The 233,354-nt window shown below is 37.9% G+C and overlaps 5 protein-coding genes and 1 long non-coding RNA gene across 10 annotated transcripts; 3 read left to right on the top strand and 3 right to left on the bottom strand.

The window, feature by feature from the left end:
- Positions 1-1,829: 1,829 nt before the first annotated feature.
- On the bottom strand, positions 1,830-6,250 carry LOC129419861 (uncharacterized). The gene is made up of 10 exons (XM_055175058.2): positions 6,052-6,250; positions 5,331-5,513; positions 4,658-4,831; positions 3,948-4,523; positions 3,705-3,857; positions 3,423-3,517; positions 3,241-3,291; positions 2,709-3,090; positions 2,445-2,609; positions 1,830-1,930 (listed from the first exon to the last, which is right to left on the bottom strand). Exons 1-10 carry the CDS (start codon positions 6,248-6,250, stop codon positions 1,920-1,922), a joined length of 1,989 nt encoding a protein of 662 aa, XP_055031033.2. The 3' UTR covers positions 1,830-1,919.
- A 3,812-nt stretch (positions 6,251-10,062) lies between these two features.
- LOC141349693 (uncharacterized) lies at positions 10,063-11,306 on the bottom strand. The gene is made up of 2 exons (XR_012357663.1): positions 10,865-11,306; positions 10,063-10,357 (listed from the first exon to the last, which is right to left on the bottom strand). It is a non-coding gene; the product is annotated as an uncharacterized lncRNA (long non-coding RNA).
- Positions 11,307-12,711: 1,405 nt separating this feature from the next.
- st14a (ST14 transmembrane serine protease matriptase a) lies at positions 12,712-33,576 on the bottom strand. The gene is made up of 20 exons (XM_073853344.1): positions 33,302-33,576; positions 32,926-33,061; positions 26,089-26,248; positions 25,864-25,992; positions 25,696-25,768; positions 21,468-21,634; positions 21,293-21,325; positions 20,941-21,175; positions 17,917-18,059; positions 17,712-17,815; positions 17,529-17,632; positions 17,234-17,367; positions 16,862-16,966; positions 16,649-16,756; positions 16,439-16,558; positions 14,644-14,760; positions 14,378-14,561; positions 13,930-14,198; positions 13,674-13,810; positions 12,712-13,551 (listed from the first exon to the last, which is right to left on the bottom strand). Exons 2-20 carry the CDS (start codon positions 32,968-32,970, stop codon positions 13,393-13,395), a joined length of 2,526 nt encoding a protein of 841 aa, XP_073709445.1. The 5' UTR covers positions 32,971-33,061; positions 33,302-33,576; the 3' UTR covers positions 12,712-13,392.
- A 3,598-nt stretch (positions 33,577-37,174) lies between these two features.
- On the top strand, positions 37,175-133,046 carry aplp2 (amyloid beta (A4) precursor-like protein 2). 3 transcript variants are annotated; one of them, XM_055175049.2, is made up of 18 exons: positions 37,179-37,460; positions 82,232-82,405; positions 82,861-82,990; positions 96,852-96,964; positions 100,968-101,242; positions 101,948-102,153; positions 102,739-102,906; positions 105,832-105,965; positions 107,052-107,126; positions 107,550-107,708; positions 111,269-111,397; positions 115,588-115,687; positions 119,894-120,079; positions 120,841-120,876; positions 126,138-126,220; positions 127,257-127,313; positions 129,806-129,982; positions 131,325-133,046. In XM_055175049.2, exons 1-18 carry the CDS (start codon positions 37,389-37,391, stop codon positions 131,424-131,426), a joined length of 2,376 nt encoding a protein of 791 aa, XP_055031024.2. In that variant the 5' UTR covers positions 37,179-37,388; the 3' UTR covers positions 131,427-133,046. The 3 variants fall into 3 exon arrangements, with proteins under 3 accessions (XP_055031030.2, XP_055031024.2, XP_055031027.2); XM_055175055.2 differs by lacking the exon at positions 102,739-102,906 and having other exon boundaries at positions 37,175-37,460; XM_055175052.2 differs by lacking the exon at positions 120,841-120,876 and having other exon boundaries at positions 37,180-37,460.
- A 1,444-nt stretch (positions 133,047-134,490) lies between these two features.
- prdm10 (PR domain containing 10) lies at positions 134,491-161,260 on the top strand. 3 transcript variants are annotated; one of them, XM_055175045.2, is made up of 24 exons: positions 134,491-135,243; positions 136,880-136,936; positions 137,611-137,741; positions 140,632-140,793; positions 140,946-141,005; positions 141,176-141,280; positions 141,363-141,537; positions 141,644-141,885; positions 143,732-143,932; positions 149,127-149,199; positions 149,365-149,482; positions 149,563-149,680; positions 149,771-150,055; positions 151,045-151,389; positions 151,472-151,627; positions 151,721-151,900; positions 153,078-153,188; positions 154,325-154,525; positions 154,674-154,817; positions 155,054-155,224; positions 155,328-155,459; positions 155,553-155,727; positions 159,852-159,949; positions 160,138-161,260. In XM_055175045.2, exons 3-24 carry the CDS (start codon positions 137,670-137,672, stop codon positions 160,324-160,326), a joined length of 3,513 nt encoding a protein of 1,170 aa, XP_055031020.2. In that variant the 5' UTR covers positions 134,491-135,243; positions 136,880-136,936; positions 137,611-137,669; the 3' UTR covers positions 160,327-161,260. The 3 variants fall into 3 exon arrangements, with proteins under 3 accessions (XP_055031020.2, XP_055031019.2, XP_055031021.2); XM_055175044.2 differs by lacking the exon at positions 136,880-136,936 and having other exon boundaries at positions 134,492-135,243; XM_055175046.2 differs by lacking the exons at positions 134,491-135,243; positions 136,880-136,936 and adding an exon at positions 137,269-137,476.
- A 1,779-nt stretch (positions 161,261-163,039) lies between these two features.
- Positions 163,040-174,172, top strand: LOC129419873 (uncharacterized). The gene is made up of 10 exons (XM_055175069.2): positions 163,040-163,183; positions 163,772-164,186; positions 167,330-167,543; positions 167,678-167,736; positions 167,954-168,092; positions 168,303-168,406; positions 171,438-171,618; positions 171,903-171,986; positions 173,112-173,207; positions 173,285-174,172. The coding sequence occupies exons 2-10, from the start codon at positions 164,026-164,028 to the stop codon at positions 173,573-173,575; spliced, it is 1,329 nt and encodes a 442-aa protein (XP_055031044.2). The 5' UTR covers positions 163,040-163,183; positions 163,772-164,025; the 3' UTR covers positions 173,576-174,172.
- The last annotated feature ends 59,182 nt before the right edge of the window (positions 174,173-233,354 follow it).

Raw genomic sequence — 233,354 nt, 5'->3', positions numbered from 1 at the left:
TTCTTACAGTTTCTACAAAATGCTGCCCGCAGTACTTACTGTACACCGACACCTACCGGCGTGCATGTTACATGATGCTAAAATATACTTGCTACCATAGTATTGATGCTGTGACAAACTAGGCTACATTTTAAAAATAACAACATATAAAAAATATATTAACGATTAGGCCCAAGTTTAAATTACATTTTTTTCTGAATAACAAAAATAAGAAAAAGACCCAAGCTAACACACGACGTTTTATTTTGTCCACAATTTATTAACAAATATTTATAACAATTATAAACTTTTATTTAATAAATCAAATATTTTAAAATATTTAAATAAAATAAAATATTTTAGGACCATTTTTTGTGCTTTATTTTGTATCAAAAAAAAATTGTACAATCAAAGCATCATGTAGCACCATTGTAAGCATAATTGATTACAAATAACATTTAAAGTAAAAGAAATACACTCTACGGGAAAAAAAAGAGAAAAATAAATAAAATAAAATAAAGAGGGTATACAATACAGTTCTTTCAAAATGAGGAATTTAACGCATTGTAATATGCAATAGTCTTGGTAGCTTTAGGGTTTGAAAGTCCTTAAAATGTTTCAATATAAATCTTCATCTGAACCTTATTCCGAGCCCATTTGCATTTCTTAATGTAAACGTACCATATAAGATAATTTCAGGATATATGGTTCGGCAATGTTAAAGCCGCCATGTATGACGTCACCCACTGCGTCTCTGCGTTGTTGCGTCAGTCAGTCATAAACGTTAATAACCATGGTAATAACATAACATAACACACATCACTAGGAAACAAGTATATTATTTATAGTGAAATTAACATCCCCGAAATAGCAATAATCCTTTCTTAGACTCATCTCATTATTTATTCAAATACAACAGCCAATCTCAAGCGGATTACCTTTCAGTATGTTTGTAATGGAAATAAAAAATTAGAATATGCAGTTTGGTAGCAACAGTATTGACAATACTGTATTGTATGCAATTGTAAAATCAAATGTGACGGTTTTGTCATCATAACACACACTTCTTCTAATCTCATATTAATCTTGAGTACCTATAGAGTAATATTGCATCCTTCATATCTCTGAAGAGTCTTTAGTTTTATCATATTTATACGACAGATTAACAACAAAGTGACCTTTTTCACAAAAAATAAGGTTTCTTTTTTAAATGTAACTGTTTTATTTGTCAATATATTGTTCAAAAAGCTTTGCTTTGTTGGTAAGCTTATTTATAATTGCTTTAGTGCCCTTAATAATGAATTAAAATGACTATGTCAGGCTAACTCTTACCTTACAACAGGCTTAATTCAGTGCCGCAAGAACCAACATGCGAATGACGTCAAAGTAACGCGAGAGCGGTAGAGAAATCATACGGAGAAGTCTTATTTTGATTCGCTCTCGCGGTACGTTTACGTCACCCGCATGTCCTTACCGCACCGCATGAAGTTAAGTCTAATTTCTCTGACAAGCAACATGTGAAACTCTGCCCAGCTACCCGCTTTTAAAAAAAACTCATGCAAGATAGATCAGTCATTGTGATTGGCAGTAAGACGCTACAACCTTTTACCTGATAGCCAATTTTAGCTGACTTTCACCTTACTCACTTTGTATCAAGAATATTCAATGTCATCAGAACACATGGGAAAGTAAATGGAAAAATAAATTATTGAAAAAAGATAACAAAGGAAAGATAAGAAAGGTAAAATGTATTTTTATTGTATTTATTAATATTGCAAGACAAAAGAAATACAAAATACATTACAGAATAATTACAATGAAATAAAAAAGAAAATCTAAAAAAATATAAAATATCTACAGTATTTTATATATCTACAGTATTTTATAAGGTCAATGAGGTCTGGTCTGGTTTGCTCAGTCCTGTGTAGTGTCCAGCACTTTTAGATCCAACCTTAAGAAAGAAAAAGCAGAAAAATCTTCATTTAGTCAGTCATTATATGAATGATATGATCAAACAGAAACTCTGAATGAACCATGAGCTCCGTTCACTTTAACAACTGTTTTCAAACTTCATCTGAACCTCTGACTACTCTGTCTGTAACACTACCTGACGTCTGACAGCAGTGATGAACAGAAGACCCTGACTGACTTCATTCATCAAACCAGCTGTGCTGTAAGATCTGATGTAATGTGGGTCGATCATCTGGATCATGTGCTAGACACCATCTAATAATATCTTGACATGCTGAAGAGGTTTAAAGAGGAGAGCTGGTTAGTCATGACACATAACTCAAGCATAACTAATCATTCTTATGTCATCATCATAGCATCAGATGACATAAGCGACATGACCTCTAAGTTCAGAGAGTTAAACATTTTGGGTTCGTCTTGTTTGTCTGTTCCTGCATGTGACACTCTTCCAGATTATTTATGTCCATTTTTACCAACATTTCTCATTTACTCACCTTCCGATAAGTCAGGATTCACAAACAGGACTTCCTCCGACTCTGGATCAGGCAAACATCCGTTGACCATTTCAAAGAGGAGCAAACCAAGAGACCAGACGTTGGCAGAGATGGCATGAAATTTTTTCCTCTCTGTGACCTCGGGTGGGCAGTACTCTTGGTTTCCTGTAAGTGAGACAGATTGAGTTTAGCCAAACTGTACAAGTGTCACATAATAAATTAGTTTCAATTCTGGTGCTACAGGAACACAAAAAACCAGCTCACCTACATACTGACTTATGTCATAGACATCACTGGTAAACAGCTGACCACAACTGAAGTCAATTAACTTCAGGTCTAAAGTGTCGGTGTTGGTCAGAATGTTACCAGGATGTATGTCAGTATGAACGACATCGTGATCAATGCAGTCGATTACTGCCTGCACCGCTTGACCCATTAATATACGTGCCACTTCTTCACATAACATCTCTCTGTCTGTTATGCCATCCTTTAAGGTTATGCAGGGCTGGGGGTACTCCATAACAATTGCTATTTTCTCATCGTCTTCAAAACTTTCGAACATCTGGATTACATTTGGGCTTAAGGGAGGTTCACTCATCTTAACCAAGAGTGCCAGTTCTGTAATCAGAGGATCAGGATAGCCAGGCTGGAAAAAACAGGAAAAATGTTATCACTTTAATATATTCAGATCTCTTTATTCTCTGCAGTATTTCAGTCAAGTCTCATGTTAGCTACAGGTTTATTCATTATATTGTATCATAAGCTATAAAATAACTAAATATGTTTTGTGACTTACAATAACAAGAGTACGGTCACCGACACACTTGCGTATGAATTTGATGGCGACCTGCAAAGAATAAAAAAACTATTAAAAACATGACCTTTAAACTTTAAACACATAACCATCCACAGTCTGTACATTGACAGATTTCCAAGTGCATAAAGGGTACAATGTTAAATTTGGTAAAAGTCTGCTACCTCTTTGCCATCAGAAATACGTGTTGCCTCATAGACACTTCCAAAGGTACCTTGACCCAAAATATTCCCCAAGTTATAGTAAGTCTCCACATGATCTGAAACACACATAACATACCACATGACAATACATTCAATACATACAGTACTGTACCTTTGCTTGTCTTGTATGAACCACAACTGATGCGGTTAATGTCTGCAGTTACTTTAAGTGAGGTGACATCAAAATGAAAACTAAAGCAATAATATTTAGACAATAAGCAGTAATAATGATCACAGACTCACCCTCAAGACTTTCTTGATAAAATGGGGAAGTGTCTGATGGAGGCATAAAAGGCTCCACTTTGGTACTGCAGCAGGAGAGGAAGGTTCGCTCTATAGCCTTCCAGGTTCTCTTAAAGAACCCCCACTTTCCTGCCTTCTCTTTGGCACATTGTTCTAAACACAAACAGTAAAGCATTAAAACATCTCTGAATGATTTATTACAGGTGTTAATAATGACATCATATATCTATCATTTCATCTTACCTTCTGGGCAGATCTCTGCCATATTCATGCCATATTCAAAGTCCAGGTTTGTGGCTTCTGATGACTCGTCTGTCATCTCACTGGACCAGCTGTCAGCTGATAAAGATCTTCTCTTCACAGCTCTACTAGATGCCTTCACGCCACTGTGAGCATCGAGACTTAAGGTCTCTATGGAACCTGATTGGGCATTCATCAGGCCTTGAACGCCTTTCCTGTGATCGGCACTGTCATCTAAGGAAGCGGACGCAATGTCCGATGTATCCAATACATGCGTTTCTTCGAGAAATGAACCCGTGTAAGAAGTCTGGTCAGCCATAGACCAAACTTTGGCTGAACTTTTCGCTTGAGCCGGACATGCATCTGATGTATCCCCGACCCAGTAAGAACCTGAGTCCAAACTGTCCTGGGGACGGGATGCATACTGGACAGACAGCCCTGAAGATGATTTGTCCGGCTTCAGTGGAGGAACAATAGGTTTAACCTTGTTACTCCGGCAGCTGAGGAAGGGGCGCGCTACAGCCTTGCAAGCTCTATTGAAGAGCCCACGGATCCCTGCCCCCTTCCCCTCACTGCCTACTGAAACAAGAAGAACCAGACAGTAAACGGTTAAATCTCTCATTACTGATTAAGTGTAATAATCTCAATGAAATTTTATTTGATAGTAAAGATCTTCTATCTAATATAAATGTAGTTTATTCAGTTCTTCTCACCTTTTGGGCTGTCGTCCACAGTGTCAATAAAACTCTCTCTTACAATCTTTGCTTCAGCGAAGAGCGATGAATCCCGTGACTGACAGGTGTTCAGATCAGGGAAACGATCGCTACAAACGCCGACCTTCAATCCATCAACAATTCCACCCTTGGTGTTGTTGAGGGTCAAACATGCTGAGGACATGAAGTTAGATAAGAAATCAAATGAGAAAACACTACAGTGCACTTTTCTCTCTGAACCGCCAAATGTAAAAAAGTGAATAAATTATAAAGTCAAGAAAACTGTGAGCTAGGCGGCTCTTCTTAAATGTATGTGATATATGTACCAGCTAATGTATTTCTCATGGTTAACATTAACACTGCATACAGCACAAACACGACACAGGGACGATTTTTTTCAAGACATGACTTTTTGGTTTAAAACAACAGAAATGCATGCATTTACAGTATTAATAATGCTTAGTAACTGTTTAGACGCTGATCAACCAATCACAATAAAGACATGATCTCTAACTTAATCTGCACTGTAACATATTTACAGATTTTCACAAGACTTCCCCAAGACTTTGATTTTCTTACAATAAAATATTTACTTGTTTTACTTTAACATTACATTAAGCTGGACCATCATGACTGTATATTAAATGTATTTTAAATATTCAGATCATCTTACCTTTTGGACTGTCGTCCAAGGTGTAAATAAAAGGTGTCTTAGACTTTCCATCGGGGAAGAACGATGAATCCCGTGACTGATGGATGGTCAGATCAGGGAAACGATCACTACAACCACCGACTTTCGGTCCGCTGACACCTCTGCTATTGATGCGACCCTCGGTGTTACTGAGGGTCAAACATCCTGAAGACATGAAGTTAAATATGAGATTAAATGAGTAAACACTTATGTTTGTACATTTCCTGCAATATAGTGCATTTACACATAATTTATGTCATCAAAATAACACAAAAGCAGTTTCCTGGACAGAGTTTACCCTGCTGAAAAAACAATAAAACCATTACAGAAAATTCTAATGGTTTCCATTCAAATACCAATAGGAACCATTAGCTTTTACCATTAAAACCAATACACTGTTGTGTGTTTTGGGCAATATTCCATTAGAACCAATACAAGTCCCAATAAAACCAATTGAATTTCTGTGATGGTGTCTATTGTTTTTTAGCAGGGTAGATAATCCAGGACTAGGCCTTAGTAAAAATAAGACATTTAAGTAGCTTTTACAAACATAACTTACAAAAAACAATACTGGTGTGCATCTTGAGACTAAACACTGGCACTATTATATTAAGATTAGTCATGTCATTTTTACATTTAGAAATGCATTTAAATTTAATCTAATATTATCATAAATGTAGTTCACACGTTGAGTTCATCTTACCTTCTGGACTTTCGTCCAGATTTTGTATAAGAGACGCCTTAACAAACTTTCCATCAGCGAAGAGCAATGAATCCCGTGACTGATGGATGGTCAGACCCGGGAAACGATCGCTACAATCGCCGACTTCAAGCGCATGGTCGCCTCTCTTCTCATCAGTTCCGCCCTCGGTGTTACGGAGGGACAACCTGGATGAGGCCATGATATTTGAGTGGACAAGCAGTCAAAAAACACTTGTGAACAAACACCAATACTCTCCAGTAGAAGTGGTTGTAGACTTGTGTAATTCGTAACTTTCACACTCTCAATGCTTTTGATCGCTTTGCAATCGTCTCGTCTCTTTCGATGATTTTCTTTGCTTCCGCTCAGATAACCAGAAAATGAGTGAGTGACTGCAGATCTGCGCGCGGCTCTTTATATACGCGTCTAATGGAACGCGAGCATTATGATGTCACAATACCCGACGCCAAACATCATCGCCTATGACATCACTTTAATAAACGCTTGATTAAGCATTACATCATAATATTAAAGCAAACTCACTGATGCTATGCACAAACACTATAGGAAATTATGTAATTTCCCATTGGGAAGCATTCCCATTTATAACCAGCAGCCACTGCACCTCTGACTGTTTCATCAATCTGTAATGAAAAACTGCATTTATACATTTAAATAAATAAAACAATTGCCAACAAGCTGAATATTTTAGGTGACCCTGCTTTAATGCTGGCTGCAATTCCTGCTTATTATCATTACTGGGTGTGACTCACATTAAGTGTGTCTGTCATCATTTATATCACAGTATCTAAAGTTGAGACTTTTTGTCTGATATTTTTTGACCCCACACCATCCATTGAAATTGTGTAACACACCTTGCATTTTCACAACATTTGATTAAAAACTCTAATAAGCAAACCACAGGTGACCTTTATATACAGTAGATGAAGAAACCTTATACAAAAAGTGAATACACATATTAATTTGACCAGGTGTAATCCAGAGTCACAGCATGAGTTATATTGACTAGTTTGTTTAACAAATTAAATTTGATGTGTAACAAAAATACTGCAAAGCTATTGATCACAATCTCATTATATTATTTTACAAGACCCAGAGCTGATCATGAGACTTTAAGAGCACTGTAATGTAGTAACTCCTGAAAGAGCCGTGTTACACTGTGAATATAATGAGAAACCACAAGACTTAGATGTGACTTTAATTACAACACAACATCCTCTTACACTGGGGTTTTTAAACTGTGGGTGAGGACCCAATTGTGGGTCGCACTGTAAGAAAAGGAGTTTTGCATTAAATGACAACTTGCCCAAATAATTATTAGCAATGGCTCTGATATACCATAAGGTATTCTGGTATTGCAAATAAACTTATATTTACTTTTCAGAAAATAGAAAAGAAATAAATGTCCCAAATGTAAGATTACCATTGTAAAACAATTGTGGAGTTTTCTGTGATAATGGCTCTTAATCGGTGGTCCCATGTCATACAAGTGAGAGAGGTTCAAAGACGACGTTTTCCTGGTCTTGGGACCAAAGACAGCCTACAATAGTTTTCTGACAGTGTCAGAAATTCAGCATGATCAACGCACATCAACGTGTTTGCTGCTACAACCTGCAGACCTTTATTTGTTACCCACTAGCGTAGGCTGATGACGTTGCGCTAACATGTGTCACAGCCGTCCAATCTATAGGTGTCTTCATCGTACAGTCTTCCAAATGCTTGTCGTAGCCAAGTTTAAACGATCCAGAACGCACAGTGTGATTAGGTAATAATCTCATAGGATTGCAAAAATCCTGCAGTGTATCCCGGGCTTAAAAGGTTGTTGAATGAAAGGTTTGGGAACCCCTGCTTTACACAAAGTCTCATTTAAAGTTTATAAGACCTTTTGAAATACACAGAAACTAAACCAAACTGATGGGCAGATGAGGTGTTGGGCCAGAGTTGAATCTGTGCATCTTAACCGATAACAGGCTGGTTCATCCTGAAGTGCTGCATGAAGAAAAGAAAGAAAGAAAGAAGTTAGAACATTAAGGAAAATTATAATAATCCTCACAATCAATATTGGACTATGAACCCCAAGTTATTAACAATGCAATTAAATGCAAACAGACCTGTCAACCACCTAAATAATAGATGCTACCCCCATGATACATCAGATTCTCACAATGTTTTATGTCTGGGTCAATACCACAGTTTTGGCTATTCATCATGTTCTGTATGGTAGTTATTTTGCACCAGTGACAGAAATTAACTTTTCATTAACATTTGCTAACTTATTTCCATAAAAATAGTTATGCACCACAGTTTAAATGTGTGATGACTGATTTGTAAAATCAGGAAGCAAATGCAAGTTTAGATGAAAAGGGTTTATTTAACAGATGAAACAGATGATATGGTAGAACTGGTTGGACAGAGAAAGGCTGCGGTGACTAATCCTGGTGCTCGTGGATGAAGTTTGGTTGACGGATGAAACCGGATACACAAACGGGCAGAACTCCACACGAAGACGAGACCACAGGAACACATGAACACGATAATACAGGTAAGACACGTAGCGTAATCATCTGGCAGTGGGAAGAGAGAATGGGTGAGTATATATGCCGTTTGAGTAACTACCACCAGCTGGAGCAAAGCAATCACGCACACCTGCACTCACTCAGATCATTAGTGATCAGACACGCACAAACACACTTCAGTCATACAGACAAACACAACACAGAAAGTCACGATGGACTTATCCTACCGTGACAGTACCCCCTCCCCCACGGACGTCACCTGACGTTCCCGGGCTCCTTGACCTGCGATGGAAATCATCAATAAGGGAGTGATCCAATATGTCCCGAGCAGGAACCCAACTTCTCTCCTCCGGACCGTAACCTTCCCAATCCACCAAGTACTGAAATCCGCGTCCCCTCCGTCTAGAGTCCAGAATATGGTTAATCAAATAAGTTGGTTCCCCATCTACGATACGAGGCGGGGGGGGGAACCGGGACAGGCGGATTAAGACGAGATTTAAACACGGGTTTGATTTTGGAAATGTGGAAAACCGGATGAATTCGTCTGTACACAGGAGGGAGATTAAGGCGGACTGTTACTGGATTAATGATTTTAGCAACAGAAAATGGACCTGCAGGGCTCGAAATTGCGACCATTTTGGTCGCATATGCGACCGAAATTTAATCTGTGCGACCTTAAAATATATTTGGGAGCATTTGTGCGACTGCCCATTTTGTTGTGACCCGAGTTGATTGTGATCCTGCGTGCTGGCGCTGCCCCAGGTTCAGTGTTCTCTCCAACGATACATAACCAATCAAATTTCACCATTAAGTTCTTGCGTTTAATGAAGACCGCAGATTGGCTAATATGAGCGTCAGTCATTCCTTGTTGCAGTGAAGCGCGGAAATGTGAAAAGACGAACGCGTCGCGAGCATGACGAGAGCGAGCCTATTACAGCCAAGGTTATTACTGTATTTTTACGACGATCCGGATTCAAATGTAACTCCACCACCGGAAAATACGAGTTGACGTTAAACCTTTTAGAGAGAGTGGCTTAAAGATTTCGAGTGTCTCTGCTATGAAAATGTAACTTACTGTGTTTACTGTGAATCCTGTAAAACGGCGTTGGCGGAATCAAAATATTTTAAGCGCCAGACGTACCTTGCTTAAACATGGCGAAAGTGCCAAAAACACAAGACGTGTCATGACAAATGTGTTTATTATTGATGGAGACACCGACCTGTCTGTCAGTGTGTTTAATGGTGTATGTGCGCATGCGCTGGTGACTGGACATTCGACAAACATCCTTGTGGTCCATGTTGACGTGGAATACGACAATGCTGATGGTATGTTTTTGTTGTATTTTTTAAAACATTGCCTATTTAGTAGTAAAAGCATCCTGGTAATGCAGTTATCAATACCAATATATATTAGCCTTCTATATTAGGGTCACTTGACCATGCTGTGATTCAAATTTGAGAATGATACTCCAAAAAATGTTGTTTCTGTGAGCTTTTATTTCAAAAAAGTCCAGGCGTCCTTTCAGAAAAAGTGCACTTGGAAACTCCAAATATACACATGATAACAATATGACATGATTATAAAAAGAAAATGAGTCAGGACTACATATTACATTATGTATATCAATTCAGAACTTCTCTGCCCACCAAAGCACATAGAAAAAACTATTTCAGAAAAAACATTTGCACATTATAACAAAATACTTGCTATTTTGAATATGGTCGCTCATGAATGCACTCCAGATTCCAGTCCTCCTGTGTCAGCTGAAGTCCTGTTTTACATCACATCACACACACACACACACACACACACACACACACACACACACACACACACACACACACACACACACACACACACACACACACACAAAGCAAGAGAGGATTTTAGTTTGAGTCAAAAGTTAGAGACATACAACTATTTGTATGAGAAACTATGATGTAATATACATGAACATAATACATATACACAAACACACACACATTACATGAATATATTTATTTATAATTACAAATGTCTTATGTTTGCCAAATAACCTATATTTCTCAGCTGGTAATACTCATATTTTCCACCACATATCTTATTTTCTAGTTTTTAGTTTGTATATTCTGTGCATTTGATTCATATAGCTATACATATGATGCATTTATATAACATGTCATACAAAAACGAAACCATGTAAAACTCGTATATTAGTCATCTCCAGTGTTACTTTATAATCAAAACAGCTAACATGAAACAAGAAATGTAACGTAAATCAACAAAAGAATCCACTTACTTTATCCAAGCGAGCGCAGCTGAGCTCATAATCCGGTCCATCTCTCCTCGACGATGCGCTTTGTTTATATCCAGTCTTGCATTGTTGATCCGCGATCATGCTCTTTATCAACTTCTCCAAAACACTTTCAACACAAAAAAAGTCATCTGTAGTCCACGATCCACAATGGAGATGTTATATCTAACATTTGAAGAGGTTTCTCAGCGGCTCCGGAGTGCCTAGCCGGCTGCTATGCTACCCAAACAAACAAACGCGCACGGAGGGGGCGTGGGCATTTCTCTCCATGCGCTTCTGTAGATTTGCGCAGAAGTACACTTTACTGACGTAAGTTGAATCCTTGTAATCGTTTCATGATTGGTTACTTCCTCTGTCAATCAAAGCTTTGCTCACTATGCATTGGCTGGCTTTGTTTTGGTGTAATCCAGTCAAAAGCCTATGGTAAGCTGAAGGACATCTATCTAGGCAAATCATTGGTCGCATGAGATTTTGAGTTGTCAAACCTTTTCTGATTGGACAAAACAGAAAAATAGGGCGGGATATTTATCTGAACAGTCTAACGAAGCAGGAAGAGATGGATTTTCACTGATAAAAATCGATATTTGATAGAAAATAAACATGATCGATCATACTTAGCGGACGCGCGGATGTAAACAAAGGAGGATATTGATGGATTTCTCACTATTTTTCATTGTTTTGGATTAAAACGTGGGATGCTTTTTGAAGAGTGGACCCTTACCTTGCAATGTACGTTGAAGTTTTTGGGAATTGTCAGAAATTGTCAGAACCATATGGCAAGCCATGTGAGTACCCACAAATTTTTTTATATGCATTCCGTCTGCATTTCATTTAATCTTTTCCACACCAGTGTATTGATTGCAAAAATAAGCTCAGAACATGAATTTGGAGTGTTTAAACTTTCAAATAATGCAAAGTTTATGATTGTTGATTGAATATTTGATGTTAAACAAAGTACAAAAACACGTAAAAACGCCCCCTAGGGCCCGCCGCCGGGCCGGTGCGTGTTACTACATACACTAACGTTATACTGTTACAAGTTTGCAACTCTTTAGGTTAATATGGGATTGTCGTGGAAAACAATGTGCCTGAATCGTTATGTGTAACAACGTGTCTCATATTTTGTGCATAAAACTGTTATTATAAGAATGCTTTCTTCCTCACACACTTACCGATAGCCTGCCTGCATAATCATGCACCTCGCGTCTCATTCAGGCTGAGCTTTGGCGCTTCTTACAAGCGCGAATGCAGTCTACATACACGAGAAACCAATCATATAGTGAAGTAGGTTAGAGAGGCGAGACTTAGGAAAGGTAAAGCCAATCATATTAGCGATGTGAGTTTTGGAGGCGGGACTCATCTGTTAACCGTTTGTGTACCACAAATAGCGCTATTTTTCTTTTTAAAAGAGTTTAAAACTCATTTAAATGATTCCTAAATAAATTCATGTAAATTAAATAAGTAATAAGTAAAAAACACAAGAAACAAACAGACATCAGTTGTTATATGAATAAAGATCATATTATTTAAAAAAAGCACCCCAGAATAAAAGGGCACTTTCTCTCCAGGAATACAAAGGGCAGGTGCTCAAGCCCCCTTTAGTCTATAATAATTATATTTATCTGTTTTTATTAATAATTTGCTTTATTTGAATTAATTTTTTTGGGCCTTTTTCTATTCAACTTCAATAATTTCTATTTTGAGTAAATTTGGCTGATTCCAACAGAAATCTGAGCAAAATGAAAGAGTTATATTATCTGCGTAAGTTTGTCAGCAGGTTTATCTTATTCTCCTTTAGAATGCTAATGCAAATGCACACAAATTTACACACATTTTGGATAATATTGACCCGAAGCACATTTTATTTCATTGTAAAAATTTCTTAAATCATCTATGAAATCATGGATATAAACAAAGCATTGGTTGTTATATTCATTATTAAATTGTCACATACAAAAAGCGAGCTCCTTTCAAGTGTTTTTTATGTGTGCCTAAAACATTGTTTTAAGTCACGGCACATTAAAGCATGTAAATTTAGCAACTTGTGTTAAAAACCGTCACATTAAAAAGCCAGAAAAGCGCACTGTAAATGTTCACATTTCACTGTGTATGAATCAGAAAAGTCCATGTCCCAAAATAAACAATGAACAGACCCACACAAAAACAAAATCATACATACACAATACAAAGCTTCACTTCACTTAAAGACTGTAGTCACTAAAAACAACAAATATTTTAAAAGAGAAAATAAGATATTTATTTACACATTCAAAGATAAATCCCTTATACCTCTCCTTATAAAATATACAAATATATAAAACAGCTGTTGGACAAATGCAAAATACAGGTTAAAAGTCCACATCTCCGTTCAACCAGGCACAAGACAGGATTGACCATGCTAATGAATTAGCAGGGCTATACTGGCTTACTCTGGTGACTGTAAATATTAACATATCTGAGATGCCAAAACAGTCCAGAAATTTTCTCAGTCCACCATAAAAAAAACCAACAAATTACACTCCTGTCTTCTCTTTGATCCACCCCCGGAATTTTGTGACGGTCGTGTAGATTCCCGGCTTGTCTCTACGAGCGCAACCGTCACCCCAGCTCACGACTCCAGCCAAGTACATCCGTTCGTTCATGTAATAGATCATAGGGCCGCCTGAGTCACCCTGCGAAAAGACAAATGGGGATCAATTGAAGTAAAAAGCATCAAAAGTGATCCTGTGTGATCTGTGTATCTATACTGAAACACCAATGATTGCTTTTCTTAAACGTCTTTAAAAAAAAGCACCTGGCAAGCATCCACTCCTCCTGTCAGAACGCCAGCGCACGTCATGCGAGATGTTATCTGATTGTTCATTAGTTTATTGCACACTGTGCTGTTAATGATGCGAACCTGCGCTTTTTGCAACACGTTCGCTCCAGAGCCTGTAAAACACACACAGAAAATCTACGATTTTGGGCCAATACATTTTTCTTAATGGAAGATTTTCTAAATTGGTAAACATTACGGCGCATTAATATTTAATAACAGATTCATCACTGACCTCCTTCTCTTGTAGCACCCCAGCCAGTTATGGTGACAGTTGATCCAGTCGGGAACTCATCAGTAGCAGCAGGCAGGCAAACGGGCCGAATGGTATCACTGTAGGTCACTGGTGAATCCAGCTCCATTAGGGCAATGTCATTGTCAAATGTGTAGGTGTTGTAGTACTGGTGAGCGATGACTTGTTTTATGTTTCTCCTCACTGCATTCTGTTTCGATCTCTGTGAGTGAAGACCCAGATATGCCTCCCATGTGCCAGGCTGAGAATACCTGAGAAATCATCCAATATATAGAGGTGAACCTTTCTGCTCCATTTTAGAGGTCTATATTGAGTTATAGTAAGGATGTCCCGCCAAAAACTATTCAGGCATTTATTGAAATGTTTAACGGTAGCTACTGTTAATATTCTCGCATTTAGCATCGAAGAGAAGAGCAATATATACACACACCTGATCTTGGGGTCATCTTGCACGCAGTGGGCAGCGGTGACGATCCAGCGTTCACTGATGATCGACGCACCACAAACGTGTGCGATGTTTTTAATGTGAAGGCTGACCTGCCATGGGAACTCGCCCTCTGTGGCATCCTGTCCGCCCACAATACGAGACAACTTGTACGCTTTCTTTCCACAATCTAGAAGAGACAGCCGGAAGGTTATGCAACACTACGTAGTTTTTTTGTTAACAGATATTATAGTGTTGTGAATTATACGCACTGCAGTTGGCCTCGTCTGACTTGTCACCACAATCGTCTAGCCCGTCACACACAGGATTTTGTTTTGTGATACATTTGCCATTGCCGCAAGCAAATGTTGATACTGTACAGGACAAATCTGTCAAATAAGAGATTTTAGAAGAGAAATCAATCAATGAGAACAAGAAAAAAAGTGCATACTACTACTAATACTAATAATAATAATAATATTAACAATATTACTACTGCTCTAAGTGGAAACATTTAAACTTCAGAGCTAACTTTTTTGATAAAAAGAAAAATCATATAGAGATCTAATTCACGATGGTAAGCGTAATTATATTGATTTCAGCTGTTGGGTCTGATTTCTCAAATAATATATGTTTGACTGCAACCCACGTATGGAAAAATAATTCAACAATTTTGTGTTTTAAACAGCGATGACGACAGAGAGGCAAAAGTAATACACAAATCGACTACTTCCTACTATATAGACTTTTTGCGTGTTTGCAAACAGAGAAGACATTTTTTGTGGGCAAAGCCCAACTGGTGGCAGAAAGTGACAGCTCCGCAATAGCGGTGTGAAGTGTTTCAGCATTAAACTGTGATTTTTATGGATCTGGTGTTCTGTAGAAGTCTGTTTCCTCTATATTTCTCTTAAGTGTAATGTTTCTTATAACGTTTTCACCAAGTTACGTTTATTTTTTAAATAAATTAAAAGTTTAAATGACTTGGCTACTGATATGTGTGCATGCATGTAATGTATTGTTCTTTATTGGTAAATCAATTATTTTTAAAGTATGAATCGCTGAAGTACTTATAAGAGCAATACTATCATGTATTCTGTATAATATAATTTATTAAATATTTCATCATTTCCTGTTTTCAATTTCTTCCTTATATTTCTATCCTTTGTTCTAAAACTATTATGTTTACATACAAATTAATTTGTATAGGCCTGTTTATATATTATAAACACTTTACATCGTGTATGTGTGTGCCATGTTTATATATTTATTAGTAAACATCATAATTTAAAACAAACAGGAAGACATAGGCTAAGATGTAAGGCAAAAAGAAGTATAGAAAATGAAAAAAATATGAAAACTTTAATAAATGGTAATATTATTGATATTATGAACTCATTCAAATCTTTAATCTTTCTAAATAAATTATAAACGTAACGTGATGAAAACGCTATAAGAGACACATAGAGGGAACTCTAATTACTTTCTATTTTAATTATTAAAAGATTTTCAGATGATTTCATCACTCCAGTCTGTCCGGTTGAGGTCTTGTTGCAACCATAAACACCTACGTTTATCTTCAAATGGTGTCTTCGACGACGGTATACTATAAAAATGAAGGTCATCTATTTTGGCATTCCTATTCTGACACTCAACAGCACAACAAGACATTTTCTAGTGAGTTATATTGTTCGTTTCACTCGTGTCTAATTCATTTCCACTGTTTTTCTGCCACCACATTGCGCACGTGACGAAACTGTGACGTCGACTCGCAAAAGGTCTATAGTAGGAGAAAATTAGCAGTAGAGTATGCGAAAAGTACCCGGATGACCACTACTTCTGGGTAGACTTTTAGGTTTCCATTTTGATGGAGAAACCAAATCAAAAGTGAATATATATAAATAATTTCTAAAAATAAATGCATACATCGGGTGACTCTTTAAAGTAGCAGTATGTATTTGACATCTAGAGGTTCAATGTTACACTGCAGTCTAAATAAAAAATATTGCGAGATTTATTTCTGCCCCCTAGAGCATAGCGCATCAGTCTTAACTTCATAAATTTGGTTACCTCTTCCACAACCCTTCTCATCCGATCCGTCCTTACAGTCAGCTTTACCGTCACACTTCATCTTCTCTGAGATGCACTGATCCGACTGCTCACACTTAAACTCTCCAGACTTACATCCTCCTAGACAGGAGGACGACAACTACTTAAGAGATGTGCTTGTGTTTCTCTTTTACAAAAAGTGATTAGAAAGAGAGGAAAAAAGGGTTTTACCACAGTTAAGTTCATCAGTGCTATCTCCACAGTCATCTACGCCATCACACTGCCAGAACATTGGCTTACAGAAGCCATTTTTGCACTGAATCATACTCGGGTCGCATCCTGAAATCAGAACCCCAACCACATGAAAACTGCATGTCTCAAATATAAATCTGCTTTTTTTGTGTAAATAATAAGAAAACATAAAACAAGTCATTGCACACTTACGGCAGTTTTTCTCATCGCTGCTGTCTCCGCAATCGTTCCAGCCGTCACAGCGCATAGATGGACCCACGCAGCGTTTGTTGTCACACTGAAACTGATCCGGACAAGCTGAGAGATTCAGAAAAGAATTTAACTGTTAAAGTTCATATTTAAACCGCTAAATAATTGCACCAACACTGCAATGAAAACGTGACAATTTATAAGCAATATATTTTTCTTTGCATCTATATGTGGTTGTCTATTGGAAAGATCTCCAGATCTTATTTTCAACCTCTTTTGTTTTCTGTAGACATTGTAAGCTGGTACTTCTTAAATAAATCTGCTGAATAGATTCAGATACATCTTCTTTAAGTTAAGTATTTTGTATTTACTTACGGTCAGTGGGCTCAAAGGCCTCATATGTGGCTGTAAAACCTCGATCTACACGTGAAGAATCGGAGGAGAACTTAACGGTCATCGTGTTACTGTTGCTGGTTATCATATTAGGTGGCTGCTGTCCACACAATTTACTGCAAAGGAACAAAAACGTATTTACATGCTGTTTAAATCTGTGGCATATAGTGGTTACAGATAAGGGCTGGTTAACCGAAAGGTTGTAAGTCCCACAGAAGAACCCAATGGGTCTGTCGTAGTCTACAGTAAAATCAATTTAAAGTTCAAGACTACTGACCTTTTACCAACCACCTCCACATAGTCTCCAGAGCAAGAGTTCACACCCCCTGTAGACACCAGAAACTTCTGGAATTTCAGCTTGATGTATTTTCCACTAGGAACCTTTAAAGAAACACAAAGACACTTACACAACTAGTTTATTTTGACAATGGGAAGAGCCGGATGTGTTTTTGTTCCTCACCTCAATGTCCCACTGACACGTGGTGTTGGGAGAGTAATAACTTGGATAGTTCGGTGATGTGAATGCGCCCGATGTGCCAGTCAATTTACCACCACATGTGACCTCTTGGAAGGGGAGATTCAACGAAAGAAGATAAATATAACGTTTAAACTTACTGTACTGCTAATCATAGTATATTTTATATCAGTCAACCAAGATTATTTACCTTGGCTATCTCGCTTAATCTGGGATATAATGGCTCTGAAGCCAGGAAAATTACCAACTTCATTGGTTACCATAGTGACCAGCATAACGTTTCGGGATGAGATGAAGGTTGGAAGTTCACTTGGGGAATAATAGCCACATTTTCTGTTTGACAGGGAGAAAAAAGTTATTATAGATATACTTTAATGTAGTATGCTATTGTTATCAGATGGCACTACATTCAGAATGAAAGGGGGAAACACCTGTAATGCTAATGGATTATGGAATTACACTATGTGCTTAAAGGCGGAGTCCATGATGTTTGAAAGCCAATGTTGATATTTGAAATCACCTAAACAAACACGCCCCTACCCCAATAGAATCTGGACCTTCTGTTGATAGACCCGCCCCACACATACTCAACCCGGCATTTGATTTGATTTGATTGGCTATAAGTGTGTTTTGGTAGTCGGCCCATCTCCTTTTCCAACGCGTTTTTCAAACATTATGGACTCCGCCTTTAAAGGGATACTCCTTTCAAATATCAAAATTATCCCCATGATTTACTAACCCTCAAGCAATCGGAGATGCACATGTCAATCATCTTTCAGCCGAACACATTTGGAGTTATATTAGTAAATGTCATTGCGCTTCCAAGCTTTATAATGGTAGAAAACAGGGATCAGGGAACAACTTCTGACTTTAAACCCCAAGAAAGTGCATACATCCTCCAGAGGTAATCCACATGACTCCGTCCCACATTAACTATATGGGATGCATTTGTTTCCTCACGACTTGACTATTGTAATGCTCTCCTGATTGGGATCCCTGACAAGAGCATTAAAAAAACTCCAGAACATTCAGAACACTGCAGCTCGGATCCTGATGAAAGTATGCAAATATGAACACATCACACCAGTCATACACTCACTACATTTGCTTCCTATACCAGCACGGATTGAATACAAGGTTTCCCTTCTCAAACATAACTGTATTCACGGAAAAGCCCCCAGTTTCCTTCAAGAATTACTTTCACTACAGATCCCAGCACGTTCCCTACGCTCCACAAACACTCATCGGCTCCTTCCCCCAAGGACTAGGAATCGCACCATTGGCGACAGAGCTTTTTGTGCTGCCGCTTCCAACCTATGGAATGCCCTTCCTGAATACTTGAGGACCCCACAAAGGACTGAGATTTTTAAATAGAATCTTAAAACATACCTTTTTAATGTTTAATTACTTTTTAATCCCTTTTAATAACTACTGTTTGTAATTGTGTGTTTTATTAACTTTTTCTATATGAAGAGTTTTGTTGCAAAACGAGATTACTCCGTTTTTTACATTTTTCAGAATCTTGTTTTTGGTTGTTTCAATGCGATATTGTACGAAAAATATCCTCAATTTAAACTTTATAAACTGTAATAACTAGCTTCTGGTAACAGTGCCACAAGTTTTAGCGTAGTGAGCATTAGATGCCATATGTAGGTTAAAGTTGTTCCTTGATCCCGGTTTTCTCCCATTGTAAGCATGGAAAAGAGATTACATTTACTAAAATAACTCAAAATGTATTCGTCTGAAAGATGATGGACGTGTGTGTCTCGAATTGCTTGAGGGTGAGTGAATCATGGGGCAATTTTGAAGCAAGTAGTATTTGCTTGGTTATCAAATCTTAAAGCTGCAATCTGAAGCTACAACTGGTTAAAGGATTAGTCAATTTTCTTAAAAAAAAAAAATCCAGATAATTTACTAACCACCATGTCATCCAAAATGTTGATGTCTTTCTTTGTTCAGTCGAGAAGAAATTATGTTTTTTTGAGCAAAACATTGCAGGATTTTTCTCATTTTAATGGACTTTAATAGAGCCCAACATCCAACACTCAACTCAACACTTAACAGTTTTCAAAGGACTCTAAACAATCCCAAACAAGGCATAAGGGTCTTATCTAGCGAAACGATTGTCATTTTTGACAATAAAAATAACAAATATACACTTTTAAAGCACAAGTTCTCGTCATGTAGATCCGGTCGTGATGCGCCAGCTGACCCCACGAAATACGTCATGACATCAAGAGGTCACAGAGGACGAACACGAAACTCCGCCCCAGTGTTTACAAATGTGTTGAAAGAGGACCGTACCGATGTTGTTGTATGTCAACTGATACTAATTAATGTCTTTGTGTCAGTTTATTGTTTAAAATGGTCCGCAAATGTGCGTTTTATATATGTAACACGTGACCTCCCTACGTCACTACGCATTTTCGTTAAGTCGCGCTGGACCGGACCTAGACGAAAAGTTGTGGTTTAAAAGTACATATTTTTTATTTTTCTTGTCAAAAATGACAATCGTTTTGCTAGATAAGACCCTTATGCCTCGTTTGGGATCGTTTAGAGTCCTTTGAAACTCCGTTGACTGTTAAGTGTTGAGTTAAGTGTTGGGCTCTATTAAAGTCCATTAAAATTAGAAAAATCCTGCAATGTTTTCCTCAAAAAACATAATTTCTTCTCGACTGAACAAAGAAAGACATCAACATTTTGGATGACATGGTGGTGAGTAAATTATCTGGATTTTTCTTCTAAGAAAATGGACTAATCCTTTAAGAAACTAAAGATAGAGAGGCAAAAGTTACAGTTGGTAGATGGTTCTCTATAAGACTAGCACAAGGCAGCCTAGACTTAAACACTTACTTTATCTTATTATTCACACATGATCTTAAAACATATCTGGGATTTAACATTAGTTTGTGTAAGCTATGTAAACCTCCAATTGCCAAGTTTTCTTTTGGTAAAAAAGTCAAGTTTAAGTATCAAAAATCAGTACAATAGAAAAACATGTTTGTTGAGTTTAATATCTCCTGTAAATCAGCGACTTTTGAAAGAGCCAAAGTGTTCACAGTTTTTCTATGTTTTCCTATGACTCATTTACAGTATCTCTGGAATTTCAAATATTTTAAAATGAAAGTAATAAAAAGATATCAATACTTGGAAACCTGATTACGGTTTTATTGTCCAACAGATACTACTGAAAAATGAAGACATGTTCTCTTACTCTGCTATCAAATGCTTGTCCATGGGCACCAGGGAATCATACACCCTTACAAAATCGTTTGCACAGTTCGGCTCCAGTTTGAAGCTGTCGAAAGTCAGCTTGAGGACGTATTCCGGGTCACCTCGAAGCTCCCACTGCGCTAACGTGTTGGCAGGATACGCAGTGTCAGGGAATCCAGGAGACTTAATGGTCTCTTGAGAGAAACCCCTGGTGTGCTTGGAGTCTTTTATAACCGCTGGACAACAGATTAAAAACGGCAGTAAGGTTTTGCTAATTTGTTACTAGACATATGAATATATGGACAGAGAAAATCTTTAAAAAATACAAACAACAAGTCAATACGCTTACTCACATCTGGCTCTTGACAACAGACGCATATCCAGAGCTGTTAATGTAAAATAGTGAATCCGTCAGTATCATGGTTATATTTCACTACACAAAAATTTATATAAAATACATTTATGTTAAAAAGTGACTTTAATGCATAAAAAAGTTTCACACTTTGGATGTATGGATTTATATCACACCTGAGGCTGCAACTGTGTCAAACTGCAGGGGACCTGAATTACTTCCAATACGACGAATTTTACTGCTGTACTTGTCACTCAAACTGTTCATCTCCTGATCCACTGCTCCATCCTGTCCCACTGGAACATTAAACTCTGACTCATAGTAAGCTATTACACTGCCCTCACTGGAGAGAGAGACAAAGAGAGAATAAACAAGCAGACAAGCAACCCTCAAACATTTGACCATGTCATAACTGAGGGTCTTAGTACACGATGTAACTACAGAAGAGTCAAGTTTTAAATAGGAAAAATATCAAATCTCTTTGGTAATTTTTTAGCGTGAAGCTAATGGTCTAATCAGATTCAATGGATTGTGCTAAGCTATGCTAAAAGTGCTACCGCCAGACCCGGAGATCAGATGAATGGATTCCAAAACGGCAAAAATCCAATGCTCAACTCCAGGGGAGCTGGAAATGAGCATATTTTAAAAAAAAAGGAGTGTCCCTTTAAGTCCATATTTGGGACCCAAAATTTTGAAGGTCAAAAAAGCTATTTTTGTCCATTATATGAAACATAAAAGTAATCCAAATGACTCAAATGGGTAAATAAATGTCTTCTGAAGTGAAACAATAGGCACGTGTAGGAAAACAATAAATATGTTAAACTTATTTAACGAAATTGAAATAAAAACAAACATATTAGCACTAAAATTAAACATGGTAGCACATTGACCACTTCAAATCTCATTGGTTCTTGAATGTCTTGTAGTGAAGTATCATGTAACTTTGTGTGTGTTCAGCTGAAGAAAGGAAGTCATATACATCTAGGATGGCATGAGGGTGAACAAATTGTGACAGAATATTCAGAATATACATATTTTGAGTGGGGGAGGGGGCAGAATTAGCTAAAAATCTGTGTGTTTGTAAAATGGTATAGTTTACCCCAAAATAAAAATTTGCCCATACTTTCCCCATTAACAACAGGGCACTATCCAATGCCATTATAACTGTGGGTTCACACCAGCCACGTTTGAGGCGGCAAAATCGCGTCTAGTTTGCCCCTTGAACAGTTTGAGTGTACTCGCTTCATTCGCACATGAAATTCTAGTCATTGAGACATTCACACTGAAGTTTGTGTCATGGGAGGGGCTTCTGCGACTCCGCTCACTTTCTGTAATAACTTCACTACTACAGCAAGCTCCTAATTGGTCAACGCGCTGAGTTTTTCTACCAAAGTTCATATTGTTTAACTTGGGCGTTTGCCGCGGCAACGCTCAATTCGCGCGAACTACACACGCGAATGAGGCCGAATCGTGTCTACCGCGCCACACTCAACGCCTCATTCACGCCGCGAGACCTCCAGACGAGCTTCAACGCGTCTTCACATTGAAATCACTCGCGCTTGACGACTATCGCGGCTGGTGTAAACGCAGCATAAAGCTGAAAAGAGGCAGGGTATAATTTATTCTTAGACGTCACGACACGAACCATTGGCTAAACGTCTGATGCATATGGAAGATTTTTCTGAAAACACTTTAGAGCAGGGTTGTGCATTCCTAATCCTAGAGGGCAACCGTTCTGCAAAGTTTAGTTTCAACCCTAATCAAACACACCTGATAAATAGGGCTGTGCGATTTAGGGAAAAAATCAAATTGCGCTTTTTCTGCCAGGAATTGCGATTGCGATTGGATTTGCGATTAAATTTTGTAGCAGATGCAATGCGCATCTGCCTCTTTAGATGGTTAGATCTTACTGATACTGCTTATGGGTCTGGTGATTTAACTGTATTCTTATGTTTTTTTTTTTGTTTTGTGAAAATAAGGAAACAAAAACAAAGAAATTAAGAATATAATTAACACTTATTATATGAATGTAACACTTATTGTATGAAATGTAAAATGATCTTTAGCTTGGACTAACACTGTAACAGTATTTAAATAAGTGGGTTCATTATAGCTGCAACTTTAACAACAATTTAAAATATTTAAGTGGGTGACTGAGTTTTACTGAAAAGATTTGAATGCATGTTTGTTTGTTTTTGTAAACAAAGAACTGTAATACTCAACTTCATAACTATCAAAATATTAAAAAGCTACATTTGGGATTTTAAAATGAATATAAAATCCAAATGCGTTCAATGTCATGTCATTTTATTCAAGTGACTTAGCAACCCAGTTAAATGGTATTTTAATTTGTTTTAGATAAGGAGCCAGGCTTGTAAGCATTGTTTGGCGCGCGTGTGTGTGTGTAAAACGCATCATCCGTTTTGAGAGACGCGGGCAAGAAGTATTGCGATGCGGACTTGCGGAGACAGGCGGGAGTATTTAATAAGCATAGAGACACAGGCTGCGCGTGTGCGTCAAGTTTAAACACCTTGTCTGTTGTGGAAGACGCACGCGCAAAGTCTTGCAATAGGGAAACGGGCGCGAGTATTTAACAAGCATTGAGAGACACAGGCTGTTTAGGAGAAGCGCTGTTTTGGTTGACGTGCCTCTCACGGAGAAAGCACAGACATACTTGCGCTCGCTCAATTGGTTAGACTGTCACAAAGCCTCTCTGCATATTTCTCAAATCGCATCATATCGCATCCCTTCGCAAATTGCTAATCGCAACGTTGCACATCGAGATTGCGGTTCGATTTCGATTAATCGCCCAGCCCTACTGATAAATCTAATCAAAGGCTGCAGAATGACTTGGAAATGGCATTCAGGTGTGTCTGATTAGGGCTGGAGCCAAACTCCGCAGGACAGTGACCGACCAGGACCAGGAATGCCCACCCCCGCTCCAGAGGATTTTAAAGTCATCCTCCAGTTGGTTGAATAGAGGGTATGCACGTGACATCATCTTCGGCGAAAATGACTGCAGTTACGCCCACTGAGTGGCAAAAGACAGAGTGGCGGCATTTGTGTACAGTTTGAAATCAGCGGAAACACAGGGAAAACGCATCTAAATGGGAAACAGCTATTGTGCGATATACTGTACTAACAGATTAACAAGATTTCGGAGCTATCGTTTTACAGACTGCCAAGAAACACTGAAAGAAGTAAATAGATCGTTCATACCAACGTCCACAGACCACAGGTGGGTTGACAAGTTGCTAGGGTCACTATCAAGCAGATGTTTTACTTTCATGAATACAAGTTTTTGTTTTACATTTAATATTTAAGTACCTTAACATACTTTTACTCAAGTAAAATTACACTATTTTAATGTAATTAGGTATTAAATACATTTTAATTTGCAATATAAAAGAATACACAGTATGATGCTATGCTTTAGAATGTAGTGAAGTAAAAATTTTCCCAAGACAAACACCCTAATAAAGCACAGATGCGTGGAGAATGTAACTAATGTAACTAAGTATTGTCCACCTCTGCTATCAAGTCCAACTAAATTCAATTATTTAAGCTAAGAAAATAGTCAGTTTTACTGGCATTTTAGCAGCAGCAACTATGAAAACCAGCCATTTTGTTGAACGTTTGCCACTCAACAGGGCGTGCTCCAGCGTGATCACGTGGAAAAGTGACGTCAATGCATACCCTCTATTATTCAGGATTTCCAGGAGAGGATCGCATGTTGCGATCTTTAACAGTCCACACGGAAACAACACAAAACTATCTGATTGAAGAAGAAAGCTTTCATGTTTACATCGGTGACAATATGCTTCATTAAGGTCGAACACATACTGCATGTTTGAAAGTATGCAAGGTATCTTAACGTGTTTGCTATTGTTGTTATGAACTTTAGAGACATTCATAAATTATGGTTGTTGCAGATGGTCTGTTATCCAAGCCCCTAAACATGATGCTGCACAAAATGAAACGTGATTGGTTGCTTTAAGTGTCAGTCATTTGGCCTCTTGGGCGATTCTTGGCCATTCAAAGTTGCCAACGCTCTCAACTTCCCAGACCTTCTGTATGAAGGGCTGGCTACACGAGACTAGATTTTAATAAGTCAGATTAACCCAAAATGACTTTAGGGTTAGTAAAATATGGGATGATTAAAATTTTCAGTTGAGATATGTTCTAAGGGTGCTAATGTAGGACCAGAACAGCACTAGGACACTTTACTGTTGCGTATCATTTTACCCCAGTAACCGCTGAAAGAATGATAAAACAAAGTTATCAATTTCCTACGCAAACATGTAACAGCAGATGTTTTATCTGTTTTCATCTTAGTGTGTATAGGCCTTCACAAACAAAACTGTGTTAGTCGTGGGTCTTGCAGCTGTGTGTGTGAAATCGTACCTGAAGGCTGTCACTTTAGAACCAACGTAATATTTAGCCAGTTGTTTAGACTCCATATACATTGTTTTCAGCTAAAAAGAACAAAAGAACCAAAAATACTTTGTCATCACTTTAAGCTACAAAAACAGATTGAACCTGCTAAACCAAATGCATAATATTTTCTCAGCTGAGCATTTACTTGGTCTGCCAAGCGTTTAAACTCTGGGCTATCTGAATTTTCATAAGCTTCCACAAAAGTTTCACTGGTTATCCTAAGGGACCCAGTGTAAATCTTCTGATTCCTCAAATCCTTTCGGACTGCAGGACAAGACAAACGTGATCACCACTGACATGAATAATGTTACGCTAAAAAAGACCACAAGACTGGTGAATGAAGGTATGAATTGCACTTACAGTGGAAATGCCAGACTGAAAGTCCTATGATCAAAGCCAAAACAGCCGCCAATATCACCAAGCCAACAATGATCCCAATCTTTCCTGGGCCCCTTTTCTTTTCTAGCTTTTTGTAGTCTGATGCAGGTAGGAATGTGACAGCTTGCTCCCACTCTTTGTCCTGAAAGGGAGACAACGCATTCGATAAGTGGCAAAACAAGCAAGAGGCTTTTTTTATTCATCTGACGAAATGTCAATCAGTCTGTGTGCAACAGATAACAAAGTTAGAAGAAATAATAAGAAAAAACTATAGCAGATATTCTCAACAGATTTCATATTCTGAATGAATAAAGGAACTATGCAGGAAAATTTCAAAGCTTTTTGACAGAATAAGCACAGATTCAGAGAGGTTATATAAAAACAGCATCAACACATTGATTCAATATGAAACTGCATTACCAACCCACTTTAATAATATGATGCATTTAGGAGTGTGAACAGAATATTCAATAAGAGAAAATGCCTAGCACTTATCACCATTAAAGCAACACTAAAGACTTTTTGCTCTTTGCTCCTCCTACAGGTTAGAAGCGTAATTGTCCATTACCACTGTCGTAAATACTGCAGCATAGCTGGCTCTGATTGGATTGTAGGTCTGCCGTAAAGCAAGTTTTTGTAGTTTTCACTTGAACTACAGGACCGTGACCCGACGGTTGTAAACTTCTTTAGTGGAGTTTTGGCCGATAGAGGGCTGCAAAGCAAATGTGGAAGTGCCCTTCACCCTGTTTCGAGTGGATGAACGACTGAAACTTTTGTGGAAACGTTATTTTAAGGTAAAAAACTCTTTGGTGTTGCTTTAAATTATCAATCTATTTCCAAAATGCAAGAAGTAGGCTAAAACAATGCCTAAAAAGCTTTTTGGGTATTAGTTAACCTTAACACATCCATATTGCAGAGTTGTCATGTCTACAGTTTTCCCGTAAAATTGGGCCACTGTTACCTCTGGTTTTTTTTGTCCACAGGTTGAAGGACTTTGTTCATTTGCTGTCCATCTTAAGGCATGATGATCTTATTTATAATATACAGTGGTCTTTAAGAAGAAATTGGTATGGGAGTAGCATTTCCTGAGTTATTTTTGGGCTCGGTCATTGGGCTGATTTTGTTTTGCAGATCTGACAACACTTCCACAACAGCACAAGTGAAGTTAGCCAAGATTTTTCAAGTGATAAGCATTTTTTACAGCACAAACTAATACATTGAACAGGGCTCCAGACTAACTTTTTTCACTAGGAGCACAGTGGCCCCCAACTGAAAATTTTAGGGGCGCAACCAGAAAATTTAGGGGCACACAGCGTAAATAAACATCCTAACCAAATATTCACATTTCTACTAATTTCTACTTTATTACTAATAAATACGTTAATGATAGATGCAGAAAGTACAATGTGCTGTTTTCAAATTCAGTGTCACATCACAAAAAAAGGCCAAATTTACTGGATGTAAAATTCAGTGGCACACTCTCAAATTTTGGTGGCAGTCTGGAGCCCTGCATTGTGCACAATAAGAGGAATGTGTATGAATAACACAAAATGGGTCAGTTTCGATTTCATGTTGAACGTAAACCACAAGGAATCATAATTTCATAAGACTCTGAACACACAAACAGGATAAGAGGGGAGTCCATACACATTACAGGGCATGTTGTTTCATGCTGTTGTTTTAAAGTCTTTTCATCTACTGAACAAATTTTGCTATTTTTTTAATAAGCATTTAATCCTCTAGAAGCTTTTTCAGTTTGGGATTAAAGTATAAAGGTATGAAACAAAAGATGACTGAGTCTGGGAATTAAGAAGATTTACATTTGGCTACAGTACATTTCAGATACAATTTGGCGTATTATGGAACAATGACCTACAATTGTTTCCTTTATGACTGCTGGGTTGTTTTTAAGGTATCATGCTACAATTATGTGACAGTGACCAACACTTATTTGCAGAGGTGGAAAGTAACGAATTACATTTACTCACATTACTGTAATTTAGTAGTTTTATTGTGTATCTCAATTTTTTTTAAAATAATTTTCTAAAATCTGTAATTTTACTTTTACTTAAGTATGTTTTGTTTAAAGTACTGTACTTTGTTACAACTTAAACCATATCCATTACTGAGTAAAAAATATTTAAAAAATGGAGGACGAGACAGGAGCCAGCTGATGCAGATCCTAAATTCAATTCTTATGAAAGAAACCCCTGGCCATATTTAAGCGCCCACTTTCCACTGACGCGAAGCGAGTGTTTCATTCCTATGTAAGGTAGGCTTCACGTGCAAGTACAGAGTTGCCGACCACGTTTTTATCGCTCGTTTGCATGACACGTCAATTGTTTCAAGCTCATGTTATAGTCGTGCGTAAGGTCTATGCGGTAGGTAATCCGTAGCCTAACGTGCACACCCCCAAATGTTTAACAGCACGTCAGTTCTACGTGGACTGCCAGCGCTGTGATTGGTCCACTAAAACCCGTCAGGTAAAATACTATGTCATTAGAAGTTTATTTACTTCCATCACTGCTGGTCTTCTCAAAACATACACAAGTTGCTGTTTCTACTTCGCTTGTGGGTTAAACTTGCCAAGCTGCTTCTTCACAGTCACACTGCTACTGTGGTTACACGCGTGGACACTGTCTACCAGCGGTCTGCATGTGTGTTTGCACATCAACGCCACAGAAGTATGTGTGAAAACTGACGCGTAACCTACACACAACTATAATGAGCCCTTTAGAGACCATGTGCATTATCTTCCGATGTCTAGCAGCTTCATCAGGTACTCAGGTCAGGGAAGCTAGATAGAGGTCAATAAACGTGTAAAGGATTAAAGCCATGGCCCTCATCTCATTATATGCTCATATAAGCTATATAGTTTAATAAAATAATATATATGTTACCAGCAATACATCAATTACAACCTTACTATAGTGATTGTATTTACTAGCTGCTGACCTCATATTTATTTGTCTTGAAAGTGCATAATTCACCTGTAAACAATTGTTAAACAATTCCATAAATGTTTCTTAGTTATAAAAAAGCTTTTTATTTTTATTATTGCACTTTAACTATAAAGGTGTTCCTACAATTAAAAACAACTAGTTTATGATTTATAATCCCTTGTCCTTTTTTAACTATACTAGAATCCCCAACCTCATCCCGCTGTAAAAAAGTAACTTTTACTCTGAGTAAAGTTAAAATGACTTACTTTTTACTTTGACTTGAGTAGATTTTTATATAAGTAACTTTACTTGTACTCAAGAAAAATATCAGCAAAGTAACTGTACTTTTACTTAAGTAGAATATTGTTTTTGTTTTACTATTTCACCACTGCCTATTTGGTGAAACATGTGGTTTAACAAAACGTCAAATAAGCAAAACGGAATTTTTTTTTTTGTGTTTTCGAATGAGTGGTACAGTGTTAAAACAATTCAGTTTTACACACAAATATTAGCAGAGTATAAAAAGTATTTTGTAACAATTGTTAAGTTACCTTCATTTAAACATTTACAAGTTTACCAGTTAGTTCAAAGGTTGATTATATGTATATCTAATGGTGAGAAAGTACACTGTCAGAAAAAAGGCTACAAAACCCGTTTTGTAGCTTTGTACAGATATTCTATAAAGGTGTATAAGATATATCTTTAAAAGGTACAGTTAACCATTTTGTTCATTTAACTGATACAAAATTGTTTCTTAAGGTACACAAATGGTCCTTGGGGTATAATATTGCACCCCAAACAGTACAACATTTCAATGTGTTGTATACCCATCAAGGTACAAAAATTTACTTTTGAGGGTACCAACCCAGCAACAGAAAAGCTACCGTTTTTTTCTTACAGTGTTACATTAAAGTCAGCAATAGCCTGCGATAATACCGTATTTTTCTGTCTATAAGCCGCTTTTTTTATAACTTGGCTGGTGCTGCGTCTTATAGTCAGGTCACCTTGTAAGTCAGTATGAATTAATTTTGACATTTATGGAGGCAAGAGACAACATTACCGTCTACAGCCGTGAGAGTCCGCTATATCCTGCTTCTGTATTTTTGTAATTCAATGGATTCTGTAATGTGGAATGACGAGTATGCGAACTTCATGCAAGTTGGCCTGTTCGGTTAATTTAGCCTATTCAACCTTCCAGGTAAGTTCTAGTGCTGCACAATTAATCGCATCGCAATCGCGATGTCAGCCTGTGCAATTATATGACAGCAAAATGTTGCAATTATATTAAATAAATAAATGTGTGGACTTGTTAACACAAACTTTCTGATAACAGTTTGATGATTTTCCTTGCTGTTTAAAAAAAGAAAGAAAAATGAACAAAAAAGGCAGTGCACGGGTGGCATGCACGTGTGTGGTGTGCGTCGTCACTTGTGTGTGCGCAGCGCGAGAATACCAGAGCGAAGATGGATGCAGAGGAGGTTGACAGTGATCTGGTAGCTAAAAAAAACTCTACGTCTGTTGTATGGCGGTATTTTGGATTTAGGATTACTGACACTGAGCAGTTTCTACATCACGTGGCAATACGAAAACATTTCTAGTTTTACAAATACACATTTTAGCATTATCACTAAACTGTGTGTGGATTTTCCTTAAAACCCATCAAGTTTACTCATGATACCATTTACTATAATCGCAATCGCACATCGCAATATTAGCATCAATAACCGCAATGGGAAAAATTACCCAAATCGTGCAGCCCTAGTAAGTTCTGTATGCTTTGGTTTATCATTTAAATAACTGATAATATTACTTTAACGTACAGACATCTATTCAGCCTGCTGTTCTGTCTGCTGTTTATTTGAATAACTTGCCTTTAAAGATTAAATGTCTGTTCTTCGGCTTAGATTTTGTGAAATAATTTTCTAAATAAACACAATGTATAGTCTACTGTGACTTATATATGTTATTTCGTCTTAATGACGCATTTTTGAATGATGCGGCTTATACTCCGGTGCGGCGGAAAGTGTGGTAAAAGCAAAATGACCTAGCTTGTCAGTGAACTCAGGTATCTGTTTGCAACTCAACACATGCTCAAGTTTTGAACAATAATGTAACTGTTATTAAAGAAAAGTTTAAACAAGCAAGTGTCAGCTGTTAACACAAAATGATGACATAAGAGGTGTTGCTCTAGAAATAATAATAAAGTGAATAAAGGGGGCATCCCCATGCTATATTTAACCTGAGTCATTTCCTCTGTTCAGGTTTCAGTTTTGGGTGTGTTGTCTCATAGTAAAGTCAAAGTAAAGCATGCTCTAACAAAACTGTGGTATGTATGCATGCAGGCAGACATAAACACACACACACACACATCAACTGTCACACTGAGCTTTTCAGGATTTTGTCCCTCTGACCTCTCTCTAAATATAAATTTAAAAAAAACTAGAGACTTTCACATGGATTCTATCACTTCTATATAGTTTTCTTTTGTGCCCTTGAAATGACTATCCCGACCTTTATAAATGAGTGATAGGCCATTATATCAGAATTTTACAGAAACAGACAATTTCTGGCTATTTTGAGATATTTCGTCCTAAATATTGTGCAAAGTGTGCTTATCTGCGACTCTGCCTATGAAAACCCAGTACAATAATTTTTTGTGATTTAGTGTTAAAATCATCCTATATAATGCAAAGAACATTTTGTAAAATTTTTACCTTGATATCTTTAATATTGACTGAGTAAAATCATGTCAAAGATTGAAATCAATGTGAAATCTCATCTCTTTAATCTCATAATTAGATTGAGACTTAAAACTGGATTTCATAGGCAGGGTCACTTTTGCAATGTTGTAAATATCGCCTCTGCAATAAACAGCGTGACATAACATCAATATTAAATTGGTCGCCGTTCACCCAGCTTTCTAGATATCAGGACACATAATGAAAATTTCCACCAGCAGTGACTGGTTTTAACAATAATCCTCACAAAACCAGCAAACATATAATTACATCTACTGTAAGTAGTACTTCATCTAAGGTCTTGTAAATGCCAAACGACATCCTATCCTCAGGACTTACAATAAAGCTAATCCATTCAGCATAACGGCTTAAACAGATTTTGCTGATCAATAGAAGCAAATTGCCTTATATAGGCAGGTTTGTTGTAACTGAGTTACTATACATGCAAGAAATGTTGTCATTATCAAACAAATCTGCTTCACATGTGCCCTGTTTACTTACTAAAGTAAACTAAAGTGTATTGGCATCACTGCAACAAATAATGGCTCAAGAGTAGGGAACATCTGCTTTTGCTGTGTCAGTAAGGTTAACCTTTGACCTACAAAGCCTACAATAACCAATGTGACTGACTTAAGAAGTATTGATGACGAGTTGATAAGGACACATTTTATAGAGACTGACAAAGAGTAATATGAAACATGGTTACTATTGAAACTTCCATGGAAATGTTTTGTTTTAAAAGAAAGTCCTAAATATTGTATGGTTTTAAAAGCTAGGTTAATACATAAACTCTGTATGTAAGGGAAAAGTGCATCTCTCAGGTATTGTATGGTTTAATGGTCATGTGTTATGCCATATTCATTTAATATAACTAGCATACAGTCAATTTAGTCACTAATTTAACATGAGGTAATGCATAACTAGGCTATTATAAAAGAGCATGTGTAAAATAGTTTAACATGCATATAACCCGGTAGGCCTGTAAGTTGGCTCAACAGGAAAAGCAGACGTGTGACATAAAATAACCAAATAACCAGTTTTTATGGACACACGTGTAATATTTCAAATATTTAACGACATTTGAGTTAACATTACAAAACAAGTGTTATTTAATAAGACAAAGTGAATATGAAGCTTACCGAAGAGTTAGGAGTGTAACGCATTCCTCCATCCATTGGGTCCATGTCTGAGACCACCAGCAGTAATGGATAAAACAAACCCTTTTGTTTTTCACAGTTTTACTTCTGCTAACAAAACGAGTCGAGCAATTGTGAACTATAAGGAAAAAACAGTAACTTATTGGACTTGGCTGTAGTCAAGTAACGTTAAGCGTGAAAAACAACAACACGCCCCAAACAAGCGCAGGATCAACTACGACAAATAAAGACAAAAGTTAAAGCGTCTGAGAAAATATATTGACAATTAACCGTCGACAGAACTACAACGTGCAAGTTAATATAAGAAACAAGAGGATTAAAATGATATTCCGAAACAAGTGTTGTTGGTATCGCTTACCTGTGAGGTGAGAGAATATATTTCCGGGCGGGTACAATGGGAGTGACGACTAGAGCGATACTCTACTACAGCAGGTGAACACTTACAAAAATAACACGCGCTAATAAAACCACTCTGCTATAAAAATACTTACAAACATTTGAGGTAAAATAAAGTAATTCGTCCTTTCGTCTTCTAACGTAGCTTTAAGATAACTTTTAAGGGTTGGGGTGAAGGTTTAGGGCTGGTATCGGTATTTGTTTCTAAGTACGGCGATGACTCACCCGGGTTGTGTCTTATTACTGCACGTGCTGGTTGAAGACTCAATACAGGAACTGACTCAGAACGCGCCTATGTGGCCCAATATTCCTGACTAAGTAGGGAGCTTAGCAGGATTAGAGACACATCTATGTTTTAGGTTCTTCATACTGATACAAACTCGTCATGCAGGTTTCTGTTGCATTAAAATGGCGTTTCCCTGTTCTAATATATCATTTGTAACGAAAATTTAATAATAATTTGACATTTGTAAAAAAAAAATCTATAAACATTAACACTGAATCCGACATATATAATTGTTTTAAGAGTCACTTTTGGCTTTAATCACTAAAGAAACAGAAGCAACTGAGAGACTAAAATGTAAACAGTACACTTCGACTGTAAAATACACAATATTATGTAGTTTATTCAATAGATTGCATAATTCAATCCACAATAAACACCTGGCGAATGACAATAAAAGGTTGCCAATTGTATTCTAATGTGTTCCTAAGAGGCAGACAGTGCCTTCATTGTATAGTATAATAGCAGGACACAAAAAAGGTCCTGTCAACTTATTTTCCTGCTCCTAGGGATGTAGGCTAGTTGGGAATAATGTATAAATGAACAGCAGTGTCTTGCTGTCGGATATGCTGTACTTAAACTTTTAGGGCTTTTACAATTAATCATACTTAAGTTCTAGGACAATATATTAATGTTGTCTTTAGGGAACGTTTTGTACATTTCTCTTGAGATTTTTCTACAGTCGATATGATGTGATCATAAATTAAACTGCAACAGCAAACAACACACACACAAAATTACAACTTGCTCATAAATTAACATGTTGTACATATAAAGCTTACTTTAGCTAACTAATTTTACTTAAAGGGATAGTTCACCCAAAAATGAAAATTTGGTCATTATTTTCTCATCCTCATGTTGTTCAATGAGTTTTCTTATTTTGATGAACACAAAAGAAGATATTTTGATAAATGATGGTAAGCACACCGCTGATTGTAACCATTGACTTCTATAGTAGGAAAACAAATATTATGAAAGTATTGTGATAAATGATGAAGAAAATATTTTGATAAATGATGGTAAGTACACAGTTGACGGTACACATTGAATTCCATTGTATTTGTTTTTTCTAGGGAAGTCAATGGCTACAATCAGCGGTGTGCTTGTCATGCCAAAATGCGGCAGTAATTAAAGCATTAAAGTATTGAGTACATATACAATAAATGAACATACTTTCCAGAAGGCCAACAACATTGAAAATACACGTGAAAATACAACATTGATATCTTTAATATTGTGTGAGGTCATGTCAAAGATTTACATCAATGAATGAAATCAGACTTTGATGCTTTTAATCCCATCATTAGATTATGAGATTTAAGCCTGGATTTCAAATACAGGGTACTTCTGATACTTACATAAAAGATTAAAAAGCTAAAAATCATGCAGACAAATATTCATTGGACTAAAACATGTCACAACTATACCAGTTTTTCACTATATTTAAAAGGGACAATTACCCAAAAATGAAAATTCTGCCTTGATTTACTCACCCTCATCTTGAACCTGTAAATCAAGACATTTTGATCATAGATGGTAAACACACAGTTGACAGTACCCATTGACTGCCATAGTATTTATTTTTCCTACTATGGATGTAAATGGGTACCATCAACCGTGTGGTTACCATCAATTATCAAAATATCTTAATTTGTGTTGAACATAATAATAAAACTCATACAGGTTTAGAACAATAAGTGAGTGAGTAAATCATAACAGAATTACATTTTTTTTTGGGTGAACTTTCTTTTTGATCTAAAACATGTTAAAATACATGTATTGAATGTATTATATTGTGATATAAAATACAATATAAAGATACATGTATTTTTTATGTTATGTGTATATTTTTATGTTATATGTATGATATTTTTATGTATATTCTGTACTCTCTACATGACCTCAAATTGGGTATAAAGTATGAACTAAAGTTTGAACTGAATTGAATAACCTTAAGGGGCGGCTTCCCGGACAAGGATTAGACTAGTCCTAGACTAAAATAAATTTAAGAGCTGTCCAAACTGAAAACAACTTGCACTTACATATCTTAAAATACATCAATGCCCCTTTGTTTGCCTCAAAATGCACACCAGTAATGTTTTTAGTAAGGCATGTTTGTTAAAACTAGTTATATTTCCTAATTAAACTAAGGTCTAGTCCTGGTTTAAGCTAATCCTTGTCCGGGAAACCATCCCTAGATGTTCATTAAATGTTTATTGTCCATTATAGTTATGCATAACTATTTCAATTGACCAACTGTAATAAAATCACCCAGGAAAAAAAACACATCTGTGTAAAAATACATAAGTGTGTTATTGGTGATAAAAACATGTAAACAGGGCTAGCTTGTCTTAAATGTACCCTTTTGTATAAAATATTTAGCCACAAGCAAAGTAAGATTTAACAAGTAACCTAAATACGACTCTTCTTTCCCATATCTTCTACAAAACCAAAACAAATCAGAAATCATCATGAAAAAAATATTAAAAATCTTCTTAGAGGCGCTTCAAATATTTACAATAACAAAACAAATAAAATAAATCCTCAGTTTGAAGATCACATAAAATAAAAATTTACATTCACATCACCAGAGCAATTTTTTTATTGCAAGTAAACAAGAGTAATTTGCAACCGCTTCAAAAAATCATGGATGAAATAAGTATACAATAAAGTAGGGAATGAAGGCAACCATTAAAACAATAAAGAGAAATAAAGAAAAAATACAGAGGTAATAGAATTTATGTAGGCTAACATTCATCAGATCATTATACAAATGCACAAATTGGACACTTTTTTGGTTGTTAACCTTCGTTAGGGTCATAATTAAATAATTCATGTCATAATTAAAGAAAATTGTTTTATTTGGGAACTGTTGAGAAAAAAATACATTTATGAAAATAATATTTTGCCACTAAAATACTTACATTTCCTATATATTCTATATTTGGTTTACAATGAAAAAATAGCAGAATATTTCACACATAGTTAAATCAATGATTTTGACAAATCAGACAAAAATCGTTTGAGAAGGGGACATTTGAAGAAAAGATGATCAATTTATTCAGTAACACAATTACAAAAATTACAATTCAAATGAGTGTAACTAAATTTAGAAGGGACTACATTTATAAACTCATTAGAAGGGGTTATATTATGCAAAATGTTTACATTTAGTTCTTTAACTTTGTTTGGGACGCAAAATTGATGAGGTAAGAGGCATGTTTTTGTAATTAATTTTATTTATTAAAGAATTCCAGATTTTTTTTTTTCTTTGACTGAAACACATTTCTTATATTTTTGTTACTATATTTTGGGTCATAAATAATTTTGTCTTCAACTAAAAATCTCTTTTAACTTTTTACAATTTCTTTAAATAATAAATGACATCTTATTAAATGAACAAGACCATTAGCCTATAGCTTTCACTATTGTAAGAAATTCCTTATGGACAATTTAGCAAAATCTAGCAAAATCTTTACAAAACTTTTTTCCAGGGTGAACGCTTGATGACCTCATTTCCGGTGAGTCCCGCATCAGACGGTCGGTGGCGCGCTTGGTCCTGTTTTAGCGCTCGAGTCGATCCCGTGGCAGGCGGAGATATATGAGCGACATTCCACTCACTGATCGCGCAGTACACAGGGTCATTTCACACAGAGAGGACCGTTCGAGGATCATTTACTGAGATCTCTTCTGTTTATTAGCCTCTTATACGAATTCACAGACGGATAAATTCAGCACGATTCGTTCCAGAGATCAGCCGAGGAAGATGGCTTCAATCCCCGCCGTGTCTGTGCTGATTCTGGCCATCGTTGTTCCGAGCCTGGCTGGATATATTGAGGTCTGTACGCATTTTCTTACTCTCATGTTTTCGTTATTCTCAGATTTTCTCATTTACAAACTGTTTGTCCACTGACATTTGCCTTTTGCTATTAAAAATCCTTGATTAAGCCAAGTCTATATTTAATAGCACCTATTTATGATATCATTAGTCTAATAAGAAACTGTAAAGTGTTAATTTCTCTCGATTAACGTTAGTTAGACCAGTTTGGGGGAACATAAGAAATGAATACGAGTTTAATTATAAACCTTACAGTAACTGACTGTCTTTGGTTATTTGGAGAACCAAATCTGAGTACATGGGGTTGTTTATCGTAAGGCGAGCAATGAGGATTACTGGCATGTTGTATTTTAAGTTTATACCTGGTGTTTACATTGTTAAATTACAAAGCTAAAAACAATTTATTGATTCTGTCATTGTGTCTGTTTAAAGTCCTTCATTGCGCAGATACAGCAAACTAAATGTGCGCATTTATAGATAAAGCCCTTTCTTGCCAACGTTACTTCCAAATCTCAACCTCATTAAACTCATTAAACTTTAACAGAGGTCAAATGCCTTTATACAGTTTATTTAAAATGTACTTTTTTTTAAATGTTAGTTTTTATATTAAAATCTTTCACCTGAAAAGCTTGCACACTTATTATTGTGCTGGTTGCCCATTTGCAGTAATAGTATTAAAAGAGAGCAATCAAGAGGTTATGCCAAACTAAGATCATACTTAAAATAAAAAAAGTAATGGTACCCACATTTATGTTTGGTTGGTTGATGCATGTGTTGATTTTGTTAGCAATCAAATAAATATCTGGGCTTTTGCATTGCTCACACCTTGCCAAGATGATCCCTACAGGAGGGGAAATGTTTTTTTTTTCAAGCTACCTCACTTAACTGTGGCTACATTTGCACTGGAGGCTTTATTTGTGCTTTGATGGGATGAGTTGTTCATTCAGTAAGATGACAGCTAAGCCTTGCAGGCATAATTCAACTAATTGTGAAACAATTCTTTATAATGCCTAAAATAATGAGATCAATGGACTGAAATAAACGATGAAATAATTTCTCTGTGTACTCGCCTAATTGATGCATTTAGAGATGCGCGTGAAGTACTCGGGAGGTGCAGTGATGTTTATGGATATGCACAGATTAGAAATTTAGAGAATCATTTTACATTCGGATCAATATTTTGACCCTATTGTATTTCTGTTATTACAGCTTTTATCTCTGATGCACATTTGACTCCTTTTATCCGTGATTGCATTTACCTGATACCTTTTCAGGTGTAAGATTACAATGTTATTTTGGGAGCTTGTCGAGAGAGTGATTCTGAGATGAAGTCTCATTGACCTCAGACCTGATTTACGATCTTGCTGAGAAAGTTCTGCAAGGGTGCTGCGGAGCCCAGAGCGATCGCAACATAAACTGCAGAAGAAACCTGCGTGTATTGAAGCATCCTGATTTATATTGGCAGAGATGGGCAGATGAAGAGAGACGATGAGAGCGTGTTAAAAGTCACACTGAATGATTTGAGTGTTGCATCTCTGCTGTTAGCTTTGTGAGGTTGCTGCGAGCTTGTTTTCTGCAATTTGTTTCCTCAGCTGTGCCAATGTCCTCATTTGATTCTGCTATAGCCAGACTGTACATGATGCGTGTTTTTCGACTGGTTACACACATTTTTACAATGGATGTTAACTGGAGCCTCAAAAGGTCTGTTCTTAAACATTAAAGATTTAGATGTGTTAATATTAATTATCATTAATTTGATTGGATGGTTGGTCTTAAATTCATTTGGATTAAATATGCACAGATCAAGGGGTCATAAATCGAAATTGGACCGTTTTTGCTGTTAATGTGATCGGCAATCAGCTGTTTTTTGTTTTACTTCAAACAATCTGTGTTTTGGACACAAACCTGTCTCTGAAATGAACTGTCTTGAGACAAAATGTCTTAGGACAAAAGCAACATTTCTTTATCTCAGTGTAATGCCTGATAAAGCTTTGTTTGTTTGATAGTCTGAGTGTATGATTTAGTAAATAACTCACGATGTTGTGATATGGATGAAATGTTGTAAACATAGTAGGTGTTGATGTACGTTCGCTATCTCGGACTTCGTATAATCATAATGTTTCATTGTAACTGTTTCATTGTCGCGAAATAACTAGCAGTTCGGTCAGGCTGCAAAAGACGCCATTTGAACATGCGTCGCACACTTGGTTGCTCTGATTGGTTGTAGATTTATCCAATTGAGTCCAGAGGCCTTTTTTTCTGGTTCGATTGAAACACGCCCCATAATTACAGCCCAATTGAGTGGTTTCAGAATCAAATTCTGACTAGAATTGAGTATGTATGACAACGTCAGGCTAACGTTTCAGCAATTTTTCTAAAGAAATATTACCGTATTGGCTTTCTCTGGCACAATAAGATTCAAGTGCTACTCTGATGATCAAATTTCCAAATTGTTCTTTTAAGTCAAAGTGATTATGCTTTTTGTGCCATAGACAGCAAAATGTTTAAGTCAACTGTTCAGGCATTTAAGAGGCACTGAAATGTGTGTTCTGATTCGGTCTGGTAGATACGGTCTGGTCATATAGACCGTTTCATCGGACGCACGTGATACACGTCTGGATCCGAACCTTACTTCCGGTTTTGTTTTTTTAATGGTCTGACTAGTTGCTAAACTGATCTCTTGAACAAATGCCTCGTCGAAAATAACAAATGTTTTGGTTTTCTAGGTAATCTATGTGCTGTTTTTTTTTCTTGTTATATAAATAAACTACGTTTAAAGTACTTTGTTGTTATTTATTCTTAGCAGAGTTTACCGGAAGTTACGTGCGGACCGCGACAGCCGCTTGTTTATGTTGTTACTGCTGAAACGGTCTACAGGCAGTTTTGGTGATCTGATGATTTTATATTGCGATTGATCTTGAAGACGTCCACAATCCAATTTTTAACTGAATTGTATAGATTTTAATCTCGTATAAAGCGTAAAACAAGCACGTTTTACTTAATAATGCAGATATTAATGCACAAAATGCACATAAACACTCAACTTTATTTGGTTGTCTTGTTTATATAAATGTATTTATTATTTGCTTAAATAAGGGCATGTTTAAGCCTGGATCTTAAAATTGAAAGAAAATCACAATTTTGATCGTCGATCCTCTGTTATAAAGTTTGGTCGCTTCTAATTTTAAAGGTGCCAAAGATACATTGAAATAATGTTAAATTGTTCTCTGACATAGAAGGTATGTGACTTTACACTCTAAAAATGGCTGGGTTATTTTTGACCCATAATGGGTAAATATTGGACAGAACACGTGCTGGGTTAAAAATTGACTCAATGCTGGGTTATTTTAACCCAACTGCTGGGTTATAATACCCCATGGTTGCATAACAACAACCCAACATTGGGTCATTTTTAACCCAGCACGGGGTATTTTTAACCCAGCATGTGTGTTCTGTCCAATATTTACCCATTATGGGTCAAAAATAACCCAGCCATTTTTAGAGTGTATTAAGTGCAAAAAGTAAAAGAAAATGAAAATATATTTTTATTGGACATAAAGTAGTTGCTTAATCTTATTTTCTATTAAATTAACTCAAACAAGTTTCTCTTAAAAATATTAGCTTGAAGCCCTCTAAAATTATACATTAGTTTCTCAAACTAATTTGAATAAATTATTTTTGGGTTAGTTATTACCGAATGCATTACAGTGCAAGCACAAAACTCAGTTGTGCTGATGTAGCATGTTGCCAGCTAATGCAACACAGGCTTGCTGGAATGTTACAGGCACTATATTTGTGTTCTGGGCAGAGCAAAAAGCACAGGCTTGGTTTCCACATTTATCTGGCTTTCACTCTTAGTAACGCAAGCTCTGACATAGCCTATGACAAATGAGTGATGAAATTTACTGAATACATAGAAACACAATGTTTTGTGTAGTGTGATGATCACACTGCTGTACGAACATAATGTTTATTCAGTCTCAACATTATGTGAATTTCTTATCTGAAATGAACTCTGGTAAAGTCTCTTCTGATTTGGAAATTGTAAACAAAAATGTTGCTTTTTTACAGCTATTTAAGGGTTTAGATTGCTCAGGATACTCAATCTAGCAGCGCTGCCTTCCATGTTGTGACTCTAAGCTCCTGAAATGAGTCATATTGTGAAATCAAAATTTATCCTGTTTATGTTACAAATACATTCTTATGCAGTCATAGTCACATGCTATTCCTTATAAATATTTTTCTCCTTCTCCTTTCTCCTATGTTCATTGTTCTCCATCAGAAACATTTTCTTTTTGAATTAATTGATTGTCCTATTCTGCGTTAAATATGATGTTATGCTTGGAAACCCCCCCCCCCCCTTTAAGCAGGTCTGACATTTAAACACACGTCAAAGCACTAAGAGGCTTTTTACACCTTGTATTAAGATGCATTTTGTCACAAGTGGACGACGCTAAATACAGGTGTAAATGGGGTGTAAAAGGGTTTGAGCTTGTCTACTTTCGACCACATTCAGAGGTAGTCGATAACGCATTCGACCAGATTGCTTTTGTGATGTAGATGCTGATGTGGTTCGAGCAGCCACAAAAGACCGCCTATTGATCTACAGTAATGCGTGATGTACGAGCACAATGTTTTTACATCAGTCCTGACTTCTATCTCAAACCCATTGTGTTTAGCGCCCTCTTTAGGCTATAATCGATTAAACTAAAGCGTTTGGTCTCCGCCTCTTTCATTTTTGTTTCATTTTGCAAGCGTTTGAAAGTTGCGCAAGCTGGTTTCATCAATTACATATACATAACGTTGTGCTGCATGTTTATCAACAACACAAGCAGCAGTACTATTAGCGCTAATATTAATGCGCTTCAATTTAAACCCGTGTTTTTTCCTGCTCACGTTTAACCACTCGCCCATAGTTCATCCCCTTGAATGACTCAAAACAGAAGAGATCGAAAATGGACGAATTCGAGATGAATTAAAACACCAGGTGGGACGAACATGTGCCTCTCCCGTCCACTTGTGATTTGACCGACCAAACGCATCGTAATACCCGGTATAAACGGTCTAGGTGTTTGTCTTTTTGTCGCACCTGTGTTTGGTTAACAAGATGAAATGGCTTGTGGGTGTGTGAATGTTTGCGGGGTGTGTGGTTTGTTTGCAGGAGCGATGGTGTCTGCACCCTTTACCACACAAACCATTTGTATGCAGACTTTGTTGTGTGAATGTGTTAGGAGGTCTTTTAATAGCGCACTCACCCCAGGAGTGATGAATGAACAGGGGTGAGGGGCTATTGTCAGCTCTGAATGGGTGCGAGCAGCTTGACCAACACAAGGACCTGATTGGGACATAAATGGATGTATGTTTATCAGATACAATGACAGACAGCCAGGCTGGAGATCAGACGTTAATTGCTTCATTGTGCACTTCTCTGGATGCTAATCTCCTGACTTTGATGTTGTTATTGTGACCCAGGAGCTGTTTACACCACAATGCTTTTTAACCGTAAACGGGAAAGTTTTAGGCAGTTTAGCTTTAGTTTACAAAACAACAGCGTTTGGGGTCCTTTTAAAAGCAAACTTTTGATGATGCGATTCTAAGTTTAAGTTTTTACAAATGACGCATTGTTGTCTTTGTCTAAGCTACGTAAAGGCAAATCTATGATAACGGTAATGTTATTTATGTGTTAATTCAGTCTATAGGGATGCGCGAGTATAATCAAAACAACAATGGTGGCCTACAGGAATGTGTTTGTGCTGCTTAAAATACAGAGTTTATTTACACTTAAAAAATATTGGCGCTTTATAGACAGTTTCAGCAGTAGCATCATAAACACGCAGCTTTCGTGGTTATCATGTATCTTCCGTTGAACTCTGCGAAGAATAAGTAACAACAAAGTCCTTTTAAAGTAGTTTATTTATATAACAAACAAAATAAACAACATGTAGATTAAATAGGAACCCAAAAAATATGTTATTTTCGACGAGGTATTTGTTTAAGAGTTCCGAGTCAGACCATTAAACAAACAAAAACCAGAAGTACAGTTCGACCAGACGCTTATCGCGTCACCGCACGTGTGCCCAATGAAACTGAAGAAGAATTCGTCTTTAGAAGAATTCCTATGTATGTGTGCAGAGATGTTCTCTACAAAGTAACATCGCCATCTGCTGGCCTAGCACACACAATACTATTGAACTTTAGCAAAATTCGCCAATAAAGTATCGAACGTATTAATTCGTAGTAACGGATTAATGTCAGGGAACTACACTAACCTTTTCCACTGGTGGCACTTGCGCTACCAACTTTTTCAGTTACTGGCGCAAAATATGATTTGGTCGCACATATTTTTTCAAGTTATATTAAGGCGCTCTGGTTAATAATGAACAATACTGAAACTGTATTGCATACAGATATGCTTTTTATTTTACTTGCCATCTTTTAAACCACATGCCGCCTTGTTTTCTTAAACGTTGCAGTCAGTGTTTCCCACAGATCTGAAATTTACTTGGTGGTGGTAACCGGTAAAAAGGGCAATCATTACCCACTGACAAATAATGGTCTACTATACATGTGACGTAGAACTAATAATGTGTGACACAACACAATACTTTGATTTATTGAAAATTAATATTAATTTCACATTATATTTCATTAATCTAACCACCCCAAACTTTCTTTGCCATTAACAAAGCTGACACTGGGGGCTTCCGGTTCCGGCGACTGAGGGAATGGCAGCGTAGTTCATCGTCTCCGACGACGACCTAATTAAAAGCTCCACTAAATCTTGAGAAAAATAAAAACTTTCTTTTAAACAGTCTGTAATAGTGGGACAACAATGGAAACGAGAGTGAAGAGCAGGAAAACTAACACTGATGTCCCAGAAACCGAATGTAGACAGCAAGAAGCAGCCGTCGGCGCAACACATGCGTTAGCTCAAAAGCAAGATGCTAATCGTCAACAAACTTCCCCGGATAAAACCCCGCAAATTAATCTGGAACGGATCTTGGAGGAGATTCAAAACTTTCGCAAAGAGAATAATCGTCAGCTGGATGATATTAAGACAGAATTAAACAAGACAAATCAAAGAATTGGGCACGCAGAAGATCGCATTGAAGAAATTGAAACGCGAATGCAAAGCGTGGAAGAGATAATGCAAAAAATGATAAAAGTACAGTCGCAGCTGGAAAGCAAACAGATTGATCAAGAAGGAAGATCGAGAAGAGATAATATAAGGATATACAACGTGCCAGAAGGCGCCGAGAAAAACCCCATGACTGACTACATCGAACAACTTCTGCGAGAGACTTTGGATTTTCCCCCGGAGACAGAACTACTCGTGGAAAGAGCACACCGCGCACTTGCACCCAAGCCTGGAGCGAACGCGAGACCCAGGTCGATTGTAGTGAAATTCCTCAGATACAAAACAAAAGAAGAAGTAATCCGAAAGGCGTGGATGAAAAAGGATATATTTGTGGGTCAACAAAAAATCTACTTTGATCATGATTATCCCCCTACGGTTCTTCAAAAAAGAAAGGAATACACGGAGGTGAAAAAGGTGCTGAAAGAAAAGAAGATCCGATTCCAGACCCCCTATCCGGCAAGACTACGTGTGTTCTATGAAGATGGAACCCGCATCTACAACACAGTTGAGGAAGCGTATCTGGATATGGAGAAAAGAGGGTTCAACGTGGAGAAAACATCGTTGACTGAATCACTCGCTGAGCAACTAGAGCGCACGTCTTGGGAGACTGTTTCACACCGGAAAACAATAGGTAAAAAGGCTCCGAGATCGACAGACATCAGGGAACGTCTACATGTATATAGAAGATAATGTGAGGCTGCATATAAATGTTAGAGGAAAACTTTGGACCTTAAATCGTTAATTTAATTTCACTCCTCGTATTACTGAATGACAACACACTACGTCGTAACGTCGGACACGTGAGTTATGTTCCCTTGTACCTCATGTAAAGACGGTACACTGGAGGGCCCTGATCATCACTATGGAAGAGAAGGCTTCCCCTCCATGACAGACGCCACTACCAACTTGTTACAGGGTCGTTTGTTTCAGACCCCTATCTTGGAAGCTCGTTATGTTTGTCAGAGTTCTAATATTCTTTTCTTTACTTGTTCGATTATTGTTTCTCCAGGGTTTGTGCCTCGCCATCAACCATCCTTTAGATATCAATGTTATATTGAACAGACATGACAAACAATGAAGTAAAAGTAATCTCTTTCAATGTGAATGGTTTGCTTAACCCAATTAAAAGGAAAAAAATCTTAAGCAAAATGAAAAAAGAAAAGGCCCATATTGTATATTTACAAGAGACACATTTGAGTAACACTGAGCATGACAAATTGAAAAGATTGGGATTCACCCAGATCTATTATTCTTCATATCATACAGGACATAGGAGAGGAGTTATTATTTTGATATCTCACAAGGTTATTTTTGAAAAGGCAGTGTTTCCCACAGGATTTTGAGAGACTGTGGTGGTGATGACGTCACCCGCTAATTAGCATATATGTGACGTCATCATGTCGTGTTTGAGTTTGATCTAGTGCTGGCACCTGAAATATGTTTCACTTCTACTCTTTGATCTGTATCTGTATTTGATCTGTATTATCAAATTATATTTTAAGCCGAATTAAGCTGTTTTAAATAGTGAAATAAAAATGTAAATGGTAATCATGAAAATTCTATTTGTGGGGGCCAGTGTTGATTCTGTGGTGGGCCACCACAAATAAATAAATGTATGGGAAACACTGAAAGGAATATGAGTATGCTGATAAAGAGGGTCGATTTATTTTTGTTCGTGGAGTGATGAATGGAACATATGTTACTTTATTTAACATTTATGCCCCACCAGGTAGTAATGTCTCCTTTTTTCAAAAGATTTATCAGATTATGTCCTCTGAAACAAACGGTATACTGATCTGTGGAGGTGATTTAAATGTACATTTACAGCCTGAGCTTGACTCTTCAAACAAAAAAGCTACCTTTTCTAAACCCATCCATCGGAAAATTAATACACTGATGAATGATATTGGCATAATTGATGTATGGAGAGATTTACACCCAAATACTAAGGATTATACACATTTTTCTCCCCCACATAATGTCTACACTAGGATAGATTATTACCTTATGTTTAATAGAGATAGGACCAGAGTGACAAGCTGTGATATTGGAACGATAGATATTAGTGATCATGCCCCAATCTACTTAACAGTAAAACTAGATAACAAATCTAAGGACACTTTGTGGAAATTAAACTTGAATCTTCTTAATGATCCCTCTTTTAAAATAAGTATTAAAGATGAGATTCACTCTTATTTAGAAACTAATGATAATGAAGAGGTCACACCCCCCATATTGTGGGATGCTGCAAAAGCAGTACTAAGAGGTAAAATTATAGCACTAGCCTCACTTAAAAAGAAAATTCGACAACAGGGACTAAAAAAATTACAGCATCAATTAAATTTATTAGAAAAAGAACATAAGGACAAACAAACTCCAAACATACTAGAACAAATAAAAAAAACAAGAAACGAAATTAATATGCTATATACTCAGGAAATAGAGAAAAAAATTATTTTTTCTAGGCAAAAATATTACGAAAATGGATCTAAATTTATGAAAATATTAGCATGGAAATTAAAAAAACAACAGGCAGATCAAACTATATACAAAATCAGGGATCCTATTACCAATAAAATACAAACCAAACAAGAAAACATTCAAGATGGTTTTGAAAGGTTCTATAAGAAATTATATTCTAAAATGCCTGAAGATAGAAACCAGGAGATTGATTGTTTTTTAGAAACATTGGAGTTACCTACCCTTACTGATGAGCAAAATAAAACGATGATAGCAGAAATAACGGCAGATGAAGTAAAAAGGGCTATAAATAAATTAAAGTCTAATAAATCCCCAGGACCGGATGGATTTACTGGGGAATGGTATAAAGCATTCCAGAAGGAACTAATACCCATTTTGGTCCGTACTTTTAATTGGGTTTTAAAGAATGCGATAGCTCCTCCATCTTGGAAGGATGCAATTATATCTATTATTCCAAAAGAAGGCAAAGATAAGTTAGAATGTGGATCGTATAGACCTTTATCAATATTAAACGTAGATTATAGACTCTTTACATCAATTATGTCCAGAAGAATGGAAGAATTCCTGCCCAACCTAATAAATCAAGATCAATCAGGCTTCATCCGTCAGAGGCAGACACAGGATAATATTAGGCGTACATTGCAAGTTATGAATCATATCAAGAAAAATAAATTAAAATCAATGATTCTAAGTCTAGATGCTGAAAAAGCCTTCGATTCAGTCAGCTGGGCTTATCTTTATAAGGTTCTACGTAAATTTGGCTTCCACGAAGATATAATTAGAAGTATACAGGCACTCTATGATACACCAACTGCAAAAATAAAGATTAACGGCTGCTTGTCAAAGTCATTTACATTAGAAAGAGGCACTAGACAAGGATGCCCATGGTCCCCACAATTATTTGCACTCTATTTAGAGCCCTTAGTACAAAGCATCAGACAGGATAAAACAATCCAAGGTATCACTATAAAAGGAGTGGAACACAAAATAGCCTGCTATGCAGATGACATACTGATTTATCTTGGAGACCCAACCAAATCTCTGCCTCAACTTATGAAACAATTTCAGAATTCTGGCCCTCTTTCTGGGTATAAATTAAATATTGATAAAACAGAAATAATTTCATATAATTATAATCCCCCTGTAAATATAAAAAATACATATCTGTTAAAATGGCATACAAAATCATTTAAATATTTAGGCATCCATTTGACAAAAAATATAGAAAAATTACAAAGAAAGAATTTTGATCCACTAACTGTAAAAATCAGAGAAGATTTAGCCAGATGGAATCTAATTCCCTTTTTTAGTTTTAGTTCACGGATTGAAGCAATTAAAATGAATGTATTACCAAAATTCCTCTATCTATTCCAATGTCTACCTGTAGAAATAACCGGAAAACAATTCATAGAGTGGGATAAAATGCTTTCACGTTTTATTTGGCAAGGGAAAAAACCCAGAATACGCTTTAAAACATTACAGCTTCCAAAGGATAAAGGAGGGTGGGCTCTTCCCTCACTAAAAGATTATTATACAGCAGCGCAAATTAAGATAGTAGTGAATTGGTGTGACCCACATTATAATGCCCCTTGGAAAGATATGGAAAGCTATACTACAAAGAATACTCCTGTACAAACAATATTAGCAGATAATAATTTAAGACAATACATAGATAAGCTAGAAGAACCTTGGACAAAGCTTACTTTAAATGTCTGGGCATCTGTAATAAAAGAATTTAAACTAATGGAACATACTTCTATTTTGAAATGGATTGCTTATGATTCAGACTTCACTCCAAATCAGTCTGATAACCGATTCAAATTGTGGACAAATAAGGGAATAACCTCTTTTTGCACAATCATTGAAAAAGGTGAACTTTTAAGCTTCCAAGTATTAAAGGAAAAACTCTCACTAGAAAATCAAGATTTCTACAGATACCTTCAGGTTCGAAGTTATTATGATAAAAAAATAAAAGGGAAATTCAAAGATAATTTGAACCCACTCATAGACTTGCTTAAAAAAGCATATACATCAGGTGTTAGATATAAGATAGTTTCTCAGATATATAAGAGCTTAATAAATATGAAGGAACATTCTACAAGTTATATAAAGGAGAAATGGATGACAGAAAGTGGAATAATTTTTACTGATGAAGAGTGGTCAAATATATGGAAATTTCAGTGGAAATCAACTAGGTCACTTAATTGGAAGGAGTTCTGCTGGAAAAATATTGTTAGATATTTTATAACACCAATACAAACAGCCAAATACAGCAATAACACTCCAAAATGTTGGCGAAACTGTGGATGTAATGAAGCAAACCACTATCATATATTCTGGGAATGTCAACACATGCAAGAATATTGGAAAGAATTACAGGATGCTCTTGAGCATATTTTTAGAAGAGACATACCTCTAGAATGCAAACTACTCTATTTTGGCTGTGTAGGCCCAGAAATTATGGCTGTAGATAATAAATATCTGATGGGTGTCCTTTTAGCAGCCAGTAAGAAGGCGATCACACGCAAATGGTTAAAACAAGAGAGACCAACATTAAACGACTGGATAGATGTGACCATAGAGATATACATGATGGAAAAGATTACCTTTTTTGTCAATTTAAAGAAAGATGTTTTTCTGGAAAAATGGAGGAATTGGGTTGCATACGTATCAGAAAGAAGATCAGATTTTGCTTCTATAGTTTAATAGATAAGAGTAATATATAATGTATATATTACTAATATATGTTTGTATGTGTATGTAATAACTTGAGAATATTCTAAACCACCTTGAGGATGTTAAGGATTGAATTTAAATAAGACACATGTTCTTACCCTGGATGTATATAGTTACCAGAAATTGTGGGTTTTTCTTTTTGTTTTTGTTTTTTGTTTCTGTGTTTTTTTTTTTTTGTAAAAGAGGACACTTTGAAACAACTGAACACATCTAGAGTACAATTTACATTTAAAACACAGCATGTAATTGCTCATACTTGTATTTGTCAAAACACTTTGAGATTGTAATGAGCATTATGTAAACTGAAATATAATGTATGATTGTACTGAAATGAAAGATCAAAATAAACATAAAATAAAAAAAAAAAAAAAAAAAAAAAAACAAAGCTGACACTGTTTGTCAAAGCACCACGAAAACACTTACTGTTTTTGCACTGATATATGAAGCAATTAGACCCCTTTTATCAAACTCAATATAATACAATACTATGTATAGTATATTAATAGACAGTGCAGGTCTATAGATTATAAATGTGACTGATGTTATGACTGATGTTATAATGGTAATAATTTCTATTAAATAGGCACTTTTACTGCTTCTGCTCTATCTTTCTATTTCTCTCTTGCCGATTTAAAAAGCTTAATCCACTCATTATTTCAAATTTAAAAGTCTACTTGCTGTCCCGGTGACAAACTTTACATTGCTTTGCTCGTTTAGTGCAATGGGCTTGACATTAGCACTGCTTTTTTGCTACAATCTGTGCAAACTTAATATGGATATGGTTTTAAAATATATGGTTTATTAATAATAAGATTATTAAAAACATGTGAGAAAGAAAACGCAGCGCGTGGTAGTAACAAGAACCATCGCCATAGAAACCGAAGGCACGCTAAACTGCACTCGAGCCTTAGCGCGGTTGCGCTCATGGCCGTTTTCCAATCGACTCGGGTTATAAACTCAATATTAATCAGACTTGGGACCCAAAGTAATTAAACTAGGACCTAACCGGACCCGACAGACCATTTAAAATATAAACCCGGAACCATACGGGTCCCGCGTCCTCAGTGAACCTCTGCTCAAGTTCAGAAACATGGAAGACACTGCGCTTGCGTCGCGTCGCACCTAATTCATTGAGAAACAGCTGAGCACGCAAACGCACACTGATGGGGAGAGACACGACGTGCTTTCACGCAAAATGAAGCCAACGTGTTAATGGCTCAGAGCACGTTATAAAACGTATTCTTAAAATCCACATTTATGTTTTAATAAATGCTCATAGTAAATCATAGCATATTGTCTAAAACATTAGGTAGCACATTTGCGACCCATTAAAAATTAGGGTCGCAACGGCAGTTCAAAAGGTCGCATATGCGACCATTTTGGTCGCAGTGTAGCTCCCTGAATGTAGGAGAGTTTTTATTTTTTATTTTTAGTTGAGTTATGGAATTAAATAAAATGCTCATCATATCACGGGATTTAGCTTTGGATCATACTTAGCTTGATACCTTTTATGCTGAACACCCTTTATTGGCCCTCAGTCAGGATAAATCCAGTTTAATTTGATGCAAATGAAAAACCAACTGTAATGAATAAAAGATAATAAATTTTTTTGGAGCTCTTAAGCCCGGAATACACGGCACAATTTTTGTCCTCTTATAAGATCATTAACTTATCACACTGTGCGACATGGATCATTTAAACTCGGGTACGAGAGGCATGTAGACTGTACGATGATGACACGGAAGCTTCGGCGGCAGCGTTACACGTTGAGCAACGTCACCAGCATGCGCTCATGGTAAACAAATACCAGCGCGCAGGTCGTAGCAGCAAACACACTGTGTGGTGATCATGCCGAATTTCTGACACTGTCAGAAAACTATCGTAGGCTATCCTTGGATGCAAGACCGGAAAAAAGGCCGTCTTTGAACCGCTCTCATTGTACGACATAGGACCACAGATGAAGAGCCACGATCACAGAAATTGCGACGATTGTTTCACGATGGCAATCTTTCGTCTGGGACAGCCAATAATCGTGCAGTGTATTCCGGGCTTTAGGTGTTTAATTAATTTCATTCCATGGTCATTTTTGGTCTTGTTTAGTTTTGTTTCTTATAGCAGTCAAGGACAAGGATAAGTGAATGGATATAGACAGTCAAATGCTATTCAAATCTTGGCAAACAAAAAATAAATTTGAATCTACGTCAGTACTCCATTGTTGGATTGCGGTTCATCAGTGATTGGTTCTGTCAGCTGTTTCCTGTTTCCTAAATCCTGAAGCGTGTTAACTCCGCCCTGACGCTCATCTTTTAGAGCCGAGAGCTTAGAGAGAGACACTCTCAATTATTTTACAAGTCTCGCCACAAATCCTCTTAGCTGTAAGGCACACTGTGCTCGGGAAAAGAGAAGGAAACATGCTACCCCTGCAACGAATACTCCACCCTTGTGTTACTTCTATGATGCATGCGCTTGATTCAAGGCAAGCACACCTTGATAGCCGCACCCGAGTTTGTGCAAGCCAAGATATGAGCTGTACAGTACTCAATGACACACATCCTGACTTATCAGCACTGGGATTGGCCTAAATCTCAAACAACATACCCCAAAGATCATTTTAACAACAGTTGATTTGACTCTTTAATTTTGGTTATGAATGTGTATACTGAGTTTTTAGATTTATTGTTATCATTTGCACAGTTATAATCATGATTTATGAATTTTTTATCATATTTTTATCACAGCTCATAATGTCAACTAAATCGTGGGACAGTTTTTGCATTTTACTTAAAAGACGATCTGAATAAATTAGATTTGAATTTCTCATCAAAACTCTGTTGTTGTTGTTTTCTAGCCAAATTATAAGTGACCCTTCACAATAAAGTTATATTTATTAATTTCAGTAAATGCATTAATTAACATGAACTAAGTGAAAGCAATACATTTAACAGCATTTATTAATCTTGTTTATTGTTTGTTAAAATTGTTCACATATAGTAATTTATTGTTAGCTCACGTTAGTTCATTGTGCATTAACTAATTTTATTACACACCACTCTAGAATGCTTGGTTCTGATTGGCCAATATAGAATAAAACTTTTTGCTGTGCCAACTTGCTAGTGTAAGCAGAACCTTGCAACGCTTGTTCTGCCTCCAGGCTTTCTGATTGGTTCACTGTTCTGACATTGTTGAGCTGTGCTGCCTGCAAAAGTTAAAATTCTTTTAACTTGACATGTCATTTTAAAACTCGGTGCTCGTGCGCAAGACGCTCCAAAATACGTGAGATACACTCGTAACGATCAAACACGTCCGTCCATCGCGAAAAACAATGAAAAAGTAGCGCAGTGGAATGGAAAAAAACGCGTTGAATTGTCTAAAACTAATACCACAGCGTCATCCAGGTACTGTGAGTCATCCTAACAGGCCGATTTTAATACCTACGAATTAATACAGTATAAATATGGATACTTAATAACATTTGAGATTTTATTTACAAATGTTTAAACCGAATGTTAATCTTGTTTGGACTTTGAACTTGTTTTAACGTGTCTTGGCTTACATCCATTAGGAAACGTGTTTTCCTTGCAGAATGTTTGTATTTCCTCAAAATTTTGTGTCTGTATATTTACTCCTATAGGAACTAGTCCTGTAATAACTGAGATAATGTAGGTATAGCCAGCTGGTTTATTGCAAAAAAATCCCTTTAGGGTGATGCAAGTCCTGACCATCCTGTCGGAATTTATTCTGCAATAACAAATGGCTGGCTTTACATTATTCCTTACTTATCTAATATTAATAAACCTAACCTTATTCAAACAGACTGAGCTAATGATGGAAAAAAGCAGCAGACAAACAAACTACATCTTCTGTCTTTAGCGTCTGTCTTATCCGTCTGTCTCATGTCTCCTGTGAATGTATCTCTCTGTTATCTCTTCCTCTATGTGTCGTGCCTGAGCATGTCTTCAGGTCTCCCTTCAGGACCGGCTTTACGGGAAGAAAGTCAAATATAGCAACCCGCACCATCCATCTGAATCTGTGTCTCCCAGGCGCCGCGTTCGCTCTAATTACCCTGCACGTATCCGTCTGCTTTTTATTTGCACGGGAGATACACGGCCAGCTTTACCTCCTGCGACACTCTTCACAAATTTAGACTCTTCACCATCAAAGACTTGCAGCAATGGTCACAAAATGTCTGTAGTACATTCCACCCTTAACTGCACCGCTGAGATTTGTTGATGCTTTTGAAAGATTTGATGGTGCAGATGTTGAATATGTGCAGGGTTGTGATTTTGTGGCTTGTAGGCCTGTTTCCTGCATCAGTAGCTGCGATTGAATGGGGTGTGATTCATCTACTTTGCATGTGTTTACATATGCATTGAATAGCTCACACACACAAACATAGACCAGCTTTTCTTCCCTTCCATCTTTTAACATGTTTGCTTATGGTCCATATTTGCAGCCATCTGTATTTCTGTTAATCTTTGGATCTTAGGAAAGGTTAAGGAAAATACACGTTAACCTGGTATTGGGTTTTCAAAATCATACTACACAGTATTTTTAAATAGTGGAAAGTAGTATGCAGTATGCCATTTACATGTCCTCTCTCCCAGCCTGATCATATGATCTGAGATTTTATACTATAAAATTACTAGGGCGCAATAAAACTAAGCAGTAGGGCTATACATTTCCTGAACTGCTTTTATCCAATGTAAATTACAGTGCATTCCCCTGGGATCGAGTCCATGACAGGGTTTCCCACAGAAAATGTGTTCGTTAAGGTGGTATGGTGGGGCAAGTGGGCGGGGCAGAGAGCGTAACAACCAAAGGGGCGGGGCGTATGAGTCATGATGAAAATTAAAATATTTTTATTTAAAACACTCAAATAACACTTAATTTTGAAGAAACTATGACAGAAAATGAACACATACTAGATTAGTAATGAATTAAATGTCTTTAACAGATACCTCTAATGGGAAAAGCTGCCTGATGAAGTGAAACTAAAGGGTTAATAAACACAAACTAAAGCAGTTGTTGTAGAACGTCAGGTGAACGATTATAGATGCACACATGCAATACAGTAACTGGCTAAAATAAACCCAAAACATAAGTCCACTTACAGTTCTCATGGACACTCGATTTATCAACTGGATATCATCCAGACATATGACGGACCACGTCTTGTCTCATTTCGGCCGTGTGGTTCGCGTGCCCGGTCGCGGTGTGAAGCGCGTCCGCGCTATTCTCCGAGATGGTATATTAACTGGCTAGTTATCCTCCAGACAGTGATGGTCCGGACCACGTCTTTCTCAAGTCGGCCGTGTGGCGCGCGTCCCCGCTTGCGGTGTGAAGCACGTACACGCTATTCTCCGAGATGCACTTGACGGCCTTTTGTGCAGTGAAATTATTATTTGTTTGGACGACCTAGTTAAGGCGGTAGGGTTTCCAAGCTTAGGTGGGCTGCCTGATCTGAAATGTGCTGCAGGAAACCCTCCATGACTTCTGAGGTACTAATGCTATGTGCAATGCTCTACAATTGAGCTGCTTTACCTTTATCATGCATAGTCTTTTTGTTGCTAAATATAGAAAAAAATAAATCTAGCTAGCTGCATTGCAGAGAAAACTGAAGGAGACTGGAAAGTCCATTATTTGCAGCTGAAACAGTGACTTCCCTTCTGGAAAGGCTTTCCTTTAGATATCGGAAAATGGCTGCTAGGATTTGTTTCATTCATACACGAGTCTGGCTCACCACATTGGCATTTTAGTTCAGAGCTGTTCAGTAGTAACCAGTGGTAATATTTATAAAGCGTGCGTACACACAAAACGGGACTGGAAAGGTGCGTATGCCAGTTCCCACGCCAATGTTGTGATCTATTAAAAAACAAACTTAATGAGAGAATGGGCTTGTAGGGTGGGATCTGAGGATGATTCATGTACGCACACTTGCAGGTGATCTGTGATTTACAAAGGAAACATTGCTTTGTTTTATAAGTCATAATATTTTTTGGTGTATGCCATTTTTGGCATATGTAGACTTTTCGTAAGGATCCTACGCACAGTTTTATAAATGAGACCTCAGGCCTAGACTATATGAAGACCTGACAATACCATACCAAGTTCCACCTCAAACTCACAATCTTACTTTGTGGGCAGGTTCAACATCGTGTTAAAATGAAAACTGTATGTTTGTTGTTTAGCCTTCAGCATTTTCTATAAAGTGCATTTGGACTTCAAGCTGTCAACATTTCATCACCGGTTGCAAGTCAGCAACCTCCATGTGCAGAGGGTTCAGGTTTGGTCTAATGCTGGAGAGGAGGGATTAAAATATCAAATCTGGAGAGATGAGCAAAGAGCTGTAATCGTATACACCCCAGAGACCCCAAACCGCACTGCTGAACCACCAAATGCACAGCCAACACTGATACAGCACTTTCAGAAAAATGGATAGATGCAGAAAACACGACTGGCTGAACAGCGGAAATCAAAGCTGCCTGTATTCTGACCTCTCAAAGCCAACAGCCTCTGGAAGATCCTTAAAGAGGAAAGTCCGGCTGTTTGAAAAGTTCACTCGTCCATTCCTTCAAACGGGACAGATATTAGCAGCTTGCGGGTTGGTTTATGGAAAGGGAGACTGTTGGAAGGCTCTGAGATGATTTTATTGGTGGCAGAAACCGTGGAGAAGTGTCCAATCTAAAATCACCGCAGGCAGGGTTCTGTTCCTCGTCCTGCTTGCTTGTTTGATGTGGGAGAGGAGTACGGGATGAGATGATGGAGCATTTAAGAGAGGGCTGCAGCTGGACGCCTGTCGCAGAGAGATATACGACATCCTCAGAAGTAGAAGGAGGGTTGGTGGTGGCAGAATGGAAAGGTTTAAGAAGAGAAATGGGCTGATGCAATGTGCCGTGGAGAATATGTCACACGCATTCAAAACAGCGGAGGTGCGCTCTCTAGGGAATTCAAAGCACAACTCATAGCAGGCATGGCCCTTATTGTTTCAGTTCTTCATCATTGTGCACGTACAACATTCCAACCCGCTTTGATTTGGGATGCGGCAACCATTATAACACTTTTTGAATTTGCCCACTTATCACCTAAAAGTGTAATTTTTGTATGACTACAGAGCAAAGACAAAAATGGTAGGTGGCCATGTCATAATAACTTTAAGTAGAGGTCTCCGCCAAGCAGCTGTGAAGAAAACATAAAAGCCATAAGCGTTAATCTACTATTGCCAACGTTTACCTCTTAGCAAATCAGGCTGGTCCATCTTGCACCTCTGGGTGTGACGATGTTTTTCTTGGTTACTTGTATCCAAGAAATATGGATGACTTTATTGGGTATTTAAAATCTAGCCATGTCAGCGCAATTATCACAACTCACTTTGCAGCAATTAAGTAATTAAAGCAAATTTTCCATGAGATCAAAGTTGTACAAATTGACTTTTATGAAGTCACGCAGACCGAAGCAAGCCAGTCTTAAAACGCGATTTATAGTTTTGTGTTGGACCTACGCTGTAGCCTTGCCGCCGTAGACAACGCATCAATTTTATTATATTTGTAGACTGTTTACGTGTAGGAGACGTAAATATAATTTGATTTAAAATAAAATGTAATGAAGGGCTGGGTATTGATTCAGATGTTCCAGATCAATTTGATTTCGATTCACAAGCTATCAAATCGATTAAATTTCGATTTTCGGTTTTATTTACGATTCCGATTCTCGATTGATTTTTATACTCGATTCTCGATTCAACTCAATGAATTAAGATTTAATACAAATACTATATTTATAAAAAAAGAACAGTGAACATACGTTTACAATTGGGTAATTAATAAAAATAAATTAATAGCCACAAACCTGTATATTAAACTCTTTTATTTTAGGTACACTTGGGTACAAAACAGAACCTATGTCTAATTTTCAAATGCATACAATTATGTTAAATACAATACAATTTTGATGCAAGACGAAAAATGTATGCTGAAAAAAGTCACATTCGCATTCTTTGATCAAACAGGATCAGGTTATGTCATAAAAAAAATTGGTTCATGGCCTTTGAGAATCGATTTTGAATCGACCACGTAAATAAACCCCAGGTTAATCGGAAAATCGATTTTTTCCCCCAGCCCTAATGTAATACTTTACAGACATCTCGTCAGATATCCATGCTTGCTGGAATGCAATGGAGATAACGGTGTTTCACTGCAATCAAGATAACTATAACTCTGCGTGTTGCCTTCTTAAGCATATAATTAGTGGTCGGCCGAATTATCTTTCCGTTTGTCCGATAGATTCTCTGGTTGGTCATGTTAGCGCATTACCATTGTGTTCCACAGCAGTTTTTTTTTTTAATTAATAGAATATTGTATAGACCATTTCATCTGACGCACGTGAGGTGACGTCGGACGCATTTGGTCCGAACTTTACTTCTGGTTTCGGTTTGTTTAATGGTCAGTCAAGTTGCTGAAACTTAACTCTTAAACAAATACCTCGTCGAAAAAAAACCTCATGTTTAGGTTTCCTATGTAATCTACGTGTTGATTATTTTGCTTGTTACATAAATAAACTACTTCAAACTGATTTTGTTGTTATTTTGTCTTAAGCACTATTCGGACGGGATTAGTTTTCCAAACGACGTTTGAGTTTCAACGTGTCCCCCAGGACGTCTGTGATTTTATGTACACTCAAAAAAATTGTTTGTTCATTTAACATAATTGAATTAAGGATACGCGTGTTTGTAATGTTAAATATTTTGCTTTAAATGTAAAATTATGACAGAACATGTAATTTATTAATTTAATTTTAACAATAAAATAAAATATACAAATCCTACTAAAGTAACGTTAGCCTACGTGTTTTATATAACTGTCTGCTTATAACAAACACAAAGAAATTAAGAAATAATGATTAATAAAATGTAATATCTTTATTAATTAACATTCCATTCAAAGTTGTTCAACTCCGGAATGGTAGTTTCTTATAATGTTAATGATATTACAGTGTTTAGTCTTAACAGTGTATGATATTCAGCTCGTCTTGATTTAATTATTTTATTTTGCCGAATGCGAAAAAACATTCATATCTGAATGAATGGGACTCAGGAAATACAATATACGCGCATTAGTAAGACCTTACGGCAGATCACGTTGGCCAAAACACGAAATGAACCGCGTTTTCAAAAGATATTGCGGGCAAACACAGACATTTGCATCCGGACGGGATTACATTTCTCAGAGGACCTCTGAGTTTGGTGAAAAACAGTAGGTAAATTGCTCTGGAATTTTTACGGAGGTCGTCAGAGAAAAACACAGACATGGCCGATTCGGACGGGATTAAAAGCACAGAGGACCTCTGAGAAGCACGATTTTCTCAGAGGTCCCCCTGTAAAACTAATCCCGTACGAATAGGGCTTTAGCGGAGTTTTCCGGAAGCTACGTGTTTTCCACGAAAGCCGCTTGTTTAAGTTGTTATGCTGAAAATATGTCTATAAATATGCAAAATCAATGTTTATTTAGTTTCACTAATTGTTTGTATGTTTCTCAGTTACTATTATGATATATCTGGAATATCAGCCTTATATCGGCTATTCGGCCACATTGCTTTTTTCGTATCCCCATCATCCATAAAAAAAACCATATCGGTCGACCTGTAGATGCAATCAATTCCAGATCCCCAGCCTCAACAAATTGTCTGCAAAATTTATCTCTTGTCTTTATTGAAAGGCTTTTTATCATTCATCGCTAATTATAAGGAATTTCACGCTGGCAGCTGACTCCTCCATCTCCCCTGCTGCCCCTGAAACAGCTTCATCATTCCTTTTCCAATGTCTCAGAAAACAGTCTGTGGCCAGCTATCTCTATCATAAGATTTTACATCCTGATCCTGCTCTGTTCGAGAGGAAACAGAATGTTTCTCATAGACAGTACATTTTGGAGCATTGGGTTTTTTTTTTTTTGAGTATAATTGTGTTGATTTAAGTAAATGTGTACTAGTTCTCAGAGAAACTGAGAAAGAGAGAGGTTTGTGTCAGGTTACTGTAAGTGGAGGTGATATCTTGTATAGTTTGCAGAAAGAGACAAGGTGACTGGAGACAAGCCCCGGGGGTGTGAATGAAGATGTAGCTGCATGGGCCCGGTCCATGGACACAAATGTGCATGACTCAGCTTATTACTGTATCTCTCTTGCATGCTGCCGGTGAATCTCCATGACAATGTTTTGATTTGATTTTCGTTTATAAGCAAATTACTTTTATGCCTCGCAACCTTTTATCCCTAAATCATTGCAGGTATGCTTACGGTAACTCATTACATGGCATTTTGAAGGAGCAATGTTATCTCAGATTCACAGTTTTGTCACTTTTCATGCAAATCAACCCTTAAATGTTGTCTTCATACTTGTCTCTGCACACCATTATAAACCTTTCACATTATCATGAATGCATCTCATCCTCACTACTGCAGAGACAAACACCCATATCAAATTTCCATTCATCACCATCATTCCCTCAGCGTGATAAAGATGGCGGCCCTCCACTCCCCTCCGATACCTCGGGGAAAACGGCATTAGAGGTGCCGAGAGTTCTGGCGTATTCCCGCTGCTTACCTTGTGTTGGCGATGGGGGGTGGATCATGAGACTCAATGATCCGTTTAACCTCGACCTTGGAGGTTGCGACGCAGACGAGGGGAGAGAGATTTATTTTTGGTTGGGCGGTTTTAAGGCGTATTTTTCTTTCATCAGATTCATTTTTATCCTCTCGTGGTTCTTCCTCACCTCCTCTCTGCTGCTTATCTGCATCATTGTTTACTGTCTAATCTAATCCCTCCCATAAATATGCTGCTTGATTTTATATTGAATGATTATGTTGATGGGTGCAGTGCTTCCACTGTGCTCTTTAAAGTGGTATTAATATGTTTAAAAGTATTTGCAGGTACCCGTTGCCATGCTATATGATGTGTCAGATGGTAATTTATGGTACATTGATGTATGGTAGCTTTCAGAATTCATCCACTTAAGTACTTCCAAAGCATATTATTATGCTTAAAGGACATATGTATTGCCATGGCAACATTTTTAGCGAAACATGGTAATGCCATGGTGCATTTTTGTTAAGAGTCTCATTCTCTGACAGTAAGGTGCTTTGGTTTGATATGGGCGGTGCTGGTGTTCACAGATAAGGTTTGGTTTCTTTCCAAACACACACACTTCCCCTGAGTCTGCATTGTTTTATTGCTCAGAGATAGAACAAATGTTAGGCTTTGACTTTAAAGAGATTTCTCACTGCTGTCAGGTCAGTTTCTGCACAAATAAACGTGAACTCTGCAAAGCTGTTCACAGATTTTATTTGAACAAATCTCAAGCTTTCACCCCGAGCTCCAAGCTTCATTCTAACAGTATTTGTTCTGCAACCTTGTGTCTCCCGCCGTATCATGCATGCTCAAATTGCTTGGGTTAAAAGTGTACTAAGGCTATGTTTGGAATAGCAATGTACTGTGTTTTGCATGCTGTTTCTGCAGTGCACAGCACAGTATGTAGATTTTCTGTATGCATGAAATATCCATTTGATCTACTGAATTTGCTTTAATATGCAGAAATACTTCACGCAATACACTCCACTCCAATCCACTTCACCAGCCATTTCAAGTGTGATAAAAATACCAGGTGTTAATTCACACGATTTTATACATTTTGTGATATGCGATATACCAATTCATTCAATTACGCTTCTTGAGATGCATTTACACCTCTTCTGTAATGTTGAAGTTGAATTATACTTTTAACAAAAGCTTGCCCAACCTGTGTGGTCTTCTGATTGGTTCTCTGTTCTGAATCTGACGTTGATAATCTGCGCTGCATGCAAAATTTTCATTTCTATGTTTAAAGGATTAGTCCATTTTTCTTTTAAAAATCCAGATAATTTACTCACCACCATGTCATTCAAAATGTTGATGTCTTTCTTTGTTCAGTCGAGAAGAAATTATGTTTTTTGAGGAAAACATTCCAGGATTTTTCTCATTTTAACGGACTCCAACACTTAACAGATTTAATGCAGTTTAAGCTTGCAGTTTCAAAGGACTCTAAACGATCTCAAACGAGGCACAAGGGTCTTATCTAGCGAAACGATTGTCATTTTGACAATAAAAATTAAAAATATGCACTTTTAAACCACAACTTCTCGCCTATCTCCGGTCATGTGACACGCCAGCGCGACCTTACGCAGAAAGAGAAAGAGGACTGTTTCGACGTTGTTGTATGTCAATTGATACTAATTAATGTCTTTGTGTCAGTTTATTGTTCAAAATGGCGTTTCATATATGTAACACGTGACCTTTCGACGTCAGTACGCAATTACGTGAGGTCGCGCTGGCGCATCACAGGACCGGAGATAGACGAGAAGTTGTGGTTTAAAAGTGCATATTTTTATTTTTATTGCCAAAAATGACAATCGTTTCGCTAGATAAAACCCTTATGCCTCATTTGGGATCGTTTAGAGTCCTTTGAAACTACGTTGAAACTGCAATTTTAAACTGCATTAAATCTATTACGTGTTGGGGTCCTTTAAAGTTCATTAAAATTAGAAAAATCCTGGAATGTTTTCCTCAAAAACATAATTTCTTCTCGACTGAACAAAGAAAGACATCAACATTTTGGATGACATGGTGATGAGTAAATTATCTGGATTTTTTTTTTAGGAAAATGGACTAATCCTAATCCTTTAATATAAGTTGTTAAAAATAATAATGAACCACAAATTAAGGATTCAGTGGTTGGAACTCTGATAAACTTTGTAACCACCACTCTTTAAAAAACAAATGTAATACAGATTTTGGTCAAACCACCCACTGTCACAGACCATGCATTGTAATGAGGTCACGTAACAATGTAGCATTCCACAGTTTAATAAACGTATCCACTCTGTCCAAAATTGATCCACCCTTGTACTTATTTACACTTTATCACTATTGATGTTCTCGTTGTCCTCAAAGTATCAAGCTTGTATCGTACTGCATGCTGATATGGGACGTGGTTGGACGAGAGGATGAGAGAGATCGGTTCTGTCTGGCACGGTGAAGTGAGCAAAGGTCGTTTCTCAGAAATCCCAACGTCTATGCTTGGAGATTAGCCGTGCAGGACAGACGGAGCCCCTGCTGCTGTTTAATCCAGTTTCTTTAAATGCTAAGAGACAAGCAAACAATGTGAAAACAAGCACTCAAATGACTGCATTCACAGTAGTGTTCATGCTTTGGGTTTCCCCGCTCAGACCTCAGACCTGTTGCAGAGAGCTGGGTTAAGAGTCTGCCGTCTTATGTTGTATGATTGTTTAATGTGTGCTTAAAATTAAACATGTTTGAACGTTAAACTGAATCAAAACAAGTTTTATTGACCACATCCGTGGTATACCTGAAAAATGTATTTAGAGTTTGTTAAACAAGCAAAATCATAGATTATAGTAATGCACTTAAGAAGTCTGTGGGGTAAGATACTCCTGAGGGTTTAAATGCATAAAAGTGTATGCATTCTTCAAGGTTGGGTGAACCATTTTAAGTGCATTACTGTAAACATGACATTACAAACTGAGAGACGAATTTCAACAATGAAGTTAGTTTCAAACAGGTTCTGAACACTCCCCCTATCTGCCATTGGTTGGCCAAATAGGTAGTCTCACCTCAAACTTGGCTGCCAATGATTGAACCAATATTTCTGTGCTGGTCTGTTCTGAAAACAGTTTTGAAAGCACCACAGTGGAAGTCAACCTACCAATGTCTGAGTTATTGTTATTTTTCCATGTTAAGCTGCTGGAGAAATTTATTTTCAGAAATGGTCCTTTATGAATATTTTAGGATATGAAAAGCGGGATGAAAATGCACAGTGGTTTTAAAGCTAGCTGGACATTTATCCATGACTTGACCTGTGTCACCGAAGGAGCATAACAAGGATGTGAAGAATTTAGAAGTAAAGGAGAAGCTCTAGTGAGGAGTAAGCAGGATGCAGAAGGTGATAATCACAGAAATGGCCTGAGAAAGATGGTGGAAAATGTTTGATACCCTTGAGGATGGCAGTGATGAGTGCAGGGTGGGTGGTTGTCATGTTTGGACTTGTTTGGTGGTGGAAGACCGGTCACTGTTGCCTCCTGCCGGAAAACGTCTATTTGTGCCATCACATCTGGCACAGTGATGTCAGGAACGTAATCCTCTCAGAGGCACGTGGCCACTAAGCCCGGATTGAGAGGGCCGAGAGGTTTAGCCTGTCACATGGCACAGAAACACGTGGGAGAAAGAAGCCGAGCAGAAAAACGAGCACTCATGCATCTGAAAGTATGAGAATCTCACACAACGCTGTGGGTGAAGATGGATCTGTCAACGTTGGCTGTCAGGATGAGAACTGCTTTGTGTGAACCTGCAAAAAAGACACAAGGCCACCACAGCTCACAGCACACACTGAGATCCATCCTTTTCAAATGCCAGAATTAAAAGGGTCATAAAAGTTACTTGTCATAGTTTACTTTATGAAAGTGTGAAAGTAAAAGTGTGACTGCTTGTCAGGTATGTACTCGAAATGTGACCTCTGCACTTAACCCATCCCAGTGAGTAGTGAACACACCCACTGCAAGTCATGAACACACACACACACACCCAGAACAGTGGGCAGCTATCCCTACAGTGCCCAGGAAGCAATTGGGGTTAAGTTGTCTTGCTCAAGGGCACCACAGTCTTAACCTTCTCATAAACTAACAGTTTTTGCTCTTCTATACTTAAAACATTTACTGACTTGCTGACTCATGGACATTGGCATACCTATGGGTTCACTACTAGGCCCAATAAAGTTTGTAGTGCTCCATCCTTTATTAGCCACCTTTTTGCATGAAATGTGTCACACATACTGTTAAGATTAAATTGAAATAATCTGAGACCTTGTTAAAATTAAATATAATTTGCTGTTTTAAATGTTGGAAGTTGATGGAAGTCATTGGAAGGATGCAGGACACATGCTGAGCTGTAGGTGTTACACACATCCTGGAACAGCACAACTGTTGCTGAACCCCCCCCCCCATATCTATAAATGTACCAACTGGAACAATAGACTTCTATTGTTTTAGAATTTGTGTCTGTTGAAAATTACTTGACCATTGCATATCCAAAACAAGTCTTTTTTTCAGCTGAAGATTGCTAGTTATTGCAACAGTATGATTGCAGCTAGTCGTTTGCAGTCATTGGTGCGTTTAATTTTAAAGTCGAGTGCATTCGATGTTGCCATTTTATTGCTGGGCTAAACGTTTTAAGCTTCCATCTAAGGAAATTGTTTAGCAGGCTTGTTGGAATTTTTACTGCAGTAGATTGAGTGTCGTTATGAAACCGTATTTTTAGTCCCTTCAACCGTTACGCTGAATTTTTAGAGGGAGAGCGTTCAGGGAGGCCTGTAGATTTCTCAAGCACAGGAGTGATAGTGCTGTTTCTTAGCCCTGTGGCTTTCTTTTCCTCATCCTCCTTTCATCTCGTCTAGAATTCACATTGATTACTTTAATAAGGTCATGTTAGCTAGATCTGCTGTCAGATGGCTCTTAAGCTCCTTCATATCAACACCCCTGAGCAGTGGTTCGGGGAATTTCTCTTTTTTGAAGTCATTATGACTCATGTTCAAGCTTTTCTTCATTCTTCTTTTTTTATAGTAATTTCGGCCTTCAACCAGTAAAACCCCAATCTTAAGGCAAAAATTCACCAGTTACAATACAGTTGTGTTGTGTTAGGTCTGGGACAGGCCCTTGGTGGGTGTATGCTTGTGTTTGATGAGACTTGTCAAGACTGAGTTTGTGTACGCAATGTGTGTTTGGCTTAAGGTAAGAGTCTTATGAATCTCTCTGTGTGTTTGAAATGTATGTCAATGAGCGCCGGAGGGGATACTGCTCCTGTTCTGGTCGTCTTTCAGCACCTCGGAGACACAAACAAACCCACTTAAGCCTGCTCTGTCTGTTAAGCTATGACACACGGTTTTCAACACATGCATTTTATTGCGCATGCGACTATATCTTCCTGTGCCTAGTACTAAGACAGTGTTTTAGGTCACCATAGCGTGCCAGACATGTAGGCTGTTTCAAAAGAGCTACAACAATACATGCAACAATACAGAAGGCAAAGACAATCCCAAAAAATCTTGTGAAAGCAAAGATATTTAATATTAACAAGTTGTGACAGTGCTATTGCTTTGAATAGGGAAGATTACAGTGGTCAATATGGCCACTCTAGCAAAAGAAGTCCTGCCTTCCAGTAAAAAGAGCCAATCGTCAATTGTTAAAGAGTAACTAAACCCTAAACCAATGTTTTTTGACATTTGGATATACAGTGTTTCAATACTATAATATATGGTGTAAAAATGTCTCAGTGCTCTTCAGGTTGAACGGTGGCTACTGCAGTTGAATTTTCCTATTGGATGTTGGGTCCAAAAAAGAACTTGTGACGTAAGCAGGTTCAAGCTCACCACGCCCTTGTTACGATCTCACCACACACTTGGTACGAGCTTAGTTCGTCCGCTGTATCTCCGTTGGGATCTGCCCACTTTTCTTGTATTTTTCAAATATTGCCAGTGGGTGGAGTCAGGCTCTGACCAGGGGTTTAGTTACGCTTTAAAGAATGATATTTTCTGGGGGAGGGGCTCTGTACAGACTCGCCTGTTTTTTACGACAATCCTTGCCAATTGTTTGTGCATACTCTGTCAGTATCTGAAAGGTTTTGCAAACATAGCAGCACAGTTTCGCGACTTCCTTAAAAAGACTTTGGTGAAAGTAAAATCATGATTTTAATATTTTGTTATACTAAAAAGCATCTATTTGTGTGCTTCATATTTTTGTTTATTAGGTTAGCAATATGCTAACAATAAAAGAATATTCAATTTTTATAAAAAGAAAATCTGAGTAATTTACTCACCACCATGTCATTTAAGATGTTTATGTCTTTCTTTGTTCAGCCAAGAAGAAATTAAGTGTCAGTAAAGCTTTCCAGGATTTTTTAAAAAATTTAATAGACTTTATTGGATCTCAATAGTTCACAGTTTTAATGCAGTTTAAAATTGCAGTTTCAACGCAGCTTCAAAGGGCTCTAAACGATCCCAACCGAGGCATAAGGGTCTTACCTAGTAAAATAAATAAAATACAGAATAAATTGAACTTTTAAATCACAATTTCTTGTCTTGCACTAGCCATGTGATGCACCAGTGCGACCTTACGTATTACATAATCACGTCGAAAAGTGTCATGTTACATATGTGAAACGCACACTTGTGGACCATTTTAAACAACTGACACGAAGACATTAATTAGTATCATTCTACATTCTACAACGTTGGACCGGTCCTCTTTCTCCGCACTTGTTAACACTGTAGTAGTTTCGCATATATCATGTGTAAAAATGACGATGGTTTTGCTAGATAAGAACCTTATGCCTCGGTTGGAATCGTTTAGAGCCATGTGAACCTGCAATTTTAAATTGCATTGAAACTGTTGAAGTCCCATGAAGTCCATTAAATTTAGAAAAGTCCTGGAATGTTTTCCTCAAAAATTTTTATTTCTTCTCAACTGACAAAGAAAGACATAAACATCTTGGATGACATAGGGGTGAGTAAATGATCAGGATTTGTTTTTTATGAAAGTGGAATATTCCTTTAAACTCTTTGGGACTCAGTTAGTAGTCTGGCCTTTAGTGAACGCTAATTGTGTGCCCTGTAAAGGTTACCTACTGTATGCACGTTATTTTAAAGGTGTTTTTTTGAAACTGTGCTGTTGTGCTTGTGAACATCAGAGATCCATTTGTTGTGGCAGCCATATTGTCCTTCTGCGCTTTCTGAGGTCCGGACAAAACAAACATGTCCTGTTTCTCTCCAACACGCTGATGTGACCTCTGCCACAAAAGCTGAAGCACTGGATCGCTCAGCATGCTGGGAAGAGCGTGACCCAGGGGTTGCCAGAGACGCTTCCCCTTCACCTTTGACCTCTGTGAGCTCCCATTCAAACCGTGCTCTATTTACAGCATAGGGCAGTGGTATTTTACATCCTTTTCGGGTGAATGAGTTTCAGGGAATAAGCATTAACTAGTTTGCTTCAAAGCGAGTTACTATTTAGCTAGCTTTAAACATGTTTGTAGTATTTAGCTTGCTCAATAATTCACTTCAAAATACTAAGGGTATTTTTACTGGAAGAGAAACCCGATCATCGTAGATGAAGTTTTTCTGTGGTTGTTATAAATTCTGTTTTGACATTTTTGCATTAAATCAGGCTTTATTATGTGTGTGTGGGCTTGTTTGCTGGACGGGGTGTGTTTCCTGGATACTTCTGCGTTAACAATCCTAGGTGTCCTAGCTTGTTTTGGCTTTAGGGAAATGCAGCTGGGATTGTACTGTTCTTGAATCCTGCCAGATATACATCTACAAATTACTGATGATCTCTCTCTCTGTCTCCCTCGTTCTCTATCTCCCCCTCTCTCTTTTTCTTGTCTTTTTGTGTGAATAGCTCAGATGCCTCTGAGGTGTTTCCATAGAGATGAGGACATTTGAACAAGTCGTCATTTATGTCAGCAGAGCTCGAGAGCACACAGGTCTCTGATAGAAGCTCTCTCTAACCTCATTCACACAGCACTTTAGTCCCAGAAAATTTCCGTAAAATTGGCAGAGAATTGGCAGCTTCAAACGTGTCCCATAAATGTTCTGGGATTGTTCCCGTAAAGAGGACCTAGTAATATTACCCAAAAAGCATTATGTGTGAATAAGATGCAGAAAGAATGCCATGTTAGTCAAAGCCTTGAAATACGTCAAACTTACATTTATTGAAACAGCATATGATAAAAATAAAATCCAAATAGTTTAATAATTCAAGGTTTTCTACCTTGATTGAAAATATATACAACATGCAAGCTGGCTGGAAAGCTACGATTGACCTCCGTGTACATTTTTGGCAGAGCAGAAGTGGGTCATAACAGACCAGACCGATATAAACTGTATTGTCTCATCCCATATCTTGCTAGGAAAAATCCAAATGTATTACCAAAACTCAATATACGTGACAGCCTTAATTTGTAGTGCTCTTCATAGTCAGGAACTTTGCACTGTACAGTATGCTTGAGTTTTTTTGTTGTCTAAAAACACAAAACAATGCTGCTTAAGTAGACCGCTCATCAAGTTTTAGTCACAGGTTAATCATGTTAAAAAATTTTTTGTTTCATAACAACAGTGCATTGTTCGTTCAAGATGTAATTACGTTTCGAAACTGGGGTGAAATCTGAGATTTTGGATAATACACTTCCTCTCAAATCATGACTGCAGACCTGTAATAGAATAAACCATTGTACTGCACATATGCGTGTGAATGATGATTTTTGTCCAATAATGCTGAGATTATACAACCATGTGATGTCCAGGGATTTTGGGGCTTTGCACTGTTCTGTGATAGACCTTTTACTGTTGTACTTTTCCACTGTGTGTGTGTGTGTGTGTGCGCGTGTGTGTGTGTGTGTGGCCGCAGAGGTACAGTACATTGCCAGACCTCCTGTGATGAAGGACTAAGACTAATGGGGTAGATGGACTGTAACACTAAGGAGCTCTCTCTCGCGCACGCACGCACGCACGCACACACACACACACACACACACACACACACACACACACACACACACACACACACACACACACCGACTATTATGAGTACAGCTGTCTGTGAAAATGTCACACGTCATACTGAACTGGTTCACACTCCTGTTGAGATGAGCTTGTGTTTCCTGTGACATTGGCCAAGTCTTCCTGAGGACGCAGATGATTTATGGAGGTATCGCTGTGTGTTGTGCACTGAAATGATTGGGACACTTAAAAAAATAATCCACTTTCATTTAAAAATTTTGATAATTTACTCACCCCCATGTCGTCCAAGATGTTTATGTCTTTCTTTGTTCAGTTGAAAAGATTTTTTTGAGGATTTTTCTCCATATAGTGGACTTTAGTAGACTAAAGTTTACAGATTCAATGCAGTATAAAATTGCAGCTGCAAAGTGATCTAAACGATCCCAACCGAGGCATAAAGGTCTTGTCTAGCAAAATGATTGTAATTTTTGCAAAAAAAAAAAAAAACTTTTACACCACAACTTCTCATCTTGCACTAGTCGTGTGACTCATCAGCGCGACCTTACGTATTATGTAATTACATCGAAAGGTCATGCATGATGTATGCGTAACCATAGATATGTATCAAGGCTAGATGTCTCGCCCGCGCTGCTGGACAATTGTGTGGGAATTCCGCATTTTGGCGGCCATCTTACAACAGGGCGCTCGCTCACTTGTAGCATTGAGTTTTAATGGAGCAGGTACTTTTAATTGACCATAACTTGCTTAATTTTTTACCGATTTTCAAACGGTTTGGTTTGTTATAAACGTCAAAGATGCACCTATGACACTGCATACTTATACTAAAAATTAATAAATATTCATGAAACATGTTAAAGCATCCATTATAGCCACGTTAATAACGTTTGTAAAAAACCAAACCGTTTGAAAACTACATGTTTCTGCGAAAATTACGATCGTTTTGCTATGTAAGACCCATATTGATTTTTTAAAACAATGATTGGTTTGTGGTCTATTGTCATTTTTATAAAACTACAACAATGTAAAACATGGACAAACTCACTTAAATTAAGCAAAGAAATTATTATTATTTTTTTATTATAAATTATATTATTAACCCCTTTATTATTAATCAGTCGGAAAATTATTTACACAATATGAATGCAGTATAATTTAACTAGCGATCATGTGCGGTGCTGGTGATGTACATACTGAACACATAGACGGTTTCATCGGACGCACGTGTGGTGACGCGATTACGCGTCTAAGCAGAACTTTACTTCCGGTCTCTGTTTGTTTAATGGTCTGACTAGTTGCTAAACTGAACTCATCGAAAATAACAAATGTTTTTGGTTTACTTAAGACGAAGTAAGATTGTGATCATGGATTAAGATTGCATACATTATATAGTACACATTTTTGATACGCTTTAGCTATTATTTGAAATGAGGTAATCTACTTGTTGTTTATTTATCAGCAATAACTACTCTAAAAGGACTTTGTTGTTATTGATTCTTTGCAGGGTTTACCGAACGTTACGTTTGTTCCAAGAAAGCAGTTTGTTTATGTTGTTACTGCTGAAACCCTCTATAGTTAGGTGCCATACTGCCATCGGGTTTTGGTACCTAACCCTATTGTTTCCTATAACCAGGATAGCATTAGCATAAGGGTGAGTAAAAAATTAAATATAGGTGTATTCAGCAAATTTTTTGAGAACCAAAAGTGCTTAATTTTGTACTAAATACATTTAATATAAACAAATATAAAATAATACAGTGACGACATTCCATTTGTTTTGAATGACATTTGATTGTTCATCAACATTTCGGGGCGAATGTGTGCATGTGTTTGTGGTAGACAAGCTGAATTCGATTCTGTTTGCTCTTACTCGCGTACTTTACGTAGAGTTGTGAATTTCTCAGTATGCTGAGGTTTGGTTTTTCTCACCCACACTATTGTATTCTGGGTTTTTCACAAGTTTTGGTCAGTAAAACTGTCTCGTACCAGCGGGGTTTGAAAATCACTGACTCCTGTGGCCGAGACTGAAAAATTTTGCTTTCACAATCATACGCATTCGCATACTCATCATTCATGTGATAGTTTCACAATCCTTCAAAGCTCTTCCTTTTTCTCTTCAGTGTGATTTTTGTATGAGGGTTTTGGCTGCTTTTACAAAGCCCACATGACTTTCCCTCACCTGTGACTCAGATCTGCTTTACTGTGTGAACGGGAAATGTCACAATCTGACCTTTTCAGTCCAATTTGGGCCAGATTCATATGTGGATATTGTATCAACATCTGATGTTACAACACAACATTAATCATATGTTTGCATACTTTATTAACACTTAATTCTGTGAACTGTATTAACCCTTTTAATCAGATCTTGTATCACTAAGTATTTTACTACCAGCTGGCTATGTTATCCTGTTCATTACATGGATACTTGCCACATGAGTACATATTGTTTTGATTTTAAAACCATTAAAAAAAAATCTCACTTGTGATATTAATTGTTTGTATTCATAATTAAGTATAATATATTAAACACGGCACCTGTCAACTCTCAGTACCTGGATGAGGCTTTGTTAATAGTTTCAGGTGCTTGCAATGTAGTGTTGGTCAGAATCAAGCATTCTAGAGACAGGGTTCCCACTGGTCCTCAAAATCCTTGAAACTTGGGGGAAAAAATTCAAGGCCCTGGGAAGTTTTAGAAAATATACATACATATAGTTCCAGTCATTAAAAGTGCTTGAATCTATTTTATTAAGTTTTCTGGAAAAAAAATCCATATTATTCCCTTTGTAGTGTAGGATAATAACTAAATTTCTAGCCTTTTAAGCACATGTGCTAAACTGTTCGCTTTAAATTCTTAAATTTTCTGTATGCAAATGTGGATTCATACCAAAATGTTTTTTTGCATAGTTGTGTTTGACACATGAAAACATCTCTGGTTACATATGTAACTGTTGTTCCCTGAGAAGGGAACGAGACGCTGCATCTTCCTTGCCATATTTCTGTGTCCCTGAAATGCCGTCTTTGGGAATATTTCAGATAGTGATATACTTCCTGGCTCCTGCGTCACCCTGTCTTTGTTGTTTAGCCTCATCATTGGTTGAATTTAAAATACACATTCAGACGCACCCCTGGAGGCATCCCCAAAGTGTCACCGTAGTGACGCAGCGCGAGTTCCCTCGAAAGGGAACTGTAACAATGTTTCTTAAAAGGTAACACGATGTAACCTTGCTCTTGAAATGTGTCCCCACATTTAGTCCTTGATTTTGAGGGTATTGGACCTGGAAAGTCCTTAAAAGGTCCTTGAATTTGAAGTTAACTAAGGTGTGGGAACCCTGTAGAGAGCCATGTAATAAATTCTAAAGGTTAAAAATATTAAAGGTAGGGTAACACATTTTGAGAAGTGCTGACGGTAGCCGCCTAGCAATGAAGTCCCGATCCCACCCTCAAGTCGGGCCGCCATCCAAAGTCACGCCTCTTCCAAAACACATGAACACGCACAGATCAGACGGTCACATCTCATGTCTCATTCAGCAGTGAGAAAACTTTGCAGTACAAAGTCGAATAACACTGCCAAAATAACCAAACAACTGGTTTACATCAGAATTAGTTTAAGCACACGTTCGGTTGTGTAGACGTAGTAACTACTATATCGTTATGCTAATCCGTAAACGAACACAAATTTCATAAGCAACACAATGTTTCATCAAAGTAGAATATCTGAATCCATCTCAATACAAACATATCGCGTACCTACCTTACCAAAATAAACTGTGCAACGACTCTTTCAGACCCTTTGCGTCCTGCAGCTGTTTGCATCTCGTGGTAAGCAGTAAAGTTACCGATGTTCATTTGGGGTTTTGCTCTTGCTTATCCAGGCAGTTTTTGCTGTTGTTGTTATAAAAGATGCCTTTAGTTTTGTGCCTCCTGTGTAGGTTGTCAATTTAGCAGAAAAGTTTGCTGTTTTCACTGTTTACAGGCAGGAGGTGAGCGCACGTGAACGCGACGATGACGTATGGTGTCTGCGTGGACTCGCTGCGCGGTGGGCATTCAAATTATGCTTACGTATGAGGGACAAAAATGGAAACGTCCGTTCGGACCGAAATCTATGATTTGTTGAACATTTTTTGGTCCTACGCCTTTCACAGATGACATAAATTTCTACAAATACATTTAAACAACTTAACACAGTGATTGCTATCAGGATGTAAGGAGACTTTTAACCAGCATAACAAAAAATGTTTCAGGATCAAATCTGTTACCCTACCTTTAAATGTGTTATGATGAATGTGCCAGCATAGGGTGTGTTACACATAAGAGTGTGTCTGGTTTAATAGGCTAAGTAAACAACCTCAGACACCCAAGCTTGGGCAAGCTTGTGGTCTTTTTGGCAAATGACGTCATCCTCCTGGGCACAGTCGGTCACAGGACAATGGGATGGTTTCACACACACCTTTGTTTCTGAAAAACAGGCGATCATTTGTGCCTGTTTGCTTAGATGTAATGTCAGGATGATAAAGGTCAGGATGGAGAAGACGGATTGTTTAACCCTGTGAAAAGGACATATTCAAAGCAGATAGGCAAATGTCTTTAGCCTTTCCTGTCGGGATATGTGTGCTTTGTCACCGCAAAAACTTCCTGATCAATACCGTTTACAGGTAATCGCAGTTTCTCTGTACCGGTTACATTAGACATTCCTTCTCACACTCAAAGCAATCCCAATAATATGATAACCTGGAGCAATAGTCACTTTTTTCCATGTTTTGTTTTCATAAAATAACCAACAGATGTTAGGATCTATATTTTACCTTTCCAGTCTCTCATCACTGTCATCACAAACAGGTGCCTGCGGTCACAGGAGATTTGGGTAGATTTATGTTGGACGGACCGGCCGTTCTCTGTTTGGTCTGGTTTACGTCACCCCTGCAGTGCTCAGACAGGTTACAAGCTGGTTTAAAAGCAGCCCACAGATGGACACACATTGTAAAAGCCACAGAATGATATCAAGTTTGGGTTCCTGCATTGGGCGTAAAGGTTACTGTTTGTGTTATTTAGGAGAGTCACTTTTGTTGTTGCCCAGTCTTGGGTGTGGTCACTGTGTGTGGAGCCCGCTGGGTAGTTTCTTTACTGTTTATAAAAGAGGCCACACATAAACGGATGGGACGGGACCTGCAGGGGTGTTTTCAGGCAGCAGCCTGTGTTATTACTCTCTCTTCCTGTGTGTACGCTATATCCAGATATAGCTCTACATATAGGTGTGTGAGAGGAGAGCCACTGCTAATGCAATGTTTAAGCAAGAGAGGCCATGCAGTATTGTAAATAGAGTACAGTAAAAGGTGTGATATTTTGTGTGGGTTTTGTAGGGATGTTAGAATTTGAAAGCTCTATTTAAGCGGGTGACGAAAGCAATAAGTAAAAAAGTTTGATATAAATACAAAATAATGCATAAAAATGTGGTGAGGGATGGAATTGTGTAGTTTTTCAAAAAGCACCTGTCTCTTTTTTTCCATTAAGATTTGCTGTACTCCATATTTTGTCAGGGATGCCAGGGTTTCCCGGAGATAATGTGTTAGTTAAGGTGGTTTGCCGGGGACGGGTTGTATGCGTCATGATGAAAATGTAAATATTTTTATTTAAAACACTCAAATAAAACTTATTTTTGAAGAAACTATGACAGAAAATGAACACATACTAGATTATTAATGAATTAAATGTTTTACCTCTAACGAAATAGCTGTGTGATGAAGTGAACGGATGTAGCCTGTGCGTAGCTCTGCGTAGCCTGATGTGCACCTCACAAAACTTTTAACAGTGCGTCAGTTCTATGCGGACCGGAAGCGCTGTGATTGGTCCACCAGAACCCCTCCCGTCAGATAAAAAACTGCGTCATAGGTATTTCCGTTTGCGACGATGAAAACAAAGAATGGCCAAGTTGAGGAGTGATTTAACTCAAACTGCAACAAAAGTCGCTGTTTATTTACTTCCATCATTGCTGGTCTTCTCAAATCATACACAAAAACTTGCTGTTTCTTCTTCGTTTGTGGGTTAACTTGCCAAGCTGCTTCTTTGATGGTCGCGCTGCTACTGTGGTTGCACGCGTGGATACTGCCTACCAGCGGTCTGCGCGTGTGTTTGCACGTCGACGCTGACGACGACGCAAAATGATAAATGAAAACTGACGCGGATCCTACGCCGTCGCGGCTACGCCGTAGGACCTACGCACAACTATAAAGAGCCCTTAAGCAGATGTTGTGGAACGTCTGGCGAACGATGATAGATAGCGCAAAAAATTTAAAAACTGATTATTTCCCACTATTAATTACATTATCTTAAAGGAGCTTTAACTACTGTAGCATGTAGCGCTCAACAATTATACCTAATCAAGCGTTTTTTTGGGTTTTTTTGAACGACCTAGTTAAGGCGGTAGGGTTTTCCAGCTTAGGCGGGCCACCCGAACTGGAAAGTGCTGCGGGAAACCCTGAATGCACTTATACCACTTTTTCCATTACATTCAGATTTTGATACCTGAATTCCCGATCCACCCAGTGGATCTCTCTCTTTCTCACTGTTTCTGTCTCTCTATCTGTCTCAATCTTAGCAGTGATATTTTGCATGTGGTTGTGTTATGTTACAGGATATATGTTGGATAAGGGTGCGTATTGTCAGGTCTGTGTGAATATAACAGCAGTAATGCAGAACGCTCCGAGACGACAGAACAGGAAGGTCTCCAGTACTGCAGTTACTTTCCAGACAGTAAAAGTGTGTGTGTGAACATTTCTTTGTTGTGAAAGTGTGTGTGTGTGTGTAAACTTTCCAAATATGAATAAGCCGATATAAGAAATGAAACCGGTTGAACGTGTTTTTATGTGGAAATAAGTCCTCCCTTCCAACAAATGTGACCTCATTTACCACAAAGTCTCTGTTGTTCATGTTTGTCCACCAGTGACGCCACTTTCCAGATCTCCCTCTCATTAGCGCGCCTGTGTTTCATTCCAGTACTCCGACCCACCGCCTATTTCCCCATTCTGCTGTGTTGCATGTATTGTGATTTTAAAGCGACTTCAGTGGCCTCCGCACATTAGAGATGAGAGAACACATGGTCATCTACCTTCTATTGGGCGCCTTTACTTGCACACCATTTCTGGTTCTCCCCAGAGGCCTCGTTTTCTTCTTTAAGTGTATGTGTGTGAGACAGTCAGAGTTTAAGTGCTGCAATGGACCACTGGTTTCCATCTCTTTACTTACTGCTCCACATGCACTTAAAGTTTAAAGTAATTTTTTTGGTTACACTGGTCACCGTTACATGCCTTCTGATTTCAATGTCTTTGTCCACCTGACCTTCTTCTTTTATCTTCTCACCGTCCCTCTCCTGTCTCGCTCGCTTATCTTAAACTCTTAAGACATCTGTTCTTTGGTTTTCTCATTAGGTATGTTTACATGCAACCAAATAATCCTTTTGTAATCGTATTGTTGGCTCAATCGGATGCAAATTTGGATCAGGTATTGAAGCAGGGGGTGGTGTAGTCTGATCTGTGATCTGACCAGCAGGAGAAAAGTAAAGGGACAGCCTGGTTGACTAGAAGTGTATATAATATATAAATCTAAAATAAATAAATATAATATTTATATCTAATATGCATCTCCTTTCTCAGTTTAATATGCTGAGATTATGGTTGGCCTTGTGAAAAAGTCTTAACACTGTGTGTTTTGTTTCTTTAAGCATTCTGACTAATATATCATAGCCACTTCGGCTCCACAAATTGTGCGAATTTGGGGCGTCGCTTCCTGTTTCACCCACTAATTATAAATCGTAGAGTGTGTAGAGATACCCGTTGCTTTTTTCCGCAGTTATTTTCCAAGTTCCCATTTTGTGCCACTAATGGCACATAAATGACAGATCCTACTTTTTAAGGTGGCATACTTATAAATGCAGCTTGACTCTGAGAATGCTAAATCTCACCGAGTTGAAGTTGAAAGAGAGTGAGTGTCCGAATTTGTCTTTTTATATTTATTTAAGAGGTCTGTACATGGTAGTGACATATCGTGAGCCTCAAACACGATTGTTTCCTCCCTATGCAAACCTTGTGCATGCAAATGACCACTCGAAACAGGCCAATCTCAACATAACACTGACTGTGACATTAGAGGCGTGATGTAACATTAAATTACACATTACATTAAGTACAATGTTGTTACAATGCTACACTGTTACAGTGTAATTATATATTTAAAGTAACAGTATGTAGGATTGTGGCCAAAACTGGTATTGCAATCACAAAACTTGTGGCTAAAACTGGTACTGCAATCACACAACTGGTGGCCAATACACAACATGACAACATAAACATCAGTTGAGGGCAGTTTTAAATGACAATATCCTGGCTGGACCACTGTTGTCACTGATATGTGTATGTGAAATGAAAATGATTTCTTAATGTCTAGTGACATATCAGTGCCATTTTATGATTAATTGATATAAATTTCTTACATACTGTTCCTTTAAGTACTAAGTAATAATCATCAACAATATGTACTTACTATAGGGTTGGGGTTAGGATTAGTTGCATGTAATAATTATGCATAATTAAAGGAACAGTATGTAAGAAATTTATATCAATTAATCACAAAATGGCCCTGATATGTCACTAGACATTAAGAAATCATTTCATTTCAAATACTTATATCACTGACAACAGTTGTCTGGCCAGGATATTGTCATTTAAAAAGTGGAGTTGCAGCCCTCAACTGATGTTTATGTTGTCATTTTGTGTATTGGCCACCAGTTGTGAGATTGCAGTACCAGTTTTAGCCACAAGTTTTGTGATTGCAATACCAGTTTTGGCCACAATCCTACATACTGTTCTTTTAACTGTTATTACTATAATAATTACATGTAACATGTGTAACAAAGACAGCATAAAAGTTTTACCAACAAAGTTGTTACTGTTAAATTAGCATTATATGCTAGTTAATGCTATATATTAGCATTTAGGCTGAAGTTCTACTATTGACGTTACAGTTACATTTTGCAGGTCCATACTGAAAAAAACTAAAACTTACTACTCAGAAACGTCCATTAACAATCTCCAAACTATTGATTATTTATCAAAACCTGAGAGATTACCTCAAACATAAGGTCTGTTTGCACACACACAGAGCTACTAAAGGAGCTGCTCTGTGAAACAGCCAATCAGAGCAGAGCTCAACATTATTAATCATGACCCTTTCAAATAACGTTATAATGGACCGTTTCATTCTAAAGGCAAAATAAAGGGTAATTTCTAAACTTAATAAAGCCACATACCTTCTATATAGATATCAGAGAACAATTTAACATATTTCAATGCATTCTTTGGCACCTTTAAAGCACTGCTGGTACAGCCCTCAAAGTGCCACTTTTGTAATTCATCACCTTTCCATAAATTTCAGGACAATTACTGTAAGACAAATAGTCTGCCGTGAGCACTGTACTGATTATTATGTGTCATCCGTGAATAACCTTTCTGTGTGGACTATAATAGTTTAGTGCAATAAAAGATTATAGTTATTTAGCCTGCTTATTATCTGTCAGTAATGCCATTTAAAGTGCAGGATCCATTTAAGAAACATTCATATAAGAAACCTGTCAACCTACAATTATAAAGGGCTCCTTAAAAATTTAAGTCACCCAAAATGGTTAATGCTTCAAAAAGCAAATGAAAAAAAAAGATTAAGTGTCCTTTGCACTTGAATTGAACCCCATTTATTTGGGTTTGAATGAAGGTGAGTAAATGAGAGAATTGGAAGAGACATGCGTCGTTTTGGAAAAATTAAGTCGTCACGTCTGTCGTTTGACTCTGCAGTTTATTGGGGCGTTCTTGCTCCTCCTCTACAATTTTACAGTGTTGTTTCTCTCTTTGCCCTTTTCTCTGTACTCTCTCTTCTTAATGGCAAGATGTTGTGTGTTTTGGCTTGGGTGGCAGAGCTCGATGGTGTCGCTATGAGACGGAGGTTCGGGGTTTTGAATCTGTGTCAACTACATGAGCAGCACGGTTGTAATGTTGCCTGTAATGTTGGACTAAGTTTGTGGAGTGTGTGCATGAGAGTGTACTATTTAGTTTTTGCTATTTTAATTTTTTCCTGTTTTAGTGTACTGAAGGACACCGTATGTAAGAGTTGTGCATTAAAATATCCAAAAACTACTAGCACAATTTCAATTTGTTATGTTTTGTTCACATGTGCAGTTTACAAGTGTGCAGGGATGTATTGCCCTATGCAAAACACAGGTTAAACTAGTCTACATTGATTTATTTCAGTTTTTAAATGTTTTTAAATCAATTTAGTTTTTGATTTATTTATAGTTTAACATAATAGCCCCGTTCAGTCCGGTATGCGTACATGAGTAAGTTATGTACTTTTCAGCAAGGGTGTTTATGTGAAAATGTCAAACTAAGAAAACTTATTCATGAGAATGTCAGTGTTACACGTCATTGAGAGTTTAACATCTGTGCTGTGACCCTTTCTTTGCTTCTCAATGGCACTGATGAAGGATCAGTTTGCTCATATTGTGCCATCTTGATTACATTAATGGTCGAATCATAATTTTTTACTTTTCCTCACAATCGAGAAATGTTTGTGTTGAGCTGTAATGACCGGCCGTGGCCGGGCGTAGCTGCTTCCTGTTCCAGGGAAAAAGGAAGAACATGGTAGTATAAATGAGATTGTGTCCTATCAACAGGAAGGACAAAGGGGGACACAGGTCGGCGAGGGGAAAACTTTAATGCTTTCATGGAGGTAGGGGATTTTAGTTAAGCTGGTGTTCAAACCAGTTTGGTTTTTTTGGGGACTTTACAAATGTGATTCTACTCTCTGTGACAGTAATAACAAAAATCCCAGCTGTGGCATCTCGGATCGTGCCGTGTCCAAAAACCCCTGTACTGTGTATCTGGGCCATGACCAGTAAATGTTAAGCAACAGGGCATTGCTTTAAGTCCCACTGATATGAGTGGTGCATTGAAGCGGGTGTCATCAGACCCAGCCATCAGCAGGAAATGATGCGTTTAAAGGCTGTCGGACATTTTCGTTTTGTCCCTGGAGTGTGTTGAGAGTCATCCATGAAGGTCAATGTGCGTTTTCTGAGGCATGACCGTGTGCTATAAACACACACACACACATACACGTACAGGACAGAAAGACTCTCAATGCAGTGAGGCATGTATGTAAGCAAACAAATAACATCAAATTAAAATCACTTTAAGTGGACAAACAGTGATAATAGAGCATGTGAAATATGTCTTATGGAGCGTGCACACCAAAAGAAAATATTCACATGGCGTTACTTGCTCTAGATCACTAGCGGGATTACTTTTCGCATCATTTTAGCAAATGAAAACAATGCTCTACTCCATTTTCTGATACAACCATATAGGTCAAACGGGACTTGTCAATAAAGCCCTTCACTGATTGGTTTGTGCGACAACTCGCCATTCGAATTTCCTGTTCGACTTGGAATTTTTTAACTTGTAAAGAAGATGCAATTGAGACGAATATTGAGAATTTGTGGCAATTGTGTCGCCCAATTCGCATCGTTTATGTCATTCTGTGGGCCCTATTTTAACAATCTAAGCGTACAGTGCATGGTCTAAATGGGCATGCCCAATGCCACTTTTGCTAATTTAATGACGGGAAAAATGGTTTGTGCGCTGAGCGCACTGTCGAAAAGGGTTGTTCATATTCTCATAATGAGTAATGGGTGTGTTTTTGGGCGTAACGTGCAATAAACAAATGAGAGTCTTATCTCTCATCCCCTTTTAGCCAGTTGCACTGGCGCTATGTCTAATCCCTATTTAGATGATGGACTTTGTAAACTGAAAAACTAAGAAGAGGAAGAAGACCCCCAGTTTAAGCAAACCCACGTTGTCGTCCCGTTTATAGGCGCATATTACTAACGCGCTGTTTAAATAAAAAAAAACATATTGCGCCATTGACTTAAGACTTTTGACCTACAAAAACCTGCTCTATGGTGTAGTCTATTTTAGTCGCCTCAAAACAGAAATTCGCCAACAATGCGCCTGAACAAACCTCGTTTTCACATCAGAACGCCCATGGGCGCAAATTTTCGTCGTGTTTTACCCAAGTAGATGTCTGCTTCCAAGATGTTAAATAATATACATTGATGAAAATATATTTTAGTGACTGATGGTGAAGCACTTGTCGGATCGGGCAAGTGATGATACTTTTTACTGGCCCGAACGTCTCTCACGCTTGCCCCGTCCTTTATGTTGAGCCCTGACATACCATACGAGATAACAACGCTATCTCATGGCAATTCGTACGTATTTTACGAGGTGGCTAATTCATATTCATTTCATATGACCACATTTGTGCCTTATGTACGATTTGTAGCCAATTCGTGCAAATTAGGTCTTATTTTTAAAGACTTTTCTTCCACTAATACCACCTGCCATCAACTAGAAATACTTCAAAAATTTCTTGCAAACTACGTTTTAACGGGTTGTAAAGAACACTAAAGGTCTTTTGGCATTTTTCCTGTTTCAATAGGAAATAAGATCTTATTCACAATTTCTTTAAAGGCTTTAGTAGCTGAAATCCTTTTAATGGATGAGTCATTAAATGTGCCTCGGGTCATGAACGTGAAAAAAGATATTGCCAAATGACATGCTTTTCATCTCTGGGTCAAATCAGTCATTATAGAAGAACTCAGGCATGGCGTCCAGACCCCCATGAGTTTCTTATTGCAGGTCTGAACCCGCTCAACTTTTATTAACCTGTAATGAGCACATTTATTTACTTCATCCTTTTCTCATCTCTGCTCCACAGGCGCTGGCGGCAAACGCAGGTACCGGATTTGCTGTGGCCGAACCGCAGATTGCCATGTTCTGCGGCAAACTTAACATGCACATTAACATACAGACTGGCCGCTGGGAGCCGGACCCTGCCGGTACCAATACCTGTGTTGGAACCAAAAAGGAAGTGCTGGAGTACTGTCAAGAGGTAAAATAATGCCACATGATGGGCCTTTTACCATGTTCACATTGCCACATTGTTTTATTAAAGCAATAAGTCACCATTACAGTGATTTTTACCGGGGTTAAGGGATGTCTGTTCTTGGGCTCAAAGTGATGTGTGGCTTATTGCTTTTTGTCGGCTGTATTCTATTCCAGTACACTTTTGGGGTTAGGGCTATACTTTACGTCTCACAGATTCATAGTTTCATCATCTCAACACCCTTTACACTAAAAATACAATAAAAAGCTATATTGAAATGTCTGTTATGAAACATGAAAACAACAGTTTTCTCTTTGTACGCTTTGAGCTTGTCCTTTAAATGGCATTTCGGGAGAGACTAAATCATGTCGGTTAGTTACTCTAACAGATGGCATCTGGAGATTGTGGATGACTCCCTGCTGTTCCGACTAAAGCCCATTTTTCTGCTTTCTTTTTTTCAGATTTACCCTGAACTTCAAATCTCAAATGTTGTGGAGGCCAACCAGCCAGTCAAGATTGAGAACTGGTGCAAAAAAGACAAGAAACAGTGCAAAGGCCACGGCCACATCGTGGTTCCCTACAAGTGCTTGGGTAAGTGGTTTGATTGACAAGTCTTTTGTCTTTAAACTGGCAATCTTCACTAGGGTTAAAGGCATCATCGTGAAAGTGAGACATGTGATACCTCGTTCCTGCAGTTTGAAATGACAAGGTTAAGCCTGAACAAGGCACTAAAGAAGATCATTTTCAAAGTGAGCATCGGCTTCCAAGATTTAACGCTTCAGGTTTCATTTTGTATCTGTGTTGCCTTTAGGCCAAAAGACAGAAATGTAGTGTTTTGTCCAACTATGTGTGGCAAATTTGCATTTTTCTATATTTTTACATCCATAAGAGCAGTATGTAAAAGTCCCTTATCCACATAAGAAAAATGTGTTTGTGAGAAAAATTTGCCGTCCTGGCGTTCTTTTGGTTTCTCCCGCTCTGATTGCTTCTCTCTTGGAGGAGTCGATTGAGTTGTGCTTTTTCACAGGCTGAAAAAAGCCATTAGCGCTGCCAGCCGACTGTGAAATGGGCCGACTGTCGGAAGCTTCCCAAGATGGCTGATTTTTGTTTTGTATGTGTGTGTTCGGCTGACACGGCAGATGTTGACTCGAATGAACTGATGCTGGCTGCCATTTGATTGACATGGTCGGATGGACAATATAGTTTCAGTCCAGGTCTTCCTGCTTGTCTTTCTGTCTGGATGCCGGCTAGCCATCAGCATCTTAAGTAGTTTAATTCTGCTCGCTTCAGCTACGTACTGTTTTTATCAACTTTTTCTCCACCTGCGGGTTGTCTTGGAAACAGTTTTATTGATCTGGAGTGCTATAAATTGGATGAAGATTCAAGAAAGAAAAATGAAACCGTAGCAAAACCAATAACAAAGGCAGGTGTTACGAACGCAATACATTTTTCTGTTTTTTAAAATGTGGGTTTATGCTCGACAAATTGAACATTTTCTTCATAGTTTAATGCCATTTTTTGGCTATTCTGAGTGTGATTAAATGGATAGTTCACCCAAAAATGAAAACTCTGTCATTATTTAATCACCCTCATGTTGTTTGAACCCATAATGCCTGTCTTTGTTCTTCAGAATCCAAACACAGATTTTTGTTTTTGTTCTGAGTTTTCTGGTTACATTGGGAGTAGTTACCAGAAAAGCCTTCAAGCTTCAAATTGATCCAGAAGTGTTAAGCAAATATCTTGACTTGTGTCATGTATTTCAAGTGTCCTTAAGACAATTACCACTTCACTTTCTTGTTGTGGATATCGCTGTTGTTTTAGTTGTTACATAATATTTTAAAGAAAACATCCTAAACTGACTGAACAACAGGACTTTGATCAAATAAAAGATACATAAAAGTAGGGCAGCCCAATATGCCAAATAAGTGGGCGTACCACAGAGGTGGAAAGTAACGAATTACATTTACTCGTGTTACTGTAATGTAGTAGTTTTTTGTGTACTACTACTTTTTTAAGTAGTTTTTAAAATCTGTAATTTTACTTTACTTGAGTATTAGGGATGCACTGATATGGAAATTTTGGCCGATACCGATAACCGATAATTCTTTATATTTGGGGGCTGATATCCGAGATATATAGGCCGATAAATATTCATATTATTTTCACAATGAAAAACTCCCAGACCGCGAGCATCTTGTCTTTGCGCTAGACTAGCATACTCTTCTTAAGCCCGCAACACGTGTCATCTTCGTGCTATGTCACAGAAAGCACCAATCAAAACTCCACATGGCCAGCAATGAGCAAGTGAAGTGGTTCAACAAACCAAAAGAATCCATCATCTATCGGCTTTCATTTATCGGCCTAATTTTGCTATCAGACCGATAACTGATAATATTACAAATAAGCAGTTATCGGCCGATAACGTTATGTCGGCCGATATATCGTGCATCCCTATTAAGTATGTTTTGTTTTAAGTAGTGTACTTTGCTACGTTTTAAGTCATATTCGTTATGGAGTAAAAAAAGCAAGGTGATAAAGGCGCGCCACGTATGTTGATTGATGGGCGGGGGAACGCGCTAAACTCACAAAAAGAACCATGGAGACGGACAAGACAGGCGCCAGCTAATTCACACCCTCAATTCAATTCTTATAAAAAACCTGCCATATTTAAGCGACCACTATCCACTAATGTGAAGCGAGTGTTTCATTCCTATTAAAGGTAGGTTTCAATTCATGCTCTTGAGTACGGAATTGCCGACCAAGGTTTTACCGCTTATTTTTACGGCACGTCAATCGTTTTTGACACCATGCACATTCAGGGTAGGGGTGCACCAGTCGTTCTTATGTTCTTACTTAAACTGGGACGTAACGTACAAATTAGAGGCTTAGTAACTACTAGCTAGTTTATAACTAACTCTGTACTTTATTCGGTTGCACCATTTGTTCTAAAGGCAGAATGTAGCTAGTAGATAGTAAGCTCTCCTTAAAGTAATGCTTTGTCGCATAGAATGACGTCTATTTTTCTTAACCCAATCACAAGCCTTCTAATAGGTAAACAGGAAATAGTCTGAACAGCACGTAATTTCAAACACATTCATGACTGGCCTAAACTGAAATTTAATAAGACGTTAAAGCCAACGTTATTGACCTCAAAACAGTACACTTTTATTTGAAATGGTGCAACGGAAAAACATTTAGTAGTGCGTAAGTTGTAACTTAGTGCCCATTTACGTCGTAACTAGGCTACGTTGTAGCGTACACACGGCTGGTGCAACCGGCCCCAGGTACCCAGGTCAGGGAAGCTAGATAGAAGACGATAAACGTGTAAATGATAAAAGTATATAGGCATGGCACTTATCTCATTACATGCTCATATAAACTATATATAGTTTAATAAAAGTCTGTATGTTACCAGCAATACATCAAATACAACCTTACTATAGTGATTGTATTTACTAGCTGCTGACCTTTTTTGCTTCGAAAATGATTAACTCACCTGTAAAACTCATTAAACAATTCCATAAATGTTTCTTGGTTATAATAAAGCTTTTTATTTTATTTATTATGTAAAGGTGTTCCTACAATTAAAAACAACTAGTTTGTGATTTATATTCATTTGTCCTTTTTGTACTAGAATCCCCCACCTCTCCCCGCTGTAAAAAAGTAATTTTTACTTTTACTTGAGTAGATTTTTAGACCAGTAACTTTACTTGTACTCAAATAAAATATCATTAAAGTAACTGTACCTGTACCGCAATATGCATATCACAATGGTTTGCCCAAAATTTGCGATAAAATTTTAAAGCAACACCAAAGAGTTGTTTTTATCTTAAAATAATGTTTCCAAAAAAGTTTCAGTCATTCATCCACTCGAAACAGGGTGAAGGGCACTTTCAGATTCGCTTTGTAGCCCTCTATCGGGCAAAACAGCACTAAAGAAGTGTCCAGCCGTCGGGTCGCAGTCCTGTAGTTCGAGTGAAAACTACAAAAACTTGCTTTATGGCAGACCTACAATCCAATCAGAGCCAGCTATGCTGCAGTATTTACGACAGTGGTAATGAACAATTATGCTTCTAACCTGTAGGGGGAGCAAAGAGCAAAAACTCTTTAATGTTGCTTTAATAGTGCAACAGTTTATAACATGAGGGTTTACACACTTCTCATCCTGAATATTAGTGGGGACTTACATGTGATTTCCAAATACCACTAAAAAAGTTAAAGTTTGCTGGCCATATTCAGTGTTTATTTTTGTTATAATCGAGGACTAGATGTATTATGTCTGGCAGCCTCTGTTACGCAAGCAAATTTCCTATTACACACTCTTTTAACCTTGACTGGAAGTCAGTACATTGTAGAGACTCAATTTAATACTTGAAAAAGTAACATATAGTCAAAGTTTTAGGTTGATACGGATAATATAGTATCTGGCACGCACATTCAGTTAGATTAATTATACTAACGCGCAGCATTTTAATATCAGTAACAGTAACGGCGTTATAACGGGGAAACAGTCATTTATTTGATTACTCTTTACTGAAAAAATAATGCTGTAAGGAAACGATGTTTATATATCACGCCGTTATTTCCATCACTGCACGTGACGGTCTGTAGATGCAAGGATTGTCTCATTGGCTATTTTCACATCAAAATGAAACGAAACTTCAAAAAAAAACTACTGAGAACATGACCTCGGTGTCCTCAATGGTAGCTACGGCCATGCGCACGCCTATGTTAGTTGGTATATACTTGTGTGTGCAACTGTGCATGATAGCGGTGATATTTATTTTATTTATTTTTTATTCGTTTATATTTACATCGTTAAAATGTTTAAACTGTGTACCTGCCATTGTTTTATGTGCCAGTAACACATGGCAGTTCACTTTCATAAGTCTCATGGCTGTTTTTATAAGCATGTGATGCTTTCTTTTTTCTGAAATATGAAACGTATGTTGGTTATATAATTTAAAATATATTTTGATACAATTCAAATAGATTTTAGAAAAATAAATATTGCATCGCATTAGTTAGCATGGTATAGCATATCACATTTTTCTTCAATACAGCGCAGTATTTCTTCTTCAATAAAGGGTCTTTTTAAAGATTGAACGGGGTCACCATCCATTCTCATAGTAACCAGAAAATTCAAAGCAACATTTTAAAACCGTTTTTGGGTTCTGAAGAACAAAGAAAGACATTGTCATTGTTTACTCACCCTCATATCGTTTGAACGGACAGAGATTTTGTTTTTGGGTGAACATCCCATTAAAGGCAACAGTCCCAAAATGAAAAGTTTTAGCTCAAAATACAGATCATTTGTTATCTCATGTTCAAATGCCTTATTTGAGTGTGAAAAAAAAAGATTTTTGTGTGTGTATCTTTAAATGCAAATGATCTACAGCTGCTCACTCCCTTACCAACAGTTAAAAATATATCTGATTCCTGTGAATACAGTTTGAGACAATAGTATCTTAAGCCGTCTTAGCGCTACAATACGCAATCAAACACATTTAGAAAAGTTTTTAGGTAAAATTTACCAGTCAGACAGTGGCAGTGGGTTTGTTAGTGTGACATCACATTAACAAGAGAATCAGTTAAATGGGGATTAAAAAAGAAGTTGGTGGATTTTTTGTTGTTGTAGGGTTGTGTTCACACACCGCCAGCACACATTTATGTCCAAACACCTTGAAAAGGGTGTCATGTCCTCTAATGTCAGCCTATTGAATTTTTTAGATAAAAACCGTACTTATAGTCATAACTTGTTTCCCCCAAGCAAGCAACATTTTGAGTATCATGTCATGCAGCAAAACAGTGCAACAGTTTATAACATGAGGATTTACACACTTCTCATCCTAAGTATAAGTGTTGATTTATATGTGATTTACAAACACCACTAAAATATGAAAGTTTGCTGTCCATATTCTGTGTTTATTTTTGTTATCAAGGACTAGATGTATTATGTCTGGCAGCCTCTGTTACGCAAGCAAATTTCCTATTACACACTCTTTTAACCTTGACTGGAAGTCAGTACATTGTAGAGACTCAATTCAGTTTTACCTTGTGCTCTCACCTCTCCACCGCCCCTAGGGTTTTCCACTCTTATTAATGGGGAGATTTCATTGCGATTCAGCAACATTTTGGCCTCTGGAGTTTAATTAAGGAGAGTAATTTGTTTTGGTGGTGTAATGCGTGAGATGAACAGCTCTTCTGTGTCTGCCCCTCAACCCTCACCACAACATGACTACTGTACCCTGCCGGGTAAACCTCAGAGACATTATACTCATCTTTGATCTTACAGTATTGTGGCATTGAATTGCTCTGACTAGTTGCAGATGTGTGTGGAATATGCCAGCTCTGATCTTCTTAAAACCAAATTCAAACCAACTTTTAGCGTGAGTAATGGGTGCTTGGCATTATAACATACAATTTTTCAATCAGATCATTTTTGAAAAATAAGAGCGATTAAAAGAAGTCTATCTAGACTTGACCTCTCCTTCCTGTGAAATATTTAACAAATAGCACTGGTGCAAAGCAAATCTAAATGTGAAATGTTAGTGATTCTTAAAGGACAAGTTCAGTATTTTACACTTAAAGCCCTGTTTTCAGATTGTTTATCATGGAATAGAACGGTTTTGACTGAAATTTGGACATATGATGCTGACCCGAGAATTTTTCGGTTTCTGATGTATCAGCTCCCATCTCTAAAATGGCTGTATAGGTGCACTGGAACAATCCTTCATTAAAAGCATTAAACTTTCGTTTACAAAGACGTGAAACTCACCGCTGCAAAAAATCGCTGCAAAAGCCATTGTAGAGGTGGAGGGCTGATACATCGAACACCCGAAAATTCTGGGGCCAGCATCATATGTCCAAATTTCAGTCAAAACCGTTCTATTTCATCATAAACAATCTGAAAACAGGGCTTTAAGTGTAAAATACCAAACTTGTCCTTTAACTCTTTCCCCGCCTTTGACGAGTTATCTCGTCAATCTGCAATACCGCTATTATCCACCAGGTGGCGCTCTTCCGCAACTTATAAAAACCGGAAGTATTGCCCTAGGGCAAACAGCTGTATGTCCGTGTATGTTTTAAAGATCGCCCTGCATCTGATCTCTATCAAAAGTCCTTCTCAAAAATGGAATTATCTCAGCTTTTTGCTCAAAATTTTGTGTTTTTGATGAAACCTACACATATTTGAGAGGTGATAAAAACAGAACACATGAAGGTAGGATAAAACAGATTTTTTTTTTTGAAAACAGAGGGTCTGTTCTTTTATTTCATATATTGTATTGTAAGATTAAAAATATAGGAATGAATACTTGGTTACAACTTGTTAAAACCTCCTGCGTGATAGTGATCAAAGACTATTGTCACAGCCGTTACAGTGGGGGTTAAAGGTGGTCTACTGATTGGTCAATTTGAATGTATCAAGTTAGGCTTAGTCACATGGTCAAGAGGAAGAGGATAAAGGTCAATGTTTTTATGAGCTCTGGGCTTTTGCATTTTGGCTTTTGCCTTTGCATTTGCCTTTTCCCCTTTCCTTTCTTTCTTCACCTAAGATCTGGGGTTCGGGCCATTAGGCCTAGATTTCAGTTCTCAAGTGTGAATCTCTTTCTTCTAAACTTTCTTTCTCCGTTCTCTCTGTTCTCTGTTATCTTATCAGGTAATATCTCACATACATTGGAAACAGTCAATTGTTTGTATTATTTACCATTTCCTGCATTTATAGTATAACCATTTCAACTGTAACTTTAAGTCAGTACTGTAACCTTTTCATTTACAAATTTGTTGTTTAGTTTTGATTTAAGGTTAATACTTAAACGCTCCATATTGCAATACAATATATTCGTACTCTAGCAACGCTCTCAGACATATTGTGTCCGAAACCCGGGAATGATTGCAGTTTTGTTCTCCTTCCGAAACCTGAGATCCCTTACAGTATGTTTATATATTTTTAAAAGGAGCATTTTCTGGAAGGCATTAAACTTTTGTGAAAATCGTGAAAAATGCTGGCGGTGAAAGAGTTAAAAACTTTGTGCAATCGTGAGCTGTGCATTGCATTTTAATGCCAAAAGTGTTAAGCTGCATTCACACCAGGCACAGTAGAGGCATCAAGCGCGAGTGATTTCAATGTTAAGTCAATGTAAAGACGCGTTTACGCGCGTCTGAAGGTCGTGCGGCGCAAGTGAGGCGTTTAGTGCGCCGCGGTACACGCGAATCCGCCTCATTCGCACGTCTAGTTCGCGCAAATTGAGCGTTGCTGCGGCAAACGCGCAAGTTTAAATTTTTTAACTTTGGCGGAAAAATGCGCTGTGTTAACCAATAAGAAGCTTGCTCTAGTAGTGACGTGATTACAGGAAGTGAGCGGAGTCGCAGAAGCCTATGGAAGGCCCTCCCATGACGCGAATTTCTGCGTGAATGTCTTGATGACTAGAATTTCACGTGTGGCTTTTTTGCGCGAATGAAGCGAGTATACTCAAAATGTTCAAGCGGCAAACTAAACGCGGTAAACGCGATTTTGAAGCCTCAAACACAGCTGGTGTAAACAGAGGGGCAACCTTCGGATATCTCTGATGAAGCCAATACAGAAGAGACTTAAACTGCAATTCATCGACTGGCCGCTAGACGCAGGCTCCAAAAGGGAGTCAATTCCCATATACCACCATATTAAAATATCCAACTGTACAGCAGAAAATAATATGTTTACAGCCTGGTACAAAAAATAATTTAAATTATATTAAGCTTTAAATTTCTGCATAATTAAGGGCGTGGCCACTTGAGTGAGGGTTGACCAGCCACTGCGGTCACAAGAATCGAGCTAGGGGGGCGTGGTTTCAGCAACCAGACCACTCGCGAGTGATGTGCGATGGTGCGCGGCCAAAAGCTTCAAAAACGATCTTCAGAAACCAATGGGTGATGTCACGGACACTACGTCCATCTTTTTTTACAGTCTATGGTGTGAACCCATGGTAAAAGGTTGCTTGGGTAAACTAACAGACTTCAGATTTTTACCTGGGCAATAAGTAACAACATTAACCTGGATGTCACAGACAGGGTCACAAATACATTGAGAACATCTTAGCAGATGCATAGCAACACCCTGGCAACCACATCAGCATCAGTTCTCCTGATATCTGGTCAAGAAAGATTACGGCTCATGTCTAATCATTAGCTCCTCGCTTTCAGGCTTTTTGTTTCGGCTAAGGTAATTTCTAATTGGCTGTCAGCAGGCGCTTTCTAGTATTTGCTTGGGATTGTTTACTGCTGACCGTTTCGCTCTTAAGCCCTAATAGGCCTGAATGATACAACTCCAGCGTAGTGCTGAGATAAACAGCTCTTTAGTGGCATGGATTGTGCTACATCAACAGCAGAAACATCAGCAATGTTCAGCTCTAAAGGTTATAGTCGTTCATTTAATGTTAGCGTTTCTCCTGTGAAAACAGATGGGTGCAGGATGATTCCTGCATGACCGAAGGATCTATTAGAGGGAGATTATACTGCATTTAATGTGTTATAGCTATAAATCTTTGATGCAGGGTTGGGGCCGAGCAGAGGAACTGTGCTATAAACTATGAAGTCGTACGCTGCTGGCCTCAATCCCTTTTGTTTAGTTTCTCTTTATGGCTTTTTTTCTCCCGAACTGACTGTAATGCTTTTCTTTCATTGTTGGATCATCTGAGAGCGTTTGATCATGGTGTGCGCCTGCAGTTTGCCATCACGTGTCGAGCGCTTAACGTCTGCCAAAGCCATGTGCGGTTATTTAATAAAAAATTGAAAGTCTGGGATTGTCTAAACGCACAAATGAGTCATTCCACATACTGAACTGTTACTGCTTTTGATAAGCTTTTTCATTTATTTTTTGTTCTAGTATTAAATATTATTATTATTACTAGGAAAAGACTTCGTAAAAATGTCCAAACCTACCAAGGACCACATACCATCTCTAGAGCTCCAAGAATGACAAAAACATAATCAGAATGAGTTCAGACACTATTTGTATGCATATAAAAATATTTCAGCAATAATAAATAGTCACCATTCACTGAATAAACCCTCACGCATGTCATGTGTAAATAACGGCGCTCAAAACGTTGAGATGTTTACGGTTGTATACTTTTTGCCTGATATTTTCAGAAATGGAAGAAAGCGGCACCGCTCTGCCTCGCTCATAACATGAGATTTATCTCATAAGAGATCCTGTTTATTTCAGTCGTGCAGCGATGCGCAGCCTTGCTGAAGCCGTCAGGATTTATTTTTCACTTTTTCTGCTGTAGCTGGGAAACAGATAATGTTATTGCTGAATCACACACACTATGTTTTTTCCGTATAGAGCCGATTGTTTTTCAGAAATATTCAAGTTAAACACAAGCTTTATTGACAGCTCGCATGGTTTGCTGTCCGTTACCACAAGAAAATACTTTCATTGGGTTGTAAAAAGCAAACATTATTTATACGTAGTAATGCACTTACAGTGGAAATCCATTCTTCAAGGCGCTAGGATATTTGTTAAATTATCACTGTTTTGGGAGGGGGTAGATTAGGAGTTTACTAAGGTTTTGGTTGTGTTTTGAGGTACACTGTAACGTGTTTATGCTTCGTTTACAAAAAAACTTTGTTTTTCATATATTTTACTTTAATTCCGCTGTTTCCATCCTCATTAAAACAGACTTGTTTAGTTCCTGGGTTTATGAAGCCCCTCCCTCAGAAATACTTAACATGGGCAGGGTTAATGTAAATTTGTACATTAATGTAAATGTTGAGGTTTGTGATGTCACTAACCCAAGAAGAGGCTTAGTTGTAGGCAATCCAGCCGTTCGATGTATTTGTTTGTGATTTTTGTTGAAGCAAATATCTCACATTGCATTTAACATTGTGCGTTGTAACATTGCAGATGTTGTTTATGCTTAAACAGCAGCACACACCTGTTACACACTAACTGCAGCTAAAAAAGTAGATTCAGAATCAAATTCACTTTTAAAAATATACAACAAACCTTTAAGATTGTACAGTGTGTATTAAAAAACAGATGCTAGCATGGTACATTAGCATATTAAGCTGGTTAAACTGAAAACTTTGGTATGATATGTGCAAGCCAAGGACTGTAAAACAGTCCTACTGCTAGAGATAACGTAGACATATTTACAGCTCAAGTAAAAATTTATTTGGCTGATAGTTTAAAAACAACTTCATGGTTGACATATCCTGTCAATCAAAAAAGAACATGAAAATGCAATGAATTTGTGCTCTGTGTATAACAAATGTAAAGAAACATCACATCACAATTTGATGTTCAATATTATTCTTCAGAATTTAGTTAAGTAAGGAATAATTGACGACGGGCCATTGAATTATAAGAAAATAATGCACACCAAGGTGGTAATACGGCACGACGCGAAGCGGAGTGCCGTTACACCGCAGGTGTGCATTGTTTTCAAATAGTTCAAGGGACCGGAGTCAATTATTCCTCTTATACCACGGTTACCACAAACATTGCTCTGGTGCCTATTTTTAAGACATTTGAAAAGTTAGGTGTGCGGTTTACAGAAAAATAATCAACACCCATAGAACATTTCTCAGCCAATCAGAATGCAGCATTCAACAGACCCGTGGTATAATGCAAGTTAATGTTAGCGCTTCAGAACAACTAATCGTTTGCAGAATAAAAGTTTTGGTTTACATCATAAAATTATTTGTGTGTGTGTATTGTGTATAATAATTATGTAGATATAAATACACACATGCATGTATAATTATAAAAGTGTATATGTTAAGTATTCATATGTACATACACATGTAAATATTTCTTCAATACATGCATGTGTGTATGTGTTTATATCTACATAATTATTATATACAATACACACACACATGATGTAAACCAAAACTTTAATTCTGCAAACGATTAGTTGCGATTAGTTGTTATGCAGCCCTAGTTAATATAACCACCAAACTATTGGTATCGCGGATATCAGTCTGAATCATGGAAAACTTTAAAGCTCACATAACACACGCTGTTTCTGCATTTCTGATGTTAATCTTTAGTACCTATAGAGTAGTATTACATCCTTTATATCTCCGAAGAGTCTTTAGTTTAATCAGCTTTACCAATTTTTTCCGATAAGGAGTTACTACCGCGGGACTAGCGAGTACGAATCATGCAAATCTATACAACACTGTTTAACTTATGATTCACTACATGTTCATGTCATTTATATAATATGCATGCGGCTATTTCCAACATAACGCAGAAGTTTTACTTACCACATGCAACTCGTGACCCAGTTGGGACTTTTCAATGAAATCCAGCGCATCAAAAACACACACAAAACTCTGCTGCTACCCCGGATAAACGAACTTATATCCATTGTTTCCATAAAGCTGACTTTCTTCTCCTTACATCCAAAAACACACTTCTTCATTCATGCCATTGTTGAGTTTTGAAATTAAACAAAGCTGTGTCGCGTCATGTGATGTTTGTAAGTTCTAGCGTCTCCCGCTGATTGACAGGTGGGCGGGGTTTTCGGGGGGAAGTGGCCATAAAAATAAGTGATGCGTATAGAAACCCCTGAAACGTCAGCTGGACCCGCAATCGATAAAACATTCCGAAACTTGTACGAACCCTGGCCAAGTGCATTCGGCACAGAAATACAACTGCTTTTTTGACACTTTGTCTACTTTGAGCATGAGGAAACAACTCTTAAACGGTGTAAATAAGTCAGAATGCATGAAATACCATTGAACCACCCCTTTAATATTGGTGCATTGCTACTTACACCCCTACATACATAAACCCTCCAAAATCTTTAAACCTACAACATTCTTTTAGATTTTCATTTAGATGTACATTTACATTTTTTTATTTAATTCAAAGCCACTTACATTTCATTCAAGCTATACATTTCTATCAGCATGTCTGTTCCCAATATGTGGCCCTGTCTGTAAAACCCAGGCTACAGTCTCATAATCCAATGATCAAATAACGAAGCATCAGTATTAAAGATATCAAGGTTGAATACTCTTTACATTTACGTAGGGTGGTTTTATGTAAAAAGAAAATCGGTAAACAGTAAATTTAAGAATTTGTATTAAGAAACAGAGGCAGATAAATGTTTGATTTAGTAAAATTTCTGTTGCTTGTAGGCACTTTAATGGTCTTGCATGTGCAGACTGTGATGTGGGCTGTAGTTGTTTGGGTTTTAACTGTACGTGTTGAGTCATCCGTGGCTCTGACACAAGGACGTTCTTGTTTGGTTTTGAATGAATAAGATCTCTCAACTGATCTAGTCAATTATGTAAGGGGTTTAGTTGATTTGGCCCCCGAGGGCTGATGGGGCTGTTTTCAGCAAGAAAGAGTGCGTGAGGGGTGGAGGAGCTGTGGTTTGAGGAACAGCTGTGTTCTCTGCTATTTCCAGTTCTTTCCTCCAAACCCTCTCATTTTCCAAAACACTGCCCTTTTCTTTCCCCGCCCTTCTCTCTCAGGTTCTCTGGATTCAGATGCGGTATGGGATCCGGTCTGTTTTGTGGTCATGACTAAATTAACAGTTTGTGGATGTGCACAACCCTCTCTTTTCGTGAAGTGTCTTCTGGTCATTAAAGAGTTCCACCTCTCTGTCTCTCTCTTCTCTCTCTGTGGTTCATGCTCAGAGGTCAGATTGGCCTCCCAGCTGTCCTGAAATCAGCTCTGTAATAACTCTCCTTCATAAGGCACACAATCCCAGGCTGGCCCATTTGTTGGGATGGGAGTCCTTTAGCTGTCACTCGCTCTGTGCATTCATTTAATGTAAAGAAAAAAATGATGACACAAGTTTCCTAAACTGTCCCCCGATCATTGGGACCCTTCTGTTCCTATTCAGTCTCTGTTTCTATGATGGACTGTGTACATTTAATCATCTGTCTCTTGGTACTGACCAGATGTCTGTTCAGATGTCACTTGCCCTGTTTGTAATATGCCCATTATAAAATAGAAAACGCCACCTGTTGATGAATTATTTAGTTATTATCTGTTCTCTTTGGTGGATGCACGATGTTGGATAATTCAGCAGTCTGAAGTGTACCACCACACCTGTGGCATGATTTTAAATTTGCGTGGTGACACATATCCAAGTAAAACCGGCTTCTGAAATGAAATAAGGCAGGGCTGGATTTGAATTTGTCCATCGAGATCTTATTGGATCATTTGAATTTGGGTCGTATTGCTAATCGAAACGATCTTCTCCCTGACCTCGCCCACCGGCCATACTATATGACCGGAAGTAAAGAGAGATCGTTTTGAGGAGGGAAGGAGATTTGCATTTTTGATTAAAGATGAAGAGGGGAACATGCATTAAAAAAAAAATGAAGCTCACAGATAAATCATTTGTAAAAAAAAAATACCACAATATAAAAAAGTACAGTTTTTCCTTTTTATTTTCATGGCGATTTGTTGTTTGCCAACAGTGTGTGTTGTGTTTTTCAGTTGGTGAATTCGTGAGCGATGTCCTCCTGGTGCCGGAGAGGTGTAAATTCTTTCACAAGGAGCGTATGGACATGTGCGTGAGTCACCAGCAGTGGCACGGCGTTGCTAAAGAGGTAAGATGGACACTCTGGGACCAAGTATATAATCATAAGCACCATTTTTTGCCTCAATTAGAAAAAAATATGGATTGGAGAAACATTCAGAAGGGTTAGTGCAAAAACGCAGTAGAAAAATGTAAACCTAGTGACCACTTACTGCTTCAGGCGATGTAAGGGATTGGCGGTACTATTAACCTTTGTAATGATTGTTTTCTTGCACACCTTTATGGTTAGTATCTGTTTTTTGAAAACCAAACCATGCCCAATAGTGCCATGCCAGGACCATGCATGGATCTTCTCATAACCCGCGGGTTAACTGGGTGGGGCTGCCCTGCATATAAAGGGATTTTTCATAAAAAAAAAAAAACTAAAAACATGTATGTTGCATACAATTTCCAATAGCCTATATTAAATATTTGGGAATATATGTTATATTTTATTAGGTTCTTCGATAAGGTTAAATTACATAGGCCTACGTAGCAATGCGATGTCCCCAAACATTTGGCCTTATGTCAAAACAAATGGAGAAATAAAAGTGAAGATTAAAGATGAGTTGCGGGAACAATTAAGGTTGGGAAGTTATGAATAGATAATACAAACGCTGCTTTGTAAATGTTGAAAATGTTTATCGTTATTATCCTATTTTGTTATTAATATGACCATGCTGGTTTCTATGGTTCAAAAACGTATGTTTATGAACGTTTACAAGGCAATGTAATCTAATGTTTCCAAAAACTTTTATGCTAAAAAAAAGCTTTTCATTTACATTATAATGCTTTATATGTCTATTTAATGGTTGCGGGGCAGGTTTTATAATATATATAGTTGTGCGGGCCGGGCCAAATAATTTCATAAAAGCGGGACCTGGGGGTTGAAAAAACACGACCCATGCATAACTTATGCCCATATTACTAAAGATTGTGCATTCTTTTTGGGGAATAATTTATCATTCTCTCCTGCGTCTCTTACCTTACATGTGTCGCTTACTATCATATTTTGTAATAAGTTACATTTTGTGCAACTCGTGAACGGTAAAGGGAAGTGAAATCGTGCAATTGCCTATTGGTGATGTCTTTGGTATTTCTATATTCATTTTCAACAATATTTAAAATACATATACCAATTTGTATATAATAAATAACATAACAGTACTATAATATAACTTTAAATCTTATATTGAAAAATCTTTGTTTTACTTTCCATTTTTGTATAAAACATTTTTATATTACAAACTGTAAAATAAGATACTAATATTTTTTGTTATTAATTTCGATAGGGCGAATCATGGTTTTGTATAAGGCAACTGAACGAATTTACACACCAAAATAAAATAAAAAAGTGACTTTGTAGAATATCATATTATATTATCCAATTTTCAATATATTGCCCAGCCCTAGCTGTGTAATGCAATAGAAGAAAAGCCTATAAGAACATATTAAAAGCTCAACACAGATTTGTAGAAAAAGATTTTGGAACCATTGAAATTCTGCTGTGGGCAACAAAATAGAAACCAGGTGAACAACAAAATGTTGATCAAGACAGATGAAGATTCCTTAGGTTATGTGAGTCTTACAATGCCTAACATAACAAAGCATCACTTTTAGCTTTGTATTTTGATTTTTTGTCTATGTTTTTGCGATGAACTTTGGTGTGTAGGCCGCCTTATTCTCTATCTCACAGTAAATCCTGATGCATGCCAGAGTTCTCACATTTACCGTGATAATCAGATCAGATACTGCTGTAACACGCTGATCTCCAGACCTCTATTACACACCTACATCGCTCGCCAAATGTCCTCTGACTTATAATAATAATAATTCTGGATTCGTCTCTCTTCCCCAGTTTGCCGTCTTTTTATGTCTTTTATTATTAATTCCTGAATTACTGCAGGCTTTGACCTTTTCTAATTGCTCATCCTTGCACATCCGCCCCCTTAAGTGTGATTCAGATTGAGTTGTCCACAGATCAAGCTGTTCAAGATTTAACACAAACTTCATACATAACGCCAAGTTTTGAGAGTGGCCGCCTTGTTTATTTGCCAATATTTATTCCCTGAAGTTATTGTTTTTAAAGGAGTATCACCTACTACCCTGAACCATAGGAGCTCTCACGCTGTTAACAAGAATTGTGGATGTCAGCAGATTTTACTTTTGGTGTTAGCTGACTAATGTTATAATAGGGCAATACTGCTTTACATTGCTTGCATGTGAGAGAGTTTCTCTTTGGAAAATACAGAGCATGATGCATCCCAAACAAGTCAAGATAAGGGGAAAATTAGTTAGTTGTTTAATAAAAGCAAAGTTTAATAAAATGAAAAGATGTTTCACATAAGATTTAACAAAAGTTTGATTTGGTTGTAATTTTGTCCTGAATGGTATTAAGCACTCTAATACAAGAAGTATAATTCAGTTTTTATGCATACACGAGGGCCCGGAATTGTGTCATGCACACTGGGTCTCATTCACTAATAATTGAGTATGTTTTTCGTATTTTTACGCACACTTGAACTTCTCATGAAAACTTTATGCCTAATTCACAACACGTGCGTACACACATGAGTTTGTTCTTATTCTTACGTTTGTGAATTTGGAGTGTTCTACATGAGCGGCCACTTGCACGAGGTTGGTAATTTGCTTAAAATAGGAGATCAAGTGATTGACATTTGGACTTCTCATTAAATTTACATGACGTTTAGGCTACATTAGGCATTAAGCAGACGCTTTCAAATAGAGATTTAAAAAATGAGAAAGGAAAGCGTGAAGATTTGTCATTACTTGCATCTTCTTTATATGTTTAGAAAAAATAAGTAGGCTATAAAAATATATAATATAATGTATATATAATAATAATAATAACAATAATATAGATTGTTTAATAATATATAATAAACAGAAAATATTATAATATAAAATATTATCATGTACATTTTATATATCAACATTATTATACACATTATAATTATAGCCTAGTATTTGAGTATAGACGGTTTCAGCAGTAACAACATAAACAAGCGGCTGTCGCGGTACGCACGTAACTTCCGGTGAACTCCGCTAATAATAAATAACAACAAAGTACTTTAAACGTAGTTTATTTATATAACAAGCAAGCGTTAGAGTCACACCTCTTCTGAGTGCTTAATCCCAAATGTAACATGAAACAACTGTACATGGACCTCTGTTTTTCCCCCCTTATGTGACAATCGATCGGCTTGCCAAGCAGGGGAAAACACCTCTCAGAGGTGCCTTTAAAAACATCGGTCCAGCGGAACGCGATTTATATTTTAAACACGAGGGATGTATTGCTACAACTGCTTGAAATGCATATCATAAACAGGATTACTACCTAGTGATCTGACTTCAGAGAGAGCGCAGCTCTCTGCGCGTGCATGAGAGTAAGAGAGCCGCCAAGATGCAGCGGGTTATATTTTAAACAAAAGAGAGAGTTTGCCTCAGCTCGCATGAAACGCATAAAACTTAACAAATACACATGGATTACTACTTTAATTTATGTTTAGACTTTGGACAGATGCAAGAGCGCACGCAAGTGGGACAAAGAGAAGCGCAGCTGCTTATGACGCGCTGGGTTTATTTCAGATGCTAGGAGTCAAAGACATGCGCTTTAAGTCGATGTGCGTGCAAGAAGGAAATCTCTCTCGCGTAAAGTGAAGCCCACAAACCCCCATGCGAGGTAAAGCACGCAAAGGGCATGTTAATGTGAAACTATAATAATAATAAATAATGGCATAGGATTTTTTGTCTTTCAAAAAATTGTAAAAATTGAGAATCGAATTGTGACCTTAGAATCGAAAATGTAATCGAATCAAGGATTTGGAGAATCGTGACACCTCTAATTCTGGGCTTAATGTTTAGCTTAGTATCTACATGCTGTCAGACTGTTTAAAAAGCTACCATCATCCATTTTGTCTCATACTAAGAGCGTCTGTATGTTTGGTCTGTCCTGATCCAGAAACAGACATCAGACCGTCCTTCTAATCAGCTCTTTCTTTCTCTCTCTCTAGGCCTGCTCGAAGGGAAACATGCTCCTGCACAGCTATGGTATGCTGCTACCCTGTGGCATCGATAAGTTCCACGGCACCGAGTACGTCTGCTGCCCGTATGCTCACCCCGAAGAGCCTGTACCCATTGACATGCTCTCCAAGGAGGTAGATGAGGAAGATGAGGATGAGGACATTGAGAAGCCTGTCGTTGAAGATGATGATGAGGACATTGAGAAGCCTGTCGTTGAAGATGATGATGATGATGATGCAGATGATGATCAAGCAGATGATGAGAGGTAATGTGGTGTTTGTGTATGAACCAGTAACGTAGGAAAAGCTTACTTTCTGTATTTCGTTTTTTGACTTGAGAGAAGGGAAGTAAAACATTTCTTATGTGTTGATTTTATTTATTTGTACTGTTGTTTGAGTTCATTTAATTTGTCTGTAAATCCTTTTTTCCATACAAGTTTTATTGGTGATCACAGCCTCCTCTGTAAAATAAAATGTCCTGGCTCGACGAATGGTGGATTAACGTGACTGTTAGCTGTCGTATCCCATCACAGTTCACTGAGTTTCAGTTGAAAAACGTTTGTTCGTGTCGGACGAGTTATGTTGACCATACGGATAATTTTGTAACCTGTGCCTTTGACCTCAGCTGCTCGATTCACTTCCATAAATCATGAAACCTCCAACCAGTTCCCCTCCCTTCCTTCCGTTTCCTGCACTCTCCATCCTTCTCATCCCGCTCTGCTCATTGCATTTCCTTCCTGTTTCTCTGTGATTTTTTTTCTGTCTTGCCAGTTTGTCCTTTTGTCTAGACACTTAACCCTTTATGTCCACCGACACAGTTCACACACGCCTCTTAAAAGTTTTAGGGCGTATGTATAAAATGGTCAGGAGCCTATGGATGTAGTATGGTCTGTGATTGTTGACAATTTATTGGCACGTTTACAAGTAAGAGAATCAATAAAATTAGTTAGTTACGTGTTTTCTCTTTTTAGCGAGCCTGCTGCCAATGAGCCGCCCACTCAGGAGGACACAGCTGCTGAAGAAGAAGAAGAAGAGGACGATGGAGACGAGGAAGACTATCACTACGTGTATGAAGATGAAGAAGATGACCGAGACAGCGAAGAGAAGGACGTGAAGAAGGAGAAGACTGCCGTCACCGAGAGCCAGGATGAGGAAAAAACTCAGGAGGAAGTGGAAGGTTAGCATGACGCTATTTCCTTACATTTCTTTTGTCAGGTTCTGGCTGTTCGTTTGATGCAAATGTCTGCCACTATTTACCCTAGAGGTTTATGGGTAATGACTTTCTCTCATTTTATTCATACATCTCATACATTTTATTGTTTGGCATTGTCATACAACCTACAGAGTGCAACAGTAGGGCTCGGGAAGTAAAAATCCCATTTGTTTTCTCTATAGAGAAATTGATTTTTAACAACAGTAAATAAATCTTTGCACATAGGCCAGCCATAAGCTCTGGGATTAAGGGATGGTTTATGCTTTTGTAGAAGCTACACGCCAGTTTAAAAAGTGTGTTTAAATAGCAGCATTCCTCATGTACTACATTACCCATAATCCCGAGAGTGGGAATGTAAGTCAGTAGCTATTACCACATAAAAGACATAATTATGTTTACAGTCCTTTTTTTTATTTTCATGTATTAATAGAAAAACATTTCGAAACCAAAGTAGGCAGTCACTGTTGCACTTTGTAGTTCAAGGGTTGATTACTAAATGCTGCCCCTGGTGGCCGGAGGCTCTAACTTCGCCTCCCCCTCCTGTATTAGCTGTTTGTTCTCTGGAGGCGGAGACCGGCCCCTGCCGCGCCTCTAAGCCTCGCTGGTACTTCGACGTGCAGCAGAGGAAGTGCGTGCGCTTCATCTACGGAGGCTGTGCCGGCAACCGCAACAATTTCGACTCAGAGGAGTACTGCATGGCCGTGTGCAGACGTCTGAGTAAGTCATGAACCGAGTCACCAAGGACTCCGCCCTCTTCTGCCACGCTCCTCCCCTTTTCTGTCTCTCAAAGTGCTTACTCTTTGCTAACCTGCCTGTATTTGTAAAAACGTGAGCCGTATTGTAAAAATGATTGTAATTGCATAATGATTATGGCTGTGTCCGAAACCACTCCCTATCCCACTCCTATAAATGGTTTCATCGGAAGCACGTGCGTTGTCGCAGGTGGGCATCTGGAGATATCTTAACTTCCGTCTCTGTTTGTTCAAGGGTCTGGCTAGTGGCTAAACTGAACTAATACCTGGTCGAAAATAACAAATGTTTTGGTTTTCTAAAGACGAGGGGAGAAGACGATCAGGGATCACCGCTATGTGAAGGGATGTTTGGCAGCCGATCTGTAGCAAAGATTTTATACATTACATAGTACACATTTTACAAAGTAACGTTAGCTCAGTGTCATTTTCGATACGCTTTAGCTATGATTTGAACTAAGGTAATCTACTTGTTGTTTATTTTCCTTGTTTCCTTGTCGTTACTGCTAAAACCGTTTTTAAAGTGCACTATATTTGGCATCCATATTTGGTGTCTGAACCTAAGTGAACAACTTCATTCCCTACATTTGTTCACTACTTTTTACCCATAATTCACTCTGACTTTGAGGGTACATTCGATGTACACTCGCTCACTTACTATTTCCCATGATACAACAGGAGATGAATGCCTAACTGGAATCAGCTGAAGGATATTGAATATAAACACCACAAATTTACACTTTTGTTAGTTCTTGTCAGTTATTTCCTACTTTTTAAAAATAAACAAATTAAAAATAAATGCGATACCTTTAATTTAAATTAAATACATATGTTTATTACATAAAATAAATAAACATAATAGTTAATAAATATAACAAGCAGTTGTTTTGTTCTCTTTATTATCAACTAATACAATAAGCATGACAAATGCACAGTACAATCCATAAAGCCACAGAGATGTATTGCTGTGTACACACCAAACGCGAAGCATCACGTTTATCGCTCTAGATTACTCACAGGATTTAACTTGGTGTCATGCCAATATTTCACCTTGAGTTGAATAATTTCAACTTGCGCAAAGACGCGTTTAAGGGAAAAAGCACGTTTTCGCAGCAATTGTGCTGCCCATTTCGCGTCATTTGCGGCGCCCAATTCGCGTCATTTGCGCCGCCCAATTCACGTCATTTGCGCTGCCCAATTTTGCGTCATTTGTGCTGCCCAATTCGCGTCATTTGCGCTGCCCAATTTTGCGTCATTCGCGCCGCCCAATTCGCTTCTTTCGCGCTGCCCGATTTGCGTCATTTGCGCTGCCCAATTCGCGTTGTTTGCGCTGCCCAATTCACGTCGTTTGCGCTGCCCAATTCGCAACGTTTGCGCCACCCAATTCGCGTCAGTTGCGCCGCCCAATTCGCTTCATTCGCGCCGCCCAATTCGCGTCAGTTGCGCCGCCCAATTCGCTTCATTCGCGCCGCCCAATTCGCATCATACGCATTGCCTTACATGAATTCACATCTATTAGTGTCTTAGCATTGACTTTGTATGTAATCTACTTGTGCAAATCGTTGAATTCGCGTTTGATGTGTATGCCCCATAAGGGTTTATGACGAATCTCCACGACAGCTCTCTGGCGCATGGTATTATACGTTAGTGTCTACTCATTTTCTTTCACTTCTTTGCCATATAGTGGACTCAAATGTAATTCTCTGTATGGTGAAAGAGTTAGTAGTTTCAGGCACAGCCTATAAGTATGTTGCATCATTGCTAGGCTAGGCTATAGGCTAACTACATTATTTATACTGTAGCTTATAACTGTTACAAAGTTGAAAAAGGTTGATGTCTTGTTTTCATCTATTCTATTAATGCCATAAGAGATTGTGATTTTAATGTTTAAGGTGTCATTATTGCTTTAGCTTGTTCTTTTTGTGTTATTTCCTCTTGTGCAGTGTCCAGTGCTATCTAGCTTGTTTTTGCCATTATTCTAATCTTTAAATATTCACAATCTTTGTTGGAGTGGAAGCCTACTTTCTTCTGGCAACACAAAATAATTCATTTGAAATTATGTTTTTCCATGCTTTTAAGACAGCTTGTTTCGGTCTTGTCACCACGCATAGCTGATGTCCCTCTTTGTGCAATGCCTTATGGGTAATCAAGTCTTGTCATCAGTATTCAAAGGAGGCCTGAATTTAGCTCGTATGATGATCATGGTGTGCAGTACATCTTAAAGTAAATGCTAAGGAGAGCAATACTGTCAGACGAGAGCTATACAGAGACAGAGAGATGAAAAGAATGAGAAATGAAGGACTGTCTGATTCCTTTACAATCGGGGGAATTACAAAGTTTCCGAGTTTTTCTTTCAGAGACCTGTGGGAAGTTTATTCTTTGCTTTGGTCTGATCTTAGTTTTTCTTCATGTCTGCTGCTCCTTTTTGCTCCCAGGTCTTATCTGGCTGTCTTGTCTGTTTGTCTGTAATGCATTTTGGTCTCTATAGGTCTTTTTCAAAACCTAGTGAGCTGCCTACCTTTTCCCACCCTAGCTACCTGCTAAGGTAACATCCTAACCAATTGGAAAATCCTAATTAAAATGCTTTTTCATTGATATTCACAAAACATAACACAAACTGCTTTATTCATCCCTGTGATATTCTCATGTTTGCATGTTAACCTTGAGAAAGCTGAAGCCTGTTTTCTGCCAATCAGAATATAACCTCACCTAATTAATATTCATGAGCTGTTTCACGGATAAACATACTTCGTATTTAATCAATATGAGATGCCTTATAATTATATTGCAAGCGTTCCGCCAATGATGCCTAAAAATGTACCTTATGTAGGCAGCTCACTAGGGTTTGTGTCACGTGTCCTTCATCTTTTAATAAACTCTTTTTTCTCCTCAGCCGTTCCACCCACCCCTCAGCCCACAGACGATGTGGATGTGTACTTTGAGACCCCAGCTGATGATAAAGAGCACAGCCGCTTCCAGAAAGCCAAAGAGCAACTGGAGATCAGGCATCGCAACCGTATGGAGAGGGTGAGCGATGTTACATTTGACATTTTGCAAATGGCTTGCTGCAATTTTATACACCGTGTTGGTCCTATTGTGCAGGATTCATCAGTGCATGTTATTCTCATGGAAAATGATGTCTTTGTAATCTATAATTAAAATATAATTACTAGCTAAGGCTCAGAAATAGCTTTCAACAACTTTACTTTGACTGACATCACCAAGGGCTCTTATTTTTAAGCCCCACCCCTGCAACCACAAACAAAGACCAAAATGGGTGTTTGATCAATTCACGATGAATAGTATTGAGTCCTGTCACACTTGACGTACACCAGTGCAGAAATGTTAGTTAAGAAGAAATGTCACATGGTAGACAGGCTTCCAACAAGTATGCTTTCAGGTGCACAGGGGTGCTCTTAACTCATTCACCGCCATCCTTTTTGAGAAAAGTTGCCCACCTGCATTTTTGTGATTTTAATAAAAGTTTCACAAAATTCCTTGCAGGAAAAATTATCTTCTATAAATATATAAACATACAAATTATATCAAATTAAAGAACACACCCTCTGCTTTCAAACAAACAATAAACATACAAACAAACAAACAAAATGGGGAAAAACGTTTCATTATAGATTCACTTTTTTTCCACTTAATTTAACCACTGAAATATGGATATTTTTCTTCAAAAATACAACATTTTGAGCAAAAAGCTTAAAAAATTGCGTTTTTGTAAAGGAATTTATGTTAGAGATCAGACTCAGAATGACTATCAAACATAAAGGCAGTTAAAATAAATCATTAAATCTTTTTAACTTCAGTTTTTGATAAATTCGGTTTGGATAAAAGCGGTATTACACTTTCACTTTGAAATTCGTCCAGAAAGGCATATTTATTAGTTAAATATTAACTCATAATTGACGAGATAACTCGTCAATGGCGGTGAATGAGTTAAGAACCCTTTTGAAGCGCATTGGCAAATGAGACCCTACGGTCAAGTAGACTTCATTCACACGCTCAAAAGTAGACAACAGGTCCACATCATGTGACCGTTCTGGATGCATGTTCTGTTCCATCTTCTCACTTATGTTACTCTTATTGTTGTGATGTCATCAGGTGAGGAAGGAATGGGAGGAAGCAGAGAGCCAGGCCAGAAACCTGCCTAAAGCTGAGAGACAGACACTTATTCAGGTAATGTTAACACCCACACCTGACTTTAGTGTCATTTTGTACCATACACCTCTATGGATCTAACCCGATAGGGTAAACATTGTACAAATTTTGTCCCCCAGCCAGACATCATGTTTGGCATCTACTGTACAGTATTTGTATTATTAAGTGTGCTTTGCTTATGTAGGTGTGTCACTATTGCTTATGCACTTTAATCTGCATATATGTATACATTTAATGCTACAAACCTGCTATTACAAAGTAACTGGATGATTTTTACAGACCATAAAGTGAATAAATCCCTTAGACCTACATTGCATGGTATCTCCGACCCAGAATATTATAGAAAAGACCTTTGGTCTTGAACCTTAGATGCACACCAATGACCCCCACACACCCCACCGCAGCTTTAGTAACCGCCCATAAACATTGTTTTCTCAACAGCACTTCCAGGCTATGGTGGAGTCTCTGGAGGAGGAGGCAGCCAGCGAGAAACAGCAGCTTGTAGAGACTCACCTCGCCCGGGTGGAGGCCATGTTGAACGACAGACGCCGTCTGACCCTGGAGAACTACCTGGCCGCTCTGCAGGCTGACCCACCAAGGGTGAGATGGCAAAATATGTGCATCCTAATGTTTGCTTTTGGAGGGTGCTAGCCCTTACTAAATACCTTTTAAAATGACTGTTGATCATTGGTGATCATGGCACCAGGCTGTTATGAGAAGACTCCAAGTGTTAAAACAGTGCTGCACCACTGAACCACACATCATCAGCCAAATACCTGCAAAACCCATTTACAACTCGACACAGATCGAAACCCCTGCCTATTTTGATTTTGACTCAGCTTCAGTCTGCGGTGGAAAGTCGGACGTCTCAAAATTGTGGGAGCTTAGTTGTTATTAAAGTCCTTTAATTCTAGCTGAAATGCTGAAGCAAAGGGGGGGAATTTTAGAATTTGCATTTGGTAAAAATCTTAAAGGGAAACTCCTCTGGAGTTAAACATTTGATTTTTACCGTTTTGGAATCCGTTCAGCTGATGTCCGGGTCTGGCGCTAGCACGTTTAGCATAGCTTAGCACAATTCATGGAATCTGATTAGACCATTGGCATCGCGCTCAAAAATGACCAGGGAGTTTGGATATCTTTCCTATTTAAAACTTGACTCTTCTGTAGTTACATTGTTTACTAAGACCGACAGAAAATTAAAAGTTGTGAGTTTCTAGACCAGTGTTTCTCAAACTTTTTCAGCCCAAGGACCACTTTATCTTCCAATTTTTTTCTGAGGACCACCTAACAGAATCCCACTCTAACACTCCCCCAAAAAACAACAAAATAGGAAGGATAAGCTAAGTTTAAGTTTAATATGCACTTGTTTCAAGTCAAACACTAATTTTTTAAAACAAATGCAATGCTATGTTCAGAAATTATTATATGAATTTTATTTCATTCGAAAAAGTAAATCTGAAATGAGTTGCAGCTTATATGAACAACAAACTGCACATGTGCAAAAAATTCAATTAAACATATTATAACAGCCTGGGTCCAACTTTATGTCATTCCAAAGAGCCATTAGTTTAAAACTGAGGTGGTGGGTATATGAAGTCTATTGTTGTAACTATGGTAACAATAAAATACTGAAAAAAAATTTTCCCCTTAATGTCCAAAATCACTGAAATTACAGGGATTTTACACATGAAACAAAAACTAGTACATTTCAAAACAGAGATCTCTGGATTTTAGCTGCTTTCAGTTGACGCTTGATCTTTTATTTTGACTCATTTTTGGTTTAGCCAACCGATCCATTTTTACGTTATTAAAACAGAAAGGCAAGAACTGATATCACAGTCTACTTAAATAAGTGACGATTCAAGGCTCGCAAAATTTCAAAATCCCTGGTAGCCCTTCGGGCAGGCACTCTTCAGTTTTTGGTAGCCCGAAATGAATGCAAGTAGCCCGAATAAAAAATACATTACTTTTAATGTAGAATATTAAGACAAAACATCTATCAAAACACAAATAACTCACCATTTAAAAGTGGTTTAGTGGGTCACAAAACTCACAGTTTGGATCATCCAGTTACAGATCAGAAAAACAGGGTCTACTGTCGCTTTAAGAGCGATTCTGCACAGATCTCTTCACTGCCCGTACAATCTATACTTTTAAAGCTTGCTGCGAGAGATTTAATTTTCTTACGTGAGGATAGTAATGACTGACAGGGCGAAGTTGGAGGATTTGCCCAACAAATCCATGACAAATCATTACGGATTGCTTTCTGTACTGCGTCTTTTCGCGCGATCGCGAAAGTGAAAATAAAACTCGAGCGCGCGCTCAAACGTAATTTAAATACCCAATGCCTGAATTTCATACACCATTATTACCCATCCAAATCTGTGAAAGAATGCATAAGCATTTAAATATATATTTTCCTCCCTATAAGTCAAGATAGCCCGACGGGCAGGGCGGGGATGCATTTTGATAGCCCGACTGCAAAGCACAATAACCCCGGGACGTCGGGCTAGCGATTTTGCGAGCCCTGCGATTGTATAAACACTTGCCTAGTTTAGGTCATCTTTTGGCGGACCACTGGGGGGGTTTGGCGGACCACTGGTGGTCCGCGGACCACACTTTGAGAATTACTGTTCTAGACCGATATGGCTAGGAACTATACTCTCAAACTTGCGTAATAATCAAGGACTTTGCTGCTGTAACATGGCTGCAGCAGGCGTAGTGATATTACGCAGTGCCTGAAAATAGTCCCCTGCTATTGAAAGTTACTAAGAGGACTATTTTCAGGGGCTGCATAATATCATTGCCCAGAAAAATCGCAACTTTACATTTTCCGTCGGTCTTAGTACACAATGTAACTACAGAAGAGTCAAGTTTTAAAAAGGAAAAATATCGAAACTCTTTGGTTATTTTTGAGCGCAACGCTAATGGTCTAATCAGATTCAATAGATTATGCTAAGCTATGCTAAACGTGGTACCGCCAAACCCGGAGATTGGCTGAATGGATTCCAAAACGGTAAAAATCAATTGTTAAACTGAAAAATGAGCATATTTTCAAAAAAAGTTGTGTCCCTTTAAATGCCGTGTACTTTAGTTTCTGCTCTGAATCTTTTTTCTAGTACACACAAGGCCAAGTTTTCTTGATCATTAGAGGAAAACAATCTGAGGTTGAGTGAATGATGACAGATTTTTAGGTGAACTATTCATTAAAGGAATAGTCTACTCATTTTCAATATTAAAATACGTTATTACCTTAACTAAGAATTGTTGATACGTCCCTCTATCATTTGTGTGCGTGCACGTAAGCGCTGGAGCGCGCTGCAATGCTTCGATAGCATTTAGCTTAGCCCCATTCATTCAATGCTGCCATTTAGAGATAAAGTTAGAAGTGACCAAACACATCAACGTTTTTCCTATTTAAGACGAGTAGTTATACGAGCAAGTTTGGTGGTACAAAATAAAACGTAGCGCTTTTCTAAGCGGATTTAAAAGAGGAACTATATTTTATGGCGTAATAGCACTTTTGGGAGTACTTCAACTCGGCGCAGTAACACCCTCCCTCTCCCATTATGAGAGTGAGAAGGGGAGCGGACTTTTCCGGCGACTCAAAGTACTCCCAAAAGTGCTATTACGCCATAAAATATAGTTCCTGTTTTAAATCCGCTTAGAAAAGCGCTACGTTTTATTTTGTTTTATTCCTTTAATAACCACAAATTCCATTGTTTTTATTAATTGATTACAATAATATCTGGATAATCCCTGTGTGTTACTGCTTTAAAGAAGTACGTCCCTTAAGGGTAGATCTCATCTGTTAATGACCAGATTTCATTTCTCATACGTCAGTCTCTGATGGACGATAGCTCCTCGCCGTGGTATGATTTAATGATCTGGGATTACCTGTGCTTTATTATCCTCCCATACCCTCATAACATGGATGAGCTTCAGTTACTTATGATATTCATTTGAATTGGGCACCTATGTAATGATTAACCTCCTGAATAGAGATGGGTGCGTTTTTAGCATCTCTGCTATTCCCCTTATGTTTGCTGTTTCATGTCTTTTGATTCACGGATCAGGCAACCCTTAAGGAAATGTCCACCTGACTCACCCTGCCTTTTGTTTTTGCTCCTTTGTGGTTAATTTATCTCCTCTCTCGGCAGCCTCACCGTATCCTGCAGGCTCTGAAGAGGTACGTACGTGCGGAGAATAAGGATCGTCAGCACACCGTTCGCCACTATCAGCATGTTTTGGCTGTGGATCCAGAGAAAGCTGCCCAGATGAAGTCTCAGGTCAGTGGTGTCCCATCTGCATCCTCCTCATGCTAAATCTCATACATCCTTCCCTCTTTTCTCACCTTATACAGAGTGCAAATGTATTACTGCTTTTACAGCTTCTCTGTAAAAATAATTATTGTATTATGTATTCTAAAAGGAAAGGGCAATAAGTAGAATGTTAGGAAGACTTCAAAGTCGCACTAAAAAAAACACTTTAAGTTTTTTTTAGGGAAGTCACACCATTAGGTGGCCATGTTTGCAATTTGGAAATGGGGAAAGACAGAAAGAAGTCGTTTCAGCTACTGCGCATGCGCACAGGTTGACAAGCACCTCACGTGACTCTGTACAGAGCGCCTTCCCCAGAAAATCATCAGTCTTTATTGATTGATAATTGGTGCTTTTAAAAGGATGGCGGGACTTCTGTTGCCAAAACGGCTATATTGAGCATTGCATTGTCCCCTTTACTAATGCTCAGTTTTTTTATATTCAATACTTTTGCTGACATACAAGTCTTCTAAAACACTTCCCTCGTCTTCCATTGGCAGAATGCAGATTGTCCCACCTTAAGCTTACGCCATTGGTTGAGGTATTGTTCAGGGTTCCCACAGGTTTTTTAAAAGCCTTGAAAGTTTGTGAATCTGGTGGAAATAATTCAAGGCCCTGGGAAGTTTTTGAAAATATACATACATAGATACAGGTCATTGAAAGTGCTTGAATCTATTTTATGCAAGAAGTTTTCTGGAAAAAATCCATATTATTCCCTGTGTAGTGTAGGATAATATCATAAACATTTCTAGCCTTTAAACTGTTCACTTTAAATGCTTATATCTTCTCTATGCGAATGTTGATTCATACCAAAATGCTTTTTTGCATAGTTGTGTTTGAAACATTAAAACGTCTCGGGTTACGTATGTAACTGTTGTTCCCTGAGAAGGGAACGAGACGTTGTGTCTCCCTTGCCATACTTCCTGCATCCCTGTAACGTCATCTTTGGCAATAATTCAGATAGGGATATACTTCCTGGCTCCCGCGTCACCCTGTATTTGTCGTTAAGACTCACCATTGGTTGAAATTGATTTACACATTTAGACGCACATACCCCTAAAGGGGTCCCCAAAGTGTCTCCACAGTGACGCAGCGCGAGTTCCCTCGAAAGGGAACTGTAACAATGTATCTTAAAAGGTAACACGATGTAACCTTGCTCTCACTTGAAATGTGTCCCACATTTAGTCTTTGAATTTGAGGGTATTGGACCTGGAAAGTCCTTAAAGGTCCTTGAATTTAAAGTTAACTAAGGTGTGGGAACCCTAATTGTTACTATTTACTGTTGTTCAGGATGATGGACATAGATATATGTACATAGATACCTTATTTGCTGCTGTTTCTATGGGCTGCTATATGCAAGTCGTCCGCCATATTGGAATCTTTTAAAGGCGGAGTGCACAATGTTTAAAGCCAATGTTGATATTTGAAATCACCTAAACAAACACGCCCCTACCCCAATATAATCTAGACCTTCTTTTAAAAGACCCGCCCCACACACACGCAACCCAGCAAGGATGTCGGTTAGTAGACACTCTCCTTACTGCTGATTGGCTATAAGTGTGTTTTGGTAGTCGGCCCGTCTCCTTTTCCAAAGCGTTTTTCAAACATTGTGCACTCTGCCTTTAAGGTGGTACTTTAACCAGTGTTGCCAGGATTGCTTTTCATGCAGGTTAATTGTTGAAGTCTTTTGTTTTTGGGTTTTGTTTATTGGCTGTCAACATTATGGTAAGTGGTATTAAGTGTTGGTATTTAGGCTATGGTCATTGGCCTAGATTTAATTGGCCCAAGGTTGGGTTTGTTTCACAAATCTGGCAACCCCACCTTGATGCTTGAGGGCAAGCTGTCTGTGTGTCAAATGTTGTAGACCCAAACATTATAATTGTTGAACTAACTTCATACACAAAGACAAAGTGTTTGCTAACACAAAATTAAAAGTATCTTAGTTGTAATACTAATTTAATACAAATACAAAAAAACAACACATTCTCACCTTTGAAAGGTTAGCACATTTTTTGGGAATATATACATTTTGCAGGGTTATGGACTAGAGGCTGCGCAGATTTAGTGAAGTCTGCAACTGGACCGCTCCAAAATGGCAGACGCATCTACATACAGTTGCAATCAGAAATATTCAACCCCCTCACCTCAAAAACATTATAGTGATGTTGATAAAAAAAATAATAAAAATCTCTTGGAATGTTAAATATTTTGGAAATCTTCTTATACCCAAGGCCCTTCAGATGTGATGAAATAATCTCCTCTCTTAGCTTTTGTGGAAGCTCCTTTGTCTTTCCCATGATTGCAACTCACCTTGAAGACCTTGATGGTTGGGATTTATATATGCATCACAGAAGCAAATGAAGGATCGTTATAGAGTTCCTAAAGGCTTAATGATGTTTCAGCTCCACTTCAGGCCATAAAAACTGTCAGAAAGCTTTAAAAATAACAATATTATATAGGGGTTGAATAATTGTGACATGGCTATCTTAACAAAATATACTATTACACACAAATACTACATAAAACATTTTTTGTTTTGATGTTATGCCTCACTTAACTCATAAAAACTCATCCAAAGTAGAATCCCGCACCTTGAAAATATTTTTTTTTATAAATCCTTAAAACTCTTTGGGGGTTGAATATTTCTGATTGCAACTGTATATAGAGTGGTCGAATGACATATCTATGCATACATATCTATGATGCTAGATGCTATGTTTATGGTACAGTGTTTATAATTGGTAATTATTCTCAGTTTCAGATTAAAAAACGACTTTTATATGGTGGTTGGATAATATCAGCTCTCGACTTTTTGTAAATAAAAATCCTGTTTCACTTCAAATTTCACATTAGTAAAAAAAATGTGCAATTTTATCTGGTGGTTGAAATGACGCACTTGTTTGCATGTTTTTGTGTTTGTTGTTTTAAGAGGATTAAAAGAGGTTAAGTGGGTTTGCATGGCTTGATTGTCTCGTTTTGAACCCTCTGCAAGAGATTAGCACTGCGTAGCTCTTGCGTAACATAATTTCTAGCGATGTGATTGGATGAAACGTTCGAGTCTGATCCAATGGTGAGGCTCTGTAATTTGCATTCCAGACTGACCGCACTCAAAGCCGATGTTTGTTGCAGGATAGAAGACGTGGCATGGACCGGGAGTAGTGCGCTGATCCGAAAATCATGGGAACCAAACGAACATTCACAGCAGTTTATGTCTTGTGTGTTTTGTTTACTGACGAATGCCAGTTCCTGTTTATTTTTTGGTCTAATTAGGGACAAACTTCCCGGCCTCTAGTTTTCTGTACACTGCTAAAACTGATGGTTTTCAGAGGTGTAACTTCAACCAAAAACAATCCAAAGATGTGTACGAATGCTAGAAAGATATGAGAGAATAACTAAATATCGGTTTAGCTTTTGAAGATGGACACAATGATTTATCCTTGTATAGAAAAGTGCGATGTCAATGTGAAGTTCTTATTTTATCTTTGTCATATGGGTTTAAGGATGAGTAAATTATATTATTTTTAGGTGAACTGTCCCTTTAAGAGCCACAGTCTCATAGGTTTATTAGTGTTTACGTGCAAAAAATAGCATTTACACAGATGTCTTGTGGGGCTGTGCTTTATATAACCATGTGTGTTTGAGAAACACAAGCTCAGTTTGTTGTTACTGCTCCGTTTAACTCTGCATATGACTGGCATACCAACGCAAACTTACATTTTTCCTAAACCGACAGTGTGAAGGCTAAATACCGTGTGCACGATGAAGGCCAGACAAAGATCTGCATGACAAAGTTAAACTCATGCCTCTATATTTTTGCTTTTCATTTTGACAGGCCCTTCATTGCCATCTGTTGCTGGTCTCTGAGCATTGCACACAAATGTGGCAATAACAAAGAGACAGGCGTGGTTGTTTGCACACAACCTCACAAACATTCAGTCACTCCTAACATTTTCCAGTCAACCAGTCACGCCGTTCTTTATCCTCACAGTTTACGCAATTAGATTGCCACAAAGGTTTTCCAAGTTGACGTTAATCCGTCCAAAACTAAGGATGCAACCTATAAAAAAACAGACTTGTTACATCCTGCAGAACTGAGGCGCTCCGTCTGTTTGCGCAATCCCACCGCTGTATTTCTTAAAGTGAGTGTCTGTGTTTCCTAGGTGATGACCCACCTGCGGGTGATTGAGGAACGGATGAACCAAAGCCTGACTCTGCTATACAAGGTGCCCTTCGTCACAGAGGGGATAGAGGATGAGATCGGTAAGTGTGGGGGTCTGAATCGGGTTGGGGACGGGGAATGCGGGTACACTTGTGGTTGGGTTTCTAATGTCTGGTGTTAGTGTTGGAGAGAAGGAACTGTGGACAAGAAAACAGGAAGATATAGAAGATGTTTAAGATAAGAAATCAGACTTTGTGATTAATATTGAATTAAATTTACTCTAAATTTACTGAAGTACTTAATTTCCCTGAATGATCCCATTTGGTCAGTCTACTAATGTACAATCTAAATTCATATTTTATCAATATGAAAGCAAAATGTACTGACACAGGGATGCCACGGGTCCTTAAAATCCTTGAAAGTTTGTGAATCTGGGGGCGGGGTTCAAGGCCCTGGGAAGTTTTTGAAAATATACTTACATAGATACAAGTCATTGAAAGTGCTTGAATCTATTTTATGCAATAAGTGGGTGATTCTCACGAAAACTTGGTTTAAAAAAGTCAAGCATGAAAATGTAAAAATTGCTTAAATTTACTTTTTTCCCACCAGACATTGAAAAACAAAGTCTGGAGTAAATGGGAACATTAATTTAAAAACTTTTACTTATCATTTAACACTTTTTGTAACATAATTTTAAAAATTAGTCCTAAAAAATCTCATTACTGCAACAGTCAGAAAACATCAACACTGACATGTTTTCAAAATGACATGACAAACCTGAACGAACATAATTTGGAGATTCTGCACATGCATTTAAAATCAAAGTATTATGCTTCTATTAATTAAATTAACATTTAATAAGCATCTGTTGCGGTAATGATAATCAAAATGTCGTTTAAGCATTCTGACAAGACAATATTTCATATTAACTGTAAAAAAATGATCTTACCTGGTAGCCATCTTGAAGTAACTGTTCCATGTGCTTGGTCACTCAAAATCAAACTTTATTAAAATTCTGTATGTGTGCTTAAACTGTTCTCAAAAAGTGTTGCGGAGGATGAGAACATCAGGCATGGACACATCATTTTCCTAATTTTTCTTCATTATTATTATACATGAATATTCAGTCAATATTTTTTTTTGTCATCTAAAGTAGTCTAGCAAAACATCCATTTATTTTTTTTCTTAATATTTTTGTGTTAATTTGATTAAATTACAACATAACGCATGTTCAAACACAGCCAGACACATTGCGGTAATGAGAATTTCAGCAGAAAATGAGATAAAATTTCCAATTATAAATTCTTATGTTGAAATCACACATTGTGCAAGTTGAAACACATTATTGTGTTAATTCTGATGCTTTTTAATGTTACTATATTACACATTTTAAAGCTAAAATCATTAGTGCCGTGGTGTTTCAATGGTTTCGTGAGAATCACCCATGTGTTCTGGGAAAAAATCCATATTATTCCCTGTGTAGTGTAGGATAATATCATACAAATTTTAGACTTTTTAAGCACGAGTGTTAAACTGTTCGCTTTAAATGCTTATATCTTCTGTATGCGAATGTTGATTCATACCAAAATGCTTTTTTGCATAGTTGTGTTTGACACATGAAAATGTCTCGGGTTACGTATGTAACTTTTGTTCCTTGAGAAGGGAACGAGACGCTGCGTCTTCCTTGCCATACTTCCTGCGTCCCTGTAATGCCGTCTTTGGCAATATTTCAGATAGCGATATACCTCCTGGCTCCAGCGTCACCTTGTCATTGGTTGAATTTGATATACACATTCAGACGCACTTACCCCTGGGTACTTCCGGGTGTTGGACCTGGAAAGTCCTTGAAAGGTCCTTGAATTTGAAGTTAACTAAGGTGTGGGAACCCTGTGACAGTATTAAACCCGTTTTCACACAGCACGTTGATCCCTGAAAATTTACGCAAAGATGTCCCGGAATTGTTTCAGGAACATTGTCATAACATTTACAGAGCGCGTCCCGTGTGAATAAAAGGAAGAAACAATGCTGTAAGGGGCATATCGTAGTAAGGGACGCGTGTGTCATTGCAACAAGAAAAATAAGTTATGGTTTAGCTTTTTAACACAAGGGTTTTAAATGCAGATCAAGGAGCTTTTCACTATTCGCACTAAAGCTGAGATCATTTGCCAACATAATGGTTTACGATCGAATCACAAACAAAAAATGCTTGTTTTCTCAAGAGAGAAATCACTTATAATATGTGTACTTAACTCTTTTCCCACCAGCGTTTTTAAAAAAAGTTGCCAGTCAGCGCCAGCATTTTTCATGATTTTCACAAAATATTAATGCCTTCCAGAAAATGTTCTTCTTTAAATATATAAACATACAATATATCAAATAAAAGACCAGACCCTGAGACTCTGCTTTCCAAAAAAAAGTTTCATCCTTCCTTTATCCTTCCTTATCACCTCTCAAATATGGGTAGGTTTCTTCAAAAATAGCATCTTTTGAGCAAAAAGCCGAGTTAATTTCAGTTTTGTGAAGGAATTTTGATAGAGATCAGGTTCAGAGCGATGATCAAAACGTACACAGAGTTCTTATGCTGTGTTCACACCAGCCGCGGTAGAGGCATCAAGCGTGAGTGATTTCAATGTTAAGTCAATGTGAAAACGCGTTGACGCGCTTCTGGAGGCCTCGTGGCGCGAATGAGGCGTTTAGCTCGGTAGATGCAATTTCGCCTAATTCGCGTGTCAAATTTGCGCAAATGCCACAAATTGAGCGTTGCCGCGACAAACACGCGAGTTGAAATATTTGAACTTAAAATAAAGCGCCTCGTTAACCAAACAGGAGTTTGCTCTAGTAGTGACGTGATTACAGAAAGCGAGCGGAGTCGCAGAAGCCCCTCCCATGAAGCGAAATTCCGCGTGAACGTCTCGATGACTAGAATTTCACGTGCGGCTTTCACGCGTGAATGAAGCGAGTAAACTCAAAATGTTCAAGCGGCAAACTAGACGCGGTAGACGTGAATTTGATGCCTTAAACGCGGCTGAACCCACGGTTACTCTTTCACGTGAGGATGTGCTTCCGGCTTGTACAAGTTGCGTTGTGGATTATAGCGGTATTGCGGATTGCCGGAGCCGAGGGTTTTCTCTTAATTGACGAGTTAATGGCGGGTAAAGAGTTAAGTCGATGCAAGAAAAATCCACCATGTCTTACGAGTGAATAAACCAAAATTTAATGATCCTGGACCAATTTTCTGTGTTATTTCCGTATTCTGTGGGGAAAAATGCTTTAGATAGTTTGGAGAAATATATCCAATTATCAAACTAATATGCTTAATAAGTCAAAATGATATAGTTCGGTTTGTCACAAAACTGACTTACGAAATTCCTCTCCTCCATGAATTTCTTTTAATTGCACTTCAATAAATTTTTCTTCATGTTATTCCAATTTCTTTTTCAATTCAGCATTCTGTGGACCATGTCCGACTCATATTAAAAATGATCCATAACGTTTTAAATTTTGCTTGACAGCAGCTACAGCACTTATCACTTTTGCTAGATAGAAATTTGCAAGAAGGCGCCGGCATTAGTGTTTAACTCCTGTTTTTGTCTCTTCGCATTCACTGTGGTCTGTCAAAACTGGTCACGCCATCTGCATTAAAAGACGACAACTTTTACACCAGAAAAACAAACTGAATGCTGACATCAAGCGGTTCCTTTTGTTTAACACGGATAAAGATTTACAAACATTCGTCTTTTTATGTCATATATTCTTTTGTTCGGATTTGTCCCTAAACAACTACAGAATAATATCTCTGCATCTTACACTTGATGCTAAGATAAATACACCTGTACCTTTTTTCATCTCCTCGCATGAAAACATCTCACAATAATCAAAGTGGTTTGGAGTACTCTAAAGCTTTCATTGCACTCCTTTTCATTTCGAGTGGAAACTGTCAAGCTGTTTCGTGAGATGCCCCTGTGAACTAATGCGTTTTTGTTTTCTTTTCGTCTTTTTTATTATTTGTGTGGAATTAGCTGTGGGATAGTATAGACAGGACTGCTGCATGGAGTTTGACAGAACTGGGTCAAGATTTCAAATAACCACTAGTGTGTGGAGATGTGTAGTTTATAAGACCGACTCTGTGAGGATTGTTATTGGGTGTTTAGAAAAGCTGGAATTTAGGAACGGCCATTTTCTATCGACTGTACAGACACATAAAAGTGCTGCATTTGTTTGGTTTTGGGAACCGCTGTGGTCTTTCATCTCTTTCTCTCTATGATTGGCTGTTTTAACCAGGTTTTTGTATGTCTTTCACCATTTAGATGAAGTTCTCCAGTTAGTTTACCAGGATCAAAAGGCAGATATGGACCAGTTCCTGTCCTCCATATCCGAGTCTCAGCCTGATGTCACCGTGTCCTCTGAGGAGAGCGTGGAGGCTCCTGCTTTTGAAGCAAAGCCCTTCCGGCCCTTCCAGGTCAACTCTCTAGGCCCCCTGCCTGAACCTGAGGGTACGTTTTGAATCTAAATGTATCTGTTTGTATTGTATAAAGCGATATATAGATAAAACTGACCTCAGGTTGTCTTCCCGTATGAAAATTAACCATGGTTTTACTACAGTTAATAATAATAATATTTGTGACTGACAGGCTGATAAAGACCTAACCTTGTTGAGGTTTAAAATAGAAAGTATTTTTTATGTGCAGGTTTGTAAACCGCATGTGTCCAACATTTCCTCATGTTACTGCCTTTCTCTCTCTAAATGCCCATAAGGCGAATTTCTTGCTTGATGGTGGTATTGTTAAGTGCCCAATAAATCCCCAAAGCCCAATGTTGCTTTTGAGCCTTAGGTTTCTTTTGTAAGCCTGCCTGAATGCCCATCGGCATTTGAAGTTAAGCTAAAATCATGCAGCCCGGGGCGGTGGCGCATCGCTGCAGCCAAGCGCTTAGAAAATCTGTCTCTTCCTGTCCTGCCCGGGCCTGCCAAGCCTTGAAAGAAAGTACAAATTGTGCAAAATTAAGGCAGAAAATACTGAAAAGAGCAATATAATAAGACATGGGAGCCCAGGGGGGCTTTTGTTGTGACAGGCCAGTCCAGAAATACATCCAGTTTTGTCCCTGTGCTTTTCTTTATTACTTCATCCCTGTGGGATTTCTCTCTTTCTGTAGACACAGCTTGATAATCCTTTCTACTAGTTTTTCTCACCTGCGTTTTTCTCTGTTTTTCTGTTACAATATTTTCTTTGGTCTTTTGCTTGTACGCAATCACTAGGCGATCTCTCTGAACCCCATCGTGCCTTCAAGAAAGGTGGGTCTGCGCTTAATCTCTTTTCTCTGTTTCTTTGTATTTTACCACTTCAGCCTCACATATCTTGTGTTTGGTCATAGGGCTGGGGAAAACCTACATTTCCTAAAAATTTAATTTTATATTATTTTGGGAATATTTTAGTCCATTTAGTTAAAGTGTCATTTCTTTCTTACCTTTTTATAATCCCAAGAACCTTGATCCACTACAAAGGACCTTCTATGAAACAGAAATGTTTTTTATATGTTCTTTATGGAACCAGTCAGCCAAAAATGGTTCTTCTATGGCAGCGTCAACAGGTCCTTAACACATAAAATACCCAAATGCTGTAGTGTAAAACAGCAATATACTCTGGGTTTACTTTATTTAAAAACGTTTTGGCCATTGCACGTAAACATATAATGCTGATATAATACAACCACACAGGATTTGAAATTAGGGGCGTTTTAAAAACTTCTAACCCTTTCACTCAAAATGAAAATCTCACACTTGTTTAATGATTCACATTACAAAGGTCGAGGGTCACATAGTCTTTGTGTAATATATTAACTCTTCCCCACCAGTTGCCCGCCAGCATTTTTATGATTTTCACAAAAGTTGAATGCCTTCCATAAAATCTACTTTTATAAATATACAGTACTGTGCAAAAGTCTTAGGCCACCATGCCACAATTAGATTTGTTGTTTTTGCAATGTTATATTGATCATATATAATTGTTTCTCAGTCTCTTTAATAAAATACAATCAGAACATTTGTATGTAGTATTAAAAACGGCATAAAATGTAAACTGATGTGTCAAGTTTTTAGGGTAAACTCCTCTTCCACTGCAGGATCTCTTAAACCTAAATGAAATTAAATCCTAATTTGTAATTTTGCAAGAGAGGTCACACTTAATCCCCAGTGCTTTTATCAACATAGAAAACGTGAAAAAGAACAATCCAGTAACTTAGTTTTGGTAAATCATTTTCTGCAAGCATGTGAAAAAATAGGTAATTGAAATTTGGCTCCTTTTGTGATGTCAGAAGGGGATAATTATCTATATGGTATTTTGAGCTGTACTGTGGGGACACCAAATATATATTTTTTTAAAGTCTTGTGAAATTTTTTAAGTTTTGAAAATTTCTTACATTTATTTATAAAATTTAAGGCGGTTGAAACAACAAATCTTTATCCACAGTGCATTATCAACTGTAAACGGAAATGTTTTTGCAGTTTGGCTTTTCGTTTACATGACATTGGCATTTTAGGGTCCTGAAAACACAAACTTTGCATGATGGGATTCAAAGTTCAAATTTTTGCAAACGACAAAAAAATAAATATGCATGGACATTAAAATTTCTCAAGCAAGTCTGGTGGTGGAGCCCTAAGACTTTTGCACAGTACTGTATAAACATAAAAAAGAACAGACCCTCTGCTTAAAAAAAAACATTTCACCCTATCTTCATTTGTTTTCTTTTTATCACCTCTCAAATAGGAGTAGGTTTTTTCAAAAATACACAATTTTGAGCAAAATGGTCAGATCATTTTTAAAGGACTTTTGTTAAAGATCGGATTCAAAACGAAGATCAAAACATACACAGTGTTTTTACTGTTTATGGATCAGTGGATGCTTCAGTGTTTTATAAGTTGGGTAGGAACGCCACCTAGTGGATAATAGCAGATGTATGGATTGCTGTAAAAACACTTCAATGGCACGAAGCATTTTCTCTTAAGGGGAGCGTTCACTAAAAAATAGGCATAGTTTAAAAGATCAATTGGGGTATTTAAAGAATCAATATGGGATTATTTAAATGCAAATCACACTTAATACAGCAATCTGTTTATATTTTTTATTGGTTGTCCAATATCATTTAAAAAAATGTTTTACCCAGCCCTACTCGTATACATCTTCTACCATCTGTCCTTGCATTCCAACCCTCATGTTTTCGCACCATCTGTCTCTCTATCCCCATCGGTCATCTTGTTTTTTCCTCCCTCAGTAACTCCCTTAGATGGAAGGACCAAACATCCCATCCTTTAAAGATTTGCTTAATGAAAAGTCCAGGCAGCTTGTTAAGCTAAATTAGTTGTTTAGATCTCCGAACGAGTCCCATGAACATGTGCTGTGCAGTAAAGCAGTTAAGCTTCCTTGCTACCTCCTAGTATCAAAAAGACAAATAACCCACCAGTGTAGATACATTCAGGGCCGGCTCCCTGTCGACAGCTCCTTAGGGTTCATTTGTCTACGAGGTTTGGTAATTATTCGGCCTCCTCTCGTCTCATTTCTCTTCTGTTATCTTGCACTCCTCATGAGAGAGCTCGTAGATTTTAGCCGTCCTGTTGCAGGAGTGCACAATACATCTTTTTCCGACTGCCCTGTTTGACATCAACCTGTTTACTGTCTAACCTTGTGATCCCAACCTTTATGAATATAACGAAGAACCTGCTCTTGGCCTATTAGTTGTATAGCCTACTAATGGCGCTTTTCCATTGCATAGTACCGCACGATTTGGTTTAGTTTGGGTCGGGTCAGCTTACTTTGGGAGCTTTTCCATTGGGTGCAGTACGTGGTACCAATACTTTTTTTAGTACCACCTCGGTTGGGGTTCCAAGCGATCCGAGCTGATACCAAACATGACGCGAAAACACTGTAAATCAGTGATTGGTCTGAGAGATTTGTCACTACCAGCGTCATCGCTCTAATGTAAAAGATTAGCTTTACCTTAGTGTTATCTTGCGCTAACCTGTTGTCTTCTGTGCTCTGCTATAAGTTCCCAAACTCCCTTGTAGCGATGAAAACAACCACAGGTTAAAAAACAGGAACACCCTACCAGATTTTTTTCCAGACTTGCAGTTTGTAGCGGCACATTCGCAACGCACGTGCGCATTATATGTGTTGATGCAACTTAAATGAGGCTCAGCGGAGCGCGTCGACTGACGACGACACCGGTGTTTGTACCGAAACTGTCATGTGATACAGATGTAGTGATAAACACGATGTGCAAACATCCTTGTGGTGGTCAATTTTGATTTTGTGGCGGACTGAGAAATAGATGAATGTATGAGAATGTACAACAACACTCACTTGTATGATACAGCAGCAGGCAGCGCAAATATAACGACACGCCTATAATCCCTCCCACTGCGAAGTGATACTAACCTCGATGGAAAAGCTAACCAAGCCAAAGTGAGGTGAGCTGACCCAAAACAAACCGTGGGGTACTATGCACTGGAAAAGCGCCATAAAGGGCTGTTTAAGGCCGGTGTAGAGTCAATTTTTTTCTGTGCGCGTACAGTGCGCATGGCGCAATTTTTGTCATGAGGAGAGTGCGAGTGTACTGTACACACACCAACAGATTTTTGAAACACTGTGTACATTGTATGCGTAGGTCATGTATGCGCCTACAGGAAAATGTGGTATGTATGCAATGCGTATGCGTCAAATATCTGTGTTCATGTATGAGTCAAATAAACTATACTTTGCAAGGCTGTGCGTTCAACCGTTTGCGTACACGTAGCACACTGTAAAAAAGATGTTTGTGCTGCCTTAATTTTGAGTTCATTCAGCTTAAAAATATTAGTTAACTAAAAAAAGTTCTAACAAATTCTTTTAAGTTTAGAAAATTTCTTACAGCAGTTGAAACAACAAATCTTTATTCACAATGCCTTGTCGTCTTTGTTTAAACCAGTGGTTCTCAAACTGGGGTCCGGGGCCCACAGGGGGGCCGCGAGATGGTGCCAGGGGGGCCCCAGTTTTATGACATTTTATAAAGTACATTCATTTATCATGAATTCTGTGTAATTAAACCTAAAAAAAAATAAGGCTACTAACCAACAGCACTACTTTGTATAACTTAATATGTTTTGTTTAATTAAAGTGTTAAATTTTAGAACAGTTTTTGTCATCAATTTTCTTTAGGGGGGCCGCGAAGGAAAGCACCGTACACAAGGGGGGCTGCACGCGGAAAAAGTTTGAGAACCACTGGTTTAAACTACCAAATCTGTGATAACGGTGACGTCATTGCAGTTAATTCAGTCTATAGGCATGTGCTGCGAGTATCAAAACAACAATGATGGTTGACAGGACTATGTTTGTGCCTCTCAAGATACCAAGTTTATTACTGCTTCTTTCTACAAAATGTTGTCGCTTTATATTCCAGGGACAACCTACCCCATAGTCTCGACAAAACTGCTCAATGCTTTTGCCATCTTGATTATTTTTATTTTTTGCTCTGTAGAAAAATCCATATGTACCAAGGACCTAAGGTGACATCACGTTTCACGCGAGCGCGCGGTAGTTTCACGCGAGAGCGCCGTAGTTTCCTGCGAGTGCGCGGTAGTTTCACACGAGTGTGCGAATGTCCCCTTAAGGGCCCGTGCATATGTGCACAGGCATGTAGTGTTTTTTCTTTACCAAGTAACATCGCCATCTACTGGCTTGGCACGCATAGTGATCAGTCATCTTTGCAGATGTTCGTTAAAAAATGCAACTGCTATCACTATTACTTTTTTACTGAATTTTAACAACCTCCTATCTCTGAATATTAAGCTTTGGTTCATAACACACCCATCGCAGTTTGTAAATGATAGCACCACTCATATTTCATCTCATATGTACCAGTTGTACGTATAGCTGCGGTTGTGTGTGTGTTGTGTGCTTGTGTACTGTTGGCGAGCGGATCAGTCGTGCATGGTTAAGCTGTAAGCTCTTGTCACCAGACCTTGTGACTGCTGCTGAACATATTGAAGTTAATCTTTCAGTGGTGGTGACCTGCTGCTCTGTTAAACAATAAGCATTGGTGAAAGGCATTGTTTAGTTTTCAGTCAATGATATTTTACAGATGTGGTATTATGAAACCTAGGTTCATTTTATTCAGGTATCTTTAGATGTTAAATAAATCATTTTGTGCTGTTGTGAGAATTTTCACAAAAAATGAAAATGTTAACCAGTAGTTAAATACCTGTACTTAAAGGAATAGTCTACTCATTTTGTAATGCCAGTTTATTTAATAACAGTTTTATCAATAATATCAACAAATAATGGATTTGACACAGTCTTCTGAAGGTCACAGTCTCTGTTACATTGCCTGATTTATAAAAATAATCAGATTTTGGTTTCTCGCCACGGTTCGACTCAGGCTAGAAATTTACTGTAGGAAATGGTGCAGATAGCAGGTGCTCTTCATAACTGAATACATTGTTATATATATGTAAGCATTTAAGTTATATTCAAGCTCCAGCTGCTCACATGTGATCTTGTCTCTGATTGGCTGTTCTCTTTGCAGGGTCTGGCATGAACAGTCTTGATGGTCTCATTGGAGCAGAGGAGAAAATCATCAACAGCAAGGGAAAGATCAACGAGAATGTGGTGAGACCACCGGCCTGTCCCGCACACCACAAACATTTTTATGATCAGATGCTGACATTGACACTCAATGCTGAAATAATATAAACTATGCAAATAAAGAAAATACATCATTGCACACTACAGTTGGAAATTGTTCATAATAAAGAGAGAGTTTCATAATACATTTGGATTTATACTTAACAATAGAATAGTTGACCTTTAATCTTTCATATATTTATGATCTCATAGTACACTGTGCCATTTATATTTACAGTGCTTGCAAGGCAATTTTGACTTTATTCTTCAGCTCAGTGTGTTTGTATGCATGCTAAATGTGCACAATAAGTAATTAAAAAGTAGAGATAATATGTTGCCACAATAACTCATAAAATAAAATTGAGCAGCATAATGTGTAACATACTGTAGATAGTAAATGTGGCATGCAGCAAAGGGAAATAATATATGAATCAAATATTTATATGATTTATTTAAACTATAGGCACATTTATATTATTAAAGCATCAAGTTATTTGATGATTCCCATGCATAGTCAACAAAAACACTTTCCCACTGTTTGGCTGCCTTCCAAGCACTGGTATTTCCTGCGGGAAATGCAAATCAAGTTTAATTTAGTCTTATCTCATTCATATCCCAGCATTCATCGCATGCCACATATTTCCCAGCCACATTCCAGTTGCCAGTGTGGTCCTGAAAGGCCGAACTGGATGCTTGTAATGCGTAATCTTTAGGAATGCATGTTGTAGATTCTGCTTTCGTATGCATTTCAGCATGTCAGTCTCTCTAACATAACACAGGACCTATCAGAGGTTTGTTACACTACTGGTATCACACATTTAAACTAGATCAAATATGCTCTGCTGCTGTTGTTTTTTTTTTTCTAAAATACTTCATAAAGAATTTTATAGCAAAAGCAGAAAATGAAGGTCAAGCATTTTATGAAATCAAAACACTTCAATCCTGCATGCACGCGCACACACACACACTTTTTAGTTTAAGGGAAGTATAGTAACTAAGACTGCCCTGTCTGTGTTGACAGGTAATTGATGAAACTCTGGATGTTAAGGAAGTGATTTTGAATGGTGTTGATCCACTGGTAAGTACAGCGCCCTCCTGTGGCCAATACCTGCCACTGCAGTCCACAGGGTGTTTAAATGGTTAATGGGGATTACAGTAGATCAGTTCTCTTACTCTATAGTTATCAACAGGCTTCCACAGCATATGTGCATGTTTTAAACGCGAGTGCATGAGCATGTCCGGTGGATACGGTTCATCGTTCATTATCATCATCATTAGGCTCCACACAAATGGAAGTGAGCACTAAACGTTTGTGTGTTAAGATGGCCAGTTAGAACCCTCATTAGTCCATTTAGTACTTCACAAATGCATTCATTTAGCTTAAGAGCTCAGTTTCAGTCTTAAAGCGACAGGACACACACACATTAATATTCAGTTATGTTCTTGCCTTCATGTTGTTCTATAAGTCATAAGTAGCACAGGTATATTTGTAATACTAGCCAACCATACATTGTATGTGTCAAAATTATTGTTTTTTAAGCCAAAAATCATTAGGATATTAAGTTAAGAGCATGTTCCATGAAGATATTTTCTACCGTAAATATATATAAAAAAATGGTAATATATGAAGACTTGGTTCCAAAATGCAATAAATCAAAAAACGTGTTTTCTATACCAAGAAAGTGCCAAGATGAAAACCAATATTTTCTGTTACGAACTTGCACATATCATCTTTAGGTTATAATAACATAAAAAATTCAAATCCATAATTTGGTTTTCAAAGATTTATTATAAAAACTGATTATTTTTCCGCAAAATGCAATAAATGCATGACAACTATAAATCTGTTGAATCAATATATAAATGTGCATTCATCTTTGTCATGTTATATTCATTTAGTTGACTAGTGGTATACACTGATTAAAAACTAAACATTAATGGCATTAACCAAAACACTTACTTTGTCATATTAAGAACACTGTCATTGCTCTTGTCATCCATGGGACGTCGTCGTTTAACCTTTTTGAAAGCGATTAGCTGTAAAATTTTTTTGTGCTGCTCAATTTTAGTTGACTTTGAGTAAAATAATGGAAAGTTTTTATAACATACCATGGGGTCAATGTGTTAGCATGACAGAAGCTTGATGCTGTCGTCTGATAACAAGCAACAGCCGGCATTTTCCTTCGCCCGAGTGCCTCTCACGTAAATTATTCGATTTTGATGGCTTACGTTTTTCCTCGTCACAGAAAACCACCACCGGTTTAGCAATGCCATGAAATGTATTATTTTGTTTTTGTTTGTTTGTTGATCACGAAGTACAAAGTAGATGAGGAAAACTAGGATTCGTTGTATTCAAAGCACGCGCTGTGATTGGTTAAGTGGAATTTATTGCATTCTGCAGAGAAGGAAGACTGCTGTTAATCGCGTTTTTGGGGAAAAAAGAAAGAAAATATGACCGAATAATACGGCGGATATTGGATTTTGCGTAAAATTAAGAATTTACTTTTAAATACTGACCTGATACAATACTGATTTTGCGATAACTATTTTTTTTTTTTAATGGCGTTTATCGCATTTTGGAACCAAACTCTTCATATGTTGCGTAGGACAAAAATTGTCCTATTCAAACAAACCATACATCAGTCGCTTATTTATTTATTTATGTCAATCTCAATTAAAGTGTTTTGTGGTCAGAATGTTAAAGGGATAGTTCACCCCAAAATGAAAATTCTGTCATCATTTACTTACCCTCGTGTTGTTTTAAACCTGTTTAAGTGTCTTTGTCCTGTTGATCACAAATAAAGATATTTTTAGTGAATGTTTGTAACCAAGCAGTTTTGGAGCACCATTGACTTGCATAGCATTTTTCCTACTATGAAAGTCGGTGGTGCTCCTGTTTCCTTACAAACATCTTCCTTTGTGTTGAGCAGAACAAAGAAACTTATACAGCTTTTTTAACAACATAAGGGAGAGTAAATGATGACCCATTTTTAGGTGAAATTTCCCTTTAATGTTAGGAATTTGAAAGCATTCCCAATAATTTATATAGGAGATTGGAATGAATTGAGAGCAAATTTGTAATGTATGCTATTTATATACCGTATATAGAGTGTCTAAAGTCTAATTTTTAGTTAAACTATTTCTGTACCTATAAAAGAGGCTGTTTTTCTGCCAGAAATGCATTGCGTTCAGCGTATAGACTTGCTTAAAGAACTGGAAGAACTTCACATGGGATTTATGCGGCAAACATTCCTTATGTTCATTCAAGATCTCACATGTCTGAGTACTTAAAACGATTGGAAGTAAAAACTGTACTGCCAGGATTTTCTCAATCTCTCACCGTCGCTTTTATCTTTGCTCTTCGTCTCTCTGGCTGTAAATAATTCAGTCGGTTCTCTTTTGGTACCAGTTACAGCACATTATGTAGCCATGGCAACACTATTTTACTGTCCAGAAGTTACAGTTTTAGTTCCCAATGCTGTCAACGTTAAACACACTGTGAGATCTGTTCGTTAATCACGTTTATCTGTTTGTGCTCAAGAGTGCTCACATTTTGTCGTTCCCCCACTGTTCAGCCGCGGATCGGAGCAGGATACGTTCCGCCCCCTGGTGGATGACTTCAGCTTCGGGAGCAGCGCTCTGATTGGCTTGCTGGTGATTGCGGTGGCCATAGCGACGGTGATTGTGATCAGTCTTGTGCTGCTGAGGAAGAGGCAGTATGGCACCATCAGTCACGGCATTGTGGAGGTGAGGCGTCGGTCACGCTTGCCGTTTAATCATTTTCACTCTTATTGTTTTCAATGCAGCCTTGAAGATAACTGCGCAAAAGTACTCTCTTAATCTCAGTGAAGGATGATATGAGGCTTGTGTTGGGGGCACCCAAGGACGAGCAGATTTAAAGAAAAGTTTCTTTGGCATCAATCACAATGGCTGTGTACACATCACAGCTAAATAATAGGTGTCACTCCTCATCTGAGCTCTGACAGCTGCGTTCAATGTTCGAATTCATTTATGAAAGTAGTGGTGCAATTTTAATTGAAATGTTTTTCGTGTCATACGTCTGCTTGCTTACTTTAGGTAAATAAGATTGTAGATTTAAACAAAGCATTGAAGTATGTAGTAAAGTTGGCCTAGTAGTTAGGTGGACAAATAAAACAACAGTTAATATAAAGTGCGAATGAATGTGCGGGGCTATCAAAGTAGACGTTAAGTGGATGCGGTGTTTAAAAATCGACTACTACGTCATAATAACTAGGTACTTTCCAGAACCTGGTGTTTTCTGGGCTTGGTGTCAATAACAGTTAATATTTTTATAAAGCCGTTATAAAAAAATCGCCACTCACATAGTTTAACATTAAATAACATCATATTTGTCCCAAATTAACATTGGCTGCTAACGTATATTTTGCATTTTGAAGTAGATGCTATCTGACGAAGCTATTCGTGCTATTTATTTTTTTGTTTGTTTTTGCCTTTATTTAAACGGTTATAGAGAAGAGGACAGGAAGTAAAGGAAGGAGAGAGGGTATGGGATCGGCAAATGACCACGAGCTGGGAATCGAACTCGGGTCGCCGAAAGTGCAAAAGCAGAATGTCGGAGCACTGCACACTACACCATCGGCTCTGACAAAGCTCGCGCTATTTAATGTGCACTTCCGGTTTACGATACCTCCGAGTTGTCCTAGACGTGACTCGACGCAATGCTGTGCTGACCTGCACGTCCGGTGTGCGACCACCTTTATGCTACGTACACACCAAACGCGTAGCATCGCGTTGCTCGCTCTAGATTACTCGTGGGATTTAACTTTGTGTCATGCAAATTTTTAAAGGCACGTTTAAGACGAATAGCGCAGGTTTTCACAGCAATCGCGCCACCAAATTCGCATAATTCGCAACGCCCTGCGCGAGGATGCATCTGATTGCATCTTTGCATTGACTATTTATGTAATCTACTTGCGCAAATCGTTGAACTCACGTTTGGTGCGTATGCCCCATTACAAGATGTTCGTTCAAGTACGATGGCCTCATATATAACACAAAATTGATTCCTTGATTCACTGCTTCTTTAAATCTTGTTTTTTTTTGACAGGTCGATCCCATGCTGACTCCAGAAGAGCGCCACCTGAACAAGATGCAGAACCATGGCTATGAGAACCCCACCTACAAATATCTGGAGCAGATGCAGGTTTAGCCATTTTGGGGTTCTGCGGAGCTGGAAAGGGGCGAAAATACTACTGACCAATTATAAAACTGCTCTCTTCAAATCATTTCATGCATTTGAAATGCATATTCCGGTTCATAAAAGTAATCAAAAAACAATGGTTTAATAACGCTACTACTTTTAAGGATGCTACTATCGTACCACAGAGCAGTTTTGTGTTGTTTTTTCCTTTTAAAGACGTTTTATCTAAGGTTACACATCAGGAGAACGCGAATTGATTTGATATGCTTACAATTGGAACGCATTGTGATTTTATTTTAGATGTTTTTAGAGGTACAGCAAACCCAAAACAATCGATTTAAAGACACTGCAGTTTTATCTACACTATCGCTGGCCGTTGGATATACTTTTTTCCCAATAGATTGCTTGTATATGAAGGTTATTTGTAACGACTTAAATGTATAGTGAATCAGAAAATATGAAAACGAAATCATTTACTTTGTAATTATTAAAAACACACAATCTACATAAATAGAACAATAGGTGGTACATTTATTCATAGTCATTTTTCCTCCGGAGCTTAAATCTTGGCTGGGTTACAGGTTTACACTTTGAGATTTAAGGACTGATGTTCCCGGTTCAAACTTGTGATACCATCACCTGTGTAGGATGTGATGAATGATTCAAACAGAACGGCGTGACAATCTGTCAGATCTTTTTGCTGATAGCGGATGTAGAGATGCCCTGTTTCTTTTCTGAATGAATATTTACTGTACATTATTTGTTTTCATCATTTGGTCATGGACCAGTGAAATGATGTGGCCCTTTCAGATGGTCGTTGTTGAGGGGTCTCTCATATCACACTTAAACATTTCATACTCGAAATCTCCACCGAATGTTTTTCTGCCATGTCCGCAGACTCCCTTTTTATAAGTGTAAATCTGACCGGATAAAGTCTTCGCATTCAGCTTTGGCTTAATTTATCACATAATTGTACAGCATTTCTGTGGCGTAGCTGCATAATCAGACCTGCCATGGGGAGTTTTATTGTGTGGCAAACCTTTGCGCACATTGCTTAAATCAAAGAGATCATACACATTAAAGGAAAAGTCTGTAATTATACTACTATACTATGTATACTTTATTGTATCAGTCCCACAAGGACAGACCCTTGCAAATTGTGATAAAAGCAAAAACACTACAAATCATACAGATGGGGTCCAAAGGCAGATATTGTGCATGTCCACAAATATGGAAGGCAAAGAAAAAATTTGTTTTTCTTCCCCCCTCTTCTTAGCAATGTCTTTGTATGGCTGTATAGTTGATGTTGCGATCATTGGCTTTTATCAAGGACAACATGTGGTGTGCATTGTTCTTAAATGAAATGTTATGATATATATTTTTAAGTTCTCTTTTTTTCTATTTTCCCCTCTTCCTGTGACAGTATTTCTGTATGTGACTTTCACTATGCACCTAAATGGCTCCAGTTTTGGACCTTGTCATTGCCTGCTTGATTGTTGAAACGGTTGTAGGTTTGAGGGGCAAATAATATAAGAATCGTATATTAGAACTGAATTATCTGAATCCAGTGGAAAATGGTTTCGTGGTTACAGGTGGAGAACACATCAATAAATTCACTACTTCCATAAATGTGTCACTTTGTCATTTTTAATCTCATTTGTTTTTCAGTGTGTTATGAATGAAGAGTGTATTCATATAGGATGTGTCGAAAACCGCTTCTTATCTCCTATATAGTGCACTGTATTTGCCCTCTGCCATTTAGTAGTGGTGTCCGAAACCTTTTTTCGCTACTTTTTACACTTGCCCACTAATTATTTCCCATGATATAATGTGAGATGAATGTGTAACTGGAATCAGCTAAAGAATACTGACAGTAAACACCACAAATTTATGTTTAATACACTTTTGTTAGTTCTTGTTGTCAGTAATTTTCTACTTTTAAAAATAAACAAATTAAAAATTAATTATTACCTTTTAATTAAAATATAAAACATATTTTTCTTAAATATAATAAATGAACATAATAGTAAATAAATATAACAAGCAGTTGTTTTGTTCTCTTTATTATCAACTAATACAATAAATGTGACAAACCGTGAGAAAGTCAAATTTACTGTTTTACAGTACAATCCATAAAGCCACACAGGTGTAAGGGTTTATGACGAATCTCAGCAAAAGTTCTCGGATGCAAATTTACGTTGGTGTCCAAAAAATCGCTCACTCATTTACGGTCACTTTTTTACCATATAGTGGACTTGTATTTCATTCTCTATATAGGGAATAGTAAAAAAAGTGAACGGTTTCAGACAGCCATAGTTTAGATAAACACCAGCAGTTACTGTAGACTAGTTTTTGGGTTACAAACAAATATACTGGATGTAAAAAATATCTGATTCTAGTTTTCATTAGGATTGGAAATCTTTGCAATTTATATAAAGCCGTTTATATTGCTTTATACGTAAATATAAGATATTCATCTGAAGACTTCTGTAAATAAGATAATTTTTGTTATTTAATGTGTGCATTCATTATATATACAACTACAGTAGTTGTTAAACCCATATGGATATATTATTTTAAATACTTTTCAAAATATACAAAAAATGACCAAAAAATATATGTACTGAAATATACATTTTAAATATGTTGTTTACAAAAATTTATTTTTCCCCAATATATTTTTGTGGAAAGTTTGTATATTTTAAAATATTTAAAATTATATTTTAAAATATTTTTGTCCATATGGGTTTCACAACAATATATTTTATCGCATTTATATTCACCTTGCATTGGAAGAAAAATATTGGATGCTACAAACCTGTAAACAACAGGTTTGAAAAGATTAAGTTAACTGTATTTTCAACTGCAAAAATATACTTATTTTATATACATACTTATACATTTTATACAAACATTATATTTTGGCCAGAAAATTTTTTGTTTTTCCATATGGGTTGAAATATGTGTTATTATATGAAAGTTAAAACTAAATAATATTTTCAAATTCAAAAATATACTTTCTACAATCTTGCTAGACACAAAAAAAGTGTTTGCTACAAAAGCAATTGCATGTGCATAGTTTTTAAACTTTATAATGGCATGGACCCCCACATAAGTTATAATAAACCTTTAGCGGGGGACCCATTTCCTAAAATTGATATCTGTATATTTAGATTTTGTATAAAGAAAAATTTTAACCGTGTAAGATGTCCTTTAAACAGCCAGCCTATTTACTTTATTAAAAACATGTGGCAACTTGTGTGACATTTGTTTGGTTTTATTGTGTTCTCTTGTTTACCAAGAGCCTTAATAAAAATATATGGAATTTTTGTAAAATATATAACTATTAGAAATGCGTGTGAGGGAGATGTGGACTCATGATCCTTTAAAAAATCTCATTGGTCGGTCTGGAACGTCCTTTTTTCCTCATTGGGCGCCTTTAAGCACTTCTCTTTTTTGATTGGTTCGAGTATATGGCGGAAATTTCCCATTGGCATTGACAGGACCGCATTACTGCTTTATAGCGGCACAATGACGCTTATTTGGAAATGAAAACAACCTTAACACATAAAAATTAAAATAACACCACGGCTGACAAGAATGAATAATTTTACAACTATTAAAAATCCAAGTGATATATAATGCGCAAATAGTCGCCCCGGGCCTCGCGTCGGTTGCTAGGCAGATTATGTTAATATATGCAAGGCAGCCATCTCTGCAGCTACCATTCTGAGGGAAGACCCACTGCAACCTTTTCGAAAAAATGGTCAAAACTATCGGGAAATCCACACCCGAACCTTAAGCGCGGATTCAGGATCGTCTTCCAGTAAGTGCCACGTAAAATTCACAGCCCAGTTTCAGCTAGACGGTCGATTAGAGCGTAGATATATTTTGTCGAGTGTCTTCGCCGTGCTTTGTTGTTGTCATAGTCCCACCCAAAATGGAGCCGTTTCGTGTCTTCCTTATTTTGCTGCAGAGCGCGCCGGCCGGGCTCAACTATGAGCGGGGAGCCGAGAGTCTCTGTCCTGCATTTTTACACCCCCGTCAATCTAATACACGTCATTTAAACGGCATTCGTGGACCGTAACCGGTCATTCAGGCTATCTGCTCTCGTTCCGTCAATGATGATGGCCTCCAGTGTGGGTTAATTTGCTACAATACTGGTGCGAAAGTGTTTTAGTGCCGCTGTGGGTTGTGTGGTATAGTCCGACTGGAACTCCCAACCTGCGGGCTTAAAACAGGGGGGGAGAGGTTAAAAAATACTCTCAGCGGTTTAGTCACGATTGCAGCATTTGTAATCTCCTATTTTGTCCCGGGGTTTGAAGAGGCCTGGGGTTTTACGCATTTGCGTCAGTTTTTTTCTCCCTCCGCAACCATTGGAGATGTTCTCCCGGGCCGTGTGGCTCCTCTAACGTTACCCCCGTGGAGTGATTAGACTGACCGCTCCTCCAGTACGCGCCTTTATTTGGGTTAACAGTCTGTTGTTGGTGATAAATCCCCAATAACGCACAGATCAGATGTAATATGCCTCACGATACACTATTTTATGTTATTGGTTAGTACAGGGGAGTGCCACGTAAATACCATGCTACAATAATATGGTAATCATGACGTAGGCTATCTGGTGTTGTAATCCACATGGTCATCACTGTACCATGGCACTGTCATATTAGTATGGGAAGTTGATCTGTCACTACTTTGCTCTGGTTATATGCTTACCACAGTCACTATAAACCAAATATAAAACCATTTTAAATACATTTGTAGTGAATATAAATACTCTGTTTAACAATATTTAATATCCATAAATACTCTTTATTAGTGTTGTTGTATATTAAATATATCAAGGTTTTATTTTTACAGATTATTAGCTTGGGTTTCACAGAGTGGGTCACATACACTCACCTAAAGGATTATTAGGAACACCATACTAATACTGTGTTTGACCCCCTTTCGCCTTCAGAACTGCCCTAATTCTACGTGACATTGATTTAACAAGGTCTTTATAAATGTTGGCCCATTTGATAGGATAGCATCTTGCAGTTGATGGAGATTTGGATGCACATCCAGGGCACGAAGCTCCACCACATCCCAAAGATGCTCTATTGGGTTGAGATCTGGTGACTGTGGGGGCCATTTTATTACAGTGAACTCATTGTCATGTTCAGGAAGCCAATTTGAAATGATTCGAGCTTTGTGACATGGCGCCTTATCCTGCTGGAAGTAGCCATCAGAGGATGGGTACATGGTCATAAAGGGATGGACATGGTCAGAAACAATGCTCAGGTAGGCTGTGGCATTTAAACAATGCCCAATTGGCACTAAGGGGCCTAAAGTGTGCCAAGAAAACATTCCCACACCAATACACCACCAGCCTGCACAGTGGTAACAAGGCATGATGAATCCATGTTCTCATTCTGTTAAAGCCAAATTCTGACTCTCCCATCTGAATATCTCAACAGAAATCGAGACTCATCAGACCAGGCAACATTTTTTCAGTCTTCAACTGTCCAATCTTGGTGAGCTTGGGCAAATTGTAGCCTCTTTTTCCTATTTGTAGTGGAGATGAGTGGTACCCGGTGGGGTCTTCTGCTGTTGTAGCCCATCCGCCTCAAGGTTGTGCGTGTTGTGGCTTCACAAATGCTTTGCTGCATACCTCGGTTGTAACGAGTGGTTATTTCAGTCAGAGTTGCTCTTCTATCAGCTTGAACCATTCTCCTCTGACCTCTAGCATCAACAAGGGATTTTCACCCACAGGACTGCCGCATACTGGATGTTTTTCATTTTTCACACCATTCTTTGTAAACCCTAGAAATGGTTGTGCGTGAAAATCCCAGAAACTGAGCAGATTGTGAAATACTCAGACCGGCCCGTCTGGCACCAACAACCATGCCGCGCTCAAAATTGCTTAAATCACCTTTCTTTCCCATTCTGACATTCAGTTTGGAGTTCAGGAGATTGTCCTGACCAGGACCACACCCCTAAATGCATTGAAGGAACTGTTGATTAGATAATTGCATGAATGAGAAATAGAACAGGTGTTCCTAATAATCCTTTAGGTGAGTGTATAAATGTGTTTATAATGTAGATGAACTTGTACAATCATATGTAACAATGGTGTAATGTTAATTTCTGTTGTGACATCTTCATTACAGATATATCAGTATTTATATAAGTGTGTATATATCCACAGGTGTGCTGCTAGTTGATGATAGGGGAAGGAGGTGGCCGGGGTCACCTCAGGTCATTGCCATGGATGGAAAACAGCAGACATCACCTGTGTGGAATCCAGAATCTAGCAATGACACTAGCAATCAACCTCAGGTACATCCAGAACATGCTCTTTAAAAACATCAGATACTGCCGTCCAAAGCGAAAGCGCAGTAACTACACGCTTGGTCAAAATGGAGTTAAGGCTTGAAACGAGCTTTATGACATCTGTTCTGTCTTATGACAAAGTCTCTTAGTTAAATTTTGTCCCGTTTCAGAGAAATGAGGGTGTCAAAATTGCAGTAACTACAAAATCCATGCTAATACCAAGGCAAACCGCAGTAAGTGACGTTACTGCGTTCTGGCTTTGTTTCCCTGGCTTTGACACCGCAGATACTGCTGTTTTCCCCGATCTACCTGTGCTCGTCCATTGAAGGCAATATCCTCCGACAATAATGATATAATCCGATTCAGTCGCATTGGTGTTTGTTGATTCGAACATCTCTCCACTTTTTAGTCAGCTATTCTAATTGTATTGACAGGGGTTCCTCCTTCAAAAGTTTGATAAGAGTCTGGTAAAGTTATATTGTTAGGCAAAGTTAACGGCGCCCAGTCAACCTGACGAGCGCTGCCGGGGCCGGCAGAAAAGCACGCTAGGTGAAAAAGTACACTTCCATAATAAGTGCTCTTTTTCCACGAACTAATTTTGTAGGATACTTAATATTAAAACATTTTGTTTAGTACTTCTTAAGCTATAATCTTAAGAATATCTAAGTTTACATAACTGTGCTACTTTGAGACAACATGAAAATTAACTAAAATGGGCATACTGTTAGTTACAATAATGTCTTTGGGACAAACATGTCTTTCTATTTTTAACTTGTGTTAATTTTTAACTACTGTTTTTAAAGCAAACCTCGTATAATGTAAATTAATAAATAAAAATTAATAAAATGAGTAAAATACTCTTTGTGGTAAAAGGAGCATTTTTAGCATTCACAACATGCAAACATCAATAAAACTATTACAGTTATTAAAAACAATCAAAATGTATTAAGAAGCATGAGAAAAAGTTGAGTGAACACATTTAGTTCGTAGATACTGCACTCTGCTATTGCAATAGTGCTTTAGTTGTTAAAGGTCATCCAAAGGCAGAGTGCAGTATCTGCATTTTGAGAGTCAAGGGTCACATCGGTGGTCATGTTTTTTTTTCTATAAAAATTTCTTCCTAACAAGGCATTACATGAATGCATTACCACTAATCTACCCACAACATGTTTGGCTGGCTAGTGTAAAAACTTTAAAGCCATTTTTCTCAGTTTCAGTGTTTGCGTAGATACTGCACTCTGCCTTTGGAGGGCAGTATAAAATATAGTTAGTTACCTTCATTAGTAATTGTCTCCGTAAGTTACATACATTTTTATTTTGAATGCTTCACCTGTAAGATTAAATGTTTACTCAAATTTCTTTTTGGTTGTATCTTAAATCTTTTCCCGCTAGGGATGCAAGATAATTCGCATGTGATTGTCATTGCGCATCTCGTCAGTGAAGCCGGTTACGTGATTAGTAGTAAATCGGCATCACCTGCTATTCAGATGGAGCAGCATTTACTACACAAAGCCGCAGTTCACTGACGAGATGCGCATGATATCGCATGCGAATTATCGCGCATCCCTATTTCCCGCCAGCGTTTAAAAAAAAAAAAGTTGCCAGTGCCAGCATTTTTTAAAAAGGATTTTTAAAATTTAAATGCTTTCCAGAAAATGTTCTTCTTTAACCTTCTAAGACCCGAGCTTTGGTTTGTCTTATTTTCCAGATTTCTACCAGCTATTTTGGGTAGAAATATTTTCTTAGAACATGAAGTAGCGTACTTGTCCATGTTTGTGTACAGCAGGTTCCAGTTACACAGAATTAAATATTATGGTGCAAACAACAACAAAAAAATGTGGACACTCAGGTCTTAGGAGGTTAAAGATATAAACATACATAATATCCAATGAAAGAACAGACTACGGATGGGACGATTACTGGTTTCACGATTAACCATGATAAAATGTCCTGACGGTTAGTATTATCGTTTAAAATTTAATTATCATTACAACCGTGATTTTGAAAACTTGCGGTAAATCCTGTCCAGCCAGAATTAGTTTGACGCAGGTGCGCACATGCAACGTTTTTTGCACAAGAAGGCATTTAAGGGACAATGTATTGTATCCGTTCAAGATAAACTTATTACACAGATTTATTTATTTTTACCACAGAAATCATTTCAGGGACATGAAATATTAAATTGTGATAAAACTTGTTCAAATGTTTTCAGTGTGTATCAGTTCTTTTTGAACATTTCCATCTCAAAACCATGATAATATTGATAACCGTGATAGCTTTGGTCACTATAATCATGATATAAAATGTTCATACCGTCCCATTCCTAGAACAGACCCTCTGCTTTTAAAAGGTGTGTTCGATTTCATGCGGCCACGCAAGAACCGACAGGCAGATGAGGTCAAAAGTATCGCGAGATAAGACTTATCCATTTGATTTCTCAAATGGCTCTCGTGTTACTTTGATGTCATCTGCCTGCCGGTTTTTGCAGTGCCGCATGAAGTCGAACACACCTATAGATACCGAGGCGTATTTAAAGAACGGTCATGTGACTTTTACGCACGTCAGGTGACCTGTAAATGCAAAAAAGTATTTCCATTGCAGTTTTGAGATATTTATTTTTTGAGCGACCTAAAAAAAAACACTTAACCCAAGCGTAAAAACATTTTTTCAGTATATGGGAGTTTATGCGAAAATGCACCCAATGCCGTGTTTTCATTGGATGCATTTTCCATTCGCTATTTCAGTTTGCACAGTTTGAAGGTTACTGAAAAAGCAGCTAGTATGTGTTCCTAAGATCAAACGGACAACCTTTGCGCTGCTACTGCAGTGCTCTACCACTGAACTACAGAAACACAATCTCACAAAACTAATGAAGTATGTTGTGATGGGTGTGTAGGTGCATTTTGAGGCTGGTGCAGTTGCCCAAATTGTATACAGCGGGGAGCAGTCTGACCGGACTCAGCAGCAGGTCGTATACACTGCTGATGGAAACTCGTACACATCCGTCGAGTCAGCCGAACACACGCTGGTGTACATTCACCCCGCCGATGGAACTCAGGTGCGTAAAAACGGCCAATAAAGAACTAGACTGCATGCTGAAGCCAGACTATCTTTATTATTAAAATGTTTTCAATGGCAAGTGATAGATCTAAATCAGTACAAAGATTTCATTGATAAATAAATGCATTGCTTTTTGTTTGTCCTGTTTAGACTGTGTTCACAGATCAGCCCCAGGTGGCCTACATTCAGCAAGATGGCACAACACAGCAGGTAATTGCACAGAATGTATTTTAATGTTATGTTTTTTTTAAAACATGGCATTAAACATGATACCATGGTGTTCCTTAAAATACCTCGGAGTATAATGTAAATACGATGCTACCTGAAAATGGTTATTTTGGAGCATGAATACTATTTGACATCATTTTCTGCTTCACCAGGTGACTGTGTTGCTACCGAGTGGTCAGAACATGAACACCGCAAATCTGCATGTGTTAAGTAACGTAGCTGACGGCCCACAGGCGATCTTGGAACCTGTAACACAGGTGACACTCTGTACCATAGTACCACTCATAGAACGAAAAGGTCTCATATTTCACACATAATTTGTTTTTGGTTTTTAAACAGAGCCAACTTGCTGTGACTAATGCGGCTCTTCCGAGCATAGCGGAGGTGTCGTCCAGTCCCCTGGGTGCCACAGATTCCACTGTGGATTCAGAAGATGAGGAAGACGACAGTGAAGACTCTGAAATGGACGATTGGGAACCCAGGACACTTCAGCCGTTCAACCCACAGAACCTCTGTCAGTAGATACTTAACAATGTAGCTACAGAAAATCAGTTGTACTTCCCAAGTTCATATGCTTTATTTGAGGTATGCTTGGCAAATGGTGTTGTTTCCATTCGCAGGGTGTGAAGATTGCAACAACGCTAATGCTGCTACATGTTTAAAACACGGTCCTCTCCATCCTATCCTCAACCGGCCTGTGATGTCCAAGGCCCGAGCCAGTCTTCCTCTCATCCTGTATATTGACCGCTTCCTGGGTGGAGTTTTTACCAAGAGACGAATCCCCAAACGCACACAGTTTGGACCTGTAGAGGGACCGCTGGTGCGACAGAACCAGCTACAGGACACGTACATGCATCTTAAAGTAAGAACATTTATCCTGAATAATTTTATAGCATGCTATTTTAACCTGTTAGCCCTCATTCCATTTTCTGAACCCCCCCACAAAAACTGTCATAGCCAAACTAAAATAGATACAGTTTATGAAGTCTTTGCACTAAAAGCATAAGTTTGGTCTCATTTGAAAGCAGACACTTGGAAGTTTATTAAGAGGTGAACATTAGTTACTGTCATAATGAAAAAAGTTGTTATAGAGAGCTTAAATTATTCTTTTTTATAAACTCCAACAAACATGTATGAAATATTGTTATGAAAATCTAACTGAAATTGGCCTTGGAGCAATCTAGAAATGCTCTGCAGTTAAAACCACAGGTGTGACCATGTTCTGTTTTAAATCTGAAGATGATACCTCTAAAACTCTGTATTTTATGAAATGTTTTTTAGACCCATGTCATGTAAATTTATTTAGAGAAAACAGCAAAAATGCTAAGCTAATGTTTGTTTATTTATATCTCACAACATCCTTTCAGTTTATTGTCCTAGTGCTCCGTGTTTTAAACAGACTCATTAAATAAGCATCCGGATGAGTCATTAACAACTTTTAATCCGGGATATGGCTGTCTAAATGTTTATTTTATTATTATAAACAATATAATAATTGCTCATAATTTCTATTTAGTGTTTTATTTCCTCCTTTTGTCTCAATTCACTTTCTTTTTATTAAAGTCCTTTCTTACAAAAAGAAACTTGCCTTAAAGAAGCTTTACCAGTCAAAATTATTCCTAGAAACACATATCTCATATCTCCAGACAGCAGATGTTTACAGAACAGCTAGTACGTTAGCTTAGCATACCATCAAAACACTACAAATAAAAGCATTTATAATAAAACTCACATTATAACATCAAAAGTCGAGTGCTTAAACAATCATGCGTGATCTGATGTGGCTTTGGATCATAAAATAAGACCGAAAATAAACAATTTTATGTTATTTATGCTGTTAGCTTAGCATAGCATTATAATATACAGTACTGTTATAAAAATAATAGACATAGCGTTAAAAATACAGACAAACCATATATAATCTTAATCGTGTTTATTGTCTCCATGGTTTTAAATCATCAAAACATCTTTATTTACATGTTATTATAAAAACAGCGATCGCTCGTTGCAGGTCACTGTTCAAGTTCACGTCTGACTGACAGCTGCTGCTGCTGAGCTGACTGACGTCTTATTCTTTCTATGAAAGTTTATGAAAGAGTTTCAGACTTTAGCGCCCTCCGGCTTCACGTATGAATGAAACAAACTGAGTGTGAATGACTGCAGACTCCGAGAGACTCCAGCTTGCTCATATCGCCATTTTTGCAATAAAAATGGGTGAAATATTACCCCCACTGCAGAAATTTGAAGTAAACATATAAAATTGAAGTAATATTTCTCCAAATATGCATACTTTGAATTAAAAGCCCCGATAGATGTTGTTTTATCGAGTGCTTTCATGACGATCACGGAGGAGTATTTTTATCAATGAGTGCGGCTGAGGGTTATATTTCAAATTAAAGGTATGTACAGTTTTTCATTTTCATAACGCCTGACAAAAATGAAGAAATTACTGTTACTAGGATTCTCAGATTAAAATAAAGGTCAAAAACTAAATCTTAAATCAAAACACTTTTTAATGATGTATAGTTGTTTAATGTAAGTACATTAAAACTAACAGTAATTTAAATTATGTAAATAAATAGCTCTTCAGTACATCCACGCCCTCGCGCAGGTTATCAGGTTAAAGTTATTGTTTAATATGTGTCATTTGGATCTTTGCATGGGTGCAATAATTTGATCAGCTGTGTCTTATCATTCCCTCTGTGCAGCTGTACATGTTAAACCCTGAGAAAGAGAGTGAGAGGGCAGATGACATCTGGTTCGACCTGTCCAATGAGGAGCAGTGTAACTGGATGATGTTTGTCCGTCCTGCCCAGAACCATCTGGAGCAGAACCTGGTCGCCTATCAGTACGGCTCTGACATTTTTTACGCCAGCATTAAGAACATTCAACCTAAACAGGAGCTTAAGGTGGGCAGAATAAAAGCGTTTTTACACACACACGCGCAGACACAAATTTTAGGGGTGCACAGATATATTGGCCTATAATCGGTATTGACAGATAAAGTCATTTTTTCCCACTTTTGGACATTGACCGATTGTTTAAAAACAGCTGATGATCAGGGCAGATTATATACTGCCAATCAAAAGGTGCAGAGAAACGCATGAGAACTCATACTGTGTAATTATTTTGAATTGTGTGACAATGACAACAGAATTGCAGTTTGTACACCCTGCACTTGTAGTATTTCATGACATGGTGATTCGAAAGGAGTTAAAAGCAAAAGTGGAAGATGTAAAGGTGGCCTTTTAGGCTTAGACTTTATTTTTATTAGTATTCCAGGGTAGCACCTTTTGAGAAGTTACAACTTTAAAGGTAAAATATACAGCTGCAGAAAAAATTAAAAGACCATTTCAAGACCGTTTATCTAAAGATTTGCTGACTAGATTTTTTTGACTACCTGTTTACATCATCTTTTAAAAGTGACTTGTATCTGATATCAGCATTTACACTGAACACTTGGTGAAGCAATTCAAGGTAGGCATACTGACCCTGAACAGCTTAAACCACAGAGGAAGTAAAATGTTGCAATATGCAATGGACACAGACAAACCGATTATACTAGATACTAGAGCTTTATTTCTGTAACAAGACATAAAACTTCAACATAACTACACAAGGGAAGCCATCACGCCAAAGATGCACTGTTAAGAAGAGTCATGTGATCACGGCTGGTGTCCACCTGAGTTGGCGTCATGTGCCAGCTTCGCCTTTTTAAATGACGCACCACCGGTCTCGTACACACTGCAAACTTTCGGGAGTGACAACCGCATTTAAATAAACCTAAATGTTCGTTACATGTCTGAACGTACCAAGACTCACTCCCGAAAATTTGATGATTGACACAGAGATAACCATAGCAACGGTCTGCCGTCTCGCGTGCTTATCACTCACAGCTTTGACCAAAATAATTTAACAGCATTGTGTTTAGCAATAAACATCGGTCTTGGCATTGTGTATTGTATGCTTTTCTGAGGCTGCTTCACAGCGCGTGGTCTTGCAGTGTTGCCAGGTCCTCGTCTTTTTTATACATGGGTGATACTCACGAAAACTTGGTTTTAAAAATGTCAAGCATGAAAATGTAAGAATTGCTTAAATTTACTTTTTTCCCACCAGACATTGAAAAACAAAGTCTGGAGTAAATGGGAACATTAATTTAAAAACTTTTACTTATCATTTAACACTTTTTGTAACATAATTTAAAAAATTAGTCCTAAAAAATCTCATTACCGCAACAGTCAGAAAACATCAACACTGACATATTTTCAAAATGACATGACAAACCTGAAAGAACATAATTTGGAGATTCTGCACATGCATTTAAAATCAAAGTATTATGCTTCTATTAATTAAATTAACATTTAATAAGCATCTGTTGCGGTAATGATAATCAAAATGTCGTGTAAGCATTCAGACAAGACAATATTTCAAATAAACTATAAAAAAATGATCTTACCTGGTAGCCATCTTGAAGTAACTGGTCCATGTGCTTGGTCACTCAAAATCAAACTTTATTAAAATTCTGTATGTGTGCTTAAACTGTTCTCAAAAAGTGTTGCGGAGGATGAGAACATGAGGCATGGACACATCATTTTCCTAATTTTTCTTCATTATTATTATACATGAATATTCAGTAAATATTTTTTCTGTCTTCTAAAGTAGTCTAGCAAAACATCCATTTATTTTTTTTCTTAATATTTTTGTGTTAATTTGATTAAATTACAACATAACGCATGTTCAAACACAGCCGGACACATTGCGGTAATGAGAATTTCAACAGAAAATGAGATAAAATTTCCAATTATAAATTCTTATGTTGAAATCACACATTGTGCAAGGTAGAACACAGTATTGTGTTAATTCTGATGCTTTTTAATGTTACTATATTACACATTTTAAAGCTAAAATCATTAGTGCCGTGGTGTTTCAATGGTTTCATGAGAATCACCCATTGTACACTTTTCTGAGGCTGCTTCACAGCGCGTGGTCTTGCGGTGTTGCCAGGTCCTCGTGTTTTTTATACTTCCATTATACTTTTGGCGCTTAACTGTTTATGGCTTTTGGCTCATGAAGCGATCAAGATTTTGGTGTTAATAAAGTGTGAAGGTGCCGGTCCCAATATTTTGACCTTTGAGGTAAAGCATTTGGATTTATTTTGGTTTATTATTGGACTTTTCTTTTTTTAACTACTTTTTTTAGTGCAAGATCTGACTAGTCAGCAAACGGTCGTGCCTCTGTTATTTTCTGCACCGCGCATACAGAAGACTTTTTCCCCTTCTAGTAGGGGTGTGATAAGATCTCGTGCGACGACTAAATGTGTCTCGTGAGATTTCTTGTGGAGGTGAAATGCTGCCATTTCTCAAATAAAAGACTGCATCCTTCAGAGGTCGCATTTAAACTGCATTTACTTCATAAAGACTGTTTTATTAGAGAATATAAACAATTATAAAGTCTACTAATTATTTAGTTAATCGCAAATTGTTGTAGCTAATTTGCTCACGACTTGCGAATGTAATGCTCAGTTAATGATATGAAATAAACCTTGATGACATGACATATGCAGCCTGCATATGCGACCTCCGGAGAATGCAGCTTTCTGTTTGTCTTTCTGTTCTGTCTGTTCTTCTGTTTGTTTGTACTGAGATGCGTTGTGTTTGTCTGTTGATCAGTGTCAGATCAGAAGTCTCAGCAGATTAAACCCTAGTCTCGCGTAGCCAGACCTTCAATACTGAAGGTCTGGTGTTTTTCGTTGCTTTTTCTGGACAAAGCCCGCCCACGAGCTGTTTGACCGACATGTCAAACAACCAATCACAGTTTGTTTCATCTAGCGTCACGTTTCGGACTCCCCACAATAACGAGCCGGCTGGCAACAAGTCAGTTATTGAAATAACCAGCCGCAACCAAATAGTATCTAAATAAACAACATTACTCACCATAGGACAACGTTGAGCACTTCATCAACAGCCACACCAATGAGACGATCCTGTTAAACGTCTGTTTGAAGCATATCTCTCCACTTTTTACACATACAAGCAATTCAGGAGAACCAAACTTTTAAACTCCACTAACTGCCTTAAAAAAAACTCTTGGACGCCTTTTAGAGAGTCGATGCCGCGAACTATGCATATTTTTGAGAATCCAATGTTTAGCTGATCATGATAACTGCTCATTATTATCCACGTGAACACGACTGATTCTCTTCCTCAATGGAACGTCAGAGCTTTGTTTTCCAGGGACTGAAACTAATCGCGACACTCGCGTCTCCTGGAAATCCGTTTTTTTCCAACCAATCAAAGACGACTTTAACATTTTCACAGGGTTTCCAGAAAAGTGTACGAAAAACATCAGACGTTCAGCCAACAGTTTGTGGGCGTGACGTCTGAGGCTGAGACTAATTAAACCCTCACTCAGGGATTAGCTTAAGCCAGGACTAGACATTAGTTGAATTAGGAAATATAACTAGTGTTAACAATCATGCCTTACTAAAAACATTACCTGTGTGCATTTTTAGGCAAAACTAAGGGCACTGATGTATTTTAAGATTGTCAGTGCAAGTTGTTTTCAGTTTGGACCGCTTTTACTTTTGTTTTAGTCTAGGACTAGTCTAATCCCTGTCCGGGAAACCGCCCCTTAATGTCTGCATGTTCTTGCAAAAAATGACAGTGGCGGTATCATTTCTATTGTAAAGAAATGGACATATATTAAATATTCAAATGGATTTAAACATTGTTTGACTAAAAATAAGCGTTTCTCTCCGTCGAAAGTGAAAGACAGCGTCTGCGAGACGAGTCCACTATCGCCCCTGCAGGCATTTGTTATAATACATACATAATGCTTTTTATTTATAGGCCACAAAATAAATGTAATGTGTTTGTTAATGTAATGATGTTTGGTTTTAATACTTTATTTGAACCAATTATTATTGCATCTTTGTTATTATGTAATTTTAAAGGCTACTGCTCACTTGGGTCTATTTTTTTTACCCAAAAATAACAAATTACTTCATTATCAGTTAGCAAAATAATTGTTAGGGCCAGTCCTTGATTAGTTAAAAACTTTTTAAAATAACGTGATTTCAGTTTCTTATTCATTTATTTTATCATTGAGGATTTCTTAAAAAGTGTAAGAATATTGTCTCGTCTCGTGAACCTAGTCTCGTGTCTCGTCTCGTGAATTAAGTGTCTCGTCACACCCCTACCTTCTAGTAATTTTTTTTTTCAGAAGAGAGACCTGTCATGTCCATGATGCACGTTTAAACACTTTATTAACTACTAGTTGTTCAGTTCAGTTATGTTCACACTAAGCAGAGTTTCTGTAAATGCGTTTGTCGCTACCTGAATTTTGCGTGAGTTAATTTGGTTGTAGAATGCGATTGTCAGTCCTGTAAATAACTGAATTGTGTGTGTACAGAACAGGATTAAGCATTAAAAGGTGAAGTGACAACCGAATACGACCGTCTTGACATGGGAATATCCTATTTGTCCTCTTACATTGCGGATGTGAGTGCATGTATCCGATTCATATCCGATTTATTTCCACATATGATTGAGGCCTGAAACCGATAGGAGAATATCGGAATCTAGGCACTTTTTTCTTGCTTGCATGTCCGGGTCATATCCGATCCATGCCACATGATGGAAAAAAATCTAAATTGAGTCACTTCAAACAGGCAGTGTAAATTCAGCCTAGATGTATTATTTATAGGTATGTTTCATTCTATCAACTACCAAAAAACATTTCTGCCAAATTCTTGTGCGTTTAAAACTGGGGTGAGGATTTAGCTTCCTTTCATGGTTTCAGTAAAGCACCATGGACAGATTTTGTAGATGCCGCCAGTGTGTTCGACTTTTAAATGATGCACAACGCGGACGTGCTGTTTACGACCACCTTAATATAGTGTTACTGCATCTGAATGAACATGCGTTCTATCTGACATGACGTGATTGCTATTGCGATATTGGGCTTTTAGATCATGCATCTTGTATAACGTCTTTAATTCATAAGCAAATCTGATGTGAAAATAACACAAGTGGGCCACTGTCCAGCGGTTGAGAATCACTGATTTAGATCAAACATTCAAACAGTTGTGATCTTTTGTTCTAGGTGTGGTATGCTGCATCATATGCTGAGTTTGTCAACCAGAAGGTTCATGATGTTACAGAAGAGGAGAGGAAAGGTGAATTGTAACTGCCATCTCTTATCAATAATATTAAACTGTTGCATTAATGATTATTTCACATAGCTTTTAGATATAACAAACCGTGTACAATACCATAAAATGTTTATAATGTGCCTCTGTTGCGTTTCCTCACTAAACCACACAATCTTCTTTCTGTGTCAGTGTTACGAGAGCAGGAGAAGAACTGGCCATGTTACGAATGTAACAAACGGTTCATGAGCTCAGAGCAGCTTCAGCAGCACTTAAACATGCACGACGATAAGCTGGATCTCATCCAAAGGTCACAGACATTTTCAGTAATGCCTATTAACGTATTTAATTGTATTTTAGTAAACTAATAATAGTCGTTTTTGCTTCCAGGCCAAAGGGGCGTGGTCGTGGACGAGGAAGAAAACGTTTTGGTGCTGCGAGGCGACCAGGACGTCGCACAAAATTTATCTGCCCACAGATTCCTGTTGAGAGTGCTGACAAAACACAGGTACAATACATCAAAATCTTTTGGCTGTGACCCCTTGTGGGTTAAAATCGGGCTAACCAGCTGTATTTGTTTGTCCTGTCCCTGTTGTAGGAACTGTTGGCGTCTGTAGATAAACTACCCTATGAGGAGAGAATGGATGGAGCTCTTAATGGGCTGAAGGTGGTAGAGATGACTGCTGACCCTGTGGAGGCGGAGACAGCGGAGGAGCTTGAAGCTCCAGCAGCCAATACTGAGGCTTTAGAAGACGAGGCAGATCCAGGCACCCCGCCTCCACCCTCAGAGGTCCCAGGGTCTCCGAAAGATGATCAGCCCGTAACAGTCCCTGTAGACCCCCACCTGACTCCCCAGGACATGAGGCGAGCGAGGAGGATTAGGGTAAGTGTTACCACTGTCCCGAACCCCCATATCTCTGCAATGTGGTGTGTTTAGTGGACTAAATTTTAACAGTGGTTTGTGGGGATGTGTTTCTCTTTTTCGTTGCGTGCTGCACGTGTTAAGGTGGACTTGCAGGTAGGTCTAATGTGGGCCGAGTGGAGTCATGCAATACACTAAAAGCTTATGACTCCCTACATCCCCATTACATCTGTCTGTATCAGTTCACTTCTGTATGCTCGGATCTCCATCAAGCAACAGCGTTAAAAAAACTCTCTCAAAAGTGAAAATTTGGTCACCATTTATTCACCCTCATATGGCTTTCTCTCTTCTGTGAAAGAAACTGGCCCTGTCCCTATTCGTTTACATATTGTTTTTCAGATAAGCAAGAACCAATTTAGTTTAATGCATCATATTTTAATAAACATGCATAGGCTTTGAACAAATGAAGAGCTACATTTCGGATCTACATACAAACTAGAGATTAACTGATATGTCAGCTAATTATATTTTTAGATAGGATTTGTTTTTGGCAGATATACATTTTAACAAACAACTATTGGTTGATTCTGATGCTGATACAGATTTTTGTCACTTTCTTGAACTTTTCTTATTAAAGGTTCTCAAACTTTTCTGCATCTCCCTTGTGTAGCGTGCATCCCTTTGCTTAAGTTCATGATATGAAACAATCTCAAACTTAGAGTTTGAATTAAAAAAACTACTTTCAGGCTAATCATTTATTAAGTGATAATAAATTTGTAGTTCACAGAAGAAAGGAAGTCATCAGTTCCAGCAGAAACAATAATTCTGTTTGTATTCGGCATGCGAACACAGTCAATTGTCTTAGCCACCATCTAACATACAGGCCCACACAAACGCATTGGGATACTTCCTGAAAGTTTTACTAATCTTGGAGGTGATACCTCAAAATGCCCACCCAGTCATCATCTTTTGTAAAATGTTTTCTCCATCCTCTCTTTTCCCTTTCCTAGAATGCCGCTCTCCAGCATCTTTTTATTCGTAAGTCCTTTCGACCGTTTAAATGTCTCCAGTGCGGGAAAGCGTTCCGGGACAAAGACAAGCTGGATCAGCACATGCGGTATCACGGACGGGACGGCTGCCGTAACGTGTGCCATCAGTGCGGTAAGGTTTTCCTGACAAGTGCCGCGCTCGAGGATCACCTGCAGCTGCACTCGGATCAGCGCACGTACTCTTGTTTGTTCTGTGCCGAGTCTTACGACAGGCTGGACCTGCTCAAAGTGCACGTGAGCGTTCATCTGGTCAACGGCTGCTTCTCATGCCCCTCCTGCAAGAAATCCTTTACAGACTTTATACAGGTGCGATTTGCAACTAAAAAAATTCCTGCTTGGTCTGAATTTTTTAATATTGTGTGTTTGATCTCAAATCTTTGTTGTGCAGGTAAAGAAACACGTGAGAAGTTTTCACTCGGAGAAGATCTTTCAGTGTACAGATTGTGATAAGGCTTTCTGCAGACCTGATAAACTACGACTCCATATGCTCCGCCACTCCGACCGCAAAGATTTCCTTTGCTCTACCTGTGGCAAGCAGTTTAAGGTGACTTTTGAACCCATTACATATATTCTGAGCATTCACAGTTAAGAACTATCTTTTGTTTAATTTGGTTGTGTCATACTTTCTGTCGGACAGAGGAAGGATAAGCTGCGGGAGCACATGCAGAGGATGCACAACCCGGAGCGTGAGGCAAAGAAGGCGGATCGAAACCACCGCACCAAAGCTCTGAAACAGAAGGAACCCACCACTGACTTTGAAAGCTTCATGTTCAAGTGCAGACTCTGCATGATGGGCTTCAGAAGACGAGGGATGCTGGTATTGACTCTTGAAAACTCAGTTTATCCATCATTACCGCTAGCTGTTACTTAGACCTTTTCCAGAAGTGTTCCTGAAAATAGCCCCCAATAGTGCCCTACAAAGGCAAAGTGCAGCAACTACACATTTGGTCAAAATTAAGTTAAGGCTTTAAATGGGTTAAGTGACATCTGTTCTGTCTTGTGACAAAGTCACCTGGTTCAATTTTGTTGCATTTCAGAGAAACAAGTTTGTCAAAATGTCTGACTGGCTGGTGTAAAAACTTTAAGGAAATTTTTCTCAGTTTTAGTGTTTGCGTAGATACTGCACCCAGGGAGTGTGTACACCAAAGCATTTAAACACGAAAAAGCCAGGCGAACGCCGACTGTGGCTGCTTGCTAACGTTTTTTTTTCAGTTAATCGCTTTCGTTGCTATGATACTTCTGCTTTGTTTATCGGATGCGCCACTGTTTTTGGACGGCTAAGTGAAAAGTGAGGGTTTCGCCCAAATTTGATTATTTTTCAACTCTGGGCACTCAGAGTGGAAAAAACACCAATGGGACGCTTCCATTTGAAACAATTGAAAACATACGCTGGCTGCTGGCATAAACGCCTTGGTGTACACACCCTGTTAGCCTTTGGACTATTTGAGAAAACATGCATTTTAAAGTAGTGTCTGAAATGTCATACTGGAGATTATTGAGTTGAGTGCAAGCCCAAAATACATCACAAAATGTAAAACTCGACAAGCACCCGCTAAGCATTTATTGCCCGTGTCTCAATTCGAAGCCTGCAGCCTCCGGAGGTCACATTTGTTGGCTGCACACGTCTTATTTCAGAATGTTAACAATTATAAATTTGACGTTAATCATAAATTGTTGTAATATGTAATATTTAGTTAACTTTAACCAGGCTTGATGACGTATGCAGCCTGCATATGCGACCTCCGGATGCTGCAGCCTTTGGTTTGAGAAACGGCCATTGTGTGAGACATACGCCATACGATTTCCTGCACACAAGATGGCGGCCGCAGTGTGTCTGCATAGTCATGGATCAAATTCACTTTCATTCAAGTGGACTACTTTAATAATGTAGGAAACGTTTTAGGGGGCCAATGTGTTTTTTGTGACATCATAGGCCACCTGTAGCTCCTGTGGATGTTTTAATGATGTGTATAAATGTGATTGTGTGCGTCCAGGTGAATCATCTGTCTAAACGACATCCTGAGATGCGATTAGAGGAGGTGCCTGAGCTGACCCTGCCCATTATAAAACCCAACAGAGATTATTTCTGCCAGTACTGTGACAAGGTAACATGTGATAAGATGCTGTACCTATTCAACAGTATTGCATGTTTTGCTTAGTGCACACATACAGATACAGTATCTGTGGGTGCTGTTCATTTTGGTTGAGATTTCACAACCCCCTGGGCTCGAGATCATTATCTTGAAAAAACCTTTGGCAACCCAATATACAGGTTACCCATTTCTGCATACTGCTGACTTCATAGCAGAGTAAGCAAATATAGTATACAACTGTGTGCATACGCACAACCGGCGCAACGTCATAGAATGTCTCTGAACAGGTTCACGCCCACTTTTGGGGGAAATCGCACTAGACGTTCCATTGGCTTCCATTCAAAATAGCGGAACAAAGCAACCTTCGTACACAGCCGGCAGGCGTAAATAACTTATGAAATCACTCAGATTAAACATGTTGAGTAATTATCTGTCCACCCTGCCGGCCATAGAGCGCGAAAGATAAATTAACATATTTAATTTGGTCAATGTAAAAACATGTCTCCTTCATTCTCCCAGCATCAAATTTGTGCAACAACGCTCCCTATTGGCCAGAGGTGTCTTACCCGGACATTTACTCGTACCTCATCGAGTCAACAGGGAAGCAAGTGAATGATTTTACTTCGTATTTGAAAGTTACTTTGTATTTATTTATTATGTCTTTATATTTAGAGTAATGAGTGCACTTTTCCGTCCAGTCATACAACTAACTGGCTTAGCGATATTTCCAGCAATCACTGGATGGCGTTGTTACACAAAATTTGACGCTGTGAGAATGAAAGGGACATGTTTTTATATTGACCAAATTAAATGTGTTAATGTACCTTTCGCGCTCTATGGCGGGCACGATGGACAGATGGATACTCGGTATGTTTGATCTGAGTGATTTCGTGGGTTATTTGCGCCTGGCGGCTGTTTAAAGACGTTGCTTTGTTCCGCTGTTTTGAATGGAAGCCAATGGAAGCGCTGTTTTTTATCACCGAAAAGGGGCGGTGACGAAATTTACAGTCAAGTTCCCGGATGTGCCGGTAGTCCGTATATTGAGAACCACTGAGCTACATGTATACCTTTTCTCTCCATACTACAATGCCCTTTTACAAACATCCCTTCAGTACATGTACCCCTGTTTACCTTCTTAACTCTTTCAGGTGTATAAAAGTGCCAGTAAGAGGAAAGCCCACATCTTGAAGAACCACCCCGGGGCAGAGTTGCCCCCTAGCATTCGAAAGCTGCGTCCTGCCCTGCCAGGAGAGCCTGACCCCATGTTAAGCACACACACCCAGCTGACGGGCACCATCGCCACCGCGCCCGTGTGTTGCCCACACTGTGCCAAGCAATACAGCAGTAAGGTACAAAGTCACCACTGAGACGCAGATACAGTAGTGTTTGTGTATGTAATTCATTAGAAAGGCCACTAGGCTGGCAATTAGGATTTTAGGAATTTGAGTGCAAGTCAGTTTAAAAAGTGATTGCTTGTCTATCTGCGTGTTTGTTTAGACGAAGATGGTCCAGCACATTCGTAAGAAACATCCAGAATATCAATATAACAGCGGCAGCATCATCCCGGCGCCTCTGGCTACTGTCATCAGCAGCACACCGGCAGTCATAACAACAGACGGGAGCACTGCAGAGGCCGTGGTGGTAATGAACCATACACACTTGAAATTATATACTGCAATGCCAAATTGACTTGTGAATATTCAGTCTTAAGCCATATAATCATAATAAAGCATTTAACGGCCCCGTGGTATAATTGAAAATAGTGCATGCCCGCTTTACGTCATGCCACATTACTACCCTGAGTGTGCATTATTTTCAACGGCCCGTCATCAATTATTCTTTACGTGTACTGTAACCTCATGACATGTTTTCTGTAGACGACGGACCTCCTGACGCAGGCCATGACAGAGCTGTCCCAGACCCTGACTACAGACTACCGCACAGCGCAGGGGGATTTCCAGAGGATCCAGTATATTCCAGTATCTCAAGCAGGAGGAGGTTTAGCACAGCCACAGCACATACAGCTGCAGGTTGTGCAGGTGGCCCCGGTAAAAATATTTCTTACTTTTCTGTTCCAGTCCCTTTCCTTTTCTTATTTTTACCACATTAGACCTGATTTCACTGTCTCTAATAATTTCTCTATGTGTCCAGGCGTCCTCTCCTCACTCTCAGCACTCTACGGTTGATGTGAGTCAGTTACATGATCCACACAGTTACAGTCAGCACTCTATTCAGGTTCAACACATACAGGTGACTGAACCCACAGGGACGGCTAATGCACAGGTGAGCACAGAAATCGTGGCGTTTACTTGTTTTTTTGCCAGTTACTCGATAGCAACCCCTAGTTGATTTTGACCCCTCCAATCATCTTATCAGGTGACAGGTCAACCTCTAAGTCCCTCCTCCCAGCAAACTGCTCAGGAGCTTAGTAGCACCCAGCTGACTCCTGTGACCATGTCCCAGGGCCAGACTCTACAAACATCTACTAATCAAACACCAGGATCCGCACAACACGCCTACCTACCCAGCAACTGGAACTACAGAAGTTATCGTAAGCATCTTTAGCATAGAGAATCTGCTATATGTGACCCTGGACCACAAAACCTCCCATTAGGGTGAATTGTTTGAAATTGAGATGTATACATCATGAATAAGCTTTTCATTGATGTATGGTTTGTTAGGATAGGGCAATATTTGGCTAGGATAGATACAACAATTTGAACATCTGAAATCTGAGGGTGCAAAAAATCCAAATATTGAGAAAATCGCCTTTAAAGTTGTCCAAATGGAACTTTCATTGAACATGATCTTTACTTTAAGTCCTGATGATTTTTGGCATAAAAGAAAAATCGATACATTGACCCAAACAAGGTGTTTTTGGCTTCTGCTACAAATAGAGGGTATGCACGTGACATCACCTTCGGCAAAAGTGACTGCGGTTACGCCCACTGAGTGGCAAAAGACAGCGGCAGCATTTGAGTACAGTGCGAAGTCAGCGAAAACACGATGAAAACACGTCTAAATGGGAAAAAGCTGTTGTGCGATAGACTGTACAGATTGACAAGAATTCGGAGCTATCGTTTTACAGACTGCCAAAAAACACCGAAAGGAGAAGTAAATTGATCGTTCATGCCGACGTCCACAGACCACAGGTGGGTTGATAAGTTGCTAGGGTCACTATCAAGCAGAGGTTTTACTTTCTACTTAAACGTATTTTCTACTTAAACAACACAAACACCCTAATAAAGCACAGATGCTTGGAAAATTTAACTAATTTAAAGGAACAGTGTGTAGGATTGTGGCCAAAACTGGTATTGCAATCACAAAACTTGTGGCTAAAACTGGTACTGCAATCACACAACTGGTGGCCAATACACAAAATGACAACATAAACATCAGTTGAGGGCTGCAACTCCACTTTTTAAATGACAATATCCTGGCCAGACCACTGTTGTCAATGATATAAGTATTTGAAATGAAAATGATTTCTTATTGTCTAGTGACATATCAGGACCATTTTATGATTAACTGATATAAATTTCTTACATACTGTTCCTTTAACTAAGTATTGTCCCCCTCTGCTCTCAAGTCCAACTAAATTCAATTTAAGTTGATAATAGTCAGTTTTACTGGCGTTTTTCGCAGCAGCCGCTATGAAAACAGCCATTTTGTTGCACGTTTTGCCACTCAACCAGGCGAGCTCTCGCGTGGTCACGTGGAAAAGTGACGTCAATGCATACCTTCTATATACCCGTGGTCCACAAAACAGTGGGTCTCATTCACTAAGCATGCGTACGCACAAATTTGTGTGTGAGATGTGCATATGGATGTTTTCACAAACAAATCGGGATTCAACAAAAACTTTCGTATCAAAATGTCTTCTAAATGTAGGCGAAAATTCAAGAAAACCTAAAACCACTTATACGCAATAATCACGCACGCTATACTCAAATACTAGGCTATAATTATAGTGTTTATTAATGTTAAAATATACATTTAATTTACATGATTATATTTTATATTAAAATATTTTCTATATTATATATTATTATACATGATCTATATTATTATTATTATTATTATACATTACTATAGTCTACTTATTTTTTTCTACACATATAAAGAATATGCATGTTATGACAAATCTTCACGATTTCCTTCCTCACTTTTTAAATTTCTATATTAAAGCGTCTGCTTAATGCCTAATGTAAACGTCATGTAAATGTAATGAGAAGTCCAAACGTCAATCACTTGATCTCCTGTCTGTTTTATTTTAGATAAAGATGCGCGTCTCTATCATATTAATTAAATGGCATATTTGTTAACGCATCCAATACTTCTTTAATGTTACTCCGGTCGGTGGACAGCACTGGCTTCCTCCAGCGACAGCAAAACCTCCCAAATAAAAAATGCTAAGCAAAACGAAAAAAAGCTTTTTTGCTTCTTTGACAATCTGTTCTAAAATATTCTGTCGACTAGTGCTGCGCTGCAGAAAGCCTTTATATGGAGCTGGTTTGGGCGTGTTTTATGCAAATTACCAACCTCGTGCAATTGGGGTGCACCGAAATTTCGGTTGCCGAAAATTTCGGCCGAAAATGGCATTATCGGTTTCGGGCCGAAATACAAAATCCAGCCGAAAATGTACACCGAAAATGAATGTCAACCGCGCCCCTTTCATCTGTGCGCTAGCGCTTCACTCAGCCTCACGGTGATCAGTCGTCTCCCACCCCTCCCCTTCGTGCTCAAGCAGGTTTCACTCAGGGTCCAGCTGTTTGCACGCGTCTGCAAAGATTAAGAATGTCTTGATGTGTAAACTTTAGAGAGAGTCGCGCTATGTGTCTCTTACTGTAATCCATTAACGTACATTTGGCGAATAAAGCAATGAAACACAACGTAACGTTTTTATGTGGAGCGACTGTTCCGCTGATTGGGATTCACCATCAGTCTCTGTATATGCATGCGTTTAAGTGCCCTTAAAGCCGAAAGTATACTAGGGACGTCCGCGTATGCGCGCCATCATTTTCGTCATCACTAGGGTCCGCGGCCGGCCGCGCGGACCGTCCGCGTGCAGCCCAAAATTTGAGACCGCACGGACAGTGTGCGCACAGTCCGCGTACAACATCGCATGCGCGTGAAAATATTTAGACAGGACACTCCACTACAAACAATTATACAAAGGAAATAGACAGCATTTGCACACATACTAACGTTTTTCTAATTTAATTTTATTTCATCCATAAACAGAAAGCTGTGGAGCATGTGTGTTACCATATTTTTTGATTCCTGTTCTTTGTTGTCTTTTTGTTTGTTCTAAACTGTGTTTGCAATGGTGGATCGGTTTCTTTTCTTCACCTATCCTAATGTTTTAATGTACTGTAAATGTCTCCAAATCAGTGCTGCACTAGAGTAATAATTTGAATAGAGACGCGTTAAAAAAAAAACAAGCAAACATAAATTCTCTCTGTTATTGACAGGGCACATATAAACAAAATTCTCTCCACAGTATTCTTTTTCTAATAAAAACATTTGTTTATGTCTGTATAGATTACAGTCAGATTAACCTACTGAAGTCTGTGTCCTTAATGTTGATCAAACAACCCATGACAAAGAGACAAATAGCTCTAAAAATAATATATATAATTTATTGTGTTATGATTAATTTAATTTGATTTCTGTACCTAATGCTAATTTCAGACCTTATTAATGTACAACTTTGTTCTCTTTTATAAATGTTTGCAATTTCTTTATTGTTTATTAGATTTTTCCCACCTGCTTTTTGCTGATCCGAAAAATAATCTGATCTGTGCCTCAAAAACTGTAATGTGATCCGAACTGTGAGTTTTTTTTATCCGTCACACACCCCTAGTAAAGTTAGCACACAGTGATAGCCATAAATGCAATTGTACTAATAATTGGCATAATAATTTATTTCGGGGTTTCGGTTTCAATTTTTCGGCCTTGGTTTCCTGTTTTCGGTTTCGGCCAAGAATTTTCATTTCGGTGCATCACTATTGTGCACGCGGCCGCTCATGTAGAACACTCCAAATTCACTAACGTAAGAACAAGTAGAAGAACAAACTCATGTGCGTACGCACATATTGTTAATTAGGCATAAAGTTTTCGTGAGAAGTTTAAGTGTGCGTATAAATATGAAAAACATATGCAATTATTAGTGAATGAGAATCAGTATTTTTGTCCTTTTTTTGTACAAATATCTATAATTCTTAAATCAAGATGTATTTTCTTGATGAGCAAAATGAGCTAAGAAAATAAGTGTAGTTTTTAGACAAAAAAAAATGTATGTGAATTTGTGTTTAAAACCAGCAAAAAATCTGCCAATGGGGTAAGATCTTGAAACAAGTTTACTTTTTTCTTAGACACTTAATTCAAGAAAAATTCAAGATTTTTTTTTACCCCTTTGGCAGATTTGTTTTGCTTGTTGTAAGCACAAATTCATTTAAATTTTATATTTTTTGTCGACAAACTAGACTTATTTTCATTTTGCTCATCGAGAAATGCATCTTGATTTAAAATTTTCTAGATATTTCTACTGAAAACAAGACAAATATGCTAAGTAAGAAAGCTATTTTTTTCCAGTCCAGGATCACATATGCATTTTAATAGTTGTGAAATGTGATGTTACAGTAACAACATTATTTGTCTTCTGTATCAAAGCATCTGAGATCCAGATGATGACTCTTCCTCATACTCAATATGTGATAGCAGAGGCCAGCACCCCCGTCACTGGTGCCACCAACAGTCAGGTCAAAACGGTGAGTCGCTGAGAGAGAATCAGATACTGTTTCAAAATAAAAATCATTTCCAACAACACTACACTATAACCAGTGAACAATACTGCATTTTTCATATGGAAAACTATTGAAGATACCACACTGACTACCACATTCAGAGTCATCTGTATGTTACTTTACAATAATGTCATGTATGTTGTACATTGTAGACACATTATGTCATCTCTGAAGGACAGACTGAATTGGATGGTAAACAGGTGAACCCATCCACCTCAACACAGGTTAATCCTGACTCGCTTGAGCAGTCCAACGTCAGTCAGCAGACCACCACACAGTACATCATCACAACCACCACCAATGGGACAGGAGCAAGTGAAGTTCACATTACTAAACCCTGAGCGAGATGAGAAACTAACAGATTTCTGATTTTCTTGGGAAATAGGGAGTAAATGAACAAATTGTTCAATAGTGAAAAATGTTTTTTTATTAAATAAAAACACTGGAGTGGTCAACTGTGCTTCTAGATGCCCAAACAGGTCCAATCATGTATCATTTTATTTAGACATCTTTTAATATATGTTTGCCTTCCCTGCTCTTTAAAAGTATGCTATTGCTTATGTTTAAGTTATTGTCTTTCACTAAGACTAAGATAAGAACCTCAGAGCTGTATTATTAATGTTTTCCCACAGGTAAAGGGTCGGCTGCTGTGGGTCTTCACTAGATTTTGTTTTAATATAATTATTGTGAACAACACAATAATACAACACCGTTACAGAGCAGAAATACATTTTTGTATCGATCAGTGTTGGTGTCTGACCTGATCCTTGTCAGCCCTTGAGTTATAGATTAAAACATCTCGCATATTCATGTGATCTCATTTAGAAGGACTTAAGAAATGAAGTGTTAATGATGTGAGAGCAACATTTACAGATGTATTATATGATGATGATATAAGATATAAGTTTATGTAAGGAGTTAAACTACAGCTTTACAATAGAAAAGCATCTAAATTCTCAATTCTGTGGATTATCTGTTTGAATGAATATATTTTTAAAAAACATGAACTTTGTGATGTCTGTGTTTATGAACTTGGGTTTTGCACATTCACCAGTGGGGTACTGCCTCATCCTTTTGACCTGAAAAAAAGGGAAATATGCCTATCATTAACTATTTATATAGAGACAAACTTGTACAATGTAAAAAAACTATCTGTACTATTCTAAATATTGTTGTAATTATTGATGGGTTATGTACAGTCATGCACCTCAGTGTCGCTGGGTTGGTTTGCCCCGTTGTCTCTTGTGATGGGAAATAAATGTGCTTTTGTATACATCATGTTGTCCCTGTATTTTAGTCTTCAGATCGCTCGTTGGTTCCTATAAGGGACTCGGCACAGGACAGAGAAAAATAATACAGTATACTGTAAAGGATGATGAATTAAGGCATAATGTATACACTGCAAAACATTATTTTCAAGAAGAAAGAAATCTTAATACTTTTGTCTTGTTTTCAGTAAAAATATCAAAAAATTCTTAAATGAAGATGCTTTTTCTTGATGAGCAAAATTACCTAAGAAAATAAGTAGTTTTTAGACCAAAAATATCAAATTTAAGAGGTTTTGGGCATAAAACAAGCAAAAAATCTGCCAATGGGATAAGAATTTTTCTTGAATTTAGGTTTTTTTTTTGCTTGTTTACTTTTATGCACAAAATCACTTAAAGGGATAGTTTACTTTAAAATAAAAATTCTGTCATCATTTACTCATCCTCCTGTTGTAAACCTTTCTGAAATTTATTTTTTCTGATGAACACAAAAGAAGATATTTTGAAAAATGAGGGTAAACACGCAGCAGTAAGTGACTATAGACTTCCATAGTAGGAATAAAAAATATGATGGAATGGGTACCGTCAACTGTGTGCTTACCATCATTTATCAAAATATTTTCCGAGTCATTTATCACAATACTTCCAAAATATTTTTTTCTACTATGGAAGTTTATGGTCACTTACTGCTGTGCGTTTAGCATCATTTCTCAAAAAAAAAAAAAAAAAATTGTGTACATCAGAAAAAAATTTCATACAGGTTTAGAACAACATGAAGATGAGTAAATGATGACAGAATTTTTATTTTAAAGTGAACTATCCCTTTACATTTGATATTTTTGGTCTAAACACTAGACTTATTTTCTTGGGTAGTTTTGGTATTTTTACTGAAAACAAGACAAAAATACTATGAATTTTTTTTCTTGAAAATCCTTTTTTGCAGTTTAGGCATGATTTGAAATATTTTATTAGCTACTTTTACCGTAGCCTATATGTTAGTATATGTTGTTAAAAGACATAATTATACTTAATTTTTGTGTAATATTAAACTATACCTGTCAAAATGATTTGCAGTATCCGGGTTACCGTGTTTTATTTGTTTTGGCCAATCAGAATCAAGCTCATTTCTGCGATAACAACCACCAGCTGCCTACATCTCTTAGGTACTTAATACAAAGCTACACACAAAACTACTTTTTATATTGAAATTTGCACTATTAATGCTTAGGTCTTTGGTATAAATCTACATGTGAGTAACGAGATGTCTGGATGATGAATTAAGGCATTGTTAATAGTTTATTAATCTCAGTCCAACCAGAATACAAGTTGGCAACCCTGACCAATCATAGAGCATCACTGGGTCATTTTAAACTAATTATATTACATTTTTGATAATTACTTACCACTGAACCAGTTCGATAAAACGTGATGATTATACTGTAATATAGGCCTACCGACGCGAATATGGTCTTGTATAACACACAAGTAAGGTAAGGAGCATTATATATTGATTTGAGATATTTGATTAGCTATTTTTACAGAATAAAGACCTTCCTTGGGGAACGTTTATTTTCGGTTTTAAGATAAGATGGTCATGTCACGAACACACTATTTGGTTTCATCATTTGTAATTATAATGTCATATATGTTATTAAAATATATTTTGATTTAATTTTGTGTATTATTAAACTGTAACGTTACCTGTCAAAATGATTTGCAGCATCCGGGGTACCGACGGTGTGTTATTCGTTTTGGCCAATCAGAATCAAGCAACTGTCGCTGGTTATTTCTGCGATAATACCAGCTGTCTACCTTATCTCTTACTTAATACATACACACAGAACTACTTTTTATATTGAAATTTACACTATTAATGCTTAGGTTTTTAGGTATAAATCTACATTTGAGGAAGAAGATGTCTGGGTCTGAGGAGGTGAGTGCTTGGCTGATGAAGGCCTAACATAAGGAGATGAATGTTTATAATACACATAATACAACAGGGCATATTGAAAAAGTGAAATGTAGCTGCTGGAAAATATGCAAGAGCCCAAAGTTGGCACTCCCAATCTCTTTAGGATTCACCTTTATGTATTTGTCTTGTAGTACCATCAAGCAACACTAGATGGCAGTAAATCTTCTACAACAGCTAACAGTGCTTTCATTAAGCATGACAATGCAAACATATAAAACAAACATGCATGTTACAAAGATGATCCATTTAGTTTCGTTTTCTCATTTAGGAAACTTTTAAATATAAAAACAACCATTTTATTTTTACGTAAATCTACCCTAGAGCTTCAGAAAGTGCTGCAGGGGCATTTTATGCTATTGTTTGTTTTATTAAAGTTTAACAGCTGCAATCCTCATCACTTTCATTTTATGGAAAAATGTCCATAAATCTTGCACTGAAGAAAATTATACAGATCTGTAACACCATAACGATACAAAAAAAATTATAATAATGACAAGCTTTACATTTTTCAGTCAACCTATTTGTGTAATGAGTGTTTCACTATTACAGGTGAATGACGTGGTCATGCATTAAAAGTGTGACCACTCCTTGCTGGCCTTGGCCTGGGTTGGGCACTGCATAACCTTCTCACCATACCACATTCTTAACATTCCCTTCTTACAACCCAACAAGGAAAACAAAACGCATTAGATTGCTATGAATTAAACCCACTGGACAAACAGGTGCTACTGGAAAATCAAGTATCCAGGCTCCATGACATCGGAGAAACCCAAACACTTCACGCAGAGCGCCCATGAGGATCCATGCCTCTGCTGAGCTCTGGAGATGTGTGGAGCTGCTTGGAGCGGAGCAGGAGTCGTGGGAGAGGAGAACAGGATGGAGAAGCGGAGGGGAGAGAGATGCTGGACGAAATGATCAGCCGAGAGTCGGAGGAGGAGACTGAGAGAGTGCAGAGATGGATGAGGTAAGTGTCTGGTGTCAACAAGTGATGGTTAAACCGCTGTGATGTTTCCCAGCTCATTCTTACTCAGCGTATACCCTCAGCTGTTTTAGACGATCGGTCAACTGCATTACTTTATAGCATGCTTTTGTCTAACCACACATAAAAACATACAAAGTTTGGACTTTATTGTGGTTGGACTCATTTTACGCCCACATTCATTTTCTTGTCTTTGGCTTTTTACTTGCGATATGATTTGTTTACACTGTAAACTTGGTTTACAGCACCTTAACTGTAAATATTGTATGTTATGAAGTTTTATCATAAAATACTGTATGACATACAGTATGTATTTGTTCTGGTTGTGGCAGGCATCACATTTACTATTAATTACTTATACTAAAATAAAACTAAATGTTACCCTGTCTATAAAAATCCAGGCTTAAGTCTCATAATCTAATGTTATAAAAAGCTTCAAAGTTTGATTTTAATCTTTGACATGATCTTACTCAGTCAATATTAAACATATCAATCTGTACTTTACATTATGTACAATGATTTTTTGTAAAAAAATAGTAAATCACAAAAAAATGACTTTAGTTGGGTTTTCACAGGCAGGGTCACAATGTGTACCATGTCTGTACTGTATTATAGATCAAATCTGGGTTGAGATGCGGTATTACTCTGTTAAGCAATCTCATTTTCAATAGAACATCCTTTAATCAGAATATAAAATAATCCTGGGATTTGTAAAAAATTAAGTTGGTTTAACTGAAAAAGTAAGTAACTCCAAATTTTAAGGCAAACGGGCAATCATACATGCGTGTTTCACTAGTTCGCCTGCGCATTCAGATCTTAATGATTAATGGTAAACAAACTTGGCGTGCTGTCCTCGAAGGGAGCTCTGAACATTCAGAGAGAGCGAACATGAGCCCCACGTTAAACCTCCCTACAACCAAACTATGTTTGGTTGGATGAAAGAGAGCAGTGATGTGGAGGAAGAGAGGGATGCCGGAAGAATTGCAGCTGGACGCAAAGGCCTGGAGGCTGCCTTATTTACGCTTATAATGATGATTGACAGGCCTGAATGTTTGGCTCCTCCCGAACCTACGTTTAAAATTACATTTATTAATAAGAGGGGTACTGTTACTTTCTCAGTGATCAGATTTTATTGCCATATGGGAAAAAATGGGTTGAGGGGCCACCAGACTTGGGACAGTAAGGGAAGAAACCTGAACCATCTACAGTAGCCCAGAATATCTGGTATGGTTGGCTACTTTACTTTCGCCAAGAGGGGAACACGTCAATCATGTAAAATACCCAAGCAACTAAACAATGTTAATCCTGGAGCCATCTACTTTATGACACACAACACACTGTTCCTGTAACTCAACTAGTAGAGCATTACTATTAAGATTGTAGGTTCGATAACCAGGAAACACACAAACTTAGAAAAAAGTTATGCCATAAATGCACTCTTAAATGTAAGGGTGCTTCATGATGTCATAAAGGACCATTTTGTATGACTGTGCTCCATAAAGAACCTTTAACATCTTAAGAACCTTTAGGTTTCACAAAAGGGTCTTTGTAGTCAAATAAAGTTTTTTTAGATTATAAAAAATTCTTCTTCGAGGAACCAAAAATTGTTCTTCTATGGCATCGCTGTGAAGACCCTGTTAAACACCTCTATTCCTATAGTCGCTTCAAAGGGACATTACACTTTAAAAAAAAAGGCTTTTTTACAGATCCCCTAGAGTTAAACACTTGATTTTTACTGTTTTGGAATCCATTCAGCCGATCTCTGGTACCACTTTTAGCATAGCTTAGCACAATCCATTGAATCTGATTAGACCATTAGCATTGCGCTAAAAAATAACCAAAGAGTTTAGATTTTTTCCTATTTAAAACTTGACTCTTCTGTAGTTACATTGTGTACTAAGACTGACGGAAAATGTAAAGTTGCAATATTCTAGGCTAATATGGCTAGGAACTACACTCTAAAAAAAAATGGTGTTAAATAGCACTAAAAGCTCGTAGGAGAACCGTTTTTAGTGCTTTATAGCAGTGTTTCCCAACCCTGGTCCTCGGGCACCCCCTTCCAGAAAGTTTTACATGTCTCCTTATTTAACACACCTGATTTAACTCATGAGTCAAATCAGGTGTTTTAAATAAGGAGACATCTAAAACTTTCTGGGAGGGAGTGCCCGAGGACCAGGGTTGGGAAACACTGCTATATAGCACCTATGAAGAACCATCCGGGGGTGATTTAGCACCACTATAGCATATGGTTCTGGTTTTATATAGCACAATATGGTTCTAGACAGGTGCTACACAGGTACTACATAGGTGCTATATAGCACTTAAAATGGTTCCTCTATGATTACGAACCAGTGAACCACTTTTAGTGCTATTTAATACCATTTGTTTTTAAAATGTATACTTTCATTCTGGCGTAATAATCAAGGACTTTGCTGATGTAACATGGCTGCAGCGGGCGCAATGATGTTACGCAGCGCCCGAAAATAGTCCCCCTGGTTACTTTCAATAGCAAGGGACTATTTTCGGGGCATTGCGTAATATATTTGCGCCTGCTGCAGCCATGTTACATCAGCAAAGTCCTTCATTCATATCTGCCTAGAAAATTGCAACTTTTAATTTTCTGTCGGTCTCAGTACACGATGTAACTACAGAAGAGTCAAGTTTTTAAATAGGAAAAATATCGAAACTCTTTGGTTATTTTTAGAGTGATGCTAATGGTCTAATCTGATTCAGCTATGCTAAAAGTGCTAGCGCCAGACCCAGATATCGGCTGAATGGATTCCAAAATAGTAAAAATCAAATGTTTAATTCTAGGGGAGCTGGAAAATGAGCATATTTTTAAAAAAGTGGAGTGTGTTCCTTTAAAGCGACTATAAAAATAGAGGTGTTTAAAAGGGTCTTCACGGCGATGCCATAAAAGAACCATATTTTTATAATCTATAAAAAAATGTAAAAGTGGAGTGTCCCTTTAAATGCATCTGCCAAATGCATAAATTATGCAAACACCTGTCACATAAGAAAATCGTATATACCATATTTATGCTTGGGTCAACATCTTAAATAACAACATTACAATTCTCTCTCTCTCTCCCTCCTACTCTCTCTTTCTCTTTCTCTCTACATAACAGACTGCACTGGAGAAACTGGCCAAAATGGAGTAAATGTTTGTTTCCCTTAGCAGTCGCGTGGTTGGTTCTGCTACAGGAATCTCCTCTGCACCCCTCTATCAGTTTGACTGAAGCCGGGACTCGACTGCTCCTCGCTGGCCTGCTGTGTGGAGCGTTGTGTCTTTGTTTTTTAGCTCCAAAGTTCTTCCTCTGCTATAAAGCGAAAGTAAAGCAGGTCAGGCTCAGTAACTATCTTCTATACCTCTCAAACTCTCAATGGTGATTTTAAATTTGCATGGTTTGTCAGTGCTATACTGTTATGTTTCATTGCAAATATTTGTACTGGATACTGTCGTGTGACTTTCTCAGGTGCCCCTGCAGAACGCTGAGGTTGAAGTGAGAAAGGTTGCTGGAAACCAGCAAACATGGTACGAGACCAAATTACTCTCATTCCTGCTAAACTGATCATGTCTAAGCTATTTTATGTGGTAACCAAAACCATGTCACAGACAGTGTTGACAGAGCTTAACTTCCTATCCTACCTGGGACCATCTGTAATGCACTGTAACACAATATTGTCTTCTTGCACTTGTGTTTAAACATTCCTTTCATTTACGTCAATTATGTCTTATTTATCTTCCTCAGTGTACCAGCACAGCAGGATGCAGGTCATCTCGCAGCCAAGGTTAATGTTCTGGCAGATGGCTTAGTGGTTTCTATCCTTCATGAGCCCCTGCCGGACTCCAGCGAGCCTCACATACGAGACCTCCTTACCAGACTGGAGGTTCGTGACAATGATGGGTGGTGCGTTGCCAGATTGTGATCATGTACCGTAGTAGACCCATCCTTACATTGTTTCAAAATAAACCTTGTCATTATTGGAATGTGACAACAGTCTAGCTCGATAAGTATCAGTATTGTTATTCAAATGATGTTAAAGTAAAAAAAAAAAAAATGCAGGTCTTAAAATAATAGTTTTTGTCATTGCATTCAGGCTGTGTCCCGGGCTCTCCAGAAAGGGGCCAGCAATGGGGATGAAAATGAGAAATGTGCACTACAAGATAGAGTTAACCATATAATCTCTTACCTGCAGGACAGGTGAGCTGTGCATTTACTATACCTGATCTGCATTACAATATTTACAAACATGACAAAAATTTACCATAACCTGTACCTCCTCTGTGCTATTTAAATGTATAGTATGATTCTAGGAACTACTGTTTGGCTTGTTAAGTATTTACCTAAAAATACTTTGCACCTTATAAGTGCCATTTTAGACATCAGTGCCTTCATTTTAGTTTCGATTTTATTTAGCTTAAGATTCAGATATTATTGTGGTTAATTTGAAATGAATTAAATGTGAAATTAAGTAGAATCGATCCTACGTCTCTTTAGGGAAGTCGCGCCAGTAGGCGGCCATAATTGCAACGCCTCCGGGGAGCTATTTCGTCATGCAAGATTAAAGTCCTATCTACTTGAATGGGAAAAGACTCTAAAATCACTAATAACATATTTTCAAGTTTCTTAAGCTCAAATTGCACTAAAAAAGAATTTACGCATACTACGCATGCACACTGATTTTCAAGCGCCTCACAAGACTCTATAGGGTCACTCTGAGTCATCAGTTTTTATCGATTGATGATTGGTTCTTTTAATTGGAAGATGGGACATTACGGCCATATTGAGCACTGCACTGATCCTATTTATAGTAATAGGAATGTTCAATGTTGTTATATCCAGTATGTTTGAATAGAATCTTTTTTAGCCAAGTATGTCTGAGCATGCAAGGAATTTGTTGCCGGATAAGGGCGTTCCTATAGTGCAAATATATACATACAGACATATGACAAAGCAATGCTGTGCTGAACAGGTCATAGAATAAATGCAACATGAATGCATTTACAATGCACATAAGACAGTACAGACCTAAATGAAATTAAATCCTAATTTCTAATTTTAAAGAAATTAATCTTTTTACTTCATTCTGATCAAAACCGCTCAAGATGTGTTTAGTGCCAAGAGAGGTCACACTAAACACAGACGATGACATTTAGTCCTGACAATATATAATTTAAGTTTTTTTGCACATATTTCCTGTATTCTTAATAAAATAGATTGAAAAATAAATATGGATGGACATTTAAACATCTAAGACTTTTGCACAGTACTGTATGTACATATACAAACGTGATTGACTTATAAAACATTACAGTTTGTAAATCAACATCTTGCTGCATCCTTTATAATTTTTCTGAGTCTTAGGAACGACAGAAAATTAATTGATTTAAAACGCGAGTGCTTTACAAATTTTGAAACTTTGCAACTTATGCAGAGATAACAGCTTAATACAACACGGTTAGGTCATACATTTTCTGTGATTGAATATATCCGGGTGTTTTTCACGAAATCCAGACTCAGATTTTTTTAAAAGCCCTTGAAGCCAATTTTTTTTGCACATATAGGATTAAGGTCTGAACTTACTATAACCATTATTTTTAGAGGATTTAAAAAGTATTTCCTATATAACTATTTACATTTTTTAGATTATCATTATCAAAAATTATCATTCCCGCAACATGATATTACATTAAATTTGCATTTACAAACTCATGTTTCGGTAATGAGAACTAAAAAGTTTAAACTTTTATCTGGAGATAAAAAATAAGAACTGCTTACCTGGTAGCCATCTTGAGTGTCACAGTCAATTATGTCCCTTCCAACAATTTTTTTTTTTTGAAAATATTAGTTCCTTGAGGGCTTAAACAATGATTGAAAATTGTTGCGGAGGATGAGAAAATTGGTCTTGGACACATTTATATTCCTTATTATTGTCTCTACATTTACCAATGATCACCAAATACCACATGTTTCTTTACTGTAAATGTTTATAGTATAACATGCACTGAAGCTTTTTATTTTTTAGATTTTTTAATTATAAATATTTCCATGTCAAAGAACCCAAATCCAGTCATGGACACGTTGCGGTAATGAAAATGTCCCCCTTAAATGCAGAAAAAACAACAAAATTGGTTTGTGTGATGTCATTCGAAATCATCTGCAAAATAGTACATGAAGAGATGTTTGTAACTTCTTATTTTGATTCTTTTACTTTGCATTTAATTTTTTTATCAAAATGTTTCATGACACCTCATAAGTCTAATTTCGCGAGAATCACCCATCCATGAAGTGTAAATGCCCCCCAAATGTCAGGGTTTGAGACGGGAGACATGAGAACCCAAGCGCAGACGATATCGGGGAGTGAACATAGAACATTTATTACATAAAACAAGAAAACAAAAGCCCTCGAAGGGGCAAAACTACATAAAACATGATTTATACAATACACTGACACAACATGATTAACAAGACTAAGATGAAAAACTAAACTGAATGAACAATGAGAACAGCATACATGACACAAATGAACACAATGAACCAGCACAAGACAAGAGGAGATTAAATAGGGGAACTTAACGAGGGCAACACAGGTGAGAGGGATAACTAATAATGAATAATTAACAAGGAGAACAAGGGGGCGGGGACTAGGAACGAGACACCAGAGGCACATGGCCCAATATACAAGGCCATGAGCCTCCACATGACACAAGAGGCTGTCAGAACCATCATGATAAAACATAAATATAAACAAGACCTTTATGGCAGACACCAAAACATTTTCGAGATGGGTTTAAATCCGATCAATCGCTCAAAACACTTCAGGAGGTGGTCTGGGACGCATTTCAAACAAAACTGGACATGTGTAAATACATCTGGTTGATGAAGCCACACATGTCAGCACTTTACTCCTCCCAATACATAAATGTATTTTTTTGTGTTTTGATGGCTGAATGACCAGCATCCCAATACAAAACAATAAGTATAAAGCTCTGGACATCCATCCTTCACAGTCTCTGTTTGAAATCAACACTTCTACAAAGTGTATTTAGCATATATTTAAAATATATTTTTGGCCAGAGAAATACTTTTTTTACTTTATGGGTCTGTTGCTCTGTACTAAAAGTCAGTTATGATGTACTTTTTTTTTTAGAGCATCCCATTGTTGTTTGTTGTTGTATTTGTGTGTTTCTATCAGAAGATAATAATGCTCGTCTCTCTGTGTATCTGTCAGGGTGAAGTGTCTGCGCTCTCTGCTGCAGGTCCAGCGTGAGAGTGAGGTGAGTGTATGTGAAGTTCAGTCTGGTCTACAGAAGCGCTGGGCTCTTCTGGAAAAGCTACACACCAGAGTGACCCTGAGACCTGACAGTAAACCGGAAGTGAACGAGCCGAACGCCGTCCTCACGGACACTGAGGTAAAACATCTATTGCTTCAACGCCGTCCAACATATAAAACATTATCTGTGGGCCAGTCAAAAATATCTAGATAAAATCAATAAAACGGTTTTCTACATAAAATCATCCTAAATAATGTAAAGAACATTCTGTGAAAATATAACCTTGATATCTTTAATATTGACTGAGTAAGATCATGACAAAGACTGAAATCATAGTGAAAATCAAACTTTGATGCACTCTTCTGCACTCATTATTAGATTACAAAACTATATATATATATTTGTGTGATTGTGTTTTTCAGAACTTATTGACTGAGATTGGCCAATTCAAAAGTAAAGTTCAAGAGTGCCGGACGAAGTTGGAAACTAGTATACAGCTATTACAGGTGAATACAAACATGTCCATATTTTACACTGTCGTCAAAATATGCTCCCAAGCTGTCACTGGGGCAGTACCCTTTATAAAGGTCCTAAAATTTACCATTTAGGTACAGATATGTATACCTTTGGTAATATGTACCAGTCTGAGGTACTTATACAAACTCAATATGAAAGGTGCAAAATTGTACTTTTTAAAGGTCAAAGAGTCTCTGTGATACTAGTTATGACTGGGGTAACACAAACAGGGTGGGATAAGTTATGTGGTATAGTTAAAGTAAGGGATAGTGTACAGGCAGCCGGTTGTTAATGCAGAAATAATCCCCGACAGTAATCATGACCCGACGCGAATGTGTAAATATAATGTCATATATGTTATTAAAAACATATTTATATTAAATGTTTAATATTAAACTGTACCTGTCAAAATGATTTACCATGTGTGGTTGAGCGGTTGTTTTCTGGGAATAATGGGAATGACTGGCCAATCAGAATCAAGCATTTTAACGAGCCGTGTAATAAGATCCCTTAGTATTAGGAATAGTAAAAAATTATACTTGCCTTAATAATACAATTGTTTAGTCAAAATAATCATTTTTACAGATCTTAAAAGGAAAAGTTTACCCAAAAATGAAAACTGTATTATTATTTACATACCCTTACGTCATTTAAACCTTCAATGTCTTTCGTTGCTCTTCAGAACCCAAACACAGATTTAGAAAAAAAAGTCCATAGTAACCGGAAAACCCTTCAAGCATCAAAAGGACCCAAAAGCATAAAAAAATCTTCACTTGATATGTGTCATATATTTTAAATGTCCTAAAGACATTTACTTTTTTGTTGTGGATATCACTGTTACACATTATTTTAAAGTAAACTGCATAAACAACAGTTCAGAATGAACACTGAAAGAGAGGTAACAAATCTTTATTTGGGTTCTGAAGAACAAAGAAAGACATGAGGATGAGTAAATAATGACAAAATCTTAATTTCTTGGTCTGCTATCCCTTTAATACATTTGTAAGTACATATTCAAAAGTAGGTAAAATAGTCAATCACATTTGTTGTATACATACAACACCTTTTACTGTATACCAGGAATATTGTTAAACTTTTCTGATGCTTTTCCTCAGGCACTTCGCAGCAGTCATCAGGGTCTGTCTGAGACAGTGAACACTTCAGTTGACTCCACATGGACCAAACCATTATTACAGTCCGACACAGATCTGGTAAGTAGTTACTGGTTATTTGTTACAAAAAAGTAGAAAAAAAGTTTACTGCTTTGATTTGATCTCTCCGGTTGCAGTTTTCAGAGATCCATGAGGATTTTACATCTTTGGAACAGCAGACGTCCAATTTTGTGATCCACTTGAGGGGACTGAATGCTCCTGAAGTGAAGACCTGTTTGTCTCTTTTTTCACAAGCCTCTCCTCGATTATCTCTCCCTGCTGTCCCAGTGTACATCGCTGCTTCAGATCCATCACCATCAACACATTCTGACTCTGAAGATGATTCAGAAGTCCCGCAGAAATCTCAATCCAAACTGTCTCCCTTCCAACTCCTCTGTGGGATAAGGAGAAGGAGGTCATCGCCGTGATTTTGATAGGAGGTCATCTTCAGGGTTTTAAACATAAGAATCTACAATGTGTGTTTGGTTTTTCTGTTTTATTTCTATTGCGCTTTTCACAGTTTTGCAAAGTTTGCATTTTGAAGTCAACTGTAGATACGCAAGTAAAAAAGAAATACTAGAAAACAGGAATATTGTTAAGTATATAGGACATATGACTTTATATACATATATATAGTAATGCAGAACTTTCCTAAGATATAAGGGTTACTAACTGTGAAAATAATTGTTTGTTGGACAGTTATACAAATGTATTTTTTATAAACCATATACAAAAGAAATATTTTTAATGGCCTGTTGAGCAGGTGTAGTGAATCATATATGCACTGAATGTATGCAATATTAAATTATATTATATTATATATGTTAACTTGTGACATTGTACTTATGTGTAAATAAAAACATATATTTTTATTTTTTTATTGTTGAATCGAAGGATATTCAAAGGCATTTTAATAGTGGTAACATATGATGTAATAGGTTTAACATGTCCAGAATAAACAAAAACATACACATATAAATTTACATTTGGGTCAATGACAAAACAAAAAAAATCATTTTAAAATACATGTAATGCAAATTTTTAAGCAAGAAATAATGTGTTTTGAAAAGCTGTATTAAAGGTATATTTAAATGAAATTTTTCACAGTATTTTTGATTGCCCCATCCAAAAAAAAGTCAGGTGGTACAACCAATCATTGTTTATCTTCCAGATAGGTTTTATGCCCTTCATGTGTTGTGCTGATTGTTTGTTTACTTGATAGTGACATTTAAAATTATAATCCTGAAAATGGTTTGAAAGTTATTTTTTTTTAATGAAACTAACATTTGAGAACTATACATTTAAGAACAATCATTTAAAAAAATGTATAAAACAGAATTATCTAGATTGTCTTAATAATAATACAAATAATAAGTATTTTTAGCTCAAATTTATTAAAACAAATTATTATCTTGTTAAAATGATTAATCTAATTTTATTTCATACAGACATTCATTGCAATTCACATCCTGGTTGCTCCACCTGACTTTTGCAACTTAATTAAATTGAACAGGTTTGGATGTCGGTCTCTGATACCAAGTTCATCATTATTATTTTGAATTACAATTAAATATTTTTAAAATAAAATAGCATTTTTCTAGTTTGCATTGGTTGTACCACGTGACACAAAAAAGTGTACAAGTCTAGTCATTAGATTAAAGTAGATATTTTTCAGTACTTTAGAGAAATCTAAAATCTTTTCATTCATTATTGTGCTTGCACCACTCTGATATTTGCATCCAAATATTTGTCTTAATGAGCCACTGTAAATATGAATACATTTGAGCAACATGAAAATAGCCATAGAAAATATTTGGTCTGTGATGTTATGCCATAGATGGCCACTAGAGGACACACCACAATCAAAAATAGTACCCAAATTCAACAAGGCTGCCTGCAGGTTGCATATTTACATATATAAAATAGTGCATATACAGGCATTAAATTTACTTTATTGATGATGATTACAGTAAGTGTGTATTTGTAAGTGCGTGTATTTGTACGTATTTAACTCTGTCATCATGGTTTGTGTTTAGATGTATGCATTAATAATTATTTAAAGGAATATTCAATTTTCTTCAAAGAAAAATCCAGATAATTTACTCACCACCATGTCATCCAAAATGTTTATGTCTTTCTTTGTTCAGTCGAGAAGAAATTATGTTTTTTGAGGATAACATTGCAGGATTTTTCTCATTTTAATGGACTTTAATATACACCAACAATTAACACTTAACTCAACACGTAACTGAGTTTCAAAGGACTATAAACGACCCCAAACGAGGCATAAGGGTCTTATCTAGCAAAACGATTGTCATTTTTGACAAGAAAAATAACAAATATACACTTTTAAAGCACAACTTCTCGTCTAGATCCGGTAGTGATGCGCCAGCCTGACCCCACGCAATACGTCATGACGTCAAGAGGTCACAGAGGACGAACGCGAAACTCCACCCCAGTGTTTACAACTGTGTTGAAAGAGGACCGTTCCTATGTTGTTGTATGTCAACTGATACTAATTAACGTCTTTGTGTCAGTTTATTGTTTACAATGGTCCGCAAATGTGCGTTTTATATATGTAACACGTGTATATTGGTGTATATTTAAGACATTAAAATGAGAAAAATCCTGCAATGTTATCCTCAATAACATAATTTCTTCTCGACTGGACAAAGAAAGACATCAACATTTTGGTTGACATGGTGGTGAGTAAATTATCTGGATTTTTCTTTTAAGAAAATAGAATATTCCTTTAAGTCTATTCTGAGAGAAGAAATGCTTTAGTATATTAGAAGATCATCAACCCTTACGAAAATTAATTATGGTTTTACTACAATTAAAAAAAAAACATTTTACTGTAGTAAAACCATTGTAACCACAAAATAACCATGGTTTTGAAAAAAGTTAAACCATGGTTAGTGTAGTAAACCCATGGTTTTGATGATAGTAATCAATGCAAGGGAAAAGTTGTTTTCCAGGTACACTGTAAAAAAATACGCTGCTGCCTTAAATTTTTTGAGTTGTCACAAGTTATAACAACTCATCTCTAGTCAAGATAAATAATAGTAAGTTGAAATGACTTGTAAATCCGAGTTGATTCAACAAAATTTTTAAGGCAGCAAAGTATTTTTTACAGTGTGTGTATTATTTTTAACCACATACACAGATCTTTTTGTATTTTGGTCTTTAGCTGTTTGCAGCTATGGCAGTGAGTACCAAACTCTTTCCTCCAAATCAACTTCCTATGAGAAAATCTCCTCAATTGCTGGTTCTGTGTGTATTATATCACACAAAAGGATGATAACTTTTCTCATGAGACCAATTTATTTAATTAACAATTAACAATTGATTTAGGTCTATATGATATATATTTTCAGGATCTGGGGGTCAACATATTTTAACATAACAACTTACGGCTATGAGAAAAGAGTTGTTAGTGTATGCTAGAAGGTTGATTACGGCCCCATTTTAAAAGTTGTTGATATATGAACAGATATCATGGCATTGATCAGTTATGTCCATTGTTCTCTTAAAACATGATTTTGAGAGAGAGAGAGAGAGAGAGAGAGAGAGAGAGAGAGAGAGAGAGAGAGAGAGAGAGAGAGAGAGAGAGAGAGAGAGAGAGAGAGAGAGAGAAATCAAATGGCTTAAAGGGTCATTGCCAAAAACCTGTTATCTGTTACACTGTAGCTGAACACTGAGTTAACCTCTGGATTTTCTTAATACCGGTGAACTCTTTTGATCTAAATTCAATTATCTTTACCTTCGCCATGCATCCATTTAGAGGATATACTGCAGATGTCAGTCTGATCTGACCGGAGAATATTTATTTTAGAAGTGAATGACAGGACAGATTGATCAACTGCTGATCTCACTGTCAGTCCAGTGTACGTGAAACGTTGATGGGACATAAACCAGAGTAGACATTTATTGGGACTGGATCATGAACAGAGAACGAGATCAAGTTTATTTATGCACTGACCTATGCTGACCAGAAGTGCCTCTTCAAACCCAGGATGTCTATGTCTACATGCACTCTTAAAATTAAAGAGCCCCAAAAGGTTCTTTCTCATGAAGTGAATGTTTCTATAGAAGAAACTCTGTTGCACAAAAGGATCTTTAGATTATAAAAATGTATAAAGGAATCTTTGACCTATAAGATAATGGTCCTGCAATATTTCATGGTCCTTGCATTGGAGACTTAATTCAGACCAAACATTTTTTATTTAAACATTTTTGTATAAAATTATTATGTTCATTTCAACTCAAACAGGCCTCAAAATTGCATAATTTGGTTGTCACGTCACCTTTTAGTCCTTAATTCTGTTCTGTACACACACAGTTCAGTAATTCAAGGCCTGACAACCGCATTCTACAACCGAATTAACTCCCGAAATTCCAGGTAGTGACAACCGGTTTTACAGAAACTCTGCATACATAACCGAACTGAACAACTAGTTGTTGATGAAGAATTTAATCGTGCATTTAGAAAAAATAAATGCCTTGAAGGGGAAAAGTCTTCTGCAGAAAATGACAGATGCACGAGCGTTTGCTGACTAGTGTTGCCAGATCTTGCATGAAAAATAGAGCGAACAAAAAAATTCAATAAATTAAACGAAATAAATCCAAATGCTTTACCTCAAAGATCAAAATATTGGGACCGACACCTCCACACTTTAAAAACACCAAAAACGTGATCGTTTCACGAGCGAAAAGCCATAAATGGTTAAACACCACAACGCAATGTAAGTACAAAAAAAAGACGAGGACCTGGCAACACTGCAAGACAGCGCACAGTGGAGCAGCCTCACAAAATGCGTACCAAACACAATGCCAAAACAGAGGTTTATTGCTAAACATAACGCTGTAATATTATTTTGGTCAAAGCTGTGAATGATAACCATATGAGATGGCAGAACGTTGATATGGTTACCTCTGTGTTAATCATTGCAGTTTCGGGAATGCGTCTTATTCCATACACACATGATCATTGAGGTGATTCGCTACCGCATTTAAATGCAGTTGTCATTCCCGAAAGTTTGCGGTGTGTACGAGGGTGTGTGCCTCATACATCTTGAAGAGTGAAGCTGCTTGCTCTTTGATTGCCCCCTGGTGGCTGGCTACAAGTCATAAACCCCGCCCTCTCCATTCAAATGAACGGGACTCGCTTTAAATAAAAAAATGATTATACTTCCAATAAAATTTTCCGAAAGATGGTTTTGGTCCTTTACGGTAGTTGTTATCTTGTTATATATGTTCAATCATTTTTATGATAAGTTTCATATTAGCTAATACTTTGATGCTATCGTGTCGTTATGATTTGCGTGGTTGAATTGAGCATGCGAGCGTTTGGGCGGAAGTTTGATACCGCGGTTCCACCTCTGGCTCCACAGATTCCTTCTGCGCATGTCCAGGCTCCAAACTGACGTTTTTACGTAACATGGCAGCGCCCATGGTTGGACATTTTTGGCTTTAATTCATTACAATGGAAGGAAGCGACATTGCATCGTCCATCTTTTTTACAGTCTATGGTACATAGTCTCAAAGCGTTTTTGGGGATGATGGCTTAAGGTTCACATGAAACCAAAATTGTTTATTAAAAAGTTAATTTGGCCTTTAGTAAAAATATGTTAAACTTATTAATGTGCTTTAAAACATAACAAATAATAATTTTATTAACCAGTCTCTCACCAATACAGAACACTGATGTTTAACATCATTTTGCACCTCTCTTCAGATAAAAGGGGAGGAGCAACGGAATGAATTCACAGAAAAAATAACTTCAAATTTTAAAATGCTGTGTAGGCAGTCAGCTCACAAGGTTTTATTTGAACAGAGCTAATGTTTTTTTCAAGAGCAGAAAGTACTCTAACCTCAAAACCGCAGCTTAACCAGTGACAAATATATCCAAATTGTGTGAACTCTTTATGTGTGTGTGTAATTGTATGTGTTTCACTGGCTGCATTGGCTTGGTGCCTAATTCATCTTGTTTTGTGGCCTCTGCACCTGTTGGTCTCTCTCCGACTGTGTCTCTAATTGAAAAGGGTGGGCCGTACCCGGGGGACCGCTGCGAGGAATGGAATGTGTGCATAAGCATTCTGGGATAGGAGTTGTCACAACACTTTTACATGCACACACACACACACACACACATACAGAGTGAAGAATGAAGGCGAGAGGGAGTATGTGTGTGTGAAGTGTGAAGATTAGGATCATTTGTGCAAAGCAACAGCTAAACAACAAAAGGCGTTTCATTGCTTCGCACCGCACGATCTTTCGCTCCTTCATTATTGAACCATAAAAACAATGCAAATCATAAATGTCTAGCATTTTTCTCCTCTCGGTTATCCTTCATTCACATGCCAGATGTCAATACACTCTTAATTTAACACAGCGGGACTGTCAGAAAAGATACTGTAGCAGAAAAACTGGGAGAGAAGAATTCCTCTGATAATGTCAGGCTTGTCATAGCTGTCTGCTGAGATCAGACCAACTGGTTATTTTGCTTCATAATGTTTTAAAAACATCTCTAACGCAATTTGAGTGATGCGTACCCGTGCAAAACTCACTACAGTGATGCTGACTGGTTGCTAGGGTGTTGCTCTATGGTTGCTAAGGGACTGTAGGTGTCATTAAAGAGGCCTCTTCTGTATTTCTGCACTTTGAGATATGGTGTAATCAAATGGTGCGTCTGCTGCTTGGATAAACGTGAAGCTGTGTGGAAAAGTAAAATCTTTCACATTTATGATAGATTGCTCTGTGAGATCTGCCCGAGGACGGGATCGGCATGAATAGTTTTCCAAATGTTCTGCATGCTCACATCCGTAAAGCTGCGTGTGACTTAGTCTTGTGTACGATGTGATGTGTTTGTATTAGGAATCTAGTTTTATAACCTCTTGCCAAATAATAATAAGTTATTACTTAACTTTAAAGAGCAGATGTGTGATTATAATTGGTATGTTGGATAGGGTTTGACTCTTAATACTTGTTGCTAAATATTTTGGCATTTCTGAGACATACAGATGCATGGTGAAACAACACAACGCCTGCTGCAGATGTATGTAATTATCAACACAATGCAAACACTGTACATTCAGACTGCAGGAAAATTACATCAGTTTCCATTGCGGTCTCATGATGTTTGTTAGCTATGTGTACAGTTTGTTTGCATCCAACATGTATTATATATTTTTTTCTTTGGGGCAACAAGCCATCATAAACTTAAATTCGGAGGTGGTGTGATTGTTTTCTTTAAGGGTTTTTTGGAAGGAGTAAATGTGTTTCCAATCATTAGAAAATACTCACGCTGTTTCCTGTTTTTGGAAATATGTTCTTATTGAACTTTAAGGCCGCAGGCAAAAACAATTTCCATCATGACCTGTGAACCTCTGCCTTACATCAATGATTCAGTTCAGAATGATTCATGTCACATCATTCAGGCGTTCCTGCTGCTCAACTTGGATTATGATGTTAAAAGACATTTAAAGGGACAGTTCACCCAAAAATGAAAATTCTTTCATCTATTCCTCGCCCTCATGTTGTTTTAAACCTGTATGAGTTACTGTTGAATACAAACGAAGATATTTTGATAAATGATGGTAAGCACATAGTCGCTTGGACCCATTGACTTTTTATAATAGTAAATGGGTAGCCGTACTGTGAGGAAGACAGAGAAATGTTTCCTTAATTAAACTAAAGGATCAAATATGAAACAAACATTACATTCCTAAAAATTATATATGCTGTAGATGCATACTAAAAGTATATTGTCTTTGATTGTGTTGGATTTAACTAATTCAATTTAAAATAAATACAAACTTGTATTTCACCAAACTAAAAAGCTGAAATTACAAGAAATATCAGGCAAACAAATAAACAAATATATAGACATAACCAACTAATTTTGTAAATGTATACATATGTAAAGAGAAAGACCCTGCTGCACTGTATATATAAATCATTCATACATTAATATACACTTACCTAAAGGATTATTAGGAACACTTGTTCAATTTCTCATTAATGCAATTATCTAATCAACCAATCACATGGCAGTTGCTTCAATGCATTCAGGGGTGTGGTCCTGGTCAAGACAATCTCCTGAACTCCAAACTGAATGTCAGAATGGGAAAGAAAGATGATTTAAGCAATTTTGAGCGTGGCATGGTTGTTGGTGCCAGACGGCCCGGTCTGAGTATTCCACAATCTGCTCAGTTACTGGGATTTTCATGCACAACCATTTCTAGGGTTTACAAAGAATGATGTAAAAAGTGAAAAACATCCAGTATGTGGAAGTCCTGTGGGCGAAAATGCCTTGTTGATGCTAGAGGTCAGAGGAGAATGGGCCGACTGATTCAAGTTGATAGTAGAGCAACTTTGACTCAAATAACCACTCGTTACCACCGAGGTATGCAGCAAAGCATTTGTGAAGCCACAACACGCACAACCTTGAGGCGAATGGGCTACAACAGCAGAAGACCCCACCGGGTACCACTCATCTCCACTACAAATAGGAAAAAGAGGCTACAATTTTCATGAGCTCACCAAAATTGGACAGTTGAAAAATGGAAAAATGTTGCCTGGTCTGATGAATCTCGATTTCTGTTGAGACATTCAGATGGTAGAGTCAGAATTTGGTGTGAGAACATGGATCCATCATGCCTTGCCACTGTGCAGGCTGGTGGTGGTGATGTAATGGTGTGGGGGATGTTTTCTTGGCACACTTTAGGCCCCTTATTGCCAACTGGGCATCGTTTAAATGCCACAGCCTACCTGAGCATTGTTTCTGACCATGTCCATCCCTTTATGACCACCATTTAGCCATCCTCCGATGGCTACTTCTAGCAGGATAATGTCACAAAGCTCGAATCATTTCAAATTGGTGTCTTGAACATGAGTTCCCTGTACTAAAATGGCCCCACACAGTCATCAGATCTCAACCCAATAGAGGATCTTTGGGATGTGGTAGAACGGGAGCTTCGTGCCCTGGATGTGCATCCCACGAATCTCCATCAACTGCAAGATGCTATCCTATCAATATAGTCCAACATTTCTAAAGAATGCTTTTAACACCTTGTTGAATCAATGCCACGTAGAATTAAGGCAGTTCTGAAGGCGAAAGGGGGTCAAACACAGTATTACTATGGTGTTCCTAATAATCCTTTAGGTGAGTGTATAATCTATGACAGAAAGCTAGATTTCATTTTTAAGGACTGAAAATGATAAACAATATCTGCTCAGACCCTGATGTGGTGCTAAGCACTTTTCCACATCAAAGACAGTTTTTATAAATATGGACTTTGCTGTGGATTTTTGCGTATGCACACTTACGATCAAATCTGTGCGTACGCAAGCTTTATGAAAGAGGCCCAGGAACACTTAAATTGGAGGGTTCAAATCCTGAATATATTTAAATGATGTAATGTTCATCATGCACTATCCAATCAACATCCAGTGCAAAACAATCCTTTTTATAATCTCTTCTGAATTATGTTTGTAATAATATCCTTTTCTACAGCACCGGTAGGCTATTTAGTACTTGTAGCCGCTAATCTTACGGGAGGGTCCATTGTAATTTTGTCTTAACTAGTCTCCCCTCCTCCCCATTTCTTTCGCTTTATTTCTATCTCTCTCAGCCATCATTCAATGTGTGAGGCAGTCCACTCGCTTAAAGGCTAAACAAACAGCCTGGTCTCTAGACAAAAGCCTCAGTGGCCGAACACATGTGACAGAAAACCTCCTCGCGCTCTCTTCTCCGAAAAGAGCGAGGGGTGGGTGGAGAATGTAGTGGATGGAGGGCTGTGATGTCCATTCAGTGATTGTCACGTGTATACAAAAGCGACGACATGACACTTAAGCTAAATCAGGAGTTAATGGACTGTTTTCTCAGGCATGGGAACACGATGATGAAGGGTGTATGAAGATCACAAATGATCTGCACGAACATGTCCAGTTTATAATTCATCCCAAAGTCGAAAGAAAGAAAGTTGTTAGTTTTAAATGGGGGGGGGGTCAAAGCTATTTCATGCATTCTGACATATTACACTGTTTAATAGTTCGATTCGTCATGCTTAAGTGAGTACACACGCGGTTTCATATACGAATATACTCATTCCAACATAGTACGATGCATAGTTAGAGAAACGAACTACCTTGTCACGACTGTTTCCCGAAAGCATTGTAACTTTGTCGCACATTCGTCGTTTGAACCATGTTGGTTCAAGTTGATGATTTTGTTATCGTGATTTAGTTATCTGTTGTTTATTTTCAAGATATTCAATTCATGCACAAGTTCCCTCTTAAGTCACTCCTCCCAGAGATTCCCCAGGGTCTTAAAGCACGTAGGACTGCGCACATGCGCAGTTTTCAAATGCAGCGCTTTAATTCTGTTTACAAACTTACAGACGTAAAATAACATTTTTATATATTTAGAATGATGCATAAAGACTGTAATACATGTTTTTTGCTTAACGTAAGTCTACATAGTATAATAACAAGGAACTATGCTTCTAACGTCAGGTGAAGAGTTGTCGTTCCAACGACACAACTTTGCGATGGAGTTTACGAATGTCCGCTGGAACGATGGTTTGGGAAACACCTGCATCGGTGAACTATGCTGAAAAGATGGAACTTGCGATCGTGGTTGGCTAACAATGCTTTCGGGAAACGCACCCCTGTACCGTTTGTCACGCACACCGCTAATTAATATTAACAATTAGCACCAGCCTAACATGCTAGTCATAAACAAACTTTTGTTTGGAAACAATGTGTTTATCCCTGCTATAGAAAGCTGGCAGGCATACAGAACGTTCATTATCCAATTGGTTAAAACATATCGAGTACAACAAACATATTTCCATGTATACATTTCAGTATATTCAAAACTATTTAGAGATAGATGTTTAAGTGCAACAGTCATCGAGAGAGGTCACAACCTTCTCGGCAGGAGAACCGCCGCGCTCTGTATCACAGTCACTGTAGCTGATCGGCTGTATGGGAACTTTGACAATCTATCAGATCTCCTAACTGGCCGATCAGGGCATATTAGCATGAGAAGACATTGAACACAGCGAGAAGAACCATCGGGAGACTGACTGCAATTTCTGCAGCTTTTGTTTTCTGTTCTCGGGACCAGTCCCCCCTCGGCTCCGATCTCTCCATCCCGCGGACGGATGGCATTCGTGTCAAGCCTGTTCTTTCAGATCGCCGCTGCCCCCTGCTCGCCGCCGAGCGCGGAAAGAGGCGCAGACTGAGAAAGAGACACTGGAGCCCTAGGTACCGACCTCATTAGCAGATAAAAGCAACCTTTCCCCATAACCCTTGACCTCAGGGGTTGCCATGGAGCCTGCCAGTCCTGGCTGGGCCGCAGCATGCTGGGATGGCTCGCAGCGGGAAGTTGAGTGAAGACGGTTGTTACCGCAAAACACGTGTGTGCGTGCGCACACACAAAAATTGGTATTCATAAGGCTCTCTTCCCGCGGCCGTAATGGATCGTGATGTGTTTCTGTTTAGCGAACCGTTCAAAATGTGTTTGGATGAGGTTCGAAGAAATCTTTTGGTGAATTTATCGTCCATCAGTTTGATGTATATCTGATGCATTCCGAGCTAGGCTAAAATCGATTATTATTTTTCATAAAATGTCAAAAGGCAAGAATTTCCATTTGATTGAATATTTGCACATGGTCAGTATGGATGAAGATATCATTGGCGTAAACGTACTGTGGAGGTACCTGCATGGTTACCATATGTGCTTCGAAAATTTATACTTCCATAGGACACAGACAGATTCACATATAGAAGCAGCCTTTAAGGTATATCATGGTGCACGTATCACACTAGTACCTCTTGCTGCTTTTATGTTAGCAGAGACACAAAAACACACACATGCACACTTAAACCATGCTTTGTTTAAACATCCGCTGGCACTTTAAAGCATATAAGTATATACTGCGTGTGTTAAGGATGGCATACGTGTGTGTATGTGAGAGCGTGTTAGGCGCGGGGTATATGTCGGTCACGCTGCCTGACTTTTATATGCTGTGGCTAACCTCACTCCCCACAGCTGACTGAATATTAAATAAACAGATCCAAGTGGCTGAATTCAGTTGGGTAAGTACTCGAGCAGGCGGGCGGAGTTAACACACTCACACAAAACTCAAGGCCCCAGGGCCCCTCGACAGCCTGTCTTATTTTTGGCAGCTGCGCTTGAGGGAGGCCGAGAGGACCAGGGGGAGGTTTGGCAAAAGGGGGCGGTGAGTCAAACCTTCAGACAAAGAGAGGGAGACTCGTGGAAAAGTAAAAGTACGAGAGAGATGACAGCTGGGGGGGAGAGAGAAATCCTTGTGTTTATTGCTCTGGAATGAAAATCAGGACCAGCAGTGGACAGAAAAAGGAGGGATTGTTGAACGTAGCCACGCTACTAATTTTTCTTGCGGTGAGCAGTAAGTGGCTAGGGGCCGGCTGCTGTCAGTTAGTCCGTCACAGCGGCTCTATGTGTCAGGTTGTCTTTGTGTTGGTCTACATTAATCCCCTGTAGTGCTGTCCCTTGGCCCCGCCTCTCATCACTGCACCATACAGATCTGAAGATGTGGGGTCAAAGGTCAGACCCCTCCTTCCTGTGAGAATTGAGTGGAACATTGAAAAGTGACTTCTAAGTTAGTTTTGGCCTTGTCTGATTGTAGCTTGTTCTGGCCTAGAAACGCCCATTCAGGAAGACGTAGTTTGACTGATCACTGAAATTAAACTTTTTTGCTTTACGTTTAGGGAAATCGATTTGATTGGCATGCACAGAAATGATCGACTGTTTAAATAATGGCTCTATTGAAGGCTGTACAAACAACACAAAAGAAATGAATGGAAATGTGTGAAGACTCTGTGGTGATCCAACAGTAATAAGCAGTAATTATTTCACAGAATTACACACATTTTTTTCTCTCTCTCTTTATTCTGGCTGTCTTTGTATGCTATTAAATTAAATAAAATCAAGACTGACCCTCTTTACTCTAAAAGAAAGATTGTATCTTTTCAATTGGTCATTTTTCTCTTCATGACATGTGTGTGTGTGGGGGGTTGTAACCCATTCGTTTAAATTATATTAAGCGTTAATGATCTGCATAATTATGGGTGGGGTCACTTGAGTGACAGGTGAACACCAAGATGGCGTCAGGAGGCTGCACCAACAATTGGGGGATTTCTCATATGCGGGGATGCGCCCAAGGAAGGCCGTTTCTCAACAACCTAAACGGTAGAATAAGACTGTCTAATAAGTGTCCATGGCAACATCATAACGGTTCCCGTCCCGTGGTCTTGTCACGAAAACTATAGAGTGAGAAGTTAGATATCCTTTAAAAGTGTCCAAATGAGCAGAGGTTGCCTTCGAAGCATTCTTCGATGCATGATGACGTCGCAGCCAACATATGCAGCCTTCCCAGGACTCATCCTCGCGTTTGGGAAACACCCATTGGCTTCAGAAATGCTCTTCTCAAGCCTTCGGGTGACGTCAAGGACAGTCCGTCCATATTTTTTACAGCTGATGCGAGAGGGGAAAACTATATTAACCAATAATATTGTAGCATGGCACGCAACCATCCAAATCAAGTCCTGATGTGATCAAATCAAATAAAATCATACAGTTATGTCAGCGCTGAATTAATTTAGGTAATTATCTGTGATTATGCCAAAAATTTAAAGTTCTACAATCTATTAAATAATTTAGTGGATCTGTTTTCACTACTTAATTTAATTGTTGCAAGATAAAAATTCGGCATGTTTATAAAAGATGCCTAAGCATCTTAATTTAATTAAGGCCTAGTCCTGGCCTTGTCTGTGAAACCAGGCCTTTAAGTTGAAAACATTATTTTAATGATATTTATTTAAAGAGCACCTATTTCATTGCTAAAAAAAACTTTAAAATTGTATGTATTTGGTAATACAATGTGTTTGTGTGGTTTATGTTTCAAAAAACACAATTTTCCACATACCGTACATTTTTGTAGCTCCAGATTTTACTCTCTTCCTGAAATGCATGGATTTGAAAAGCGCTGTGTCCCTGATTGGCCAGCTAATCTTTACGTTGTGATTGGCTTGAATACCTCTGATATCAGCTGTAAATTTGATGCTCCTTACCATGTTTGAAAGATTCGCTCACAATGCAATGCTAACAGGAGTTAACTACATCACCAATCCCAGGAAGTAAACTGTTGACTACAATCCGTGTGTTTATTGTTGTCCAAGAAAAGAAATTTACACTGGAGACGATAACTCGCGTCATTGTTTACTTTGGGGTTTGTACCTTTTGCATATCGTTAACATGTACTAATACACACTTACACACCAAAGGACATTTAAAAACGTGAATCGGACAATAAGTGCTCCAGAACCATTTCAGTCAGGTTTTTGTAAATTCCACAGTACTGAAACAGGTTTGTTCAAAGTTACCAATGATCTGTTGATGGCTTCTGACTTTGGTGTAATTTCCATTCTAATTTTTCTTGGTCTAAGAGCAGCTTTTGATTCTGTGAATCATAGTCTATTGCTCATCCGCCTTGAACAAAATTTGTGTGTGTCTGGGATGGCTTTAAAGTGGTTTTATTCCTATCTCACTGGATGTTCTCAGGTTGTTTCCATGGGTAGTTTCAGTTCTGTGATTAGCTTTGTTTTCACTGGTGTACCACAGGGCTCAGTCTTGGGACCTCTGCTCTTTAATATTTATCTGACACCACTAGGTCAATTGTTACGATCACTTGGCCTCCATTATCACTTTTATACTGACGATACACAGATTTATATACACTCAAAATCTGGTGAACATCTTGATGTTGATTTTCTTTCTGACTATGTTTCTGAGATAAAGGAATGGATGAATAAAAAAAATTCTGTGTCTGAATAGTGGTAAAACTGAAGTTATGCTTATTGGCTCCCGTCATCAAATTTCCTAAGACGGTTCTTTTATCTTTGACTATTGATGGTTCTGTCTTGGCTACTCAAGCTAAAGTGAGGAATCTTGGAGTTATTTTTGATGCTGGACTCTCATTTGATTCTTTTGATTCTTTTGTACAGTAAAGTCATTCTTTTTTCTCTTTAGAAATATAGCAAGATTACGTCCTATACTACATTTTTCAGTAGCTGAAAAGCTGATGAATTCTTTTGTCATCTCTAGGATGGAAGCTGGAATCTCTAAATCCACTCTCAATAAATTGCAATATGTACAGAACTCGGCTGCCAGGATATTGACTGGGTCCAAGGCTTGCAATTACATCACTCCGGGCTTGGAGTACTCACACTGGCTCCAAGTCCGATTCAGAGTAGATTTTAAAATTATGATGCTGACATATAAGCAGTGCATGGTTTGGCTCCTGATTATCTATCTGAATTATTAATTCCCTATACCCCAACTCGGAGATTGCTATCTTCACAATCCAACTTGTTGGTTGAACAGACGTGAATGAAACCAATGGGGTTACAGAGGAGAGGCTGAAAATGTAAAATCAATACTGACATCACCCAAAAAAAGAAAGTCATTCATCTTAGTTATATACTGTAGTCATTGTTGTACTTTCCTTTGGAATAACATGCAATGAAAAATGCACCATGAAACCACAATAATGTATTCATAAAGTAAATAGGATCAGTCTTGATGTTTTTATCTGTTTCTCTCAGTCTCTCTCTCTTTCTCTTTCTCTTTCTCTCTCTCTCTTTCTCTCATGCATCTTTTGTTTGTCTGCCTCCTGTATTTGATTGTTTTGCTGCCATCTCAGTATTGTAGAGACTGACTCATCCACCCACTGTCTCTCTTCACCCATCATCACACAATCTGTCTGTAACAGCATTTCTTCACCGCTTTGTAAACATGTTTGTGTGTTGCTCTCTCTAATTAACCCCATCGGTTAGATGAGAATATCTCTACTACAGGATACAGCGCTACTCCCGTGCCCTCTGGACCCTACAATTTTAGCTGTTGTGTGTGCGTGTGTGAAGCAATGATGTGAGTCAATAAGCGTGCACATGTTTTTGCTAACAATCTCCATGGTTCTCAGACCTCCCACAACAAGTAAAGGGTGCGCTGTTTAAGAGACTGGGCACCCCAAAATAAACATTGTGTCATCATTAACTCACAATCATATTGTATTTTTCCTGTGGAACACAAAGGGAGAGTTTTAGGCTTATAGTAAATAAATACGTCTGTCAGGTTTAAAAAAATCGCCGTAGATGTTGTCTGTATGACTTTGGTAAGTCTTTTAGCTTTAAGTGAGGAATGTGTTTATAGTAAACAAAGGTAATCTTCATTTCCTCCTCTAAAATGGACGTATAGGTAACAAAAATGGTTTTGTCTCCATTTGTACTCCCTTAGCACAAAGCTTTCAGGGGCAGCGTAAATAAAGACTTATTTTTTGTTTTGTTCTTTCTGGGTGAATATTACTGTAATGATATTGCATTTTTCCAATAAACAGAGAACAGAGTTACTGTAGATGAAAACCAGCAGAATGGGGGTAAATGGAGATCTGGTGTAACTCAATGCAGTTGTCCTGACTGTCTCTCTCTCTTTCTCTCTCTCGCAAGAGAGGTCTTTCCCTCTTCTTGTGTGGTCCAGAGCTTACAGTCATTCCCAAACAATCGGCATTAATCCAGCGGGTTTGGGGTGCCAGAAAGCATGTTCTTCCGCAGGCTCAGGCCGATCCCGTTTGGAGGCACGCTATAGGACCCGGAGTCAGAGAGGGGCCCAAATAACCCACAGCGAAACCCGGTGCCCAGAGGCCTTTTCTCCATGCACTCACCCCCTTAACCCCTAGTAAGATTAACCACCGCAGATGGACTCTGTGCCCTGGCAGAACTTACAGTAAATTACAGCAATCAGCCATACCTCTAATTCAGCCATTTGCTGAACTGTGCACATTTATCACTCTCTTCCTCCCTTACGTTTGCTGGTTCTCTTTGGCAAGCACTTTTAGCGCCAGACGCTTGTAGAGTATGATGAACTGGAGGGCTTTAGTGGGCCCCTTGCTTACAGTTCGAGAGAAAACAGGGCCCCTGAGAGGAGACAACTTGAGTGACCCTGGATTTCTTTTTGTTTTTCTCAAGCCATAAAAAATACAATCTTTATTATAAATCGTTTCTGCTAGACAGCAGTGATATTGAAAGTGCATTAAATGGATGACATCAAATTAATTTCTTATTAAGAGACATTCTGGTCTTATTGTGGATTTGTCATCAGTCCAGGTTTTCTAAAACTTTAGCATCTTTCATCAAAATGTCATTTTACAATCCTTCCCTTCCAACCACCTGGATGCATTCCTGAATTGTTTGAAAATCAAATTCTTTTAGCTATGCCGTCCACACTCAATAATAACTTGAACTAACAGTGAACAACGTACATTTACAGCATTTATCTCTCTTTCTTTATATATCTTCTTGCTTTTCTCTATCCCCCCCTTTATTTCTTACCTAATCATCCCCACAGACTGGTCATTACTCTTGAAATCATATCCGGCTGGGCTCCTCCCAGCACTAGTCTGTGTGTGTGTCTGTAAGGGTTGTAGTGGAGAACCGGGTCACCAGCCGCCTTACAGCCATTACAGTAATCATAGTTGGCGTTCTCAATTGTTTTTTTCTTCATGAAGGCTAATGAAGTATAGAGGGGGTCTGGCTCGTGTAATGAGTTCTCGGGGGCTGCGGTGGAGTTGTGCGGGGCAGGTGGATGGAAGAATAAATGCCGTGATAGAGAGGCACCGGAGGCTGAATTGTCAGTCCAGGTTATGATTAGTAGATGCACATCCAGCCATGTGAGAAATTAATTTCATGGCCATTGATTTTGGGATTTCTGCAGGAATGCGCTGGAGAGGTGTGACCTTTCACCCTGATAAACACACATCCTCTCCACCCCGGATCGGACGACTGAGTAGATAAACTGTGATAACGGGTAAGTGTGAGACTTATTTTAGGTTTACTGTAAATGTACAGTTCCCCTCAAAAATTTTGCAATCTGGGACTTTAGAAGGATCACTTGACAGAAATGCAATATAACATAACTATATTATCAGAGGTGTACACTCACCTAAAGGATTATTAGGAACACCATTCTAATAATGTTTTGACCCCCTTTCACCTTCAGAACTGCCTTAATTCTACGTTGCATTGATTCAACAAGGTGCTGAAAGCAAATTCTTTAGAAATGTTGGCCCATATTGATAGGATAGCATCTTGCAATTGATGGAGATTTGTGGGATGCACATCCAGGGCACGAAGCTCCTGTTCCACCACATCCCAAAGATGCTCTATTGGGTTTAGATTTGGTGACTGGGGGCCATTTTAGTACAGGGAACTCATTGTAATGTTCAAGAAACCAATTTGAAATGATTCAAGCTTTGTGACATGGTGCATTATCCTGCTGGAAGTAGCCATCAGAGGATAAGCTGGTCATAAAGGGATGGACATGGTCAGAAACAATGCTCAGGTAGGCCGTGGCATTTAAATGATGCCCAATTTGCACTAAGAGGCCTAAAGTGTGCCAAGAAAACATCCCCCACACCATTACACCACCACTATCAGCCTGCATAGTGGTAACAAGACATGATGGATCCATGTTCTCATTCTGTTTACGCCAAATTCTGACTCTACAATCTGAATGTCTCAACAGAAATCGAGACTCATCAGACCAGGCAACATTTATCCAGTCTTCAACTGTCCAATTTTGGTGAGCTTGTGCAAATTGTAGCCTCTTTTTCCTATTTGTAGTTGAGATGAGTGGTACCCGGTGGGGTCTTCTGCTGTTGTAGCCCATCCGCCTCAAGGTTGTGCGTGTTGTGGCTTCACAAATGCTTTGCTGCATACCTCGTTGTAATGAGAGGTTATTTCAGTCAAAGTTGCTCTTCTATCAGCTTGAACCAGTCGGCTCATTCTCCTCTGACCTCTAGCATCAACAAGGCATTTAGACCAGCCCGTCTGGCACCAACAACCATGCCACGCTCAAAATTGCTTAAATCACCTTTCTTTCTCATTCTGACATACAGTTTGGAGTTCAGGAGATTGTCTTTACCAGGGCCACACTCCTAAATGCATTGAGGCAACTGCCATATGATTGGTTGATTAGATAATTGCATTAATGAGAAATTGAACAGGTGTTCCTAATAATCCTTTAGGGGAGTTTATAAAGACCTTACATAATGAACTGTATTGTTTTAATTAAGTTTTATTTTAAAAAATTTGTGAGGTAATCAACCAATCAGTGCAAGAGGAAGCCGGAATATAAAGCTGTCTCTTATCTTTATCCCGCAAAGTTTCACAGCATCCCTCCATTAGTACTCTGGGTTCGGGCCAAATTTCCGAGCTCGGAGCCTTCCCTGGACAGCACGCCAAATTCGCATAAAATAATATATACAAATGACTTTATTTTGATTTCATGAACTCACTATCCAGAAAATAAAAACATGTAGCAAAGAATTCTGGGTATTTTGGCAAATCCAATATAGTCATGTACAATAAATCAACTGTCCTCCTCGCATGGATAGTCTTCACACACCACCCTCACCTCAAGCAAAGTCAACACTGGCTCAATTAAATGTTCATCATTTCTTTCTGACATTGAGTGTTATTTTATCTCCTCCCAAACAAAAAAGTGCAAGACAAATGAGATCCCCTTAAGGAACAAGAATTTTGCTGCTTTCAGTTCATTCTTATTAGTTTTGAGGTCATCTGTTTGCTGGCATACTCCGAAAAGTTGCACAATAGACTAAAACCCAAGTGAACCGTGATGTGCCAAAATATTGATGGCACTTCTTGTTTGAGGGGGATATGTAATTTCTATCTAATAACATTTTTAAATTGGACTAAAGCTCATAATTTATTCCCTTTATTTACACTTAATACCTAAAAGACAAGGACTTATGAAAGTCTCATGAGCTATTCATTTTTATCTGCAAACACGTTCTTTATATCCATATATATTTATGAGGAGGATGCTGAAGAAAAAGGCAAATTTATTTCATTGAGTCGTCCACTAGTATGCCCCATCTCATTTGTATTCATGCATTTAGCAGATGTTTATATCCAAATGACCTACTGTGCAATACGATACAATCTATATGTATCAGTATGTGTGTTACCTGGGATCGTACATTACCCATGACCTTTTTGTAATGCCAGCCGAGCTACAGAAACACACCCATTTACCATCCTAGTGAATATGTGTGACTAAATGGTGGCAGAGTGTTGGTGTGAGGTGTCTGGAAGGTATTTGGGTGGAAAAGTGGAATGGGCTAAAGATATTTACACTGGCAGATTGACGGCCTGGGCGCAAGACTCCTCCATCTAGCAGCAATACTGCAGACTCCTCCGCCTTCCTGTCTGCTGAGCCTCCGCCCTGCCCCTTCACACCCCAAACATTTATTCTGTCTAATACCACATGTCGAATGCTTTTTATAGTTATCATCTCTTTGTTCATCTTTTGGTCCTTGTACACACATCTCTGTCCATATTCTCCCCTCTGTGTGTTTACTCATATTGAGATGATCTTGTATGCTGTAATGTTTCAGACCCGCGCTGCGACACTCTGTTGGTCCGCCCGAAGGGAACATCACATAATGGAAAATATGGCATGTCATAATGTTTGGCTGGTGTGCCTGTAAATTACGCAAATCCGAGTAGGCGCGTCAGATATGTGTCAACAAATATATTTTTTCTGTTTTGTTCTAACTGTGTATGTGTGGGTACAGGTGCATAAATATGACTGCGTTTTTACTGTAAACCCTTATGCCAAAGCCGGTGTACAGTTTAGTCAAATATTACCAAGTCCCAGTGCTTGCCCAGTCCCAGGGGACTTTTCACAAGATTTTTTTAAGATGTAAAATAAATCTTTGGTGTCCCAATAGTATGTATGTGAAGCTTTAGCTCAAAATAGCATATAGATAATTTATTATAACATGTTAAAATTGCCACTTTGTAGGTGTGAGCAAAAATGTAGATCCTCCTAAAATGTAAACATTGCACCTTTAAATCCAAGGAGGTCACCGGGTTTGTGTAGTCAGCATCAGTCAGCCACAAAAACAATAGAAGTCTATAAGCACTATATGTATTTGTGGTTGTACATAAGTGTGTGGAGTTGTGTGTAAGTGTGTCTGAGCTTGACCCCTGTCGGTGAGTAGATGTGTGTGAATGCGTAGTAAGCTCTGGTCCTGACCTCCCCGCTGTGTGCTTTAATGAGGGCTTGATTGGATTGGCAAGCTGGATCAGGGGGCTTGGGAACGAACCGGGCCTGTGTGGAACCCCTGATAGCAGCCCTGATGAAGGGGACGGTCCGGGAAGGGGGACAACCACTGGGCTCTATTCATTGAGTTTATACACCCGATATGAAGGATTAGGATGTGTGCATGTGTGTTTTATTCAGAGCCCTGTTCAATAAGTCCAACCTTGTTAAGAAGAAAGAGCAGCACACATAAGGGTTTGAGGGAGTTGTTGAAAAAAACAACAGAAGGGTGAAAGAAAATTGTTGAGAAATGCTGGGGTTTACCGGGGTCAAATGAGGCAAGAGGATGCACTGTGAAGGGCAACCTGTACTGTGTTTATACAGCATGTAGTGTAATAGGAATGAGTCTCTATTAAAGACCTTTGGGAGAGGCCAGAACCGTTTATATTGCGCTAAAAGAGCCATTTAACCACTTAAAAATGTACTGTTGGGTGTAGTACTGCAGGATTTCACTGGACCTTACTTAAACCCAGTTGTCACAAAGATGACAAACGCATCATGGCTCAACCCAAACGCTCACAGGACCAGAAATACTTTTTGATCAATTCTTTCTCCCAAGTGTCATTTTGAAGAATAGGTAAAGATTAAATACATTCTTTCACGCTGAACATAAATTTATTTCTACAGCATAGCATTTTTCGTACATTGTATTGTGCATTTTCCAGGAAAATTCCATGTGTTTCAAAGTTATTTTGAACAAAGGGGAGAATAGAAAACCGCAAAATCCCTCCGATTCTTTCTCTTTTTCTCAGTCTGTCAATCCCTCCCTCTCTCCACAGGGTTTTGTAAGTCTTCCGGCTGGGGCGGCCGCGGCTCCTGATGGTCTCAAACAGGATTAGTGGAGCCCGTGGCTCTGGCCTCTCTGTCCGGATTTGCCAAAATTACCATGGAGATGCGACTGCTGGTGTCCTTTAATTACCCAACCACCAGGAGGCCCTGGTGGGAGAAAGGCAGAGGCCTTGTGCTCGGGCCAAAACCCAGCAGAATAATCCAGCTCACTTACCTCAGGTCAGAAAACATTTACAACTGACTTCCACCTTGAAACGTATTCTCTTGAAGATGAGTGTGTGTAGGCTACTCTGCTGAGTGTGTGCTTGATGGATCATACAGGCCTTGTACCAGCAGTCAAGATGATCTCACATCTGTGTATCTGTCCATCCATTTATGTACAGTAATCTGTATGTCTGTCTGTCTTCCTATCTGTCTGTCTTTTCATCCATCCATCAATCCATATAGGTAATTTGTCTGTCTATCTGTCTGTCTGTCTGCCTAGTCTACCACTCTGTATGCCCATCAGTCCATCCATCCATCAATCCATCCTTTCATCTATTTAATGTGTCTGTCTGTCTGCTTAGTCTACCTATCTGTCTGCCCATCAATCCATCCATTTATCCATCCATCAACCATCCATCCATCCATCAATCCATCCATGTAATTTTTCTGTCTGCCTAGTCTACCTATGTCCAATCTGTCTGTATGTCTATCTATCTGCTTGTCTGTCTGCATGCCTAGTCTACTTATATGCCAGTCTGTCTGCTTCTCTGTCCGTCTGTCCATCCATCATCTATCCATCCATCCATCCATCTATCCATACATACATACATACATACATATATACATGTAGTTTGTTTTTCTGCCTATCTATCTGTCTGCCTTGTCTATCCATTTGCTTGTAGGTCAGTTAATCCATACATCCACCATCCATCTATTCATCCATACATACATGTAGTTTATCTGTCTGCCTAGTCTACCTATCTGTATGCCCATCAGTCCATCCATTCATCCATCTATCAACTATCCATCCATCCATCCATCGACCATCCATTCATCCTTTAATCCATCTATCCATCCATCCATGTAATTTGTTTGTCTGTTTGGTTAGTCTACCTATCTGTCTGCCCATCAATCCATCCATCCATCCATCCATACATCCATTAATCCATCCATTGACCATCCATCCATTAATCTATCAATCCATCCATGTAATTTTTCTGTCTGCCTAGTCTACCTATCTGCTCCATCCAATCTGTCTGTATGTCTATCTATCTATCTGTTTGTTTGTCTGTCTGCCTGCCTAGTCTACTTATATGCCAGTATTTCTGCTTGTCTGTCTGTCTGTCTGTCCATCTATCCATCCATCCATCATCCATCCATCCATCCATCCATCCATACATACATACATACATACACACACGTGGTTTGTTTTTCTGCCTATCTATCTGTCTGCCTTGTCTACCTATTTGCTTGTAGGTCAGTTAATTCATCATCCATACATCCACCAATCTATCTGTATGCCCATCAGTCCATCCATTCATCCATCTATCAACTATCCATCCATCCATCCATCCATCCACCAATCCATCCATTCATCCTTTAATCCATCTATCCATCCATCCATGTAATTTGTTTGTCTGTTTGGTTAGTCTACCTATCTGTCTGCCCATTAATCCTTCAATCCATCCATCCATCCATCAATCCATCCATCCATCCATTAATCCATCAATCCATCCATGTAATTTTTCTGTCTGCCTAGTCTACCTATCTGCTCCATCCAATCTGTCTGTATGTCTATCTATCTATCTATCTGTTTGTCTGTCTGCCTGCCTAGTCTACTTATATGCCAGTATTTCTGCTTGTCTGTCTGTCTGTCCATCTATCCATCCATCATCCATCCATCCATACATACATACATACATACATACATACATACACGTGGTTTGTTTTTCGCCTATCTATCTGTCTGCCTAGTCTACCTATTTGCTTGTAGGTCAGTTAATTCATCATCCATACATCCACCAATCTATCTGTCTGCCCATCAGTCCATCCATTTATCCATCCATCAACTATCCATTCATCCATTCATCCACCAATCCATCCATTGACCATCCATTCATCATTTTATCCATCCATCCATGTAATTTGTCTGTCTGTTTGATTAGTCTACCTATCTGTCTGCCCATCAGTCCATCCATTTATCCATCCATCAACCATCCATCCATCCATCAATCCATCCATCAACCATCCATCCATCCATCAATCCATCCATGGACCATCCATCCATTAATCCATACATCCATCCATGTAATTTTTCTGTCTGCTTAGTCTACCTATCTGTTTGTAGGTCAGTCCATCCATCCAATCTGTCTGTATGTCTGTTTGTCTGTCTGTCTGTCTATCTTCCTGCCTAGTCTACTTAGGGGCTGTCCACACGGAGACGCGTATCACTGTATACGTATAAATTTGTATCGTATTGGCGTTTCATCCACACGGATCCGGCGTTTTGGGAGACTGAATCCGCTATTTTTTGAAACCGGGTCCTAAAGTGGATAAATCTGAAACCGACACCCTTGCGGTTTCATCTGTACAGCCAATCCGTATATTTTGTGAAGCGAAAACGTCATCACATCACATGTCGGAAGCGTCACACGTAACAGCAACAACAATAACGGCGGACTACGTGATTGTGTTTGTGCTACAGAAGCTACTAAAGCCTACTAGCTTATCTATTGCTTCTATGCAATTGTGGTGACCAACAAGCGATAACAGACATCACCATACGTTGCTGTCTATCCATCATCCATCCATCCATCCATCCATCCATCCATCTATCCTTACATACATACATACATGTAGTTTGTCTTTCTGCATATCTGTCTATCTGTTTGTCTGCCTAGTCTACCTATTTGCTTGTTTGCCTATCTGTCTGCCTGGTTTACCAATCTGTCTGCCTGTCTGTCTGTCCATCCATCCATCCATCTACCCCTCTATCTATGTAATCTGTCTTTCTGTCTTATCTCTTTAGATACCCTTATTCTCTCTTTCTCTGGGTGTCATGAGCATAATCTTATTAGAGCTCATTTATTGGTTTTGTATTTCATAGATATAAAACTAAACATGCAGACAGATCTGGGATTCGGCATTCAGCGATGGAAATGTGCTGTAGATTAAACATGCCAGCATGCTGGTACGGACCAACATAAGGGGAAAAAGAGAAATGCAGATAGGAGCTATGATGCTTGCGTCATACATCTCATATGTGTCATACTCTGAAGGGCACAAAATGTCAACTTTAAAGGGAACAGGGCATAACTCATCCCAAAGACATGCATCATTCCAACTGACTTTTTATTTCTTATTTTCATTTTTAGCTTAATAAACATGATACATAAACAATGTTATGACAGCTTATTTATTGCATTGCATTGCATTTCATGCATATAAAATGAACCAGCATGCTGGTACAGTAGGTTCTACATGAGGGGCTAAAGAGAAATGCTGGAGACTGGAGCTAAGGTGGCTGTGTCCGACAAAGCTGGTTCAGTGTGTGTGTTTATTTTGGAGATGTGGAAAATTCCTCCAATGTAAGCTGAGCCAACTTCCAGCTCTCAGGAGGAAGAGAATCAACCTGCTCTTACCGTAAGAGACCTGCAGATTTGACCAAGCAGAGCATAACTCCTTACCTGACAGCAGGCGTTACCATGTGCTGAAGAGATCCAGCTCTCCGCCTAAAAATCCATCTCAGTGCTATCAAACACAGACGTGAACCGCATGCCAATCGTGCCAGTTACCGTACCCGGGTCTCGTATGCGCAGCCATGCAAAAGAGTGTTGGTATGATGAACATGATAACTCTAGTAAGAATCTTGGCTTACATCCAAAACATTTAAGGAATGGGTTTGGGTTATACCACACTAAACTAGACATCATCATAGAAAGGGTAAATAGATGACAGACATACCACACTACAAACCACTAAGACAAACATACACATGCCAACATGTATTGCTTGGATAATATGCCATCTCTCACTTAACTTCATCATTCACTATGTTCAGTGGAAAGACATCCTCAGTTTTGGCCTTCTGGGTTGCACCTATTTTCCAAATCTGTTTTGCTCATTTTTTCTTCTGCGAGTGAACTTCAGTTCAGTATGTCATTTTGAATAAAACGGTTAATTTTTCGAAGGTTTTAAACTACAAAACCAGATGCATTTCAAACCCAGTCTGTCTCTTTAGCTATGCATGTCTTTACCTCTCCTTTTTTCCTTGTTATTTCCTTCAATCATCTCACACGGTCATGGGGTCTGTCGTTGGGCACCGGCATTCATTTTGTGTGCTGTGTTTCAGGCTTAAGCGAAAGTTAAATCTAGGATCACAAGCACAAAATCACAACCAGTCCAAACCACAATCAGTTTGCTGTGGTTGATGTGTGCTAACGGAGGTGTGTGTGATTGCTCATGCATTCTGGAATACAGCGGATGTGAGCGGTGAGGTGGGAATGTCTGTGTCGGGAATGTAAAGACAGGAAATTGACCCACTGAGGAGGTTAGATCCACCGAGAAGACCCCTAGGTTGACAGACCCCTCTGATCCGGCCGTAGACCCCTGCATCTGTTCCAGCTTACCTCCACCCCCTGCCACACGCACCAGACAAACTACACTACCATGAGCTTTTGTTCACCTTGATTCATTTACCCTGGATCTGGAAACAATGTGTTTTTATGTGCATGTGTCGGGAACTATAAACTCTGGTTTAAACCTATGAGTTGACTTGCTGTCTACTGCACACATTTGTTCACCTTAAGGCAGCATTCTTGCTAAAAAGGAATTGACTCATTAGTGAGTGATTTGTAACAATGTACACAGTACTGAAGTAAAGTGCAAATTAATAGATTGACAAACTATTCAAGCTAAGCTCACCACAGACTAGCAAGCAAGGTCATCTTATAGTCCATGCAACCCCTTCCTGAATTATGCATTTGATAGTGATATTAAAGAGTGATAGCACCTGCACTCAATTTACATCCTGGCAACAGTAAAAAAAACTTCTCAGCCTATAGCGTCTGTCATGTTTGCTCATGGAGGGAGACAGGCTTGGTTTTGATTAGAGCTCCTGTCAAGAAGTGAGGTATATGGCTCTTTCTTTGCTCTTTCTTTCTTTCTTTGTACTACAGAAAAAGAGTTGTACAAAGAAAACGCCATGTTGCCAAGTATTGTTGTAGTCAAGACCATGTAAACTGAGACCAAGTCAAGGCCAGCACTCTTCAAATTTATTTCACATAACTCTATCCCTAAAACATAATAGTCAAACAATAATAGAAAGGCACCACAGAGGTTTATTTATTATGTAGAAATGTTCCTTTGGTTTCTATGAGTGCATAAGTAAATACAATACAAATAATATTTCAATACTAAAAAACTGCTTACAGTAACAGATTATAACACAAAGGTCAACAATGCCTTTTGCATGACACAATGAACTCATTTCTAAATGTTTCGATGTGTAAGACTATTCAACAGAAACCTGCATAATGTATTTGGTCAAAATTACATAAGCAATTAAAAATGTATCAAACAACAGACAATTGTAAAGTTAGGGGATAAACATTATTTTAATAACTATCGGCCTGTTTCCCTCCTGCCACAGTTTTCCAAAATTTTTGAAAAATTATATGACAATAGACTCCGGAGCTTTATTGATAAACACCAATTATTATCTGATTGTCAATATGGGTTTAGGGAGAATAGATGTACTTCACATGCATTAATTGATTTACTGGAAGAAATTACAGATGGTATTGAAAGAAAGAAATTTGTTTTAGGAATCTTTATAGATCTCCAAAAGGTCTTTGATACCATTGATCATCAGATTTTAATAAAAAATATGGATGACTATGGCATAAGGGGAATAGCAAAAAAATGGTTGGAGAGCTATCTAGACGAAAGGAGACAGATTGTTGAGATTGATCAATTTAAATCAGGGTTCTTGGATATAACGTGTGGAGTACCGCAGGGTTCAATACTGGGACCTACTCTATTTCTAATGTATATTAATAAAATATATGTAAATTGTGAGAAAATTTTGAATGGAGGTTTGAAATAAAAAAATAAAAAAATAAATTGTACATAATCATCAGCATGATTGTATCAAAGCATTTGCAGTTTGTCCAAAACAATGAGAATTTGCTTTAATGTTGTGCAGAACTGACCTGATGATGTGGAGGTTGAACAAAGTGTTTTGAAAAATTAATTTCTGATCTGAGAAATCCTTCAAAGCGACTGAGAAAAACTGTAAATAAATGGCGCCTGCATAAGTTTCAAGGAAACAGAGTTAACTGCGTAATTTGATTCAAAATGCATAGACATGTACATAGCAAAACTTAATAGATTAAACAGATTATCATAATGCCCTCGGAGTGCTTTTAACGTGTATCAATAATGGAATGGATAGATTTTCTAACCTGCAGTGTCCTGATATCTACAACTATCAACTTTCCCTCGTTCTTCTCCGGAGACTCTTACAATGCTCGGAGGGGTACAAATGGATGCAATCTAATTTTGCGATGAATATTCAGAATATTCAATTGACCCTAGCTGTCCTTGTTTGTAGGTAGCCATGCAGCTTAGCTAACGTTATATCACTGTGTGAGTACAGTAGACATTATAAAAGTTATGAAATCTTAACCCATTTAATCCCAAATGTACAGCAATAAAAATATCCAAATGATCGGCCCTTGCAATAATACATTTTTTTGAAATGTTATGTTCATAAGGATAATGTATAATGAAAATTATTATATAGCATATCAACCTAGTTATAGTTATACTTCATGTAAACAGTGACTCTAGATGTCATTCATTTCCCCTCTTAACTTCTTTCTGAGATATTACACACTTGTGACAAGTGACAAGAATTCTGACTCAAGCCTGGATTTGGTCTTACAACCGATCTCGAGACCATTTTTTAAAGGTCTTAGTCTTAACCACTTGGTCTCAGACTAAGAGGATTCTTGTTTTTCTATTTAAGACTAAACTGCAGAAGCATTGTCTGATTCATTTGTTGATGTCATTAATGTGCTTGGATGTAACTCCTACATTTTGATTTCTTTTGTAAATAGTTCAAAACAAACTCATAGCAGAACTATTGTGTGTTTCAGAGCATTACTTAATAAAATCTGTTCCTTTGAATGAATGAAATTGTTGTTTAGATGAATGATAAAACATGGAAAACTTATATATATATATATATATATATATATATATATATATATATATATATATATATATATGTATATATATATACAACAGTTCTTTCTTGTTCTCGAATGTGATTGGCTAAGAGCTATGCGATATTGTGCTGATAACGGCACTGTAACCGCTTCACCTTTCGTTTTATTCCGCCACCTAGTGAATGGAGGTCCTAAACAGGCTCATCTCTGAATGGAAAACCACAGACGCCCTGTTTTAAACACTCTCCGTGTGTCTCATTAGTTTACTAGCTCATAAATCAGTCTGTGAATCCCCAATCGGAAGTTGTTATTCCGTCAAAGATCAGCGCTCTTGGATGTTACGTTAAAGTTAATGGGAGTAATGTCTTGTCACATCGTGTGGACGATTAACACTTGGAAAGAGGAATATAAACACTTGTTTTTTTCTGGAGCTATATCTCTTATCAGAACGCGAAAAACACTGTGGAACTGCAGGTACTTTATCGTGACGTGACTATTAAAACATGTTATGAGATATCGCCACTGGTATATTTATAAGCAGCATGCAAAAACATCTCTCTGACACGTATAAAAAACCGTTTTATATAGTACTGACAAGAACAAAGTTTAATAATAATAATCGAGTGCTCGTATCACGTTAAGAATAAATGAGAAAGCAATAGTAACGTTATACAAGTATAGTTTTATTCACTTTTACCTCGCGCCAAAACAATAAGAACACAAAAGACACTAAATATGAATAAAAAAACAAGTAATAGTTTGATCATGACACCAAATACTGCTGATTTGATCTCATTTTGACCATCAAAAACAAACAAGGCGAATATCAGAGCCAGGGAATCCCTGTCAGAGATGTAGCCCAGAGAGGGCGGTGGTCAGCGGGGCGAGTGAACACTGACGTCCGCTCATGCTTTGGTTCTCATTCGTACCGAATCTCACTAAGTAAACGTTCAAACAGGCGCTATCTTTACTAATCGACTGCAGATTTAAATAAAATACATATATATTCTCGACTGAACTAATCTTAAAACTACACTTTGTGACCAAGAAACGGTAATATAAAGAAACGGCTTTTCCGTCCATTGAGTTGTTATGAGCTTCAAAACAGCCGAAAGTTTTACCTGTCATTCTGGCCGCCCTCAAATCCGTGGCGGAAGAAGTAGTTCTCAAACAAAGAGGCTTTTAAAATAACTCCGTTGTTGTTTTCTAGTTTTCGTTTTTCAAACGTGTGCCGTCAAACTGTTTGTATAAAAGCAATATCGCTCTCGGAGTCGTGGGATATAGCTCTATATCATAACGGCTGTGATTGCCTCCGGCACTCGGCCTCGTGCCTCTGGCCTAATCACAGCCGTGATGATATAGAGCTATATCACACTCCTACTCGAGTGATGTTGCTTAAATATATATATATATATATATTTCAAAATCAAAAGTGTGTACAGTAATTGTTTAAAGAAAAGAAAGGTAAAAATGTTAATTGGCCCACAGTTTACCTAAAAATTCTTGACATATTGACAACATGGCTAAACATTTTGACTGTCATGAGCACTGACACACAGACTTTGATGGGATTAACATGTTCACTGACATGAAAAACATACTTTTGAGAGATGAACTTAAGATTCTGAACAAGTTACATGCTTTTGCAGGACATCCACGATGTTGTGCAGTTTGTACGCATTGTTCTGAGAAACGCACGCATTAATTTGCTCCCGGTTGTCCCTGCCTGTGAAATTGCCGATATAAACAGAATGGGTCACATGACGTCTGGAGATGCTGGAATGGTGTGAAAAAGAAAGAAAGTCACATGTTACATGTACAAAGCATGATGCTTTTGTTTATGAGGTTTTATTTTACTACACCCTAAGCAGTCTATGTAACAAGGCTGTTTGTGTGTGTGTGTGTGTGTGTGTGTGTGTGTGTGTGAGAGAGAGAGAGAGAGAGAGAGAGAGAGAGAGAGAGAGAGAGAGAGAGAGAGAGAGAGAGAGAGAGAGAGAGAGAGAGAGAGAGAGAGAGAGCGAGCAGGTGTGTGTGATTACCTGAGACTGACTCGGCTCTTAGCCATACATGTCACATACATTATTATGCATCATTACAGTATTTTTGGCTGAACAGTTGCTCCATTCAGGTTCCACACAGCTGTTGAACATGCTGTACTTTCCATAAAGCATAGAAATTAAAGTCATTTTAGAGAAAAATACTAGTATTTTTCTTTTTCGTTTACTATGGTAGGTTCCGTTGTTTCTATGTGATACGTTCAAACTTTGTGGTGATGTGTAATGCATCAATATGGATATACATAGATGTATGGTTACAAAAAATGAAACAACACCTTGGAAGATTAGTGTCAACTAATCAAATTCACAATGTCAGTAATGCTATACTACTGTAAATACTGTATATCCATCACTAGATTTAAAATGACATTGATATATACATTATAATAAATAATACAGTTGTTCCTGTAGTTCAATTTGTTGAGCATTGGATTGGTAGTGATCAATTGGCTTTATGCCCAGCTGCACTACTTCCTGAACTTCAGCCAGCTCCTGGTTTCCTGTCTGCCATTATTGGACAAACTGATTAATCCAGGTGTGCCTGACCTCAGTAGTCACAACGAAAATAATCAGACACACCTGGATTAATCAGTTTGTGCAATAATGGAAGACAGGAAACCAGGAGCTGCCTGAAGTTCAGGAAGTAGTGCAGCTGGGCATAAAGCCTATTCCCAGGAAACATACATACTGATAAAATGTATACCCTATACTGTAGGTCAGTTGGGATAAAAAAAATTTGGTTTACATGATGTTTTACACTTTACTTGAAGGCTGTGTTCATAAGACTGTCATGACACATTTATAATCATGACATAACACGTGCAATGAAAATGAAGGAGATTTTATGCACTTTTATGACAACTGTCATTAAGTGTCATTCGTTCAATTATGTCATTTTTAATGCAAAGATGACATTGTTTGAAATGTCTTTGTTATGACAACTTGACATTACCAAGACAACATGACTGACCACTTTTTACCAGTGATACAAATTGAATTTGTCATTAAAATGTCATTCAAGTTCGGAAAGCATCTTTTGCAGTGATTTTTGTGTGAGCATATCAGTGAACACCCCTGACCACTCGGTGAGTTTCACGTCTTTGTAAACGAAAGTTTAATGCATTTTAGGAAGGATTGTTCCTGTGCACCTATAGACACATTGTAAAGGTGGGAGGTGAAACAAGAAACCGAAAATTCTCGGGCCAGCATCATATGTCCAAATTTCAGTCAAAACCGTTCTATTTCATCATAAACAATCTGAAAACAGGACTTTAAGTGTAAAATACCAAACTTGTCCTTTAAGTGTAAAAACTCTGTCAGATAGTTTTACAACAACATCATTAATATTTTTCTTGACCTCAACTACAGTTTTACCAATATAATTTGTCATTAAAATATCATTAAGTGTTAATACTCTGTCAAATAGTTTTATAACAACATCATAAATATTATTCGGTTCATAATGTTTTATAAGTTTCCTCCTTGTGTTTAACAAATAAAATTAATAATAATAATAATAATAATATAATTTATACAATTATATTTTATTACATTTGGAGACAGATTCACCTAGAATTAAATTAAAACAGTACAATTATGGGTTAAGCCATGCAGCATTGGGTCCATATTGCTGCGACGTAAATTACATTAAATTAAATTGATTCAATTGTTGCTTAATTTTTTCTTCTATGTCAGAAAAACCCCTCTGTGTGAGGAAGAACAAGTTCTGTTGTCAGTTTTTTATGCATTGTGCACACACATAAGGTTAAGTATAATCTTTTGACGTGTCTGTTGCATTTTGTTAAGGTATTTAAAATTATTTGAGAGAGTATTAACACTTAATGACATTTAAATGTAATGTTAACTCATAAAGCTAGGTAGTTTCTTAAAGGAATATTCCATTTTCTTAAAAGAAAAATCCAGATAATTTACTCACCACCATGTCATCCAAAATGTTGATGTCTTTCTTTGTTCAGTCCAGAAGAAATTATGTTTTTTAAGGAAAACATTGCAGGATATTTTTCAACTGAGTTTCAAAGGACTATAATTGATCCCGAACGAGGCATAAGTGTCTTATCAATCAAAACGATTGTCATTTTTGACAATAAAAATAACAAATATACACTTTTAAAGCACAACTTCTTGTCTAGATCCGGTCGTGATGCGCCAGCGTGACCCCACGCAATACGTCATGACGTCATGAGGTCACAGAGGACGAACGCGAAACTCCGCCCCAGTGTTTACAAGTGTGTTGAAAGAGAACCGTTCCTACGTTGTTGTATGTTAACTAATTAATGTCTTTGTGTCAGTTTATTGTTTACAATGGTCCGCAAATGTGCGTTTTATATATCTAACATGTGACCTCCCTACGTCACTACGCATTTACGTTTAGGTCGCCCTGGACCGGACCTAGACGAAAAGTTGTGGTCCAAAAGAGCATATCTCTCACTTTTCTTGTCAAAAATGACAATCGTTCCGCCAGACAAGACCCCCACGCCTCGCCTGGGATCGTCCACAGTCCCTTGAAACTCCGTTGAAAAAAACTGTTAAGTGTTGAGTTAAGTATTAAATGTTGGGCTCTATTAAAGTCCATTAAAAAGAGAAAAATCCTGCAATGTTTTCCTCAAAAAACATAATTCGACTGAACAAAGAAAGACATGCTGGTGAGTAAATTATCTGGATTTTTCTTTTAAGAAAATGGCATATTCCTTTAAGTTTGATAATTATTCTGCTATATGTTTATGACAGATTTATGACAAGTTATGATGTATTAGTTTATGTCAAGTTGTCATAACAAAGACATTTCAAACAATGTCATCTTTGCATTTAAAATGACATAATTGAGCGAATGGCACTTAATGACAGTTGTCATAAAATCTCTTTCATGTTCATGACACATGATTATAAAGGTGTCATGTTAGTCTTATAAACACCCCTTCAAGTAAAGTGTTACCAAAACTTTTTCGTGCACAACAGTTTTTGTATGATTTTGTTTTTGTATATACTCAGCTTAAGTTATAAATAACGTTTCTCTCTCTTATCATTTCAGTTTTTTTTTGAGTCAGTCTCTAGGGGTCAGTGTTTCAATCTCTCTTTCTCCTCCACCTGTATCCCAGCTGTGGCCCTGTGCTGCTCATGAAAATTCCCACCAATTATTCTGACAGAAGAGCAACATCTGCTGCGATGAAGACAACACATTCGCTTGCACACTCCTTCGTACAATGAACCATGCAAAGATCCACTCACATACGTCTTCAAACGCCAGCGCTTCGACAGCGCTATCGTGAGTTTGACCTCTCTGTCTGCTGATAAAACCCCAGCGAAAATAAAGAGAGGAAAACAAAAAGACCAAAGAAAGTCTGAATCGAAGGTGACATTAAATGTTAAGAGCGAAGAAACCACAGGAGAGGAGATCAGATCAATGAGAAAAGAGGGGAGAGAGACAAAATGACACAAGAAAAAAAATATAAGGACAGAGACAAGTGGAGATAAGAGAAGTAAGAGAGAGGAGTGAGACACAGTGAGATGAAGACGAGAGAAGAGGAGACAAAATGAGTGATGCAGTGAAAGAGGAGGCGTTCAAGTTTCAAGGACAAATAAGAGCTTCTTCCTCCTCTATCCGTCTCCTCCCCTCTGTTCTCCTCTGAAGCATAAAGCAAAGACACTGAATGTGATTTAGCATTGTAAGGTTATGTGTTGGCCATGAATATAAACTATGGAATTCTGCCGTTGGAAAGGCAGCTATGGCAAGTCTACAGGGACAAACTGAGCTACTCAGTGATGAGATGAGTTAAGGCATGTTTGGCCTCTTCTAGTTCCTGTTAGCTGATAGCATGTGTGCGAGTGTGTGTGAATATATGTATGGATCTACATACACATCTGTGTATAACTGTGATTAGAAACAGACGCGCGTGTGTGTGCGTAATCACTGCACTCCGCTTCACCAAGTAACACACAGGGTCCAGGGTGAGAGGTGAAAGGTCACAAAGAGGCTTCAAAGACATAATTGTGCTCAGGTGTGTGTTTTTCCTGAGAGGAAGAGGCACTTTCTCTTATGTCTCCTTAAGGCTTTTCGCTGTGTGCAAAACATCTCACTTGGACGCCTCGATTGCATTGTGTCCAACATCATACTTTAATCGCATTGACAGGTTTGTGAGAGAAGAAAGGTTTGAAACCGAATAATATTATAACTTAACACAGTTCCTCTGGCGGTTCCACACACACACACACTTGCACAATACGAAATCTTGGCAAACCTCCGACGCAGATAAAGGAAGAATCTGGTAATGCCGTTTGAAAGTTTGGAATCGATGAGTTCCAGGAAAAACATTTGCATTTGTCGAAGTTGCAAAATCCATCATCTGTGCTGTCCAACTCAGTCTCTGAGATTTAAAGTTGGAATTATTGTTGGAATAAATATCTGTACAGTTTGGATGTCTTCCCAAACCATCCTTGCAGTTTTGCATGGCAGCTTATCTTCTTTTGTCTTGAAAATATACAATGCAGAGACCTTTCCAACAGTAAAAAGATTTGTGTGTTACAGTCACTGTTTCATGGCCTTTATAAAGTGGGTATGATTTAAACATTCCTTTAACACAGGGCTTTGAATGCTTTACTCTGATGTTTCACGGGTAGGCATTATATTTTGATAAACGCACACCTTACCTGTCAAATGTCTTAAAATAACCACCAGAGCAATGACTGTTGTAATCGTGGTATAAGGAATAATTGAGTCCAGTCCTTACTTCGCATTGTGCCACATTACCACCTTGGGTGTGCATTATTTTCGAATAATTCAATGGACCGTCGTCAATTATTTATTACATGTTCAACAAATATTGATAGTATTTTTATTGCTTTTTTAACAACTCTCATCACTTACATTATTATTAACAATAATCACAATAAGCAATTCTACCATCAAGTAAATTAGTTTATTAGTCAACCTCTAGATGAGTTATGACTTAAGCACATTGGATACTGTATGTCACAGTTTTTTTTATGTAAAAAAGTCACGTTTTTTACGTAAAGTGCAGTTATACCACACGTACATTTACTTGCGTTTTAATACACACTGAAATGTATAATATCGATGTGTTGACAGTACTGATACGTAAATTATTTACGTATCAACAATTTGTATGTATTCCTATTCATAAATATTAAAATCGTGGGCATTAGCATTTCTTACTCATATTAATGAAATGTTTTCAGTCAAATTTTCTGACTTATTTATTTAAAGGCGGGGTGCATGATTAAAAAAAACACTTTGGAAGAGGAAGTCGGCCAAGTACCAAAACACACTTATAGCCAATCAGCAGTAAGGGGTGTGTCTACTAGTGTTGTAGTCAAGACCACCTAAACCGAGACCAAGTCATGACCAAGACAAAACCAGGACTTTGAAGGGTCGAGACCAAGACAGGCCAAGACCAAGTCGAGACCAAGACCAGTGCAAGTCACTGCATTAAAACACTTATAATAAAATGTGGAATATGCAAATGATTAGGCACTTCTTGTCTGTGTGTGCATGTGCGCGCGTGTGTGTGTGTGTGTATGCCATCAGAGAAGTTGATAAAATAATCAAAGGCATTGCATATATATGGGAATTTATCTTTGTCTATAAGCAAATAAAAGCGAACACTAAACACTAAAAGAGCTTAAATCAACTAAATCTGAACTGTCTTTCCATGGCTTGCCATCCACTTAACACAATTCAGGTGTTTTTAGTAATAAAATTAGAAAAACTGTCATTGGAGAAACTTAAACAATGCCAACATCATATGCCAAACCTGAATAAACTGCATAAAATTAATGATAAAAAATACATTTGTGATGTGCACTGCAAAAAATGATTTTCAAGAAAAAATGTTCTTAGTATTTTTGTCTTGTTTTCAGTAAAAATATTTAAAAACTCTTAAATTAAGATGTTTTTTCTTGATGAGCAAAACTACCCAAGAAAATAAGTCTAGTTTTTAGACCAAAAATATCAAATTTAAGTGATTTTGTGAATAAAACAAGCAAAAAAATCTGCCAATGGGGTAAGAGGAAAAATCTTGAACCTTTTTCTTAAACACTAAATTCAAGAAAAATTTTTGCTTGTTTTATGCACACAATCACTTAAATTTGATATTTTTGCTCTAAAAACTAGACTTATTTTCTTGGGTCGTTTTGTTCATCAAGAAAAAGCTTAATTTAAGAATTTTTAGATATTTTTAGGGCGTGTTTGGTAGGTGATTTCAAATGTCAACATTGGCTTTCAGAGATCATGCACCCCGCCTTTAAGAGGGTTTAATTATTTACCCAATGAAATGTTCATGACTTTCAGAGAATTACATAATGTTAAACAAGACTACACTTTAAAACCTTAAAATGAATAACATTTCTGTAATCATTTAACCATTTTGCAATATTTAGATTGTTTTTCATGACAAACAAAAGGCGTTTTCTCCTATGCAACAATTATCACACCAAAACACAAGATAAATTCACAAAATATGTTAATTTTATTCATTCGCTGTAATCCACATCTTTAAAATTCATACGATTCTGTGGAACAGATCCAAATTCAGGCCTTTATCCAGCGATCTTGATCCCAGTTCTCATTAGCGACTGTAAACGTCAAATCTTGCGTTCGTTATGAATTTGAATCTAAATATTGCGCCTCAAGAAGCTTTACAACCAGGGGCGCCGTAAAGGGGGGAAAAGTTAGGACGATTCTAAGGGCCCATTCATTTTTTGGGGCCCCAGCCAAGGACAGTGCCGCAAACGCAACCCCCTTTAAGCTGAGCCCTTTTAGCTCCGCCCCGTCTTTACTCTGCGTTTTAGCGCCTTCTTTAATCCACGCCACGGACTCACAGTGCGGAGTGAACTTCACAAGAGCGCAAGGTGTGTTTATTTACTGATTTTTGCTATGATATCTGAATAGGTGCACTTCCTTACTATAAATGTAGTTTACACAATGTGACGCTGGAGCAATACAATGCAGTTTTCTTTCCACTGTAAAGTCTTCGCTCTGTTCACCTCAGTTTAAAAAAACACAAGGTGATTTACGTTCCCTGTTTTGTGTTATGATTCTGACGCGAAGTCAGCACTTATAAGCTGTTTTAATGAACGTAGCCCGTATAAGATAATTAACATAAACTAGAAATGCGATCGGTTACACACTCTAATGTTTTGTAACGCAATATGCCAAGGAAGGATTTTTAGGCAGTCGAGAATAGTTGATTGTGATAAAACAGAAATGCAATGAAGGCTAAACTAGTCCAGCTATGTATATTAAAGCTTCTCACCTTGCAACAGCTTTAAGAAATCAATGGAAATCTATGTTGTAATCTGCTATAGTTGTCATTCATTTCATTTTAGAGTCCCGTTCATTAATAAACAGTCTGAAGACTCATTTAAGAGCATAGCTGTTTTCTCAGTTTCAACGATCTGTCGTTATTTTTGCTTTACTGAAGCTGCTGGTGTGTGAAACCTGTTACTCATCTTATAAATAATGCTAAATAATATAAGCTTTGGTCAAGCGTTTTTGACCCAGTCTTATTTGAGGCATAAGGTAACTGTATAGAAAATATGCATTGTTGTTGTTCACCATTTTTAAATGTTACAATGTCATTGATGTGTGTAACAGCTCAAGTATACAGTATGTCACTGTGACTGACCTCTGAAAATCAGACTAAAGCCTCAAATCTTATTGTGAGATAAAAAGCATCACAGTTTAATTTGAAGCATTAATTTCACTATGATTTCAATCGCTGACATGACATTACTCAGTCAACATTAAAGATATCAAGTTTATATTTTCACAAAATGTTCTTTACATTATGTAGGATGATTTTATGTGGAAAACAGTAAACCACAAATAACCAATTATCTTATTAATTGGGTCACAATTATCTATAATCTATGTTTAATAATGTTGCATTTTCTCTGATTATTTGATTACTGTATTTTTCAATACAATTTACATTGCACAAAATTATCTTAGCTGCAGACATTGTAAGTCTATAAATACTGTTAATTGTGGTCAAAACAATAGCAAAAGAAATAGTTCTGTATTATTAAATTGCATGTTGTATGTTTGGTGCGAAATGGTGGGGGGCACTGGGGGCCGACCTCCTATTCTTTCATAGGGCCCAAAATTGCTAGCGGCGCCCCTGTTTACAACACATTGCTTTATGGCAGTGATATCAAAGCTTATTACCTCTTGCGTGCTACGTCAAAGATTTGTGACATTTCCATCTTTCAGTCATTGTACTTTTGAAATTTAAAATGCACGCCTTGACAGAGAAAAGCCGGATTAATGGTCTTCTGGTTAATAACTTTAATACTTCTCTTTACCTCATACACTTACACATATGCAGCACATGGTCATTTTAACTACTTTGGGTACTGCTTTTGAAATTTTGCAATAAATTAGTTATTGTGATTACACTCATCTGTCTTTTATCCTGTTTAGGGGTAGGACTGTGTTAGCAGCGTAAAATTTATTTTAAATGCATATTGTTATTATTGTTACTAAAATTCTCCTTCACATTTCTTCCTGTTACGTTGCAGAACACAAAAAAAGAATACATTACATATTTTTAAAATTTTTGTATGTTTTGGTTATAGGGTAAGGTTTGATGTGGTAACATTGGAAATTATACAGCAATCTTTATAGTATAAAATATTTGTAAATGTTTTATGTTGTGTAGCTGTAAAAACGTAATAATGCCTAATAAAACGCAATAGCATCTATTTAAATGTAACAAAAATATGTTTTGTGTAAGACTTCATATGGACTTCAAATAGTCAATATACAATACGTTGAGTTATCAAATATGATCCAATCAGATTTTAGAGCCATAACATGTGCTTTCACCGCTCATGTGAAAACAGACAGCTGTGTAACAGATGACACTCATTCACACGCTTCATAGCTGCAGTGTAATGTGCTGTCTGTAAAAGTTGTCCATCAGTGACCCTGACAGATGGATGCAGAGGGGAAGAAATGGACGTTTGCAGGGCAGAGATGGTTTACTCATCTTACACACACATACACACCCATTTATCCTGTTCAGAACCTGAAACACACCATGTTATAAAGTTACTCTTCAATGCCTGTAAACCTGACGAACCATGAAAGACGCTAGAAAAATAACCTGAGCTGCACTAAAACAACCTGATGTGAACTGCCGTGTTTTTATTTCATGATACCGAACATGTTTTTCTCTGTAGATGCTGAATTATGTTATACAGAGACAAAACGTACTGTAGAAACAAAATATGTATTTTAACGTGACATATTTGAACAGTATTTGGCATTGAAATTGCCTATAAAAAGTGTAAATCAAGCACATAGAGTGATGTTTTTCTGAATACCTGTAGACGCGAGGACCCAGGAGTTCTGTAAACAATAAACTTTTATTTCAGACACAATATGACTAGTTGTTTTGTCTGTTTTTGCTCTGTTTACAAAAATAGCATCAGAAGAAGCCAACGGATAAACAGTTTTCTGTTGCCAAAGACAGTAATGACTACAGACACACCGAAAGGGTTCCCAGTGCTGTTATACTAAATGTGACCCTGAAACACAAAACTACTTATAGTTTTTAGCAAAAACCAACATTATCGTTTTATGCCAAAAATCGTTTGGAGATTAAGTAAAGATCATGATCCATGAAGATATTTTAAAGGCGTTTTTTGCACCTTCAGATTCCAGACGTACAAATAGTTGTATCTCAGCCAAATATTGCCTATCCTAACAAACCATACATCAGTGGAAAACTTTCAGATGGTGTATACATCCCAAATTAAAAAAAATTACCTTTATGACATGTTTTGTGTCCAGGGTCACAAATATGCTGAAACATCACATGCATTCAGATCGAAAGACAGCCAATATTATTTTTTTTAAGATATAACCAATTATTACAAATGTGTATATAATCATAAAGTATTATAAGATATGTTATTTACAAATCTACTAAAATGCATTACATAGGACAATACAGGGTCAAGGAACTACATTGCATAACTCTTAACATGTAGCCATGTAGTTGATCTTTTAATGGTCAAAAAATGTCATTTTATAAAACTTTTTGGGTAAAGTTATGAATCATTTGACACATGTTTTAACATTGTCTTTTACACTGCTATTGTTCAATATTAATCTTGTTTTCTGATAGTGGATATGAGTTGAAAAGGCCCATCCATATTAATGTGATATTATATGGGCATATCCAGCGAGAGCTGGTTTTAAGGAGTACATAGGCCATTCGATGTCCAGTGTAAGACTGCGTGTGGGTTGATATCTTAAGAGAGTCGTAATCACTCCTAACATGCAAGTGTTAACAGTCAACCCACAGCTGTCCTGCAGCAAAGCATTCTGGGAATCTACGACTTGGAAACCAGTGTGTTAAACTGCTAAACTATATGAAGTGAGTTTGTGTTTTTAGCAGTCATTTGGGATTCCTAGAGTAAAAACACCTCTTCATTCAGTCAAGAAACACTGAAACCACACTTTGTTTTGTTGACGTCTTAGGTGTACTTGCACTGAAAAAATATTGTGCTGCCTTAAATTGTTTAACAATCTTTTAACTCATCAAATTAAGTTAAGCAATTTTGAAATACTTTTATAAGCAATTACAGCAATTCACCACTGGTTGTAAAATTTAAAAGTAAGCCGAAATATCTCACTCAAGCATGATCTCACGAGAGTTCGTACATATTTTACGAGTTTGCTAAATCGTTTGAATTTATACAAAGTTAATAATGCACAGCGTATGATTATCATAAAAAACAATAACAAAACCTCACCCCTAACCCTGCATTTAACCCCAATGTCACATAGGCAAATCCAACAAAAATGTACAAATGTGATTGTACAAATTAAAATGAATTAGCCACCATTTAAAATATGTACAAATTGACATGAAATAACGTTGCTCACTCCAATGCCACTTTGATTGTAGCCTACTTAAAAATGTAGGGCAGCAAAATATTTTTTTTAGACGGTACCTTGTTTTGGCTTAACTTTCAAATTTAGACGGGTGGTTTCACGGACAGGGATTATTTTAAGCCAGGACTACGCCTTAGTTTAAAGGCGCTCTAGGCGAATCTGTGTGACGTCACTTTTTGTTGATGTTTGAACTGTTTTCAAACAAACGGAGCGTAGCTAACTCCTCCCCCTCCCTTCCGTGCTTTCATGAACGCATCCACCCCCAACCCTCAAATCCTTCTTGTCGTTTATTGGCTGGAACACTTTTTATGGTTTTTGTTTGTAGGTTTGGCCACTTTGTTTTTATTGCAGTTTGTGAAGCCTGGGCTGTCTACAGAGATCGTGTTTTTTTACAGTTTGATCACACTGTAAAAAAATTCTGTAGAAATTACAGTGTTATTGCAGCTGGGTTGCCGGTAACTTACCGTCGTAGATTTAAATGTATGTTATTTACTGGCAACATTTTGTTCAAAGTTAAATGAACATCAAACATTTGATCAAACATCAAAGTCTTTATCTTTACAGAGTAAAACTAAAAAACAGCATCAAGCAAAACATTCTAAAAACATTGCTGATGTGCATTTTAAGGGAAAACAAAGGGCACTGATATATTTTAAGATATTTCAGTGCAAGTTGTTTTCAGTTTGGACAGGTCTTACTTTTATTTTAGTCTAGGTCTTTTCTAATCCCTGTCTGGAAAACCGCAACAGAAATAAAAAAAATATAAAAAACAAATAATATGAATAAAATAATATAAAATAATTCTTTAAAATACTTTAATAAATTTTAAATTAAAGTATTATTAGACTGAAAACACCCAGACCAACCAGAAGAAAACATGTGAATGTCTTAAGCGCTGGCTAAAATATTATTTTGTATGTGTTGGTTTTTATGTGTTTGTTAAATTAGTCTTTTATGTGAAACTTTTAAGAAATCAGTTGCGGCTTGTGACTGCTCATCCGAGCTGTGCTAATTCAAAATATGTGTTCGGAGTGTCATGTGTTGGTTCCATCTTCCAGAATAATGTGTTCTGCGCTTTGAGAGATCCTGTGTGCTTCATGTGTTTTGTAAAAATTGCTGCACTCGCGTCAAAAGAGCTTATGTTATGTATGCTTACACGCTCACGTTCACAAAATACAAGCAAGACACTCCCTTAACAGTAAACTCTGATAACGCATGAGATTATGCGAGTATCTGGCAAACGCGAGCGTCTCTTTTATCATAAACCCTTTAAACGCATCTCCAGCAGGCACTTATTTCGACAAGACACATGATGCACACAAGATCTCTCGATGCGCAGAACACATATTTTGAAAAAAAAGGAACCACACACATGACGGGCTACATACATGTTGTGATGAACTTTTCGAGCACCCTCAAAAAAGAAGGCACTGGCCCCACTGGGGACTATCCTGGTCAAATACAAGAGAATTTAAATAAGGTGACTGCCTTTTGCCAATTATGGCCAATTACTCATAAGTTATTATCAACCTAAACTTTTCAAATCTTCATTTGCTACTTTGCATGCACTGAAATAAACATATCAACATATTTATTTACCAGTGTCAGTGACAAAAACGGTTTGGCAAGATGAGAAATTAAAAAATATTTTTAAAAACTTGTTTTAAAAGCATGCATCAGGTTTATTTCAATGCACATAGTGTATTTTTGTTGATTTTATGCAATAAAAATTACATTTGTACCATTTTTATAAAAGTTTAGACTGAATGGACCTGAAAATGTCAAATGGTGTAACCGCCAATTGCGCCAAAGAATGAGAAATATTAAATATTTTATCCACCTTAATGACATGTAAGCGTAATTATAAAAAAAAATATATAATTTCTGAATGTAAATTTTTATGCGTTTTTGTAATATTTGTCTTGACATATGGTGTAAACAGCTGTTTTCTAAATAATCTTTGACAAATGATGTAAAAATGTATGTAAAAAATCAAATTACACTAAACTAGATGATTATATTTTATTCCGCATTTTTTTATACTTATATATTTATATTTTCATTAAAAAAATACTAGTTATACCAATGGACACAGACCGGTTACACCACATTGACATTTTGGCAATTATCCCCCAAATATTCTTTCAAAATGAAATAAAACCAGAAAATTAGGCTTGGGCCTGAAATTTTAACCCTTTTACATTTAACTGAACCATACGGACACAAAATAATTAACGTCACGTCATGACCCTACCATATATAACACATATGTTTTTGCATTCCTGGATTCAATGAAGGTCAGTGGTATGTATGCACTTTTGTTAATTGGGCTTGTCCATGGCGTGTGATCTCTCCTGCGTGTGATCTGATGTCCAGATGAATTTCTATTACAAGTTTGAGGAGGATTTAGGAATTATCTTGTCTTTGCCCTTCTGAGAAGTAGAAACAGACAGAGCTGTCATCCCGACAGGATCTCTGGCATGTGATCAAACGGCTGAACCTGCAGATTATGTACATCTAAGGCCTGTGACCTCATCGTGGCCCTATTCGGTGGCCCTGATCGCTTGTGCTGGGCTGTCGAGTTTCTCTCTCTGTTTCTCTCTCTCTCTCTCTCTGTCTCTATGTACATATCAAGTTCTCCGTTTGTTGGTTTAAGCAGCTGTTATTGCTGTTAAGAGCTCAAGTGCCCCCTTCAAACCCCTCCTGCACACAAACACACACAAGGATAGAGATCCGTGTTACACACGTCTCGTCGGCTCACACTGATGTCCTTGTGTAGCGCAGATCTGCCTGGTGCACGGGGGACATCGGCCTGAACTTGAGCTGTAGTTGCAGTGCGCTGTGAATGGCAGCGAAGCGGCAGCAGGCCTGGTGGTCCTGCCTTGTTTACAGCGTCGGGCTGAGCCAGGCTTGTCTAAACAAACCTGGGTGCCTGCGTAAGCTTCCCTTCACTCCGCTCACGTCATCGGGTCTTGAGCTACTGGTCTGGACCCTCTCCCTGGAGCTCTGCAAAACTGTTTATGCCAAGCACGCCACCGCTGGGCGTGTGTGCGCACAGGCGAATAGAAAAAAGACTGAATGTACAAATGCATGAATAACACAGAAGATAACATTGTAGAAAACAACTGCATCTCTTCAAGTAAAATTTGTTTTGTTTCTGGCTGTATCTAAAATAAAATTGTGGGTTGCAGAGACAACATGGGCTTAGACAGAAATTATTTGTAAGGAGTGAACAGCATTGTAATTTATATTTATGATGTATGTAAAGTTTATATTCATGTATTTGTAAAACACATATATGTCGGTAAATGTTTAATATATGTAAACATCAATATATTAGTTTATTGCGCATTAACTAATGATTTTAAATATGTATTAATAAATGCTGATATTAAAATAACCTAAGATTATTAAATGTTGTAGAAGTATTATTCATTGTGGGTTCAAGTTAGCTAATGCTAATAATCTCTCAGACCAATCAGTGATCTTCAGTGTTTTCATGTCATCAGCTCGGGTCGCTTGAAACCTCAACCGATGTGGTCCTAAAAACACTATCGGGTACTACGTACTGTACCCAGTGGAAAATCCCCCCCAAAAGTCAGCTGACCCAACCCGACCTGTGGGGTACATATTAAGACCTATTTAAAGGGTACCATCTCAGTGACAGCTTAGGACCATTGGGACCATAGATATGTATAATGAAGGCTAGATGTCTCGCCCGCACTGCTGGCCAATGGAGGTCGACATCCACACCTGGCGGCCATCTTGTCTCAGTCAGCTCGCTTACTCATGTACTTTTAAATAACCATAACTTGCTCAATTTTCTACCGATTTTCAAATGGTTTGGTTTTTATAAACATCAGAGATGTACCTATGACACTGCATAGCCTACTTATGAATAATGTTCATAAAACATGTTCAAGCCTCCAGAATTATAACCACATTAATACCGTTTGTAAGAAACCAAACCATTTGAAAATCGGTAGAAAATTGAGCAATGCACGATTAAAACGCAATGCTATGAGTGAACGAGCTGACTGAGACAAAATGGCTGCCAGTGATGACATTAGAGACTCTGCCGTAAGACATCTAGCCTTTATTATACATATCTATGATTGGGACCATAAAGCCTGTTATCAGATGTTATATTGAGGCTTTGCTTCTTTTTCTTTTTTTTAACATACTTAAAGGGATACTTCACCGATTTAGCATTCAGCTTTGTATCAGTCGAAACCCAGCAGTATTTCTGAATGACCGTATTTCCCTCCCTCATGTACCCCTGGGAGGAGAGATATCTGTATTTTGGCTCTTTGCGTCATTGGAGGACTTTTTGGCCAGAGGCAAACACTACAGTTAGTAGTAGGAGCTATTTCTGCATGTTTTCATTCCGCCTATAGGGGTTGGACTGCCGAGTCCATTCATAAAAGTACAAATCAAAACGAGAGTCAGCCATCTTTAATCTTCACTAAGGTTCTTTTTTTTAGCAGTAAACATTTATAACAACAGGAACTATCTTAGTTTTGAAGACGATATGGCAGAAGGGGGTTTTGAAGATCTGTTGCGTGAATCCGATGCTTGTGGCTACACGTACGAGCCACAATATACAGGGAGCACAAGAGGGTGCCGGAGCGGCTGCTTTAGCCGAGGAGCGAGCCTTGCCTGATGGTCAGGAAGAATGCGAGCTGGGGCGTACTGATTATTTTATACTAAACCCGATGGAATATAAATATTTCTCATATGTAATACGTTGAATAATACACAAATGGATGATATATTGTGAACACTTAGCATGGACATTTCAGCAACGCGAACTCGCCTTTGGTTACGACTGATACAGGTTTCATAATAAAGGTATGTCTTTTAATGAACTAGTGCAGTGCCCGTGGATAATCTGTTTTTGTATGTTTTAGTAATTGTGGTTTGGTGTGTTTGAGTGCTCCCACTACAAAGCAACTTATCACAATTTCGATGGAAAAAATGTAGTATTTAAAATAATCTATCATCTAACTCGTCACAAAGACTCATGTTAACTGGTATTTGTTCCTCAGACGTTTCACAATAAACGTGACATCCGAATATATTCATTATAAATCGTGAATGAAAAGTGAGATTTGAACGAATGTCCATTAGTGAACTAATTGTATACACTATTTATATTACAACCCCAAAACAGAAAAAGTTGGGACACTGTAGAAATTGTGAGTAAAAAAGGAATGGAATAATTTACAAATCTCATAAACTTATATTTTATTCACAGTAGAATATAGATAACATATCAAATGTTGAAAGTAAGATATTTTGAAATGTCATGCCAAATATTGGCTCATTTTGGATTTCATGAGAGCTAAACATTCCAAAAAAAGTTGGGACAGGTAGCAATAAGAGGCCAGAAAATTTAAATGTACATATAAGGAACAGTTAAAAGACCAATTTGCAACTTATTAGGTCAATTGGCAACATGATTGGGTATAAAAAGAGCCTTTCAGAGTGGCAGTGTCTCTCAGAGGTCAAGATCGGCAGAGAATCACCAATTCCCCCAATGCTGCAGCGAAAAATAGTTTTCTGAGTTTCTCAGAGAAAAATTGCAATGAGATTGAAGTTATCATCATCTACAGTGCATAATATCATTCAAAGATTCAGAGAATCTGGAACAATCTCTGTGCGTAAGGGTCAAGACCGGAAAACCATACCGGATGCCCGTGATCTTTGGGCCCTAAGACAGCACTGCATCACATACAAGAATGCTACTGTAATGGAAATCATAACATGGGCTCAGGAATACTTCCAGAAAACATTGTCAGTGAACACAATCCACCGTGTCATTCGCTGTTGCCAGCTAAAACTCTATAGGTCAAAAAAGAAGCCATATCTAAACATGATCCAGAAGCACAGGTGTTTTCCCTGGGCAAGGCTCATTTAAAATGGACTTGGGAAAGTGGAAAACTGTTCTGTGGTCCAACAAATCAAAATTTGAAGTTCTTTTTGAAAAACTGGGATGCCATTTCATCCGGACTAAAGAGGACAATGATAACCCAAGTTGTTATTAGTGCTCAGTTCAGAAGCCTGCATTTCTGATAATTTGGGGTTGCATGAGTGCGTGTGGCATGGGCAGCTTACACATCTGGAAAGGCACCATCAATGTTGAAAGGTTTATCCAAGTTCTAGATACATATGATCCCATTCAGACGTCGTCTCTTTCAGGGAAGACCTTGCATTTTCCAACATGACAATGCCAGATCACATACTGAATCAATTACAACATCAAGACTGCATAGAAGAAGGATCTGAGTACTGAAATGGCCAGCCTGCAGTCCAGATCTTTCACCCACAGAAAACATTTGGTGCATCATAAAGAGGAAGATGCGACAAAGAAGACCTAAGACAGTTGAGCAACTACAAGTCTGTATTAGACAAGAATAGGACAACATTCCTATTCCTAAACAATGTTCCTCCTCCAGCTGTTCCTTATATGTGCATTTAACTTTTCCAGCTTCTATCTGTCCCAACTTGTTTTGGAATGTGTAGCTCTCATAAAATCCAAAATGAGCCAATATTTGGCATGACATTTCAAAATATCTTACTTTCAACATTTGATTTGTTATCTATATTCTATTGTGAATAAGATATAAGTTTAGGACATTTGTAAATTATTCCATTCCTTTTTTACTCACAATTTCTACTGTGTCCCAACTTTTTCTGTTTTGGGGTTGTATAATTCGGTCAGAAACGTCAAGATTGTGAGATAAACAAATCGTTTTGGATTAAACAGCTTGGATATTCAATTTCCTTGGACTTTTGGGGATTTAAGAACAATTTGTTTTGGACAATTTCACCGAAGCGGATAAAGGGAAGATTTTGAAGGTAAGTAAATACCCTAAATCGGCGCCGCCCGGTTCAGGTAACTAACAACTAGATTACAGTTTTATGACTGCTAAAAATCATATTATGCTTTGTGTGTGCGCTTAATGGAAACCCGAAAGTCTAAGCTTTCCAACAATGTGCCGCATGACCGTATATTTTGAAGATTTAATGCTTCAAAGTTACAATGACGTAATGCAGCCTCACGTGCAAGAGAGGGGGTGTACAGTGTACAGCACAGTGTTTCTTATCAGGTTAATTAACCATATAATTATAGTAAAAGTGTAGTAACTACCATTTGTAAAACCATGGCTTTACTACAAAAACCATGTTTAAGTAATGGTTACTGTAGCAAATTTGTGTTAACTATTGTTTAACCATAGCAAGTAAAACCATAGTTAAGGTGAATTGCCCTTAAGTGGGACACTGCCTAATGTGGGACACCAAAGGTCTAGTGTTTGTAGATCCTCCAACAATAAATGAATACCAGTGAAACTATGACATCACAAAAACCTAACACGACCTCTCAAATGTCCAGTCATATATGAGGGTGGAGCAATCATCAAATAGGAAGCACATTTCACAACAGTCTGAAATACAAGCATTTCATACCTAATTATTGTAGAAGATTATGCATATCTGCAGGTTTTTATACAAGTAGGACAGCCACAAGCTCATAAGTTGATGTTGTTGGTTTGTGCATGTGTGAATCCCAGATCAGATGCTCTTTATCTCAGGAGAATTCTTCTGGCCTGAATGTGTGGCCGTGCTGGAAAATGAAGTCAGTTATGAGGCTCTTTCACCTGCACCAGAGAGCAAATAAAAACCTCATGAAGTACTACAGGAAACTCTCAAACTCACTTTAAGCCAAAACCGTTTCAATGTGCACATGTGTTTCAGTAACCTCTGTATACCTCTGCTTTATCAGACTTAAAAAAAACGTGTTGACATGTGAAATATAAGTGTTTATGCTTAAATAACTGTGGGTCTTTAAAGTGTGGTGTTGCCACATCATTGTCCAATGAAACAATTTGTCTAAGATGGGTCATACCTATACACTCGTAAAGTAGAGCTGTAATCGGGCCTTAAAAGTTAGGCCCGAAATGACCGAAGCCCAATAGAATTTGGCCCGAAGTAACTTTACTTTTACTTGAGTACAATATTTTAGTACTTTTTCCACCTCTGATTAATATTTAGTTATACATTGAAAAACCTTAACTCACCGAGATTAGGCTACATATTTTTGTTAAGGATATTAAATCCACTGTAAATGGCTTCAGCGCAAGCCCGAGCCCGGCCTGAGCCCGTGTAAAAAGTTAGAAATGAAAACGACAGGTCCTGTCGTGTTTAGGCAAAGATCTTCAGCTCTATCGTAAAGGTCATATTAAGACAAATATGTACCTTTGATGTACCAATATGCACTTTTTAGGTACAAAAGTGTACTTTTTGAAAAGGTACCGCCCTAATGACAACTTTTGTACCTTTGTTTCTTAGAGTGTAGGAACAAAAAATCATCATCATTACATCAATAGGATTAAATAAAGAACACACATTTTTTGTTAAATGTCGCTGTATATATTGCAGTACAATACTGTAAAAACCTACAGTACAGTACCATTTTCTATATTACAGTAAAATACTGTAGTTTGTTTTGCATTCTGGATCATTTTGTTCAGGCAGGAATATTTTACATTAAATTTTAATCTTGCTGTAAGATGGCTGTAATATGCCAGGCAATGCTTGCAATCATTTGCTTTTTTTGTAATGCACTCAAGGTTTGGACTAAAATTTTATTTTAATTAGGGCTGTGAATCGATTAAAATTTTTAATCTAATTAATTACATACTCTGTGATTAATTAATCTAAATTAATCGCCTACATAATTTTTGCTGTAAAGGATTAAATATTTATTTTTAAATAAATCAGTGAATAATCAGCATTAGTGACAATGAAGCTCAAAAACTCTTTTATTATTACAGTATTTTCACTGTTTAAATAATGGCTATAACAATCAACAAAAATAACCTAAAGTAATATGCTAAGGAAATAAAGTGCTTCAGGAAGATTATTTACCAAAAGTTTAACAGTGCAATATCAATTGCAGGGCTTTTTTGTGCAATTGAACATAAACCTTAAATAAAGAACCCGACAGGTGGATGACATCAAAGTACCGCAAGAGCATTTAGGAAGCAGTCTTCTGTTATGATTTCTCGAACTGCTCTCATGGGATTTGGATGTCATCTGCTTCTTGGTTCTTGTGGCGCCACATAAAGTGTACTCACTAGTTTAACAAACCCGTTTTATCAGCCACTGGTTAGATCAACGTAGCAGTCAAAAACGGGACGCGAGTAATCACGTACGAGAGAAATCGTTTACCCACAAAATACAGGTCACCTATACTGTGCTATATTTGGTTTTCTGATCTCAATCTTCATCATTCCGCTAAGCCAAGTCAATCTTCATTGGTCTTTTACACCTTTATCGATCTCCAAAACTTCAGAGCCTTCCTGCATTATAAGTATGTCCATGCTAGCTGAAATAAAGTTTTACCTCATCTTACGCGCTACAGCCAGAAAACCCGGAGTGGATCCGGTGCGTAGTGATTACAGAAAGCTTACAGTGGAGAGAGGAACGTGATTTTGCTCCACTCCAGGCTTTGATAACATCCCACTTAAAAAGCTGAATACACGTCGTATTTATGAAAAGTTAATTTAATAATTTTGCAATTGACGGAAATCCGTGTAAGGACGGAGAACTTTAATCCATGTGCTTTGTATGATGTGGTACTTTAGAGTGGACGAACTCTATGATATGCAAATTCTTTGCTGCAGACGTTGCATACTTTATTTTTATCATCACTTCCATCAGGCCGTTTTTTTATAAGTAAATGTTCCAGTCAATGATCCAGTCACCGCCAGAGCGTTCTCGTCTACCTCCTTTATTTTACAGTCAAATGGTGGCTAGAATGTATCCAGGTTCAATACGGAATGGATTAATCTGCGTTTTTTTTTTTAACGCGTTATTTTTTCTCAGATTAATTAATCGAATTAATGCATTATTTTCACAGCCCTAATTTTAATATGAACAAACATTTGTTTAAATTTTAATTTTAAAATTATCTGAGCAATGGTACACATACAGATTTTATAGTGCAAAAGTGTATGTCAGCAATTGTCTCATTTATGTCTATTATCATTTTTCTTAATAATTTTATGAACAACATCTGAGACAAAGTTGATACGGTGCATTCATCTTGATGATAATTACTGTGGTATCTCTTGAGTTCTTCTGTGATTTCAATAGAAAGCATCATTCAGGGGCATCAAATGTGTTTCAGGGTCACTCTTGTCCTTGTTCATGCCTCTATTTATTACGCTGACATGGGTGGTGGTCACTGCATGTCAGTGTCACAATGCCCCTTACATACAAGATTATTTAAGTATTAGCCCAGGAGAAATCTAACATCTCCATGACCCATAAGAATAAAATACAGATGGAAACCATCTTCTCATCTCTTCCCATCTTCTCACATAACCTTTTTTCCTCTCCTCTCCTTTCTCCATCTGGTATTTTCACCTCTTTCCTCATCTCGTTGTCTTCTGCCTCTTTACTCTCCCCTCCCTTTTTCTCCTCTCACCTAGTCTCATCTTGTTTCCTCTCATCACACTTTTCGCCTAACCAAACAGGCTAACCAAGACTAAACGACCAAAAGACCAACACAGGGCAGCCCTCTATGTTCCCACCCTGTGACATGAATATTCAATCAATAGCTGGAACCGCCGGAGGGTTTATTCCTCTCGCCAACCTCTCCGCCCCTTCTACATACCCCCACCATCCCCTGCCCTCATGCTCCAAAGCCCAGGCAACTCTAAATGTCACTGATGTTAGTTTAGCCATTGTACACGGCTGGGCAACTCTGAATGGGCAGCTTGTCCACAGGCCAGCCCCCTACAATGGCCCCCTTTTTCCCAACAACTTGTTCTCAGTCTTTGCCTCATGAAGAGAAATCTCTTTCTCTCTCTTTTCTCTCGCTCGTTCTGTCCTTTAGCTCTCATGCCATGGGCCATAGGCTTGCGATCTGGAGTTAAATAGGTAGAGAGAAAAAGAGAGAGAGATGGACCATGACTGAGCAGTACGCGCTATAAATGCTGTTATCAATAATCACCAGTACAGCCAAGCGGCAGTAAATCTGCCTTTCACTGCGTGGGTAAGCTTGTTAGAGTACTTAACTCAACAGAGAGAGTTCGTAATCTTTTAGTGTGAACACAGAGATCGAGAAAATCACTGTGTGTGTGTACGTGAGATGGACAGAAAGAGCCAGAAAGCTTTGGGAGAGGGTTGGCTTGGTTTTAAGAGTTTGGCTTAAGACTGGAGACATTACATTATATCTATTACACAGTGATCCAACAGGTGTGAAAGCCTCTGGTCAGATGTGTTTAGAATAGAGGTCTTGTGTTCATATTAATGGTTAATGGTTACACCACAAGGGTCTGGCAGACGAAGATCTGGGGCGCACCGCAAACTGGATCATATGTCCACTCTTACTGTAATATGAAAACTAGATTTGAACATTTTGAGAAGAAATTGTGAGCGGTGCCTGTATGGGTTTTCCATGTGGTTGCTTAAGGAGATAATCTGTGATCCCATAAGAAAAAAAATCACTAATGAGATCTTTTTAAATACACTAACCCAGTGTTTCCCAATCCTGGTCCTCGAGTACCCCCTTCCAGAAAGTTATAGATGTCTCCTTATATAATACGCCTGATTTTACTCAACAGCTTGTTAGGGGGACATGTTACCCATTCTGGAAGGAGACTGTTGATTAGTTGAATCAGGTGTTTTAAATGAGGAGACATCTAAGAGTGTTTTCACACCTAGTTAGTTTGAGCCCTCCAAACACTCTCAGAGCAGTTCAGGGTGTATGTGTGAACAAACCAAGTGATCTCAGACCCCCCTAAAGGGACCCCAAAGTGAACCGAACTCAGACCACAACAGGAGGTGGTCTGAGTACGGTTCGCTTTTGGGTTCTTTTGTGGTTCGATTTTTTTTATATGTGAAATCAATGAAGTCCCGGTACGCTTTGTGTGTCGTTTGGACATTGTATTAAAATCAACTGCTGCACAGAAAGCTGGGATCTGAGTTCTTATAAAGTTGTGATGTGAACAAGAAAGGGTCTGAGATCACTTCAGTTCTGAAGAGGACCAAAAAAAGAACTGGGTCCTCTTTTGAGTCCACTTTATTGTGAACACCAAAAGGACTGAGGTCACATTTGGCTAGTTCCTTTTCTGGTTCACTTAAATGAACTGGGTTTGGTTCTTTTGAAATGAACTATATGTGAAAACACCCTAAAACTTTCTGGGGTGCGTTCCACTCCAGTTTTAGACACGCACGCGCAAACTTCCCTAAACACTTCCCCTTGGGGGAATCCCTGTCGTTCCACTTTGTCAAGTGGACGAGGGAAGTTTTTATGGACAGACCCTCGCTCCCTCGATCTTGACGTCTACTTCACATGTAAACTTCAGGCAGCTCCATATCCCACAATGCATCACGATTGTGACGTCACTTCAGCAACTCACGCTTTGCACATGGAGGGGGCGGTCTCCACTTTCCATGTGATCAAGGGCTTAGGGTGATCCATTTGAACCTCCTTCAAGTGTTTCAGCAGTAGTGGGCACTCGTACAATGTAAGCAATGACGTACATCCAAGTGAACGAGACTGAGGGAAGTTAGCGAGGGAAGGTCATAAAAAACGAACTGGAAAGCAGGGCTGGAAGGGGGTACCTGAGGACAAGGATTGGGAAACACTGCACTAACCAATGAGATTAATTGGAAACTTTTGATGAAGTCTCCTGCTTCTCTCAGAAATCTCACGTCTCCTAAGCAATAAAATTGATGTGTTATTATTAAATATTGGTTTGGGTCTGGGTTATCCATAGATGGGATACGGCGAATGCCCCGGGGCACCAGCGGCTTCAGACTGCGACCAAATAATGCAACAAGTTTTTGAGACAGTGTGAGCATTTTTTACAAGAGCTGTATTAATTTGAAAACATCTCGCACTTACATATCTTAACATACATCAGTGCCATTTTTTTTGTCTCAATTTGCACACCAGTATTGTTTTTTGTAAGGTATGTTTGTAAAAACGACTTAAATGTCCTAAAATAACTAAGGCCTAGTGCTGGATTAATCTAAACCCTGTCTGGGAGACCGCCCCGAGTATTTTTGGGAAAAAAGTGAGTAATTGCATTGCAGGGTGATTTAAGGTGTGTCCTAAAATTTTCTGTCAGGGGCTACAGTGCTCCTAGTAAAAAATGTTTGTCTGGAGCCCTGACTAGACCTTTAAAGGGGACATTTCACAAGACGTTTTAAAGATGTAAAATAAATCTTTGGTTTCCCCAGAGCATGTACATGAAGTAGCTCACAATACCATATAGATAATTTATTATAGCATGTGCAAATGAGCAAAAATGTGCCGTTTGTGGGTGTGTCTTTTAAAATGCAAATTAGCTGATCTCTTCACTAAATGGCAGTGCCATGCTTGGATAGTGCAGATTAAGGGGCGGTACTATTATAATAAGATCCCCTTCTGACATCATAAAGATGCCAGATTTCAATGACCTATTTTTCACATGCTTGCAGAGAATGGTTTTCCAAAACTAAGTTACTGGGTTGATCTTTTACATAGTTTCTAGGTTGTTAGAAGCACTGGGGACCCAATTATAGCACTTTAGTCAGATTTTCATGATACGTTCCCTTTAAAATATTTTTTTAATTTATTTTTTAGTATTTTGTTGGAAGTGTGCAGATACAAAATGGACGGTTAATGATACAATATAGAGACAATTTAAATATATGCATTTAAGGGGAGGGGGGGACTTCAAATGTACAAAAGTTTTCACCTGGACGGTATCTTTTTATAAGGTCCTACTACGTTGTAAAAAAATGCAGCACGAAGTTAAAACAACAAAAAGTTGACATAACTTATATAATCAAGTTGTAATTGATTAACTTAAATTTTAAAGTTAAAGTAACATAAAAATATGTGTTAATTTGACAAAAAATTTGCACATTTTTTACAGTCTATGCACCATGCAACATTTAGGTACAAAGGTGCACTTTTTGAAAGGGTACTCTACCACCCCAGTAACTTTAATTCTGAAAGTGAATGTGGATGACAGGCTATTGCCATGTGGTTGCAAAAATGTCTTTGGAGATAAAAAAATTGCCTAAATAAGCTTAACTTAAATCTCTTTGATAGTCTAACCCTTAAGTATGGCTTTGGCCTTTTCTTTAGTGTAAGCCAATTTTTACATATGCATATAGCAAATATGCATTTTCAATCTTATTGAAAAGCCACAACATTTGATTCATGCACTTTGTAAGTAGTTTAAATCAAATCCACAACATTAAATAACAACATGCAGTAACATTAATAATACCACAAATTGCATTTCAATTATATCTGTTATACTTCATAGAGTTAAAAATATCTGAGTGCAATAGATAAGATATACAGTTTTGTTTTCATGGACTTCTCTGTGGAAACAGACGCATATGTCATTCATTTTCTGGCTCTTTCTTTCTGGAGAGAAGTACAAAGAGCCGACAGAGGGCCGAGAGTGTTGGAAAGGGATAAACTGAGAGAGGAGGGGCTTCCGCCTGCCTTCCCCTCTTCACAGTCAGCCGCTAAAATGATTATTATCATTAAGGGCTTGTCTGCATTTCCCACAGGGGAGAAAGGTTTATTTTAACACATTATAACATAAACAATATTCATGTAATATTTTTCTAGAGCGGCTGCTGACTGGGCTGCTGCCAGAAACCAAAGAATAGAAAAAAAGCACAAAATTTACTTTTTTGACAATGTATTTTTAGATTAGAAAAAAATAGAAGCAGAACTAGAAGCAGAGTGGAAAGAGACATCAAACTTTTGGTTATTTATTCATAGCCCATATAGCGTTGAGCATAGCAGTGCTTGCAAAGGTTTGTAAAACATGTACCAAACGTATTACAAGTACAATATTTACTTTCTGATATTTAAAAAAATATATAATAATATTTCAATATAAAAATGTAAACTGAAACACTTTATCCATTTCACTGTTAAGGCACTGTTGCCTCACATCAAGGTGGTCACATCAGTTTCCTCCCACAGGCCAAAAAATGCAAGATGGGTGAATTGGAGATGCCAAGTTGCCCCTCTCCCAAAGTGTGTATGCATTACCTTTTGTGGATAATCTTGGATTAACCAGTTCTCACCATGAATATAGCCATAGATTCTGGAATGGTGTTAAGAATATATAAACAAACAAACAAACAAACAAACATGAACATTGTGTGTGAATTTGGCTCATTATTGTGCAAGTGATGTGGTAGTTGCACTGCCACCTTTTGGTCAGCTGGAGACTCACATGCTCACTAAGCCTCGTAATATTAGCACATCTGGAAGACACATGTTTATATGACAGATCTGTCTGTCTGTCTGTCTATTCAATGTGATTGTGTAGTGTAGAGCAACAGATACAGTTTCTTGTGTGTCTATTGGTTTTGAGAAAGTCAAAGCACTTTATTGAGTTATACCTGCACATTTGCAAAACTGACAGATGGCTGTACATTAGAGGTTATGTGAAAAGCCCTTATATGGGGATATAGACATGTGGGTCATTTACATTCATGTACTAGATCAAACCGATGTGCCGATATGCCAGCCAGGTCTAACTGTTAATACATAGTATTAATATGTAACTTTCAAAAACTTATTTTTTTGTACATTTAAATAGATGCTAAAGTGTACAATGTAGACGTATTTGGAACATTTAATCGTAGCATTATTAAGTTTTAACATTTATAAATCTTTTATACCATAAAGATTGCTGTATAATTTCTCTATAACTATGTTATCAATTTTAGTCTGGGACTAGGATAAGCCCTGTCCGGGAAACATTTTATTGGGTAAATGAGACTGTCTTAAATAAATCAGTCAGATAATACGATTGAAAACATGTCATTAATATGAATAAGAAACGCCAATGCCTGCAATTTTAATATGAATCCTGTCCTTGTACAACCACACTTTATGTAAAAATACACACGTATTCTCATTAGATCACTTGTTATATGCACCTGTTGTGCCTCTGGTGGCAATTTCGCAAAATAAGACTTTAAGCCTTTGACTTTGTATGCAATTATTACATATTATAAAATGACACACAGTGTATGTCTTGCAAATGAAATTTTCCTCTTTTCGTTCACCTTTTTTCTCTTGCTCTTTTGCAGTTTACTCCCAGCTTTGATGATGGCCGTGCTTGGACTTGTCATCCCTTCGACTCCAGAATTCCCTTCTTTCAGAATGGGGTCATGAGTCAAAGGGTCATGACCTGCCTTGAGGGTGATATGACCCCTCCATCCCCCACACTTCATGAAAGAGTCCCTCAATGCCTGTATGGCTTTTATTTTGTACACACCTGTAGCTCTTACCTGCGGCTGGCTCACCTGACAGGCTGCTGATAGAGCCGGCGGCTCATTGTTCATTGACCCCCACCTCCTCCCGTCTAAGCACTAACACACCTGAAAATAATGGCCCTGAAATCAATCACTAAACAGATTGTTATTAGTTATAGGAAAAGTATTACTAATACTTTTAATGGCATAGAAATGCTAAATGATCTGAACTAAAAACCACTAACCCTAAGCTTTAAAGGAATAGTCTACTCATTTTCAATATTAAAATATGTTATTTCCTTAACTAAGAATTGTTGATACATCTCTCTATCATCTGTGTGCATGCACGTAAGCGCTGGAGCGCGCTGCGACGCTTCGATAGCATTTAGCTTAGCCCCATTCATTCAATGGTACCATTTAGAGATAAAGTTAGAAGTGACCAAACACATCAACGTTTTTCCTATTTAAGACGAGTAGTTATACGAGCAAGTTTGGTGGTACAAAATAAAACGTAGCGCTTTTCTAAGCGGATTTAAAAGAGGAACTATATTTTATGGCGTAATAGCACTTTTGGGAGTACTTCGACTCGGCGCAGTAACACCCTCCCTCTCCCATTATGAGAGTGAGAAGGGGAGCGGACTTTTCAGGCGAGTCGAAGTACTCCCAAAAGTGCTATTACGCCATAAAATATAGTTCCTCTTTTAAATCCGCTAAGAAAAGCGCTACGTTTTATTTTGTACCACCAAACTTGCTCGTATAACTACTCATCTTAAATAGGAAAAACGTTGATGTGTTTGGTCACTTCTAACTTTATCTCTAAATGGTACCATTGAATGAATGGGGCTAAGCTAAATGCTATCTAAGTGTCGCAGCGCGCTCCAGCGCTTACGTGTACGCACACAGATGGTGGAGGGATGTATCAACGATTCTTGGTTGGGGTAGTGACATGTTTTGGTGTTGAAAATGAGTAGACTATTCCTTTAAAGGGATAGTTCACCCAAAAATTATCATTCCAACGTAATCTCACAAATTTTCTGTGGTATAGTCACGGAATATTTTGCTAATTTTTCCGTGTCATTGTCACAGATCTACGCATTTTTCCGTGTCCGTACCACGGACTTTCTTTTCCGTGTCAGTTTCAAATATTGGTTACTCGATTGTTTTTCTAATTTTTAAACCATTGTCGCTTGGGTTTGGGGTTAGATTTTGAGTTTGGGTTAGGATCTAACTTTAACTATTGGTTTATACTATTTTTTCAGATTTTTGTAATGGCGCCTGGCATTAGGGTTAGAGTTGGGTTTGGGTTAGGATGTCATTTTATGTAACAGAAAGTTGTTCTTACCTCAAACTCAAGCGACAATGGTAAGAAAATAGAAAAAACTATCTAATAACCAATACGTGAAACTGACACGGAAAAGAAAGTCTGTGGAACGGACACTGAAAAATGCGGAGATCCATGACAATGACACGGATAAATGAGCAAATATTCCGTGACTTTAACACGAAAATTTGTGAGATCAGGCTACATCATTCACTGTCATGTTGTTACAAACCTGTATACATTGTTTCCATAGTAGGAAAAAAATAATATCATGTAAGTAAATGGGGCTCATGAACGGTTTGGTTACAAACATTTTTCAAAATATCTTCCTTCGTGTTCATCAG

The sequence above is a fragment of the Misgurnus anguillicaudatus genome, chromosome 15 (assembly GCF_027580225.2).
Source record: "Misgurnus anguillicaudatus chromosome 15, ASM2758022v2, whole genome shotgun sequence".
Classification (NCBI taxonomy): domain Eukaryota; kingdom Metazoa; phylum Chordata; class Actinopteri; order Cypriniformes; family Cobitidae; genus Misgurnus; species Misgurnus anguillicaudatus.
Note: the sequence above shows the minus strand (reverse complement) of the source record. Positions and strands in the feature narration are given on the sequence as shown.

Bases quoted from the DNA above. Each gene is read 5' to 3' on its own strand.
- LOC129419861 (XM_055175058.2), bottom strand. From the start codon at position 6,250: ATGGCCTCATCCAGGTTGTCCCTCCGTAACACCGAGGGCGGAACTGAT. The intron at 4,832-5,330 runs GTAAGATGATCT...TCATGTCCTCAG, and splicing joins CTTGGACGACAGTCCAAAAG to CATGTTTGACCCTCAACAAC. The intron at 2,610-2,708 runs GTGAGCTGGTTT...TCTCACTTACAG, and splicing joins TGACATAAGTCAGTATGTAG to GAAACCAAGAGTACTGCCCA.
- st14a (XM_073853344.1), bottom strand. From the start codon at position 32,970: ATGGACCCAATGGATGGAGGAATGCGTTACACTCCTAACTCTTCG. The intron at 17,633-17,711 runs GTGAGGAACAAA...GTTTCTTTAAAG, and splicing joins CGTGTCAGTGGGACATTGAG to GTTCCTAGTGGAAAATACAT. The intron at 16,559-16,648 runs GTAAAACCCTTT...CCTCCTGTCTAG, and splicing joins CACTGATGAACTTAACTGTG to GAGGATGTAAGTCTGGAGAG.
- aplp2 (XM_055175049.2), top strand. From the start codon at position 37,389: ATGGCTTCAATCCCCGCCGTGTCTGTGCTGATTCTGGCCATCGTTGTT. The intron at 102,907-105,831 runs GTAAGTCATGAA...TTTTCTCCTCAG, and splicing joins GGCCGTGTGCAGACGTCTGA to CCGTTCCACCCACCCCTCAG. The intron at 107,709-111,268 runs GTGAGATGGCAA...CTCTCTCGGCAG, and splicing joins TGCAGGCTGACCCACCAAGG to CCTCACCGTATCCTGCAGGC.
- prdm10 (XM_055175046.2), top strand. From the start codon at position 137,440: ATGAGAAATAGAACAGGTGTTCCTAATAATCCTTTAG. The intron at 143,933-149,126 runs GTGGGCAGAATA...CTTTTGTTCTAG, and splicing joins AACCTAAACAGGAGCTTAAG to GTGTGGTATGCTGCATCATA. The intron at 149,681-149,770 runs GTACAATACATC...TCCCTGTTGTAG, and splicing joins AGAGTGCTGACAAAACACAG to GAACTGTTGGCGTCTGTAGA.
- LOC129419873 (XM_055175069.2), top strand. From the start codon at position 164,026: ATGCCTCTGCTGAGCTCTGGAGATGTGTGGAGCTGCTTGGAGCGGAGC. The intron at 167,544-167,677 runs GTCAGGCTCAGT...TGACTTTCTCAG, and splicing joins ATAAAGCGAAAGTAAAGCAG to GTGCCCCTGCAGAACGCTGA. The intron at 173,208-173,284 runs GTAAGTAGTTAC...CTCCGGTTGCAG, and splicing joins TACAGTCCGACACAGATCTG to TTTTCAGAGATCCATGAGGA.